At 42.1% G+C, this 288,358-nt stretch overlaps 4 protein-coding genes and 1 long non-coding RNA gene across 5 annotated transcripts; 2 read left to right on the top strand and 3 right to left on the bottom strand.

Annotated features, from left to right (window-relative positions):
- Positions 1 to 61,742: 61,742 nt before the first annotated feature.
- LOC309669460 lies at positions 61,743 to 64,056 on the bottom strand. The gene is made up of 3 exons (XR_014268911.1): positions 63,878 to 64,056; positions 63,362 to 63,473; positions 61,743 to 61,819 (listed from the first exon to the last, which is right to left on the bottom strand). It is a non-coding gene; the product is annotated as an uncharacterized lncRNA (long non-coding RNA).
- Positions 64,057 to 69,289: 5,233 nt separating this feature from the next.
- LOC309670546 (discoidin, CUB and LCCL domain-containing protein 1-like) lies at positions 69,290 to 231,749 on the top strand (the record flags this gene model as incomplete). Its single annotated transcript, XM_082481542.1, has 16 exons — positions 69,290 to 69,410; positions 71,718 to 72,009; positions 198,417 to 198,629; positions 211,634 to 211,771; positions 212,342 to 212,393; positions 213,136 to 213,208; positions 214,938 to 215,071; positions 219,748 to 219,788; positions 221,076 to 221,291; positions 222,002 to 222,132; positions 224,035 to 224,182; positions 224,272 to 224,388; positions 225,894 to 225,984; positions 227,023 to 227,072; positions 228,616 to 228,735; positions 231,232 to 231,749. Exons 1-16 carry the CDS (start codon positions 69,330 to 69,332, stop codon positions 231,747 to 231,749), a joined length of 2,415 nt encoding a protein of 804 aa, XP_082337668.1. The 5' UTR covers positions 69,290 to 69,329.
- Positions 88,646 to 164,865, bottom strand: ROS1 (ROS proto-oncogene 1, receptor tyrosine kinase; the record flags this gene model as incomplete). The annotated part of the gene is made up of 44 exons (XM_082480826.1): positions 88,646 to 88,797; positions 98,842 to 99,005; positions 104,268 to 104,402; positions 105,535 to 105,738; positions 106,344 to 106,441; positions 107,476 to 107,605; positions 110,280 to 110,344; positions 110,617 to 110,779; positions 111,183 to 111,318; positions 112,021 to 112,110; positions 112,600 to 112,787; positions 114,898 to 115,015; positions 115,422 to 115,596; positions 116,627 to 116,803; positions 119,428 to 119,660; positions 124,658 to 124,799; positions 125,468 to 125,685; positions 130,106 to 130,282; positions 131,221 to 131,507; positions 132,015 to 132,226; positions 132,962 to 133,164; positions 133,826 to 133,889; positions 134,771 to 135,033; positions 135,859 to 136,021; positions 136,663 to 136,820; positions 137,150 to 137,364; positions 138,950 to 139,050; positions 143,355 to 143,546; positions 144,506 to 144,687; positions 145,204 to 145,314; positions 146,180 to 146,392; positions 147,000 to 147,511; positions 148,050 to 148,147; positions 149,257 to 149,441; positions 150,451 to 150,573; positions 152,905 to 152,981; positions 153,658 to 153,859; positions 154,322 to 154,460; positions 155,879 to 156,027; positions 156,748 to 156,808; positions 159,797 to 159,823; positions 160,510 to 160,569; positions 162,971 to 163,024; positions 164,743 to 164,865. The coding sequence occupies 44 exons, from the start codon at positions 164,863 to 164,865 to the stop codon at positions 88,646 to 88,648; spliced, it is 6,939 nt and encodes a 2,312-aa protein (XP_082336952.1).
- Positions 231,750 to 242,489: 10,740 nt separating the features above from the next.
- Positions 242,490 to 270,436, bottom strand: GOPC (golgi associated PDZ and coiled-coil motif containing). Its single transcript, XM_082480273.1, has 9 exons — positions 270,134 to 270,436; positions 256,825 to 256,989; positions 254,258 to 254,281; positions 251,425 to 251,600; positions 250,986 to 251,151; positions 249,649 to 249,744; positions 247,321 to 247,485; positions 246,455 to 246,635; positions 242,490 to 245,928 (listed from the first exon to the last, which is right to left on the bottom strand). The coding sequence occupies exons 1-9, from the start codon at positions 270,425 to 270,427 to the stop codon at positions 245,810 to 245,812; spliced, it is 1,386 nt and encodes a 461-aa protein (XP_082336399.1). The 5' UTR covers positions 270,428 to 270,436; the 3' UTR covers positions 242,490 to 245,809.
- Positions 270,437 to 270,652: 216 nt separating this feature from the next.
- On the top strand, positions 270,653 to 288,113 carry LOC309669929 (nephrocan-like; the record flags this gene model as incomplete). The annotated part of the gene is made up of 5 exons (XM_082480725.1): positions 270,653 to 270,842; positions 275,775 to 275,816; positions 279,778 to 279,944; positions 283,598 to 284,499; positions 287,672 to 288,113. The coding sequence occupies 5 exons, from the start codon at positions 270,653 to 270,655 to the stop codon at positions 288,111 to 288,113; spliced, it is 1,743 nt and encodes a 580-aa protein (XP_082336851.1).
- Between the last annotated feature and the right edge of the window lie 245 nt (positions 288,114 to 288,358).

The raw sequence follows: 288,358 nt of genomic DNA, 5'->3' as shown, positions 1-288,358 counted from the left end.
GGTTTGAGCAAAATTCTTGGAAGGGTACTTCTCAAAAAACCCACATATCGTTATCTACCCTGCGCCTCCCCAGCGCCCCCCATAGAGAGAGGTAACAAGTGACTTTGCATTGGCCCTAGCAAAGACCAGCTGCTGTTCCTCTGTGTCCCAGCAGACCGGCCCTTCTCCCAGCCTAGCTTGCCCCAGGAAGTTTTTTCCCACCCTTGTGGCCTTATTCTCAGATGTTGTCTTTCACTCTGCTGCTCCCAGTAGCCCAGTGGTTCTGACACACTTACTGAGAGTCTCATGGGAGGCCACAGCCCTGGACTTGCCCAGAGCTAGTGACAGTCAGTGGTCATTGCCCGTCAGCTGCATGGCCTTCACCCTCCAGATCCCACTGGGGGCTTTCACCCTTGTGCCAGCTGTAGGCAGTGGATGCTGGGTGCTTACAGGCAAGATCAACTACGGTGCAGTTTAAACAATGGAAGAGATCCCAGGCTCACTGGCAGGTGTCCGCCTCCACTGTGAGGTAGAAGTTCAGGAGCCTGAACCCGGTAGCTTCATGCCTGGGAGCATAGCGGAGCCCATCCAGCACCCCTGTGGATGATGCCTGCTATGGACCTTGCAGAGGAATTGCTGAGGGCTGGTGGGAACCGTCTCCAGTGCCAGCTTTAGCTAGACCAGCACAGATAAGTTCAGCCCCATGAAATGAGGACAACCATTACAGATCAGGAATGTTGAATATGTTGAATACCCAATATCAAACCCTCCAGGTCTGGAGCCTCCATCCTTGGAGATATTCAAAACCTGACTGGGCACAGTCCTGGACAACCTGCTTTTGGTCACCTACAGCAAGGAGGGTGGATTGGATGATCTCCAGAGGGGCCTTACTACCTCAGCTGTTCTGTAATTTTGTGAAACACCGTTAGGTCACTGCAGAGTAGAGCTTGCAGCCCTGCTCCCTGGTCATACACAACACACCTTCTCCAGCAGCAAGAGCAGCATGTGGACAATCTGCACAGGCACCAGCATGTGACTTTGAAAGGCCTGGTGATACATCCAACCTACCACACAGGGTCTGTGCAAGGGATGGATGGTCCCATGGATGCAGGTCATTAGTGCAGTAAGCCTTGGAGTCCAGCACGCCCTGAAATCTCTGTGGAGCTCAGGAGAAGCCCCATGGCAGCACTTTAAGCTTCTGTTAGAACAACAGACACAGGGAAACTAAAACACCAGGGGAGAGGGGACAACAAGAAGCATCCTGGCATTTCCCTCAGTTCCCTGTGGTTGTGCTTCTGTCCCTAAACCCAAAACACTGAACCTTCTCCTCAGAAAAAGTCTTTGGAATCTTATTGTCTGCAGGGATTTTATAATTAACCCTGTTTTAACAATTAGGCTCACCCTCACTGGCACCAAGGGAGTTATAGTAAAAGATTCTTTTCATTGTACACAGCTAAACTCTTGCTGCCCTAGCAAATAATTTTTCTCTGAAGCCCGTGAAAAGCTCCCCAGGCTGAGGAAGACCAGCTCCTCCGCAAGCAGCCAACTCAGAATTACCCTGACTTAAACTTGTGAAGAGGTACTGCCCAAATTTACGAATCATTCTTTCGTGGATTTACAAACCCACTCTTTTCATAACAAAAAATACTGTTTAGCTGCTCTGAGATTGACAGCCTTGCTCAGATATTCAGCTCCATATGAGGAATACTCCAGAGAAAACTGCCGTCAAAGTCTGTAGCGTATTTCTTAGACCTGTTATAGACTCCATGTTGTTTGTTGTATCTAGTTACACTACACTACAAAAAAGCCTCTCCTTTTTGTTACATGCCACCTCATTTTACTTTCATAAAGAAATGTTTAGGCTTCTATCCTTTTGGATGTGGACTGAATAATATCACTTTTTGTTTATGAACATATATTTTGAATTTCAAAGATAGAACACAAGGACAGAGCCAATGAACAGGTCTATTATACTTAAGAAATTGAGTTGCTATTCATAAAGAGCTGAGTAGCCCCTGTTAGATGGTTTCCCATACAAAAAAAAAAAAACACTGAATACCTCCAAATGAGGCTGACTATATCAAAACACTAAAACATGAATAGGATTTCTTCTCAAAGGAAAGACTGAATCAAAGTATGACTATACTGATATATCTTCCAATACAGCTATTTACAATCTAAGAAGTACCTTTACCTTGGCTTAGAATCACTCTGATTTCTGCTACAATGTTTTTGTCATAAATACGCACCTTATTGTACAGAGGAAGGGCTTCTGTGAACAGCATAAAGGACTCATTTACACACTAATTCTCCTGAACAGCATATGATGTTTGCCATGAAATTAATACTTGCCATTTTTCAGATTTAGAACACCTTAACTTTGTGTCCATATTTTTAATGGTCTGCTAGTACTTTTAAAAAATATGTATATGAACAAAACTGACTGTAATAATCTTTGATAATAATTTTTCAAGAGTTATTCAGGAAAAAAGGACTTAATTCCCGGGTTCAATGACAAAAACAGTCTCTCAAGTGGCAATTCTTAACCAAAACAATAGAAAATAAAGTGGAGAAAATATTTCACTTTTTATAGAAGCCACGTGCAATCTTATAAAATTATGCATCGGGTAACAAAATGCAGCCGTAGTAGAAATTTTCAGAGATAGACATTTTTCAGGGATGCAAGCACACCTTCCAGACAGTACATACAATTGTCTGTTTTCCCAAGGAGAATTTTGTCATTTGTAAAGGATGTGCAAAATATTACCATCGATCTGTTAGAATTTAATATCTTTTCTGTTTAGTTCAGAGTCTAAGACAGCGTGCAGACTAGTGGAAAGAGTGGCTCAGCAGCTGTAGCAAACTTCTGCTGAGAATCAAAGAGGGTGAAGCACAGGCATCCCTAATTCGATTCTATACTACCCAAGAGTCTCCCTATGCCCAAAAAGCAGAAAGCAACATGTAGGGCTGACAGGAACATAGATGGTGGCTATTCTGCTGCATTTTGCAAAAATGAGGCCACAATAACCCATTCACTTACTAATAACTGATAGAGCACATATCAGTGAACAGGTTCCCTACTTCAGTTCTAAGTGTAAATGAATAATGGATACTTCATTGCAAAGTGAGTATAAGCCCAGAGGAAGGATAAAGAGTGTTTTTCGTCCCCAGCATAAAGTGAAAAAGGCAAAGCTCAGTCATTTGCCAATGCCACAAGGTTTTGTTTGAAAGTTTCTGTCTAAAATATTTAAGTTCAAGGAGATTTTTGGCTTAAAAGGTTTTGGTGGTGGTGTTTTAAAAGATCTAAAACTCTTAACCACAGTGGCCATGTGCTTCAACAGCAAAGCCACTTAGAAGCAGCAGCATCTCTGCTAATGGAAGCACTGTTCAAAGGAAGAACGCTACTCCTCGGTTTTCCTCCATAGCCAGCATTTGCTAGAAGGGAAGAGACATTGACCTCTGGCTTGTCGTGGGTAAATGTTAGATTACATATAGCAAGCGAAAGTCAAAAGTGCTTTCTATGTTGCTTTTTAGTTAATGGCATCTGCTTTGTTATGACAGAGGCTGTTTGTTGTTCCTGCTACTCTAAAATACGTATTTTGGTCACAAAACCAATTCTGCTGTTACCATTGGAGCATCCCACAATGAATATCTGTATCCACCTGTCTCACTTAATTTCTGAACATTAATGAGAGTTACCTTCATTCATGAAAATTGCATGGAATAAATTATTTGTGATTTGTGTTGTTATAGAGCGGCTGTGATCAGGTACAGAGGAGGGGGGGCGGTTATTGCCCATTGTTGATAAGTTATTAGAAATTGCCAGTGACCAGTAAACCCTTGCTACGCCCCACAGAGATTTTTGCTCAATGCCCCTGTAGATTGCGTTATCCATTACATTGAAGTGCAAACTTTTTCCTGTGTTTCCCCTCCTTGGATGCAAAGGCAGAGCAGGCCTGGAGAACTAGCTTTTGACTGTGGGGGACCTTATTTTAGGCCCTTTACGTGCCACAGATTTCTTGTCCATTCTCACAGAAGTTGCGTGAGGTCAGCCCTACAACAGGGTCCCAGCCCTTGGAGTCTGGGACTGGAGTTCATGTGCCCCATGAGATTCAGGGAGTCTGGTGCCTGAGAACAGAAACAAGCCACATTTAATGAGCAAATCTATCTCTGAATTTCTGCTGCCTTACTCAGCTTAAGTGCTTTCCCACAGCCCGGATTTTCATAGCCCTATATCTTCTCTCAGAAGGTGCATCTTTCTGGGTGGGAGCTGGCAATTTGCTCTCCTAAATTAACAGTGCAGAGCAATGAGCCAGGGGGTGGGAGGCCCTTGGGAAGGTTCAAACCCTCAGTGTCTAGCCTGCAGGCTCTGCAGGACTGCATCGGGCCTTCACCGTCCCTGAGGGGTTCAGCCAGCAACTCAAAGGGTCAGCAAGACCACGATTATGGAGACAGGAGCATGACTCCATAACCAGGTAAGTGCATTCACTAGAGATCAAAGTAGGAGAGGAGAGAGATCTTCTCTGACCTCTGATTCCTACCGACAACACTCCTGATGAAAAATGGATATGTACCTCAAGGCCAAGGGCCAGAGAACGGGACCCACTCTCCCTGTGGAGGGACTCCCTCACCAGGCTGCAGAGCAAGAGCTCATTTTCTCTCTGACTGACCCCATTAACCCAATAGTCCTTGCTGAACAGTGGCAGAGCCTGAGTGCAGGTACGGAGAGTACTTCTGACCCCTCGGTCTCACCGAGGTGAGGTTTAATGGCTTTCCCTTTCTTCTTTCTAGGTCCTTTTGTGGACCTGGACTTGAACGTTCTTGTGCCTCAGCTCTCCCTCTCACGTTGCAAAAATAAGCGTGTTGATGTTACAAGCTGCACCACGGGAATCACAAAAATAGCAGGTTAGTTACAACATAGCCCCTCAGCACAGAAAGCAGCTGTCAGTGCACTTCAGCTGGGTACGTAAGCATCATCGGGTCAAAATACTTTTAAAAGGTAGAATAGGTGGCTCCAACAAGAATTTTGCAAAATTATTGCAACACAGACCAAAATTTTCACAGAAAGGCAGATTTGCACTATGAACATCTTTAACAAATTCAACTTTCACAAAGTACAATGAATCAAAACTATCAGAATGTGTTGTTTTATACCTTCTAATTTTTCAGTTCATCATGATCTTGTCTGCGTTGATTATTTTTTTATTTGAAGAGTGATCCAAAACAAAATAAAAATTAGTTTGAATGAAATATTTAATTTTGGTTCTTTGCAAATTTCATTTCAAATCAACCCAAGATGAGTGTAAAGATGGCTTTTAGTTGTCTAAACCAAAGTCAAATAGCTTTAAACTCTGGGATTATGGGTGGATTGTTTGTTATGTGAGGTAGACAATTCCATCTAGTCTTGATGCGTTGTCCTAGTATTAGACTATGCTGAAACATCCAGTCAATTGCAGGCTTAAGATGCATATTGCATGAAGTAAACACTGCTTATTACATGCTACTCAGTGTGAAGTAGCATTTTCACGCGTAGATTTTACGGCCCCAGGTGCAGCCATCGCCACGACTGGTAGATTTGGGTTCTTCTCAGCATTCCCTAAGACGGCGTCAGCAAGCAGTTCCAAAGGCGGTTGCACTGGTAATTAGGCTGATGCCATGACTGCTTCACAGGTAACCTAGCAAATCTGCAATCCACCCACCCAAAAATGAAGGTGTATTCAAAGAGTTGAATAAAATAGTGGTAATCAGCATATCAGCCTCTTCTTACTAAACCTACAGATTATTTAATAAATTGTGAAGAAACTACTTGCCAATAGAAGTTCCCTGACAGGTAATGTAATATAGGTTAGGTAAAGAATAACCACTGCGTCCCTCTCTGCTTCTGTACTTCTGTGGCCATGGTGAAACCTGAGCTAGTGCCGTACTCACTCTCCTGTTCCTCAGCCAGTTCCAATGTCACATAAACCATGATGAACCATAAAAAGCCTTTGTCCCACATCACTGTTTGTAACTGTTTCAGAGCAGACGTGCTCTCATTAGCTATACCACACACATCTCAAAAGTTTTAAAAATGGTCTGTTTCAGTGGATCACAAAAACCCACTGGCACAGTACAGACCAGAAGCGGTGGGATGCAAATGTTTTCTATAAGGTTACATCTATCATGGTACTACACAGCTCCAGTGTCTCTAGGCTTCCGCTACATCAAAGATGCTGTTTAGTTCAGTCTGCTAAAATTCATTAGCAGGCTGATTATAAGTGAGCTGCAAATATTTATTTGAACAATTTAGAAAGATAAACCGATATGGACAGCCTAGGGCCACAGAACTACTCAGCTAAATTAGCCTTAAAGGATAACAGGAGGACCTGCAAGAGGTATGCTCCTGAACGTGTGTTGAATTCAACTAATTCTATTTGAAATATTTCAGAACTTTGGCATATAAATTAAACTAACGATGGCAGGCTGGCAGTAGCCAGGTCCTGATTATTTCCATGTTCAGCTGTGTGGTTGATTCATGGAAGTGTTAAATATAAGCTCTCCACCACTCAGGGAGAAGATGCATATACCCACTCATAGTGCATGTTGGTTAAATAGGCTTGAAAGGAAGTAATGATTTTTTTTTTTTCCTTTCTCTACCACCATCTCACCGTCTGACAAAGAACCTGGTATCCCAAGGTCTGCATCCGCACCCCCTTTCCCCTCTGGGAAGGGGTCTCCCTCTTCCCACCCACTTCCCAATGCAGGTATCCAAGTCTTTTTCTTACCACTGAGTAATCCTATAAACAGGGGGATTTGGGCATTAGCCTGTTTACTTCTTTCTTACTCAACACTGCGTTGGAAGGATTAGCGTGAATTTAAACTGCAAGTGCAAAGTGACAAAATGGGTCTCTGGCTTGCAGGTTGATAGCTCAGGCTCAGCACACACAATGCAGTCCCTTGGGTTTGTTTTTGTTTTCGTTTTCTTTTTTTTTCTTCCCTCATTTACAGAGAGCACAGGAATTTTAAGAATATGTAGAATGCCAAAATTGGCACCTTTAATCCTCCCCATACACGGGAAATGGTGTTTCTGCAGCTCCCCTTCCTTCTCTGCCTGGATTAGCCACAGACCAACAAAAGCGGTGGATTTTCATTAAGGTCTGGTGTCTAAACCAGGGCTGGGTGACATACAAGACAGGCCAGGTGAGCTTAATGTTTTGTCTATTGATGTCCTGCCATCGATACCACCGTATCTTCAAAGGCAGCGTGTCACTCAGCTGTCCCTCAGAGGGCTCAGTGCTCTGATAAAAGCTGCACGAGTAGTTTAAAGTTAAAATATGTTCATAGTGACAAAGACACTACACATTTCACAACAGCCTCACGTAACCTTCTCCTCCTGTAGTGGGGTGTGTGAGAACTTTGTACCCACATAGCCCTTTTCAAGGCAGTGCCCAATTCGAGCTGGACCCCTGGGAGCTTTGCTGTGTCTGGGCTCTAGTCACCTCTTGCTGCAGAAGTCCATTATCACAGTTATCAACCATTTTTTCCTTGTTGCATCTAGCTGGGAAGTGGACATAAGCAACACCAGCCACTACAGCAGCAAACACTACTTAGGGCCACCATGGCCAACAGAAGCCAGTCATGAATTTCCATTTCTTATTTACATTACAAGGAGCTGACTGGCTCTTGTGTTGTCATACAAATAACATGGGATATTTTGGTATTACCAAAATTTTTATTAGCAGGCACTCTTGTGCAATTGACCCCACCTCGCAGATATTCAGCAGCTTCTTCACAGAGGGGACAGGGCACAAGGGTTTCATTCAAGAAGGTGAATGTATGTGCCATTATTTCCAGGGGCTCAGAGTAGCTGCACTGCCTGAGAGTGATAATTATTAAAGCTGTTCTGGAGTCACAGAATCACAGAATTTTCAGAGTTGGAAGGGACCTCTAGAGATCATCTAGTCCAACTCCCCTGCTAAAGCAGGATTGCCCAGAGCACATTACTCAGGACTGCATCCAGGCGGGTCTTGAAAATCTCCAGGGAAGGGGACTCCACAACCTCCCTGGGCAGCCTGTGCCAGTGCTCTGAGTCAGAGAAATTAAACTAACTGGCTCGTAACTGAGAGATGTGCCAACCCATTGGCATGTCTGCAAGTTAGTGTCATAGAATCATAGGATCATAGAATGGTTTAGGTTGGAAAGGACCTTGAAGATCACCGAGTTCCAACCCCCCTGCTATAGGCAGGGACACCTCCCACTAGACCAGGTTGCCCAAGGCCACATCCAGCCTGGCCTTGAACACCTCCAGGGGTGGGGCCTCAACAACCTCTCTGGGCAACCTGTTCCAGTGCCTTACCACCCTCAAAGCGAAAAACACAAAACCATTTTTCCTGCCAGTGATATACTCTGGATGAGTTCAGGAGCAGAGAGCATCGTTGACAAATTGTTTTGAGGAACTCAGAGGGGACTGTGGAAGTACCAGAATAGCAGAGTGCTTGCTGTATGCCCTGTCCTGGGACATCTGTATGCAACCTCCTGGTGACACCAAAAAGAAAATGTCCCAGCTCGGTTATTATAAATCAACATCCCAGAAGTTCTGCCACATGAAGACATCACAGAACTGAAATTAGTGGGGCACTTAAGAAATGAATTTTACTCAATAGAGCATTTTAATATTTATTTTTTTAAATAAAGCAAATAGCCAATTTCAGTTGTCTATTCATTTTGCATGCAACAACCAGTTTTAGGACAATTACACCAAAGTTTAACTTAGCCAGCCACATCTCATTTGGTTATACGGTTCCTTTACATTGGTTATTATGACCAAAAAAAATTAGACTTTTAAGATCTTTAATAAAAACATATTTTTTCCAATGGAAAACCACAATAAAATGTAAAATTACTTGCCCAGTAAAATACTTTTTCATTACATTATGGAGGCAGGAAAATAAAAAGTATTTTAAATACAGGATTACATACACAGACAAGCTACATGCATACACATATTTGTGTGTGTATTTGCACAAGTTAAACACTTTAGAAACAGCAATTACTTCAAAAGCAAAACCAAAACAAAACAACCTGGCCCCCAAATTTGTACTTTCTCCATTTTCTAGCTAAAACTTGTAACTATGTCGCTATTAAAGAACAGTAATTAATAAGCACATTAATAAGTAATTAATAAGGTGCACCTTCTATAATCTGAATGAATAATCAGTTCTTCCTAAGTAAAATAAGTTTTTCTCCTTATTCAAAGACTTTATATGAAGATACTGAAACAGTATCTGATGTTAAGCTTTTGTCATTTTACTAGCTGTACTTGTGTGAAATATTACGATAAGCAGTAGAACTAAACTGCAGTTGTCCAGCTCTATCAACGTAGGACATTTTGTGATGTGCTATTCTTGCTTTCTAATTGTCATAATTGACCAGAAGCCAGAGTTTTACAGGTTTTTAGGCACTAGGCCACTGGAAATCGTGGAGTTTAGGAACCTACGTCAGTAAAATACGGCAATGAGAGAGAGGGCACAAAAACATACCTTTCGAAATCTGGAACTAATTGATTTCTAAGCTTTCTCCACACACAGTGTCTTCCAAATGCGGAGAATATCTGCACCGTCAGCACATCAGGGTCTATGCTCAGCAACCTGCCTGTGCAATGTGTCAGTCCCTTTGCAACCACATCTAAGAAGGTGCTGGGAAGAAGCAAGTCTTGCCTCTATCATGCCAGCCTCTGAACAAGCCTCACAAGCAGTCTTCTCTCTGGGCATATAGAGGGTTCCTAATGAACGTGGAGCAAGCCTGCCTTTGCATTTAGACACATAAGAATGTCCTTGCTCGAGTCATAGTCACTTAGGTCAGTTTATTTGGACAAATACAGGGTCGGTGCATACAGATAAGTAAGGCATTGAAAACGTTATTGAAAAGGCTGGAGGGCGAATGGACTTGTGGCTAAACCCCTGAGCTGTCGCACAGGATGTTTGGTTTCGCCTCTTACCATAGATGGAGCTGTTTGATGCTGGATGAGTGCCTTCATTTTGCTGTGTTTCCACCTATAAAGCAGAAGTAACATCCGCAGTCCTTAATCTCATCAACTTTAGGCATGATCTTTGCAGAGGCAGGAACAACCTCGTGCTGAGTATTTGAATACACGCTTGACATTTTCCAAATGGAAAGGGCAGATTTAATAGGCCAGGCTGGGAGGAGTGGGGGAGCAGGGAGGGGAGTCACCTCTGTGTGCGTGGAGTACAATAAATGATCCAAGACCCACCTCACACAGCAGGGGAACCATTTATCTTCACTTAACTGTCACTTTCACACCCACGTCTACCCTTAATCCCTAGGCTCTGCCATATATAAGCAGTAAAACGGTGATAATATGAACCAGCAAGATCTATACCTTGATTGGCAGAAGTTGATGATTGCAAACGCAAATCACAATACTCTGTCTTGTAGAGTACAAGATTGCAAGACAATCTTGGATTGCAACCATGATTCGGGATGTTACAGGCTCACTAATGTTGCTTTTCTTTTCTTTTCTTTTCTTTTCTTTTCTTTTCTTTTCTTTTCTTTTCTTTTCTTTTCTTTTCTTTTCTTTTCTTTTCTTTTCTTTTCTTTTCTTTTCTTTTCTTTTCTTTTCTTTTCTTTTCTTTTCTTTTCTTTTCTTTTCTTTTCTTTTCTTTTCTTTTCTTTTCTTTTCTTTTCTTTTTTTTTTCTTTTTTTTCTTTTTTTTTTTTAAAGGCAAGTTTTACAATGGCAGTTTGTGAAACACCTCTCCAACAAGCGCCCTCTTGCAGTTCGTCCTCTAGAGTGTGTGTTTGAGGCATATTTGTTTCAAGGGATTTTAAGCTGTAAAGATGTATGAACACTAGCCATCCGCTTAATCTCAGCTGTCAGAGACAGGTTACCAGGCAAGATGGATCTTGGTCTTTGACCCACTGGGGCCGACCATGCTTGCAGCTATATCGACAAGAACTGAGACATGAAACAACTTCTATGAGTCACACGGCACAGCGCATTCTAGTCAAAACAGAAAAAAAAAAAAAACAGGAGGAAAGAAAACATATCCAAGGGTTATGTTTGAGGGAGTGGGGAGCAAAGGGAAGAGCCACAGCACAGGAAAGGGGCAAGTGAAAAGCCATTGCTTCCTTCAGGATGCACAGCAACATTCGCCGTGGGGGCAGGAACCAAATTCTTCTTTTTATAATCAGCGTAATCCACCAGAAATAATATATAATTCCTTGTAACTGAACGGCTGTCTCACAGATGGATGGTGTAATGTGTCCCCTGCTTCCCTCGCTCCCCCCCTCCCTTTCTTTCCCTCACTGGAAGTTCCTGTAATTGTCACTTTGTAATGTATATTCCAGCACATGGACATGCAGAATGAACGATGCGTGCTCATTTCGCACTATAAATGATGTGTACTGCCTTGTGTCACAAACAGTAAATCCTTTATACCAAAAGCCTGCTCATTTTCACACCATTCACTTGTTCAGTAACAGTTGTCCAGATTTTTTAATTCAGCTCCTTACACTAATCCAGCAACTGCTGGTCTTAGACAGGTGCAGGGATCAAACAGGCTCAATAAACTAAAACATCTGGCCTGGAAATGATAATAGGCCCTTTTACTCTCCAAAGCAGAGGAGGAATGCAAAGTTTTCAAATGTTAAATCAAGCAATTAGTCCCTGTAATATTCATTTTTTTAAAAGGAATGAAACAATAGTGTTTTCTATTCAGAGTTTCATTCATTGCTTAGGTCCCTGCTCTCCTCTGTGGTGCAGGAGATGACAGGCCAAAGATACCACATTATCATCTATTAAAAAGAAAAACAAAACAAAACAAAACAAAACACCCCCTTCATTCCTTCATGATAGTAGAGCTCAGTCATGTCAAGAGGCCCAGCCATGCATTAAGCCAAAAACTAATTCAAGAGAAAAGTTTGGGACAGCTTATGCCCCAGAGAAGGGAAAATCCCTGTACAAGCCCAGTTTTGTGAAGCCAAGTCATCTCCAGCCACATGAAGGCTGGTGGCAGGACAGCGCTACCTGCAGACCATTACCCCTTTATCTAGGTGACACCAGGAGGCAGTTGTCCTCACAGTCCCTCCAGTGCAGAGACTGCTGTTGGAGCCAGACAAAATATTTCAAGCTCTGAAAGTGTTTTCAGAAGTATTGCTTGTCAAGGTTGTCCAGGTTTGGAGCAGCTCTCACCACGCTTATGCCTGGGCTTGGTTAGGCTGACCCCTGGGTTTGGAGGCTTATCGTGCTCTCCTCCAGGCATTGCTCCCAGCTGCTGTCCCTCACCTTGACTTGTCTGTGGCTGTCACAGTGCCCCTTAGACCCTCTGCAGAAAAGGACAGCTGTCAGAACCTTTTATGCTTATGACTAAGGGGATGTTGTCTTCTGATAGTCCAAGTATATGGCCAAGGAGGAGGGACAGGTATGTTCCTATGCCTGTGTCCTGGCTTGAGGTAAAACAGGACCCGTTTTCTGTTTTGTAATTTTACTTTGCACCTAAGCCTCTTCTAACTAACTGAGCTCTCTGAAATTAATGGCACATTGTCCAGACACCATTCGCTCTCAGAGAGATAAGACTTGATTGTTTATAATTTATGCCAAGGAATGGTATGCGGAGAGGCTCCTGCTTATACTTATTGCCATAACAGCCAAGGGCAGCTGACTTGGTTATTTGCCCCGTTGGAGGGTCAGAAGCAGAAAAGCGTAGAGGGGTCCCACCTGTGGGGACGAGCGGACAGGACAGGCGACCCCAAACTAACCTACAGGGTATTCCATCCCATCTGTCTCATGCTCAGTATAAAATCTGAGGGATCAAGGGGTCAGCCCTCTTTCTTCAACGTCCAGCATCCTAGGAGGACTCTTTCTGTTCATCTGCTTTTGATCCCAATTCACACATTCCTGAATCCAGTTCCTGTCCGTTGCTGGGTCCAGTTTGGGACTGTTCCAGTGCCAGACGGCGACGTGATCGTCATCCTGGGAACTTGATATGGTTTTGTATATATTGTATATATTTTGTTATTTCCTTTCTATTATTTTATTAATATTTCATTAAAGTAGTTTAGTTTTTTTCTAAACTCCTAAGTCTCTTTCTCTCTCTTCTTCCTCTCCCTGAAGGGAGATGCTGTCCCTTCTTTGAAGGGAGAGAGGTCAGAGAGCATCTGTCGTTTGTTTTAGCAGCCGGTCTGGCCCAAACCAAAACAGCCTCTATTAGGAAATGTTTCCATCTCTTGTTCAAAAAGTTCTCCATCTTCTTGATGAAAATGTTTTGGCTTGACTAAATAAAAAAAAAGTTTCAAGCAGGCCTCACCTTGACTACTGACAGTCATTAAATCTCATGAGAAGAGTGGTATTTTTATCCAGCATCTTTGCCAAGTTACAGTCTTGGTAACTCTGCACTGACCAAGTTTTCCTTTACACTTGGAGCTGAGCGTGGTATGCTTCTCTTGAGTAAACAGGAATGTTCATCTTGGGCCAGAGAAACCTGGAAACAAGTCCTGAGTCCCACTCCAACCTTTGCCTCAAGTTTCCTGTGAGGTCTGAATGCTAGACTTTCAGAAGTGCTGCGAGCCCAGTTACACTTTGCTTAGCACATCTGGGGCCAGACTTACAAAGGTACGTTCAGTTCTTCTTACTGACAATTCAGCCCTAGAAACCTCTTTTGACAGGCCGACTTCAACTCTGAATAGAATCATAAAATCATAGAAACAAAGAATGGTTTAGGTTGGAAAGGACCTTGAAGATCATCGAGTTCCAACCCCCTGCCATACCTCCCACTAGACCAGGTTGCCCAAGGCCACGTCCAGCCTGGCCTTGAACACCTCCAGGGGTGGGGCCTCAACAACTTCAGAACCAGCTACTGCATTCAGCAGCTGAGGGAGCTTGGATTTGAACCCTAAAGGGCAGGAGTGCCACAGGCGTGTCTCCATCCAATCAGTAGAAGAGGGCATGCAGACATCAACCGGCTTAACCCTGTACTCCTTCCTTTAGGAATCAAAGGATGTTGGATCAGAAGCTTGTGGACTTAGAGAAGATGCTGAAAAGAGGTTTCTTTGCACAAGGCAGATGGTATGTCCCTGTGCTACCTTTTTGTTATTTCTGGAAGCCAAGAAAATCCTTATAATCTTTGGAGGAATGATGCAATTAAGAGCAAAATTCTGTATTGTTGCATATGCAGTCAATCTCTCAAAACATGATAACTGTATTTTTTGGCAATTGGAGTTTTAAAAGTCTTTCAAGTTGTGTTCACATTTGTACTTGAAATAATTTGTTTCAGAAACACATATAGATGAAGTCAGTTATGTATAGCTTATATTTTCTGATTTTGTGGTGTTTCAGCTTTCCATGAAAGCCAAAAATTTTTGATTTGTGACAAATCAACCAAGTCATTTACTTTTACTGCTACAGGGAAATGAAATTCCTCAACGCATCCTTTGTTGGTCTCCAAGATCAATCTGCAAGTCATATGCCTACTTCAAATAGATTCAATGTTCAAAACCAGCGGCCTATGGCCAAACTTAAAATCTTTGTGAAGGAAGTTTATACGTCGGGGATGTTAGCACTGGAGATAATGGCAACGAAAAGTGCAGTAGAACTGTGTAGAAGAAGTCTGTGCAACAGCCAGGAAAAAAGTAATTTCTTTTCAGTCCTAGGTGAGAAAGTAGGTGCTCAGCTTCTCTGTCTGGTTACACGGAAGTTGCAGGATCAAGAAAATTTATCAAAACTGTAGCAAGGTGTGTTCAAGCATTCTGAAGGAAGAGAGAGGGATCAGTCTCTGGAAAAACAAATCACCATATTTTCCTCCCAGAAAACAGAGACCAGGTCTTGATTTATTAACACCCTGCTCCTAGAGGCACCTACCAGTACTCACCCATAATTCTGTAATTTGCAAGACAGCTTACTTGACTTCACTTGACTTGTTTGTGGGTGCAAAAACACCCCTCACCATAAATTGCAAGATCAAAGCCATGTTTAATACTGCCTACTAAGTTTAGGTGTAAAATGAAATCAAGCCAGAGGTACTTTCTGTTACTATAGAAAAAAAACGGCTATTTTTGTGTACATTTCATGAATTCATCATTCCTTTTGACACATTAGATACTGTGGTTTGTTTAGCCCTATCACCATGTCCTTACAAGTCTTCAGTTCAAATGCTGAATTCTAGTACACTAAATCCATCCTATATGTCTGTTATAAATAGGGTACTGCACATACAGCAAGTGCAGCCCCCACTACACACTCTTGCATGATCACTTTAAATAGCGCGCATATTCTCACGCTATATTTAGTGCTACATCCACGGTAACATATCATCACATCATTATATACAAAATGGCTTCATAAAAACAAACATCGGATCAGAGAAATTGGATTCTTCAGCCTGCATTGAAGTCTGCCAAGCCAAAAAACTCCTCCTGGAAGTTTTATTTTATTTAGTTTCATACCATTTACATTCATTTTTAAAGTCCTAGCTTGTGAAACTCCCAAGCAAATTCAAACAACAATTCTTTACCTTAGCCGATATGTCCCACCAGGCATTTTTAAGCTTACCAGTTTGTACCCAGATTTTCAAAACATTCCCGATTTCTTTGGGAACACATGCATAAATGAACAAATATTCAAAAGTATTTGGAAAATCAGGCCATAAGTTATGGGAAAACCATGGAAACATTTTCAAAGACCTGACTCCAGTGGCAGATATGGGTCACTTGGAGATATACTCTTGAGCTCCTGTTGAATATCTCTCTTTGGGCAGCTTCACCCATGGAACAAAGAAGCTCCTGATCTCTTCATACCTTTTTTTGTTTGTTTGTTTTAAATTTTTCTTTCCATTTGTTTCCACTTTTTCTATCAAAGTTTATACAATTTAGTTTGTGATAAAACAACTTTGCAAAAAAATTACATTGATGACGTGTCTCCAGATGGTCCTTCTATGTTTGAATCTAGCAACATGAATGAGCTGTTCAGATTATTTTTGCCAATGCATATCACCTTCTGCTTTGAACTCTGCACTACATGAATCAGCATACTGGCAACTTGCACACCTAGTAAAGATGGAGCAGTCAATAAAAATGGAGTAGTACCATTCTTCCACCCCAGAAATCTGGACCAGAATGATGCTCTGTTAAACATTGCATCAACTTAAAATAAATATAGAAAGAGATATGAGCATGAGAAGAGGTACAGTAACACAGCGTTGGCTGACAGGGCAGCCAGCGGTCTGAGCACACCTGCTATTTTTCATCTTTTTTTTTTTTTTTTCCCTATTGTAGGTATCACAGGCTAAAGGAGTCCTAAGAGGGTTTCTCAGGGGGGATAATAACATGGATATGTGGAAGCTTCCCTAATGTGGATAATTGTATCGGCAAGAACATCTTGAAACTGAGCATACGGTGGCAGTAGGGTGCAACTGTAGAAGAAAATTGATATTTTGAGAGCAATTAAGAAGTGTTGAGTCAAGATAAAATAGCCCAGGAAGGGCCCTGAGTTTGAAGTATTTAATGCAGCAGTAAAATGGGGAGTTGGTGGAGGCCACATAGGGAAGGGTTGTCTGGGGAATGTGACAGGATGAGAAAATGGTCTACACAGCAACACTGATTAGACGGGATGGTGTTTCGTCAAGACCGGGGATGATAATTTTGCAGTAACAAAAGTTGTATGGTGAACAGGAAAGGCTATATTTTGGATAAATTACACAGAAAAATGTCATCAGTTTAAGTATTCTTCTTTAGCACCTTAACCCAGCTGAAGTCCAGACTGTTTTTCTCCCCAGGTATTGACACTACAGTCCATGAAACCTCACAGTGACTTTCTTCAGAGAACCAACCCAGCTGAAAATGAAATCTTCCAAAACCATCAAGTTTGTCTTGAAGAAGCATGACTCACTGAACTGCCTGACATGCTTGCACCAAAGCACAAACAGTGTGAGAGGGAGGAAAAACATGGGACCAGAGTCAAGGCGGGCACGGCAGCCTCCAGGAGGTCTGGGGTAAGATGTCTCACATTCAGTCCTCTGCCAAAAGCTGGGAGAATTGTAACACTGAGAACTGTCCTGACCACAGGATGATAACCTGGGTACAGTGTTGGGAAAAGAAGGTTTAGAAAGTAAAAATGAAGAGTCATGTCTTAGCTAGATAAGTCCTGAAGTGGCGACTTAACATCCAGTAAGTGTTATAGGAGAGAGAAGACAAGATTTATACTTGGGCGGGAGGAGATGGGTTAGGAATTAAAAGGCAGATCTGTAAGTTATTGATGTTTTAAATCCTATTTAAGATAACTCATCTCCAAATGCTGCTGCTTGAGAGGTCACTGCCCTGAAAGCAACAGTTAGAACAGTTAGACTCCTACCTGGAGTCCTTTGTCTTTATAGCCACGATATTACCTTACCTCTTGTCCCATTACTAATGTTTTCTTAAAAGCCTATTGTGGAGGACCAGTTGAAAGCCCCAAATTTCCTGTTATTATTGCTGTAATTTCTTATCTTTGCAAGAAGATATTTTTTAAAATGTTTTCAGCTGCTCCAAAAACAACTTAAACTGGGCTTAAACTCACTCCTTCTTGTAGTTAATTCCACTCAGAGACTTCATTCAGTCATGTTTTTTCCTTAGCTACAAGGAGTTTTATTAGGTACCATTAGCTTTGTTGGCTCAAAAGAAGCCCTGCTCCGGCTGAGACAGTTTATAAAATACTCAAAAGATTTTTCATGGAGGCTGAGATGAGAGCTTTAAATTGGCCTCAGAAACAAGGGAGAAAGTAGCTCTGTGGGACACGCGCACATTGTGGTCCCGTGAAGACCAGCTGCTGTCTGCTGTGCAGATCATTGCTTTGAAAAAAATCTCAAGTAACTTTCAAAGTAACCCCTCAAACCTAAAAGCAGGTAAAGAAGAAATTAGATAATAAAGGCAGGAAGAAGCGTAGCAAGCAAACCTGAGGAATGCTGCCTCATGTAGTGCATGATTTAATCACGATAAATAATTTCCATAAACTATTTAAATTAAGATAAATGCAACTGCATGGGCCTCAAGATGTTCTTTTCACATCCTGACTGGAGACATTTTCACAATCCTAAATGAAAAGCAAGCAAAGAAAACAAGAGCTTTGTAAGTAAAATACTGGAATTCTTTTAACCTTTTGTCTTAGAGGGACACCCACCACCAGCAGCCGACAGAGACAGGCGCTGCTCTGCCAAACCGCTTCTCAGCTGATTATTCACAACATAGCCCACATGCTCAGAGCTGGGCACCGGACTTCTGCAGGGGACAGCAGAGCAACCCAAATAAAACCAGTATCAACACACTCTGAGGTAGAAATCTCCTTCACATCCATCTTCTGGCCTAGAGCTGGCAGGTACATCACTTGCTTCATCCCACGAGGTGAGTTCAGCTGAGAGGTTCCGGACCACAAAGCTGGTCTAGTGCACTGGGAGAAAACAACAGAGGGAAGGTCAATTGCTGGTCCCAATATCAGTCTATACATAGAACAAACCACACTGGCTAAGGTCTTATTTCAAAGCTGACTGCAGACACAGCTGTACTAGTCTAAGATGTTATTGCACCCTTGATAATCTGTTGCCACATCCACTGCTGAGCATGTTGTGTGAAAAAATCTCTCCTCTGTTTCAGACTGAAGTCAACATGTTTGGTTAGGACGTAATTAGCTCTCACTGGAGTGCTTCTTCACTGGCAGAAGCTTGGGATGCATGCAGTTTCCGTAAAATTTGGAGAGGGCTGTAATTTTTTTAAAAGTCATGTCTAATAGGAGAAGGGCTGTAAGCATGCTGAGATTTTCACAGCATTTTTTAGATATATCGGAGTGCATTATACAGACAATGATCTGCTATAACTATATCTGCTTCTTCCATAAGTGCATGTTGTCAGAAATCAGTATCCTGGTTCATTGACTACCCTTGATCTTGAAAGAGAGTCTCATTGGTAACCCATTTTCAGAACAGAGGAACAGATTTGTTTGTCAAGGTCTGTCCTTCAAATCCTCTTTCAGTTCATTTTTATAACAGGGGAAATGCACTATAACTAACACAGAGCATACTGTGGGATGAATTCTGAGATTGCTTCTTGTGCCCTCTGGAAAGTTTTCTTACATACATGATTGGAAATCAAAAGTAAAAGCTGAGTCTAGTGGAGCGGACTTCAGTAGGTGAAATTGTGTTAAGAAGCTGATCCTGTCACTTTAAGATCAGTAACCAGTTTGTCTGGACAAAATGTACTATGGGCATCAAAGACATAAACTTGTACTCAAATGTCACACTTCAAATACAGGACTTTCTGTCCACTTGCTCTCATGTGTTGCTAGGACAGTACTGTGACTTCTGTCTGCTTCGGGATCCCAGTGGACTGGATTACGAACCAGCTGTGCCTGGCAAGCCAGGACCCGGAGCAAGAAGGGTGGCCTCAGCATTACCCCGCAGCTCCGGAAAGCGTACAGAAGAGCATGTGCAGAGAAATGCTTCTGAAAGATTCATGTTCAGCTGTAGCAATTCATCACAGCCTCTCTCTTGGGGGGGTGTGTGGACCTTATTCCGGAATAGCAAAAAGCCTTTGCAGTCTGACAATATTGTCTCCTAGTGAACAGTGCTGGGAGGGAAAGGGCCAGTTTCAGTTGCCTAGATATAGGTGGTACATGAATCTCATGTCCTAGAGGTATCCAAGGCTTCTACATGGGACTAGCAGATTAAACACAGGATCAAGGCTGGGGACCTCCCAGTGCCTAAATGACTCTTGATGCTTATGTTCAGGCACCTGAGCATATAAGATTCCAACCCAGAACCTTATCATAAGTGACTACTGGTAAAAATATTTTCTCTGGTTGAAAATTCAAATTCAGGCAGCCTTTTCACTTGACTATTTTTTTTTTTTTTAACCTGAATACCGGCTGGATGGGGAGGGAGAACTGTCAGTGCCATGTAGAGAGATGGGCTGTAGTATCATCCTGGTACAGACATCAGAAAATCCAGCCATGGGAAGCAAAGCTTTATCAAACCAAACTTTGTCAGCTTAACTTTTCACTCCAAGACTGAAACTACGGAAGAAGGGTTTTGTTTCGCGCTTGCTGTCTCTACTCAATGGGCATCATTCTCAAGGTAATGAATAATTGGGCTTCTTCAATTTTCAGGCCTCCAAATCACCTGGATTCCTTCCTAGGGCTTTTCTTGTCATGGACACATGATCTTTTACTCCTTGACCATGATACAGGTCACAGAGTACAGAGGGATGCTTCATGCTCTAGGACTTTGGGACCAAAGGGATGCATTCAGACTGCCTGCTATGGCACTCAGGTTCAAAAGGACTATTTCGGCTGCCAACTGTCTAAGGCTGCCAGATGCTGGATGAAGAAAGTAGACATGATGCATAACTTACACATATGGACATATGCAGTTCAGACACAGCCTCTTTCTCTTTCCACTGAGAGCTGCTGTAAGGATCCAGCAGTGCTGGGCAGCAAGAGTTGTTTGCACGTATGGTTGTCTTTTCTTGACTGGAGGCACACCTCTGACCATTGCAACCTCTGCATCAGGATGTCTGTGGATAGTTATGGCAGTATTGGTAAAGTCACTCCACCTCTCTATGCCTCAGTTGCTCCATCTACGTAACTCCTACCCAGTCTACTTGGAGCTGCAGATGTGAGACATGGTTAATTAAAGACAAAAAGTATTATAGATCTTCAGACAGAGGGAGTCCAACAGGACTGTTATTATTACCACAGAGTCAACATCTCATATTCAGTGATGAAAGCCTCTCGGAGGAGTAATGCAAACCTATTGCTGGAATTAACACTCCCGCTCAAATTTTATAGTGCTCTTTATACAGGATTTTCATTTGTATTCACAGAAAAACATAAATAAGTGCTCAAGCTGGCCAATCTATTTCCTCTGTAACTGGCAGCATTCAAAGTCACTTTATTGTATGAAATAATGTCTTGGGTTTTCCTCCCTTTATCTTGCTTGTGCCTGACCTTCCATTAAAAGTTGCTTGGAAACTGCTTAGAGAATAGTCAGTGGTGCTTCTTATTGATATCTTCCTTTTGTGATTTCTTTGCTATTCTATCCTTTTTTATTCCTTTCCAGAAGCTTTTTAAGCTAGAAGAAGATGAAAAGAAACCAGAGAATCAAAGCCTAATATTTTTCTTTTTAAAAGGAACAGGAAAACCATCCTCCCTATATACATTGACATGCTAAAGAAGAAAGAAATGCTCTTCTAATAAATGCTCCAGCAGGTCTTTAATGTGTGCGTTATCATCAAGTGCTTTACACATTCCCTTTAGCACCTTGGTAATTAAAAACAGGGCATATAAAGTAAGTTGTGTCCCTAAATACACCTTGCTATTGCCATTGTGTAGAAATGGTGGAAAATGGGCACCACTATGACACGCATATTACCGGAGAGGCTTTGTAAGGGTGGTTTGAGCTGTCTACTAAAAGAAGGATGGAGAAGAAGTGGCTCAGAGGATTAGCCACTGGACAATAGTGATCATTATGGATAGTGGGAATTTAAGCAACAGGCTGAGGGAAGGGATTATTCCCTTCTCCTCTGCTCTTGTGTGGCCTCATCTGGAGTTGCCAGGGACCTCCAGGGGATGGGAGCTCACCAGGGACTGGGACCAGTGGGGGCTGTCCCACGGTGGCAGGGCAAGACGTGGTAGCCAGAGCTGTCCCACCACCCCAGCCAGGAGCAGGGCAGACTGGGGGCAGCTGAGGGCAGCCCCAGCCCTGGGCACTGGGCACCTCCCTGGGGACAGGGGAGGTGTCATCCCTGACTGTGGTGTCCCCACAGCGCTGTCTGGCAGTCTCTGGCCACAGTCTCCAGGAGGGTGCTGGTCCTGAGCCCCAGCAGCCCAAGTTCCAAGAGTGGGGATACTCTCAGGCCCCTGGCATCTGTGTCCAGTTTTGTACCTGTCTGCCAGTATAAAAGAGGTATGGTCAGTCTGCAGCGAGTCCAGCAAAGGACTAGCAGAATGGTTAGGGGTGTGGAGTATCCAATACAAAAGGAAAAATTGAGGCAGATGGGATTTTCTGGCCTTGACAAGACAAAGCAAGAAGCTGAATCTAACAGCAGTCTTCCACTGGTGTATCTGCAGGGGATTACAGAGATGATAGAGCCAGAGACAGAAATGAAAGGAAGAGAGGCAAAGGTCTCCCAAGCTGCAGCAATAGAAGTGCTGAAATATTTTATAACAAGCACTGAACCATACATCCAGAAAAGCTGGTGAACCTCCATCCTTGAAAATTTGGCTTGATAAGCCCTGAGCAACCTGCTCTAACTTTGAAGTTAGCCCTGTCTCGAGCAGGGGACTAGACTGGATAACCTTTAGCCAACCTAAATTTATTTTAAGAAGCTGTGATTCTACAGTTTCAAAGAAATGTTTTTACTGTCATAAATTAAATGCAGCCATGTTTGTAAGTAGATGGTCTCTGGTGGGAAGACTGTCCACACATATGTTCAGAGTGAAAAATGTGGAGAGTCATTTGAGAGGAAATGATTTTATTCCGTAGCAATGGATCTCATTGTGCTTTGCATGAGCTTTCAGGATTCAGCTTTTGGCCAACACTTTTGTACTGGGACACCAAAATGTCTCCATATGGACGTGAAGATCTAAACAGACTTTCTCCTACAACCTTTTTGTCTTTATTCACACTGAACTACCTCATCGCTCTAATGCAAGTTGTTGTTAGGACTCGTGACTGTCATGGGCAGCAGCATGGTACTGGAAAGAAGACACTTTATTAAAATCCATGGCAAAACTCTAATTTTTGGCTTAACAAGATATCTGTTCCTGTTCCCAAACTTCCCTGTATAAATAATATAGATTGACTACAAAGGAAAAGCACAATGAAAATATCTAAGCTTTATAAATAAAGAAGCACATATTCTTGAAGCTCTGTTACAGTTTTCTCTGTGAAAAGTAATGGTGATGTAACTATGCTGAGTATAATTTCAAGATATGTTCTTCAAAACCGTGGCATCTTAAAATGTTATCATGCCCATATTTCCTCAGTCATGGTTTTAATCCATAAATTAAGTTATTTGCAAGAAGAAAGTACAAAATGTGGCATATTTGTAGACAAGACTAATTTTTTCACATACTTGTACTTCTTGGAACTGCATAAGTTGCTTTCTTGAAGGTTTGTGACCAGTATACACTTTTCAATACGATATAGCATGTAGAAATAAGTAAATTTCCCCAGAAAGCAGTCCTTCTGTGAGGGACTTTGCAAATACCACTTTGATCCATGTAGAACTGAAGTCCTTAGCCAATTTTTTTTTTTGCTACTTTTTCCAAAATTTAACTCATTGAGTCCTTTATTAAGTGCTTCTGAGCACAGTTCTTTGCTGATCACAGTCTCATCAGCCTGCAAGCTAAAAGTCACATCAATTCACAGATGTCAGCATGCAGCTCTTATCTGTTTCAATCCAGAAATTCCAGGAAATTATCACGTGGAGTTCCCTGCGTGCCCTTCCAGAGCACTACCTTTCAGGCTAATCTTTAAGATAGTGGTTGGGGTCAGATCTACACATATTAAAGTGTTTATTTCCCAGGAGAGAAATACCCCAACCCCTTGACGCTGAGAAAATTATATTTTATTTTCTAAATTGCTCTAGTGTTGCTCTCTTCTATTTTCCGCAGGTTTCCCTATAGCTGGCTGGGTTACCTCATAATTATTTTAATAAATGGGCACACTGCTGGCAAAATTTCTTCTCAAAAACACGGTCCAACTCTGACTTGAGCCCAAAGACAGATTTCTACTTGCAAAGACTGAAGTGATATTGTTCTGAAAAAACAGGCGGTAGTGCTTTATTATTTTTATGTGTTTGCAGAATATCCTTTCTTCACCTTTATAATACCTTGAAGTATTATATTTTGGATATACATCCTCTGAAGGACAAATATATGAATCGTAGATCTACTCATCTGTACACAAATGGCAGGATATTTTGTAATCAACTTTTTTTTTAGTGAAAACAAAGTAAAGGCCCATTGGATCTGTTTGGTCTATTAATGGTGCTGGCTGTTATGAGTATTGCAGATTTTCAGATTTTTCTTAGTTTGGCAATGAAGTTTGGTTTATTTTTACTGCTGTGTATACTCATTTTAAGTAGTTTCGAAGTACATCCCACCCAGTTCATCACAGTGGTACACTCAGCTCACCACAGAGACCCGGAGATGCCCTGCCAGAGCCTCCCTCTCATTTAGGTGGTTCCTTGACTTGCTCGTACACGAGCACACATGCCCCGAGAAGAGCGGGGGGAGCGTTTGGCTTGGGTTGTCACTCAGCATTTTGTGGCTTCTTTGATGTCAGAGCATGAGAGAGCGAGGAGTGGTCAGTAGTGCTCTCAATCCACCCTCATTTAAGTACCCTCTGTTTGCCATACTCTGAAGCCAAATTAAGCTATTGCTCTTTGGGACACATACCCTCTAATGCACTGAATCTCTGGCTTGCGGATGCATTTACCTGTGGGAACTAGAGATGTGTTTCAGACCAGGTCCAGTTTAGATGCAGACTGGTTCATGCTGACTAAGCCCACAAAGGCCTCTTTGACCCAGGGGAACAAGCTCTGTCCTCCAGGCTTTTGTTTCTTGGCTTGTACAAGGTTCTTTGAACTCCAGATTCAGGTATCCCTCCTAATTAATGATCATTTCATACTGTCTTCAAAAGCCATTGGATTTTGATTAGCCAGCAAATAAAGATGGCTTCATTTTCTCCTCTGGGCACATATTTCCTCTGTCTCCTTAGCAGTTAATTGAGTAGGCGAATAATAGCCCGTGCACTCGTAACAGGCTGCGTAGGAAAGGCAATACCAGCCTGGTCACCAAGAGAACTTCACTGACATTAAGCACTTAGCAAATCTGATGCCCCAAAGGGAAAGAGAGGCTGCACCAGTGCACCCGGTTCCATGGAGCCCTGACGGCTCCTGAGCAGCCTTCCTTTGCCGTGGATACTTCAGCTCACTCCTCCACCGAGACCTCATTGTGGAAGCTGTTATAAGAGGGAAACAGACAACATATTCTTGTTTCTCCTCAGCCAAATGTGGAAATAGTCACCTCTGGAGATGTCTAGGTTAACTCCACTGAAACTGATGAGGCGGCTCTAGCACAACTTAGATAAAGACAGAAACTGAGAATCAGTGAGTTGCCCTTCTTTTTATTTGTTATTATCCCTAAGATATTGTGCATTTCAACAGCACTGCAGGGCAAAACAAGGGCAGGAGAAGCCCCCGAAATCTTTTTCTATTCTCAGCACAGTGGTTAGGCAACATGTGTGGAAACAGTGAATGAATATGCCAACCTTCTCACTGCACCCACCAGGTAAAATACAGCATGTGAAATCCAATAGGCATTAAATTTGTCCTGCAATGAAGACATGAAGAACAGGGAGGGCTGGATATCCCCTACATCATCTCATCTTGATACATGTTATTGGCCTTTATTAAAATATTACTAGGATAGAAAACTTACTGTTATGCTTTCCAATGAGGTGCTTAGTTCAGAGGAACAAGCTGAAGGAAGAAAAGCTTTCAGCAAGTGCCGCTTTTGAATTCTCTTGGTCTTGGAGTGTATTAAGGCATTGTACATATTAAGTGCAAACAGATCCACCTACATATAACCAAATTGACATCAAGAGGTGCTGAAGTTGCTTCCACAGCACTTAAAGCAGCCCTTCAGCTTTTATAGGGATGAAAGGTGTTTTTGTCACTAGCTTCAGGCAAGACCTGAATACCAAACTCTTTGAATATAGCAAAGCCTGTGCAGTGATTCAACAAGCAAAAATATTTTTAAACGCCTTCTGGAATCCTTTTTATTGTTCAATTCTGTTTGTTGGATTGTAATAGAGTTTTCATGGGAGGTCAATGACTGGGGGGTGCTTTGTTGCTGGTGACAGTTGCACATCTCTTCAAATATATTAAAATACCAGAAACAAAATGTTGAGACACGTGTCTTTGGGAAGCTTAATGATCTGGTGTTATTTCCACTTCCATTACTACCAGTCTGCTTTCTTGCTGAAGAATGTGAGCAAATGCCTGACACTTTTTTTTTATGGCCAGCAGGACTGTTGACAGGCTCCAGGAGAAGCCACGAATCTACCTCTTCTCACCACAGAATGATGCGCTATTATCTGATAACACTGATTCTAAGGAGGAAATTCTAGACAAAGTTACCAAAACCAATTATTTAAGTTTAAATACATGAATGCAAAAACATTTACAAAATGAAGTTTGCACACATGTATCCTGATGGACTAAGGTGCTAGGGTCTACTTTGTGACTGCTAGGGGGAGTCAGAACAGTGCTTGAAGAGATCTTGAGAGGTGATGTAGCCCCAGGGTAGAAAACAAAGGCAATGACTTACAAAGAAGACAACTGATCTTTTATGCATAGAACGCACACTTAGCTTTTCCCACACGCAAATATATAAATTGCCAGACTATATTTACAGACATTCTCTCACTTTCTGTGCTATGCAGACACGCTCACTTTTCCCACAGAACAACACATCGGTACAGGATCAGGGATAAAGCAATGGTGAGGCAGCATTTTGTAACAGGTGTAAAAACCCCACAAATGGGATTAAGAAGCTCAAGCTACAGAAGTTTTATTCTACTTCATGACAGCTGCAGAACCTCCTCCTCTCCTCCTAAGATGTGTTCATTCATCAATAGCCACCAGAAAACATGGCTAATTGAAACCCACCAGCACACCATGGGCACAACCATGAACTTTTACCGTTCCCACAGGCTCCCATCTGTACGTATATGGTCACAGAAACCCACTCTTATGTTTTTCTCTCTTCTGAGCTGGGACACCTACAACATAAACTATATCCCTGCTCTGGAACAGAGTAAAACAACTTAGTAACTGTGGTCTTTCAAGGTGTTGGCATTTAAAGTATGAAACTGGTCTGGTGTCATTGGTGTGCTTTCTACACCATTTTTCCTCAAAGATACCTGACTCTATAAGGAAATTAGAGGGTGACCCCTAAGATTTCTTTGGCAAATTTTGGTTCAGAATTTTTCTCATAATGGACACAGCCAATGTTTACCTCCTGTCTGGCTTAAATTGTTAAATGCTTTGTTGGCTAAATGAGGAAATGCTGAAAACTATTCACAGGTTTAAGTGAGGCCACAATGCTGCTCATATCCTACAAAGGCTTTTTTGTTCTCAAGCTACTGTAGTCACAGAACTTGTCCCACAGAAATCAAGTGAAGTAACCCTAAAACTGATGGGGAGAGGAATAGGTGAAAAGTAAAAATGATCCTGCATTATAGAAACTTTAGTCAAGATCTTTTTTTATATGGTTGTTATAGTCGAAAAGTAGTTTTATACACAATATGCGTCTTCTGCTCATCTTCATGAAATGAAACATTTTCGTAAGCGTAGCCAGGTTCAGGACCTTGGGTTATCAACCCTTCAGGAGAAAGGCAGGCTTCGTTTTGCTTTGTGTTCAGCACTAATTACATTACCAACAACAGAAATTCAAACATGACTGAACTCTGCACCCCATGAAGAACAGCTAGGAAAGGTTTGAGCAGACGAAGCAGGTTTTTGTGCAGTAAACTCGCCGCTTTTCCCACAGCTACCACTTTTCTGATGTATATTTAATTCAGCACCACAAATTGCACAGTACCGGATGGTCCTGTGTTTTCACATGGCATTGATTTTATTTACATTCCCATAATACTGGAGGGTCGAGAAGCCAAGACTGAGACAGGGGCCTCATGCCTGGTCACTGACAGACAAAGTCGGTGAGAAGAAGAAGCGCAGGGAGGGGAAGCAGAGGCTCCAGAAGATTAAATGACTTCTTCAAGGACAAGCAGGTCTCTGGAGGCACAGGTGCATCACAGAGCAAGAATAAAATTAGCAGTCACCTGACATCGTGTCATACTCTATATCCATGAAGAAATACCGCCTTTCCAAGACAAGCGTAGTCCTAGGGCATCAGGATTTTGATGGTTTTGAAAAAGTTAAAAGTCCTATTTTCCACTGATTTCAGAACACGTTGGCTCAGGCCAAAAGTTCTGTTTAAAGACAAAAAGCACAATTATTAACCCTTTGAGCCTTATGTTTTGTCTGAATTGCTTGATCTCACATGCAGAAATACCATAATCTCTGCTTTCTTCAACAGCTAGCATAAATTTTTCTCTGAAAAAAGTACTCCAGTGGATAGTTCTGTTTTTCCGTATTACTGCTGATCTGATGAAGACAGCTGTAGGTGCTCTTAGATCATTGTGACAAGGACCATCTTATTTTCCTCAAGGTAATCTCAGCCTGACCTTTAGCTGACATGCCCAACACATGAGTCCACCAAAGGCCAGGGAAGTTCTTGTTGCGCTGCTGTCAGTAGGGTGACCCCTTGCTTTGATTTAAAATATTTGCTACTGTTGCTCATGGATGGCAAACAGACAAATCACCTCGGCAATGGCATCATTGCCTCAAGATTTGGAAAGGTGTGAGGTGATATTTTTCCAAGGTTTATTAACAATATTGCTTTTGTGAATGCTTTCCATTAGGGGAAGAAAAAAAGAAAGCAAAACTGTGACATGGGAAGAAACACTGACCTTCTGTACTGAAGAGTTATCTTTACTTCTTCTTATTACTAATAGGCACAGAGCTCTTTCCCATTTGTTTTTCCCTGGTCTCATCATGCTGCAGCTGCCACTGAGTTCTCCTGCAGCCCCACCATTTCCCCTCCCTGCCTTGGGGCTGTGCTCCAGGGCCCAGTGGGTTGCTCCATCCCTGTCCCCTGCCCGCCCTGGGAGCCAAGAGCAGGTGTTGGGCCAGCAGATGTCTCTGAGACCTTGGAATGCCTCCTCCCAGGCCACAGCCATCCTGGCCAGGGGCCAGGAGCTGCTGTCACCACCAGGCCCAGAGGAGAGGAGGCACGCTTCCCGCTCGGCGTGCCGCCCAGCACTGCATCGGGTAGGATGAGCAGGAAGGACATGTCACAGAGACAGGAGGTGGCCCCCAACTCTGCCAATGGTGGAGCAGTCTTCCCCAGAGATGCTCCTCTCGCTTCATTTCTATTCTCAATCCCTTTGCTGACATGAGTCTCTTCAAGGACCCTGAACTACAACTGCTTCCTTTTTTTTGTTTGTTTGTTTTACCGCAGATAACAGTGATAGCAAAGTGTTATTTTCTTGGAAGACATAGCTGGACATGGGCTTTTGCATCACTGAAGGCTAGATAAGATAAATGGCCTAAAGTTCAACACAACATGCTAAGACCTAGCCTTTCAAATCTACATACAGCCAAGTTGTGTGCATATATGGTCCTCTAATTGTCATACCCTACTAGGGATCTCCTTCCTTGCCATCCCTAGAGTTAGTTCATAGAATTCCCTCACTGCCAAAGAAAATTCAGACCAGAGTGGTGACAAACGCCACCTAGCCTTTCCCTGAAACTGTAAGAAAGTAAAAAAGAGCTATTAGGAGAGGAGAGCTGGAACTGGACAGAACAAATTAAATGTTCAGCCTTTAGGGTGAGCTTCAACTTCTCATACTTTTCTGTTTTATTTTTCCCTACAAAACCATCAGTGTGCATCCTTTGTATCACCAGGTTCAAATTTCAAATCCTCATTGCAGGAACAAACTAATTTTCCCCTGTTTTCAGCAGGAAATCACTTGGGTGTATTTTCTTCCAGATTCAGGTATCTTCCTCTGTTGATACTACCACCTAAAGAAAGCTTTTTCAGGCTTTGTGTGTGTATGTCTGTATGTCCTGTATCATGGAAATTGAATATTATAAAACTACAGTTTTGTCTGGATTGTCCCATCTACCTATAAAATGTCACCAGTGATAGATATTTTTAAGGCAGAAGACCTCAAGCCATATATGCCCATACTCTTATCGCTGTTGTTGCTGCTGCCAGCTGGAAAAGGGGACTTTGAGTCCTCAATGTTGGCAGTTGCTAACAAGGCTGGGAGAGGAAAAGAACTTGAAGAATAGCTGAAAGGATCTCAAGGAACATGCATACCAAAAAACTTGCCAAAGTAAACAGTGCACTACCAGTAGCACTCCAACTCCAATAGGTGCTTATGCATTTATTTTGAAATACGGAATGGGAAGTAGTGAATGGGACTGGGAACTTATCACTAAAGTGTTCTGTTTGTATTGCAGAAACACTGGGCCATGACTGCTCCAAGCCACTACTCTTGTCATTCTAATTAACAGCTCCTTCACTGTGGGATGTTTTTATGCCAAGGCACTTTTTCTCTACTCTGGTGGCAGTGTGCTCAAGAACTGCAGAAAACAAAATTGGATTGGGAAATCCCTACAAGGTTTACCCTGAGTGAGCTGGAGGTCACAGATATTTTTTTTCTGAGGAGAAGATACCACCCTCTAGAAGGAAATATATCATCTATACCAGATCTAGTGTGAAAACCCCATACCATACAGTGTACTTGGGTAGATAAATCACATGCAGGAATTGGAGCAGCCGACGTTACAAAACAGAGCAAATTGCCTTTGGAGTTTCACTCATCCACCTCCAACTGGCAACTTTGCGACCTAATCTGTGGCCAAAAAAAAACCCCAAGAGATGTAACCTCATTATTTCCCAAAGCAAATAAATTTGGGTTGCAGCCTACCCACCAGTCCTAGCTCAGTCTTTCCCTCAGAAATCAATATTCATACTATTCAGAAGCACAGCTGTAAGGAAGTAATATTTATTTTCACATGACTCTAAAATCAGAAGAAAGCAAGGTGGTGCATGCTTACAGGCAGCTCTGATCAGCACCCCTCTGCAGCCTTCTCTTATTGATGAATGGGCAAGACCACCAACCGTACATCCTACCCAGTCATCAAAAGGAACATAAAAGATGCCCACTAGCTAGAAGAAAGAGAGAAAGCAGTCTCTATTAAAACACACCTCATGGATGACTTAAAAAAAATCAGGGTTCCACTTTGCTGCAGTCTAGCCATCCAGCTAAGGATCCCATGCCAACAGGGTAACAGATTTTGCTTGTGCCTTTGGAGGCAGCATACAGGTGTGTTGAAAAGGATACCTCATCAGCCTCTGCTCCATTCAGTGCTTGTGTTGCTTTTCCATGCTGGGATCTCATGTGCCGGGATCTCACAACATACCAGTCCATCGGGGATCAGATTAGCAATTCTGTCTGGCACCTGCAGTTATGGAGCTGAGAGAGGACCGTGGCGCTGTGAGACAGCAGATGCTGCTCCCCAGACCTTGGGCACTACCAGGCATGGATCCTGCAACAGAGGGGGACAACACACATCTGGGGAAGGAGCGGACAGATTAGGGGAGTGGGGTCTTGCAGCTTGTCTGATTTGTCTAACAGTTTCTCTGTGGGTGGATGCAACCTGCATGGCGGGGGTGGTGTGAGCAGGGTAGACTGGGCAGCTAGGTTTGGGGGGACGGAGAGCACCTAAGTGCTTTGGTGAATTCTAGCCCTAGGACTGCGGCAATCTATAGAGCACGTGTATGCTGGCTGAGTGTCTGCGGTGCACGGTGGAAGGAGGAATAACACATCACTGAATTAGTGCCGTGGTCAATTATATGCCAGAGCTGTAACTGATGAGCTGGGAGGTGGCAAAGGATAGTGACAACTGCGCACAGGATTGCCCATTCAGTGCGGAGAGCCCCGCTCCCCGCTCCCTGTCCCGTCCCTGCGGGTTCAGTTCCCCCCGCGCACACGAGGGCCGAGGTGCTGCCCAAACCCCACCGCCCGCCCTCGTTAGCCTCTTGGTTTCCCTACCTTCCCCTGTGGGAGCAGACCCCAACCTGGTGGCCAGCCCTGGCTCCCACCAGGCACAGCCACATGCCCGCTGGCAGTGGCGCGCGCAGAGTTTCCACCACGCCAGCCTGGGCGCTGCCCGGGGTCCGCGGCGTAGCCGGCCCCCTGCTGCTACGGCTCGCTGCCTGCTGCTCAGCTGTCCCATGCGGCAGCCCCGGGGGCTTGGGTTACAGGACAGTTTCTAACTTTGTGCCTGTCCCAAGGCACCAGGGCAGAGGCACATGATTTGTAATTTATGAGGACACCCATAGAGCTGTCACTTTCAAGGCAGGTGTTGAGAAACTGGCAAGCGGCCCGAGCAAAGAAAAAGACTGACCTCACTCTGAAATAATGGTGGCCAACATGGTCACAGGACAGAGAGCGTTGACATAAGCGAGCTTTAAAAATAACTAGGTCATCCCGCTAGACTAGCTCACTGTCTTATACAAAGAAGCCATGAGGTACCAATTTATAGTAAAAGTAGGAGTGTAAACAGCTATTCAAGGGATTGGTGAACGTGTAGGGTTTTGAGTCATCATTTTATTTAGCTTTTTTAATTCTCCTACCCAAACCAAATTTTTAAGTCACACCACTAGACATAGCATCTGAATAAGAGACAAGCTTTCAATGTCTGTGCACGGCGGTGTCACCAGATGCTGGGCAGCCGTCATTGTAGAGTGGTCACTACTGGGTGCTGCGGCTGCAGCCACCTCGCTTCGAATCCGAGTCATGGCAAAAACCTAAAATGGCTGTTGGACCAGATGATGGTTGTAGGTCTCTTCCAGCTGCACTATTCTAGTCTGAAAATGAAGCGAAGGCCACAAACATACAAACATTTTCTTGCAGAGGAAAGTTGCTGAATATGTGTTAATAGAGCCTGGCCTTAGGAAAAAAGGAGAGGAAATCCAGAGAGGAAATGATTATTTCTCTACCTAATCCAAACTTTGGAAAAAATCTTAAAGCAGACTGTTCTCCATTCGGATCTGAGGCAGTGCTGAGTGCTTTCAAACAAACGCTATTTTGCAAAACACACTTCACACCTCCTAAGATCAGGGCATTTTGCTGCAGTTTGTAAGATTTGGCTTAGCCAGAAACCTCAAATAGTTTCAATAATTATGAGAGTTCCTAGAGGCCAATAGTGACCTAGGTTTTGACATCCGCGTCCATAACACACCTTTTCCTGGATTTATGGCATCCGTTTAATTCCACACGAAGTCAAAGAGCACCTACTGCTGCTCCTGCCCTCTCCAGCTCGGTCTGCCATTGGAGAGAGAGCAAGGCTGATTTCCCTATAGAAATCACTTTAAAAATAACTCTTCCATACCACCTGCATAGTGCAAAGGGAAAGGACAAGAACAGGGACTAGATACTGGCTACTGCAGCTCTGTGAGAATACAGATACTGCGTGCCCAGGAACACGAGAATTAAATTCATGTACTGGTTCACACTATCAGTTTTGTCAACAGTGCATGTTCACACCAAATTCTACTCGGTTATTGCTTCCTAAAGGAAAACCACCTCTCAGCAAGAGCATACAGCACCCTTGCACTTAGCCGAACTGTTTTTCTCAGCCAGGAAAACAGAAACAAATAATACCAACATGGAAAACACTTGCTTTTGCTTTGACCAAGCGTGCCTTTGAGTCAGCTGTTAATGTTTTGTCACATGGTGACCGTTCCTCATCTGAGTAACTAGTGAACTACCATAAAAAGTCCAGTATGGCTGGCATTAAGTTGTTTGTCAAGCTTGTAAAGCAGTTGCCTAAATCAAGACATCAAGTTACCAGAGGTCAATAGATTGCTATTTCATGCTTGATTATTTCCATGCTCCCTCTAAAACGCACTTGCTAATTTTCAGTTTCTCAGCTAATCCTTAACGGTGTCAAAAATGTCTTGTTCCAGTAAGGCACCTATACTGCTGCTTCTCTCATTCAGTTTTAGTATTCTCAGCCCATCACCCCAGGAAAAAGCAGCACTGTGTCCCATGTCCCATGTTCAATTTACATCTAATTTTTCTGTCGCGACTTGCATCATGAGCATAACTCCTACCTTTGCAGTTGTGGAAGACTTCAGTATCTCAGTCCTGAAGATGTCAAAGTGAATAGCAAAAACAGTTAGAACAAACCAGGAGAATAAAAACTGCATTTTAACGCTTTTTTGGGGGGTCAAAAAAAACAGAAAAAAAAACAAAAAAGAAAAGTAAACACAGTTTCTGGGACTCGTTTTGTGAGACAGATTGAAAACAGGCTGTAAGCAGTTTGCAGCATTTCACAGCAAATTGTAATTGACAGGCCAATTAAAGAAGAAATACCCTCAACAAAGCAGATTCTGTGAGCCCAAACATCTTATCAAAGTGACAGGCCACCTAATTAGCTTCAAATGGAATTAGGAGGTTGCTCCCTGTTTCTTTTCCAGTAATATGGCCATCCTAATTATCCGTATCCTATTTCATTCCTTTTGACTGTAAACACCTTTCCAATACAATAGAACCCTTCTGAATCAGTGTACTACAGAGTAGGATTGAGGCAACCACAGTGCCGTGCGGTTGTTCCAAGTTGGTGCAACCCTCTTTGGTGTTTTCTCGGCTACAACATAACTGATAATTATATTGACCGGCCGAATGACTGTAATATCTGGATAGCTAACTAGGAAAAAATTGACCCTGGAAAAATGGCATTCCCAGGCGTGTCAAAGAGCTATTACAGGCTGACACAGGGCAACAGTAGAGTCTACAAGGCGGTGACTATGTAAACTCTGAGATACCCATAATTTGCCCATTTAGCCCCATCAGTAGACACTTTGCATAGTATCTGTTCCAGAAAGACTTTTTGGTTTTTTAAATGATCAAATGATCTTTTCCTGTTGTTTTAGTTGTTTGCTCTCTGTGTGTTACATTCAGCAAAAGGAAACTAAATTGGGCTTTGATAGTTCAGCTGAAACAACTCCCGATAAGTGTTTTTGACCCTGCAGCAAGAAACAGATTTAAAGAAGACATACAGAGAATATTAAAGATAAAATCTCATCTCTCTCCCCAAGTTACTGGCCCGTGTGGTGGGGATGACAGTTTAGGCACAGGAAGATCAAATCTTGTACATAATACCTACCAGTCCGAGGTTCCATTACAATCTCACCAAGCACAAATGACATCCACAGATAATATTCATCTGCCTGTTAATTATAATACCTCATCTGGTGTTACCCATCCAAATATTGGATAAAAGCAACATGAATGGTTATTAAATTGTAATATTTGGCTTATAGCTGGAGGTGTAGTTTTCCCCTGTATTTGCACCTAATAGACCCTATGTCCTTAAGTGAAGACTTTCTCTAGACTTGTGCTGCTAAATTACTTAGCAGAAGGTTAATCCAACTAGTTAGAATTTCGTAAATAGGGAAAATTTTACAAGATCATACTAGTGAAAATATACAAGGGGAGAGTCCGTTAACTAGCTCTCACAATACTGATCCATAGCCAGGAAAACCACCCACAGCTGTCTCTTGGGACAGTGGACACACAAAGGCTCTCCAGGCACAGCTCTGTAATTTACCCATTGAGTCATTAAGTAGAGCAGGACTGAACTTGGCGCTTCCAGTGTTCAGTGAGCCCTTTGTTATCTCATGTCCAGGGAGAGGGGTGGCAGGGGTGTGAAATTTGGTTTGAACTGCTTCCTTAAGCAGCCAAAAAGAAGTTCTGGGCAAATTCACTAAAAAAGCACACAAATAATAGCTCGTTTTTGCTAAAGCTGATCGCAGTTATGAGTCAACAGTAAACCACCCAGGCAAGTGAGAGCATCGCACGTTGGAGTTTTGTAGCAGACTAGCTAAACATAAATAATCTCCAAACAATAGCCAGAGTTGCTGGGAAGCTACTTAAAGCTTTACAGTTATCCTCATTATGTTACAGGTTAAGTAGGTTACATGTTTGAAGGTAACCTACAAGCACACATCTTGATTAGATATTTCCAGGCTGACATCACCCACACATTTCACTTCTCGATAATTAATTCTGTGCAGCACATGTATTGTTGCAGTCACATAAAAGCTTTCATTATGATCCTGACACCCTCGTTAAGATTGCACTAAATTTTGCATGAAAGGAGGGATTCCATCTCTTTGTATTTTCAGCAATAATACACATTCTTTACTTGAAGAGCAAGAGTTTTAATTTTGGAAGGATACAGTATTTTCAAGAAAAGATGCTCACGGAAGTAAGATCTTGTTTGATGGAAACACTAATATAATTGAAAGACTATGTAAGGCAGAAGGGCATCTGAATTATTTTACAACTGTATGCCATTTTCTAACTATATGCTGATATAATGTTTATATACTGTGGGTATGTTGATTAAAGTTTGTTGTACAAAAATTAAAATATACAGTAGTCCATGCTTATTCTTCTCTTCCATGTCTAATTGGCTGAGCTTGTTAGTGGAGAGACAAGAAAAGTACTACTTCTGATTTAAAGGAAATTTCCCTGCTTGTTCTTAAACATCTTTCCTTGCTATAAATGCAGTCAATGAAACAGTAACACCATTTTTTAACCCAGTGCAGGTTGCAAGTGTTCTCCTTGGCACCACAGCTATAAATGCCTCCAGCTTCCCCAGCACAGCCTGCAGTGACCTTGGTTTGCACCTAAGGCTTCCCAGTATACACCCAGTTCCCTGCTTGCTCTTGTAGTCACTGAAGCAACTCAGCCACTAGGGAACAGTCTTAAGGAAGTGCTTTTCATCATGAAAATTCCTTTGCTGGCCTACCATTTTTTTTCCCCCTACTCTTTATTTTTTCCCTGATCTTGCAATCAGAGATATTTCCAGCTCAGATATTATTAGGCAAAGGAAACAACATAAATATCAAAGGTGCTGTACACCAAACTAAGTCCAGAAGACTTTCTCACTACCATGCCAGCCGTCCTCCAGCCAGCTGGGTGGCCAAGAAAATAATAAATCTGATCCATGCAAAGTAGCTGGCCTGGAATGCCTCATTACCCAGAGACAAGCACAGGATCCAATTGACTAAATCCTCATGGCATCCCAGAAGACTGCACTTCTCCTTAGTCTTCACTCAACAACTTCTGCAGTTCTTCATTGCTGCATCAATGGACTGTCTTTTTTTCCCCACTCCTTCCCCTCTCCGTCCACCAGCCTGAAGTAAAAAGATTTTCTTTTTGCACACCAGGGAAATTTCTTTGTTCTCTCTACTTTCTGGGGCTACTTTGACCTTTTCAGTGTATTCCAGGTCCTCTGTGTCCAGAGCTGCAGGGTACTCAGTAACCTTAATTAGGTGGGCACTGTTGCAGTGGGTGTTTGTACTAATCTTGATGCAAAGTTCCTCTGGTACTAGCAAAGTAATAAAGCATATTTCCAATTATTCAAGGTGGCTGATTACACCGGACTCAAAATTTGAATTCTGGTCAGAAAGAACATAAAGAAATGTCTCTACTTAATTTATCCAATACATAAAGCGTTCAGATGTTCATAGTTCAGATGTTCATAGAAGTTCAGGTGTTCACAGTGTTCAGATGGTGCAGCGTTCAGTGTCCGATACATAAACAGTTCAGAATTAGACTCAGAAACCTGCAGTATATGCTCATCTGCAGATATTTTCCTTCGTTAAAATATCCTGTCTTTCATCAGCTACAATAATTTGTGCTGTCCTTCCACAGAAAGCTGTGCCCAAGATGCTGCTACTCTGTTAACACCTGCTATATCCCTAAGGATTGTGTAAGGGTAAACTGTTACTAATTCTAATGCAACAAACTTCTTTTATTAAAGCTCATTTCATTAAGGAACCATAAAAAAAAAAAGAAAGTTTTTTTTTGTTTTCTGTGGGAATCAAATCACAGCCAGAGACCCATTCACTGCACCGGGTAGAAAAAAGAAGCAACATGCTACCTCAGAAAGCCAACAGCCTAAATCACTCTGTTTGGAAAGATTTCCTGGACTTCAAGAACTACCTTTGGAAAGAAATCACAGCGGTACTGCTCTTATTTGTAAATATCTGAACTGATTTAAAGAAAAGAACCCAACGTCTCTGGGAAGTAAGGCCTGGGAGGACAAAGTGGAATGGATATCTCTCAGTGGAGATCTTGTAGGCTCACATTTCACAGCCCTGTCTGTCCCCATTAGTTCCAGTTGCTAGAGGGTTTGAATGGACTTCCCATTAAATGTTACATTTAGCTCCCTCCCCCACATACTTTCTACGCAACCTTGCTCCTCAGAGGACAACTTGGTCAGAAGCAAATATGACTTGCATATAAGACTGTGTTTTGCTATAGCCACATAAAAGAGTTTTTGCATGCTAAAATGAGAAGAGAAGTAGTACAGATCTCATAAACTAAGACCATGACCTAAAGATGCTTCAACAGAGCTTCATTTGGGGGATTAATATAAGAGCTTTTTGGAAAGGTGAACATGCTCTAGATGTCAGATAACATACATGGGAATTACTTATTATTTCTTTCAATTAAAGTATAAGTGGCTTCTTTATTTGGTGAAATACATTTTAAACATTCATGGCACAAAATTGCAAGTTCCCTGGCTCTCTGTACTATAATATTCACTACTAGAAGCATTTAACTAAGTGTTTAGGTTCCTACTCATTAAAAAAAGCCCTTCCTTAAATGCAGATGAATACAGGAACACTTAAGCATGTGGTTAGGTCCTTTTCTCAATTACAATTCAGCTTTTCAAATCTAAAAAAGCTGTTCTTTAAAGTTCACTTTGCGCAGAAGCAATTAGCTGCTATCATCACTTCTTGGGACCTACCGAGTAGAAAAAGGTGGGCTTCAGTTTGGTTAAGACAAGGCAGCGGGCCAAAGCTGCTGAGGCCAGCCAGGTTGGCACGGTCTGGCAGGGAGTGAAACCTTCTGGTCCCCGCGTTTCGCTGTGCGCCTCTCACCTGTAAATCCTGGGAGCGAGGGAGGCCAGCCGCGGGCACAGCAGGCAGTCGCTGCCTCTCCTGGCTGCAGCCCAGCGGGGAAAAGGAGCTGGTGGCCCCATAGGTGGCCACACACAACCATAGGTGGTTGTATCTGGCAAAAATCCCCAGCACTAATCCACACCCTTGATGGTAGAAAGAACCAGGACCAAAGTGTGCAGGTTTATACATCAGCCAGCACAGGACCCCGCTCTCCTCTGAACCGGGGAGGCATGGCATGAAGGGAAAGGTTTCTGGAGCAAGTCATACAAACAGGTCAGCATGGTAGGAACTGGTGACAGTGTCCAGGCTGTACCTTTTAGGCACACAGTGCGCAAAGAAAACCCGAGACACTTTTCTAGACAAAGTAAGGTTTTGCATAAAGAAAGAAACAGAACGCAGCACACCATACAGGCAGTCTGGGGGTATCAAACAATCCCCAACTCATTCTGAGATACAGCTGCAAGAATACTGGTCCTGTATTCCTGAGGGACACACAGGGAGCTACCAACTTGATAACTTGCCCCCACATCAGCTAGAAAACCTTCATCACAAATTCAAGCAAAAGTTCAGGACTACTAACTCTCACCCCTACCGAAGCTGAGAGAGCTGGGACTCTTTAGCCTGGAGAAGAGAAGGCTGAGGGGAGACCTTATTATGGCGTACAAGTATCTAAAGGGTGGGTTGAAGGAGGATGGAGCCAGGCTCTTTTCAATGGTTCCCAGTGACAGGACGAGGGGTAACAGGCACAAGTTGGAACACAGGAAGTTCTGTTCAAATACACGGAAAAACTTCTTTACGATTCAGGTGACAGAGCACTGGCACAGGATGCCCAGGGAGGTTGTGGAGTCCCCTTCTCTGGAGCTTTTCAAGACCCGCCTGGATGCAGTCCTGAGTCATGTGCTCTGGGCAATCCTGCTTTGGCAGGGGAGTTGGACTAGATGATCTCTAGAGGTCCCTTCCAACTCTGAAAATTCCGTGATTCCATGATTCCATGATTCCATGAAGTCTTGTCACTGAAACCACAAGTACAGCCAAAGTCTAATTCACAGTCAATTTTTCTTTAATGAACCAGATGGCAAAGGTATGGAAGGAAGAACAAGCAGCAAATTTTCCTTCCCCGCCATTATGAAAAACTGGCCACAGGAACAAAATATTTACGGCTGATTATGCGGGGACAGTCAAAAGATGGAAAACACCAGCTATTAGATAACCCTCCAGCTTCTCTCACCCAGCTGAAGCGCATGTTACCACATCGTCTCGTGCACATTCCCAGCCACCGCTAATTCATTACTTGCAGACCTGCCCCCTTTCCCTAAAAATGACAGATGCCGGTGCTCTAACCCGGGGCCGCCCAGATGCGTCCCCCCGCCGTCCCTGTCCCTGCCTGGCCGGCCCTGCGGGAGGCTGGCCGGCATGGTGAGTTAAGCCTAAGATTCTCAGGATTCCCCACAACATAACAGCAATGCTTCGGAGAGTTTCTGCAGCTTGTTATGGGGGATGCCACGCATGGTTACTGGAGGGTATATTTTCATTTAGTCTGAATGCTTGGCACCCTCGGACCGTAAACAGAAGCCTAGGTAGAAATAGATGGAATTATTTACTTACACTCCCAGTGATGAAAATGATTAGTCAATTAACTTTACTAATATACAGTATCTTGTGAGAAGACAAGATGTTAACAAGCAAAGCTAGCCTCCAGATCATGTCAAAAAGACTAAGCCCGCTGACATTTAGGCTGATTTATGGTGAACTATGACAAGTATGCAAATTATGAGAGTTCCCTTTTATGTTTACATTTGTGCATTTTTCTTTGGCTATTTCTGATGATAGGCAGATTAGTGCGGCTACTTCTAATTTGATCTCATTGACAGGAGAGCATTCAGCCTGGAGAGACGTCCTGCAGCCCCAACTTCCTGTACTACGGCAGACCGAGGGCACCGTGTTGGTAAATATTTTCAAGGGGAAAATGGCAGCTAAAATTAGCCACGATGACATTACAGGGATCACTGAAAAAAAAGTCCAGATGAAAAAAGTTTATAACATGAGACAGGTTCAATTAGTTATTCAGTTCATTTAAGTAGTCCAGCTGGACAATTATAGACAGCTACCAATTCCATTACATAACCATGAAGCAATGTCCTCATGAACTTCTATTCGTGCATCACTGTATCCGTCCAGGATCTCTAAATCTCTTTTCAGTTCACTTGTCAAATCCACCCCTCCCCTTGTACAGGATAGCTCCTGGGCTATAATCTAGCACATGTTACCCACACTACATAATATTATTTCTTGGTGTCTCAAGCCATGTGGGTGCTTCAAGCTTTCTCCAACAGAACGGCCAGCTCAGGTACCGAATGTGATATGATCATAGACGGCCTGGACCAGAGGTTTTCATTCATTTTGTGCAAATGTAACTTCGTCCTCTAACTGTGCACTTCCACCCTCCCGGGTGGTTTTACTCTCTCTCTGCTAACCTGCTGCTCTCATTCTAGCAAAGGAAGTGGAGCCCTACAGCTTACAGTCAAGCAACAGGCTTCCCCCAAACACATCCAGCTGAGTGAAACTGGTTAAAGAATGAATTTTACAAACAGTCCTTGGGTCAAGACTGCCCCAAACTCATGTGAACAGTCCTGCCACAGGAACTCTGTGAACTCTCCATGTCTTTGATTCCAGTGGACAGTTTTGGTAAAGAGTAAATCTATTATGCTCTCCAGAAAGCATACTTTTGAGATGTCCTATGAACATTCATTTTCCATCTTTGACAATAGCCAGTATGGACTCTTTAGGATATCAAGGGTCCTTTCAGCTAACCAAGATGGCTCACTCCAAGTGACAGCCAACACGCAGTCCAGAATATGAGAAGCAACATGCCTCTGCTTGTCCATATGACCATATAAACCCCAAACTGCCTGCATCTTCCTGGCCATTTCTGTGTGTCTGGACATCTCATTTTCACTAGCACTGGCAGATGTAGTCTAGCATCAGCAGCAAGAAGATGTTCCTGACAATGCGTAGCCCTGATTTTAGTGCATTTACTTGTAAGGACCTTTCACTGCACATGTGCCAGGTCAGTTTGAGCCAACATTCAGGCCATAAAAAATGTGCAATATCAAAGACCATCTAATACTAGAATTACGTTTAATATTTATGTAATCAATCGCTGTGTGTGGGCCCACCTCACAGTGGACAGAAATATGTTAAAGCAGCTCTTCAGCTTCAGCTGTATGGACTTATATTTTAAATTCATTGTGTCCCCCAATTCAAGCCCAAAATGGCCCTGACACAAGGTAAGTGGTGGTAACAAAACAGACCCACTTTTAGATCTTGTCAGGTTGTACTTAACTAAATGCTTCGCGTAACTACCAATTTTCTCATTTGTGGTGTTTGTCTCCAATGTGTTGTGTTGTAGGATATTTCAGAGCTTTCAATAATATCAGCTACTAATTCTCATTTTTTCATGTATGTTGGTAATCCTCTCTCCATCCTGAAAATTACAAAAAAAAAAAATTAAAAATTAGAAAAGTTTGCATGTATATTACTTTAACGTAGGTATGTGCAAAATAACTCTTGATTTCAAAAGTCATTGCATCAGCTGGAAAAATTAAATTTTCCGTTGCAAGGCTGTATGAATTAGCTGGAAGACCCTCTCTCTCCTAAAATGAAGCAATGCTCAGCCTCACAGCACTAACCACTGCTGCTACATTCCCAAAAAGCTAAAAGGCGGTTCAAAGGGCAGCCTACCCTAGCACAGGCAGAACAGTTAACTCCAGTTTAATTTTTTCCAGCAAATATAACACTCCAAGTTGACCTACAAAGCTGCGTGGTCACTGGCATTTGCAGCCACCAGCAAGGGCTCGTGGGGCAAGCAGACCCCGCACAGTCACAAGTGAGCTCCCCAGCACAGCTCCTCCATTCCTAGCCTGTCTCCATTCCCAGTGAGATGACACAGATTTCTCCTTTGGCCCTGGCCAAGGGTTGGACACGAAACCTGCCGGCAGCCCTGGGGTGTGCGACCCAGTGACACAGTTTCCACTAAGGGGGAATTTCCAGCCCTTGCAGCCCCACACTGCCGAGACGGAGCCGGGCTCTGGGATTTTTCCAGGCAGTAAGCCAGAGGAAGGAAGAATGGGATATCCCCATCCAGATTTGACTCACTGAAGGTGGATTTCAACCCAAGGATGAGGCCAGGAGTCCCCAAGGACACAGATGGCTGTCACACATCCTCTTCTCTGGTGGACGGACTGCCTCAAAGTACAGGCCACAGCTTGGTCAGTGGTCACAGGTCACCCCGGGACAGCAAAGCCCTTGCTGGTGGCCCCAGACCCTTCACCTTAGTCATTCATTCAAGGGCAGGGTGTTTGCCAATGTTCTTCCTGGCCAAGGGTTCTTCCCCTTTAACAGAAAGATAGTGCTAATGCTAATGCTAATGCTAATACTAATACTAATACTAATACTAATACTAATACTAAAACTAATACTGATACTGATAATGATACTGATACTGATACTAATGAGATAAAAGGAGGAAAATAAAAGCACTTCACACATCAGCAGCCAAGCAATGATTACAGTGTCATATTCAACAACTCTTGGCTAGAGCATGTCCTGAGTCACCCAGATCACTTGGATCTGATTCCAGCCTGAACCTCTCCCACATATCTGTAAAAAAGTTGGAAGGGGGTTCAAAGGACAGCCTACCTTAGCACAGGCAGAACAGTCAACTGCAGTTTAATTTTCTGCACTGGAAACTACCTACAAAGCTACCTAGTCACTGGCATCCCCGGACATCAGTTGTGAACAAAACTGCACATCTCAACACTCCCAAGGCTTGAAATCAGATCTAAACTTCGAGCAGGTCCACAAGCATAAGGATGATGCAAAAAATCTCACATCTGAGTGAATCCTGAGTGTTAGCCAAGTATGGTCACTATTTCTTCAGGGTACAGCAGTATTTCCACAGCAACTTCCAGATGAGGGGAAGAGGCAAGGTAACAGCATCAGTCTTTGTCTTCTCGTACAGCTGCCACACACTCCAGCCAGCGACATCCTCTCTGCTGATCACTACACGAGAGGTACAGCAATTCTGCTGGGCCCCTGCAGGCTGCTTAAAGGTCTGAGCGTCAGGGAGAAAACCTGGAAACTTCAGAATATGAAGCTGTTTTCTTCACCTTTTTTTTTTTTCTCTATGGATGGCTGTGCAAAAATTTGAAAAGCTTTGGAAAAATGAAAAGGAAAATTTTTCCATACAGAAAAGATACTTTCTCCTGGAAGGAACAGTGAGAGAACCTCTAGATTATTTTCTTAAAGGATACAGATGCTGAAAATCAAGCAATCAGTTTTCCTTCTATAAAAATTAAGCCTTTCACATGATGTTACTTCACTGGAAAACTTGTAGCTTTGTGTTATTAAAATTCCTCTATTCCTTAGGTCATTTGACTTAATCTTGTGCAGTGTTAGCAATACAAAAATTTCTCTACATGCATGTTCATGGAGTAAAGCTTAGTATTAGCTATTAACTCTATCGTCACTATTTGAACCCAAAGAACACATTTAGAAACAAAAGTTTTAGGATGAGGTAATGTAGCTAGACAAGCAGCTAAAAGACATTACTTTTCTTGCAAAGTTTGTATCATCTCTTGTATTCTTAAACCACACAGGTTTGAACACTACTATTTCCACTATGCCCACTAGAAACACACACCTGATTTTTTAACTAAACAGTAGTTCATATTCTTAAAGTAAAGAAAAATTCATTTTGGTTACAAGAAAACAGCCCACATTTCAAACTTCAACTACTAGAAAATAAACAACTACGAGAAAACCTGAGAAACCTTGGGAAGGAATGTTGCTTCCTGGGGCTTCAAAACTTCCAGAAATTTTGCACCTCTGGCTCTAACTAGGAGCCAGCAGAAATTACCTGAGGCATCAAAAAACACATTAAATAAACTGCTGAGCAAATAAGCTTTTTTGAGCACTTGGTTCAACCACATGATGGTTCAGTTGGTCACATAACGTTAGAACATACTTAATACAAGAGAGAGATATGCCCAACTTTATTAAGCAGAAGCTATCTCTGAATTTGAAATGGAAGAGGAATCAAAGATTATTCCTACTCTGGAAGCAAAACAGGCAGTGTCAGGATAATATAATTTACATATCTCCCTCCTTTTATTAACAAAAAGGAAGAAAACAAGAGTAAACTCACTGATTCTGAGTACTAGACTTCATCTGCTGTCATGAATGTCTACACGAGTCACTTGGAGGCATGTCCCTGTGCTCTTGCCAAACCTCTAGCACATCTCCAGTGTAACAGAAATAATGTGAAATAAAAATGTAAGCTCATTTATGCTACTGGGTCCTGAGAACAGTAGCATGGAATGGGAGTAAAGGCTGGGGAGTACCCATCATTGGGTACAGTCATATTAAACACCCAGTTCCCACCCACTCCATGGATAAGTCATCTGCAAGGAGGCATGCAGTCAAAATCTTCAAGAGTCAGTAAGGCATTTCTGTCTTAAAACAACTTTGGAGGAAGCCTCTTGGCAGAGACTGCAGGACTTAGTCTTTGGATACAGTAAGAGTTTCAGCAATAACAACAGTGAGATCTGTCACAGGATCCAGCCTGCGCAACCTCCCTCGGTAACCACCAACCAACACAAAATGAAATAGTCTCTGCTCCAAGCAGTCAGCTCGTTTCGTGCCCACTTGGCCATGCAGCAGTGTGTGTGTGTCTGTGTGCGCACGCATATTACTTTTAAGATATCAAAACACGGGCATGTGTCCTTCTGGGGGAAAAGAGGAAAGAATGAATGTGGGAGGAGTGTTAACTGCAGTGCATGAAGCAATACTGTAAGACACTCAGACAGTCCAATGATGAACGTGGTAACTGAATATTTGGGGAGTAGAACTGAATTTTAGCATAAAATCTCTGAAGTGGAATTTCTGTAATCAAACTCCGTAAAACATGTCCAGACTTGCCTGCTGCTAAGAGTAGCACCGATCTGAACATAAAGGAAACTGTATTAATTTCTGTGTATACTGTGGTTGAGATCATGTTGATGGTTGCTCATTTTAAAAGGTGAAATATGCCACGTGATCTTACTTGTTACAGATCCAGCTCAGCAAAACATCTCAACTTGAAACATGGGCTTTGGCCCTCGAGGAAGGGTTTGCTGAATGAAGGCCTGGCGTGATTCGTGCAAGAAACGAGCGAGTTTCAGGCACGTTGAGATACGTGCTCCCACAAAACTGTAGCTTTGCAGGGCAGCAACAGGCACCTCTCCTCTTACACCGGCAGCTGCTCCAGAAATACTCCCTTGTTTACTGTCGGCAGGGCGCGCGCAAGGCGAGCACGCCTCCGCTCCTGCGCCCCAATTCAAAGGCGCACGTAATGAGGCAGTGCGTGCCTGCTGAATCCTCCTGTCAGCAGATCTTCTCGGCTTTCACTCCTTCTTCGCTACTTTGCAAACTCTCAGCTATTTTTTTCCCAAGCTGTAACACGGGAGCTCTCGGAGATTATTGCCATTCTCCCCCCGCCTGTCATACACCTTGTTTCCAAGTATGGTCACTATGAGGGGACTGTCGCTTGGAGCCTTTGTGGAAAATTAATGGCAGACAGGAAAGGGCAAAAAAGACAGGACAGATGGCTCTGTCACCACCACCAGCCTGATGCCATGAGAGGGCTTCGGTGCCTTTGCAAATGCCACTCTGTCCTGCAGACTTACTCTGAAGTTGATCCGATCGCAGCCTTGGCAGCTGTCTTTCTTCTTTTTTATAAGATTTTAACTTGTCCTTTGACTTACCGGGCTCATTCACGTGGCGAATGCAAAAGGTCAGTTTTTAAATTAGTGACTGGGTGCTGATGGTCTGAAATACTGTTTAGCTATAAGCATATTGGCATCTTGCTAGAAGTAGTGTTGAAGAGTGTTGTTAATAGGGCTTGTTTACTTGCTGGTTAACATCCAAATCGAGTCAGCTGAGACCTGAAGGGGCAATGAGTAAACTTCTAATTTAGTAGGCGAACAGAGTGATGTCACCTTACTTTATTCTTTAAACAGCATTCTATCTAGTTTCACTTTCACAGTGAAGCACACACCCGTAGTATATTGGGTGCGCGTTGGAAGCACGAGGACATGCGTCTCCTTACGCGAGCAGTGCCAGGCAAACTGTGGCTGAGTCTATGCTCGTGCTCGTGTAAAGATATGATTAGGGTTTTATGTGTTTAAAACACGATGAACTTCAACAGGGTGAATAATAGTGACGTGACACTGGGCCATGCAGTCAGAGTCTGCAGAGAGAAAGCTAATACCCTGTCCTCTGGAGAAGCAGGGCTGTAATCTCTGGTTATGTAGTTTCAGCCTATATGCTTGTAATTATAGGCAAAGTTCTACATTGCGCACATCCCAAGACGGTTTGCTATTAGGAATGAAGAATTCATGCCAGGCATATTTGCTTGCAAATACTGGTATGTTTGTAATATTGCGTTAATTAGATGCAAGATTAGACGGTTTTCATTTCCACCACCTTTTATATCGTAAGAGAATATTTCCAGGGTTGGACAAGATTTAAAAACTGGAGAATTAGACTGACAACCTGAAGAGCTAATGCTCCAGTGTGACTCGGAGTGGAACTGTTTGTCTACATGTGAAAATCTGTCGCTGTCCCAAGTCTACAGACAGTATTCAACTGTGGCCACTTGATGTGAAGAAATATCTGAGATCTTGCACATTCCCGAGGACATTAATGGGAATTCTGAGACAGAAGTAAACAGACCATCAGTCATGGGGGATTCTTGCCATTCCTGTATCTCACTCTGGAGAAGTGATACAGGCTGTTTCCCTACTATCAGGTCTACCCACTGCTTGATGTTAGCTTTTTCCATGATGGTTTTGCATCAGACACCAACACTAGTGAGTATTGGAAACATAGCTACAGATTGCTTGCGGGAAGACAGCTGACACCGCACCTTGTGGAGTGGAAAGGCCTTTTCCTACTGCTGTGAAGTGGGGTATTTTCGCCATCATAGCACTGTATCACCAAGTCAGTGATGTCATTCCTTATGGAGAAGCCCGCTATTTCACATGCTCAAACAGGTTAATTTTGTATTCCTAATCAAACTCATCTTCAAGCACAATTCAATGAAAAGTTACAATGTTAAAGTTTTAAGACAAGATGAAGCTGCATGTCTGAATATAAAGTATTAAAAGAATTTACATGATATGCCTGGAAAATGGACCTGAAATAACTGAGCTTGCTATGTTGTAGTACTGAGGTTGCCAGCACCCAGCTTTGTGACATTAATCCACATATCAGAGGAGACCGCTTTGTGATAATCTGCAATGGGTGAGCTCTGGATTTATGAAAACAGAAGCTGAGCAATGGATGTAGCAGCAGGATTTCAGGAATTTCCAAGATGTGTTACTCTTCCTATCATAAAGCGGTCATTGGCAAGTTTTCTACATTTACCCGAATGGTTTTGTATTCTTCCTAATTCTTTGAGAAGAAGTTGTAGCTCAGTTACACCATTTCCAGCAGACCTCACTTCTGCTTCATGTTCATACAGATTAGAATGGGAGTGAATTTTATCTTTGGGATTTACAAAGTGTGATGGTACACAGTGACAATGTCTGTCACCAAGTTAAACAGGGAAAGGTTTAAATCATTGTATGCCAACATAGCTGCTTAACAAAATGGTGGCCTTACCTTGTCCGGGCTTCACTGATATGTCAGCGCTCAATGCCATGAACAATAAACACACAGCTCGGTTGCAAAGCCTACTGTAGACACCACTATTGAATTTGCTGCAACCAAAACAAGGTCCCAGAGCCGTTCACTTCCATGCCTGGAAACATCTGTTTGTGTATTCTGCACCCTGTCCTAACTTTGATCAGAGGCTGAAAACAAAAAAGATTGCTGGGAAGTGTGTAAAAACATAAGTGCACTCTAATATTTACACTTGGTAGTGGACATGCTGAGTAAGGCAGGTGCCATGCTGCAATCCCTCATGTAGGAACTTTGAATTAACTCATAGGTGCAATTTCATGTCTTATATTAATTACACAGGCAGCTTCCACATTCCTTAAACTCACTGAGGGTCATCATCTTTGCCTTTACCAGGATGAAACAGAAATATCCACCTTCCTCTCCTCATATATTTGCCTCATGATCTCCGTTCCTCTCCTTTCTTATTTGTCTCAAAAGTTTCCCTAACACATTACCCATATTCCCCTTTTTAACTCATCAAGTACTCTGTCCTTTTCCCAACTGGATGACTTGGCTTTCTCAGCCCTGGCCTAGATGTAACATTTCTACTTCTTGTCCTTGAGGAATATAAATAATGAAGTGGTGTCAATAGAAAACAAGCACGGGACTTTTGTTTTTGGAGATGAAAGATCTTGTTCATGTTTCCACCTGCTCAATATCACTTAGACATATCAAAATGCATCAGATAATTTCCTACTATTGCATTTCCTTGTCAACAAATGCTATAATCCCCACAGGAAAGTTATGTCATGATGAATGGGAGGGAAGAGTCCCCTGTAATCTCCCTGGGAGGACAGATACTGTGCCATTCCTTAGCTTATCTTTTGTATCCCAGAAGCACGGCCACCTTGGCCATGTTCAATTCTTGCTCTGTGTCCCCTCTTTATGTGGCAATAAGTATATGTCACCACCATGAGATCTCGCTAGGACGGTTGCAGACAGAGTTTAGGAATATCAGGTTCTTAGGCGATCCACAAAGCCTAACATGAGGTTACTTTTTCCAGGCTGCAAGCCTGAGTCAGGTGCTTGATGAAGGGTAACTAAATAACATCTGCCAGCTTAGAGTGTATGTTTGAAAAACAAAGGTGTTGTTAAAGTAAGCCTGGAGTTATGTGTGCAAACTTGGACTGCAGTTCCTCTCCTTGGCAGTAAGCCTTGGTGCTGTGAAGAGCCTACAGGAGGCCTAATGAAAGAGCAGGGTAAATAAAAAAAAATACTTGTGATTTTAATTATTTCATTTACCAGACAGATGAGGAAAGAATGTTTTTCCAGAAAGAGCCTCAAATTTGAAGATGAGGCTATATCCCAGGGTTGAATGGTGGTGGTAACACCTCGGTGGCAATGTGTGGAGGTTAAGCACCAGATCAAGACTTTGTGTCTTAGGAACAGACAAACCCACTGTGAATGGGGAGATGGAGCCCCTCTACTTTGCAGGTTCAGGTGGGAAGAAAGGATGTGCTCCCTGGACTGCAGGCTAGAAAGGAGAGTACTGCCTCAAGGTATAGCCAGAGTGAACCAAGAAGAGCTCCCGAAACAGCTGTGGGAAGACACACTGCCTCTCCCCATCAGCCATGTCTCCTGTATTCTCCTATTTCCTGCCCCACTCAACCTTCTGGAAGAGCCACCCAATTGCTGCCAGTGTTGTGGCAAGAGAAAAGGTGGACAGAGATTAACAAGTGGATAAAGTCTCTCCATCTTTACTACTCCAAAATTTACAAGCAATACTGATGAGCTACTGCTAGCTGCAGTGTATTCAGAAAGAGAAAAAGACCACACCGTCCCTTTTTTCTGCTAACAAAAGGTCTGTATTGATAAGCAGAGACCAAACTTTTGCCTTTCACTGAATGCAGTCCTGTGGATCACTTCTGATAAGTGATGTGGAGGCAAGGACAGGCACATCACAGTGTCAGTGGACCCGTTTCAGTGTCTACCTGACACGCAACTGCCTCGTACTCATCGTAGTCTGGGGAATGGAAAGACAAGGGTGACTCAAAATACTGCCTCCCAAACATCTCATCAGATACACCGTGTTGCGGCAATGGGCTGGAAATAAGAAGATCATGTGCAGTGACTCAGAAGTCATGTTGAGGGTAAGCAAGCAGTAGAGAGGAGGGGGGAAGAATGGGGATGCCACATGGGGCTGACAGGGAAAATGTTAGAAGTCAGGACCATATGAACATGACGTGCACATGGTCTTAGTAATACAGGATGCTTAGAATAGACAGGATGCCTAGGAGGACACAAGCAAGGTGTTGGATAACAAGTTGCTAAATTTCAAGTGAATGAAAGTGTGTTCTACACCGGGTCAGGTGAGTGCTAATTAATTATGCCTGTGTCAGCAAAATTGGTAAGCACTTACAGTCGGTCTTGAAAAGCAGTTACATGAGGTTGAACAAGATGCCTGTATGGCCTGGACATTTAGGGCAAGAGACATAGTTTGAATGATATGATTGTTACAATGTCCTTTTGAGGCACATTTAGGTCTTGTAAGCAACAAACAAGTAAAGCCACGGGGACTATTACTGAAATTGTAGAATAGGAAGCTAATGCGGGCATAATATTGACTTGGATGGCTTCTATAACAGAGGAAAATGAATCAAAAAGCAAAGCTTATGTAAAATGTAGTGTATGTAGGTATGTAGGCATGTGTGGGTAGTCTAAGGGAAAAGGGGTGAAGAAATAAAGTCTCCCCTAAGACAAAACGCAGCCAAGGACCTAATGACCTCCAGAGCCTCCCTGCTCACCAGAATTCGGAACGTGTTCTTCCTTCATTCATCCTTACCTGCTCTCTAGTATCAAAGACACATTGCTCTAATATTCCTTCAAAAAGCCTGCATTACCCTGGTAAGCTCATGGATAACCCACACCTCTCACCCAACAGGCTGGTACTTGTTTTCCAAAATAAATGTTTTGAAGGGGAAGGCTGCTGAGTCCATTTTCTTCATCAGTTTGGAAATACTTTCTAGCTATCTATCTCTGAAGTTGGTTTTGGAAGAGCTCAAGAACTAGAGCAGTGACATAAAATTTTTGGGTAGGCGTAGTGGAAAAAGAACCAGAAAGGTTCACAACAGTTCTGACCATGGAGGGGAAGGTCCTTTGGTCAACCTGAACTGGCCACCTCTTGGGAACAGTTCGTCACCAAGCGGGCAAGGTCAAGGGTGGATTAAGGAGATCCAGCCTGCATGAGATTTAGGCAGGAATTGAACTGTGATAATAATTCATAGCAGTCTGCAAGATGCCATATTAAACTTCTTGCGTTTCTTTCCTCCATTCCACCAGATCCTTTTGTTAGGAAGGATGCAGGGAAGGGTTGTTTTCAGGGAAGGGTGCTGTTAATGACATGTTTACAGGAAGACATGTAGAGAACAAGCACATTTTTGGAATATTGGCTCTGTGATAAGTCTAATACACTGTTTTATCAAACCAATGGAAATAATTCCTCCATATTTCCAAGGGCCATGGGAGTTCAGAGTGTCACTTAGCCACCATCAGCTTTTATTATTTGATCTGACTCTTAAAACATTGGCAGTTGCAATTAGTCAATACATGTAACCAGAAAAACAGGCATCAATAATGTCAGCCAAAAGAGATATGTGAGTAGCTTCTGTATATAGATGACATTTGTTACTACTGTGGAGACTGAGATGAATAGCTGTGTGTGTCCAGGCTCAGACCACAGGCTCTTCATGTCTGCATAAGAGCTCCTTAATGACAATTTGGCCGTCTACATTGATAAACGTTTTTAAACTTTTTCGGAAAGCCACAATCAGCATTCTGCTTGATTCCATGACAGTGGAGTCAGGCTGCTCTGTATACTCTTGCTATAGAAAGTGCGTTGTCAAAAGGAAGCGGTAAGCAACTCAGAGGCGGCAGGAAAGAGAAGCTGGGCCAACACTCCTCAGGTCAACAGGCAATAGCAAGCGGGGAAGGTGAGACCCAAGAGCAACAAGAATAGATTCAGAAAAAATTGAACAGAAAGCCCTTCTATTCAATTAAACCTTATGCATTCGAAAATATTTAGCAGCTCAACTCAAACAAGTAATGTAAATGCTTGGATATTTAAGGAGGAATCAATCTTCTGGTCTTCCCCAGATACTCGTGACCTCTCTGCGTCCTTGCTTTTCCATAGTCTTAAGCCAAACAAACGTTATCTCTCCTTCATCATGTTTATAGAAGAGCACATACGAACCAATTCTTGAATACTGCTGTTTCTCTTTGATTGAGCAGAATGACAGCAGTGACGACATTAAGTAGAAAGTGTGCTTCTGTGTAAAAAACAGAGCTAGGGAAGACTATTTTGAGAAAGCTGTTAAAGCAATGATTTAATGAACAATTCAAAATCTTAAGCTACTTTTCCAGGAGAGGAATCTGTAGCACCTCTTGTAATAGCTTATTGTTCCAAACAATCAGAAATCATTGAGTGATGCTTGGAAGGTCAACATTTAAATTTATGTTAATGAGCAAGCACATCACTTTTCTTGCAAAGGGAGTCAAACATTCAGAGAACAGAAGCCATAATGTGTGTTTTAATGGACTCGGAGAAGAGCACACTAAAAGATGCAGACCCTTCTTCTTTTAAATAAAGGTGTTGCTATTAACGATGGATTTTTACACACTTTTTGAAACTCTAGAGTCTGCTATTAAAACATTTCATGCAACTTGGCTGAAACATATCAAGCAAAAGATTTAAATCTCAGAGTTAACGTCTCACGAGTGAGGATGTATGTATAATCACCAACCAGGTTTAACTCCGGCGGCTCCTCTAACCCTGCTCCCCTTGGTGACAGCCCCCTTGCCAGTTGGACAGGTCAGCTCTGCCTTGCCCGGAATTTTCTTGATCTTCTCTCTTGAGTGGCAGCTGCTGGCACCCTGCGAGCACGGGGAATTCACTGGCATATTGTGGGTCAGGCACAGCGGCCGCCTGAGCACAGCAAAAAATTCAGGTAAGACCCTGCTGACTGAGGGCGAAGAGCACTGAAGATCTAATGTTGGGGTTTTTTTTAGTTATTTTCTGTCCAGTCAACAACCCCATATGCCATTTTCTGCCTGCACCGTACTGATTAACCTGGAGTCAGCTCCCAGCCAGCACCGGGGCAGCTGCACCTCACTGCGCCCTGAGCCCAAGGTAGGGCTGGGAACGCTCTACCAAGGTGTCTGACATGGATCTGCCCCGGCACCCTCCTATCCAAAGGGTAGCACACATTGTCACACCTGAGTTGGCGCCTGGAGTTTCTCTGCCGCTGCTGCATGGCTTATACCCACAAAGAGTAATCAGCCCACGAGTATCAGATGTATTTCCTTTGGCTTCAAAGCTTTCATTAGACTGGAAGCATTTAAAATACTAGACTGTTAATAGCAGCAGACATTTGCAAAAGCACAGCAGGCACATTTCTTACTGCTCTCTTGTTTAGTAAGTGTATTTCTTATTAACTTCAAGTATCTTGCTTTGTGCTTTAACTGAAGACCTCTTGGAGAATTCTGTTAGAGCAACATATCTCAGGCTGTCTCCTTAGCAGACTTTTCTACAATGAATATGTTACTCCAGCCTGCGTTACCTATCACATTTTTCTCAGGGTAAATCTTAAATCTTATTTTTAACATACAAACATTTTTAGCAGCTTAGAGGTTAGTTCCCCTAAAAATTAGTTATTCTTTTATGCAAGCAGCCGAGATCTCATGGGGCATTTCCCATCCCCTTCTCCTCAGTATCCCAGAGAGCCTTCTGTGCTGTGTGAGGGGGCCCTTGTCCTTGCAGGGGGATATTTCATACCAGCCCAGGCTGCTGTGCCCAGCATCTGTGTCCAGGAAGGCAGTTCCAGCCAGATGTGCTCCTCCTCACCAGCACAACTGGCAGAGACCATTATGCAGCTCTCGGATCATCTGAGAGTGATAAGACCTTACACATGCTTGTAGTCTTTTCTTTAGGGAGAATGCTTCAGCAGAGACGATCCTCTAAATACGGGGATTTGGGGGGGGTTATAGAATCTCAGTTCTGCTTCCCATTGAGTCTTTCTGGTGTTTCAGAGGAGGCCAGGGCTTTTCAGGAGCCTGGAAAAAGGCAGCAGTACTGAGGACTGCCTTGGGAAGCGTAGGGCATGTCATTTAATATACCCCCTTCACAGTCAATATTGTGCAAACATTAATTAGCAAAAAGGAAATTAAAAGAGGAGAGGAGAGGTGAGGAGAGGTGAGGCGAGGCGAGGCGAGGCGAGGCGAGGAGAGGAGAGGAGAGGAGAGGAGAGGAGAGGAGAGGAGAGGAGAGGAGAGGAGAGGAGAGGAGAGGAGAGGAGAGGAGAGGAGAGGAGAGGAGAGGAGTTTGTACTAAATTCACTTGTTAAAAGGTTTAAAAGACTGACTTGGGTGGGTGGTTGTGCAATACAGGGACTTATTACACAGCAGAAAGGATCAGTTTATGGGACATTGCCATCAGACTCCTCTGTTCAGTCATTAGTGAGCAACACAGATGCTAGTGGTGATGAGGAAGGGTGCGGTGCCTATGTGGAAATGCACGTTCACTTCTTAAGCTCCCTATAATTGAATAAAATGTTAACCACTACAGTAGCCTGCTCACCCAACCTGACATTCCCTGGCTGATTTCTTGGGTATATCTCAACACGCAGAAAAGACTTAGGAAGGAATTTCAAGTACAGGTAATGGTCTTTCATGAATGGATTCAAGGAGGGCATCGCAGGCTATGGGGCAGTACGATAAAGCCCGGAGAGCTGTATGGGGCATTGCCAGACCTTGGTGTCACCAGCCAAGCAGATGGAGGTAGGTCTGATAGGAGCAGAAACAAGTGTAATAGCTGTGATGCAGAGTGCTGCATCCAAGAAAGTCCCCTATACATACAGAAACGTTTTGACTGACTTGTTTTTGGCAGGTGGAAACTTCTGATTACCGAGCAACCCAAAATGTCTACTTGCTAACCAAGTAGTCTGCTGCTGCTTCAATTGTAAATAAACTTTCCCAATTAAAGTACAGCCCTGTGGAAACCAGAAGTCCTGGTTTGTCATTCTCAGGTCAGGAGAAGTCATTTGTCATACGACTAGATCATGACAGGGTGAGAAGCCAGGGCTATGGATTTCTACCATGAAAAAACTAATGGCATAATCTTATCTTTAGCAATCATTATAGGAAGTCTTTGGTCAGAAGGAAGCCAGAAAATCCCGCTAAGTCCTCTCCATGAAGTAGATCAGCAACTATCCGAATTATAGGAGCTCAAACTGATGACTTACACATGGCGCTGACATTAAATCTTGGTGCGTCTAGCTCTTTTTTGGTTTTTAAATATGTCTACCCTCTGTTGGAGAGTCAGCACGTGTTGTCACAGCTCGGCTGCCTAATTTTAACCACTAATGGGGCTCGTGTATCCCCAGGATCCAGATTCAGGCCAGAAATAGGAAGCTGAGTGATGGTCATGTGTTTGACAAGGAGCCGGGCAGCGGGCCAAAACACATTTGAGCTGGATGGAATTTCTTGCCCCTGTGAAAATGCAGCGCTAAATCTTCCTCCCCCACTCGCCTCTTTACACACAAGTGGATCCCTCTAGTACAGTGAACTGTCACCCGAAACTAACAAGGAGGATGTGTCTCCCGGCAATCCGAGCTTCGGTCAAAAGTTCACCACTTGCCAGCCCCCCTATGCCAACTTGGACCAAGATTTCTGGAATGGTTAGAAAAATATTTTAATGTAATTCACCTTGCTATGCTATTTCATTAATAACCTCTAAAAATGCAAAGAGTGCGGCCTTAAAATTCCTTGACATCCTCAGCATATGACTAATAATAATGAAACTTTCTCGCTGTCGGCAGAGCCACTCTGCGAACGCGCTGTTTTCCCTGGAGTTTCACGGAGCCTTTAGCAAACGCAGTACATTTGCCGTGTCCATTTTTTACAGCCCAGTAACCGCTGTTCGGCCGGGCTCGCCTGAGCTGGCTCTTTGTCCACCCCACCAAACTGCACTTTCCTTTCTCCCTGCGCTCTGCTGTCGTTCTCACAAGAATATTTCGTCCAGGGCATAATTTGGACGTGCGTGAAATACTCTTTTACACGTTACGTCTTTCTTATTTTCTCTCTATTTGTTTTGAACCCAGTCTCTTAATGTCTTCCAAAATATGTCGTCCATGCGAAGCACGGAGTTGTTACCAGCCCGGGACTGTGCGTGCTCCGTCCTGCACCGAGCGAAGAGGGCTCAGCCCTCGGATGGGGGCAGAGCGTGTCTGACATGCCATTATATAACATGAAACCAATGTATACAAGACCGCCTTTAAAAGTACATTTTACAGAGATCCCTATTTCTGTATCTTACTTCAAGCATTTCTTTCTGAAAAAGCCTTTTGGGAGTCAGTGGATGAGACTCTGCTCACTGGGGGTAAGCCCAGGGCTCCGGGACTGCTTTCCGCTCTGTGTCTGCATTCAGGCTGCTCCAGCCAGAAGTTTATAAACCACTGGGTGGTATCTAGGATTAAATTAATTCTAGATGAATTTTTTGCTCTTTGCTCTGGATTTTGCCCCAGTGGCGAAAGCGGAGCAAAGAGTCAAGGGTGTTTCGTTCTCAACACCTCCCAAACTAGTAATAAAACAGAAATCCTCTCAACCTCAGTTTTTTTAGAGCGTTCAACAAGGCCTGATTATGGCCCATACAGTGTGCTCCCCATCCGTCCTCAAAATGTCCATCTCCACTGCACATGCAAATCTAACGGGATCATATTCCACAGCACCCAGTTGACGAGCGAGTATTTGGAGCTGCCGTGCTAGATGATTGGAACAGATCCTTTACCCAACTGAAGCCTCCTTTGGACCTGGGAGGTTTGCAAAAATGTAGTTATTCTTTCGAGCTGATGATTTTCCCACCATGAGGAGCACTTGAGATCAAATCGAGATTGCTACCAAAACCCATGAGAGGTTACAATCCGAATATAATCTCTCCAGCAGGCTTAGCCAGAGGAACAGTCCCCCGAGGGCCACCCTGTGCCATGCCCACTGCCCTATTTTGAGTCAGGGAGTCTGTTCATGCCACACGCAACCAGAGGCAAACAGGCAGATCCAGAAAAGTGTAGAAAGGAGAAGCGGCTAAAAACTATTTTTATAGCCTGATGACCTTCCACTGCGTTAATTCTAAATTATCCCTTTCCTAACGAATCCCGTTTTTTCCTATCCCTGCCCTGTGCCTGCCTCAATTAACAGTTCATTTTTAGATTAAGGTTGTGCCATATGCACTGAGAACTTGTTTCCGAGAACTTCACTCACTAACAGATGTAATCTTCTAGCACAGGTGAGGTTGGCCAGTGAAAGAGTTTTCAGAAGTGAAATGGAGATGGAATATTTTTTCCAAAATATTTCCCTGTTGGCTCAATATTTTCCTATTTCTTCAAAAATTGGGCCCAGGAAAAAACTGTAACTTTCCAACCTGCTCTAGAGGCAAGCAAAAACTGGGGAAAAAGAAACAAAAAATTATCAAGACCGTTTAGTGACATTTTAAAGTCCAGAATATTCATGGATGGCTGTAAATATTCCCAGCCCCAGTTGCCCTGGATTTTGAAATAACACAGACAACTAACAGAAGGTTTGGGAGTGCACTTTTTTTGTGGCGTGGACATTTGATTTGATTTGATTTGATTTGATTTGATTTGTGGAAAACAGACGGAGACTAGCTTTCCTTCAAAGTATGGGCAGTTGTTACTCTTCCACTGAACACTGCCACATGAACACGAACTGTGCTTTGGGGGTTTTTCCCATAGGTTTGGCCAATGTCTCCAATCACCATTTATAAACCCCTGGTATGAGGTGCTGGAGCAGCTGCAGTCTCGGGGGGAGGAAGTGTTCCCTTACAGGGGCTCTCTGGGAACAACCATTTTCTGTCCTTCTCTGGAGAGCAGGAAGGACCTGCTTCTGGCATCCTCTGGTTTCAGAGAAGCATCATCTACTGGCCTGGCCACATGCTTTATGTTGAGGCAGTTCTTCAATCAAATGTACTAGCTTTTACCATTTTTTTAAGAAAAGCACCCTTTTCCAATTTTTTAGTGAACAATTTGTTGGTTGCAGACAGTTTTCATCTCCAGACTTACACTGTGGGTGCCAGAGAATGAAAAAGAATATGTGTGTGTTTATGTATCTATATATAATGTATATACACACGTGTGTGTGTATGTATATTTGTATACACATACATGCATACACTTTTTAACCACTTTTACTGCTTTCTTTATGATAAACTGTCCATTTGTGACGGCGTGCCAGAATATGTTGATCTGGGAGTACATCCCAAGTGGCTGGTATACCAGTGGTGTTGCGTTCTGAGCAGTCACAAACCCCATTTGCCCAGAAAAGCCAAATGTCCCTGTATTGTATGCAAGTTGATCAGTGGAAAGCGGGCAATACATATAAATTAATCAAGAAAACAGCTTTTGGAAGGAGCTGTGTATATAACAAGCATTTCTGCAGGCTTGTTCTTACTGCACTTTCTGTTGGCCCACAGTGCCAATAGCGTGCTTCTGAAAACTTCTGTTCTGAAAACCAAACCCATTCCTCCACCCCTTTTCTTCTCCTTTCCCTGCCTACAGCAAACCATTTTCTTGTTTTCCCGACTGCTGCTCGCAGTGGGTCAGCAAGTCTGTGAAGCTGGAAACCTCAGTGCAGGTGGGAGCAGGCTGTCAGAAGCATTTTTCACACATCAACAAGACCTGCCCTGAGTAGGTTTACATAGCGTGGTGTTAAAGAAGGTTGTAACAGCCAGCTGGCCATCCACGCCGGGAATGCTGCTTGTACTGGCAGGGCTGAGATGAGGGTGCAAGTTTCTAGGAAAACGTCCCAATCCAAAGCAGGGTTGCAGAAGTGAGGGGCACCTGCTGAAGGCACACGTGAAAAGAGATCTCGCCACAAAAACTGAAGGGACCACGCTGGGGTCTCCAGGGGCTGAGCCTTCAGCTGACTGCAGCAAAAAGGGTGGAAAGGATGACTCTGGCAGAAGAGGGGGGCATAAGGTGGAAGTTCTGTCCCCATGACAGAGGGACCAGTACTAGAAACCAACAGCATGAGGGAAAGATCTGTCAAAACTGTCAGCTGCAACAGAACTCAATGGTGATCAGCTGTAGCACTTGTTGTGTAGCTGAATGCTAATTAACCTGTGCTGGGGTTTTTAAAGATATTCATGTTCTCAACACAGGGAATTTTCCAGTTCTCTTTGAAAATATATTAAAAAAAAAAAAAAGGTAGAAAAAGATGAACTCAGTATAGCCGTGGGAAATCAGCAGCTTTGGTTGAGGCCAAGTCTTTCCACAAAAGACAACAGCAAACTGGAAATGTTATGGATCCCTAAAAGAGTTTGGAGGTGAATCTTGGCCATGAATCTGCCGCATATTAGCCTTTGGGCTGCCCAACCCTGGTAAGCCAAAGTGCTCTTTCCAGTCCTTGGTTTAGAATTTTCCCCATCATATCTTTTAGATCTGAAGGCTTGACTTCTAGATAATAGGTGATCAGCCTTCCCTTTCCATGAAATCCCTTTCAAATTGTCTCTACTTAGCAGATAATTGTGAGAAATTTGTGTAATAGGCTAGTAGGTAGGTAGGTAGATTAAATGATAGACAGACAGACAGCTAGATAAACTTGGTAGGAACAGTCTAGCAGACATGTAAACTACAATTTCCAAAGCATTCGGGGCTCTTCAGTGTGAAAGACACTGTATATATTTTGTGCGTGTTTTCATATATATATTAATTTTTTATTTTTATTTTTTTCTGAAAAGCAAAAGGATTGACTTTTTTTGTTGATAAAGAAACTTGTAACCGACTTACATTTTAGGATAAACGGTGAGTACAGAGGAACGCAGTTGAAGAAAAAAATGTGCTGGCTTAAAAATAATTGCCTTTTCACTAAGTGAATGAGGTTGGTAGAGTATTTTTTTTTCTGCTTAGCGTTTCTTGTATGTGTGGAATCAACACTTTAGCATGTGCTCTCGTGGTTCTGACTGAAGCACGTATAACTACTTGGATGAAAACATGCAGCCTCAGGATGCCCTGAATACCCTTTGGAAAGTTCATTTTACCCTTGTGCCAGCTTTCTCTCATCTACGTAAAAGCTGCGAGGCAGCATCACTGATTTAGGAGATTAACACTGATACAATTCATGGAGCGGGAGTCATCTTGCTTTTCTCAAATAACAGAAGCCTACAGAAGGGTGCCACGGGGCAGTCGCTTTTAGGATGCTGCTGGGGCTGAAGGGAGGATGTGCATTTCCCAGTGAGGTGCGGGGGGGATCCATGGGCTGGGCAAACTGGAGAAAACTGAACTGATAAACACTACTACCCTATTTCTGCAGCTACTACCCTATTTCTACAGGGCGACTGACTTTTGACACTGTGCCAGGGTAGTGCCCAACAGTAATGTGAAAAAGAACTGGCAGCCAACCTCTGAAGATCTAGTCAAGAGCAGAATACACATCCCAAACTGGCTGCAAGCAGAAAAGAAGCAGCGTACCCATAATTCTGCACATGCAGACTACAAGGCAAGAGAAAGCATAGGGCCAATGAGGTTATACGACATCTTCTCCAAAACTGACTTCAAAGGGTGTAACAGCACTTGGGGGTCAGGGGAGCGTGGCACCTGGGTGTGTTTTGCTGAATAAAGAAGGTTCTCCTCCCCCGCGAGAAGATGCTCACCTGGAAAAGAGCGCAACACCCATTCATCTGCGTGTGGTTTCCCCCGGAGCATGGCCGCAAGCTGTGCTCCATACGGGAAGGGGCAGGAGCGGGGTGTCCCGTGCTGCGGGAATGCGAGGACTGTGGAGTTTGCCTGGTGCTGGAAGGCGAGAGACTGAAGTATGGCTTGGCACGCGCCGGCTGGACAGACACGGCATACTGAAAGACATGCTCTGTCCTCGGGTGTGCAGGAGGCTGGGACGCAGCACGGGGCGTGTGGGAGAGGAAGGAGCCGTAAGGGATTCCCGAGGCTCCCACTCTTCCGCTGGAGCGTGGAGTTGATGGCAAGCTTTCCCCAACAGCTTTTTCTTGCCTGTTTCTGACTTCCCTGGAAAGCACCCTCAGCCCTTGCTGCGGCTGCCTCGCAAGCAGCTACCAGTCTGCCCCGGGATGGTGCACCAGGGCTCCTGGAGGCAGCAGCATCCCTGCACAGCAAAACCAGTAAAGCCAGGTCCCAGTCTATTCCCAGGTCGGGAGTAGAGGAGCAGACTAGATCAAGAGTCACACAGACTGGTAAAATTTTCCCTGTGACCAGCAATAGGCAGTATAACAAAAATGAATGCCTTAATGGTGCACAAGCCAGTTTATTTAATGCAGCAGTTGTATTGTTTCAACAGTCAGGGACACAGAAATAGCTTTGAGCTGTCTTCCCATTCCACTCTGAGTCTGGCCAGCTCTTCAGCTTTCATACTGTCCTCCACAATAAACCATCCTCCCATGTGGTCAGTGAACTGTCTGTGAGTTAAAAATCGGTTTCTGAAAACTGTTAATCAAAAAGTTATGCCAAATTCTGAGCCTAAACGAGATCCTGCCTATTCATTTCTTGTGACGCAGCAACTCCAAGTATTTGTCACCCCATGTGCTTGTCCCTTACCAGCTAATGCAGAAAGTCAGCAGAAACTTAAAGGTAATTTTTAAAGTTTTCCTTAATTGTGATATCTTGCTGAACTGAAAATTGCATTCTCTTATCTTGATATATAAACTGGACCTGCATTTCAAAAACTTGATTTATTAGGACAGCATTTCCATCAATTTAACTCAGTAGACCAGAAGTTCTTTTGTGTATGCAAGCCTTCTTTAAAGAAGGCGGCATAATCATGGGAGAAACGTGAAGTGGCTTACTTTCTCTAAATTAATGGCTCTTGCCTCCTCTGTCAGCTCACTGACTGATTTATGTGTACATGTAAAAGACTTTGCAGTTCAGGAAAGTGCCTACCTCAGCATGAGAAAAGATCCTTCTTTAAAATGTACAGCCATCTTGCGTGAAGATCCCAGCACATGATCCCTGGTCTGCACTTTATGATTTCCCTTTGAGGGTGGGTTTGTTGCATGGGATTTCATAATTTCATCCCTATTCTAGTACTTTTGTGTACAAGCAGGGGCAATGGGGCACAGATTACATGCGTCCTCAATAGAGTCTGGAGCATTGTTATTTATTACAAACAATTTGCATACTATTTTCTTATCCTCCCATATTAAATGGGATAAATCTACACAGATGCTAATATGAAATTAAGGCAGAGTTTCCAGCTGGACCACAATATAACTGTGTATATACTGGTGGACTGGGCTACAATAAATAGGTGTTATTAATAGGTATTATGATGAAAATCAAATGACATTTTCTTTTGCCCCCTTCTGCCTCACACAGCGCATACCTGCACTGGCAGCACCCTCTTACTCTCTTCCCCTTACCTTCTTACAGCATTCCTTTCTCACTCTTTTCCTCTCTCTTTCTTGTTTGTTTTTCCAACTTCATTTCTAAAGACGGGGTTGGCTTTTGCAACCATCAGGACTAAGTTCTCTGTTAAGGGTGGCCATAAAAAATTTAAATGTGGCCTCTGTTCAGTTTCAGAAAGCCAGGATATTTTCCAGCCCCTGAAATCACACCTATTTACACTCAACCCAGGAGCTACGTTATTTGGGGCAACTCCAGGCAATGAGAACACAATTCCCTGTACCATGGCTCCACCTCCAGTATTTTGCTATGAATTTTCTTTTTACTTTATTTTGCGCTTATTTTGTTTAAAATATACTCTGTTAACATTTTCTAGTGGCGTTTTCTCGAGGCTTAGCCGAATACACGTTGAATAAAACAGAAGTGAACCAGTGAGCCTCGCCAGTATGATATAATATTGCCCATTCTGAGCAATAGACGTTTCCACTTAAGACAGACTTAATCATGGAAGTAAATTACAATCTTTCTTCTCCTCATCCCAGCTTCATATTGTTGGTATTATATGAAAGTCTGTACAGACAAAAAAGCATATACCTTACCTGTTTGTGCTCTGTTGAAAACCTGATGGTCTTGTTTCCTTGCATCGAGCCGCTTACTCCCTCAAGCTGCAGTCTTTCTCTGCCACCTATCTCCCTCTGCCTGAAATATTATCTACAAAAGTGGAAAGAAAGACACTTCTAAAATTAAAAAAAAATTGCAGGAATTAAGGCCTTCACATAAAAACACTTTATTTTTCAAAACAAAGTACGCAAATGTATGACTGCCATCAATCACTGAGACTGGATATTGCAGAGGACCTACATATCAGAATTACATCAAGAGTTTATTGCCTATATTAATAAGGCTGGTGCTTAAGAAACTTCAACAGAGCTCCGACACAGCCTGTTTCTACTTTCACATCATAGCAATAAAAGAAAGTAAAATCGAACAGAAAAAAAAAACCCTAATTTGTGGTTGGGGGTGATTGTTAGGGAATGCTTCATCTGAAATTGCTTCTCTGTCCTGAGCACAGAGGAAATATGTATTATATGTCTTATATACAGATACAAAAATACCCATAGAGCGTCTTGGTGAATGAATCTCGGAGCAAGCCAGATTCACCTTCCCGTGGTTCGGTGCCGAGGGGGGAAAAAAGGGTCGCAGTGATTCAGCTCAGAGGCCAGCGTGCCACAATACCTGCATCACGAAAGCTGCTAGCTCTACCTCTGCGGGCAAAACTCAGCCTATTCGTGAAAAAAACTTCCATGAGCTTTCATTTGGCAAAACCAAGCCCTAAATCCAATGCGTTCAGTGTGTTCTCACACACGTTAATGTATTCCCTCATGACAGCTCTAGATTTCCCTTCCAGCCCTGCATAATGATCTCTTCATCTGCCGCAATCAGTAGAGGAGAGACAGGTGATGCCTCCGGCCCGTGAGGGTTGGGTAGGACGGGTGAGTGACACACACCAGATGCTGCGCCCAGAGCCGGGCTGCGGCTCCCCTGTAAATACATCATGGAGTAAAAATCACCCCGTACTTTCCAGCTGCTGCAGAGCGTGTCACTGGAGTAGACGTGTTGTCACATATACAAACGCGCAGCAAATAGTATCTGTATGTGTGATTAATTAGCAGCTAACAGTTAATTCTTCGAGCCACAGGGAAAAAAAGGAAAAGGAAAAAAAAAAAAAAGCACACCCTTACAGGAAGATTAGAATTAACTACACAAAGTCTCTAAGGTTGAAAATTAAAAAAAAAAATAAACCTAGGTTCCTCGGGACAGCAGAGGAGACAAGGAAGTCAGTGATATGTGTTCTCATGCAATTTTACCGTACTGATTTTTATCTTTGATTTCAGTTAATTCAGTGCCCGTGAAAACCGCCGAGCTCTTGAGCCTAAAGTCTTCTGCATCAATACAGACCCAGACGCTGCACCTCAAAACCATCCCTGGGAACACCATGGTAACAGTTGCCAAGCCCCAAAAAAACAAAAACCTTTTAGGGAGACGGAGCACAAAGGCTGACTAGCTAAGAAGGAAGGACAGCAGTATCAATCTTGATTCATTTCAGCCAAATTTTACCCATGTAAACCCACAAGGAGTGCATTCAACTGAAAGTTAAGTATGTGTTGAATTCTACAGACAGAGCGATGCATTACAGAATAAAACAGAGAGCAGAAATGGGAAGCCTAGTGAAACCGAAGTTATCATCTCATAGAGGAGGCATTGCATGGTATGAATGATGCGTACAGCAAATGGACAAAAATTGCAAAATACTGGAGTCAACAGAAAATCTTTAGTATTTAGGAGTACAAATACCACCATATAGAAGTATCGTATATGAATCACTGTATAGAAGTATTCATATTAGCTAGCTTGTGAACTGAGACGTTCATCGGTAACTTGAAAGGGATATAAAAACACACCAATAAATTTTGTAGGTAACATAGTGACAAGAAGACTCGTGAGTAAGGTGGGAAGTGGGACGTTTGGAAAGATCTGAGTCTATTGCTAAGTCTTTTGGCACTTTCAAGATGAAAAAGCACACGAATGGAACTGTTTGCAGCGTTGCACATCTAGGACCAAGGAAGGCAGGTGATGGAAAGGGTCCTGGAAAGGAAGACTTTACAAGGGGTCGTGGGCAGATGTCACAGGCTCGCAGGGGATCACCAAAGCTTTCAGCCTGGTTACTTGCAATCACAGTCAGCTATGTAAGGGCTCAGAAGAAACGCCTGAAATGTCCCTGTACCATCAGCGCCACACCACCATCAGTGCCACACCACCAAGCAGTCCATGGTTTTTACAAACTCATGGTAGTGATCCTGAAAATACTGTGGTGATCACAGTGGGAAAGCCCATCAGCTTGATATGTCTTTAGAATTGTGCTGTGGCAAAAAACCAAAACAAAACAACAGCCATAAGCATCAGTTCCTAAACAGATATTTTACTTCGTGTTTACCTTCAGCAAGAAAGATGTTAGAATAATAACAAGGTTTTGTGTGAGTATTTTTAAAACAATGTAGAAAAATTGCACAGAGTGCAAAGAAAAAAGGTATAAAAATTATCCGAGGACTGGAGAAAATGCAGTAGGAAATTAAGGAGCTGCATCTATTTTGGTAGAACAAAAAAATATTATGTGGAATAAAGTAAGTTTCATAAGAGAAAATATTACATACGAAAGGAGTGTTTAGCTAAGTGAAGTAAGGCATTACATGAACCAACAGCTGGAAGCTGAACCCAGCCCAACTCAAGCTGGAAGGGAGAAACACTGCACGCAGCTAAGCACAGTGGCAAACGGCTGCGGCAAGGGCTGGATTCTCCATCCACCTCGTGGTATCTTCCCGTCAGGAAAGTGTGCCTTTCTGGAAACAGCAAGTCTCCCTGTCCTTCTAAAAACAAGTATATTATCAACAGCATGAAGTATATGTGTGGTCAGATCGAAAAAACAGAAAGGTGCCTTCTGGCTAATAATTACTTAATCTTTTTACTGAACCTTACGTTTGCTGCTCAAACTGTTGCAGAGCGGGTGCTGGCAGGCTGGCACTGGCCGTAGCATTTCCAGGGAAGGTGAGCGACAAACGTGGTCAGTGCCATCACGTTTCCATGACTTTTTTGTCCCAGTCTTTCTGAATGCTGATGTTTTGTTTGATGATCTGTTTACCCGTCCAGTGAGCAGTTCACAGTAACACCCAATTCTTCTTTTGTGAAACATTCCAACTTAGTCAGAAGATAACTTTGACTTGCTTTATAGGAAAGTTTTCTGAGGCAAGCTGTAACGTTCTGCATCTCACTGTTTATCAGAACCCATAATTCTTTATTCCTAACAACAAGGTTTTCTTTTTGCATTGCTGCTGTGAAACATTACCAGTGTATGACCGTAGGAGTAGGCCTATGCCAGTGTTTTAATGGTACATAGCCAATTCTTAATCCATGTCCTTCCTAAAAGTGTGCTTTCCTTCATTGCTGTCATAATTTTCTCCCTGAGATATCTCAGCTGTTTTTTTCCAAGCCTTTGTAGTTCCTTGTGTGACTCAACCCACCTAAAATTCTTTAGTTAGGACCAAGAAAAACTATTTATATATAATTGTAAATACGCAGTGAGATCATTAGTGAATATAGTTTGTGACCCTTGGTTCCCAGCATAATTTCCTATACCGGGACTGATTCCACAGAGTGCACTGAGAAGGCATAACAATTTTGCATGAATGTTTGTATTGCTCTGCACTAAGGCACTAAAGTTTGCTCATGTCTTACATTGGACAGTTTTATGGTCAAATAACTGTTTATAAAAGACACTGATTTCATACCAAGCCACATCAGACCCGATTCCCCTAACATATACTTGAGTGTGAGCTAAAACCCCTAAATTCAGCCCTCAAGGAGAGATTCTCCAGGGGAGACAACGTAGACCATTTGCCGCATCGCAGCACCCACTTGCACGTGTTGCTGTTACGCTTGGGTTTTTCTATACAAGAAGCAAATGCTCAGCCTTGGCAACCCTCAGGTCCTCCCTTTGCCACTGCACAAAGTCGTCGGTGAAGAGCTCGCGCAAACAGCAGGACGGTATGCGGTGTCTTTGGGGTACATGCTCAGATCAGACTCACCTTCTGAGAAATGCACTTTTTTTTGTACATCGCCCAGCATACTGTTACCTTTGAAACAGGAACGGATCTCTGCGTGGTGGGAAAGCTCCCTACCTCTCGGGAGCAGGGACACACAGGAGAAGAGAGATCCCATCGTTCCAAGTGAGGTCCCTCAGTCTCTCGCTGCGAGGAGCGGAGGGGCGTTCCTTAGCTGGCTGCCTTATTTTGGATGCCAGCCACAGAGTGACTCCTTCCCTGTACTGTGGCTATTCACTTGCTGCTCAGGAGAAATAAAATGATAGCGTATGAGACACATTTCTGTTTTGAAGGCCTAATACCAACAGTTCTTCCCCCCCCCATTCACTTCTTGACCACTAACAAAATGTGCTCTCATGGGGGAAGAAGAAGTGCTGGGGCTGAACCCCACAGCCACAGCATTCCAGGCTGCATTGCAGTATGAAAAACAAATTTACCCAACAAGAAGAAGGAGAAAAAAAGATGTTTTAAATATGAATTTTAAATCTTGCACCTGGTGCAGAAAAAATTGAAACTTATGCTCATTAGGCACTGAAATATGATTTTGGCAAAGGACAGGCACTCAAAACAACCCCTAGCATTTGAAATACAAAAATTACACTTTTGGGGAAACAAAATAGAGACAACTGTTAATTTTTAATTGTGAAGACTTTCTGCTAAAATTCAATTAAATATTTCCAGGTCTTCAAAATTCAAAATGTTCATTCCTTTCAGATTTTTTTCCCCGTAGTTTTGTAAACAGTCAGTATTTGAAAACCAAGTAATATTCTTTCTCTCATATTTTCTGTATTTTTTGACTTTATTATACATGCCTAAAACATAACTTAAAACGGGTCTCTTTTCACAGTAGTTGGTGACCCATAGCGGGAAGCTGAATGCTTCAAAGGGTTGATATTGAAATGAAAACTTACATCTCTGTGTTAGAAACTAATCTCCCTCCTATGTATCGCCGTCAAAACTAGCAGTTAAGATACATTCACCTATTTACGCCCCTGTGTGTCGTACTCAGCAGAAAGCGAGGGAGTAAATCCAGTTTATCGTCAGGATAAGTTGTTCGTTTCACGTGCCTTTAGCCTCGGCGTTGTTTTACTTTCTATTAAATGCAGAAGCATCGCCATTTGTAATTATTCAGTTTTTCTGGGGAGATCCCTCCTCGGGAGCAACTGCTTTTTCTTCCTTTGCTTCATCAGTTCCTATAAATCTGGCAGCGGCATTTTCAGGCGGATGTCGGACCCGGTATGATTTGGGGGGGGGGGGGGGGGGGAGGGGTTACCCAGACCCCTGCCTTTCCGAGAGCCCCACTTCGCCCCCGTCGGCAGCGGGGGGCGGCGGCGGCGGGGGTCCCGACCGGAGGGAGGCGGAGAGAGGCGGCACCGGCGGCGGGGCGGCACCCGGCCACGGTAAGCGCATGAAATAAATGAAATTAAATGAAACGCAGCGGCAGAGGTGCTGCCCCGCCAGGCAGACACCCCGCACCCCGCCGTCGCTTGGGGTCCCCCCGCACCCCGCAGCCGCCGGCGGGTCCCTGCGCGGCCGGGACGGGCGCCGGTGCCGGAGCTCCTCCCGCTGCTCCCAGGCAGCGCCGGCTGCAGAAGGGGGGTCTCCTCGGCTCCCCCCACTGGGCCTGGGGCCGGGGTTATAACCCACCCCCCGGGAACACACGGAGCCCCTCCGGCCCCGGCGCATTTGCGGGAGGGAGCCGCGTTATAGGGAGGGAGGGAGGAAGGGAAGGAGGGCGGGGGGGGGGGGGGGGGGGTGTCATCTCAGCCCAGCGCGGTCTCATCCCCCCTTACTCCTCCCACCAACGAGTGGTGCCTCTTAACCCCCGGGAACCTCCCTCCCGCGAAGCACTGCTCCGCTTTGCAGAACAGGAGTTGATGAGAAAAAAAATAATTGGCGGCCGCGGGCAGCCATGAGCTGTCTGGATGTTATGTACCAAGTCTACGGCCCCCCCCAGACCTACTTCGCCGCAGCCTACAGCCCCTACCACCAGGTACGTGCGGGGGGCAGCGGCGAAGAGGCAAGGGGGTGGGAGGGGTGTCGTCTGGAGGATGGCCGTCTGGGGCCTTACCAAAAGGAAAAAGGGAAAAGGAGAAGGGGAGGGGAAAGGGTGGGGGGAGAAGATCTGGTGGGAGCCTGCGATGGTGAGCGCAGCAGGACCGCATCCCACCTTGGCGCGGGGCTCGGCAGGGTACGTACCCCGGCGGCGACCGACGGGCTGCGGGCTGCCTTGGGAGCGAGAGCGCGATTTTAACCCTGCCATGGCTTTTTAGGGATTTTTAATTTTTTTTTATTTTATTTTTTTCCCCCCTTTTGCCGGGACGGGCTCCATCCGAGCGCGGCGGGCAGGGGCGGCGATGCCCGCCGTTTGCAGGGGTCCCGCCGGGAGCGGCGAGGAAGGGCTGCCCCGGGTATCGCTCCTCGCTGCCCACCGGCATCCCGGCCGCCGCCGCGGCACCCGTTGCGGGAAGATATTTTACCAGCCGCCTTGGAGGGGTGCTCCGGGGCTACCCTCTGGAAGTGGGGGAGGCGAGAGTGCCGGGAGGCTGCGGGGTTTCCCTGCTGTGGCGGTGGGGGAAGAAGCCCCGGTCACGAGTGGGGCGAGGCTGCGGTGCGGCGGGGCTGCGGGGATGCTCCCCGCTCCCGTGGACCGCTCGGCGGCGGGACCACGGCACGTCCCCCGTCCCCATCGGGCTGCCGGCGGCGGTGGCCGCCTGCGACACCCGCGGGTGTTTCGTGGCCGGGAGCCACGTCCCGCCGCCGTCTGGGCTCGGTCGCGGCTATCGATTCATCCCCGGATTTCGATAAAGGGATGCCGCCGGCCGCGGGGATGTTTGGCAGCCCCGTCGTGCGCGGGGGACCGCCCGCTTTGGGACGCGCACTGTCCCGCGTGGGTCAGGGCTCGTTTCCCCGGGCTGCACCTGCTGCACACCGCTTTCTCTTTCGCCCTCTGCGTTTCCCTTTTTTTCCCTTCCCCCTTATTCCTTCCAGAAACGAATTTCTTCCTCCCCCAGCAAAACGAAAACGGGGATGGATAGAGACAGCAGCACTCCCCGCCCGGGGCGGGCGGCAGCCCCCGCCGTGCAGGGCCGGTGCCGGGACGGGCGGCCCCGCTCCGCGCAGCCCCCGCGGCTCCACGCAGCCCCCGGCGTGGTGGCCCGTGTGCCACCTCCAGCGCCGGTCAGCGAGGCCGGAATACCTGTTACAAATAGCAAATGATGTCTTCCCCTACCTTGTCTTCTCCCCCACCCGTCACCCTCCGCACACGGCTTTGTGACATTATTTAGGGGGATGATCATTACCTCAATGGCCGAGCCGGGAGCCAAGTGGAAAGGCGGTCGTCACGAAGGAGTGACATTATTAAATATCTCGCGTGTCTTCGCCCAAGGCTCTGACCCGTCCCCTCGGTGCTTCCCCCGCCGCCCGCCCCACGGCTCTGCCCGCAGCGTCCAAGCCCGGGCTCCGCGTCCCAGCGCGTATTTCTAAGAACCTCCCAGCAGCTGCGGACACGCTAACGCGGGTAAAGAGAAGATGGGAAACATCCAGAGAACTTAACGCCCGCTGCTTTCCCACCCAGCGGAATCCAGTAAAAACAGAATCATCTTGTAGGAAATACCTCGAGCTTCTTGCTGGCCAAGGAAATGCTTTTTTTTTTGCCCTGAAATGTGTTTGAGGCTGCCAGTCTTCTCCCACCCCCCCACCCCAACCCTTTCTCCTCCTTGCCGCTGTGGGTTACAGGACACTTTGGGGCAGATTTTGCGAGCCGGGGACCGAGCGCCTCTCGCCTTCCCCTTCCCGCCCCCCCCCCCCCCGCTCCGCTGCCGGCGCTGCGCAGGGGGTGCCCGGCCGCGGCCCCCCCGCATTTCACCCCTTTGGCGGCCGCCGTCCGTCCCCCCCCTCGCCCCAGGAGCCGTCCTGCAAAGTTTCTTCGTGTGCGGGACTTCGTGCTGGTGACCCGCGCGTGTAACCGGCCGCCCGGAGGCCGCCTTGCTCCATCCCGGTGGGCATCGCTGGGTGTGGGGGCCCCCAGCCCGGTTTGCAGCCCCTCCGCTGCCACCCCAGGGTGCGGCAGACACGCAGACACGGGGCGGGGGTTGCTGCTGGAGGGGGGGGGGGGGGGGGGTGAGTACGGCGGGCAGCCGAGGACGGGACTTTTGCATCTTCTCGCCAAGATCGCGGGAGGGGGCTCGGCGCTGCATCCCGGCTGGCACAGGGAGGGCTGCACTGTGTGACCGCCTCGATTTTCTTCCCTTCCTTCCTTGCTTTCTTCCTTCCTTCCTTCCCTCCCCCTTTCCTCCAGAAACTCGCCTTTTACTCCAAAATGCAAGAAGCCCCGGAGAGCGGCAGCAGCGCCAGCGCCAGCAGCTCCTTCTCCAGCCACCCCGCGGCCAGCATCAAGGAGGAGGACTGCAGCCCCGAGAAGGAGCGACCCCCCGAGGCTGAGTACATCAACTCCCGCTGCGTCCTCTTCACCTACTTCCAGGGGGACATCAGCGCCGTGGTGGACGAGCACTTCAGCCGGGCTCTCAGCCAGCCCAGCAGCTTCTCGCTCGGCAGCGCGAAGGCGGCGCGCAACGCCGGCTCCTGGCGGGGTGAGCGCGGAGCGGGGCGCGGTGGGATGCGGTGGGGCGCGCAGGACGGCGGGGTCATCGTCTCCCCACCCCGGGGTCACTCTCCTCCCCTCCGCCGGCCGCGGATGCCCGGGAGCCGGCTGCCCCTGGCCGGGAGCCGCGGGTGGCTTCATCATTTTAGGGGAAAGAAAGAATAGAAAAAGTCCCTTCAGTTGACACCGGGCTGTGGTGGCCTCTGGGGAAGTGGCCTGGGAGGTGGCCCGGAGGACTGAACGGCCTTAACAGCGCAGATTTACCTGGCATGGGCTGCAACCAAACAAGCCGCAGGGGGACCCCATCGCTGTGGCTGTGGCAAGCGCCTCCCCTGCTGACCCCGCCGGGGCAGCTTAAAGTTCAGCGCGGTGGTAATTGAAGATGGGAACAAAGCAAAAAGCAAATGTGGGAACCATCTTGCCACCCTCTCACCACTAAAAAACAGATTGTGTGTGTCCCACTATCTCGCCCTACATGTCACCACCCTGGTTGCTGCTGGAGCAGAGACAAGGACCCTACTGAGGGCTTTCAGACCTGCCCATGGTGGTGGCCCTGTGCAGCCAAGGCTGAGGCCACAGCCGATCCGCAGCTTGCCACAGCCATGCCTGATTCACCCTGGACAGGCCCATGGGGAATAACTTTCCCCACCCTCCACCCAACAGAGAGTTAGGGCACGCACTTCTTTTGGGGCAGTTTTGGGGACCCTCCCTCATGGGGCCACCCGCTCAGCCAAGACCCAGTTTCCCAGACCCTCCATGAATTGCTGTTGCTAGTTTCTAAGAATGAAATAGTAGTTTAAATATTTCATGGATTAAAGATATTCAGCGCGGAATTGATGGCAGGAGAGGAGAGTCCTTTGCTGGTCATGAACTGCTTCTCCTGAGTAATGCTAGGGCGCAGGGCTCCCTGGCAAACATGTATCAGGATCATGTTTTTATTTGTCTCAGGAACAGTGTGCATTCCCAATTAATAATGCATAACATCTATCTGTGCTATTAATAATCACTAGTCCATCTTGCACGTTGCTTACTGGGCAAAGAAAAAGTAGGGTCCTTTTACTCTGCCCTCCCGGTCTCCAAAGATCTGCAGAGTGCTTCCCAAATACGTTAACGATATACCCAAGAAACAGGCATAAGTCCTGGGGAATTGCCTCCAGATATTTAGAAAATTCAAGCTGACCCTTAGTCACATCTCGCACTGTTCCTGCCTACTTCAAAACTACGGCTGCTTTGCTGTCAGGGTCAGGCATCCTCCGAGGCATTGGGTGTAAATGCTTAGACAGGGAGATTATTACAAAAACAAACAAGAAAAATACAACCCTGGAAATCACATAATAGCTCTCACTCAGTTTCCGCTACTGAGAGAAAGAGGCGTTTCCCTCACCTTAGATAACAGCCTTTGCCCCAAATACATACTAAGAGAAACCTAGAGCAAATAGTTCCAGTTTCATGGATAAATTCTGGCTTAGGTGTGATGGATGTTTTAGCTGGAGGGGAATTTGTACTCATTGGGAGCAATTTCTTGTGTCTGGCAATTTTGGGGGGGGGGATAAAGGGAATGCGAGGGCTGGTTTGGGGGGATCTGGGAAGGGGCAGAGCCCTCGGGAGAGGCGTTCAGGGCTCCCTGGGTGTGCTCATCGCTGCCTTTCCCTCCCGCTCCCTTCACTCAGATGGCTCCTTCCCGATGAGCCAGCGCAGCTTCCCGCCGTCCTTCTGGAACAGCACGTACCAGCCCTCCTCGGTTCCCGCCACCCTGAGCAGCCCTCTGGCAGCTGCCGCCCACAGCGAGCTGCCCTTCGCCGCCGCCGCCGCTGCCGCCGACCCCTACGCGCCCGCCTCTCTGCACGGCCACCTGCACCAGGGTGGCCCCGAGCCCTGGCACCATGCCCACCACCACCACCACCACCACCACCACCACCCCTACATCGGGACACAGAGCACCCCTTACCCCCGCCCCGCCGCCATGCACGAGGTCTACGGCCCCCACTTTGACCCCCGCTACGGCTCGCTCCTGGTGCCCACTGCCTCCGTCCGCCCCCACCGCCTCACCCCCGCCTCCGTGCCCACGGCGGTCAGCCCCCCTTGCGAACTGGGCAAGAGCGAGGCGGGCGCCGCCCCAGCTTGGACGACGCCGGGACCCTTCCCCAACGCGGCAGGTGACATGGCACAGAGCCTCGGCCTCAACGTGGACGCAGGTAAAGAGCTGCCCTCGGCCACCTCCGAATCTCCCGGCCCAGCTGTACCCCTGCCCCCTGCCTGCCGCACACCACCCATAGCAGTAGGGAAGGACCCCCCCACGGTGGGACGGCTGGGGTGCTGCTGTGGGGGAATCAACTGGGGGGTGGAAGCCCCATAGCAGACACCCGAGTTCTGCCCTGGGTGCTCTTCTTGGGGCTCTCGGGCCAGGCAAGCGAGGAAGGGGAGAGGAAGGGTGGGACAGAGCAGCACATCACACCCCTCACACCCCCCCAAAACCCTTTGAATTTCTAGCACCCGCAAACATGCCCTGAGGGTACCGGTTGCTTTGAAGTACTCTTGTCCTGGCCTTGGCCCTGCTCTTGCCTTGAGCAGCGAGAGCTGGGAGCAGCACGGTGCCACCCCAAAGGTCACCCACCGCCTGGGTCCCTCCATGGGCCGCCCCGAGGGCAGGAGTGTGGGCAGCCACAGCAGAGCAGGTAATTTCTAGACCCCGCGCACGTTCATGAACTACCCCCTCCCCTTATTTATTTTTTCCTCCCAGTTTTGGGGAGGAAAGCACAATTGCGTTGGCTGAGCAAAAAGGGCAACGGTTTTCCCCTGGTAGTGGTAGCCTGTGCCTGGTGGGGTGCCTGGGAGTAGGGCCGCGTGGCCACAGAGGTGACAAAAAGGTGACAGGGGCATAGCCGGCAAGCGGCACTCCCCGAGGCAGTGGTTGCGGAGGCAAGGAAAGCCCGCTCTGGCGGCAGTTCTCTGTGCTGAAGTTGGGTTATCGCAGCCACAAATGGCTCCTTACGGTGGCCCCACTTGAGGCAGGAGGGACTGTCTTCAGTCTAGCTCGGACCCTTCTCCTCGCTTCTCGGCCTCCTGCCAGCTCTGGGGAGCCCGTGCTTCAGACTGATTCTCTGATCTCAGCTGACAGAAATGCAGTTTGTCTTTCTCTGTCCTTAAACGCCTGTACCTATTTTTCTTCTTCCTTTTTTTTCTTCTCTCCGTTCTCAGGTTTGCAGCCTCAGGATAAAAGCAAGGATCTATACTGGTTTTAGAGCTGTCCTTCACTCTTCTTCCCCTGGCTCTCCCCTGTAGATCTCTGCCTGTTAGCCATGGTGGCATTCAGAGCTGAAATCGGGTCGGTTTGTAACAGCTTCTGATCTTGGTTTGCAGCTCGCCGTTACTCCTTCTGTGGCGGATCCCTTCTGAGCTGATGTGCTGACTCAAAGACTCTCAGATCCCCCCTTGCCCTTTTCCAAGCCCACCGTGGCCCTGCAGCTCGGGGAAAGACAACGGGACTTAAAAGGACCTGGCATTGCAAGGACGGTACTTTAGACTTATTTCGGAGGGGAAAATCCTTCTGTTGCAAGAGGAGAGAGCCAAAGACGTTGAACTTCTATTTAAGCAGAGCCCACACCCAGGACTGCAGTCAGACTACTCTAAAAGAGTCAAATGACGTCATGGATGGTGATGCAAAACCACTGGCCTTCGTACAGGGGGCAGAGGAAATCACTGGGGTGGTTTTTTTTAGTGGTGTGAATATTTTTTTATGACAGTGAAAATTATTTCTCGAATGCAAACGTGGGAAAGCTACACAGCGGTTTTGAACTGGATTTTTACTTTGCATTATAGAAAGTAAAAGGAGAAGAAACTGGAACTCACGTACGTTTTCAGACTGTCAAGGAACTGCTCTGATTTTTCAGCTTTGTGGTTGTGAGTGGCAAGTGTCTGGCTGGGGCCACCTGCCCAGGGCTTACAGAGATGCAGCTGTTCCACGCACAACTGCTCAAACCCCAGAAACACAAAAACCAAGGTGGCACTTCTCAGAGTCTGGCACAACATTTGCGTTGGATATATAACGGTTGTTTGGTTGTGTTTTCTGTGGGCTTTTTTACAAGAAACATTTTTTCTGGTGAAAGTAAAACCCTCTTAAAGCAGGGGGAGAAAGGAAACCCGTGAAGAACAGCTCGCCCTCAACCCGACAGCCTTTAAGGGGAACACCAGAAGGAAAGGCACGTGATGGACAATAGGTCTGAGTTGCCTCTAACATTTCTCTTTGTCTACTTGTTGCTGTCATTTTGTCACTTTAGTAGTCGTTTTGTTTTGTTTTTTTGAAAGGGGGAATAAGATATCTATTCAACAGTAGGAAAGCTGCATTAAAGGTGTCTCCTTCTTTCACCCGGTGTGCTTTTATGAAGAATTAAAGCTAAATAAGAGAAATGAGGCAAATTGGAAACATCAGGATGAAACAGGAAAAATACCTGTCGTGTGGATGAAGTGAGTTATTTTATTATTTTGCATTAAAGATAAATAGAATCCTAGCAGTTGAAAATATTTTCTTACTGAGTAAAAAATACGGTGATACATACAAAAGTGAAGAAAATGCAAGATTGTGGCAGTGCTACATTTTAGCGTATGGTGTATCTGTGAGATGGGTTAAGGTAAGGGTGCTGCTCTGTAATAACAGATGTTTCTTCATAAAGCTGATAGAAGAGGGGACTGCAGCATTCGGCATTGCTATTGCACTGATAAATTAAAATGCTGTTGTAGGGTGATGAATAATTAATGAAACAGTGCAGAAATGGCAATTTCCCCCTATACTTAAAAGCTGACTTTTTTACAGGCAAAACAGCTCATCCCCAACACTACTGTGTTTTGCTTTGTTCTGTTCAGTTGCGGGTCTTTTTTTAATGTGACGTCTTTGAAAGCTGACAAAGTTCAACGCATGTAAGAGGAGACTCCTAACATTACCCCTCTGACATGAGGAGAAGCAGTAGAAAATGGAATTTTGTGCTGTGATGAGAGTTTTTACCTTCCAACACCCTCACATAATCTGGCATAATGTTTATCACGTGTCAGAAATGGAGTCATGAACAAACCAAACTCGCTTCTCCTAGGTTTCAGCTCAGCAATAACTCCATTTCTGGGAAAGAATAGGGATCCTAATAGTAAGAGTACGATACAGCAGTGTGAGTAAATACCGTGAGAAGGTGGCAAGGAGCAATGTGCGCAGAGCATCCCCGGCCAGAGCTCGGCAAACGGCTGGAGGTGACGTGCCGTGATCCCTTCAGCCAGACGTACCCCTGAGCGTTTCGCCCTCAGACTCCCATTAGCCAGAGCCCAGACAAGCTGGAAAGGGCAAGGGAAGGACTCCACAATTTATATTACCAGTTAAACCAAAAATGTTCTGAGGCATCTATCAAGGAAGAAGGCAGCAGCACTTTGCAGGAGAAAAGTAATTAAAAATAGCATTTAACTTTATTGCTGCAGAGGCTTGCAGATAACAGGATCATTCCGTGCGCATTTATCTGTGGGATGTCTTAGCCTGTTTTTAAAGAGGTTTTTTTTAAAAAAAAGATTAATCTGGCTCTAGCATTTGTTGGTTTTCACCACAATTGTTTCTTTTTTCTTTCTATCTTCCCTCTTTCGTCTGCAATTCATAATTAGGAGGGCTGGGCAATATGTTTGGAAATATTAATGTAAGCAAAAAAGTCATTTACGTCATTGGCGTTTACAATTCATTTTGACTGTGAACATTTTCAAGCATGAGAATTTATCCAATGAGCACGTGAATATTGGTATCGACATTTGTTCTCCAGTTACTCTTTTTTATCGTTGCATTCTGAAAGCATCCAAACACCAAAGCCGAGGTTGTGGCTCAAGGTGTTAGATGTCACGCAAACAACTTTTTTTTTAAATACTCCTACTACAGATGGATTGCAACCTGAAGGAGCGCCTGCCCTGTTTTTGGCTAACCCCTGCAGAGTTTTGCTCACTCGGTGTGATTCTGACTGCGGGGGGACTGCTCGCAGCACCTACCTCAAAGGCTTGGGAATGAGTCTTTGCAGGACTGGAGCCACAGCTCCTAACGTGGCAACAGCGCAAACAACCTCGGTGCCATTTCACAAGTCTATTTTATTCCTCTTTGCATCATAGTTTATTACTTGCTTAACCATGAATGCTTGCGGGGAATCTGGAAATACAAAAGAAACCCTTCTTATATGTTATGTATGTCTTTTCTGTCGTCACATTCTTAATGTCACACACCGAAAGAGCAGGGCTGCGAGTCCCCGGTCCCGCAGCCCGAAGAGCGGATCCTCCCGGTGCCCCTTCCCGAGCGTCGTGCGGAGGTTACCACCGGCTCGTGCTCTCTAGCTGCCCACCTGACAGACAGACGAGCCCGGCTGGGACAGACGAACAAATGCAGCTCCCGACCCGTTCAGGCAGACCCCAGGGCAGGAGGCAGAGGGACGGGATCTGCTGGAAAGAGCGGAGGTTCTGGGCAGAGCGAGAGTATCCGCTGCTGCCGAGTGAGAGCAGTTTGTAAGAGTCTGCAGAGAGAGCTGTGGGCATATTCACTGCAGACATTTATTTCCCGTTCTGAAAATAACTGAAACTTAGCAAAGCGCTAAGGAATATCATTTTAATGAACTTCGAGGTTAACAGTGATCTGTCAAGGAAAGAATGGAAGCGGGGACGGTACATAGTATTTGTCGTTGCAGTCTCCACTTTATTTTAGCCAGTGTTTTGCTTCAGTACAGCTGGAGCTGCAAGAACACAGCACAGACCTCTTTAGACACATACGTATGTGCCCCTGCACTTACAGGCTAATGTTGGTGAGCTTTAGGGTGACGTTCCTTACTTCCCGCCTCTTTTTCCAGTGGGTTTTCCATAGGACCCCCCAGCGGAGGAGGAGGAGGGGAAGAGAGAGAAGGTGAAAGAGAGTCTGAGTAATCCCCTGTGCCTCCCCGGACCATGTGCCGCCTGTCTCTGGGGAAATGTATCTGCCCTGTCTCCTCCTTGGGTCAGGAGGGACTGCCGTCCCTTCTCGCCTTCCCTTTGAAGTCCTATTTAGGTGCATGACAAGCTGTAGTGAGGGCTTAAAGGTTGGTCCCTTCCTAGAAGAGAGGAAAATGCTGCTGGTGGCTTTGGATGCACCGGGGTTCTCTGACCGGCAGTTCTTGTACATCTTTTTCTGGGCAAGGGCTGTAATTAACGTGCCCTTTTGATTACAGAAGGGCGAGGCAGCTCCTCTGGGGGATTGTGGTGTCCTGGCCGGCTTCCCTGGCCTGCCACCCACAGGAGCAGTTGCAGCAGGGGAAGGAGAGAGACTTGCGGGGTGATTATTTGGTGGAGTGAGGTATTGATTTTGTAGGCTAGGCAATTTTCCATAGGGAAATGGGAATAGGAGATAGTTAAAAGAAAAAGAAAAAAGGGGAAAAAAAGGAAAAAGGAAAAAGAAGAAAAAGGGAAAAGGAAAAGAAAAAAGAAGAGAGAGAGAAAGAAAGAAAGAAAGAAAGAAAGAAAGAAGAAAGAAGAATGAAGTAAGAAGAAAGAAGAAAAAGGAAAAGGAAAAGGAAAAGGAAAAGGAAAAGGAAAAGGAAAAGGAAAAGGAAAAGGAAAAGGAAAAGAAAAGCTAACAGAAAAAAAGGGAAAGAAAAAAAGAACAAGGAAAAGGAAAAGAGAAAAAGACAAGAAAGAAAAAGAAAATACTTTACTTCAGTCAACCCTCAAGCTTTGGGGCTACAGCCTTGGGAACCAAATTGTTAATTTAGTTCCCGGCACAGTCAGACTCTTCTGTAAACCAACCGCACTGTCAAGCAGCTGAGGCTGGCAGGCTCCCCCGGTTCATGTGCGTCTCCTGTCGTACAGGAGGCGTTAGTTACCTTTGCAGCGCACCTTCTACTGCCTCCGCAGCCAGGCACAATCCGTGAACCATGTGCACCAAGTCTGTGAGCGCAAATTGTTATGGAGAGGCACCGGGGTGCCGTCTTCCTCTCCTCCTGCCTCCTGCCCCTCTCTCTGCGGGAGAAGGGGAAGGCGCTGGAGGAGCCCGTGCAGGGTGCAGGAGTGCAGGGTGTAGGCTGTAGGGTGCATGGTGTAGCACCCCTGTGGGCCCCACTCTCCCCATGCACGGGGCACTTCCTTTTGTGGCCGTGCTCACGCACTGCAGCTCACAACAAAACCCCAGGGCCTGACCGGGGACTGGAGCGTTTCTTTAGGGATGTGTCAGGTGCTTATTTACATTCATGGTAAAGGCAGGATAAATACAAACATGAGGGCTGTCCACGAGGGAGATGTAATACCACAGTGGATGTTCCTGAGGGGTGCCCCATCTCCTCCACTGCATGGCACATTCCCTCCCGCCCCACTTGGCTCAGGTACGGCTGCAAGGCACCCTCCTCATTCAGGCACACTCCCTCTCCTCTCCTCTCCTCTCCTCTCCTCTCCTCTCCTCTCCTCTCCTCTCCTCTCCTCTCCTCTCCTCTCCTCTCCTCTCCTCTCCTCTCCTCTCCCTCCTCTCCTCTCCTCTCCCTCTCCTCTCCTCTCCTCCTCTCTCTCCTCTCCTCTCCTCTCCTCTCCTCTCCTCTCCTCTCCCTCTCCTCTCTCCTCTCCTCTCCTCTCCTCTCCTCTCCATCTCATCCCCGTCTCTGTTCTCCTGCCTCACCCGGTCTCTTCCACCCTGCACTTGCGACCCTGCCACACTGCAGCAATGAGGAGCAAATGAGCAGCCTTAGGAGAGGCACGGACTTCCCCATCAATGCTGTTGTACGTAGTTGAAGCGTCAGTATTTGTGTCATAAACAGAACTGGGCAAACATAGACCTTATCTGGAAGAGCCAGCACGTTGTCCTCAATCCTGCACCATACCCCTGTGGTAGGAACCAAGCCCTGATCCCCGATCCAGTGGAACAACTCTTTTTTTTTTTCCACAAGGGTAGCCTTAAAGAGCTGCGACAGCCCCAGTTGCACACAGACACAAATGATTATTCTCTCTTGACAGACCTGCACAGCTCCCTCCTTGTATTTAACTGCAGTCCCAGTGAGCTGGATCAGGAAAGAGACACTTGATAGCTGCCGTTTCCGTGGTTGAAATATTTGTGAAGTTAGCGCATAATCTGAAAGCAGAAGCTAATAAATTATAGGGTGCTAATTGGGGCCGGAGTGGAGCCGTCAATCATATTATCCTAAACACACAGAGACCCTCATAACCTAAAAAGGCAAGAGAGCCTCCAGGAACAGCTCCCAGTTGTCACTAGCCATGACCTCCACTTCAGTGAGAGCACAGCGAGTCAAGGCAGAGAGTTTATTCTGCTAAGGAAAATGCAAATCCTGTATTTAAGAGGACACTTGTATTTGGTTTTGTTTACCCTCTTTGGGAGTGTATTTCCCAGAGCACTTCATTGTTTTGCTTTGCCACTTAACTTGCCACTCTTGCATTATTTTTTTAAAAAGTGTAAATCAGATAAAAATTCACAATTCTTATATTTGCATAGCCCATAGAGTAACAGTCATAAGTTTTTAGTCACTGTCCCACCCCTGTGCATGTAGGCCTGCCTTCTAAAAGCCATTTTATTGCTCACAGTTCCTTTTTTGCTTCTCATGCACCATGCACCAGAAACATACGTACTTCTTTGAGGCTGCAGGACTCCATGATCTAAGCCAAAACACAACTGTGCAAACCCAGTAACTTGCAGCTCTAGTCACTTTGCCACCATCTTTTCTCATATTGCTTCCATCAAGATCAAGTATTTTACTCATCACATAACATAAAATTGAATCAAAGAATGCTGAAGAGGTTTTTAGTAACACTTTGCACCCAGAAATTCATTTCTATATGGAGACAGGTAGGCATTTCAGAAAGCGTTCCCTGGAGAAAAGATCTGAAAAAAAAATAGGAGCCATCCAAAAGTGAGGAGTGGGAAAGGTTGATTTTGGTGGCAGTACTACTAGCGTATGTGGGCCTGACAACTGAGCTACAGTAAGGTCAAATCCTTTTCCTGGTGACACCTCACCCAGCCCTTAGTCACCGCCTAATCTTACTGCTGCAAGACACCGGCAAGTTAAGTATAGACACGCTTTTAAATGTATTTCTAAATGTGTCATTTTTCCCTCATTTTTGGTGCCTGTATTAATTATTTAATGCCAACCTTGAATGCTGGGAAGAAGTAGGACCAACAGTCCCTTCTCAGTTTGCTTCTGTGAAGAGAAGTGGCGGCGTCTAACTTGGTGATGCTGTCACTAAAGCCAAGAGCCATCTCTGAGTGGAGTAGGCAAGAGGATGTGTTTGACAACTGACAGTGGTGTACCGCGGTCACTAATTTTGTTTTAGCAGATTCAGGTACAGGACAACTCTTTGTGCCTTAAGCAACTGACTCAAAAATGATGGAGTGATACCTCTGTTAAGATAACGAAGACTATGTCAGCAGACAAACTGAGGAAAGCACAAAGCTGGCAAGGTCCTACTTGAAGAACACAAGGTTGCACTGTGTGAGTAGGTTTCCATCCTTGAGGACGTGGTGATATCAAACTGAAGAAATGTGAAGATTTGAGAGAAGGTATTCTCATAAAAGGTTAACTCCGTGACTCCCAGACTTCTGCCTCTCCTGTTTCTCTGTACGAGAAAGGTGAATATATTTGTGACTGGAAATTACTGAGAACTTACATCCAGTCAGCCCTCCTGGAAAGGTGTGAAAATTGGATAAGTGAAGAGAAATACACCGGGAGATTAATCAGAGTCGTGAGATTTTGGTGCTACGTAATGATGTTGAAACTCCACTGGCTTTCTTACAGGACACATGAAGAGGTAACTGTAGCTGCTTACTGTACTGCATAGGACAGCAAAGGCATTTCAGTGGCCTCATCTCTGACAATCACTAAGTGACTTGTACTGTCAGGGAAGATAGGAAAGAAAAAAAAAAAGCAGGAAAAAGAAGATCCAGCTACGTCAACATCATTGCAAAAGGGATCGGTATCCGGAGAGCAATTATTTTACAACTCCGTTCTTACCGTAAAAGATAGAAGGCGGTGATGAACGTCCTCCAAATGGAAGACGTCATATGAAGAAGAAGTTAACACATTATAAAAAAGGTTATTTTATACGGCAGTATCAGTCATGTCACTGGCAATAATGACAATATTTTGGCATCATCACTTGGCTTTGATGCACTGGGTTTCTGGTTATTTATTAGAGTTAAAACATAATGTCAGTTAGAGGTGCCAACTGTCATTATAAATAGAGCCATGATCGTTTGAAAAATCCACCCGGTATGCAAGCTCCTGCAACTTACTCCAGTGTGTGTGTAAGAAAAACTTTCAAGAATCAATTAAAAGAAATGAAGGGGAACTAGAACTTTTTAACCACCAACAAACATGTCAGGGCTATTTTACAGACATTCTTTTCTATGACGACTATTTTCAGACCTGTTATAGCTGAATTAAGATCAGCTTTGTGTAGAAAGAGGTAGGTTTGACTCAAGAAGAAAGCGTGCCTTTACAGTTATTATTAAAATGCACGAAACCTGATATCACAGAGAATCAGTTTCACCTGGTTGTGTGCAGCAGAGCCACACCTGAGGACTCAAACCATCATAGACATCATGCCACTGATGTCAAAGGAAAAAAAAAAAAAGAAAAAATTGGAGACATTAGTCAATTTGCATAGATGGGAAAACTTTCTCTGCTGAAGACAGCTGTGGGAATCAAGGGTGCAGTGGCCCCGCTTTGTGCCCTGCCATACAAGTACTGAAGGAATCAAATTTTGAGGAACCTTGTGATCTGGAGGATGTTACCCTGTTACGCAGGGTACCAGGAAAGCTGCGGAACAGCAACTGTAGTTTCAGCCCTGGGCCCTGGCTCGAGCTTCTCAGGTAAGCAAGGCTGTGGTGAACTGAGCTCTTGCCTTTCTTGTCCCCACCACTTACTAGTTTTTGCAGGTAACGAAGACTAATAGAAAACACTCGTGTTAGCAGTGTAGCTGCACATCCTTTTGCCTTTACGGTGGCCGTTTTTAAGTTCCCCAGATCTTGGGATGATGCCATTGAATGACTTGACAGTAAAGTCTCTCAGGGAAGATGAGACCTGAATGTCAAATATAAAAAACGGCAAAGAAATCATCTTAACACCCCACATTTTTCAGTCCTACGTGACACAAGCAAACACGTCTTTTGCCTTTCATGTCTCAAAAAATCCTCTTTTCAAGCTGTATAAGTTTTCTTTTCAGAGCTCTTGACAGCCGCATTCCCATAGCTCATGTCAAACTGCTGAGCACTCCCTCTACGGCATGGGGATAAGCAAGTGATCCCACTGACGCTTGGCATATCTCTCAGCAGCAGCTACACACAAACTTTCCACAACTTTATCTTTCACCCAGTAAGGACTCGATATTTTTTGTCGTAAAGCTTTGTTTTTTCCTTTGTAGGATCTTGATCATGATCCTGCATGGAAAGTGTGAGGTACGCAGGTTTTGGATAGATCTGGTCACCAGCACGTACCAGCTGAAAAGCCCTTGCAAGCAACCCTGAAAACCAGAAATGCACTGATGGGCGGGTGTTACCACCTTCGGACCAAGGGGACCGAAGATAGCAGACCTAGAATTGATGGCACTGAAAATGCTGCCTTAGTCAATAAGTAACATCTGCCCTGGCCCTTCACATTTACAAAATAATTTACAAACTTTAATTAATCACCACAGCATTTGTGTTATGTTGTAGTGCATACTATTCATAGGTAGCAGTAAATATTTTTCAACCATTCATATGTATGTCAAGTCTGCAGCTGAGAGATTAAATAAGCCAACTAAAGCCACATAGTATGTCCATGTCTGTCCAAGCACGGCTCAGCGTTCAGTCATTGCCATTTGAGAGCCCAGCGCTAGTGGGTTGCGTGTGGTATCCCATCCTGAAGCATGCTCCCCATCGTTGCTCAGTGATCTCGCCAAGTGTCTGTGCTGGCATCAAGGAACAAGGAAGAGCCTGAGATAGCAACCGGCTGCGACCCAGAGACTCACCTTGGGCATCCCCTGATCAGCACCTGGGGGCACACATCTTTTCCTGGGCAGGTTAGAGATTGCACTGGGTTGGAGTCTGTTTTCTCCATAGCAGCTCGTCTTGTGCTATGTCTTAGATTTGCCACCAAAACAATACTCATAACACATTAATGTTTTAGTTATTGCTGAAAAGTGCTTGCACAGCATCAAAGACTTCTCGTCTTCCCACTCTGCCCCACCAGTGAATAGACTGGGGGTGCACAAGAGGTTGGGAGCGGACACAACCCGCAGATGACTTGAACTAACCAAAGACATATTCCACACCATATTATGTAACGCTCAGCAATGAAATGAAGAGGAGGGGGCTTAGGGAGATTAGCCATCTTTTGCTCAGGAACTGGCTGGGCATAGGTCTACCTATCTCAGGCCAAATCTTGAGAAGCTAAAGACTTGGAGGCAGTTTCTCCACTGCTGTTCATCAGCGTAGCTTAACATATTTAACCTGATTTACAGCAGGTGAAAATTGGATCTGTCTGCTTTATACCAGCCTGAGAATGATGCTTTGTTAAGAAGCTTTCAGAATTGCTGATATGAACTCCTATGATTCAGACTTCAGATGTTATTTTCTGATTCCTCCAGCTTTTGCAGAGGGAATCTTCCCGGGACAGGTTTCTCCTCTTATTTAAGTGGCCTCCTCTGGCTTACAAGGGAATCCAGAAATAATTCCTTTTACTACATAGATATCACACCACAATCTCAGTCTCACTGTACATTTTAAACAAAGAAGGTAAAAATGCATGATATTGCCTCTATGCTTGAGGATGAGTCTCTCAGCAGTATGTCACACAAGTGTGGTCACAACTGCTTCAGCTTTACCCTTATCTCACATTTAACCTTTCTGATATGCCAGGATTCTTTTCTCCGCTAAATACATCTTTCTTTTAAATTACATTATCACCCTTAAACCCATTTACACTTATTTAAAAACCTATCGTCTTGAAAGACAAGACACTTGAAGTCAAAGCTTTCTTGACTCTTTCCCTTGATCTGCCACAGGAGGAGGGGTCAACTGTCAGAGACAAGCACAGGCCAGGTAGTGCCATTTCCCTGCCCAAGAGAGAATGTGCTAAAAAGATCTTTCATTCTCAACACCTCTTATATGTGTGTCTCCCCTACTGTAGCTATGAAAACTGTGATCGAGGGCTGGCTGCTTGAAGGCAAGAGGTGTCCTCCTAATGGTGAGTAAGAGTTGATGAGTAAAATGTGAATCATCATGAAGAGTTTGAATGAAGAGAGGAAGCATCACTTCAATGAGATAGAGAAGGTAAAATGATGATGTGTAGAGAGAAGGGTGATACAGAAATGTGAGGGATTAAGAAACTCTTTGCAAGTAGCATCATGGGTGGATGCAGGTGAGGTGTGTTTGTACACACCCAATTCAGCTTTGCCATAACTCAGCAGAATAGTTGCATTTTCATACTTACTCCTCTAAGGCAGGGAAATGAGGGAGGCCACATGGAGTGATGGGCAGGGCCATGCTCAGAGCTGACAAATTGTACCACTGAGCACGCCGCAGATCACCACACACACAGGGAATGTTAGGTATTATGTCTTCCACTGAATTCAGCAAGTTATAGATCGGGATCCTTAGATTTGGATTGAGAGGTTTGTGTTTTATCCAGTCCAATCCATTTTTCATACTATAAGATGCAAAAGGCATAGATAACTAGTCAATATCCTGAGCTTTCATTTATTGGTAATACATTAAACTTGACATTTTCTTTGCAGTCATGCTGTGACAAATCCTTCGTTAAAACTAGTCTCGTCTCGCAACACTTAACAAAGTGTGGACAAAGCAAGACTTATCTTCCCCTCTGTTCTTTCTGTGCTGCTTTGTGTATTTGTGACTACTTCAAGACCTCAAGAGCATTACTTCTGAATGCTGTGTGTCATTGACACTCACCTTGCACACTAACTCATTTTATCCACGTTGGATAGGCTCTTGCATGATGCTTTTTCAACTCAGACCTACACGGAACTGAATCGACTTGGGTTATCACATCACAGACGTGGTCACAAGGCCTGTGAAAGCTGTTGCCTAGACAAAATTTTGGCAGGATTGAAAGCTTCTCCTGCTAAAAAAACAAAAATATCATATGAAGTCTTGTTGGTTTTCAAAACCTTTGTCTATGGCTTGCTGACTGAGCAGTCCTCCTGAGTTAAGTAGAATTACGCCTGCACATGAAGTCATCCAGGTGTGGTGACTGCAGAACTGGGATGTTCCTGGATTCTGGCTAGCACATGCTACTGTTTGGTAAAAGTTACTCATGTTCAAGTTATTGAAATGGAAGGAATGGCTGTACAACCAAACAGCACTTGAGGTAGAGGAAAGAAACATTATACAGTATTTATTTATTTATCCGTCACTGGTGGTCTGGTGAGCATAGCTTAGGAGAAAAAAACAGAAGCACTGCAGTTGTTAGTAAATATGGCTTGTACACTAATTTGTAGATGAAGAAAGAAATATTTATATAATTATAGATTGATTGAAGGGGCTTTGTCAGGGACTTTGAAGAATCCTAATTCAAAAGCTCTCAATTTCTATTTCATTTGAGTAAAACAGTCAAACCCCAAATTTTTTGTTCATCTGTGTTGGATCTCCATATAAGAAACTTTTGAAGCTTGATTTCAGTGGAGTTGCATCTTAAAAATGTATGCATTCTGATATCAGATAATGCCTTTACTACTCTTCAGTGTCCCCCATTATCAAATATTTGCATAAAATTAGAGCATGTTTCTAGCTTCCTGACAGATGTCAATGTACAGCTCTGCATAATTGGCAAACTACTATTCATGATGAAATGTTCCAAAAAGCTTATTGCTGTTTTTTATTCAGTAATTATTTGTATAGTGGTTTATTATAAACTTTGACTTGATCTCCAAACACATCAAGAATAATTTCCCTTCATGAAGTCTGATAAGAAATAAGTGAGGATGATCAACATTAAAAAGGGAAAGGAAAAGAGATGTAAGAAAACAAGCTTTCCTAGATTCACAGATCAATCACTGTGCAACTTAACATTCAAAATAATCACAAGAACTTGTTTAAATTAAATAGCAAAATAGGCCATCCTCAGCAGTGGACAACCTAGTCACCCTTCTTCAATTGCTTTCTGATTTGGAGTTCATAAAAATGCATCAAGAATTTATGTTAGTTTTTCAATTTGTAAAATCTTGTTTGTGCACAATGAAGCTACATTTAAACTGCTTTTTTCTTTTCATGGGTGAGTTGGCCCATTCTTTAAGACAGTATACCAGTACTCCCTTTTTGGAAGGACTGCCTGTGTCTGAGGCATATATGATTGTGTAAATTTAATCAACACCACAGTAAAATCACTTGCTGTTTGATTGTTTTATTCCCTTAGACTCTCTCCTGTGAAACACCCAAAGCATAACATGTAGAAAATCAAAAGATACATAATTGCTGTCTTATTCCGCTACACATCGTTGAGTACCTTATGATATTTTCTGGGAGTTTTAGTGTTTTAGAGAGTTGTGGTTTTTTAAGACATCTCTGTAAATATGGCAAAGTGCAGAATATTTTCTTTGGCCTATATCTTCTTTGGTCGAGCTTTTTCTCTTCTTTCACTCTTTCATTCAAACAGATGGCATCAGACTTGACTAAGTTCAGCAGAATTGATGCTTTCTCGATCTTGGTTGTCTTCTTTGACTAATACCAAATAATTTAAGCCCTCTTGATTCCTTGTTTCCATTAGCATGGTTGAAAGAATACTGTCTGAGTCTGCACATGGAACATCACTATCTGCATTTAAAAAGAAAAAAAGAAAAAAACAACAGCCCAGTGATATATAGGTGGTATTAGAAAGCAAACAAGGTCAGACAGTGGTTGGAGAAAGTTGGTCTAGTGACTGCATAAAGAGTGGCTGGTGATTCAAATTTATGTTCTGCTATTGCCTGCCTGGATTATAGCTTTAAGCAAATCACTTAGGGAAGGTTGATCATCACCATTCATACCTCCACAGGCAACAATACAGTTATGAATACATGACTTGCTTCTTTCGGTAGTAAAGATAGCCTGGATAAAGCCAAAGTGATTTTAATCTGTACCTTTGTGTAACCCTGCTGATAATACTGCTAGAGAGTCCTCTGAGGTGGGCAGTTTTCTACCTACTAAACCATTATAGACTGTCTCTCTATTCTGTCTTTCTTTAAGCTTGAACTTGGCAGTCCAGTGTGTTTTTCCCGTTTCTAAAAACTTTATATTTTTTTCCCTAATTTGATGCTGTTGTTATATACAGAGTTGCCTGAAATCTATTGCAGGGTGCATGTCTTTTAAAAATGTAAAAATTATTAACTAAGGGCTCAAGTTATAATTGTTGCTATTTTTTGTGTTTATTTTTGTAACATATACCTTCTTTTATTACACTCCCTCCTTATTTTACTTCACAGCTGGAAAATTAAACACGTGATATTTGGGGTTATCTGTTCAAAAGAATCACAAGCATTGTGCTGTTGCACCAGGCAAGATACAATTTATTATGTCACCATAATCACACACACCCCCAAGCTATAAAGGCAAAAGTCTGTCCCACATGCTAAAGTCCATTAGGAAAGATTACCAGGAAAAGTCTGAAGGAGAATTTTGATTTTAGAAAGCCGTTAGCGAGATGAGGATTGGGACATCGAGCAAACTGTGGTCACATACCACAGTGACTGACAGCTATGAAAAATCATTTGATACTCACTTTGTCAGTTCAGGACTATTATGGCAATATTTAGTAATTCAATCCCGACTAAGCCTTTATCAACCAGTACAGCTCTTCTTTGTATTTGTGTTTTGTTTAATAAAGCTTTTAATGGGAGCCCTCAGGGGCAAGTTGCTTTGGAAAAGGCACAGCGGCAAGTGCTGAGGGCATGTTTGCAGCAAACTCTTAAGAGAGAAACCTTAAAATAAGGACCCAAGTAAAACTGGGTATTTACAGACGAGACATATGCCGGCTGACCTGCCTAAGTATAGAACACTAGAGGAGCATTCAGATTTGTTTCCTGTATAAGTATCTGGAACTGATGAGGTGATGTTTACACAAATGTGAGTATGAGGTCACTGAGATATTTTTACCAGATATATAGATACATTACTAATTCTTTCCCCAACAGGTCTGGAGAACTACAGAATATATAAAATATTATAATCCTTTTTCAGCCTATGCACTGCTGCGTTTCTCATTACAGAGAAAAAGAGCTAAAACAATCAAACCTTGCCTTGGTTTTACTTTTAGAGCTTTGGGGACAGAATAAGCAAGAAAGACTATTTTTTGCAGAATATTCTTACCCTACCCAAAGACAGAGGAAGAATATATTGTTGATGTCCTTTTTGCAATGACGTGATGTGTATAAGCTACATTGCCGCCTTCACAATGAGATTTTTGACAAGTGCCCTTTCCTTCACTGTTGTGCCATCCCCTCTTAGCGCAGTGTTCGGCCCCCATGACAGCTTAGCACCATTCTGCTGTAGAAGCCAAGACGTCAAGTTATGTAGTACAATGTTTGCCTCTCATGTAAGTCATCAAAGCAAGCAAATACTTTTTGCTTGCTTAGTTATATGATGGATGGAGACAGAAGATACTGAAAATGAGGAATTGAGTTAAAAAATCATTATATGTTGTGAAATTCCCCCAGAAATGTGAGGGCTAGAAGCACCACCGACACCCTGGGGAGCCGTAAGCCAATGCAGAGAATTCTGAATAATCTTTGGAAGCCCCTTCCCAAAAACGTTAAGAATTTGAAAGAAGAGAGAGAGAGGCTGGAGTGGAGAAGCAGGTCAGAATATTTATGAGATATCATTCTTTTCTTTTCAGTTTTAACATTGCTAAAATTAGTTGATTGATGTATAGTCATGCTGGGTTATACGTGAGTAAATGCAGGATAAACCATGTGATGTGATCCCCTCAGATTTCACAAGCAAAGCTGGCTGAGCCAACAAAACGTCCCGAGAGGAGGCGTCCAAGGAACACCTTCATGGAATCTGAAGTCGTGCTGGGGAGTCAACTCCAAACGCTTAAATCCTGAGGGGTTGTCTACACTGTGGTTTGCTGCATAGTGTAGGGTTACCCGCGTTTGCTTTAAACAACCTACCTTGGGGCATGAGGCAAGCTAGCTCTGGCAGTCCAGAGCTTTGTGCAGGCTAGAAGAACTCTGCTGAGAAGCAGGTTCCCACTGAGCTCTGTGCTCTCTCAGGTATATTGCTTCCAATAACTAAAATGGTATGTTCAAAGCTCAGCCCTGTACTTGCATAGATTCCCGTCTCAGGTCCTAAATGCATGCAGCTTTGACCTTGCTGCAAGCTTTTCCTAGTAGTGGTGTGCTTAAAGCATAACATCTGAGCCAAACTGTGGGTAAATTAATTACAATGCATCCCTCCAGGGGTAGGCAGAACCTTACTCTAGAGAGCCACACATTAATCGACACAAGAAACTATGATCGCCTGACTCATACTAATGAGGGATGGAGTTTGCTTGCTTAGCCTCCTCTGAGGAGACTGGTCCTAACCTGATAAAATCCGTGCTTCCCCCTTCCCAATCTCAGCATCTCAGTCGGCTGCTTCCTGCCGGAGGGCAGTTGCGGTGCCGAGCTGGGTCACATATCCTGCCTCGCAACCGCAGAGAGTCTTTCCTTGCCTGCTCGGTAGGCTGTGTGGGCTAACAACATGTTTTGAAGTCCTGCCTGGAAGGGTGCAAATTTTTGTGATGTCTTGATAAGCAGATGGGTTTTTTGGTGTTTAAGTTCAGAAGGTAACAGCATATAAGAAGAAAAAAAAAATGACAGTAGAAAAGCTGATGGGTAGACACTGAACAAATGGATCTAGAGATGCTGATCTTCTATTACAGCTACTTCAGGGCCAGATCCTCAGCTAGAGCAAATGAACAAAGCTCCATAGAAACGTGTGGGATGCTGCTGATTTACACCAGCTAAGTAGCCAGCCTGAGATGTTATTAATTCTGGATAACATAATCCTATTTGATGCTTAGCACCTTCAGTATGGTAAGGTATTTAGAAGTGCAGCCACATTTACTTTTTCCAACTAATATCCTCCTGCTTTTCTCATACATACCCTGCCCTTTGTCTGGGCCACACAATGTACGTGGTAGTAAACAAGAGGCTGGTAGTAAACTTACCGGCATGGCTGAAAGATATACCCCACAGTGAACACAGTCAAAAGAAGCACTTGATGACATATCTTTGTTAAGGGTGACAAAGGTGGCTATTGAACCCTGACTCCTCCACCTCAGCTATGGTGGTTAGCTCAAGGAGATAATTCCTGTGTAGGGAATATTTTCCTGATACCTGGTGGCCACCTGGAGCTGGAGGTGCTGTGTTTCAGTTTCTGCATGTTGCCAGTAAGAATATAAATAGAACAAATATATATCCGTTTTAATAGTCCACTCTGTATTATATATCAGTGGAGATACATCTGTGTTTCCTGTCTAATGAAGCATATGATCTTGCATGGTTTGAGGGTGACTCACCACGCTTTGCTATTCTGTCAAACACTAAAGGTGCTAAAAGTGAGGATTTTGCTCATCCTGCATTTCCACTGCACTAAACTGCTTGAAGCATTGACTGCCTGTCTTTCTTTTTATTTTAATAGAGAGATTGTGGACTGAAACCTCTGTGTGCAAGAAGCTATCTTGGGAAATACAGATAGAAACCTGTTTATTATCTTGTTCGTTATAATGTATAATATAAGAGAACCAAAAAGGCCAGTTCCACCTTTGCAGCACTACATTAAGGCTATATAAATAGGAAAGCACCTCCCCTTCTCCAGGTCACAAAGTAAGGTTCATTTTACCCAGTTTTAATGATCCAGATCTTACATGTCCAGCTTAAGCTCCTTGCCTGGGCTGCCCTTTACAGGCAATGGAGAGAGAGAAAGGAGGAATGAGTCGCTTTGTGGAGATGCTTATTTCACATCCTTACCTCTACACCGTAACATCTCATGAACGTGTCTACAGCTCTATGGTGACTGCCAAACAACTGAGACAGCCAGAGTAAAGGCAGTGCCTAAATTTTAGTTGCTTATATCTATACAACCATACTACACAAATGTCAGCTCTTATATCATCATATCATCTGACTTTTTTTCCTCAGTCGAAGGCAAAGCATTAGCATGACTTGCCTTGCAGTATCATATGGCTCGTGCACTCTCTGGAATCAAACAGCATTTGTCTAGGGGACAAATAAGAAATGATCACACCAAGTCCCCCTTTTCCTGCAGTGTTGTAACCACTCACTGTTTTGGAAGGAGCCTTTTCTCTGACCTCGGCTGGCTTTGGGTCAGCCACTCACTAAGCTAAGTGGGGAAGAGGATTACTGAATTTCAGAAAAATACAAAAGAGACCAGATACAAGGTTTTAAAAATGTCTCTTATCAACACATCTGCTTTAGAGAAGCTTCCGTTTGTCCAAGTGATTACTTTAACTTCAGAGAGGTGTGCAGAAGAGTTTTTTAAAACACAGCTTGTTTTAGGAAAATAAACTGATGACTCTTAGACAGGGAACAGCAAACGAGTACTACTCAAGCAGCAGAGAGGGCAGAGATATAATTAATGGCAAAATTGCTGATTTCAGATTTTAATATCAAATACCCTCAATGTAATATTTTGCACAGAGATTTTAAAAGAAAAAGAGTTACATTTTTAACAAGTACCTTAATTGCCGAAAAAAGAAAATACACTGAGTGACTGGCTTCGGAAAGAAAAGCAAAAAAGGAAACATTACAAAATTCTAACTATTTTATCTTCCCACATTTTTCAAGCAACACCTCCAGCTTAGGGATCTAAAAATTATGATTTTGAGGACAAATGTGTTTCCTTTTAGTCTTTAGTCTCTGGATTTCCTCAGGCTCCTTCCGACTGCCCTGCATCTCCTCTCACCGGAGGAGCCACTTCTAGCAGTAAGAGTGTAGTGCTGTGACACAGTTTCTGAGTAATTTGACATTTTTTCCTTACAGGTCCAAAAGGGATTGTGGGGAGCAGTACTGATAAGAATAGTCCTCCTGGGTCGTAAAGGCAAGGAGCTGCTCCAGCTGCTTAATGCCCAGTTGTCTGATGTCGGCAAAGACGTTTGCCAAAACAAACAGGTGTTTCCATCCCTAAAGGGGCACGCTTGGGACCTGAAAAAATATAGTGCTGTCCTGTATGTACAAATGTAAAAAGCTATGTCTGAAAATAGATGGACTGGTTATTTATACAGCAATGCAGGGCCATCCTGTTAGCATGCTGATTCATGACATTTCATCTGAACTTCTTGAAAATGGGGAAAGAACAGCCTATCTTTCAGCAATGAATGGGGACTTTGGTGATGGGGCCTCTGCTCAATTAATTCCCATTGGATTCAAAGACCAGTGGTGTCTCGGTCCTCTAGCTGGAAAGTGCTTCCTCACTCACAAAAATGTTGTCAGTGCTACTTAATGCCCATGATCCATGTCCTGTAAGAGCAAGAAGGAAAAACTCTAAACTGGTAGACCTGTTCCTGGTCCTGAGATTGCTTCCCTTCTTCTGAAGCAGTGGTGCCAGGAGCTGCTGGTATTGCTCAGGCATATTTATTGCCACTTGATGCCTCCTTTAGAAGGGCAACGGTTGCAATAACAAAACCGGTGTCCCTTTTGCCATCCCCACGCTCTCCTGTTAGTGTGCTGTCCAGACCACTAACATACTATCTGTATTAGTTCACCCGCGCTTGCAATCTGCATGTCATACGGCACCAGCATTAATGTTGATGAGAAAATCTCACGTTTTCCAGCTCTCCCACCTACGAAATAACACCGACAGCGCATATGGACCTGCTAAAGGTGTGGCTACCTACAAGTAGGTAAGGCTCAACAGAAACTGGAAGATGTACGATTCCATGTAAGGCTAAGTATCATAGTTATTTTGAGGCCTGTCGTTTCACTTTGCTTGACATTTAGCTCTTTCTTTTGGAACCAAGTCTCCTGGTCAGAGCAAGCATTTCTTGGCGGGAGGTTCATGACAGGAGTTTCATTACACACAAAGGCCAATGACCGCGTAACATTTTTGGAAAATGCTGTCCAGGACAATCCATCATGGAACAGTCTTTTGGATTATTTGTTTTGGCTCTCATCTATCTACTACTACTACAAACACAAGAAGTACTTAATTTAGTCCCAACTAAAAATTAATGCAAATTTATTAAGATATTTTAAATATCTTAACTTATTATACAGCATTTTACAAATCACAGACTGAGACATATTCCATGCCCCAAACAGTTCATGACAGGGTCATGAAGGAGTGAGCGTTTTAGGCTGGAAGTGTGACTAGAACCCTATTGCCAGTTCTTGCTTAAATCGATCGTGCTTCTGGAGACCACATTTCAGTGAACTCCGCTGCACAAGATTTACATCTCAGGCAGAAGAACAGTTGAATTAGTTTAAGGCTGGAGAGCTACAGAAAACTGACATGCGTGTATCCCCGATCAGATAATCTAGCAAAATTAAGACATCACCAGAACTCTAGGCCTTCAGTCAAGAACACAGCATAACGTTTTCACAGGCTTATAAAGACTGTACTTGGGGAAAGAGGGAGACAATCTATGGATAAACTATTATTATAGGTGGAAATAAATATGTGCATTATAGAGACAAGTAAAGAGCTTATTAAGCGTTTAATCTTTTAAAGTACATTTAAATGAAAGGATGGTACATAGATTAATAAAACTCAAGCTATACTGTTTCCTGATGGGCATTCCCTGTGTAAAAATCATGAAATGAGTCTGAGGAGAAGTTAAGGAGGAGTTCAGAACTGAAGCATGAAAACTCCCTTCCGACCTAAACCATTCTATGATTCTATGAAAACATTGAATGGAAGCATGAAAACAGTTGCTTTGGCTTTCCATCCCAATGAAGGTCCAGCAGTGAGTCTGTGGCAACAACAGCTGGGTAGAGCTTATGGAAGGGGAAGAACAGGGGGAATCCACAAAAGGAAATAGGGCAGCTGGTGGGGAAAAGGGTAAGGCTTAGGGAGAGAGCGTGCTGAGCAAAACAGGCTGGCTCTGAGAGCTATTGCCAAAGTTCTGCCTGCATTGAATTGCCCTGTTTACCACAGTGGGCCAGATTTTACGAACTAGGTTATTATAAAGAGGCTTAGTGGAGTCTGATTTAAAAAATGACCACCGCCAACAGATCCCCTGAATGTATGTACCCCTTATGGAGTACCACTATTATTAAGACTACCTTAAAAGTCCATCACACAACCATGTTTTCTGTAGTAAACTGTTTTTTTTTTTAAATTTTAACCATTCAAACTGAAAAGTTTCATGGTAGTCTCAATTCATATTTTCCTTTTTGATAACTTGGGCATTTCTAAGAATGCTACTTTTGTCCCTGGCAAACAAATAAAACAACATTTTTTTCTCTGTGACCTCTGCTGTGTGGCAAAAATTTTGGCAAAAGAATGTTTTTTATGTTAAGAATATATATTTGTCATCCCAGTGAAAGTGCTGATTTGCCTAGATTGATCAAGTTGACAGCAGAGGAAAGATCACGCGTAGCTGGCACATGCAAAGAGAAGACTTGCACTGAAAATAAAATCCTTGCATGTTACATCTCTGCCAGGCCCGCTCCACCAAAAGGATGACAACCCTATATTCCAGCTTGTTTCCCCAACTCCAAGCAGCAGAGGGGCAGGTTTGTATTTAAAAGTTTCAGCCCTGCTAAAGATTTTAACAGATATTGATGTAATGCCACAGGAACTTCTTAATTCCCTTAGTTTTCATGTCTCTGTTGCCCGTGGAGTTAAGGAACACGCAGCAAAGATGTCTAACCTAGGAAACCACACTAGGTCAGGCGTAGATGCAAGCAGCCAAGTCAGCACAGCCCCATGTCCAGTGGATGTTGTTTCTGTAGCCATCTGCAAATTAAGCATCTAGTCTGAGATGCTGTGCCCAAGTTGAATATGGCAAGTCACCTATTCCAGCTATCGTCAGTGGAGAGAAAGGCAAAAGGTGACCCCTTTCGTGCGATGGTACATACCTACAACATGTGAATTGTCACTCTCTAGAGTTGTCTGTTTCTCCTCCTGACTACAGAGATATCTAGAAAAGTACCTCAGATGAGACTCCGAGCTTCTAGACAGCTGTATTTAGGCGAGATAAAGTCCATCCAAAATGTAAGGCCTATTAGCTTGGGCAAAGTGCCTAATTAATTGGCTGTACTCCTTTCCTGAGCTAATGCCAGGCTTAGATTTGCGCCAGATTAAGTAACTCTTTCCTCAACTCCACTATTTAGAGCGAAGATGCCCTTAAAGAAACTAGGAAGTTACACTACATACAAATGCATAAAGCTCTTCATTACAGCAAAAGGGTGCAAAATCAGCTGTTTAAAAAGCAGGAAATGATAAGTTATCAGTGCTGGCTTACTTTGGTCCCATCATGTCAATGATAAAGTCTTTAGTCTTGTAGTGACATATAACCATATCATGCACAGACTGGCTTTGACAGAGAAAGAAATCACGCTGGGGATAAACTGACATTTGTAATGCTGCACCAAATGATAAAGAATAACAAAATATCAAATCGACTGTCACTAATTGAGCATTGGACAGTGCAACTAAATTGAATATGGGTAGAATCCTGTAGGAAAATGACTACATAGTTGTGTAATTGAGTACTGCATTATTCCTGGAATGGATCAGGAAGTTTTTAGGAAATCACAAAACATTGATCCATCAAAACTGTTTATGAAGCAGGGTGAGTTCTCAGTTCAACCACATTTTGTGAAGAAATGAAAAGAAAAAAAAAACCTTTAGGAATTTTAGAAACAACTAGGTTTTGCTTTTTTTTAGAGTGGAAAACAATTCTTTTCACAGGAAATATTTTTCACTAGAAAACCATAGAATGCAAAGTGGTTAAATTAAAAAAAAAAAAAAAGTGAAATTAAAGTGAGATATTTCAATCGATAAAGACTTTCTTTTTGCAGATTTTCAGATCACATTTTTTACTAAGACTTCGCTTTTTCTCTAGGTTTATCCAGTCAGGAATTACTGCAAGACATGAAAAGATTCTTGTTCTGCTCCAGTCAGGTTGTTCAGGTTGTTCATTTCCATGTTTAGATTATTTGAATCACAGACTACTTTAAATTTGGCATCACCTATTGATTTAATTCCTGTCTTCCCAGCTTTAACAACGTTCTTATATAATTGGGCTTTGTTGTGCCCCATGTGTTACGTATATCTTCCCGATCACCTAGTTTTATTCATTCACAGTGTTCAGAGCACTGACACGCTATGACTCGTGACTGGAGCTATCACAGTTTGGGCTAGAATAAAGTCTGCCTTACTTAGGTACCTAATTTATGCCTCACTTTCAGGCAACTACTGAATCAGTGCTCCTGAAGAAAGTCAGTCCCTAACTGTCATGTTTAGCTAATGGAGAGGGAATAGATGCCTTTGAAATTGGAACAGATTTCCCCCTGGAAGCCTTCAAAAGCTCTCCTGACTGTGCAAGGAACATTTACTTTAGCATAACAGGGTCACGAAGTGTCAAAAACTTAGATGGAAGCTGGATGTCTTGGTGAGGCAGGCTCAGTTGCAACCTCATAGGTGCCTTTTTGCTTGGTAATCTTATATGTGCTTTACCTAATGCATCGTACCTAATGGCACCTAATGAATCTTTACAAGTTTATTATGAGAGAGGTAAGACTTTGCTGTTCCCATTTTATAGGCAGAGAATTTGAGGCGGTGACAAATGCAATGTAAAGAACTGCTGAATCCCGCTTTGTTACACTTCATGGGACAGAAGCCATGGGACAGCAGGTACTGGCCCAGACTCACTTTCAAAAGCTTGGTTGATGACTCCAGTTGCTGCTTCTTTGTCTTCAAGGTAGTGGTTGAAGCACAGTGGAGAGTGTCTTATCTCCTGTAGTTTGTCCTGAATATAAGAGAAAGTAGGTCTGTTGTGAGGTTCTTGGGCCCAGCATCTTGTCATTAAATCACATCTGGAAAAAAAAGGTGTCAAAATTAAAGATAACAGAATCATTAATCTCAAATCTTATCATTAAATCATCTGAGAGGCAAGTCTGGCCTAGAATTTCAGCTTCCAAAAACGTTTTATGTGGTACAAAGATTATGATTAGTGGCTGAGGGAAGGAAAAGCATGTTAAAGATCAGCTGTCAGGAATACTCACTATGAATGCTTTTTATTTTTCAAAGGTGGATATTTTTGAGATTGGGAACAGCTATAACATTAGCAAAAAAAAGAAAAAAAAAGGACATATTTGCCATTAATATCTGCTCTCACCAAAGGAGTCACCAATATTTTCTAAGAAAGCAGACAAGGAAGTAATTCTCTGACAGGAAAAAAAAATTATGTCTAAACCCAGAAACGAACCTGAAGATATCAGTTTATTTAATCCTCCTTCAACTCACACCACCTCAACTTTAGGGGAAGTTCAAGGCAAACTCCCCGGCACAGAGAGGGTTAATTTAGACTTCTGCCTCCAGACAAAAACAAATAGGAGTAAGTTTTCCCATCAAAGGCAAAAATGGTCCGAGTTTCCTCTGAGCGCAGGGATCCTAGCCCACCTTGCACGACACTATCTGCGCCATTCAGTAGAAAACTGCCCCCCCTGTTTGTCTAAAGGATAGGGCTGATGACACTGCTTACTCGAGGTGAGTCCAGGCTACACAAAACCAAATCCTACAAAAGCCAGGGGGAGCCAGGCTGAAAACCAAAACAGAGCCAGCACCTTGATATGCTAAGTGTTGGGAATGGAGGGGTGTCTTATGGTCTCAACAACCTGAGAGCAGCGTTTGGGCAGCCAGTGAAAGGCCAGTCAGGAAGCTGCTACTGGAATGTGGAGTATTCACCTCGAAGCCCTAAGTTCAAATCCTTCCCTGACAAACAGCCTCCCAGACCTGCTGCTATGTGATACCAGGCGTTACTGAGTTATGTGAAATGAATTGCCTTGCTCAGATCCTCACTTATTCACCTTAAAAAGGAGACTGCTGTCCTTCACCAGAATTGGGTGCTGACAAAACCCTTGGTGACACATGGAAGAAATCTCCTGACTTCTGATTTTTCAATGATATTATCATTAAAATACTGGCATTGACTGAGAAACCTGAGTAGAAAAATTGTTTCAGAACCACTTTTCATTGATGTGTATCGTGTGGTTGTGGAGCCAGACAGAACGATTCTGTTTTTTCAAAAGGACCCAGTGAAATCTTGAAAATCCATTTTAAGAATCTAAAAAATATTAGTGACTTCCTAACACTCTAAATCGCTTCATCTGCTTACTTTCAGGTGTACTGGTTGTTGATGACACCAAACATAGAGATGGAAAAGTACAGGATAGGACTTAAAATGAGGTGAAATAACTTTGGTTGTCCTTTTGCTGCCAGCAAAGTGTCTGTCACATTGAATTCAAAAGCCATGCTTGGATGCTGGAAGCCAAACAATCTGCTTTCTGGTTGTGCTGGTTGGTAGGATATCCAAGAAAAAAAACATGAGTTCAGGTGCTGTGCTCCATCAGGTTAGCACTTGGGCTTTCATGACCAGTCTTGTGCAAGGTGTAGCAATGAAGTAAAAGAGCTGAGTACATGGCTCCTCTAATGGAAAGGAAGAAACAGCCAGCCGTGGGCCAACAGAGGGAGGAAGAAACAGGAAATTATACATAAGTCATAGAGTCATAGAACGGTTTGGGTTGGAAAGGATCTTCAAAGATCATCTCATCCAACACCCCCTGCCATGAGCAGGGACATCTTCAACTAGATCATGTTGCTCAAGGCCACATCCAACCTGACTTCAAACACTCCCAATGATGGTGCATCCACAACTTCTCTGGGCAACCTGTTCCAGTGTCCCACCATCTTCGTGGTAAAAAATTTCTTCCTTATTACAGTCTAAACCTACCTTCTTTTCATTTATGAAACAAGAACAGATGTGGATTCTGAGTATTTTTGTATTCCTAAGACCAATCACTGTCTTTTTAAATAACTAATTTTTTATTGAACAATCTGCTTTATAAAGCTGTTCAGTACTGTTATTGAGTGGGGATATTCATTGCTGCCACAACGTTCACAATTGGAATTTTCTCATTTTAATTATATTCCATATTCTTATTTCCTAAATCAAATTACTTGCTGGTTGGCTTAAAATATTGACACCAGACAGAACTGATATTATTCACAAAGTGTTTAATTCAGATAGGCTTCAGGTTTCTAATGACAAAAACTTTCATGCTGTCTCGGAATATATCCACAAATTTTGCATGGACAGCTATTTGTGGCATGATATTTAGCTTACAAGGCATGTTGTGACATCCAAAGTTTTAAGTCACATGGCATAAACTTTCACTAGCAGAGAAATGCATCAGCACGAGACCAGTCAAGAGGGTGAAACCCAGGTTAATATGCCAAGATGTACATGAAAGACAGCTTGAGCACACTGCTATATTTTCTTGGGAGCCAAACACGGCTCGCAAATATTTCATCGCTTCAGTATGAGGAAGACATTCAGAGGATTCCCCTACTTCATGATGAAAGCCTTTCAGGAAGAAATGAAAAATAACAGATCCAAACACAATATCAGCTCGACGTTTATGTTTGGTTTAAGAACTAGCCTGTACACCTGGATGTACACCTACACACCTACATTTCACAACTGTGTTTTATCTGGGTGGGACAACTGGTAACCATGTCCAATAGACCTGCATACATGGCACAAATAAGAATTTGAGAGCCCAGAAAACCAAAGAACTAATATTCATTACCTAATATTGGAGGCTGAAAGTGAACAACTCCTGAAATTTGCTTTAGTGCACAGAAGCTACAGGACATCAGCAATTTTGTCTCACACGAGATGGAAACTACAATTGATGTGGGCACTTTCTTAGAAAAGGAGAAAATTTGTTGGGATGAAGAAGAGCCTCTGCTTTCACCTGCTGCATTCTGCGCAAGCCCTTCTTATCCCTCGGGGGGGTGGGGAGGGGGGTAGAGGAGGGTGGATTCCCATAAACAAATAGCAAAAGCTGTTTTCTTCATCAAACTCGGTTGTGTAACTTTGCATGGCAGTGAACACTTGGTGAAACCGCAGCTTCAAGTCAGCAGGTGGCACCGTGCTTGTACAAACTCTCCTGACTGCAATCCACAGACTTTCAGGATCTACCTTAAATTAGCTCAGTTCAGTTCAAAGCTTGGCATGCTCTTGCGTGCAAGAACTCACACCCAGGTGGCTGTGCCAGATGTGGATCTCTAACTGCAAAGGTAGTGCCATTCATACATTTAATTCATATTTCAATAATTGTGGCTCATTTATAGATCCCCAAGCCCCTTTTCCAGTTCATTACCAAGCTTTACCTATCCACACTTCTTTGGCGGAAAGCAGATGATTACTCCCTGGAGTAACATCTTGTGGAGGCGATGGGGAGAATTCCTCCCTCCTGACGAAAAAAAAAACAATCCCACTTCCTTAGTGTTTTTACACCCCAAGGTTTCTGTGTCAGCCCTACTTGCCCTTGCAGTGTAAGTCTACCACAGATTCCTAAACACTTCTCAGCTGAAGTAATTTGGCCTTTGAACTGTCTTCCTTTCAGTGATGGTTTGTTTTGTCAAATGACAATGAGCAAGCCAAAGTGCCGAGGAGACAATTACTGACTGCTGATGTCCTGATGCAGGTTCAAAACCACAAGGAGAGAAACAGGAATGTCAAGAATCCCAGCATGCCATTAATGACCTAGCAAAGTAGCAAAAAGCTATTTACGCTACTGACAGGAGCTGCATGCAGGTGCTGAGTGTTCACCAAATGAGATAAAAGATGGTACCAGAGTCTAAGAGCTCATTCAACCCCTTTTCAAAAAATATGTTGCTGCTATTAGGCCCTGATCCTACAAGTTACAACAGGCAGACCAGCGTTTAAGCCCTATCTGCTATGCTAAATTTAAGATCTGGGACCTTAAAAATCACTTCAAGCAAAGTTTTCTTTATTCTTCTGAAGATCTGGTCACTCATTTTAAAGGCAACTTATGAGCCTTTATGTGAGCTTGAACACCAAACTAGTACATAGATATACCTTACCTTCTATGCTTTTTTATTCACAGGACACTTGTCAGAAATTTGTTTGAAGAAACCCTTTTTCAGCAGAAAATATTGAAACTGAAATTGCTTTGAGCTCTCATTTGTTCTGTGACCTCCAGTTTTCACTCTGTTCTTAAAACAAAATCTCTTCAGTTCTTCAGTTCCTCCGAGTGCTAAAGCTTACTTCTTTTTTAATTGCTAATATGGTGTTTCAGCTGTACCTACATAACGATAAATAATCACCCTCTCTGGAACTCCGAGCATGGTAATTGATGTGAGAGCTGTCACAGAGACCTGGGCTTGCAAATCGCATAATTATTCTCAAGCCGTTTCCTCAGTCCCAGGAATAAGAGTTGTGCACTTTAGGTAGCCTCTCCTTCCATTTGTAGGACCAGCTGTCAAATGCATTGCTGTGACTGCTTATGCAGAGTGGGTGATACAAGAATTGACACATGAAATAAGACAATACTGAGTTGTCGCTGGGCTCAGGTTTAGCATCCTCCCTTAAATACCTCTGGCTAGTATGGATTTGATCCACTATATGTATTCATTTTATTCTTTTAATTGCAAGAATTTTGCAATCAAACCTGAATTTTGTGCTCAGGAGACAAATGGAAATTGGAATGTTTGTTTATCCTGCTTAGCTGAAAACCAGCCAGAAGTGCAGACTTCCCTTTTGCTGTACTGCTTCAGCTTTTCTTATTGGCTTTTGTAAGATTTATATCTGCAAAGAGAGCATGGTTTATTTTCCACATATGTTTTAATATTAGCCTCATTCCTGCAGCTACCACTGAGAAAGCCAGCTGTATCTGCTATGGTAGGCACATGGGGTACAGGGACCAGTAAATTCTCTCTTAAAGCCACCGTAACTTTTAACCAATACCTGTTAACACATTACTACCAGATTCATACCCAAGACTGACTAATATTGTCTCTGAAATCGTGTTTAAAAGAGCAATATCTACCATTCAACTTCAACGCTTACGTTCTTACTCACAGGCTTCACTACTGGATGAATTAATAGCGGGTTGGCAGCTACAAATGCTAGATGTTTTATCTGAAAAAAATGGAGGATATTGAACTCTGCACGGGCATAAGTATCATTCAAAATTATGGCCACCTGGCAATAAGCCTCTTGCTTCTTATAAATATTATCAACAACATTTAAAACAAAATTAACTTACAGGTCATCTGGACAATTGTTTGGTGATTCCAGCCTTCCTCCTGATCGTACATGGTGTAAAACTTCTGTATTGGAGAAACCTGGATATGGTTGTTGACCCAAAGTTAATGTTTCCCACACTAAGACTCCAAAAGCCCTAAGAAATATAAAAAAAAAAATTAATTACCATAGTCGTCATGAATAATCTCCCTATCAACAGTCAAAGTGTCTCTAACCTAAGAATAACACTCAGTTGAAAAATTAGGAGGAAGAACTTTTAATTTTTTTGTGAAATGATGCACATATCCTTAAGACAGACTCTGGAATACCTAAACTAAATGTGTAGAACTGACATACTTTCCCAGACTCACAGAGATGCAGCTTAGAAGACATCGAGTGTCCACAGCTTCCCTGGGCAACACTATCTGCTTGAGCATGTCTTCACTTAAACAAGTGTTTAGAAATCTCTAGAGGCCTCTTTGGAAATGGAGAGAGACAAGTTCTCCTAAGCACCACTCACAAAGCAATCAGCACCTCATTTGGATTGGCACAGAGCACTACATAACTTGCTTCAATAAATGTAAGATTGGCAGTAAAATGGATGGGCTTCAGGGGCTGAGGATTTGGACAAGACTGGTGGGCCATAGCCCACCCTGAGTACCTATGGCTACGGAAACCTAAACTTGTGAATCTCAAGTTTAGTGGGTATGGCTTGGTTGTTTTTCTTTTCCCATGCCTCCTGACAGTGAGTCTCTGCTTCTTCAACATAAACTCAAACCCATTCAAACACATGCTTTAAGTAAACCTCCACAGCAAAGTACTATGACCTTCCCCTGATGATGCTGAGAAATCTGGGGTTCAAAATACAGAAGTCATCAGAAGAGGGTGAAACAGTAAGGAGAAAGTATTTGGCTGTAGGAAGGAAATGCCAATTAATCCAATGAAAAACAAAATCAAACAGCATGCAGACAGTCAATTCACTGCCCTATCAAGCAAAAACCACATTGTGGACCTTGTACAAAATTGTTTGATTGAGTGACACTAGTCCTTTCCAGCCAGAACCCAAAGCTACAGCTCAAAGCATTAAGAAATATATTGATGCGGGTACTGCCGTGGTGCCAAAGTTTTCATTAGCTCATTAAAATATCGCTTAGGAGGAAATCTGCCTTAGCCTAAAAATTATTAGAGATGGCAACATGGAACCTTATCATTCCTTCTGTAAACCAATATTTTCTTGCTGTGGGATTTAGTACAATTATTCCCACAGCTGTGTGGCTGCTGTAACTCACCAGACATCAGAGCGATTTGTAAAGACACCATCAATGAGGCTCTCAGGAGCCATCCATCTGACAGGGAGTAGGCCTTCTCCTTTTTTCCTGTAATAATCATTTTTATAGATATCTCTGGCAAGTCCGAAATCACCAATCTTTACAACCCGGGAGGAGCTCTCATATTCCTTCTCAGACACAAGGCAGTTGCGAGCAGCCAGATCCCTGATTTGTAAGGCAGAAACAAGAGGATGGAGTTAGCATTGCAGAATAACTCAGATCAGAAGGGACCTCTGGAGGTCATCTGGTTCAACCCCCTCTTCAGAACAACGCCAACCTCAAGGTCGGATCAACTGGTTTAGGGCCTCATCCAGTTAAGTTTTGTATATCTTCAAGACTGGAGATGACACAGCCCCTCTGGACAACTTGTTCCAGTGATTGATCCTTCACATTGTGAACAATATTATCTAATTTCCCCTGCTGTAACTTGTGCCTGTAACTTGTGTCTGGCTCTGTGTCCTCTATAGCTACCCATTAGGCCGATGAAGACAATAAATGGATCTTTCCACTTGCCCTTTTCTTTGTTGCACAGGATACGTTTCTTGCCTAGGATGCAGTGAGTCCTGGAATCAGAACTTAGATTAGCCCACCATTTTGTGAGAGAACTGTAGGTGATTTTTAGCAGAAAAGCATAACATTAAAATTTACTCCAGTGCTCTCGCCTTCCCTGTTGCATTGTGACATCTTTCCAGGCGTTTTTTTCCCAGGTGAGGTAATTAGTCCCAGTCTTGTGGGTAAACCTTGGAAGACTAAGGAAATAAGTTCTGTACCTGTGTATAAAATGCATTTTCTCTAAATAGACACAGCCTTTGCAAATATCCAAACATATATCCAAGAGGTCAGTCACTGTCAGTAAGGGACTCTGGAGCTACAAGAAACAAAGACAGAAGTTAGCCCTGTCTTCCAGCTTTACAAACTCAGAATGACAACCTCCTTATGCAAAGACGGTATTGTTTCCTCATTTGACATGTACAGGATTTTTCCAAAACATGCAAAGCACAGGTGCAAAATCTCTGTATATCAATAGAGCGAATGCCAATTACCGGCAGGGTAAACTGCCAAATCACTGCACTGCGAGGCAGGTGAACATATCCTGGTTTTTGATTTGGGGCTAAGAATATCCTAGGACCTTCAGAATTGCTTCTTCGCTATAGTGGAAGAAATGGGACCCTGAAAATTTTCTCCTACTGTCAGATCAGGTTTGCTTGCTGTTGTATTAATCAGTTTACTCAGTTAATTAATCAGTTTAATGTATTACATTATTCTGGTAGAATACATGTATATACATTTCAGTAGAATTCAATACTGACTGTGGATTTGATCTAATCATGTAAATGAACTAGACAATTGCTATAATGCTACAAAATTTCAGTGTTGAGTCCCTTTGACCTACAATTCTACCACCCATATTAATCTGCATGCTAACTGTGGAAAAATTCACTTAATTAAAGAAGTTTATTCTTTATTTTTTCTCCTCTTTCCTTCTAAAGAGTATGTGCACAGTATCTTCTTATATGCCTGGACTATGCCTATCGCATTAAGGATACTGCTGCTATTCAAAGACACAAAAAAAACCCTATGAAGCCTAATATACCAGATACATGACCATCATTATTTATGCTCTCTTTTCAAATGACTGTTCATGGTACTCATAGAGCAGATATCTCACGACTGAAAATGCAATTTTGGTCAGTGGTCTAATGACATCCAATCTTCCCCACCGCAACCCTGAATGCAAGGTCAGCGCTCAACATTGAGGTCCCAGGTGTTAGGGAGAAGACAGGTCAGATCTTGCAGGTACAGAAACCTCTAGACATCAGCATAACCTTTGAGGAAGGGAAAAACTGAGAAACTGTGGGCAGCTACAGGTTAAAAATGTGAGTGTCATGGTCTTTACCCTACCTTTTGCTTTCTGGCTCCTCGTAAATAGCTAAGCAGATCCCCTCCTTCCATCAGCTCCAGGATAAGGTACTGAGGTTCATTTAACAGGCACACACCAAGTAACTTCAGAATGTGAGGATGATCAAATTTACTAAAGAGAAGGAAACGACTGTAAGATTACACATGAGAAAACCAGCTGGTTGATAGCTAATAAAGTCCCTATAGCTGCAAGCAATGAATGAGCAGTTTGGCCTTTACAATCCTGCCTCTACCAACAACGTGATTTGGTAACTCACTGTGCCTGGATTTGCTCAGTGTAGGGAACTTTCAGGGACATCTTTTCAAAATACAGGCTTACACGGTACTTCGATGGACACTCTAATGCATGCATGCCTATTAAAAGCACACTTCATCATATTTCTAGGAAGCAAAGAAAGGTAGCCAAATGGCAATCTCATCTATGAACAAAATGAATTGCCACCTGTACATTAAAGGTAATTATATTATTTTAATACTTTTTTACTACTGTATTCACAGTAGAACTGCTAATTCAGAGAAATGCACAAAGGCAAAAGCACAAGGTGCAACATATTATTTTCACAATCCAGAGGAGAACTGTCTCTCACAATACAGTTTCGAGAGAAACAAGATACATATCAGGAATACCTGCCGACATGGTAGTAATGGCCTGTGTGTGTCCAAAAAGATAGGGATTACCACAGAGCAATCAGCACTCTCAGGTCTAGCACTTTTCAAAGAATGAAGAATATTTATTGCCCCTGTCAGTGCCTGTGTTTTTACAGCCACATTTCTTGTGTTATAAAAATGGTTTTCCCTTCTCACTGCTGTGTGAAAGGATTTCCAGCAGCAGTCAGAGAAACTTGACTCTATTGAGGATACTGGTCGTGTCCAAAGTGCTGTCAAATGCACCAGTATAAACAAACAAACAACTCAGAGGGACATTTTCCTTCTAACCTCTTTTGATTCACATAATCTTAGGTGTGGGCAAAAACTCTTTAGCAAAAAGTGTGATTTTGAGTTTTTGACAGTTCCCCCCCGAGCCCCAGCGCATACCTCTCACTCAGACAAACTTTGGCACTCTCAAGAACAAAAAGAGAGGAAGGAGCACCTGGCACTTTCCTTACAGCTCAAGCAGCCCTTTCTCCGCTGAGCTGTCTTTCCTTACTTCCCGAGCAATAGGATACACCCAAGAATTTGCTATATATATTTGTATACAAATGACTCATCAATAACCAATGTCAAATGACTGTTTGAAGTACAGGTAACTCTGTTTTCCCATTGCTGCATAGCAACAATAGAAGAAACAAATAGCCCTTGCTTAACTGGGACACTGCAATCCAAATTTTAATAAAAATCCAAAAAAGACAAGCAAAATAAAAGTTTTGTTTAAATATCTAACATCAGGGTTTGTAAACAATCAGGTCCACCTATGTTCTCTTTCTGTCCTTGGTTTCATTTATTTCAAGCTTACAGACGAACATCAAGAAAAATCATTAAGCCCTTTGTGAGGGAACTAAATCACTCTTTTTTTACATTAAAAACGGAAAGAGTCAAAGCGTATAAAACATACCAATTATTTTATTATTGTTTAATGACTACTGGGAAGGTATACTATTTAATTTTTTCTATTATCTTCATTATCTTTCTCATTGTATTGATGTGCATATGGGCCCACACTAGTGTTTACATTGAAATGTAATAATTTCTAATTATATATTTTTCCAGGATTTGTGGTTTGGGATTATTAGCTGTAAAAAGGAAGCAGAATTGAGGAAGGTTCAGAGACTTTAACTACGGGTACATATAATTTCCATACTACACAGAAAAGAGGCCTTAATTGGGTTTATAACTGCCACACAGACTGAAGATATATTGGATTGTAGAAAGTTTACACACAGCACTTATACTTTGTTATGAATTTACAATTTAATGACATGGTTCCATTTCGGTTTTCACAAGCCTCTTACCTCATTCAATGTACAGTGTGTGGAAAAAAGGCAAAGAAATGCAAGATACTTTTTAAAAAATACATAAACACAAAAAAGAATGCTGTGAAAACCAATTTCCAATTTGGTAACACTATGTTTTCTGTACAGTATATAAAATCCTTCATTTTTCAAAAGGTGCTTCTAGTTCTGCACTCATGAAATAGAAGTCGGAGAAGTGCAGAAGTGTGTCTGAAAACAAAACCATACTCTCAGTCTTATGTTACCAGCTGAAAACTTCAGCTCAGCTTCTACTTGCCTCTGTGGAGACTCTGGAAAAGCAGATTTCTAGCTGACACACAGACTTTTCAATGTGAAATTCTCGCACTGGTGACAGATGCATTATTTTTTTAAGTCTACCTCAATAGAAGAGGTATGTGGCAGCCTCTAGTGGTAAGTATGCATATTTGAACAAAAACAATTTCGGCAGTAAATTGAAACTTCAAGGCCTCAGCTTGTTTTAATAAGTTTATTTTGATAAAATGGCATTAGCCAAATGTTGCCCAATTGTCTTTAACAACTAATTTAGTTTGAGAGGAGCAAAGATACTGAAAACCGTGAGTCCAAACCCCAATAAATCCATGATATGAGCATACTGAACTTGCAATCTGTATATTAAGTTTTGCTAGTCAGTTTTACAGCTTTATTTTCATTAAGATCCATCAGTAGTGATTTAATCTTTTAGCAGAAACAGGAAAGCACACCAAAAATGACACAGTAATTTTTTTAGAGGAAAGTGTTGCTTGCACTCCTCTTGAAGGCCACCACCCTCAAGTGACAATGGCTTTAAAGGGTGCTCAGTGGCAAAGCTGTCCCTACCTCATTAAGTGTGCCTCCTTCAAGAATTCACTCTTCTCGTGGTCTGTCGCGCCCTTCTTCAAAGTCTATTGGACAGAAGCAAAAGTGTAATAATACTTAGGTCATCACCACCATTATCACATAGTGCTTAAGTAAAGCAATCAGACATAAACATGGCCTTAAATATGTAGTATTTTCCAGCAATGATTACAAGGAGATAGGCTAGCTCTAAGTGACTTGCAAGAAATTTTGCAAGGAAATACCCAAATCTGTCAACACCTACAACACATACAACCTCTGTGCCAAATCTCTCTGCCCATCCCATTCTGTTGCCAGAGAAATACACAGCTGTGATTACCTTGACTGCTACTTTGGATTCTCCACTTCCGTCTGCCAGAATATCTACTGCAGTCCCTTCATACACCTCTCCAAATGCTCCACTCCCTAACAATTTGTGTAAGTTCAGTTTGTCCCGAGGAAAAGCTGGCAATGATTCAATCTCTGCTTGAGAAGGAAGAGTGCTACAAAACAGCAATACCAGTCACTTGTTACTACTTAAAAATGTTTGAAGTGTTATTAAAATTCTACCTCAAATGAACCTGGTACTATTTGCCTCATCAGGTACATTTAAGGGGAGCTCAGGCGAAGCCTGGATGATTTGGAAGCTCTTGGAAAACACCAGGTCTTCTTCTTTTCCCATGCAATTGCGTTTCTTGCCAATGTGAGCGTGCAGGGTGGGCTAGGGGCAATCCAGCGGGGAGCCAACATAGCAGGGTGTACTTCAGAGCAGACCTGCCCTGCAGGGCAGATGCAGCCCGTAATTCCACCTCGAGGTGTCAGGGATGAGTGCACTGATGAAAATCAGTCCAGGGAAACCCTCTTAGATGTTTTTGTCTTGAAAATACATTTGCTCCAAGGACCTACCTTACAGCATAACAGGCATTGGCTAATCCCACTGCCTCAGCTGCCCACCTGAGTTGAGCTAATTCTTTATCTTCCTTGATAAACACTATCTGTCCAGGCAAGGCCTGTTTTCTGGATTTCCATCTTTGGTGCCATACTGGAACAGAAAAGCGGACTGTCAGACATTTCACTCTGAGAATATGCCAGCCTGCAAGCAGGTTAAAAGGCTACTGTTTGTTATTCTGTTCAACATCACTCCCCAGCACCTCAAGTAAGCAAGACGTTTCCATCTTTTTCCCACAAGACACAGACAAGTGCTCCTTGAGCTGAGAAATAGTCAAGCATCCACTTCTGTAAGTGGCAAGACCCAAGCCCGAAAGGCTGATGCTATATCACAGGGAGAGGATGAGGAGTGAGAGGGTAGGACCATCACATGTGGACATCTACATCTCAGGGTAATCTCTATATCCTTTCTTCAGGAAGAAAGCTTCAGAGGAAAAAAACTGGACCCTTTGGTGAATATATGCAGTACTCAACTTGAGAATTATAAGGTACAAGTTTTTATAAGGACACACAGAAATATCAGAGTTCCTTCAGCATTCCTATGTTCTCCCTGCAGGGAATCAACAGTGAGAAATGCCTGAGAATGGACTGAACTGGTATTCTGTCCTCGATCCTGAAAACATAACTAGCCATCTCTAGGGCCTCAAAGGATGAGAACACACAAATTCCTCCCGGCTCCCACCCTGGGGTTTGTTCAACATTTCCCTCAACCTGGAGGCCCATCATCTCCCGCCATCTGAACTGCCTTTTACTGAGGCCAAGTGAACCAAGGATATGCAAAAACTCAGCCACATACCAAAACCAAATACCACGGCCACAGTCAAAGCCAGCACAACTCCGATCACAGCAGCAATGGCAATGATGGTGTCTGGGGAGACCATAGTATCTGTTAAATGGGAGGGGAAAACTGGTTAATGACTGTCCATACAAACCATACCAATCCTATGGAGCTGAGCAAAACTGAGAGAACTCCTGAGCTGCCTGCTGTGTAAATGTCTTCCTCTGCACAAAGCTCTCTTGTAGGTTTTATGTAGATGTCTACATTTGGTCAGACTAATCCTCCTCCCCCAGGTCCGAGAGATGATCTACTGTGTATATGGAAAGAGAAAATGTCCAACTGTTTGACCACTCAAGGTGGGATTTTCAAAAACAACCACAGAGTGTAGATCGAATATTCTCACTGAAGGCAAGAAGTAATTCTCACATCCTTACCCAGCACGGGAGCTCGCCCTTACTTCAAGCATCATACCATAATGCAGACTGCAAGGCCACGGAGACAAATTGGTGTAAAAGAGCAGAAGTAAATTTTCAGAAATCGGTATAATTATTCTGAATAAAAAACTTGATTAACAATGTAAGAAAGTACAGGACATACCTTTGCCCAAAATGATATCCTTGCTCGTGTCACTGTATTCACCAAGTCCCAGCACATTTGCAGCTGCTGCTCTGAACTGGAAAGTTCCTTCTAAGTTCTTGGCTTTCCATGTGCAAATACTGGCACAGGAGCCGTTGTAAACCACCTTCCACAAGGACTTCACTTTGCTGGTGGTGTCAGACTGCTTCCTGCAATGGGCACAGCAAAATAAACACAGGTATGTCATTAATGCAGCGAGGGCTGTTTACTGCTTCCCCCCCTGTTCTTTGCTTCAGTTCTATGGCCATCACAATATCTCTCTGCCTGCAAGAAAGCTCTGTCTGATCGTGGGTTTTGGCTACGGAGCAGAAAATTGTACCATGCCATTTCAGCAATGCTAGGAATCACACATCTTTAGCTTGGCACTGGAAACGAAATGCTAGAATGTTTTAGACATAAAAAGCTCCAGCACTCTCTCACCTGTTTCAGTGTACACCTCACAGCCAAGATTTCAAAACCTTCTTATTTAGCTTTCAGGAAAAAAAAAAAAAAAAAATTTGTGTCCTGTTAGAGGTTTTTGCTTTCCTGGGCCCAGAGTAATTCAGTGGCTCTTGTGCATCGGGTTTCACAAGCTAAACAGGAAGCAAGTCATTGGCAGTGAAGACACAATTCTTTAGCTAGCCAGGTCCCCATAGTATCTGCTGACTGCTGGGTATATTTCTTCCTTTCCCCATTGGACTGAGATTGATTGCTCACAATAAATTCAGAGCTGATTATTCACCAACCAAAAGAAGACCATGCATTTAAACGAGAAAGGCCATATCTGAAATATCATTTCATGTCACCCAGGACTGTAATATTTCATGTGAAATGACCTTCATGAACATGCCAATCATTCTCCCAATGTGCTTTAATGCAGAAAAAAGGTCAAACACTTCTAAACCAGGAAGACATGGGAAAATTATATGTTCATGTCCTTGGTGTTTACACGTCACTACCAGAGCCGTATGAAAAACAGGGGTTATTTCAAAGCACTATGCAAATATTTTCTAGCATACTATGCAACTAACCTAACATTCTTCTACCTGGACCACGAGGCTTAAAGTCAAATTCAGTCAAAAACATCAGCATGTGCACATTCAAACAGCAGGAGAAAAGCTTATTTCATTAAAATTTAAAAAAAAAAAAAGCACCTCAGTGATAATTATGATTCCAGAGATGAATAAGAAGCTGGAGCCTGGAAATTATGATTCCAGAGATGAATAAGAAGCTGGAGCCTGGAGAACACAGTGGCTAAAGCACAACCCCGACACAGACCTAGGCACTATCCTTTCTTTACCCACCCACAGCAAGTCAGGTACAAACTGGCTGTTAGCGTATCAAAATTATTGTGGTCTCATAGCATGCAGGTCAGTGCTGCTGTACGCTCACAGAACTGTATGGAGGAAGCTTACAGCACAAGGAAAATATGTCTGAGTGAAAACTTATATAGGTAAAGCATGCCTGGCTCGCCAGCGCTGTCAGTCTTTAGCTTTCATAAGCAGAGAGTTAACTAAGGAAAAAGAAATAATAGCAAAGTAACAAAATTGCTTGCCTCCATCGCTCCCGATTTCAAACAATGTCATAGGAATATCTCAGAAGATGGACCCTGTTTTAATGAATGCATTAATTAAGCCTTGCACTGACTGCCTTAAACAGACCCCTCCAGAGTCATGGTCAAGAAATGAGAAGTCTCAGTGTCACCTGCCCACAGCAATATACTCTGACCTGTCCCTTCAGCCCTTCCAATGCTGGTGCAGGAATAAGTGTGAATTGACATTCTATAGACGCCTAATGAGCATGACATGTATAGTCCAGGCAATCTGTATTTAATGACAGAGCGCTTTAAAAAATATCTTGTCATCCCATGTTGGTGGGAATATATTATGAATTTTTTTTTCTGGCAACTTTATAACACCTTTGCATAAGTCCTCTGAACGCTAAGATATTTCTACATATATTTTAGCCAAAAATACATACTAAATCCTTGAAATTTGTGATTTGAAAATCTTCTTCTACTTCACTAACATATATCCAAATATATCCCTGTGTTTCAGGGTTGGTCTGGAAATGTTTTTAGCATATATTTTCTTCTAAGTTTTCCAGGATTTTCTGGAAATGATGGATACTTAGTTTACTCAAGAAAGACATCCCATGAGAAAGGGCATTTGCATCACTGATATTCCACTCTTCCCAACAGAGCCAAACTGAAAGCCCTTGCACACCCAGATTTATTCTGGGCTGCTCCCTATGGGAAGAGTGCTGGTACACTTATCTTACCTGCTTTCTAAGATGTGGTAGGTCAGATTGCTTCCATTGTCATCAGCCTTTTCCCATTGTACGGAGTTTTTAGAGTCTTCTGCTCTTTTTGGAACTCCTGGCTTACTGGGAACACCAGCTTAGGCCAAACGGGGGAAGAAACAGAAGTCTTAAAATGTGTTTATAGAGAGACAAAGGGCTAACAGACACAGAGAAAAAATTAAATGTATTTAGGCACACAAAAGGATGGAGGATCTACATCAATAGTCTCCATGGAGAATGAATCTTTGGCCTTCTCTTTGTGACGGACAAATTTCAACATTTTCATTCACATGCAGCCTTTCACCATCAGTTGTGAGTTCACATGCATAGAGGCATTTTATTGCAGTTTCCCTCACTCTTTTTGGAATTGAACCCCATTTCTTTCCCCCTGTTAAACACACGTGACTATTGGGCCTCAGTATAAGTTTTACAAAATATTGTGTTTGAATATTCATATCCTGAAAATAGTCTTAAAATCTTGTTGTCCTACATTAAGTGCTTACCTGTAGTTTTAAAGCTTGTTGAAGAGGAAATGCTTTTCACTCCTGTAACATAAACTACCGTTACTCGTACAAAGTAGTTGGTTGAAGGAAGAGTTCCTGTGAGATTGCATGTGTAAACAAGATCTGCTGTGCACGTAGTGCTTGCAGGAGAAAACCAGTCACTCTTTGTTTCCCACTAGAAAAATAAAATATCATCATGGTCAAGTCTTGCTCTTCTGAAAGTGTGTCACAGTTCTATTCCTGGGTGGATTAACTACTTTGCCACCTTTTAATATCATAGGGGAGAGATTACGCATGTGCTGTTTCAATCACAGGACTTTGTCCTCTTAGAGACCAAGGACAGAAAACCTACTTTTTTCTTTGTTTTCAGGAGACCTGCGGGTCTTGGCAGCCACAAAGGACAACAGATTAAGTGACCCCTTTTCAAAGCCAAAAGGAGCCTTCCCCTTGCTTATCCTTGTGCAGCTTATATTTCTGGATCACTGTGACGTGCCCATGAGTTCAGCTTGCCATGATGCAATTGAAAGGAGGCAGTTCAGTGGAATTGTGCTATGACATTTGTTCTAGGGCAGATGGGAAATGTCTGATGTAGGCCTCATGAACCCGATTATCTATATTAAGGAATCTACGTGATCCAGTTTAACACATGACATTTTCTGTGTCCAGTGGTCCAGACATTAAAATCTGAACCTTCCATCCATGCTGCTGTCACTGCAGTGCTTACGTGTACAGTCTGCAGTACAGGACTCCATTTTCTCTCTGGCATTTTCTCCTAACCTCTGTCGCAGGAAAATAAAATTCATATACAAGGTTGTAGCTGATATTTCATACTGAAAACCCTTCTCTACTCTTTCTTGTGCAGAGCAGACACAGGATTTGTAGCTACCAGCCAGGTTGGGGGAGAGCAGTGAGGAAAGAGGGAGGGGACTCTACTGAAACGGGAGACCTGGGAGGAATTCTGGTGGGGTCATCCAGGATGTCCTTTGGCACTAGGGGGTATTAAATGCTGCAGCTGCACTCCCCCTTGTTCCTGGCAAACACTGCCTCCCTCCTGCCCCTTCTGAGCCACTAAGACTGACATCACCCTGCCCAAATTAACCACTGAGACTCTTCATACACATCCTGCCACCCTGTCCTGCTCACCAAGACAGAGTGGGTTAAATTTGTTCCGATCTGGAAAAAAAAAAACTAAGGGGTATTTTTACCTTAAGCAGCTCAAACCAGAAGCTGGTTTCATTGACGTGCAGAGGAGCTCTCCATTCTAGCTGGAAACTGGTATTTCTGGGAACTATGTTAACAGGTGCAGGTGGAGTCTCAAAAGTTTTTGCAATAACATGGACACTTTCAGAAAACCAGTTCTCCTCAGGATGAAAAGCAAGAACCTAGTAAGGAAATGGATGAACAGTACTGTACCAGACCATTTGGAAAGGTGGCTTCAGCAACTCCAAGCGTTTGGAAGACTAGCTATTTTCAAACAAGGTAATATTCAGGCAATATAGACACGGGTGTAGAAACATTTTGAGCCGCACAGCTGCAGTGTTACACATCTTCAGGCTGGAAGTTCATGGCCTAGAGAACCCTTCCTCAGAGACTCTTCTTAGTTTCTCATTTCACCTTTCTACCAAGACTCATCTCTTTCTAGACCTTTCTGAAATGTCATAAGCTCTTACACAGGCACGCAGATGTCACATCACATGCTGGACAGTGTTTTAGAATCAGAAAAAAACAAGGTGAGGAGTTGCTTTAGCACACTGCCTTCCACTAAGCCTCAATCAAATATGACTTACATTTGGATATGCATACTTGCAAGCATACATATAGATGTATGTGTATAAATGTATTCCCCATTGTACCATCCAAATCATTAACAAAAGCACAAAATCCAGTAAAGGCCAGAACAGATCCCCTCCAGCCATCAGCTGAATGTTCTCCCAGCCCATGCATGAACTGTGAAAACCACTCTGTGTATATTTGCGATGCAGCCAGTGTGCATTCTGCAGAAAACATGCTTACTTGGTTGCTTTTGAAAATATCACCCTGGTGATAGCTGTGCTGTCTAGATACATCATTTATTGTTTTCCTTTTAACCCTTCATCTGTAAAGGGAGAAGCAGTATGTTTTGTTCTTACGAATCCATACTGGACATTTCTATTGCTGTGTTATCCTCTAGATGCTTGTGTACCAACTGCTTGCCATTTTGTGTTAATACAATCCTATTAATACTAGGACTATATTAAGACATATCTAAGTAAAACTGTACATGTCCGTAAATTAATGTCAGGTACTGAAGTTACACAAAGTGGTGTATAATTTCAATTTCCTTTGTGAAGCTATGTGTGACCTTTTTTTTCTTTTGTTACTTCTATGGGACTTCCTCTCTTCCAAAAGTTACAGAAGGTAATTGTGAACATTCACAGACTGTTTTTAACCATCTCCCTATGTAGTTTAGGGCCATCAGGTGCCGCTGACTTAAATACACGTAACCTACATAGATATTCTTTAACCTGATCTTTCCTTCTCCTGATCTGTTGTGCTACCATTGGTTTCATGTAGTTGTGTTAAATATCTAGTCACAGGTCTCCCGTTCCTAAAAACTAAACAAAAAAAAAACCCACTAGATACTGCAACCTGTTCTTCCTTTTGTCTTCCTCTTCAGCATACTAACAGAACCTTCCCAACTGCCTTTGTAGTCCTTGCTACTTTGAACTCCTTTGGTTCCTCCACTCTCTTGCTTTTATCTCCATGTTAAATTATTCTTTTCTGCTCATTCTCACGGCAATGACACGTGCTCAGGCACGTAATACTGCAATTATTTCAGTGTGGTGCTCCCTGCCCTGGCTGTCCAAAAGACCTTGCTGCCTGAGTCTGACAGTGGTGGCGGCAGGGGGGCTGATGTATGTGCCCCTCAATTCTCACCATTCATAGCCCAGCATAACTACACAAGCCACCAAATTTTTTGCGCAGTGCTGATGTGGGAGTCCACGTGAATTGCAGCAGCTGAGGGATGGATGTCCCATTCTGCTGCTTATGCTGGCTAGCCTGGGGCTGGCCTATTATTATATGTCTTGTCTTCCTTTATCTATGACTTGCCTGGACAGTGGAAGAAACTATTTCTATTGCACTGACAGCATGGGTTTCAATGAAACCCAAAATCAGAGGGTTTGCAACCACCCTTTAATATTCTTGTCTACAGAAACTGTCTTCAAAGGCCACCAAATAGTCAACCCCCTACTTGCATTTTTAAGTCATTGTTATTATTCTCAAGGGTCAGCATTGATACATTGTTCTTGTTGTGAACTTTGCATGCATATTTTATAATATACTTTTATTTTAAAAGTGACTGCTGCAAGACAGAATTAGTCAAGTATTAATTCAGTCGTCACCTGTATCTCTATGGTCATATCAGATACTTTTTGATTTATTTGACTAAGAAAAAAGTATTTTTGTTAAATGAAAAGTTATTTATTAAAGGAAAAGCAGCAATTGGCAAAATGGCTGTGTCTGATCTTGGTATAACATATAGAGGTTTCCCCTTTATGAAAGTTTCACATATATTGCTTTCCTGAGAAAATCCTTTCTCTTTTGGTCATGATCCTTTTGCACTCACATAGCCCTGTTTATTGCACTACACCTAGTCCTTCAGTAGCAGGTCACTGTTCCAGGTGTCCTCCTTGGAGAACAGAGGTTACCTGTCACTTGACCCTCTCTTAGCATGTTGCACAAAGTATCACAGCAGTAACAACAGGATTGCAGCAGAAACGCCTATTTACTCATGAGATCTGTGATGTACTCCCCAAACAGAAAAGATCTCCGTTCTAAGGATTTAATCTGAACAATTTATATAGGAATAAGCTGTGATGTTTAATTTTTCCTAAGACCAAAGGACTGAGAGAAGTCTGCCAAGTTTTGAACTCATACTTTCAGAACACACATACAGCTTTAAAGAAGAGCAGTCTAAAGATTTGCAAGTGAGTGAACAAATAGGTAAAGCTGCCTGTAATTATACCTTGAATGAATTGTTTGTTCCAGATTGGAGCCCACTGACAGACCAGGCAAGCGTCCCATCTGGAAATTCACTTTTTCGCAAGGGTATAGCTGGGATAGGAGGTAATAAATTGACAGAGATTTGATAGCGGATTAATTCTAGAGGTCCATTTGGCTTCAAAGGTTCGCTCCAAGATATGTTGATGGTGGTGTCGGACAAAACCACTGTCTTAATGGAATCAGCTGCCCCTGGTACTGAAATAGAAAGAAAAAATAATCTCCTTTTAGGTACAGATCTCACTAGAGGGTTTTTTTGGTTGTTTGCTTGTTTGTTTGTTTTTTAGAGAAGTCAAGGAATATCACTGAGGAAAAAAATGTTATAAGCATATGAATATGATCTATTTACAGGACTGAAAGTCTACACATGTAAAAATTATATTCTTGTGTAGTCAGACAGCTGCAGACAAGTTCAAAATAGTTTGAGGGACCTTTTTAGTATCTCCTTGGCTTTCCTACCATGCAAGCAGACAAAAAAAAACAACTCAGATGCTCTCCTCTACATTTAGTAATATCACTGATTTCCTGCTCCCTCTTAGTTTCTTAATGAGGGTCTTAAATGTGAGTTTAGTATGATGCTTACGTGGATATGCACTAGAAACAGTACCAATTGGAAAGCTTTTTCTTGAACAGAAAAGTCTGAAGGATGAAACCCAAAATTCAGCATTGTTTGCCATCAGTTACTATTTTGCTCAGAAATACATCATTTTGCTGAGCTGTATAAGCAAGAAATTGTGTTGCTGGTCTGATGTCCATGCCAGCTAGTTACTCACTAATTATTTTGGAAAAATCAACCCTTCTTTTGAAACTTTGAGATCACAGACTTTGAAATGCTATATGACACGCCCCAACTCTACATTAAAAATTCTTTTTTTCCTATTGAACTTTCCAGATACGTAAAAAGTTAACAAGTCATTATACTACCTTTGTTCCCAACGTATCAGAATGATGAATACATATGCTATAATTTATGCCCTAGTAGCAAGGCTGCAGATTATTTAAGTGAAACGTTGAAAAGCTAGGCTAGTAAAGAAGACAAATTTCTCTTTTCACGAGCTAAAATTTATGTGGAGTAAGAGTGACACTCTGTGGCAAGAGCAATGCATTAGTTTTTCCAAGTTGTCTTCCTTTTTTTCATTCCCTCTATCTTGCTATTTGTTGGAAAGTTCAGATTAATCCAAGCTTCTTTCATTTTGTTACAGAATTGAGAGAAAGACAGAGGGAATTCACACGGCTTCAGAGGTGTGAAATAGTGTACACACTTCAAGAGGCTCTAGCAGCATCTGATTACAATTTAATCTAGCAGTTACATTCATCAAATTGAGAACATAAGTGCCAGGACACATATACATTCCGTTTACAGCTGGTTGGAAATTTTTCAACAAATTGTGAAATGCTCTGAATGCTGATACCAATACATGTTAAAAATGCTCAGGGTTTGGGAGCTGGTGCAGTGGTTTGGGGTTTTTTTTGATTGGCTGTTGGGATTTTTTTGCCTAGGACTTTATTTTGATCCTGATGTTTTGCTTTGCCCCAACTAGAGAAACGCATTCTGAGTTTCATGTTTCATTTTAATTTGAGACTGAAAATTCCATTTCAGCAGAGCAACCAAGTCTCCCATTTCATATGCTACCTTTATGTTTCACCAGTGAAAGGGTGTACATTGCTGCAGGATGGCTCAGTTTACTACATAAAGAAGCAACGGTGTGAATTCTTGCCACATCCTAATAGTACTCAGTCTTATTCAATCAGCGTGTCATACAAATGTTACAATACAGATGTGGGTTCCAGTGCAAAGAATTGAAATCTACTGATCATAGACCAGGTTTTCTTATTTTTTGCCATAGACTCCTTAGGAATATGGTCATAATATTCAGGGTTCCACATGGGATGAGAGCCTGTTTGCTTGATGCCACAGATGCTAAGAGATCTGACTGTTAAGAGAAAAGAAATAACATGGTTGGAAGAGAATTTCCAAAGTATAGCATCTCTGGATCCAAAAGAAGTGGCAGTTTGCCTGTACCTCTTGTTACACTTTTATTTGATGAAGATGAAAAGAGGTTCATCTTAAACAGAGGTTTTCTTAAGGGGAAAAATGTGACTGCTACCCGGACAAGAAACAAGGAATGATCTGTGCATAAGAGGAGCCACTGGCAGCTCACAGGTAATGCTTTTCTGTGGATGGCAAAAACAGAAGTGACTTGTTCTATGGATGAGCCTTTAAAGAAATCACAGAATGCATCCCCAAGAGAAGAACAAAGGGAATCAGGACCCCTGGCATGTACCTGTTGCCATCTATTCTGGATAAAATATTTCCTTGGGGACAGTTGATCAGTAAGGGAAAGAGACATTAAGACGAGTAAGAAAAACACGGTGGTGGCTGTGCCTATTTCAATTCCAGTTGCTTCAGCACCTTCTGAAGTAGCCAAAAGCCAAGCAGAGGTAACAAGAGAAAAGGGGAAACCTCAGGACTCCTACTGTGGCACCCTAGCTGCATCACACAGTAATATTCGCATAGCTGCGCAGTCTGCACAGCTGTATGCCAGCTACAGCCAGCCCTGCTGTAGCTGGGTTAAGTGAGCTAATGCCCAATGACCAGGTGCTACCGTGCCTCTCAATTTCACTCCCTCACCCTCCTCAGAAAAGAGCTGCTCCAATTCTGCAGGACAAGAGCCAGGTGGGAAAACTAGTGGTGAAGGTGGGGGCTACGCCATTCCCACATCACTGTGAGTTCAACAGCAAGCATCCCTAGGTACCACCTCCACAGTCTTTCCTTCAAAACACAAACAGACTGCCATGTAGGCTGGGCTATAATTCTGCCTTGCTGACTTTAGTATTATTAGAGGTGCCTGATGGCTCTGAAAGTGATGAGTTTATATGGATCAAGCTGACCCTGGCTTGTGACACCAGGCAAAATACGTGGAGCACAGCTGCAGAGCAAATCTGGCACAACAGAAAAGCAGGCGAGTGCTATGCATACTACAGGGAATATCAAGCTGTTATTATAGTTTTCCATGCTTTCCCCAAGTGAGTCCAGCAGCATCACCCCAACAATGAGAAAATTATCAGAAGAGCAGCACACAGGCAACTCCTCATGAAGGCAGACAAGTGTGCACACACGCACACAAACACATGCAAAACAAGAAAAAGTGCTGAGCAAGGTTCTTCTATGGGATTGAGTTGCAAGGCAAGACAACACATGCAAAGCCATAGCATGCATCTTTGAATGATCCTTTTCTTTCTGGGAGATGACAAGAGCTTCAGGAAAACTGGGATGGTAGCTACCCAGCAGCTGCAAATAGGCAGAGTGAAGCAGGGAGCGAGCAGAAGCATCTTCCTGCCCTAATTAAGGTATTTCCAACGACAGGAGGCATCTAGCTTCAACTAGTAGCATTCTCAAAGAATAAGGACATCTTGAACTCAGGCTGCCTATGAATCTCAGTTGCCCTTGTGACATTGGAGGAAAGCTTCTGGGCCATGTTGGCTTCAAGGACAGATGGGAGACATTCTGGAGCTCACAGTGCCAGCAACTGGGTCTGCATTGAAGTGCAGCAGAGAGTTGAGTTTCCTCACTGTGACATGCCCCAAGTTTCATTAAGTATGGGTAGATGAGCAGTCAGTAGTTTTGGACTCAAAGAGAGGTCTGAACCCACAATAAAACCAGCATTGCTGGTTTCTTTTTAGTTAGGGAACTAAGGCAGCACCAGATCGATGTTACCCAGCGGAAACTCCAGAACAGGGTGGAGATGGTAACTATGAAGGTAAAGGGAGGATGAATGCGAGAGGAGAAGGCATAGTAAGAAACACACCAGTGATCAGGCAAAACAGTAGCTTGCTGTGGTCAGCTGGATAATCAGTGTGTGCTGAGTGGAGTTATAGATCCCTCATAATGTAACACAGGCTACACATCAACAGCAGAACTGGTACAGAAGTCCTCCACTTCCTGTTCTGGAAAATGTGTCCTAAATAAAATAGGTGTGTTTAACATGACTGAGTTCTCTAAGAGAGCACTGAACAGACAGACAGAACTTTGAAATATAACAACATAAAGGGAAATTTGCAAAATCTCACACCCAAAGCAGGAAGTGGAGGAGATGTTGACCTAGACAGGTTTCTTGAGCTTCATCATGTAATATAGTACACATATGTATTATGTGAGGTGAAAACTGGCTTATAAGCTAGACATGCTACAGGGCCAGCTCTCAAATGATAAAGAACCAGATAAAGAACAACTACATAGAGTTTAAATGCTTTTGATTACACTTTCTTTTCTATTTTCTTTTGTTTCTCATTCTTTTATTCAAAAGTAACTTTGCAGTCAGGAGAAAATCTTTAAAATAAAATACACCTTTCACTTGCACTGCATCTTGGCTCTTACGGACAGCACTGCGTGCAGGTTTTCTCCATGTGTAACCTTGGCTTGTCGTTTTGTGAATGCTTCCTGCTTTTCCAGAAAGTGAGCTGTGCTCCTGGTATCTTTTTCTAGGCTGCAGCTACCTGCTCTCTTAGGTGCTGCTACAAGCTCTTGTCCCTGTCCCCTTCCATTGCATCAGCAGGTCACACCTCATCACAGAGCACAGAGGTAGCTCCACTTAAACACATTTGGCTGCCTTGCCATCATATCTTGGCCTCTTGCCTTCACTCACACCTCTCTCACCCATTCACTCCCACTGAAGTTTCTTCGCTTCCTTCTGCCATAATTAGATAAGTTTACTAATGTGTTTATTTTTAGATAATCCCTAACCAGTCCACTCTCTGCCCTAAATGACACAGTGAACATCCAAGTTCAAAGTACTACTCTTAGCTTTCTTCTTCTAGTGTGAAAGGGACTGAGAAGGGCACATCAAAATTCTTGAAAGCAACTGAATAAATACATAACACGCATATTTAAACGTACATAATCACACATATGTTCAAACAGAACTAATTAAAAACGTGGTCCGGGGCAGAAACTACAACTGTTTTGCCATTTTCAACCATATTTATCTTTCCTCAGGAAGCCAATGAGCAAAAGCATGTCATGAATCTTACAGATTCAATCAAGTCTGGATGCCAAAACCTTGTGAAGACCTACACAGATTACACTTTAGGCAGAAAATATCTCTGCTTTCTGATTTGCAACCCAAATTTACACACTGTTTCCTTTAACTGAGAAGAGAATTCTGCTCAAAATCAGAATAAAATGTGAAACAAACCTCCATATAGAGTTTTGCCAATTGTCTCTTTTCCCATAGGCAGCACTTCCCGGTCTGAATAGTAGTTTCTCACTGCAACTTGTAGGACATAACTTGAAAATGGCTGTAGGTTGTCTATGATGGCTATAGGACCCTGAAATTCCTGTAATTTGAAAGCAGATAACAAACATGTATTCTTAGAAAAGAGAGTCATGTGTCACAGCAATCATCTGCCAATGAAATTAGTGTTAAAAAATAATAGAGTAGTGCTTTTGTATTCTAATACACTTTAGGGTTTAAAAAATAATGTTAACATAATAGTTTGGGTAATAGGTCACTACAGAAAACACATACCAAAAAAACAAGCTGAGGCATAATTAGCATGGCACAACAGCACATTGTTCAGTGGCTGTTACTTAAATAGGAGATGGCAAAGTAAAATAAAAAGGTTACAGAAGAAAAAATTACTGATGCACGTACAACTACCGCAAAACACATAAAGGCAAGCCATATGGCTGCTGGACAGTCTCAAGAGTTATTTAAACAGATTAGTATCAACCACAACTGCTCTTTTTACAAGTAGAAACCGAAGACCCGTTTCAACAGGATTTTAGCAAAGGCATGTTAATAAGTAGAGGAGTACAAAGGAAAGCTTAGCAATCTAGCACTTAACAAATACCAAAGAGGAAGGGGAATTACTGTGGGGGATGAAGAAGTGGAAAAACTCCCTGATAGAAAGATACCCAATGGTTTATAAAATGACTAGAAGTGATATCACATCCCCTGTTTATATATGATATCACGGGCACTTTTGTTCCAAAATAGCCATACCAATGGTTTTTGCTGTAGACCCCACAAATGGTAGCTTGAGTTCCCGCGGTTGTTAGCCATTTGTCTGAGAAATACCAGATATGTCGGTGTAGGCTGTGATATGCCGGGGCATAGCTGCTGCGGTGTGACAGATGGCAAGCTTAATGCAAAACTGGTGTTTGTCGTGTCAAGGATAGTAGGTTTCTCGGTGTCTAGCAATACAATCAGGCATCTTTTATCTAGGAAAGATGTTAAATAAAAAAATTAATTGCTGCTGGACCAATTCAAATTTGCATGGGATTCTACCACCATTCCCATGAGAAAGCATAACCACAAAGTATTCTCTCTGCTTTCACAAACAGAAACAGAAAAAATCTCACCTGAATGTACTTTATTTGATTACTTTCATGGACACAAAAATCGCAGTCATCAAAGTAAAGTCTCATTTATCTTTGATAAAATACAGAATTACTAATGGTATAGATTTACTAAAGAATTTAGGTTCTTCTTTAAGTACCAAAATACCTTGGAAATCCAGATCGTGGCTGCTGTGTTATTAAGGGCAGTACACACTGATGAGTCCAAACTTGCTTGTCACAGGAAAAGTAGATATGCAGAATACAGAGTACCTTTCTCTAGCAATTAAATGTTATCTCTCTTTTCTTCCAAACAGCTTTTCATGTGTAAAGTTCATAGTAACAGCAGGGAAAGGGAAGACAAATTTTGGAAGGATAAAAGGGGTCTACAGGGAAAAAACAATAGAAAACTACTCTCTGACAGTAAACAAAAAGTAACACAAGAAAATCCCTTATCATTTGATGTACTTTTACAAACAAATTAAAAATATATTAAATGGACTTGCTGCCAAGAAGGAAAAGATTAAGATCCATGCATGGGGAAGACGGTACAAGGACAAGTGTTTGCCCCTAGGCCAGAACAACTGACCTCATTGTCAAGATCTTTTCTCCCTAAATGAGCAACCCTGCCATTCCTAACAAAATCAAGTTCATGCATATTAGGAAAGGAGAATAAAAAAGTCTGTTCAACAGAAATAAATGTAAGATTAATCTTTGCCAATTTTATAGTTACTTAGAGTGGTAAAACTCCCATGGGAGAAGTCCCAGAGGCCATAAAGAATTGAGTCATTTTCAGAGTTAAAGTTTCTGTCAGGCTGTTCCATAGAAACATGTTTACCCTGACAAGAAAATCCATCACTAGATATTCAGTCCCTTTCCTCCTAACCCTGAAGAGAAATCATTCTCTCGCAGAATCTGTGACAGGACAATAATTTTCACTGAATACTTCTGATGTGTTAAATGATCAACTGACATCACATCTCTGGATGGCAATTAAACAGGTTAGAATGAAAGGTAACTCTAGCAGTACTCCTTGCTCACATCACTAAGGCAATAAAAAGCATGTCAGTCAACCCAGCTGGTCTTTGCAAACGCCACTTTTTCACATATACACCGTTTGCTTTCACTACTGAGAAGGAGAATAATTTTTTTTTAATTATTTTATTATTTTCATTTACTTTTGTCTTAAACTTGTGTGAATCATAGAATGGGTTTGGTGAGAAGGTATGTTAAAGATCACCTAGTTCCAACCCCCCTGGCATGGGTAGGGACATCTTCCACTAGACCAGGTTACTCAAAGCCCCATCCAACCTGACCTTGAACACTTCCAGGGATGGGGCATCCGCAACTTCCCTGGGCAACCTATTCCAGTGTCTCACCACCCTCAGAGTAAAGATTTTCTTCCTAATACCTAATCTAAATCTACCTTCTTTCAGTTTAAAAACATTACCCCTCATCCTATCACTACACTCCCCGAAAAAGAGTCCCTCTCCATCTTTCCTGTAGGCCCCCTCTAAGTCCACTCTAAGGTCTTCCCAGAGCCTTCTCTTCTCCAGGCTGAACAACCCCAACTCTCAGCCTGTCTTCATAGGAGAGGTACTGATCATCTTTGTGGCCCTCCTCTGGACTCTATTCAACAGGTGCATGTCCTTCTTATGTTGAGGGGCCCAGAGCTGAACACAGTACTCCAGGTGGGGTCTCACAAGAGCAGAATAGAGGGGCAGAATCACCTCCCTTGACCTGCTGGCCATGCTTCTTTTGATGCAGGCCAGGATACAGTTGGCCTTCTGGGCTGTGAGTGCACATTGCTGGCTCGTGTTGAGCTGCTTCTTCTATACTAACCAGTATAGGTTAGGGATGGACCTCCCGGGAATTAGTTCTGAGGAGAAGGATCTGGGTGTCCTGGTAGATAGTAAATTATCCATGACCCAGCAATGTGCCCTTGTTGCCAAAAAGGCCAATGGAATCCTGGGCTGCATAGGGAAGAGTGTGGCCAGTAGGTCAAGGGAGGTTATCCTCTCCCTCTACTCTGCACCGGTGAGGCCACAACTGGAATACTGTGTCCAGTTCTGGGCTCCCCAGTTCAAGAGGGACAGGGAACTGCTGGAGCGAGTCCAGCGAAAGGCAACTAAGATGATTAAGGGATTGGAGCATCTCCCTTATGAGCAAAGGCTGAGAGAGCTGGGACTCTTTAGCCTGGAGAAGAGAAGGCTGAGGGGAGACCTTATTATGGCGTACAAGTATCTAAAGGGTGGGTTGAAGGAGGATGGAGCCAGGCTCTTTTCCCAGTGACAGATTCCCAGTGCCAGGATGAGGGGCAATGGGCACAAGTTGGAACATAGGAAGTTCCATTCAAATACACGGAAAAACTTCTTTACGGTGAGGGTGACAGAGCACTGGCACAGGCTGCCCAGGGAGGTTGTGGAGTCCCCTTCTCTGGAGATTTTCAAGACCCGCCTGGATGCAGTCCTGAGTAATGTGCTCTGGGCAATCCTGCTTTGGCAGGGGAGTTGGACTAGATGATCTCTAGAGGTCCCTTCCAACTCTGAAAATTCCGTGATTCCATGATTCCCCAATTCTCATCAACCAACACCCCCAAGTCCTTCTCCTCAGGGCTGTCTTCAATCCATTCTCCACCCAGCCTGTATTTGTGCATGGAATTGCCCTGACCCAGATGTCGGACCTTGCACGTGGCCTTGTTGAATTTCATGAGGTTCACATGTGCCCACCTCTCAAGCCTGTCCAGGTCCCTCTGGATGACATCCCTTCCCTCCAGCATGTTGAATACGCTACACAGCTTGGTGTTGTCAGAAAACTTGCTGAGGGTGCACTCAATCCCACTGTCCCTGTCACCAGCAAAGATGTTAGACAGTGCCAGTCCCAGTACCAACCCCTGGGGAACACCACTTGTCACTGGTCTCTACTTGGGTATCGAGCCGTTGGCCACAACTCCTTGAGTGCAGCCACCCAGCCGATTCCTTATCCACCGAGTGGTCCATCTGTGAAATCCATGTCTCTCCAATTTTGAGACAAGAATGTCATGCAGGACAGTATCAAATGTTTTGAACAAGTCCAAGTAGATGGTGTCAATTGCTCTTCCCTTATTCACCAACACTGTGACCCTGTCATAGAAGGCCACCAAATTTGTAAGGCATGACTTGCCTGTGCATTGCCCCTCTTGAAAATGCCAAGTCTGTGTATTCCTTCAAATATATTTGCATCAGTCAATGTAACCAGGAAGAGCTCTGTGGGGATGTCTGGGTAGAAATAATCCCTTTGGACTGAAATTCTGTTCTTTCTTTTCTGCACCAGCTAAGCCTGGGGTTCTTGCAGGAAACCCTGTCCGTGGGGATAGGGATTGGTACATTCTGTACTAGGACCAAACCAGGCTCCTGCACCAATGCCAAGCCCACACAGACCTCACGGGAACAAACTTGCCCAAAGTGCTGGTAAGAAAAGCTTGGGCACTGGTCAGAACAGCTGCAGGCAAGAGTAACTCTACTGGCTGCCCAAAACAGTGTGAAATTATTTTATTCCAAAGAAGTCCAAGCTGTTAAAATATTCTCTTGTGTATTTGCCAGATTTTTCTGCAAAATTGAAGTTAAAGAATTATTTTTAATATATTCATCATGCTAGTTTTAAGCTGTTCATCATCAGGCTGTTTTAAGCCTCTGCATTTACAAAGATAATCCCTATAGCCATGTATGTACCATGAATCCTAAGTTTCTATTTAAATTAATTTTTATTTCTTCCATTATTATTCTATAATGGTTTGTTTGAATACTAGAGTCTGGCTGTAGTATCACATAAGTTGTAATTTCTTTATAAATCATTTTGATATACAGAGTTCTTATCTTTTCATGTTTGGAAGTGCAGATTTTTTTTTCAGCTTTGCATACTAGTGAACAAGACCAGAAATCTGTATCATAACAGGGATCATTATAAAACTCTTGCTACAAAATTTTGTGGACACGTTTGATCTTTTTCTGTGCTTTAATGTGCATCACCTTTTCTAAATCTCCAGGTTTGACACAACTTTGAAAATAGGTATGGTTTGGCGTTAACATCCTGAGCCTCTGAAACACGGGCAATATTCATCATTGTAACCTTCCATGTGATCCAACACAAGGTCAGTCCTTATATTCATCTTTTGTAAAATGCACAAAGTGATTTTTTTCCCTCGAGAAGGTACCTGAATCCATAAAGCATACTTTATATAAATACACATAGCATGATCTGCAACTCAAATACACACTCTGAAATAAATTTGTTACATTTGCAAAACAACCCAAAATGCCTTTACCTGGATACAATTGCGCTGCTGAGCTGTAGGCTAAGATTTTCAGCTCATGATTTTCTCTCTTCAGAAGAGAGTGACTTGTGCTTTCTTTATTTGCTAGCCAAATTTCAGTGTATTCCTTCGTTTCAATGCTCCAGTATATGAATTTCTTATCTACAGTCAAGCTGCCAATTTTCTCACCTGTGGGAAAACATTGTATAGTTAAGCTTCAGAATAAACCCGGAGCAGACAATTTTGCAAGAGCAGATAGATGCTTGTATTCACAGTGAGTCAATAGGGGTGAGTATCTGGGTCATAGCATATCTTCAAAGACCTCTCCTGGAAAATAAATTTCTGATATTTTTCAATAGCTCTCATGAGGCTGAGAGACTTTGTTATTTCAGTTTACAAGTGTAGATTTCAAGGCTTTTTATTACTCGTAATTATGAGAACTGCAATTCAATTAACGAACACCAGAAATAAAACACAAGAGCAAGAGTTCTGTATAGAAACTTTCATCAATTTCCAAGATGAAAACCACAGTGATCTGCCATCTCTCAGGAACAATTAAGACAGCTCCTCTGGTAACAGAACAGCTTTACCAGCACTCCTCCAGGATCGAGCTGAAAACTGAGCAATGAAGATTAAGTTCAGAACAAGAAGTGCAACATAGATAAGTTGTCATACAGGACTCTACCTGCGTGAAGTACCCTCCCCATATACTGAAGTCTGCAATGTCACTTTCAGGCGTAAATTAAGATGGTATTGTATCTTTTCATTGAGATAAACTGTAATAGGCATATCTAATATGAAATCCCAGCAAAAAAATGTGTTACTACTATAAGTGAAATCTATTGACAAATAGCATTTGAGGCGGTAGTGTCTCCATTTGATTTACATCATACATACTTGCATCAGTAAATAGCCTCACATTGCTCTTTGTCCTAGTTTGTATCAACAGGGTACACAACTGGAAACACAAAACACAAACATTTTGTCCATCTTGCCTATAGTTGAACCATTTTTATAAAGACAGTGCTTCATTAGAGCTGTTTTGCTGAAAAGAACATTGTTTGATGTAAGACATGATAGATAGCAAAAATCACAAACTACCTAGAAACATAACAGAGCACTCAGACCTTGAGAACTTGGTATTTTGGTAATTCTCCAGCAGTGGCAACCATCCACATCTGAGGCCCATATTTCATCTCTTCCTCTGATAAAGAGCAGCTGGGGATTCTTGGAGTCAGACACATCTATACTCATAGGTCTTCCTAGCTCTGCTTCTGCCATGTTACAGGTGCAGTAGTTCCTCATCTGTTCTTCTGCTGATATGTATCCCAAAATGTGGTGCACGGTGTTATTCACAATATCATAATAAAACATGCGGCTGCCATAATCAAGCTCTTCCATCCAGTACAAGCGGCTATTAAATAAAATGCATTGCTTACAGTAGAAAAACTTCAATCTGAGCAATCTGCCCTAAATGCAGTCCTGTAAGTGACTACAGTCACAAACCTTCCGAACATTTAAAACAAGGTAACAGCAGCATACTTGCAGAGTGATTCCAGGTGTTTAAAGTATATTTTTGAATGGATGATCGCAATTCCTGACTATTCTGAATAAAACGGTTACTGTAAAAAATTGTTGTCTGGTGCTGACTTTCACTTGCATCACTTAAATAGAAGAACTTATCAGTATTTAAGTATTATTTGAAATCTTTACACAGACACAGACGTCTTTTTTAAATGAGATATGTCCGAGCTCAACTAGCAGCATAAAAGTAGAACTACATCCAGAAATTTCTGAGATTTGCACAATGCAAAAAACTCATATACTATAAAAAGTCCTTTTTGGTCCTTAATAGTTGATGATTTCATGAAAATCATATTTAAAATATGCTTTAAAAAGTTATTAGTAATATATGCCTTACCTTAAGAAAGGATATGAAAACAGAGATGATACAGTGGAATTACTATTACCCAACTGTATGTTCAAGGCTTTTAGAGATTTTATCTTTAGCTCAAGATCAATAACAAGTATTTGAGTTCCATTCCATGGTGTCTTCAGGGCAACAAAGAGATGCCTTGCAATCCAGTCAACTGTGATGGCTGTGGCATTGTGAAGATATGCATCTTTGAAAAACTTAAGAAAAAATAAAAAACATTACTAAAGCTGCTTGAGAGCAGAATTTTCCCACTTGATGCTAGGATATTATGAAATTCGATTTGGTTCCAAAATAATTTCTACTTGGCAAGTAGAAGTCAAAATATAAAGAGATGCCATGGAACACAGATTCCAATATTTTTATGTAAATGAAAACTATTGTTTCACAAATATCTATTGTTGCTTCCATGTTGCTTCCATATTCTTAAAACTGGAATGAAATCAAATTAAATTAAATTACATTTGATACAAAAAATAAATTTCTTGAATTTAATAGTGTGAATTTTAAAATAAATGTCTGTTCAAATATCAACAAAGCAGATGTCAGTAAAATCATATATGTTTAATAGGAAAACTTTACCAGTGGTATACTCTGTCCTATTCTAATGATGTCATAGTGATGACAAAAAAATTGAAGTCAAAATGTTATTATATTTTACATAGTTTTACTGTACTGCTAGAAAGGAAAATTATCCAGCTAATCTCTTTCATATTACATCTCATATGAACTGGCAGTCATTAAGAAAATTGTGTCTTTCCAGTTCTGTTTTCTCCACCACGTTTTGCCATTAAATGTGCTTTGTTCATCATGCTGCTTTTTCTGTTTCAAATATGCAATTTTGACTTCTTCAAAAACATAATTATCCCCAAAATAATTACAATAACGGCCACATATTTTCTTAGATTCTCTCAAGCAAGGGAATTAACAAATACCTGAAACTTTGAAGTAGCCTGTATACTCAGATGAAAAAGAGAATCTTCTATGATATAGTACACATTGTCATCATTAGCAGTATAGCAGATGTCTTTTATATTTGTCTTTTCTGTTAGTTCCCATATGGTATGATTATTGTCTGTGTCAGTAAGAAACAGCTTGTTGGCAGAAACGGTTAGAAGAGTCGGGACAGGGAAAAGATCTGGAAGGAAAAGGGCACAGCAGAATTTACAAAAAGCATTCTAGACAATGGCAGTCATTCATAAGGAAAGCAAGTACAAGGTAAAAGTAAAGGATGGCCCTGCACAAATTATATTTGCTCCTATGTCACAGCAAATAGATAAAATAACGACTTGCCTTCTTGTCATCACATGCAAACTCCTAAGACTTTTTTCAATGGCATTGTGGATGCTTATCTAACAAATTTAAGCTTAGTAAAAAGAGATTTCCTCACTTAATTACCATTAACAGCCCAATTAGAAATAGCCTATGATCCCTAGCAGATCTCAAACTCTCCTGGTTACTTTTCACAGCTCAGTTAGAAATATTCTCTGATTTCTAGCAGTATGCAGATTACAGACCAAAACCTGCTGCTCCATCCTACTCTGGGGTTGTCTAGAAAAGTTAATTAGCATAGTTTTGAGGAAAGGCTTGAAATTCCTGAAGTTTACTCTAATGATAAGAAAAGTGTTAATCATTTCATGTCAGAAGCTGTAACTATTTTCTCTGTGGTGTTTACTGTAGTGTGGAACAAATGTCGCACAAAGTGTTGGAGGCCATTTATCAGATTACCAAATTCCTGTACTGTCGATTTCACCGGCTACTACACACAAACCATGAGATGGCATCTAAGTCATCCATACCTGATAAATTCCTCTCTGCTATATCAGACAAAGGTCCTGGACCCACAGAGGTGAAGGCTTGCACCTGTTAAATAGCAGATTGTTACATATATTAAGTAGCAACATAAACCATTGCATTTGAGAGCCTGTAAAGCCATAATGAATGACAAAAACACAACCAGATTTCCCGGCTACTCAGCTAGGAACATATGCGCGTGCTCTGTTTGACCTAAGGCTGTGCTGGACAGTTTAAAGACTACATTCAGGGTTGCACCATGGCTATGAAGAGAATTTTAAGCAGTGGCCTAGAGAATGACAATTCATGCTGCATCTATCAATTAGAGCTCAAACGACACCAGACAGTCTTGTCTCCTTCCCCAGGCTGGTGCAGTTCCTACAGTTGGTTGATATTGCATCCAGCATGGTCTTCTCCCCCATCAGTACCTGGCCGGTTACATGCTCTCATGTGCCTAACTTGTCTTTCAAGCACACTTTCTGTGTGTTCTAAACTTTTTATCACAAGAAAAACATGACCTCTTGACAAGTTTTTATATGGAAGTCTCTTTTAATGGAAGCCATGTCAGTCCTTGCATTTCTCCAGCGGTGGAACTTCTCTTGATGTGTGGCTCTGTTTTAGAAGCCTGCCATCCTCCACCTGCTCAGCCGAATCTGTGTTTAATTTGCAGCTTTCAGCAGTGGCTTTGGGAGACCTCTCGAAAAGTTTCTTTTGGGCCTCACCAAACCTGTATAATATTGCAGCATTGTTTCACACTTTATTTAGTGAACAACACAATATGTAGAAAGGTTAAGCCAGGTATCCAAAGGTGAGTCAGCGAATCAGCAGTTCCACAAGCAGAAACCACAAGTTCTTGCCCCAAGCCCAATACCATCTCCTAAGCAAACACGTCAGACTGCACTGATAACATCTACCACCTAGCATGAGATAAGCTCAGTAATTTTTCATACCTGAAACCTTACTGTGAGGCTAGGAAGCACATCCCTGAGAGAAAAGACCATCAGGGTGGGTGTAACGTTGCTCACTTTCCACTCTGTGAAAGTGTCAGCGGTGCCATTCTGACTCAATAGTTGATAGTAAACCCAGAACTGCGTTAATACTCCATTGTCCCTCTCAGGCCTGTCCCACCTGAACTCCACACGGACTTTCTCATCACTTTTATGTAGGTTATTTCGTAACACATATATCCTAGGGTTTGTAGGGGCTGAAGGAACTGTATAAAAAAAAAGGATAAAAAACACAGAGCTAAGTACTCTTATTTAAACAAACTGTTTCATAATTAACTCTTTTATTTTTGAGCCTGAGCTTTACAACCGCGATGCTGACAGAGGCAGATAGAAATTGGTGAGGGGTAAATGAGAGAAGAATATCTAAAACTTCATCGTATTTCCTTTCTCCTTTTCATTGTTCTGTAGGTATCTGATTTTAACTTGCCTAGCGAAAAAAAGAGCCGTATGAACAGAGACAAATACACTCCTGCACTTAGACTGCGGCATACCTATTTAGCCAAGTCCTATAGCCAACAATGGATCTGCAAGAATATTCACGGTATAGAGCATACTCTGTCCCCCCTCCTACCCCTTTCAAAATCTACTGCAGCTCATAAGCTTTCTCAGCACTCCAGTCACTCAGCACTATATTTTAGCTGACTTAACTTTGACCTGCATGAGTGTAAAAATAAACACTGAAGTAAAAAGTATGTAAACTTCATTAAAAACTTAATAAGTGGTTAATATATTACACGCAGCCTTTGATGGTCGTTGTAATGGATCCCAATTTCTGTTTCTTGCTCATAGTCATAGGCACGTGGTGGATATATTGTCGTGCACTTTCTGTTCCAAATTCTATAGCTGCAGCTGTGTGCATTTATGTGTGCAGTAGGTAACTGCCAAAGATACTCAAGAACATGTTCTTGCAACTCTGCCTACAGCTGACTAGCCCTGAAAGCTGCTCATTTCTCCCCAGGGTGTCATTTGCTGACACTGACCTGGTCCCAGTACCCATTACAAGGGAGGAATGGGATTTAAGATTCTGGTACCTCCTTCAGGGGCTCGAAGGAATACAGATGTTGTTGGTGCCTTGCCCCAGTATGTGTATGGAGTGACGGTAAAATCAAAGAGTGCAAATGGTTCCAGCCAATCAACTCGGTAGGATGGCACTGTCAAGTTATGGGGATGGAGGCACCATTCACTCTCCAAAGACTGTGAATGAAATACAACAGAATAAAATGAAATACAACAGAATAAAATAAAATACAACAGAATAAAATAAAATAAAACAAATCAAAACAAAAACTTTTTTTTGCCTCTCAGAAAGGCCTTCAGCTTTCCAAAATTCCCCTCACTGAGCTGGTGAACTAACTCAAGACAGAGCTTCTCTTCCTGTGAGTGATTGTTGTTTCACCAACTACTGTGGCACTGTTACAGTGCGCAGCAATCTGCTAGCAATCTGCCCTTTGAATTTAAAGTACAGCATGCCAAACGTGCTAAAATTAAGTGTGGATGAAGGCTAGATTTCACATTCAGGCAAAGGCTGTCCCTCTGGAAGCTCAAAGGACGCTCCTGTCTCTGAGTTACTGTGAAAGGCTTTCTCACATTTTGAGGCCTGGGAGCTCCTCACGCACATTTCACACTTCAGCAGCTAGCCCAGAGCTACTGCTAAGGCCCTGTGCCTCCCGTGCTTGCATTAGTGGTGGAGAAACAGGACAGCTTGCGTTATATTTACAGTTTAGTTTGGTTGCTTGACCGATTTGTAAAAGCTGGAGAAGAAACAAACTACATTTCTGTTCAAAAATCAGCAAGTAGATGCAGTAATACATGTAGATAATAAGGAACATCCTCACTTGTAGCGCTTTTGATCCCACGCAGTAAAAGACAGTTCCCCATTCCACATTTGTGGATGGACTCCAAGTGATGTGAAAACTTGATGAATTTCCTTTAATCCTGAAGGAAGACTCTGGCACTGAATCTGGGATCACTTTTGGTGTAAAAGAAAAATTTCCTGTCCATAAAGAGAGGAAGAAATAATAATAATTTAAAGATTATGAGCAATAGGTAGACTTTTTCAAACCTGACTTAAAACACTAACATACTACGGAAAATCCTCATGCTGTCATTAGATAGAAACGAATAACAACAACATGTATACTTTTTAGCCATACCCACCAGCTTTTAAAATTGCATACAATCTAGGTATAGTCTGATATATTTATTAAGAAGTTGCTGTTGTTCTTATCTTTTGTCAAACAACTGAAGAATTTCAAGAATAAAGAATTACAGGCTGACAGTGAATACCTTTATTGAGGGGTTTAGATAAAGAAAATAATGTACCTGGGAAAGGTTTAAGTGATGTGTGAACAAGGGTAAAGACTGCAAACTCTGCTGGTTGTGAGAAGGGAATGCTAAGGCTCTGATTGACTTCCTGAGTTGTAATGAACTGAAGACTGTTAATCCAGAACAGACGACCGCTGTAGTACCCCAGTGCACCCTGAGATATATCTGAAGTACTCCATGCTGGAAATTCTGTGATGATGGCATTACCACAACTGTGAAAACATGTATGAAATTAGCAAGCTGAAAACACATGTGTAGAGAGAACAAGATTTATGCTTGACACATTGATATGTTTCTCATCATTCAAATTCTTAATACTCATGTAGGAAGCAGGAAAACAATTTTATACATTTTCTTTAAGTTCTCTACAGCAGAACACTGAAGGACATTGAAGGACCACCTGCAAAATAAAGCCTTCATTCCCTTGATTTCATTAGAAAACAATAGTAAAATGGCTTAATATTCTGGTACACGGATGTAGAAAATTAAGTATTTTGAAAAATCGGCCCACCTTCTCTCAGCAATTCCACTGAAACAGTGGACTCTACTTCACAGCATGAGATTCATTCTACTTCATTAGAGCAGGTCTCCAGATGAATTTGACCCTGTTAGTTTCCTCGATAACCTTCCATTATTTATTAAATTCTATTAACGTTTTTATTAATGTTAACATTCTATTAACATCACTGATGATTTAATCTGTCTTGTTTCTTGTTACTTCTATGTCAAAAGTTACAGGCCTTTTTCAGTCCCAATTTATCTTCTGGGTAAGAGATTAAATATGTTGTAAGAGGCATCATTTTGCCATGTCAGAAATGTCTTTCAGCTTAGACACATGCTATCCAAAACAAATTTGGAAAAGCTTTGACACGGCATCAGGTCCATTAGGATGGATTACCTCTAATCTCTCTATTCTGGTATGCCAGGGACAATGATTTATGGCTGCCAATTGGCTCACAATGGAGATGCATGTTCTAGCTAAAACTAATCAACATATTTTGATCCTTTAAATGTTTACCATTAATCACAGCAAGTCTAAAATCAGTCAGAAAAATCAGCTGATACCACACAAAGCCAGCCTGCAACATTATGAGCTCATGTAAATACAGTTACTGTTCAGTTATGTTTAAGAGCCTTAATTTGATGCTTGCAAAAAAAAAAAAAAAAAAAAAAAAACGCACTCCCCGTATGAAAAGGAGCAAAAATGCAATTTCATGAGCTACCATTCATCATGCACTTGGCACTTACAGAACAAATTACCATTTTTCTCAAGGTCTTCGTATATAGTCAAGCTGACCCATAAACATGAGTTTATTTTGGGTTTTTTCAAACTTTGCCTTTCAGGAATAATGAAGCCATTTCATGTTCAGGATGATCAAGAGGAAAGCCTGCTGAGTGCTGATTGCTCAGGTGAGAAAGTGGTGTCAGTTCAAGTTCTAAGCTCCATGCAAGATGAACAAGCTACAGCTCTAGGCACTTGAAAACTGTCAGCTGTTGTAAATGCCAAGACAAAATAGACAATAAACGGTGATTATTTCCTGAAGCTAAGCCTAAAAATTGATGAGCATGACCTCAGTTCAGTTGAGCATCCATCCTGTGTTTCTCTCACTGTCAAACGATGTTAACAACCATCTCAACATGTAGTCTGCCATCAGCTAGGTGTGACCATTAGCTCTTCCTTTGTTTATTGTTAAATTAGTAATTAGTGTGCCCGGCATTGGACAAAATTTGTTTTTAAAGAGTATCACAGTGACCAGAAAATACTGACTTTCTTACCTCTGCTACGCATTTACTTACCCGTCTTTGCAAAGAGAAACTCTGTATAGGTTCAGGCATAGGTTATCTTGCACAAGCCAGTAAAGAAACCCATAGGTGAGATCCAAAGTTAAACCAACCACCTAAGAAAAAAAAGTCCAAATGGCAATTTGAACATGGCTTCACTTCTGAGGTAGAAGCCCTTAGTAGTTCTTTGGCAGAAATATTATTGGCAAAAATAAATTACTACTATGAGCCTTTATTCTAACACAAAAAGAGGTATCACCAGAAAATAAACAGGTTGTTGGTGGACACCTATTTATAGCAGCTGATGATTTTCTAGATAACATTTTAGGAGCATCTGTCACAGTGTTCATCCCTGGAGAATCTGAGTACTTCAGATATGATGGCAATACTGTATCAAGTGATTAGTGGAACTACTTATCAAAATTTCCAGAACACCTTTGGCATTTTAATATTCTTTGTCAGAGACAGGCGGTGGATATCCAGTCTGAAAGTCAGAATCACCTTTTGAAAGAAGTATTTCGGATCTTTTGTCCTTGTTTTCTAGCTTTGATTTTATGCATATGATATTTAATGTTTCACCTTTTTTATGGAAAATGCATGTAAAAAATTTATTGATATATTTGGTTAAACAGGAAATTCAAATATTTACATTTTGGTAAAAAATTAATAAATAAGGAGTCCGGGGGGAAATTAAACAATCTTCCTGTTCATTACTTCAGTATTTCATCTTAAAACTAGTTGCCAGAGTTTTTGTTTACTTTTAATAGGATCTAATATTCAAATAGAGCTTTCTTGCTTTTGCAGTAAACAACAGATTCAATACCATATGCAAAACTAATAGAAATCAGACATCTAATAATCTGTTCTGTGAGCAACAAAGAATTTGCTTCCACAAATTAGTCTGCTAAATGTTATCAAGTTCAGTCTATGTCATGTCATTAGCACAGCTTACAAGTTGGTAGGAGCCTCTGAACATGTTTTCCAGCAGCTCTCAAACTTATCCAAACACTAGTTGTAGCTATTCTTTTACAAGCTTAAATTTCCATTACGGATGTAAGTGGAGCAGCCTTTTTTTTTTTCTTAACTCTTCATTAATAAACTGCAGAAGATGATGACAGGAAAGCAAATGCCATATCACTTAGTTGTCTGTTGGTCCTTATGTAATCGCATTCTTGACATATTTCTGTTGACATTGTATGTCAGAAAATCAAGGTTTGAATGATTGCTCCTGTAGGTTTTTCTGTTAAAAATATCTTACAGTATGTATGTGCCTGAGTGCATATTTAATCAAGCATGTTATATTTTATCCCATTTATCTATTCTCCCTCCCATGCTCAACACCAAATTACACCTTCCTGAATCTACCGTGCTTTTTAGACGTTTGGATCTTCTTTCCTTGCTCTTCTTTCTCCTGATCCCTGCATCCTCAATAATAAAAGGAGAAGGAATATTTGTACTATTCATATTCAGGAGTTAGGCAGAAGTTTCCCACCTCCCTCTCGTTATGCTTCAAAAATAGACAAACTTTTTTCCATTTCAAGAGAGGTATTAGTCTCTGGACACGCTATGTAATTGTGATCGTGAATGTAACTCCACATCACGAGACGCAACATAAATTTAGCTACTTGAAATACCCCTTGACTAGAAATACTAAGAGGCCACACCTAGAGGGTCCCGGCCCTCCTGCGTACAATGCACTTTGCTGCTCCCCTGTAAATTACTTTTGTCCCAGGCATATTGTACAGTGTAAACAACTAAGTGCTTTGGAAATTCTGTGCCAGATCCTAATCTGGAATAAATCAGAGTAGCTCTGCCAAAATCATTCAAGCTATGCCAATGCTCACCGGCTAAGCTAAACAACTGATTGGAAAAGAAAATAATTGTCATAAAAGGACCTAGCTCCTGCCAAAGAAATTAGACTTTCAAAGCTCTGCCTTCATATTTGTTTAGGAAACCTGTTGTCTCCATAGTAGTCTTTTCTATTCCTATCACACAGATTTCAAGCTAAAAGGAGATACAGCTATATACTGCTGAAGATCCTATACTGACCAGCTGAACAGCAATTCTTTATCAGAAAAACGGCTAGTAAATATCAGTAAGAACTGGTTATGTCGAGAACATGCTCTAACTGTTGGATAACAGTAATTAACTATTACATCTGTGTTTTAATATTGAGGCAAGAGGCACTCTTTTCAGGATAAAGGACTCCATTGTGCAAGGAAGATACATATTATTACTTGTGCAAACATATATTTGCATCTTTATGTAGGACAGTAACGACCAGCTCAATAATTCCACCGTTAAAGAATGTTGTACTGCCTTTTCTTTCCTGATGGGTTTATTTTGGGTTTTATTTTAATAAACAAACACCTGTCAGCTATAACTGGTCACTTCTCAATCTAGACGTTCTTACTTGGCTTTTTTCCTGTATGCTTCACGGCAGGAGGATGAGTTCAGGAAGTCAGTGCATAGATTAGGGACAGCATAGAAGCAGGAGAGGAGATGTTTGTTTGTAGGAGGTGTGAATAAGTGGATGGTTGAAGGCTGGTATCACTGACATAGAGGAAGGTGCAGAAAAAAAGTGACAGGAGCAGACAAGCAGTCTTATTGCTGCCAAGGTTCTTGAAAACAGGAACGAGAAATTTAAGGTTACCATGAGACAATTCAGAGAAACAGGTAGTGAATCAAAAGATAAGGGCAAGGAAGGTGACGTTCACTGCTTAGAATTGTCAATCCTTTGCAACAGATCACCCAGAAGATATGTGATAAGTGTGCCATTGAGTTTGGACAGCACATATCTTCCCATGAAGACGCTCCACACCAGCCAGCTTCCATGGAGAGGTGTGGGAAATACAGTCACCCTCTGCAGCACAGACATTTCTCAGTACATGTGACAAAAGTTTTTCAATTCTTCTCTATTTAGGTTTATAAATATAGCAGGTGCCACACCAGAACCAGCTTTCCCTCTGCTCGCCAAACCCTCAGGAATGTAACAGGGACCTGAGAGATCAGCTGGCCTTTGCGAATGTTAATTGCCTTCCAGAGACTAAAAGGCAGGCCTGCCTAGCTATTTTTTTATGATCAGAGAAACAATCAGCCTCTTTTCCTTCGGGAAAGGCAATAAAAATGGTCTGGAGAATGGTACAAAGCTAACCAAGATCTCTGAAGTTTAGAAAGGTTATTTAATAGAGAATCTGTCTCCAGGTAAAATGGGAGCACAAACTGTAAGACAGATGGAATTTTTAAAAAGGCGTCTTTAGCAAGCGCTGTGTTTCAAAGAAAGCCATTGCAGCAATGATATATCTTAGTTAACCTCAGTCAACCTCTGCCTCACTCCAGCACTTGGTACAGAGGGTAAAACCCCACACAGGCTGTGGTTTGAAGCAGGGGGCATTCAGCTTTTCTTTGAGAGAAACACCATAGAGCAAAACGACTGCAATAGATGGGACGGTCCCTCAGCCTGACCTGCTCGGGACACAGCCTGGGAAAGTTTCAAGGGTTCATCAAACCTTGTGTGCTTCACTGGGTCTGTAGTCCCAATCCCACTGACTTCCAGAGTCCTCCCATCCCCATTATGGCAGGAAGGGGTTTTCTTGCCAGGGAATTGGGTCATTCATCATTTTTCTCCCAGTTACATGAGGAAGAGAAAGGAGGGAAGGGGAAGGGGAAGGGGAAGGGGAAGGGGAAGGGGAAGGGGAAGGGGAAGGGGAAGGGGAAGGGGAAGGGGAAGGGGAAGGGGAAGGGGAAGGGGAAGGGGAAGGGGAAGGGGAAGGGGAAGGGGAAGGGGAAGGGGAAGGGGAAGGGGAAGGGGAAGGGAAGGGAAGGGAAGGGAAGGGAAGGGAAGGGAAGGGAAGGGAAGGGAAGGGAAGGGAAGGGAAGGGAAGGGAAGGGAAGGGAAGGGAAGGGAAGGGAAGGGAAGGGAAGGGAAGGGAAGGGAAAGGGGAAGGGACGAAGAAAGCACAAGTATGGCACCAGTCACGGGTCCCCCTCTCTCATCAGCACAGGCAACGGCTGTCTCTGAAACAGCACCTCTGTAGCCTGAAGCGCCACTCTGGTGTCCCTGGCAAATGTCTAGCCCCAAAACTGGTGCAGTCAGGACCTGTGAGGTGGAGAACACCACAGAGGAGGCAGGATGTTATGGAGCTCTGTCTCCATGTGTTGACGGAAAGGTCAGGACTGACCACTAGACTTAAGCCATTTGGAAAAGCAAGTACCTTTTACAAATGGGAAGGAGCAGCATTACAACTATAAGGGCATCTTTAATGCCACATTTTGTTGCAAGGATCTGACTTTAGAATTACGGGCCAGAGTTTCAGTCCAGTTATTACATGATTTAATTCTTACCCTGTTCTCGAAATAATAGTATTGCAAGAAAGGCAATAAAATTAAAAAACAAACAAACAAAAAACAAACCAGTCACCTGTTTACCAGAAAATTGTAGCTGCTGTTGTAACATAAGATACTCCTCTCCATTCAGTCTTGCGCTCTCCACTGAATACGTTGTGACCCAGTACAAATAGCCATTTACTGAATCCACTACTAGATCCTTCACTGGGAACGTAACATGAGCCACAACATCCATATGGCCTCCCAGCAGTGATTTTCTGTAGATCTAGGGGCAAAAGAATTGCTTTTAGCATGACACCTAAATCATCAGCCATGATCAATTGAGTAGATATATAAGTGACTTTTCCACAGCCATTTATCAAAAGCTTATGCAAGCCTTAGGCTTTCAAAGCCTAAGCCTTTCGCATTCAAAGCATAAGGATGAAGAATAGGGCAAAATTATTAATTAATATTTGTCAGAAAGTAACAAAAGAAAAAGCTGAAATATCTCTTCCCCTTGGCTTTCCCGCTTTTGGCAGCCTTCTGTCTGACAGAGTTTCTCACCCACTTCATATTCACTATTCACAAGTGTAAATGAGGGTGCAAGGCAGTGTGAAATCTGGCCTCCTAGCTCCAGTTTTTAAAACAGCTTCTGACTTTGCACTTACAAGAAATGAAAGGCATAATTTTACAGCACTGCATAAATTAGCACTGCAATTTTGAAGTCAGATACCTTTTAAATAATTCACATGTCAATGTTCCTGATATGAGAGTGTACAAAGTGCAATTGTAATTATTTTTTTTTCTGCAATGATCTGCAAAATATCACAGTACAGAGGCCAATCTCGAAAATCTCTGTGTAAACAAATCATGTCAAATTTGATTAAAACAAAGGCCATCTACTTCTTAGCTGAGATCAACTTGGCAGCTTCCATTTTCACAATCTTCACTTATTTTTATAATGTTGAATCCAACAAAACATGTTTGATTTGCCTGTTTTGCACCTGGAGTTCAGTATCCTGCATTAGTCAATATTAGTGAACATTTTGCCTCAAACTTTTGTGTAACTCTGGAAAATGACACAAGGGAAGAAAGGCCTCCTTGTTCTACACTCTAATAGCAAAGGACCAAATGCATCTCAGGTTGCAAAAAGTAAGGATTATCTTCCCAAATACTGTTTTACGGTCTTTCTTATTGACTTCGGGTTTTTTTTTTTTTCCTTTTAAGAAGTGCGACTATACCTACCGTATTTGCTTTGCCAGCCCAGTACAAGCATTGACCCAACCAATCAAAGGCCAACATCCTTGCATTTCTGATGTCAGATACATAAGTATTCTCAGTGGCACCCTCTCTTTTGTTCAATGAGCAGGTCTGAACTTCCCCCACGGAATTAATCCAATAAAGAGTGCCATTATACCAGTCAAGGTCTTGAAGAAAAAAGAGAAGGTATTAAGAATTTCACAAATATGTAAATAAAATCCCAAATGTTTTTAAATAATAAAAAGTGGCCAGACATTTAAATTTTTAAAAAATCAATACAAATGAGTAGTTAGGCTCAGTTAACATGAAGATAGAGACTTCCTTATAGCAATACAATGTACATAAATAGTACTTATATAGTACATATATATTCCTGAGGATTATAAATGTATGACACATAATGGGACACTGGAGGCACAACTATTTCGTAGAGAGAGTTGATTTTAGCTCTGCTGTAACTGCGGTGATGTCAGTAGGGTTTCACTAAGGATTAGTTTGATCCATAACGTAGAAGAAAGAGGATGGCTTAGCTCAGTGAAGCTGCCTCACTGCACAGCACTGCATTCAAGTATAGACTGTTGCAGTGGAAGCTCTTGTCTTCCAGTTCTGTTGATAAAATTTATGGAGACCTAATAAATGCCAACAAGTCTGTAGCAGCAGCATGCAGTTTGTTTAGTATTTACCTGAAATATTTCTTATATGATGAAGGAGGAGTTCTCCTGGCCCATAGCTATCCAACCACTGCTTCCAGAGCCCTTCAGCCCCCACTGCCAACATGTATGGCTCTTCTCCAGCTGATAAAGAAAGAGAACTGCTGTTGCACACACCAACAAGCAATTAATGTATATTTCTATTTTAATAGCAGGGGTTCCTGTTTCTGGAAAGTTACAGAAGCACAGTTAAAACTGCCCCTGCACTAAGGAATAATGGACAAAGAATAAAGGCATGAAAACATCACAATTTGAGAAACTCAGAGATTCAGGGCAGGTTTAGATCCAGAACAATAAGACAATCTGAAACCCTATTAGATTCCTAAAAATCACTGTGGGTTTGGACCTGACCTTACCAAAGTCACGCAAAAGCCACCCCCAATCTCAGGTGCCAGTCCAGTGCCTGAAGTTGAAAGCTCTTTTCCCCTTGGCCATAGGTTATTATAAGCGAACTAGGTTTCAAAAAACATTCCAAAGATCTACAGATCTCAGGCATCGTGCGCACATCCATTTCCCATTATCTATGCTAAAACGAAGGATTTTCAGCTTTTAGTGAGCCTGCACTTTCCCACAAACTGTCATTAACCCCCGAGGTACTGCTCAAACCACTTTGTCATAGAGAGTGCTTAACAGAGCACAGGAAAGGGCTAAAACCTCTCATACCTCTTCATTTGATAATATATGAAAGAATGTGTTTAATAGCGTATTTGCAATAGAAAAATGTATATAAGTAGTAATAATAAATACATAATACCATTATTGTAGTTTGAGAATCTTACTACTTGAACTAAAAGCAAATTTACTTATCCTGTATTCTTTAATGTTTCTAAGACAATCCATTCCGTGGCACTCATTTTGCAGTCTTTGCCCAAAGCCTGGGCCCCACCAGCTGGAAAGCTGTATGTATAACTCCTTCTTCATTTCTCCTGGGTGACAAAGCAATTCTCACCTTCTTCTAAAGTTGTGCCTCTGAATGACTCCGACCATGGCCCTTCACCAGCAGGAGACACAGCTCTGACTGACACTTCATATGCTGTGAAGCTGGCCAGCTCCTTCACTGTAAACCTAGTGTCACTGATGTTTGAGACAAGCCGTTCCTCCTCAGATGGATGCTGAGATGACACTTTCACATCATAGGTCCAGTTCTGCCAAGCAGATAGACCTGTGACATGCGAACAATCATGTTATTACAGAGTAGATGGCTATAACAGAAGATGTGCATCCTTTGAGAAGACTGTATGTTGGAGACTCATTTAAAAAATGCCAGTATCGGGAATTAGGAAAGAGATAAATTAAAAAATTACACTTTCCAGCAAGAGTAGCAGCTCAATCCCCCATGAAGAATGAAGTTGGAAGAACCAAAATTTTCCCCAGCCAGGTAATTTTCTAGTGTTCAAAGACATGTCCACAGACAATAGGCACTGTAGCACAGTCACTGATCAAAAGCCAGTATGACTCTGTCATGCATTTTCTGTGTGATATCAGCAACCAACATTACTGCTACTTCATACCGTACTTAAGATGGAGCCTTCCTTAAAATCCCTTGCAGATGACAAATGAGTTAGCAGTATAAACTTGTATTAATTTAGCCAGACAATTTAGCTATTTTACTGGCAAATCTTGGGTTAAATTTTTCAAGCTGAGGTAAAGCCACATGTTCCAACTGGATCAGCTATTGAAGTCACCAAAGCCCAGCATCAGGAAAAGGGAACCAGGAAGTTACCCCTCTAGAAAGAAAAGGACTTTAAAGAAGAAACAACTGAACTTACTAGTTCCAATAGTGTGTTCAGGTGGTCTCCAGCTGATCACAGCTTGGTCCAATCCAAATAGTGCCGTGACAAGCAGAGGCGGAGTTGGTAAAGGGAAAGGCTGAGTTGATGCCCCATAGAAAAGCAAGTTATCAAAGCCAAAGTATTCCGGATACGCCAAATTGCAATCCACAACATACTCATTGAAGCTAGAACTCCCCACTGGAGAGACCTCCTCATGGAAAACTGCCCTGCCATCTGTGACTGTAAACATGTTATTCTCATAAACAAAGCTCTCCACGTCATTAAGTGGCACGTGTGATCGCAGCGTGTGAAATTCTGAACCGTCAAGAAAACCTGACACAAAGGCCTGTTCTGTTTTGTTGAAGAAAATAAGTCTCTTGGATTGGAAGTTGATCGTGAAGTCTCTCAGAGCACTGGATTTCACTACCAATGAAGCTGTGGAGGCAGTGCCAGGAAAGAGTGGAAGGTTTGCTCTGTATATGCCATCCTCCAGGAGACAGAAAATATATCTGGTCATGGAGCAAAATAGACCCAAATAACTACAGTGCAAGAACTCTGTAGATTAGTCACAAATATTTTAACAGCTCAGAGATGCACCTGTCTTTACGCAGACAATAGGAACATGCTTTGAGCACTATTAATATATGTCCTAGGAGAATTAAGCACATCACTTTTTACCTTCTGGGGATTTGGCTGGCAGATTATTGGAGAATATTCTTCCATAATACCTCACGTATTAAGCACGGACATTTAAAATGCATAGAGCTTCCTATTCATAAAAGCACTGAATGTTCTGAAAACCAAATTTCTGCACTGGAAATACTTTCTCCTCTGCTAACACCCTAGGGAAGAAAATGCAGAAAACAACACTGCATGGTGTCACTCTTGTTCCAATTGTTTTGTAGTTTGTTATTCATTGCCAATTGCACTTTTGTTTTGGTAAGGCGGGAGTTTGAAACAAAAGCCTAGATGACTAATGAAGTGAAGAAAATTAGAGAAGAGCTTTATAGCACCTTTGACACCAAGGGCTCAAAGGAGGGCACTTACCCATTATAGGGATCAGCTATAACCTTCCTAGGGGATGTCATATAAAGAGGAGTGATGTCTTCAGCTGCCGTGCAGTTCTCTAAATGGCAGACATGTATCTGGGGACGGAGAAGGAATAACTGGTGATGCATTCATAGGGCATTTGCTAATGAGCAAACAGGCTGACCCAAGATTCCTTCAGGGGAACTAGACAACGAAACATCTCTCTCACAATCTTAGGTTCTTCCGGGCTCCTGAGTTGTCAGTCACCCAAGTATAACACTTGTACACAAGGACGAGTGCATTCATGACAGCTTACCCTGAAAGAGCTGTCTGTCAGTCATCCTCCTCTTAACTTCCTACCTCTAAGCTGGAGGGAAAAGCCCAATTTGGGGGCTATAGGCAAACTGTACTTTGAAAATGAACTAGCAGGGAAGGGAAAAGAGGGAAGGAAGTGCTTTTCTGATCCTGGGAGCAATTCGTTGGGTCTTCTTTAACCCGCAATGAATTCAGAAACCCCTGCCATCAGTCTGTTCATCTGCAGCTCACTTGTATCTTTTTCTCACTACTGCTTTCCCTGCTCCCTGTCCCCTGAGCAGTAAGTGAAAAATCAGACATGGCAATAAGATTGGGAAAAAAAAAAAAATCCCCTACTAACCATTTAGGGCAGTTTTCTAGTCCTTTGTGTATTAGAGGACTACAAAGGTACATGCAAAGTCTGACCATTAACATAACTGATGTTTTATGAGTAGGGAATCAAGTGCAGGGTTGCCATCTACATTTTTACTTCAAGTTAAAACAGTTTTCTTCTGAGTGTCATGAAACTCTTTCCCTTTTGAACATCTTTTACCAATTATGAAGGGCATTATAATCACTAATTGATTATCTGACCACCTTCCTGAGGCAGAGTAGGAACTGAACAGGTGAGATGGGGAACCAAAGAACAGAAACAATGTCGCTTATACTGGGTACAAGGTGTCCTAAGGAGAAAAATAAGACAAGGAGCCAGAGTTCCATACAGCCTGTTTGCTTTAAATATGACCCGACATTCAAGACTTTCTTTTTTTAAAATCTCTGAAATATTTGAATATTATTAAAGTAAAAAATCTATTTTTATAATTATATTTCTTATGTGCATATCTATCTATAAATCAGATTTTCTCATTTAAAATAAATCACAGTAATGGTTCAAATTAAATAAGTAATTAATTAAGCCCTCGAGCACTACCTTTTCATTCATGACAAAGTATATCCTCTGGTAAAGCCAGTCTACTGAGACGGACGTAATATTCCCCCAGCCAGCGTAAAAGAGCGTTAGGTCAGATACATCAGACATATTTGCAGCTCCTTTCACCCAGATGGAGTTTCCCTCAGAAAAATAGACAATTTGCTGATAAACATTCACAGAAATTCCTAAAAATAGAAAGATATGTGCACACAGATAATACATGAAATAATTTTCAGTTCTACTGTTACTTTTTCTACTTGCCTTAAAAGTATTTTTCAATCTGCAACCCAAGAAAATTTAACTGGTTTTCTCCTCCACTTTTCATCTTCTTTCAGATAATAAGGAAACTTTCTCGTTTGCTATGTAAATGACATTATTACAGACAATTGCCCTTCAGAAAGGTAATCAGACAGAAAGAGGATGTGTAACATGCAAACCAGCTGACACTGATTGCCCCTCTCCAGGGCAAACAAATGCAATTTGCACGTCCTCACAAAGCACCATTCACTCTAGAATTCAAGCTAGACATTATCTGTGCCACCCCTCTACTATCAAAGGGTATTTAGTCAGGGGGAACATTCGTTCTCTGGCATCTTTGTGGCTCTGTGAACTTCGGTAGATAAACTCAGATTTCCACACTGTCTCCAAGGACTCAATACAGCACCAGTGTAGATAATAAATATTGCAGTTGAGAGTAATTTGAGATAACACGGTTGTCTGGTGACTTAGGCTACTAAATGCCTCATTATAGAGCTCTGTGCCCCAGACTAGCTAACACACTAGGATACTCTTCAGCCAGTACCTTTCGACACTTTGTATTATTTAATTCTTAAGTTCAAAACACTTCTTTTCCTCATATTCATGTCAGGAAAGTACATTCCTTACTCACAGGGAAACATGTGCTTTGGCTCCAAGATACCTCAATTTAGACACCTACTACGTAAAAGTTCAGCTCTGAAGTAGCTGCCTAGATTCAGTGAAGAAAAGGTTGCACTGGGGAGAACAATTTGTCTCTTCCCAATGCCTGTCATTTCAAATAGGTCAAATCATGTCCTGAAAGTTCCTATTTCTCCCCGTTGACTATAAGGGGAGGCTAGATACTGTCTCAGGCTAGCTGAGGTGCATTCTATCCTTGGTAATGCAGAGGTCTATGTCGTAGTTGAAAGAAAAGGTGAGAGCCCGATCTGATTTTACCTGTAATGTTGTGGTGTATAACATCATTTTGCAGGCACTGGGCCGCTTCGAGGAAATGTTCCATGTATCTCTTCCTTAAAGACTGGTTTCTGGATAGGAAGAGCCATGTTGCTTTTTCCTTAACTAACAAAAAGAGAAAATCAGAATTAAGATAAACTGCAGCACAGAGAAGAATGTTGCGAACTCGGATACATCATTAATAGACATGCATATACGCATGCACACATATATACATGTACATATTTCCACTAGCAACGACTGACTAAAACTTAAACTCTTTGAGTGTTGGAAGTGGATGGAGTTATTCATTATAGCGCCTTCTGGCTGCTCACCCGGGGTGAGAATGCACCACATGAATTTCACACCATTGCTTCCTGTAACAGTAGTGAGTCCCTAATAAGGGAAAGTAAATCAGAGCAAATGAGGCCCTACAGACTCCCAAGGAAACAAAGGCACGAAGACATCCATGTCACTCCAAGATCCAATGGAAGGGGGATGTTTAACCCTCCTGGGCCTCTTTTAAAAGCCCAGTCAAACTAGAATATTATCCCGCCGAGCTAGGCAAGAGCAAAGCAAATACGTTTATTTCATGTATTTATCGTGCTGACCAATGATTTTTTCAAGGAACGAGTAGTTTTCACAGATAAAGATGGTAATGGGATAATATTATCTTCTTCAGAGTTGGTAAGTTTAAAATATGGGTGTTTTTTTTTTTTAATGAAGTCACAGATTTTAAAGTCAAGAAGGAGATCTTTGGTCACATAAGCTGACTTTGTGCTTATACGGGCCCAAGTAACTCACATCAAAACCTCTGCAGCAAATCCACGCCTTCTGTCTGGGCTGTGCATAGCTCCAGCAAAGATAGCTAGTCTTGCTTCTGAATCTCAGATCCCTGAAAATCTAGCCGCTAAACTGATTCACCAGTTAGTTACCTTCATTTTAAGAAGTGGTGCATTATTTTAAGTCTGAATTAGGCTAATTTCAGTTTCCAAACAATCCTTCCCTTGTTTTTTTTCCCCCTCTAGTTTAAACAGATGTCTGCTCTCAGATATCATTTTCTCATATGAGTATCACAAGACTGTGACCGAATGCTGTCTTAATTGATTCCTGGATAATCTGCATAGATTGAGCTGCATGCATTTCTCACAGTGCACACACCGTGAGCCGTTTCAGTAATGATCTCTTCAGAGCAGATTACGAGAGGCCAATATCACTTCCTTATCCCTTTTCCAGTGACATTTCCTGCAGCCTAGCCCAGAGATCAGATTTCTTTCCCTGACTCTCACAGCCCAGTACCTGATGTAGTAACATCATTTCTGAACGTGATACTTGAGGAAGGGTTATTCCTGTTTACGTTAGCACAGAGAGAAAGCGTGTACCAGTGCAATTCACGGGAATCAATTGAAGTTTTGAGTAGTGACTAGTCAGGGGAAGTGGGATGGTTCCACATCACCACAAGGTGTTTTTTCGGGGAGCAGGGTTGGTTGGTTGTTTTCTACCTTAAATTAATTGGTTGGTAATTAGCTTGATTTAATGAACACAGTCAGATGTACCAGTCTGGACATTTCATAAATGGCACAAGTGTTACGGCTCAGGGTCAGACAACCCTAGAGCAAATCTCTGTGGAGTCTCCAGATAAGAACATATCAGTATGTCTGAGCTATTACAAAAAAAAAAAAAAAAAGTCATATTTTAAAAAACTCTAGAGAAGCTAAAAGCTTCATTTCTCCAACCAGTAGCAGAAGACTGATAATTCAGAGGCAGACTTAAAGTGTTTGCTAGAGTTGAAGAGTTTCCAGGTGTTTGACAACTGGATTTCTTCAGGAGGAGGGAAGCATCTTTTGGTTTCTTTTTTAAAGATACCTTTTTGGTAACATTGATTTCATTCTCGCTTGTGGTCTATCTCAACATTTACCTTTCTCTGGCAATTCTTTGAGTGATACTGATAGTGATCATTACGTTCATTATTAATTAGTTAATATAGTAAAATAAATACAGCTATGAAAGAGCAACAAAAATTGATATGATTTCGCATATTTGGCATGAGACAACTGATGATGTTTTAACAAAGGAGTTTCATATTAAGTATCTAATATTATTATAAGAAATACATTTATTTGTCAGCTGTTAAAATCTCATCTAGAAAATGAAAGTACGTCCTCTCAGTCACTGCCTCAGACCACTGAGATGGTTTTCATCCGTAATACAACTCAGGCCAAATTTGTTTGGGCCTACCAGCATCTCAGGTTATTACCATGCTGTGTAGACCAATAATGTCTACAGCTGAAGACCAGGACTCTCTTTGATATGCTATTGACTCCTCAGTGTACAGCTCCTTGTCATGCAGTGGTTACAGTCTAAATATTATTCTCTTCTGCCAGGTACACGGCAGCCCAGCAAATGTGACTTTGTCCCCAGGAACAGACAGCGATAAGGACTCTGCTAGTCTTGTACCTTTGGATTCTGGGGTTGTGATGTTGGCTTCAGCAGGGGGTCCAGCACCAACCTCATTAACTGCCACAATACTGAACCTATAGTAAACCAAAGAGATGGGATTTGGTTTGCAAGTTTCTTTTGAAAAACTGCTGGAGAAACATTTTATCAAGCAGAGCAGCTGCTACAGAAGTGCTTGACTTTCAGAAAATGCCCATTTAAGTATAATGCTCTGGGAAATTCATAATAAAAATAAAACCAACCAGAATCGGAATTCCCCAAAGGTGGGACAACAACAGAATCTTCGAAATTAAAATTCAAAATGGAGCTTCAGACTCAGAAGAGCGACTCAATTTCATTTCAAATAAAGATCTGTATTTACCAGTGCAAGGAGAACCCAGGCCTTTGTGTTTAATAAAAATGAAGGAATTTTTCCAGCTGCTTAAAGGACTAGAGAAGACTGCTCTGCCATTCCTTGAATATACTGAAAAGATGCCATAGAAGCTTAAAAAATAAAAAAAACAGCAACTAAGGAAATGCAACCTGCTGGCCCTATGTCAAATTCCTTTTCCTTCCTCCCCATCTGACTTCCACATAAGCAGCCAACCCATCTGTAATAACTCCATTATCCCAAGGAAGTTACCCTTGCTTTTTGGCAGGAACGTAAGTAAACAGCATAATTGTGCAGAAATGGTACTTAGGCATACCCTGTACTATCTGGACAAGAAGTGCTACAGCATACTTGGCCATATTGGTTATCTTTTCTTTTTGTACCTGTAAGTGTTGTTTGGGAGGGTGGAGTAGAACTGAAAGCTGTGCCCTCTTGAGGCTCTCAGCAGTTCGTGATTCTCACTGGTCAGGAGCAAGTTATACCCAACAATCAATCCATTGGGAAAAAGTGGTGGAGACCAGCTAACTTCAACAGTGTTTGGACTTGAACTCTGAATGTCTTCAATGACAGGAGCTGTCGCAGGAGCTGCAAGAGACAGAAATAATGACTTTGGGATGGCGTTTAAGACATTAATTGCTTTTTTTTTTACGTATGTTTTTAGGTTTCATACCTGTTAATATATTTATACTAGTAAATATGATCAGGCACAGCATAAAATTTCAGCAATGGTTAACTTTTTTTAAGGTCCAGGAAAATTTCACTCAAAAAGTTGATGTGCGTAATTGTGCACAAAAGTATCCAACGTGCCCACACAATTTTGACTATGTGCTTTTCTGTGCATGTTTTCAAAACCAAAAGGAAGAAGCAGCCCTAAATCTTCTAGTTTAAACAAAAACTGCCTATAACATTTCAGTTTGCTCTTCTGCAGCTACCCAGCAGATCATTCTGAAGATTAAGCATCGATGTTTTCTGTGAAACAAACAACAAGGAAAACTAAATGTTTCTGAAATGGTCCTGACAGTTGCAATTAATAGTGTGATTCATTACCTCCAAAAGCGTGTGTCCGGTAACTGGGACTTGATGGAGAATGGAGCTGCAGCTGAGATGTAATGATCCAAACTACTCGAAACATGTACTCTGTGAAGGCTTGAAGTTCTTTGACTGTATATGAAGTTTCGGATACTACCTAGATCAATGCACAGACACAATCTTTTTTTTTTAATTCCTCCATCCGCAGTTACTGTGTAGGGCGTTGTCAGAGCAAAAGAGGTCTCATACAACAACATACATGTTTCAGGATACTAAAGTGCAGGATCCTAAGCTTAAATAAGAGGGAATTCTGAGAGTTTTTTTCACTACAGACTTTGGTTTTACAGCCTTTCAGAACTTTTTCTCTTCTCTTTGTTTCAGAACATGCTACCAAATCGAAACAACGAGTGGATGGACTGAAGGATAGATGCAATATAATATCACATTTGAAGAATAAGGTAAACACCCTAAAATAATAACGTATTATGGGCAATGCCTTTCAAACTGTTGGTACACATACTACAGGTTTAAGATTCAAAGGCTCCTAGTTCCTTAAAATATTTATGGTCTGAAGTCATTGTTCTCCATTATTTCACCAATGATTAATTCAGAAGAACTTCCTGCTTAGCAAATTATCTTTACCTTTGATTTGTGGCACCAACTTGCCATGCTCTGTAAATTAGAGATGATGGCAAGATAACAAGTGTACATTTGACGCAAAAGAACATAATACGAGAATAACCATACTGAACAAAGGTCTATCTAGCCAAGTATTGCGCCTTTGACAAGAACCAAAAAAAATATCTCTATTGAAAGCTATATAAAGCTATATAAAAAAAGTGAAAGCTATATAAAAAAAGTGATATTTCTCCCAAATACCCTCAGTCTTGGCATTTTTTAAGCTCAACATGAAACAATGGCAATGTTTGCATTTAGTAGAACACAATTTTTTCTTCCAGTAATTTGTCCAGTCACTTTTCAAACCCCATTTAGTAATTTTAGTAATTTTAATATTTAGTAGTTTAAATTTAGTAATTTAACATCCACAGGTGCCATGAAGCAGCTGAACATTTTAACTACACATTCAGCAAGGGAATACCTTCATTTGCTAGTTTTGAATCCGCTACCTGCTAGTTTCCATCAAGGTCCCTAGTTCCTATGCTGGAGGAAATGGAGAATGACTGCCCACTTCTCAACTTCTCCATGCTGCTCATGATTTTGTAAACCTCTTTCGAGTGCCTAACATATTGTCCAATGTTTTTCTAAAATAAAGTAAAAAGCAGAGATGACAAACACAACCAGTGCCCTGCAAGTACACTAAGAATCCTAAAATGTTTTACCAATTTTAACCAACTGCTAGAAAAAGATAAAGGAACCACTTAATTTACCAGTAAAGTACAACCACTTCTGTTTCAAAATCTAGTTGTTACTTTCATTCCTCACATGGGTTTTGTTATAATTGCACTGTATTAATAAATACTTCTTTTTTTTTTTTTTTCTGTGAAACAGGACTGGATTATCAATAAAACCAGGAACTTATTTCCTTGCAAAGTAAAAGGAAGTGTCCTTCTTTACCTCTGTATACCTCCAGTCTCCAGGGAGCCATCTGAACTTCCACTGGATAATATATTTCACCCCAGAGATGTTAGCTGGCTTCCACCCTAGTGTGACATTATGGCTTCCTATGGTAGATGCAAATGGTGCTCTAGGCTTGTTCAGGTAGTCTGATGGGAAAATCCAACATAACAGTAAGAAAAAAACCTTTCATGGCAATTTCTGAGCCTTAAGGGTAAAACCCTATTACCCCACACACCTGAAAGCTGTGAAGCCAATAAAAACACAGAAAAAAAATACTATTGACAATGTTGCTGAATAAATCACATGATTAAAGACAGTTTGATAGGTAAGCCTGAGCTGGGCTAAGCTCAATGTGAGCAAATGAGACTACAACTCTGAGCTTGGGTAAATGGACTTTTAGTTACAGGCACTTAGTAAAATTTTTCTAAATAGAAAATTTTGCTAAATAGAAACCTAGAGAAGGTATGGGAGACTTCTAAAGAGATTTTCAAGAAGCTTATTTCAATAGCACTGTATTGGCCCAATTGTTCTCATGTAAGTTGCAAGAGCTTTTTGCAATGATTTCAAGGTAGCAGGCAGGTCAAGGATGGGTGCTTGACAAATTATCATCTTAAACAGTTGAGATTGGATTAAAAAAGTCTCATGTTCATGAAAGGGAAGGAAAATAGTTTTACTATAAGATAGAGTTAACTTCACTGTATTTTTAAAAGAAAAAAGAGGAGAGGTAAATTTCTGATAAATAAAAACACTCAAGACATTCTTTTTTTTTTTTTTTTCAAAGAAATCCAGATAGTAGAACAAGACTGTAATATCAAAACTGATTTTATCAGACTGTGAATCAGACACAGGGCTGTATTCAGACTTACTCTGTGCTTCAACTCCATATGCGTCCTCTGTGCGGCTACAGCCAAACTTACAGGAAACTCTCTGTGTAGGGTACAGAACTCACTGGTTAGTTGTTTGTAAAGGCAAACTTCCTCCTAGAATTATGGAGACACATTTTAAATACCTACAAATCCTGTGGACATTTTGAATACATACAAACCCTGTGGAAATCATTGCATTCATTCTAAAAAAAAGCAGTTCCACAAACTCACTCCAAAGAGCTTCCCAAGAGCCTTTCCATCATTTCACTTGGCACTGAAACAGGGTTTTCCTCCTTATACACTGTCCCTTTGTGGAAATTACAAATATGTCGCAATGTTAAAGTCAGAAATAGACTTCAGTAACAACCATGGAGTTAGGAAGTAATGGTTTTTAACTCGTTAAAAATGTCGGGTTTTATCCTTTCCCACTTCATGAGTTTCTTATGAATGAGGCACATTCTTACTTTCTTACTTCCAATGAATTCCAGGCACATTCATACTTCCAGTGAATTTTCAAAATAGTTGAAATTAGTAATTTGTAAGAGCAACCATGCCTAATTCAGTTAGGAGTTACTCCTTCTGGTACAGTCATGTCTACCAGCTGCAAACATGACAAATACCCCAGGGCAGAGAGTTCTCCACACCCACATCCTAAGAGCAGAAAACTCCCTAGAGTTTTCAGTTGAGGTAGGGAATACAGATATGGTGCTACCCTGCTTCATCGTTAGAGAACTTAAGAAGAGGTAGTAACATTTTCCAGGTGGATCTCAGTAGCTTAAAAATTACATGTAAGACAGTCTCCTGGAAAGCTAAAACTTTTGAGAAGTGATGGTTTGAGATTTTCTAGACAGGTATTTTATTTAGGCTCATTTTATTCAGCAAGTTCATTCAACCTATAAAATCTTGAAGTTTGCTTCATACAGCAGCCACCTTTCAAGTGATAATTAACCTTTAAATCATTCAGAAGCAATTCATTATGTTAAATGAGCAAATTTTTTTAATTGCTCTTGCTGATTCTAGGTTATACACTTTCGGAACTCTACGGAAACTGAAGAAGGCATGTCATTTCAGACAACACAGTTGCAGCTGAGATGGATTTAAAAACTTGCTTAGCAGTATATTCCTATATGCACTATCTCACATCTAGGCATTCAGTGTCAAGTGCAAGAACTTAAAAAGTTTTTTTCCAATGTTTTCATATTCAGAGAAATAAAATACTTCCAAATGAATTATCATGACTGTTAGCAGGCAATGATCTGGGTATTAGCAGACATCAGTTATCAACTGTACACTGGAGCTTTCATTTACAACCAAGATTTGTTTGGTTTGTAGGGTATAGCGTCCCCAGATTACATGCTGATTCATAGTGCCTTCTGCTTCATTTAACACAGACATTTCTGACCATTTGTTTTTTGTCATGTCTGTCTTCCTTCTTCTGATCTTTGTCCGAACCATAAATCCAATTTTTGCTTCTTGTAAGAGGATTATTAAAGCTCCTAGCCTTAGAAATTTTGAGGGAAATTTGCCATCTGCTCTGCCTGAAAACAAGAAATCCTCATGTATTCTCCATCTATCAGAACTGCCCCTGTGCGAGCCAGATTCTGCTGCCATTTCTTATGAATATTCCCATCAAATTCAGTGGCACTCCCCTGTTCCCAGGTGAGAGGTAATATCCAAAAGGAGTAATATTGTCAGATTTCAGTCCCGACGTGTAGTCACAGGACGGAGCTGAGCCAATGCCAAAGGAAAAGTTGCACTCTTATTCCCCCTCCTTTCCCCTGCAGACTGCAATGATCTGATCCTTTGCAGGCAGTGACCTGGTGCTTGTCTGACCATGTGGGAAGTCAAGTCAGCCAGCTGATCCAGCGGAAAAATAATCCTACAGAAGCCATTGCAGAGTTAGTGAATTTAGCTGGCATATTGTGTGGCCAGACAAGCAGAAAAAAAAAAATAAGAAAAAAGAAAAAAGAAAAAAGAAAAAAGAAAAAAGAAAAAAGAAAAAAGAAAAAAGAAAAAAGAAAAAAGAAAAAAGAAAAAAGAAAAAGGAAAAAAAAGAAAAAGAAAAAACACAAAAACCTAACAATAACAAAAAAAAAATCCACACTAGTTCTGTGTTTCTACAAAAGCAAGTTGGTTATTTCTCGGACTGTTTCTACACTCCAAAACCATCACTTAGCATATTTGTAAATCTTTGTCATGGTCGTAATTTCAGACTAAAAAGCATTAAAAAAAATCAATCCTTTCAATACAAGTTCCAGCTTGCCAATGAGTTTGTGTCCTACTCGGGATTCTCTCCAACTCCTCCATTGACTGCTTGAAGTGTGTTGCCCCCATATGGGTACAACCTTCATACTGAGATCTCAACAGTCCCAAATACAGTCCTGCAGTCGTTTCACCCCCATCCTGTCCTACACTCTATGTTTGTGCTAAAAGGGCCCCAGAAAGGCACCATCTCTTTAGCAGCACTTTGTTGCCTCATACTTATCGCTGTAAATGCCAGTCCATCTGCAGCACAGACCAGGCACTCCCCATTTGAGATCTCTCTAAAGAACAACATGTTGCCCTTTACTGAATTGCATTTTACGTCATTCAGACTCTCTACCCAGTCAAGAGTGTGTCTTGCCTTCTAGCTCCCACACCTTGTTTCCTCTTCTTGCCAAGCCGGTGTCATACAAGCCTTAATAAGCATTCTGTCTGGTTCATCTTTGATGGGATTAATGGAAAACTGGATAGAACAAGATGCCTGTGAAAGCTTAGAACATCCTTTAAATAGGTCTGTACTACGTTCCATACCGGTGAAGTTAGTCTGCTTTCTCTAAAGCAATATTCTTTGCTACACGGCAGTTTTTAATGCAAACATGTCCTTAGCCACTATGCTGGAAAGAAAGGATTTGGGTACGTAACTCATTCTTCAGCCTTAGGGAGCACAAAACAGTTAGACCTGGATTTATAAGTTTGTGTATCTACATTGTATTTCTTAGCACTATATGGACATAGTAATCACCAAAATCATGATTTTTTTTTATTGATCTGATAGCATTTAACTTACCTCACATGTTCTGGTGTATGTCTTGTTCTGCCAAGAAGCAAATTAATAAAATGTGAGATTAGCATAAATATAATCACAGAGTATTTCAAACAGATATCAATTAATTAGAAGTTTCTTACAGTGAAAGTACACTACAAAACCTTATCACTGGCAAATAATGAAAGAAGGAAAGACCACACTTGAAAAACCAGAAAGTCAACATTAAAATGATGCCAAGGATGAATGAGCTTCAGGTGTTCAAGAGATCCAGAAAAAAAGAGCAGTTTAAAAACTGTCATGGAAGTTGTTCCAGACCAATGCTAATTCTTATCCAACTGGTTTAGTAAAAGTAAAAAATCAATCTCGTAAAGACCATGTCTTTCACTTAAATCTGCATACAACTCTGAGACAGGCCCCAGTAGAGTAAAATCTTGAAAAGCACTAGTTCTTTCTCACTGCCTGAAAAGCTGGGTGAGTGGTTGAACTTAATGAACTATAAAATGTCCCCACATTTTGACAAACACAATGAAAACGTTTGATATTACTGGTAACTCCCATAGCAAGAATTATTATCTTCCTAAAAGAGAATTTATAAATGTACTGAGAGAAAATATGGGCATTACATCTTTTCATAGAAATACTGCTCTGGTTAGGTTTTCAACGTCTGCCATTAGATAAGGTACTTGATGGACTGGAGATAAGTGCTATAGAGCCAAGACTAAGGCAATACTCACACATTTCAGTGGGCAAGTGATTTGCACCGTTGCATTCCAAAACTGACATCCTTGTGTGCACTGCAAAGACATAAAATTACTTTAAGAAGGACTTTGAAAACACATTTTTAAAGAGAAGGGATACTCCAGAGCTAAGGGTGAGAACAATAATGCAGTTTCTAGATGCAGTAAAACACTTCGTATGAGCAAGTCATTTAGCTCCTTTGTGCCCTGGTTCCTTAGTGATAAAATAGGTATGTACAGCACTTAATCTCTGTAACAAAAATATTAAATATACCAAAGATTATAGGTACTCAGATACAACAATAAGAGAGTTATGTTGTATAGTGCCCTTCTCAGTGTAAAATCAAATACAGAGCAGAAGAAAAAATAAATCATTCTTAGAGACTAGTTTGTGCAAAACAGTAGATGCTTGTCATGGTTTAGGTCAAATCGGCTACTGGGAACCTGGGGGACCCCAGATGGGACCGACAGATGCTCCCCTCTACTCCTCTTCAAAGAGAGAGGCAGAGGAGGAAAAAGAGACTTATGAGTTTAGAAGGAACTAAACTCCTTTAATGAAATAGTAATAATAACATAAAAAGAAATAATGAAAAATATATACAAAACCATATCAAGCTCCCAAGATGACAATCACATCACCAGCTGGCACTGGGGCAGTCCCAGGCTGGACTCGGTGACTGACAGTAACTGGATTCCGGATCTGGATTCAGGATCGGGATCACAGGTAGACGAACAGAGTCCTCCTCAGATGTCAGCCATTGAAGGAAGAGCGCTGACCCTTTGATCCCTCAGCTTTTATACTGAGCATGAGGCAGATGGGATGGAATACCCCGTTGGTCAGTTTTGGGTCGCCTGGCCTGTCCGCTCCTCCCTGCAGGTGGGACCCCACTATGCTTTTCCGCTTCCGACCCTCCAAAATAACAGAGTTGGTTGGCCTTGGCTGTTATAGCAGTAAGTATAAGCAGGAGCCTCTCTGCATCCCATGCCTGGGCATCGGCTATAAACAATTGGTCTTATCACTCTGGGAGAGGGAACACTGTCTGCACAATATGCAGTTTCAGTAGTTAGAGAGGCCCAGCTAAGAAGCGAAGTTACTGAACAAAATTGGTTCTGTTTTACCTCAAACCAGGACAATGTTCAATTGCTTGTTCAGGTCTGGTAAAGACTTTGACACCCCCCCATGTACTGAGAACACTAAAAGGACTGCAGGACACCTGAGCGGGCTGTGACTGTCACCTGGGGGGAGTGCTCAGCTTTACATAGGCTTTGGGAAAGGGATGCACAGCTCCAGGAGCAGAAGGAGCTCTCGCTAAGACAGTCCACGCTCAGTCTTGCTCTGGGAACAAGTCAACCAGCCAGCCTTGATGTGTGGGGCCAGTGCTTTTCTCTCCCGGATTTATTTTGCCACTTGTTCTCTGTGGAGAAGCAACAGATACGCACTATGCAGCACAGCCAAGCACAGTGGAAAGCCATTCAACACAATCGCCCTGCTCTCCAACAGGAAAGGCACCAGCTTTAAAACCATAAGTTTTCAAAGGTGTAATAAAAATTATGTGTTTGGACTTGATGTTGGACCTCTCTTGTTTATTCTGTCACATTCTTCTTTTTTAAGGGAAGCTGAGAGGGAACAACTTTGGAAGCAGGAGACTGATATCGAGCATTGCAAAGCCTCATGAAAAAAATGGTGAGACTTGATAACACTGAGCAAAGATACACAGGAACCTAAATAGGCGAGTCAACCTTGCTACGTATTGTCATGACAACACAGCCTTTTATGGTCCCAGTATCATAAATGACCCAGCCTATCGCCAGATACCAGGCGCTGAGAGGCTGCTTCCCACTAGTCTCTGCAGAAAATATTGATGTCCGAATTCTCCACTGCTCTTCAAAGAATATGTATAACCACCAGCTCGAACTGCTTTTGAAATCTGAACTAGGAGAACGTCAGCTAAATTCCTCACAAGAATGCTGCTATGGAAAGCTTATGTTAAGCTAAAAAGCCCCCCACGGGAGACACAAACATTTGAAGTCCTATAGAACTCCAAATTGACAATTGTCATTTTAAGTTTTCTCCTGTCAAATCACTGAGAAAACAAAATGCACTACTAAACTGTACAAAGGTAGCTGAATAAAACGGTCTTAATGATTCACACTTCGGAGAGAACGCTACTTTTGACTCATTTTCTCCTCAAAAATGAACGATTATGAACTTTGTAGCTTACAAATGTGAACATGACTCACAGCAGAGATCCACACCCTTTACGCATTTTCTTTAAACAAAAAAAGGTAGCTGTGTCTTTAATAATTTGAGCCAAACCGAAACACACAACCTAACGACTTATGCCAGACAGGCAACTGTGCACATTTACGTGAAGTCTTTGACAATATGATCATTGTACCCATTTTATTCAAATAGCAGTAACATAATCAGTAATTAACAAAGTAAACCATTACTCACCGCTCCAGTGATGTCACTAACATTGCAAACATTAGTAATTCCAAATTCTCCTTCCTATAAAAGAAATACATACATTTTTACAAAGAGTGAAAATGTTTCCCCAAAATTCTTTGGTTAAAATATATTAAAGCATTGGTTTCTTGTAAAACAAATTTTCTTGGACCGAAGTTTCCTCATTTGAATAAATTTGTTGTTGACACACCAGTAGCTTCTCACTTGAGACCAATTTCAGAGTACCATCAAGCGCAGACATTGGCAGAATCAGCAGGTGTTAATTAAATTATCTCAGGTACGAATCTGGCTCTTATCTGCCGATTCTGGTTCACTAAGTCAATCACAAATGTTTCATAAATATGTTGGGCATAAATGACAAAGCCAAGTGGCTTTGACCTCCTGGGAGCAGACAGACTTTCCTTTAAGCTAAATGCCTTTTGTCTGGCCCTCTTTGAAGGGGTTTTACGCAGCCATATGGTGACGGCCCTTCGTCTCCTGCCAAAAGTGGTCTTGAGCTATGGTGCCTATTTTTTCACATCATTCCAAGCGTGCAAAACCAGTCACCACCTGTGGAATGCAAGTGAAGTCTTAAGTTTTGTCCTGCAAACAGGTAAGAGCACCCTTAGTAAAACAACTCTCAGGAAGAAATTTGCAGCACTTGGGGCACACTGTGACAATAGTAAGAATCAAAGGTGTCACAAAGCAAATGTGAACACAATAGGTAGACTAGAGGCAAAAAATAAGATTTACAGCTCTCAGACTCCAAGATTATATTTTTCTCAGCTGAATCCCTTACACAATATGTTCACTGAACACGAATGCGATTTTCCTGTCTTTCAAAGCTAAGAGGAAGAGCAACTTATTTCTTATTCTGAATTAATTTAAGCTTAAATCAAAGGATCCCCATTAAAGTTATCATTCCATGATAGGCTTCTATCGGGGAAGGCAATTAACTCTTTCACTGGTGCAGTTTTAAAGGAACTGTCAGACAAATGTATGAAATAAAATGGAGCAGGTGATAGTCCTCTGCAGTAGGTTTCCACAGTTAGCCCCAAATCACAGAATGTCCTTTTTACAGAGCAAAGGTACATGGTCTTCTAAACAACATCAATATTTTAGGCAAATAGAAACAAGCAAGTGACTCCTGAAAGCCTCATGCAAAATTGGTGTTTGGACTTGAGACATTTTGCTTATCTTTGTTGTGCATCAGTAGAAAGAAAAATAATAAATGCCACTCAACTACTCAAAGGAACACTAAGAAAGCATAAGATTAAGGATCCAACCACTTACTTTAACACTTAAAGAGATATCCACAATTTAAAGCATAGGTGACTTTAAAAAGAAGCTGAAACTAGTTCAGGATAATTATGCAAGCCACGGATTCCCAGCCAATTTCTGGTGAATTTACAGTTTTCCTAGGTTTATATAAGAAAAGTCATTAGACAGAAACTGGAAAGTAAAATGAATAAACTGAAAGAATAAAGGTTTGTCTCCTCCACCCTCCAGGGTCTTCAACATTTATAGTAATTTCAGGAGCTGTTGCAACATAAGTATGTAAAGAAAGTGTAAGAAAAAAAAAACATGCAAACTGGTTAATGGGGTTTCTTCCTTACCAGTTTCCACAAATTCAAATGTTAAACATTAGTTCTCAAACTCAGCTTTTACTCAGATACATTCTTTAAAATAATTTTGAAGAAGCTGATATTTAATAGAAAATTCTTACAGTGCTAACAACCATCTATGTTTCAAAAGATTAAGTACAGTTTTTCAAAACTTACCAGGTTATTTGTACATAAGTTTTGACAATTTTTTGAGAAAGTACAGTACACTGCAGAAATCCATACACAGTAAAAAGCAGCAAGTCTGTTTAGCGGGAGATCCCACAGGCAAGTGTTCCTCATAACTTAAACAATTTCATCCGGCAGCCCGATTCTTTCCTTGACTTGGCCATACAAACTCGTTTTAGTCTAGATGAGGGAGACGCGACTGTGAGATTTGTGCATTTCAATTTATTAAATATTTTTTAAATCCTTGTTTACACTCCGTTCCTTCAACAGCTTTTCAGCTTCCTGGAGCACTTGTCTTGAAATTGCACAACATCTATTTCATAGTTTCTTATTAAACCACTAAACAAAAGAGTTGACCAATGAAAGTCAGCGTATCTCCTTACATAAATATCATTAACGCAAAGAGGAAACGAAGTGCAATGCTTTTAATCAGATGCTCAAAGCAACACAGAAACAGGAAAAGAGTGAGAGAAAGCTATTCTAATCTTCATTTCTATTATGATTAAGCTATTTCTAAATATTTTCAAGTGGATACAACTAAGAAAGTGTGTTTGTGATGATGAATAACCTTGTTAGAACACTACAGTTCATATCAGTCAGTACAGAAATGTTAATTAATTCTCTATTTTAATGACCATTTCCACACCAAAATACCACTCAAAGCAGACCCCTATCTGCCTCCTTCTGATACAACTTCTACACAAACTAACCAGAGCCAATCTGCTAGGGGTTACCTACATGAGTGGGCACAACTGTACTAGTAAGTTTGTGCCCATAACATGGAAGAAAATTGAAGCTGATGGATAAATTGTGTATCCGATTTAAAAAGACGTGAAGAGTCCTACATAAAGTTGGAGACTCTCATTAAAGAGGTCAGTGGGAATTCAAGCTTAAGATACATCCAGCTCCCAGTCTGTGGCACATCTCACATCATAACATTTTAATGATTGTTTTAAGCTGACACATCCTATCATTGCTGCTTAAAGAGGGGATCCATTTTCCTACCACACCTAAATGCTCCTTCACATTCCCAAGTCCCACTCAGTTGCCAAGCAAACATTCCTGCAGTCATGTGATAAACCAGGCTGAGAGTCTGGTTAACACTAACCCAGCAACAAGAGAAGTGAATTGGTTAACATTAACCTGATGCTGTTTTCTCGGATTCAGGCTGCAGCACAGCCCCATGTGCTGCCCTGCCTGTGCATGGTAGGTGAAAGGAGCTAAAAGTACCGAGACAGAAGCACAGGATAAGCTGAGCTGGAGAAAGCCGGTGGGTATCGCCAAGCACGTGGCTCGAAGGTGGTCAGAGGAAGGAAAGGCTTTGTGGATCAGGCCCCTTCCCTTTTTTTCTTCCACTTGTCCTGGGAAGCATTTGGGGATTTGTTTGTTCATTATCTCAGCCTCCTCACCACTACTCAAGAGAACTAGATGAGAGGAAGACTCGTCTAAGGTGAGCTCAGCTTTCAGTTAAGGGCTTTCAGCTACACAGGTGAAGGAGAGTTACTGCCCCATTTTCTTGTCACTTCTCCACTCCAGAAGGATGCTGCACCCCCTGCAGCAAAGCTGCTCAAGAGGGAACTCCTTAGCTCCAGCCAAAATAAGCCAGTTTAGTCTGACTGCTTAAATAGTAACTCTTTGCTAATCCAGATCATCTTGGCTGAAGAAGCCTCATCAGAGCTCACATGAGCAGCAAAACTGAAGAGGAATCTGATGACAGGCAGCTGTAGGTTACAATTTCTTCCTGAGGCAGAGCACTTTGTGCTTTGGGTAGAACTTTAGGAGATTTATGACCATCAGTGTTTTGTCTCTAGGTCTATACCAGTAAATTAAATGTACCCATGCCCATAGCCTAGCAGGTGGCAGAGGAAAACTCACATCCACACTTTAAAAATCACTCATACTCCAGGAGAAGATGGCCACCACTGAAACACCTATGGGGAATGGCTTCTGGCTTTTACTAACTCCCAAACTGTTCCTGGATATTATTTGGGTTAGTGTTGATGTGGAACAAAAGCAGCCAGGGACAATTCGAACAGTTTAACAGTTGATCTGTGTGGTCACTCAGGATTACGAATGCTGCCTGGCATGGTTTTAAATCACTAGCTTAGATGTGGCCCAGGCAAACAAATGTGTCTAAGTCCAATCTTAAAAAAAAATATGCATTTAACTATTCAACACTTTGGGGTTTTGTTTTGTTTTTTTTTTTTTTTTTTAGGAAGCAATGTACTGTTAGGATGTGGCTTGGATCTTGTTTGGGGGTGTATAGGGAGGATCAGTGGAAGGGGAGAAAGAGGGATCAAGTTAAGATCCTGGTGAGGAATGTAATCAAGATGCATCTGAAAGCCTGAAGAAGTCAGCAACCACATAAAAACGCTGATATTTGGCTCTCGGGGCAAGAAAATTTGGCTACTATCAAAATATACACAACTAACCCTTGCTTTATAACTGGAAAGATTTGCAATTTACTGATACTGACAGTTCTTGTAAGTGAGAATTTGCACATTCATATATGTGTAGTACATGCATACCTTGCACAAACGGGCTCTAACCATTACTGCAATATAGATAGTTAATAAAATAATAACAGTAAAGACATTATTCAAAAGAACACCCCGTTTGACACAGAAATTTTTCTTAGACTTCCAACACTGTTTTCCACAAGGTGTCACTGTAACATCCCATAAACCAGGACCTTCAAAGAAAAAAAGCACTGAACTGTCTCCTTTCTTTATGTTTCTTCTAACACACTGTCCAAACAAATACTAGCAGTCACCTGAGCCTTTGGATTTTTCACCTAAATTTCAGGAATTCTGCAGGAAGAAAGTATTTATGGGCTTTAGAAACTGAACTTTAAAAGCAGGGTTTGTAAAATCTGTATATGAGGGGGTATGTGTTATTTTTAAGGGCATCTCTTCCATAAAACTCTATGCTGGCACAGAACTAGAGATCCAAACTCTGTGAGACATCATTTATAAACCTTGTCCTTTATATTATAAATCTAATTTCCTTCATCCCGAAGTCCAGCACAAGGAGAGGATCTGCAAGGGAGAAGACTGTGAATGAGGCGAAAAATAACAGTGTAGTGAGTAACAGACAAAAGCGGACTGTATTACAATTCCCTACCGGAACAGCAGTATATATAAGAGCACCTTGCAAACTGTGGATTCATCTTTCAAACTCCTGTGGGAGCAATAGAAATATATACAGATGAACAATCAGCCCTTGTAGTAATGAATATGGGCTATTATATCTTGAGGAGAAAAATGCACATTATTTCTGCCTACAAAACAGGTAACTAACATCTTCTTTATACCTGGAATGTTCATGATCATTAAAGACAAATCTTTCCTGTATGCGAGCATGCACATGACTGTGCATATGTACACATGAATGGTATCATATAAGCAGAGTAGTAGAGTTTTAGGGCTTCTGTGCACTTACAGCAGAAGACTGAAATCATTGGCTCAAGGTGGGTTAGCAGCCTCCCCTACCACACATCCCAGAGCACAGAGCTGTTACCATTAGAGCCAGAGGGAGCAGTTGGAAAGCATCTCCTGGGCTGCCAAAGGTTACAGCCCGACACATTAATATAAACTGATGCCAATTTCAGGTTATTTTCATACTCCAGAGAGAAAGCTGTCAAATTTCAGGGCAGCTCCTGGCTGACCCAGCCCAGGAGCCATGCCATCATCCCTGCCCCAATGGCAGCAACCTCCATCAAAAACGTAGGCCAAGCAGCTCAAGGTAATATCCACTCCAGCAATTTAATTTTAATCTGCTCCCACGTGCGAGTCAGGCACCTAAAATTTCATCAAATGAAATACCTGACCCTGTGCCACCATTGAAACATGTCTGTAAGTATTTTCATAAAACCACAGCACACAACAGCATTTGGAAGGACCACAAAAAAAAACAGAAAAGGCTGAGGAGGCAAGGGGGGGGGACACCCAGAGGCTCCAAATGTCTAGGTCTAATCTGGACTGCTTGTGTCCAGTTACGTAGCACTAAAAATTCCTTGAACTTAGACGACATTCTTGAGTCCTGTCTTGGTGGGGGTGAAAGTTGGGAGAGGTGAGAAAGGAGAGTCTGTCAATCTCGCAGCCAGCCTACAGGGCAGAGTAATGAAAAGGAAAATCTCAGCTTTTACTTATCAGTTTCTAACCCCTTTGTCTTGTGGGGGTAGCCTTGAAAAGATATGCTGATGTGAAGCACTCACTAGTGGTGACGGCTTTTCACTCTTTTCCAAACAGCACAGATTATTCTCATTTTCCCTCCAGCAATGGTCCCTCATTAGCTTTTGAATTTCTTAGTAAAGTAAGTGAACAAGGACCCTAAGGGGAAAAAGCTTCACTCGCCTGCCCCTGTCTCCCTCCCTTTTTATTTGTTAGTGCAACTGTTAAGGCAGATGTTCGTCTGGCAACAGCAGCCAGTCAGTCAGGGAGTGCTTTGCACAGAGGGAAGAACGTACAAGAGAAACCCCCTGGAGACTGGCTCAAGATTTATATCTATCTCTGCAGATTAGAGAAGTGGGGTTGGGGAGGGGGGAGAAGCCGACTGTTAAACTGGATCAAATTGGAAAGACAGTCATGCATGAGATACTTAGCTAAACCAGTCAGGAGACAGGGATTTGTTCCTATTGATCTGCAGTAGTGATGACTGGAGAAATGTCTCATTAAACGATGTACAATGATGGATTTCAGACTAGGTAAATTTGAGCTTTGGAGATTAACAATAGAAAGAGATGTGAAAGCTAGGCCAGGATAGAAAATATAAGGAATGCTAAAGGGTAACAAGGATCTATAAATATGCTGCTAAGAAATTCTAATCTAAAAAAAAAAAAAAAAAAAAAAAAAAGATTACTATATCAGGTCTTACTAAACTACGATTGTGTAATCATCCTATTTGACACCAGGGGAGAAAGAGAGCCAGCACAAAGTGTCAATAAAAACCTTGCTGTTAAGCAGATAAAGCTTGCACTGCTTTTTGTATTGCTTTAAAGAGGATAGGTTGGCAAGGTATTTGCAAAGCTCTTCAGTGATTTGTTCAACTGCATTATCTATTAGGTATCTTCTGATTGTTACTAATCAAATGCACAGTCTGAAATTTGAAGAAAACTAGATTTCAACATACACAAGTAGCAGACAGGGCAACAGTGTAAGCGTAAAATGGCCTGATGCAGCATGTCTGAAAAAGACTGCATGGAAAAGATGTGCAATGGTTTTTAGAGAGGAACAGAAGGAAAGAAGATTGCATACTGCAGAGGGAGTGACTTATAGCTCTGAGCATGTAGATCAGTGTATAAGAAACTATAAAGCCAAGATTAGGAGAAAAAGGCAAAAGGAGCAAAAGCAGTAGTGTAGATTACATGATCTTTGTAGAGATCTTCAGAACAGCTCAGCCTGCATAAACATCTCCCATAAAAGGCTTTACCTCTAATACCTCCTGGTTTCCATGGCATTCCAAAATACCTGAACACTTAATCTCCCAGTAGTTGCATAAAAAGAAATTGCTCATCCAGCAATCCAGAAAAGAGCCCATCTGCATGGAGTTTGTGACAGGCAGTGAAGAAACAGCTCCCACCATGTGGGGCAGGAGTTAGCAGGGGCTGGATTTGACCATTTCAATCACCTGCTTGTGAAAGTGTGTTCCCGGAGTGCTTTTTGGATGCACTGCTCACTAAACTTTTGGTAAATATCTAGAGTTTCAGTCTCTCTCCCCCAAGAGTTCCTGTCCTCCTCTCCTCGGCTGAGCAGTGTGCCTGGGTACAGACACTGCCACTGGTCCATCGGAACAAGTAGTTCCCTTTCGCTACACAAGCAAGAGCAAAGCCACACACAGTAGAAAAAAAAAATATATAATTTTAAACAAGTTCTCTAAAATGTTTTTGAGCCTCCAGCAGGCAAAGTCTTGTTGCAAACAGCTGGAGAAAAATATCCCCTGGGAAGATCATGGTTAGCTGGGACTACCGACATAAGAAATCCTGGGGATAGTAGCCCAGCATGTCATTTCCACCTGCATTAACAGGTGAAAAGGTAAATGCTGTAGGAAAGCCAACATTTTGTCTCAACTCGCTAGCATGTACCAACACCACAGGCAGCCCAGTTGACTCAAGATTTTTTCCTTCAAGGGTTTCAAACGCCTTTGGAGTATTAACAGCCACCATGACTTAAGACATAGCCTTTCCTCAAGAGGCACTTGTTGCCCCACTGGGCAGAGTGGAAGGCCTGACCATGCCTCCACAGCCCGCATGGGGCAGCCAGTGCTGGAACCCATGACGCTGCCCCCACTCCCTGGCTCTGAGGACGCCTGAGGTTTGGTCACATTGCCTAAACACAGGTCACTGGTGACACTCACACTGTTTTAGGGTATCCCAGAGGTTCACCCAGGGCTGGCAGCATCTGGGCACCACAGTCGTGCCCCCCCCCCCAGGGCAGGGCCCAGCAGGCAGGTCCCATCCCACCCTCAGCCAGGAGCTGGGCAACCAGGGACACCAGGACAGCCCTGGTCCCCAGCATTGAGCACCTCCCTGGGGATGGGGACAGACCGAGGCCAGGCTGCGTCACAGGTCCATGGCTCGGTGCGGGCTGCAGGCAGGGGAGCTGGAGGCGGGTCCTGCTGCAGCATCACTGGGGCAGGGACTGATGGTCTCAGGGGTTTGACATGGGGTCCTGGGCTGTGGCCAGGAGGTGAGCCCCTTGGGGCCAGACAGGGTCAGCCAGGGCCCCCTCAGAGCCTGGGGAAGGCAGGTGTCACCCCAGAGCAATTGGAGACCCCTGCCCTTCTGGACCAGCAGCTGGGAGGCAGGGGGGCCACCCCAGCATCTCAAAAGGCAGGAGCTGCCTCTGTTTTGGGCACTGAACCATGCCTGACATCTCCATTGACCACAATAGCAGTCACCTACATTTAGATGTATTGATTTTAAATTAATTACAATGCTTTAAAACAGCCTAAGTGTTATCTGTCCCCAGCTGTGGGCATGCTGCCCCTCATGCTGGCACTGACGTCTGTCTGAGCTTTTCCTTTTCCTTGGCTGAGGAAGTTTCCTGACAGCTGAGGGAAGTTTTCTTCACCGAGAAGTCAGGCGGAAGCCTGAGCAGGGAGAGGGGTGGGCACACAGAGCTACACCTGAACACTAATGGTGAAGGTGTACACCCAGGCTGAGAGGATTTATTGCTCCATGAAAGAGAGCAGCCCTGACATTTTAACCCCCCTTTCCCTCCCACCGTGTTCCCAGACCTCAGCTTTCCCCTGCCCTGCCCCAGCAGTGTGGTCATTCCCCTTGCACCAGCTCTGGTGCTTTTTTGATCCTCTATTGAGCTAATTCAGGTCCCCAACACAGCAGAAAGCCAGTCACCTTGTTGTCAAGATAATGTTCTGCTGGCTCAGCAAGTTGAATTGGCTCAACACAACATCAGGTGAGCACCAGGAAGAGGGGAAGTAAGGCCAAGAAAGGGACCCTTTGACCCGGCTGGTTTGAACCTTCATTCTAACAGCTGCTATTGTTAACTAAATTTAGGTCTGAGGATACATCATTGTCCCTTAATAGAGAGAAGCCTGGGGAGAGGGGCCTGCTGCTCATGGTGTGTTTGAATGTGATCTTGCACAATAGAGCAGTGACCTCTCTCTGCATTATGATAACACAAATAATAAGAGTTGGCCTTTAATTGTGAGCACATCTGGACTCCCAACAGATTTGTAAAACAATGACATGCTTGAGCTGTAATGACAAATACTACCTCAAGGTAAAGCACGATAAGAGAGGAGAAGCATTAAACAAGGGGTGTCATACTGGTTCATATGTTTATGCTCCCAAGATTAAAGATATAAATCGCCTTATGAAAAGTATACTATTTTTTCAGTGTTATATGCACAAACACAAGCACATGCACACACACACACCCTCTTCTAATGCTGAAAGGAGTCAATGGAGCTCAAAGAAGAAAGCAATGCACTAGAAAGGGAAAATCTCTAGATCAAAACAGTTGTAACAATTACTTATTTAAAAACAACTGATACTGTAATAACTATTTCTAAGAAGATGTTTCTGTATTTTTTTCTTTTCCAGCAATGTTTGGGATATGGACTAAATTGCACACCAGAGAAAGTCTATTCTGTGAAACAGGCTAATGTGCCCTTTTGCAGTAATCCACAGCAGAGACTGCAGAAGAGAGGGTATCCTTCAACCTCTGCAGACATTTGTGTTCACAGTCCAATGTACTGGTGGATAGCCATCCTAACAGCAATTTAAGTGAAGGTTGAACAGCTGAGGGGCAGGCACATGCTCTCTTCTGCTGCTCTGCAAGCTGCAGAGGTTGAGCAGAGACATATGGGTACAGCAATATCTTGAAACACTACAGCAAGATCCATCAGAACCTGCAAAGTACAGGCCCCAAGGAGCCCTTGTCGCTGTCAGCACAGGCTCCCCCAGTAACTTCAAGGTGCTCTAGATTAGGCCCAAGAACTAAGCTGAAGGCAGAGACTCTGCCCAAGCAGGACTGCTCTAGTATTAGAGCTTCCTTTGGCAGAGTTTCTAGGTTCAGGAGGAGTGCCCAGGTACATACACTTTAATGTTTGTATGCTGATCAAAATAGTTTCCTGCTTTTTTGCACGTGGCTTTCAGATAAAGACAATACATATGAGAAATTGTCTATATGCATATTTCTATAAGACCAGTAAAACAAAATAGCTGTAAATATTTCTCTTGTGTAGCAACAAGTTAGCCTTCACTTGGTAGAATGGCTGTCTGCAAATGTTATCACTATTTTCTGACTGTGGTATCTCTGTCATGCTGGGTTTGTGTCTTTTGCTTCAACGTCTGCTATTTTGTTACATTAATGTAATTCCACAGATCAAAACAACAACAAAAAAATCTGCAGGACACTAACATAGAACAAGGAACATCAAGAAAAAAATATTGGGTTTAAGATGTGAGGAAATAAGTGAAGGTTCATGGTCCTCCATAGCCAGCCTCTGCAGCCAGAGGAAACCTATACGGGATGACCTACGTGTGCTCCAACAGTGGTTCGTAGCTGAGAGGAGACTGAAGAACAGCCAGGCTCCCTGCTCCTGCGTCCTTAGAAGTGGTTGAACTGGCAAACTGAGAAGTCATTAATCACCACCTCACAAGTGATAGGAGTGGATAGTGCGACACAGGATATTTGACCATCATTTTACAATGGCTTTGCCTCTCTAGATCCCTAATAATGAGGGCATACTGGTGGGACTGTGGGAGGGGAACCAGACTATGCCATACGGCATAACTAAGAATACAGTATCTTTAATGAAAAGAAGTAGACAGAAGAATGCCAAGAGTTCTTACTTTGGGAAGGAATATTTGAGAAATTATATTGTCCACATAAACCTAACTTTAAGTGGTAAAAATTCTCAATTATTGATCATTTATTATGTTATGAGGAATGAATGTTTAAAACTGATTTGAGTGTTCACTCACCTGCTACATATACTTTGTTATCCAGTTATCTTTGACAAGGAACCTAACGTAGGATCTAATTTTTTTTTTAGTTCATAGAATAATGCATTGAATACTGTAATTAAAATGTGAGCCCATGGTATTTTGATTATTTAAAAAAGGCACAAAGTTCTTTGCAAAGACAGATGACATTTGATCAGTTTTTTACATTTAGTAAATAGCCTGGCCTTAAAAGCAATTGAGAGTGAACCTTCAAACTATATATACAGTTGTAATCCACAGCTGTGACAGTTATGAATCACAAGAATTTGACCTTGTAATTCATTGGTGTAGTGCCCCAGTGCTATGTGGAAAAGTTGCACAAGAAGCTTTTTCTCCACACATAATGATTATTGCAGATTTATGACCCATGCTTCCACTGTGTATAACTGGCTTATTTCTGTGAAGCTCCCAAGGAGTGCAGACTTCCACAGGGCCCGAAGTGAGCAGCAGGGGGGAAGGAAGCACAGTCCCACGTATCACTAATTACTAAATTAATAAGCATGATTCCCATCCCCCGTCTCCTCAAAGAAACCAACTGAAGGGAAAGAAGGCCATCTCTGGACTTACTTTTCAACCCCTGAGGCTTTCTGCCTGAGCTCACCCTGCAAGAAATCTGCAACTTGGCATGAACACTTGAAATTAGGAAGAAAAGCTGGATCTGGTGTAAACTGGATGATTTCTGTGAAATCAGGCAGTCACTCAGCTCACACTTGTGTTTGTTTCTCTCTAAGCTTTTACTTGTATAGCCAGGGGTATAGGGATCAATAAAACAGTAGTAAACCACCCTCTCTAGTATACACAAGAGTAAATGCCATACTCACTGTATTGGAAATGGGTAAACTTGGCTTACTTGCATTCACCTTCCGTTACTCCATGCTTTTTTTGGAAGAATATAACTAGACTGATTACTGTTTTTATTGAAAAAGCATGTGGTTCAAACATAATGGGTTATTCCTGGAAGTGACCATGGGATTGCTTCACGTTTTGCACAAGTAATTTCTTAGCTCCTACTTGGATGCAGTCTCATAAACATGAGTAAATGATTAAGACTACTTGTTTCTCATGGAAAAAAAAATGCAGACTGTGCAAATTCAGCTGTGAACTCCCCCTCAAAAAAGAAAAAACATGCTATAGTTAAAAATTATATATTACCTATATATTAAGGGGAAAAAGTTGTTATCTTTTAAATGTATGAGGACTAATAACTTAAAGAAACAGGAAAAACCTTTAAAACACCTATAAAAAGCAACGAGAGCTTTGTCACTGACAAATTGATCAAGGATGCTGCCAACTAGTCAGTTATAAAATAGTAGGCTCTGTTTTGACAAAGAGCGTCATGAATCTTTAGATCACAATATTTTTCAAGACAACCCTAAAACAATATGTTTAAATGAAAAGGAACATTCTGCCCCATGTTTCTTGACACAATTTAAGACGGCAGCATGGCATGTCTGGTTGATTATCTTCAAAATCTGGATGATTAGCAACTTTATTTCATTTTGCTTGAAAGTAAGACAAATTATGACCTAAGAATACCAAGCAGCTGTAAGAAACTACGAAATACGTGGCAGTGGGACAAATGATTAGTCTTCAGCTTGATCTCATAATTACATCATAATAGGTGACATGATTGGATAGGTTACAGTAATTAAAGTGATGAAAAGTGCACATTCATCCTCTCTATGGCTCTCATTAGGGTTACACCCAACCGCTGCTGTTGTAGTGAATGAGGCTGCATATCCTCCTTAGCATCCAATTATCCCACAGGCATCCCCTGCCAGCGCTGGGAAGGGCCCTGCTACCACTCCCGCCCAGACAAGACCCATCCTTCCCTGCTGCTGAAAAGAAAAGACAAAAGTCTTGAAGCTTACTGCCGTTTGAGTTTTCCTCCCAGAGATTATTACCCGAATTTATTGCCCGCAATTTCTTCTTGCATGTTCTTAAGGTCTAAGAATATTTACGGTCTCTCACCCCCTGGGGATTTTTGTTACCGGTGTAATTGTGTAATGCCACTGTTACGGTTCCAATTCGTCCGTGCGGGCATGGGCAGTGACCTGTACCAGTGCGAGTTAATTTTTTTTTTTATCTGAAGGTTTTTTTCTGACTGATTTTTTGCCTCATGTTACCCTTAATGTAAGGAAGCACTCATTCATTAAATCCTCTTAGTTACTTGCTCAGAACTACTTGAAAAATGGAAATGTTATTTTACTAACTTCTTCATTCCTGTGCGTTTTCACACCTGCAGAGGGATGCTTACAGAAGCAAAGATGGAGGTTGCTAATGTGAGCCTCACCAGAACCAGGGCTGGCTCTGACAAGGAGATCCCATTCCCGCAGTCTGCTCCAAATAGAGAAGACCTTTTTTGCAGCAGTAGTTATGTGAATATCCAGAAGCCCAGAGGAGTCCTGGAGGTCAGTCCGTCTCCAACTGGTTTAATGGTACGCAGACCTTAATAGAGGGTGGTGTTATACAGGCTGAAACGTCTTTGCTGCTCTGTGGGCACGGCCTTAGCCTTCCAACGATACAAACACAGCACGGTATACTGTGTCCATTAAACACTCTACATATACAGGAGTAATTCAAGTGTCTCAGGGAACTTGCTAGACTTTCTAAGCCATGCCACAGCCTTGCAGCAGCGCTGACTCTGCAGCAGCCAAACCATTTTTAAGAAGGAGGGCTCCTCATATATCATATACAAATGTTGAAGCTAGACACATCTCAGGCTTTTACTTTGTATGTTTCATTTTCTGATTTTTTGTACAACCACCACATACACTTTGGGCAGAACACTGAATACACAAAGGTCAGCAACCAGAGCATTTTGTTCTCAGCTTTATCCTGTAAATCCATTATAGTATTTGCGTTGTATCGATGAAAATGCAAAAGCTGGCCCATGTATGAAGACCATTAAAAGACCTCTCAATCTGCAAGCCATCCTTCTGCTAAATGGTGAGATTAACATACCCCTGGATGTCTAGAATTGTTCTCGCACTTTGTGATTTGTGACCTCGGGTCTTCTCCACTTCATTGTGCCTTAGATTCCTCCCCCTTCTTCTACACAGTCAGCAAAGAAAGTGCTTACAACTTCTGAAGAACAGGAACTTTCCCGTTAGCTGCACAAAAGCAAGGCTGCTCCAATAAGATGAAATGTAAACCTCTTTGTATAAATTGGGGGTTTGGCTTCTTTTTTTCTTTTTTCCCTAGAACAAATGCACTAAACGAGATGCTTTTGAAAGAAAGTATGCATACAGTGTCAAGTTTGCAAGATAAGCTTAGGCAAATTCTTCAGCGTGTTTTTCCTCCCTCCTCTGCCCTTTCCCCCAGACAACCTACCAGCTTAACATCACGCCAGGCAGGCAAGGGTTCATTAGATGCTTTAGGTCTGCTTAGAAGCAGCTCTTTCAGCATGTGTTATATACAAATATCTAACAGTATATAACAAGTATAGGTATGAAGGTAAATTCATGAAGCTATAGAATGTATAGGTCTACAAATGAAAGCTGGGTATGTCCCTGCCATACTGACCAACCACCTTCTAAACTGTTTTGAGCCAATTTTGTCCTGAAGTCCTGTCTTGCTGTTCATCCTGAGGCCAGATGTTTGTGGAGTAAAAACATAATTTCTCTTTTGCAGGTGGCTGCACAGTAAAGGTATCCATATAATGAATACTAGATGAGATGCATTATCTAGTAGTAACTCAGTTAATACCATTTGCATTAAACACATGAAATACTTCTAACCGGTATGCTTGGAACACTTCGCTGTACAGGAAGGGCACGTGCTCATGTTAACAAGTAGCTTGTCTACTTCCTCGGGTGAATCCTGTCTCTTCCAAATCAAGTCAGTGCCAGTGACCAAAATCAGCTGCATTAGGCTGTCAGAAGTGGTCTGCCGGGGAGTTTTCTTGTTGTGAAGCTCTCATGGTGTGACATCCCCACAAGTTATTAGTCAGACTCCATGTATGCCTTCTTTCTGAACTAATCCTTTGCCTTGACTCAAAGCCCTTGCCTTCAAAACTGTATTTATTTAAAAGCTGGTTTTAATTCTTCTCCTTAGAAAGGGAAATTTGGAAAAGTACACATGAACCAATGTAGCAATGTGACAGGGGTTACACAAGTCCTTGAATAACAGCTTTGAGAGCTACAGACTACTTCAGTCATCTTAATGATTATTTAATCTTGGAAGCTGACAGTACGTTCCTTGCCTACAGCGTATTGAAAACTGACAGGGAGAGGGCATGATACAGTAATGTGAATTTAATAGCAAAATAAATAATAGAGAAACTACTGCACCGATTGCGTTATTCATTATCCTACTGAAGTCAATAGGAAACCCATGCTTCCAACACCTTCTAGAAGAGGTGAAGCTTCCACCTGAACATTATAGACATTTGCAATGGGAAACACGTGGCCTTGGACGAGCAACCAGCTCCTGCTGAGCCAAGGGTGGTGAGAAGGTTGAAAAGGCAATCTTCCTGTACAGTAAACTCCTTCACCAATGGCGAAAGGAAAACAAATACCACTCCCAGATATTTTACAGCCCCGGTCGCAAGGTCATGATTTACTGTTTTACTACAAATCGTTGGAATAAAAGGAACTGTTAAAAGAATTACTAGCAATCTGTCCCAGAGGGCATTGCCAATCTTCAACACCCAGGAGAAGGAGGAAACTTCCTCTGCCAACCCACCTTCCTCCTCCTTATGAGCCTCCTAAGGGTGTGTGGCAAGCAAAAACCAGTTTGGCCTTCTGTGGCTGCTGGCTTGCCTGTACCAGCTACCAGCCACCAAAGCTCTGCTGGGAGCTCAGCACTAGCAACATTATCTGCAAGCACCATGGCAGAGACTTTTGCATATTAAATTGCACAAGACCACCAGACTCAGTATATTGCAGCACTGCCCCTGCAAAGCTCCTTGGGATTGACTTGCAGGACTTTTCTGCCATTATTTATCATGAGCCTTAACAAATATAACTGAAACCTGGCCCTATTATTAAAGAATACATTCTAGACCTCAGCCAATGGAATGCAAATCAACATAATTCCCAGTACCAACCCATCTATGACTGATTGGTTTCCATTGCCCACCGAAACCAATACGAAACTATGTATGCTATTACGTTGTTACATTGTTTTTCAATACCTGCAACTCTTTCACAAGCGATATGTGTTTTGCAAAATATATATTGTCCTATACATTTCTCTCCCTTGTGTTTTCATTTATGCTGGATCTCATTTGTAGGTTTGAACCAGTATTTGGTATCAGAGAAGCTATTTTCTATGTCTACAATATTTTTACCAATTATGTGTTCTCAAATCCAGTCCTGAGGCTGTTGAACAATTTGACTTTCTCGCCCCTTCCCCTCCATAATCACCCTCATTTGTATGGATTAATTCCTGATAATCTGTGAGACAAATACAGTAACAGGCTACTTCTATTCACATGGACATACTTCTCTTTAAAAGCCTCTCAGCCTTCAGATTATTGAAGCGAGTGACCCACCACAACCCCCTTCAGCCAGCAGGATGGTGGCATTCGTTGACAAGGTCCAGCGAGGGTTAGTATGACTGCTAAACTGCTGCAGCAACGAATGCTCACTCTGCCGTACACCTTGTCTAACATTTTAGTCTGGATTTCAAACTTGCCTTTCCCAATGAAGGGGTAAGTCTCAACTATTAAAAACCCATGTTAAATACATAAACTAAGAATGTAATGTACCGGGTACGTGGTAAAAAATATGCCTGATCACATATGGTGTCTGAAAAGTTAAAAAAAACCAGACAGTAACACTTACAAAACAAGAGCTCAATTAGAATAAACGTTTACTAAACTTGACTTTTTCTAAAATACTATACATTCTAACAATTATCAGTTGCCTCTAGGACATGCAAGTTAATTACGTACTTTGGTTTAGCGCAGCAGCGCAGTATTTCTGACCTGCCAACAGTGTGAATCTACCGCCCCTCATAGCAACCCGTCCCCGAAAAGGCGGTATGGAGTCAGCCAGGCTACTTTGAATTCTCTGGCATACTTTTACAGGGCCAACCACTGGGGCCTGTTTAATGTGTCAGTCTCCTGCGGCTGCTGGCACTGCAGCCGTTTCCTTGCCCAACACCTGTGCCACAGGTCTTCTCCACAGCTGAGCAGCTGATGCCATCCCACCCAGAGAACAAGCTGCCCACAGCATCCTTTATAAAAATCCTTAATTAACCTGTGTAGAACTTTAATGACCAAAAGCCTCCACACGTTAAACATGCACTTGCACCCCTGTGTAGAGATGCTACCCCAGGAGCAGCTTACAGGTTACGGGAGGGGGAAGCCCCAGCACGACCCCAGCTGAGCTGTGGAGACCGGACACTCCCGTTTGTGCTATCCGATCCCACCCGTGTCCGTCCCCACGCAGGCACCCCGCGGCCTCACCCCCACCCCACCGTGCCCCTTCTCGCTGTGGCAGCGGGAGCGCTGCCTGGGAATAATCCTGTTTGCTTAAAAATACGTATGTATGTACGTGTATGTGTGTGTATATATGCATATACACGGCCTGCCAACTTCGGGTGCTCGCAGGCGATGCTCAGGGCCGCGCGGGTTTGGGGTCCCCTCCCATACCGCAGCCCAGTGAGGAGCCCCCCAACCGTGGGGAGACCCCCGGCCCCTGTGCAGCACCCCCGAAGCAGCGGAGGGTGGGAGCAGCAGCACCCGGGGAGCGGAGGAGAGGGAAGGGGAGGGGAGGGGAGCGGGGGGGATGGCGGGGCCGACCCGGCCCCTCAAGCCGCGGCAGGAGGAGGAGGAGGAGGAGGAGGAGATACCCCGCGCTGCAGCCCAATGGGAACGGCGGCGCTTCCCTTTCTCCCGTTTCCTTTCTCCACCCCCAGCCCCGGGCTGGGGAGGCGGGAGGCGGCAGCGCTGCAGCCCGGCCGCCGGTGGGGCGCGGGGCCGGAGGCAGCCCCGCACGGCCCCTTCTCCGCCTCCGCAGAAACACCTGCGGGCGGGAAGAGGATGCCGGCGGGCGGCCGCCCCTCTCCGCGGCAGCGCGGGCTGGCCTCGGAGCCGCCCCGGCGAGGAGGAGGAGGAGGAAGAAGAGAGGAGGAGAAAGGAGCAGGAGGGAAGTGGGGAAGTTGTGCCTTGCCCGCCCCGCCGAGAGTCGCAGCCATGGGCCCCGCCGGGGGGGCGCGGGCCGCCCCCTCGTTGCTGCTCTCGCTGCTGCTCGGAGCCTCGGCCCCGCTCTGGCTGCGGGCGGAGAAGCTGGGTGAGTGCGGGGGACGGGCGGGGAGGGGGTCCGGCATGCACAGCACCCCCCGGGGGGTGGGGGGGATGTGTCCGTCCCGCGCTGGGGGGGAGAGCGGTGGGGTGCTGAGGGGGGGGGCGTCCTCGTCTCATTGCTCCGCGGGAGCGCAGCCTGAGCTGCTCCCGGGGCTGTATATAGTTGACCTGGTTAATCCTCGCCGGGTTTATCCCTGTGTCTGAGTAGCTGCGAGATTAAAGTGGTAACCGGCCTTACGGTAAATGTATACTACGGCTTTCTTAATCTTTCGTTAATTAGGACTTTTTTTTTTTTTTTTTTTTTAAGTCAAATAAGTGGAGAAAAAGTCCCCGGCAAGTTGCAGGCAGGAGGCAGGGAGCGGCTCCCGCTGCCACCTGGGCGCCTCATCAGCCCCGGCGGGAGCCCCGGGCGCGGCGGCCGCCGCTCGGCCACCGGCAGCACCTCCTCTGCTCCGGCCGGGACCGGGGCTGGCAGCCCCTGTCCCGTAGCTGGCTACAGGCAGTTCTGCTCGCCTGCTGCCTCGCTGAGGACGAGAAATGCCCTTACTCGTGCCGGGACAAAGTTTCGTAGGCATCTCAATGGGGATCTTGTAAGTTCTTTTGTGATAAAGAGCTTTAGCGGTTTGTTAAAATGGGGGCCCGGGTACTGTTCTCTTTACTCTTGTGTTTTTATGTGGCTCACGGTTAAGCTTCCTGGTGTAAATTACAAGCGCAGCTGACTTCTACTGAGGAGTTGCGACCTTATGGCTGTGGCATTGCGTGGCTGGCTTGATGCAGCCGTCGTAGAAGAGTTTGCTGACAGCTACTGGTAAAATAGTTAACACTGGAAATGAAGCATCCTAATGAACCTGACAATACATTCAGATAAATTAATAGTCCCCATATTTGCAGCCAAGTTGGAACATTAATTCCAGAACTCAGTGCTGTGCATTAGTATTGCACCCAAGCAGTGGTACAAAGTACTTTGTCTGATTTATACCTGTTTCTCCTGTAACTTCTTATTACCGGAGATTCCCGATACAGATCTCCACAGAAGGCAAAATTTGGTATGAGTTGTGTCGCTTTTCCACTTGTTGGCTTCATGCAGTAGCATTTTTCCCTTGAAGCTTTGCTGTTCTGTCCTCAATATGTTTTCCCATTTTGGGACTCCAACTGGATATGCTCCAAGAAACATGTATACAGGAAAAAAAAAAAAAATCCCCATCCCCTCTTTTCATCAGTGTTTTGGTTTTGTTTGTTTCCTCTTTCACCAATACTTGTCTCGCATGTGTTGACATCAAGGAGAAGGTGATTTGGAGAGTCAGTTAGAAATAGTTAAGTTTGCTGGGATTTCTGGAGGCTTTAGTGCATACAGGACACTATGCAGTGCCTACTACGCAGTGCCATACAAATCCTATGCCTTGTCTGTGTTCCCCAATTAATTGGTAAAGGCACTTATGTTTGTATTTATGTTCAAAATGTCTCTACCATCAACCATCATGCAACCATCATGGAAACACAAATGAATATTTTACCTGGTTCTCTTTGGACCAAATTCAAATTTACACAATAGTGTGTCTAGGAAGCCGACCCCTTTTGATTTTGACCCCTTTCCTTCCTTTCTCCTCAGGGGGTGGTTATTCTGTTTGTTTGTTTATTGATATTACCCTATAAATTAGGGGCTAAGTGTCTTAAAGTCACACCAGTGGAGAAAGGAGATAAGGGTAAGTGGATACAAACTTCCTGTTACACAAGCTTCTTGACTTGATTTCAAAGTTGAATGGAGCATGAGAAGTGCCAGAGTGAATCAGGCTTGAGTTTCAGCTAATTCTGTATCTTGTCACCACTGGTGTCTCCCACCAGCTGGTTTGAAGTAAGAGGCACTGTTTTAAATATATTGATTTAAAAATACTCATTTAAAAAAAAAAAAAAGTAGTACATTTTTCTGGCTTCTCTTGAGCTGCCTGTGCAGCCTGCTTTTTTTCCATGACCAGTTCACCCTTGTCTTCAGTTTTTCCTAAGGGATGTTACAGAACAAGGATGAAGCTGCTGTTATAGCCTCTGTTCTCTTACTTAAGTTTTAAATTAAGGAAAAGCCTCTTTTTTCACTGTGGCTTGGTTACTTCACAGCACGGCTCGTATCTGAGCGTGACTGAGCAGAGCCCAGGCATCAGCTCTTTTTCTGCTCTTGTAAATGTATTAAATGTGTTTGTTGTCTGAGGACACCTATGAAACTTGAAATTTTGTTGTTCATAGAATGAAGATAGGAAAGGCAGAGCGTTTAGGGAACTGCTTTTAATTAAAACATATTTATAAGCTTAGTAGGTCTCACCTGGGGACAAATATCACATCTGTGACTGTGCATGAGTAATAAATAGCCTTGGGATTTCTAATAAAAGGTGGTTCTTTTCCCTTTTTATTTTGCTGTGCGCTGATCTTAACCTCTTGTATTGTTTTCTGTTGTCAGTTCTTTGCTGACAACTACAAAATATACCTTGTTCCCTGCCTGCCAACCTCACGCAGCTGTGCCTGACCTGATATCTCTTCTCAAAATCTCCTTCCAGTGGTTTAAACCCAAGGCAGAAAGGGAGGCAAACCTGAACACGTTATCTTTGCCTTTCACCATCTTCTGGTTTTACTTCTGGTGTCATTGAGCAAGACCTTGAACCATGTAATTGTGGGCAGCAGGTATCTAAATCAGAGTTGAATCTGAGTCTTTCAAAGTTTTGAGTCGTCTTCTGTTACATTTCTGGCCAGTAGGACTTAAAACTGACCCGAGTGTTGGTTGGTTGTAGGACAGCATAATAAGAAGAGGGATTTTACTCTATTAAGAATAAGATTTAAGTCATTGCTCTTGCTGTAACTCATTTATTTTCACTTGATATAAAGCACAGCAGCGAAACTAGTTCATGTAGGATTTGCAGATCAGCATCCGGACGTGAACTTTGCTTGCAGTACGTCTGGCTCTGTTGACAGTTGCACCCAGTGCCCAGTTGGAAGAATTGATGGGCAGTAGACTTTTAAACATTTTGAGGCAAGGCTGTTATTTAATGTGACAACAGCACATGCAGTAATTATGAGAGATTATGCCTGTTCTCAGGGGCTTGTACAAAACCCATACTGAAGAATATTGGTGTGATCGTGCTAATCCACTTTGCATGCCCATTTCCAGCAGTTTGAAATGCAGATAGCGATGAATCTTTATTGTACCCACCCCTCTCCAGTTTCTGAATATAAGTGATTGGTAAATTTTCAGTTTGTTTGCATTTTGTCCTTATGTCTGCTTCCTTCCTTGGCTCCCTCTATCTCGCCTTGTGAATGCTGACTAGAATTGCTAAAGAGGGAGGCAACAGTTTTCCGGTTGCAGTTCATAAGCAGTGCGTGTACCCACCGCATGAAAACTGCAATGTTTTCAGTCACACAGACTTTGCTATAAATAGCTCTAAGCCCTTTATATGTACTTCTCTTTAGGTTATCGGGGGACAGATTTCAAACAAAATCAGAGACGAGGGAGGCCACTGGGAGTCTACTGGCAGAGAAGAGAGAAAAAGATGCCTTGGGAAAGTTGTTACCTGCCCATGCACATAACGTGCTTGGCTGTTGAATCATATTTCATGCAAATTACTTGATGATTTGCATATGCAAAAATACATTAATTTATATTTATCAAAACTGTGTCACCTTTGGTCCAATTGAGCTACATGTGTGGCACAGTGAAAATTAGTTTGAAAAACGCTGAGGATGCTTATGCTACTGTATAGAGATGCCCGAGGTACTTTCTTGAAGCCTTTTTAGGTACCAGAAGCAGTACAGTTTTGAAAGCCTATTGGAGCTAACTCACCACACCAAGAAGTGTGGTCCTGAGTGGTGGTGGGCACTGAAGTCCTCAGCATAGACATTGCTGTAGTTTGAGGATGGCTCTATCGTATCGGATACTCTCCTGTGGCATGTACTCATCAACACATGGGTTTGTGCCATCTGCTAAGAATAAAACAAGCCAGACAAAATCAAAATAAAATCTTTCTGACTGGATTCAGTGGAATGGTGCTGGAGCCCAACTATCTGCAATAAAAAAAATGTTAATAGCAATGCATAAGAATGAGCACACAACTTCCCCAAAAGGTTCAATTAGCTTTACAGCTGGGAGTAGGAAACTTCCAACTGGGACAATCTACTAGTGATGTTTAAATAAAACAGGATAGTGGTTTGACTAGTTTTAAGAGTATACAGGTATCTTGATTTTTGCTTTCAGAATAAATTATGAACTGTCTAATTAAACTGATTTTTGTCTGTGAAAATTGTGTGAGTGCTAAGGACACATTTTTGAGGTTGGCTGGATGCTTGCACATAGAAATGCTGCCAGTGGTTATGGTTAGGATTGTTGATCCTGCATAATTAGGCCTGGGAGCTGAGAGTGTTATGAGGAGGAAACACTTTGGTCTTTCATTCCCTCTCTCCTGTCTCTTCTCTCAACAGAGCCAGGACCTGCCTCTTGGGAGTTTCCTTCCAAGACGTGAAGGCTTAGTTTGGTGGTGGTGGGACTTTCTCATCCTCCCTGAGCAGGATTTCCAGTCCCAGTACATCCTTACTCATTATTTCCATTTCCCTGTTGGGACAGGGTTGCTGTCTGGTGGCAGCAGCTGCCTGTGCAGCAGCTCCATGCTGCTCCTCTGCTCCAGCAGAGAGAAGGACGAGTGTGCCCAGGTCATGTTCTCTTTGACCATCTTTGGACCTGTTGGAGCAGGTCTGGAGGAGGACCACTAAAATGATCAGAAGGATGGAGTATCTCCCCTACAAGGACAGGCTGAGAGAATTGGGGTTGTTCAGCCTGGAGAAGGCTCCAGGGAGACGTTATTGCAGCCTTTCAGTACTTAAAGGGGGCCTACAGAAAAGATGGGGACAAACTTTTTAGCAGGGCCTCTTGCAACAGGACAAGGGGTAATGGTTTTAAACTAAAAGAGGGTAGTTCTAGACTAGATATAAGGAAGAAATTCTTTACTCTGAGGGTGGTGAAACACTGGAATGGGTTGCCCAGAGAGGTTGTAGATGCCCCATCCCTGGAAACATTCAAGGTCAGGTTGGACGGGACTGAGCAACCTGATCTAGTTGAAGATGTCCCTTCGTATTGCAGGGCGGTTGGACTAGATGACCTTTAAAGGTCTCTCCCAACCCAAACTATTCTATGATCTCCAAAGAGCTTCATTAAAGGTGTTTTCAAGCTCCATGAAGAGGGGTGGGAGAATAAATAGGGAAAGCTGAGCAGGGCAAGGCTAGAAACCCAGACCCAAGGCCTCCTACGAGACCAGGATCTTCATTTTGATGTTTAGTATCACACATTTAGGCTCAAGCTGCTACTGTAATTACAATAATGTTCATCAGACATTTAGTAAGGCTCTAAAATGTTTCTTCCCTCAGCTGCTGCAGAAACCTTGTTTCCATCACAGCTTTAATCTGCGATGTTCAAGTTTCTGGCACTTCTACCACAAATTGTTCAACGATATTGGATTTCAGTCTAATGCTTTGACATTAAAGTTGAAGTCATGTTGATGTCATCTTCCAGATGTTCATGTCTACTGAATAAAAATTGTGTTTATTTGTTTTATTTCAAATTACAAAAACACATGGGGAATTCTGAATGCGGTCCCTCATGCTATATACAAAGGCCTGTGTGTCCTGTCGGAAATCAAACAAAACTTTTCTTCATGGTGTAGTAGGAGAGACCTCAAAACACTGGAAACATAGGTGGATTTCTTCACTCATCCAAACAGAATGGCTTTGTTACGTGTCTGAGCCTTGTTGTTGCAGCTGTGGTAACTGCACAGGAGGGAGATGTGTGGCTTCTGCCCCAAACTACTTTTGTTTTCCTCTGGTGCCACACCGGTTCTATGTTGGTGGGTTGCTTTGACTTAATAGTCAAAGTCAATATGCTTCATTTGTAAAAAAAAAAAAAAAAAAAAAAAAAAAAAAAAAAAAATCCATTTTGTCCTCCAGGTATGAAAAAATATTTTTTAACCTGTAGAATAAATTCAAGGATCCTGTGGGTCCCCCTCGACTGGGAGACTTTGGCAGCAAGGTCCATGGCTAACACTGGAGCTGTTGCCCTCCCTGTTGTCTCAGCTGCTCCTGAAGCCAGGGCTTTGTATTATTCCATGTTTCTTGTGTCAGCATGGTACAGGGGAATTGAAGTTGAAATGCCTGGGAGCCACAGAGCTGGAGGCTTTAAAACAGAATTTCAATAGATAAGCTGTAATATGAAGTTTTGTGCCACATGCGGTGAGCACTCGGGTGGTCGTAAGTGTTAACATTTTCAAACCCAAGGAGTCAGCATTTGCTGATCTATTGTATTTTGTCACAGACAGAAGAGGCATAGTTAAACTTGTGGTCCTTAAAACAGATATCAGAGAACACACCAATTTTTAACAAATGCTAATGCTTGTGTTTTGAAAATGAGTTTCCTATACTTTTTTAGATGAAATTCAGTCCCTGTGTTCTTTAGGTGGGAAGCAAAATACTATTGTATCAAAATAAATTGACCAGTTACGCTGAGGTATTCACCTTTGAGATGAGTAGAAAAACTGTTCAGACCTTTCTGCGGTACCACGTTTCAAAACTTGAGAACATGGTTGTTTGATACTACTGCTAATCAAAAAATCCAGTCAAATAAAATGAAATTATGGCATTTCAGTATAAGTGGTGTACAGAGGGTGGCATGAAACATTCTCTTTGCTATTTTTCACATCCATTTGCAAACACCTTTTATGCAGTCTCATTAATGTGTCACAGAAGACACAGAAATGATGCTGTGGATCATATACAGTACCACAACAGTATCGTACTTAAGTAATGGTGTTGCTGTTTTCCTTTCTATTTTTTTAATTTCAAATATCTTTCACAGCAACTGTATGTAACAACAATGAACCATAGAGATCACAAAATTTCCTGGTTTCCAGAGCCTCCGAGTATACTGTTCTGGTTAATACCTTGACAAGGAATACCAGGCAGGCTAGTCACAGAATACCGAAAAAAGGCATTTCTTGCTCTCCATAGTCCAGGTCAGGAGCCTGATGTAGCTCTTTGACTGTATCTTCATCTTAGTTTAGTTAGGTTTTGCTTCCATTTCTGCTGGAGTTGTAAGTAACCACTTGTTAGATTGCAATAACCGTGGAGGAAATAGCTAGTTTCCTAGAAGTTAGGTTGACCAAGTCAAAAGGCAAAACAGAAAATTGCGTCTTCCTAATAAATGTCAATTATTGTTTCTGTCACAAACCAATTAGTTTTCTCTTGAGATATTTGTTCATTTGTACCTTGGGGATAATGGGGGGTTTGCATAATTTGCTTTGAGGAAAGTGGTGTGCTTACTGTTGTCCTTTCTTACTAACAAGTCAAATATTCCATCTAGGCATACAGGCAAAAAAAGGTAAATGTGTGATTTTTTTCAAGGAAGCCAGGACCGGTTTGATTTCAAGAAAAGAGATTTCAAGAAAAGAGACCACCCTTAATCATTGATAACTGTCAATCTTGCCTGACTTGTATCACACTAACAAGGGAACGACATATTAAAAAAAGGGGGATGGTGGTTTCATTCTATCATGTTCAGCCATTTCCTCTTACCCAAATTAAAGTTGTTTTGAAATCTTGCCTTCCCACCTGCTACTGTAACTGGAACAGCTCTGCTTCAGCCTCTCCTCACCCTGATGTCTCTGAATTTCCTGTCCCTGTGGGTTTGTCAGTCCTTAGCACTGCTGTGAATATTCCTGTGCAACCCAATATTCGAGTCTGGCCCTGAGCTTGCAGCATATGTTTCCCACACAGTCCAAATTCGGTGCTATATACTGTAAGTTAATCTCCAGTAAAGCATAGCAAAGGGAAAAACCTGGGAAAAAAACAGATGGAGAAAGTAGAGCAAACAATTTGCATATATATGCTATGTCTCTCAGTTAAGATTAGCATTTTCTACTTTGCCTGAAAAGCCCTTAATAGAAATCCAGCTGCATGTTTGCCCTGGATCAGCAGAACCAGAAGATATGCCCTAATGGCATGATGTCCCCCCCAGCCCAGGGAAAGCCCAGTATGGGATGGGAGGGGGCTCATTCTCCCTCTGTGGCCCCGCGTCCCTGCCACATTGCTGGGATGCTGTAGGCAGAGGCACAGGGAAGAAACCCCCACCTGTGGGATATTTGCTCCCCATGGCCTTTACAGCACTGAAGCTTCAGCAGGGTCCTGAGTTACTCTATGTGGGTGGCAGGTGGAGAAACACAACCACCTTCCCATTTATTTACAGTCCTTCAAGGTTCCTCCTGAGCGTGCAGTTTCAAGTCCTTGGGCAGCGAACTCCTCAGTGCCTTCTCAGCACCTCTGCACTTGAGGTGCGTAATGTGGATGTGTATCTTAAAGTAGGCAGGTATTTGTTGGAAAACAAAAACTCAGCTTTCCTTTTGCAAAAAGGGGACCCTGTGCTTAAGATTACTCTGAAATGTCCTTAAATGTGTAGCTCTGTTCTCATTTCTGTTTCCAAAAACAAGCGAGTAAAATGTTGAGGTGGTCGATCACAGCAATATGCCACATCCATAAAAGAAAAGCGTTGACAAATACTGAATGCAGCTATGCAGGGAATAAATAAATAAATTAAAAATTACAAATCTCTTTTGTTGCAGCATTGAAAAGGCATAGAAGTTTTCTCACACCCACAAGCTCGAGAGTGCTGTATTTAGAGTGCTTGAAAAGCAGATTCCAGTGCTGAAACTCGTTTCTTTGGAGGACTACATTTGGGTATACTGCTGAAGTCCTGGAAGCAGTGACTAAAACATACTTATTTTTGACATGTACTCTGGTACTGTCTGTCTTTCACAGATGGAACCAGATAGTGATCCTGAAAAGCAAAGGCAAACCTAGTTTGCTACTATTTGCGTATTTAATAGAAGCAAACCAAGAAAACTATGTGGTGCTATTTACATTTTTGTGTAAAACTTGTCCCTTGTATTGCAGGATCTTTACAGAACGCAGCAACTTCTTAACCCTGTGTCTTTATAAATAATTCATAGGAAAGGGACTACCAGAATGTAGATGCCATTCTCTCCTTTCTACAGGTGATTTCTACAGTAATCTGAATTGTCTTGTCACTGAGGTCTCGTGTGAATGTAGCCAGGTAGTGTTAGGCTTCATCCTGACACAAGTCCCTAAGATGTGTATGCAGATGAGATGGTTGCCCTCCAGAAAGTTATTTGATTAAGCAGCAAAATTAATGAAGTCTTTATGGATACAGTGAAACTGGAAGAGAACCAGTGTGTGAGTTTCTGGTTCACATCTGTGTTAGTTTAAGTAAGACTTGCTCTACTACTTGTTAAGGTTGCAAACCTGAATGCTAAGCGTAAAGTTCCCCCTTTAGGGGAACATGGCTTCATGTTGATGGAAGAAGTTGCTCATAAGGAGATTTCTGCTTTCTTTTGACATTTTAGCAGCTAAATAAACAAAATCTCAGGTCGCGCTAGGTTTTTGTCTTTGCAAACTTTGGCAAAGATGAGATGTTTCTGGGCTAGTAAAGGCTGCCCAGGTTGGTTGTGGCAATCCGGTGGTCGCTGCCATCTAGATCAGCACAGCTGTAAAGATTTTCCTGCCTACTGAGATATGGCTGGGCTTCCTATTACTAAAAAAACTGTTTAACTTTGAAAAATGGGAGTATGGTTGTAATCTACTTTGCTAGATAAGGCACTTAGAATGGTTGTCAGGGATTTTTTTTTCTATACTTGATGATGGCCATCCAACTGGTTACCAAAATAAGTTCTTAGATGTTTGAGGCAGGGCATCTCCTGAGGCTGGCAACAGGGAGGAAAACCAGCCCCCAGCTGCAGCCCAAATGGCAGAGGGGTGATTGCAGCTGGGCATGTGGTGGGAATTTGTGATTTATGGAACCACTGTGGAACCAGTTGGAGATCATTTGCTGCTTTCTCATTCCTGCTTTAAGAGAGACATTACAGTAAATAATGTGTGTGAAGAGGAGGGAAAAACATGCTGTGGTTTGTTTGACCTCCTTCTCGTTTTGCATCCCTTTGAAGTTGGTAAGTAAATAATTTGGGCAATGAAATCGGCACTCCACAATGTTCCTTTGTTTCTTCTGCTGTTCTACCTTCCCTGCCTGCTCTCGGCCCTCCTCCCAGCCACTGCTTGGTTAATTTGGGCAGCAAAATGCCTGTCCTGAGGAACTGCTGCAGCAAAGGGGATAAAATGTTTCCTGGGAACCTAATGGAGTCAAAGAAATTAAAATGCAAATCAAAGAAATAGTTTACACACTATTTATTTTTACTTTTGCAGTAGGGCGTACTGCAAAGTGGGGGACCTTGAAAATACATTAATACTAATTTAAAGACCATGGAAGATTGCAGTCACTGTTTTTTTCAGATGATCATACATTTGCCTTAATTTTCAGTGGTTTCTTTCATTATTTGAGAATAGTTTTTGTGGTCTCCACAAAGTACGGTGAAGAATGTAAAGCTGGACTTCTGAAAAATTGCTCTGGATTTATGTACTTCTTATATGCAGGGCTCAGCCAGCTGCTCAGCTGGTGTAAACGGCATCTGTCCTGAAATCGGTGGTTTGTGAAATCCCCAAACGTGTGGTCATTGCCAGGAAAAGCAAAGAGGTCTGACATCTTCATCGTTCTCTGGAGAAGTGACCAGGTTAGGTCCCAGTCGCATAGTGGTCTCTCTCTTCCATTATAATGGCTCAGCGAAGAGCTGATGCTCTTGGCCCAGGCTTGTCAGCAGAGAGGTTAGAGATGAATCCTTAACTCTAGGTTTTGCTCCATCACCTCAGAAAGCAGTGAAGGTACAAACCCGTTCATGGTTGTAATGTGCATGATTCTGCTAGTGATAGAAACATAGAATCAGTGAGGTTGGAAGGGACCTTTAAGATCATCAAGTCCAACCATTAACCTACCCTGATAAAAACACCACCACTTCTAAACCATGTCCCTAAGCACCTCATCTACCCTTTTCTTAAACACCTCCAGGGATGGTGAATCCACCACCTCTCTGGGCAGCTTATTCCAATGTTTAATAACCCTTTCAGTGAAAAAATGCTTCCTAATATCCAATCTAAACCTGCCCTGACATAACTTGAACCCGTTTCCTCTTGTCCTATCACTTGTCACCAGGGAGAAGAGGTCAGCTCCCATCTCTCTAAAACCTCCTTTCAGGTAGTTGTAGAGGGTGATAAGGTCTCCCCTCAGCCTCCTCTTCTCCAGGCTAAACAACCCCAGATCCCTCAGTCGTTCCTCATAAGGTTTGTCCTCCAGACCCTTCACCAGCTTTGTAGCCCTTTTCTGGACACGCTCCAACACCTCAATGTCCTTCTTGTAGTGAGGGGCCCAAAACTGAACACAGTACTCGAGGTGAGGCCTCACCAGTGCCGAGTACAGGGGGATGATTACTTCCCTAGTCCGGCTCACCACACTATTCCTGATGCAGGCCAGGATGGTGTTGGCCTTCTTGGCTGCCTGGGCACACTGCTGGCTCATGCTCAGCCGGCTGTCCACCAACACCCCCAGGTCCTTTTCTGCCGGGCAGCTTTCGAGCCACTCCACCCCCAGTCTGTAGCACTGCATGGGGTTGTTGTGACCCAATGAAGGTCCATGTAGCTGTATGAAAACCTAAAGTGTTGTCACACCACACCAATGGATTTGGATGGCATCTGGCAAAAAACTTGTTTTTTCCCTGGCCTTTTTTCCTACCCCACATGAGCAGGGAGGGCACAGGTTTGACTGGAAAGAGTTGATTGCTTTTTTAGATACTCATCTGTTCTTATGCATAACTCAAATCTTTCAAACATGGGTGCAGAACTCCTTCTTGACTCAGTTATTATTGTATCTTTCAATAAGCTGCAGTTATTACTTCAGGGAAAGCAACTTGGAAGACGAGACAAATCTCATTTTTCCTTGTGGGGCTTCTCATCAGAGCTCACAAAGCCCTACCCTTGACTTAGTGGCGTTTTCTTTGCCTCGGCTGTGTCTGTTTGGAGCTGTGGCTCTTCAGAAAACACTGATTTTTGGCTGAATCCAAAATTTAGGTATACAAACTCAGTTTTCTGCTCTTTCCTTTCAAGGGGAGGAGGAGCGGGAAAGAAAAAGGACAGGCCACAGCCCCGGGCCAGCTCTCAGCCCCGACCTCTGGCTGGGGCAGGGGGTGCACGCCTTGTCCCCAGCACCATCGTGAAGGTGGGCCTCCAAAAGGATGTCAAACTGGGAGACATGAGGCAGAGAGGGAAATAAGGTTACTATTGGGGTCTTTGTCCTGGTGGGAAGAGATCGGCAGCCAAGGGGCAGCAGGTAGCGGGAATCTGTAGCCAGAGAGGCTGAGAGAGAAGTGCTGGTGCCCAACGGGGCTCATGCAGGGGGGTAGGAGAGGGCAGGGAGCTGCTGGCTGTGCGCGTGAGCACGCCTGGGTATAACACGTATTTAGCACTGGAGCGAGTCCAAGTCCGTTATTAATTGCTTAGTGAGGGTGAATCAGAAGGATGAAAAAGGCAGCTGTTTGCTGCCAGGATATTGTAGCGATGCTTTTGAAAGCGCGCTTTGATATCGTGCTATGTAACTGTCTTGTAGTTGGCGGTATAAACATGTTTAGTGAAAGGTGCAGCACAAGGAAACTTTTTATAGCAGTTATTTGAAAACTGTAGTCTCTTCCCTAACTCAGAGGGGGATGTGCTGAGTGCTTGGATGAAGGCGCTGCGCACATCCAGTCGTGCATGTCAGCAAGGGGTGGAAAAGCCCTGGGAGCGCAGGGGTAAGGGGCCACGGCTCGGCTTGTGCACTGGGCTTGGGAAGAGACAGGAGGAGAGAGTCAGCCCAGCCAGGTGATTTTGAGTGGCAGGAGGGTACCTCAAGGAACCAGCATTGTTTTCAGAGATCTCTAACTCTGCTGCTTCTGGGACCACCACCGTTTTGCTAAAGCCACTTTATCTGCCAGGGGCTGTGTCCAAGGCACCTCACAGTGTGGGGCCGGAACTTGTTCATGGGCATCGATTTTATCACCTATGTCCTTCCTGGGCAGGTTAGATCCTGGAGGAGGCCCTCCTGCCCATGAGCCAGCAGCTGTGGTCAGACCCAGCCCAGACGCAGCTCCTTCACCTTGTCTCGCACGCATCCATCACGCATGTGTCTGAGGATGGGAAGTGGTACTACCTGCCAGCCACCTCAAACCTCCTCTTGCCCTCTCCACAGGGACATGCACTGGTGTCTTCTGGCAGGGTCGCAGGTTTGGTTTTACATGCACACACTGTTGTCGGCAAGCACCATGTGAGAGAGGGCAAGGTGCAACTAAGTGGTGTGCCTGCTCCTGTGGCAGAAGGTGCCGGTCGTGTTTCTCACTTCTTGGGGAGTTATTTCCATCGTCTGCCATAGGAGACTATTTTTATCTGTGGTAAACAGCCTTAATTCCAGTGCTGTGTGATATTTGGTACAACCTGCGCGTAGGCCAACAGGTGGGCACCTGCAATTCAGAGACCACGATCTTGATCTTGATTCAAATGCCTGTGGGAACTCGGTTTACAAAGCATGTTTGATGTGCTTTTGGTAACGCATGGTGCTGAGGAGAGATTTTATTAAATCCAAGCCTGTTTAGACTTTCTGGCTGCTGAACACCTTGTGCTCAAATATTTTGCTTTGCTCCTGTCCATCGAGAAGTGATGAAACCTGGATGTCTGAGGCAAGGCTGCCAGCTGTTTGCCAAATGGGGTGGTACAAAGCAGTTCTCAGAAGTAACACTAAGAGAAGGTTTAGTCTTAGCAAGAAATCCAGTGTCGAACTGGCTGGTTGGATATATGTATTTCCAGCCAGAAGAGCTGTGTCTGTATGACATAATACATTCGGTATTTAAACCATAGTTTTCATTAGGACAAGCAGTTGTGTTTTAAACTCAATGTATTTGAGGCTTGGCCAATACATTTCTACTGAAAATCAAAATTTCATGTGGAAAATAATGATAAGAACAAAACTAATGGTAGTATTGTTCATGTTTTTATTTGAAAATGTGATCAGGGATACATTTTGAATTCCTCCATTTCTGAGCCCATGGTATATAGTGGGGTTATATTTATAAGTTTTTTACTACATTTAGTCATTAAATGCCTCTTTGAACGAATTACCAGATCCTGAGTTTTATTCTACCTTTCTTCTATACCTTCAGACTCCTTCCCTAGGATTCAATTTCCAGCAAATTTCAGTGTAAGATTTTTCTTTGCTCTGGTAATCTTCCTGAGAAAAAAATTTAGAGCTGCAGTCAGGCTTCTCTGTAAGAAGCAATGGTTACTAGGACTAGGTCTGACTTTTTGGACATTGCTTCGGTTCTTGTGGCAAACAAGCTTTTGTCATGACCTTTTCCTTTGAGGTGGGCAGGCAGAAGAGAGGCAGCAAGGGATGGAAGTTACAGGTACAGGACGATGCTGTGCTTGCCTCTCAATCAGTTAGAGTGTTTGAATGACTACGCTCCACCACTGAAAAGGTGGAAAATAGCATTTATGCTTTCTTAGCTCAAAAGATGTTCTGGTGCTAATACCTTTCAACGGTGACTCAAAGGCAGATTTTAAAAAAATGAGTTTCCCTGGGAACAATACCTCATATAACCTCGTCAGAGGAGGATGGCAGGCTGAGGTCTCCGGTGCACAGTTTTGCCTCTACACTTTCTGAAGAAATATAAGGCTTTGTGATCTGGAGAGCTGTCAGGGTCTTGCCACGATAGCAATGTCCTTTCAGCTTTTTGAGGAGAGTTTTGTACCACAAAGGATCCTTGGGGTTGTACTGAGGTGACACAGGCCAGAACACAGCCCAGTGAGATGAAGACAACTGTGTGAACGCTAGACCTTTCATTTTAAGGAATTCACCTCTGACATTTTGTTGTGGTTGTGTAACTTTTCCCTTTGTTTTCCCTTTTCTTTCCCAGCAAGGATAAGTTGCAAACTAAGCTGCATATCGTAGTTACTTTCTTTTCATGAGCCCAGCTAAAGTAAATTCTTACACTTAGAAACACGTGGTTTAAAATAAAGGCCACAGGCAGTTCTTTTTTACTACACAGCAGTCAGCCACACAAGCAGCAAGGTTGTTCTGTGTCCTGCTAGAAATGATCTGGTTGTACCAAGCCTGGACCTCTCTGGACCCCCCTCTGGGGGGTACAGCTCATGTACTGTATTGCTCCGTGTATTTTTATTCCTGCTGCAGAAAGTTTCCGTTAAAAAGATGTTTTGCTCAAGAGGCCAGTTTGCCTTTCTTCTTGAGTATATTCCTATGCATTCTGAAATCAATAGAGCTTGGATAACAAACTTGAACAACGGGTGTTTTTTAAAGCATGTGAACAAGGAGATCTGAAAAAACATATTAAATATGTTTTATGGTGATACGATTTTGGATCTATGTCTCCTATTCACCTCTATTCCAAGCATGAACCTGCAACAAAATTAAATAGCAGGCAAGAATGCTAGTAATGATGATAAAGCTTCAAAATAAACGCTGTTGCTTGTGAAAAAGCGGTTGAGTGAGTTGGTTGTAATGGCAATGTAACTACATAGTAGTGAGTCAAAATTTGATAGCTTGGAGCTTATCTTTGCACAGCATGCCATTTTCCCTGCAACCCCTCGTATGGCACATTTCTTTATCAGCACTTCATTTCTAGTTGTTCACCTTTAAATAATCTCAGCAAATCTTAAGTTTGTTCCTCCTTGTGATTTCAGAAGGAAATTCAGAAAATAATTAAAATGAACAGACCAAAACAGTTTAACCAAAATATCCCCAAAAGTAAAATTCTGGATGGTTAAAGTGAACATTGTGATTTCCCAGCTCTGTAGAATTCTTTATTTTATTAACACTTCTAGAACTAGTTTCAATTTTGCAGTGATAAAGGGTAGCAGTGTACAAGACTCTTCTGTAAAGAGTGCCTGTGCCCTAACTGACCCGAAGCTGAGGACTGCCTATTGTACGCATGTACATATGGCACTAGTTCCACTGTTGCAATAGTTTCGATTATTTGGAAGATTCAGCAAAATGAAATAGCTTAAGCTTTATAATATTTACATTTTAATTTCCTGGCACTCTTTTAAATAGTTCACTAAAAAATTGCTTCCTTTGGTAGTCAGGGTCTCTTATCTGATACCTGCTTCCTTCCCCTCCGTGGATGCTTCCTGTTTTCCATCTTGGTCCCCACATCCCCCCATGTATTTCCATGCGCCTTTTCCTGTTGTCATGTGTTCTGCTGCAGCTGTTCCTCAGGTGCCTCCACCAAGGAAAGGCTCCTAAGCCAAGCTCGCTCCTACACAACGCTACGAATAAACACTTTGCGGGTGCCTACCCTCACCCCTTGAGCATTTACATTCTCCAGCCGTGCTAATGTGAGGTAGCCTGCACACGGTGCGCATCCCACTTTTGAAGCCCCTCTTCTGTCTTTGCCTTGTGCCCTGTGCTTTCTGTATTGTGCAAGTGGAACAAGAAAACCAACAGGAAAGTGAGATGAGTCAGGTCCACGATAGTACATAGTTAAATCGTGTCTGTGCTTTCATGTATGATTCAGCCACCCTCTCCCTGATGGCTCTTTCTAGGGAAATAGAATGTGGAATGATAATTGGGAGAAAACCATTTAAGGAAGGATCCTACCTATTACACATGGAATTGCATCTGTAATGTTTCGGTAGAGTTTGGCTGTAAAACAGAAAACCAGAGAGACTCTGTTTGTACAGGACTGTCAAATACATCTGAATTCATGAGTGTTTCCAGCCCTCCTTTCTACTGCTTTACAAGAGAAACACAACTGCATTTATTTTAATAACCGCTTTTCAAACAACAGCATAACTGAGGTAGAGTATTACAAAATACTTTTTTAAAAGGTGAAAGTGCGCGTGAGACGTGGTTTTGTGGTCAGCATTTTCTTACACATTTTTCATTGAGGAATACATTTCTCTTTATTGTTTCTTCTCCTCCTGCAGGGGATGGATGTGGGCACACAGTGATGTACCAAGACAGCGGGACCCTGGCGTCCAAGAACTATCCTGGGACATACCCAAATTACACTCTTTGCGAAAAGAAAATCCAAGTGCCTCCGGGAAAACGCCTGATCTTGAAAATTGGAGACCTGGATATTGAGTCACAGAAATGCGAATCCAGCTACCTTACCATCCAGAGTTCTTCAACGTTGCACGGTATGTAAAAGATAAGGCAATGGTCAATGCCTGAATTGGTAAAAGCACAAGTAAAACCCAGCTTGGCAAAATGCAAGAATCATAGAATGGTTTAGGTTGGAAAGGACCTTGAAGATCATCGAGTTCCAACCCCCCTGCCATAGGCAGGGACACCACCTCCCGCTAGACCAGGTTGCCCAAGGCCACATCCAGCCTGGCCTTAGAAATGTCAGCCTTTGTCCTTTCCTCCTCCTTTTCATATTCGAGTGTGTTGTGGTGTGTTGTTCTGCCGAGGCTGGGGGTGCTGCCATGCTGCGGAGGGGCCGCCGGGGCCAGGGGGCACTTGTGCCCGGCTCTGGCATGTCCACCCCGGGGCTCTGCCCTCAGCCCCGTGGAGCTGTACTGTCCCGGCTTTAGCACAGCGAGTACGTGGATCTGTATCAGCCCTGTACCCTTCTCAGGTAGGGGAAGAGCTGGCTCGCTAACCAGACAGAAATTGGAGTCAGCGATCCCACATGTCTCTATTTCCTAGGCAGTCGAGGCCTGGGAGAGGAGATAACCTTTATTAGTGCTAGCTATTAGTCACAGATAACCTTTGCTAATGTGCAGGTGTCAATACTTGCAGATATTAAATGCGTGCAGCCAGTCTGCACTCCTGCAAGAGATTCGCACAGGATGATAAGTGAGTAAATATGCTATAGCAGTGCACTTAAAACAATCATAACGACAACAGGATCCTCCGCAGGGAGAACCTCAGGCCTTCCTCAAATCTGTTTTCCTACCCGGTTGTCGCTGAAACTTTTGATCTGCTCTTTCTAGAAGAGTCAAACTGATTTTCAAGTCATTGCGCCCTTTTTCAGAAGTCCGATTTAAATTCAGGGCTGCAAGGAGTTCCACAATGCAGGAATAAACTTGGGAATTGACTGTTCATAAAATTTTGCCTGCTGAGAGCGGGCTGTAGCCCTTAGTCAGCTGAGGCTGAACGTGCTGTGCTGGACATCGCAGGCAGAATGGATTCAATGGAAAAAGATGACGAAGCTACACAGAGCCTCTGCAGGTTTTCCAGGTCACCCAGCTCATCGCTTGGCTCAGTCAAGAGCGTGGTTCTCCTAAGATGAGGACTCATGAGGTATCTTAGTAGTAAGGGGGAATGATTGACTTTCATTCATGAGCATGATAGGCCTATCACTCATCTGGTAAGATAAGATCAGGCGAGGTATTAAAGCCTTGCTCGCAAACGAAGGTAAAGGTAATTATTGTTCTCATGAGGGAGGTATTACATTTTGAAACAGCCTTTGCCAAGAGTGGGTAGTGACATGCTGATATCTCAGCCTTGCGTAGGGCTTGATTTGAGGCAAAGGGAACGTTTCGGTTTGTGTGCGCTGGGATTTTTTTAGGCTGTTTACCTCATTTCGGAACTGTAAGCAATGAGTTGTGTTCACCTGAAACAGTCTGTCTGTACTTGGCAGTAAAAGATAGGTGTTTCGTATTGCGTGATCATATCTTTGAATAATTTTTATTGATGTTATCTTGACATTTCTAATCAAAGGCTTTTCTAGGAAACAAGGATAAATCAATATATTGTTTTCTGAAGTGAAAAATGAAGCTTGGATGTTGGTTCAGATTCTGGTTCCTGACACATCAGCCTGAAGATGTCTTCACATAGTTCAGTGCTGCACTTATTCAGCCTGTAAACACAGAATACCTGTGTGTTATGCAATCAAATCCATATAATGAGTTTCTTTAAAGTATTCCCACACCCATTTTCAGACCTGATTGGTAATGTCTGATGCATGTGGATTATAATTTGCATTCTCAGTAACGAACTGCACAATTAGCAGATTTTGCTCATATCTGATTAAACAAGTTTTATAGCTCAGGCTTACATACCATCTGTAATGGTTTTTGTGGTCTGCAGCTTGCTGTAGACTTTCCCACTAGCATACCTACAGAGGTATGCTCTACATTCAGGTAAACCCCTGGAGAACAGCAGCTTGGAAATAGTGCTATATGCATAAATTCATCATATTGCTTCTGTTTTAAAAGACACAGGAATTCATAGATGAGATTAGAGCTTCTCTAAGTCAGTTGTTTCACTGGTTTTGCTATAACTCTGGGTTTTAATACGCATTTACATAAGCAAAAGCTCTGTGAGCAAGCACGGCTAAGCCCGTTCAGTCTGTTAAGTGTCCTTTTAGGTAGCCATTTCTGAGCCCAGATCTCCTCTTCGCAACCCTCCCCTCTTTATGAACATCTCCAGGCAGGCCAACATCTTCCCTTTGGCCAAGAAGATACTGACCTTTGCCATCAAAATTCTTTCATAGGATGATGGAGAGCTGAAAAGATTTTGCAGCCATTGAAAATATCTGAGCAATTAAAAAGTAATCTTTGCATTTTTCCTGCATTTCACCAGGGTTTAAAAAGGAAAACCTAAAAAGCTACGTATGAAAGCTGGCAGTGTGAATATTACTCATGTTTCAAATTAGCTGAGCAGCCTTTGCTCTTTACTTAAGAGGTTTGCAATTATAAGACAATAAGTCCAAAGGGAAATCAGTTTTAAATACCATGCTGATCTCTTCAACTCTACAGAAAACAACGGAGTGAACGTCAGTATGCGTACAAATGTCTATTTAGGAGTGTATCTGAAGCTTAGAAAATCGGTCAGAGGCAAAACACTAGATTATGTGCGTAAACATAAAATTAGTGTAAACAAGTCTTTAGATGACAAAGTATTATTTTCCTTTCAAAATTCTCCCATGTGTTGTCTTACATTTAACTGTGATTCATTTATCATTATAACCTTCTGCTGGGATTCATGCAATACAGCAAGGAATAACTCAATTCTTGTTTGGGGTATTTATGTTCCATGCAGTAAGGGAAAGCTATTATACACAGATGAATGGGTTAATTGATTTACGTTAGCCATAACATTCATTACTTCACTTTTCTAAGTGGGTGACTACAGATTAGACCACTTGTATGCAAGTTTTATTTAAGTTCAGGGCATTCCTCAAATTATGTAGACTGATAGAAGAGTGCTATGAGTCTAATTCATTCCTAGAAAAGCGTCGTTGCATATGCCGATCCACTGAAGCCTCCCTGCTCAACTGGGTCACAAATGTGACACTACAGTTCTTCTCACCTTTGATACCTCTCAGTTTTGATGGACCTGTGAAGACAGACATTGCATTTAGATTTCTCCAATATTACAATCAAAATATGGTTATTAAATAACCTTAATGAAGCTCTGAAACTGGAGACATAAAGTGGCTGAACACTGTATCTCTGGGTTATTACTCTGCAGACTATTTTCTTCGGTGTTCCTGTAGCAAGCCTGTAGCAAGCCTTTTCTTTCAAACTGTTAGCTTTGTATCCAGACTTAGATGTGAAAATATTAATCATCAGTCAGCAAAGATCATCTAACAGCAGTTTTGGTGAAACTGAGTCACCTTTGTCTGACAGACCTTAGAATGACTAGAACTTAACAGTCAGAATGACAGTGTTGAGTGTATATGGATAAGAATTAAGGGGAAGGCCAACAAGGCAGACATCGTGATGGGAGTTTGTTATAGACACCCCAATCAGGATGTAGAAACTGATGAAATATTCTATAAGCAGCTGGCAGAGGTCTCGCGATCACTTGCCCTTGTTCTCATGGGTGACTTCAACTTCCCGGATGTCTGCTGGAAATATTACACAGCAGAGAGGGAACAGTCATGGAGGTTCTTGGAGTGTGTAGAAGACAACTTCCTAACACAGCTGGTGAAGGAACGAACTAGGGGAAGTGCCCTACTGGACCTACTGTTTGTTAACAGAGAAAGTCTTGTGGGGGATGTAAAGGTTGGAGGTTGTCTTGGGCACAGTGATCACGAAATAGAATTTTCAATTCTTGGTGAAGCAAGGCGGCGAGCCAGCAGAACTGCCACCTTGGACTTCTGAAGGGCAGACTGTAGCCTGTTTAGGAGCATGGTTGAGAGTGTCCCTTGGGAGGCAGTTTTGAAGGGCAAAGGTGCCCAGGAAGGCTGGGCATACTTCAAGCAGGTGCTTTTAAAAGCATAGGAGAAGGCCATCCCCATGTCTCGAAAAACAAGCTGATGGGGAAGACGACCAGCCTGGCTAAATAGAGAGCTTTGGCTGGACCTCAGGAAAAAAAGGAAAGTTTACATTCTCTGGAAAAGGGGGTTGGCAACTTATGAGGGTTACCAAGATATAACAAAGCTATGTAGGGGGAAAATTAGAAGGGCCAAAGCTCAATCAGAACTCAGCTTGGCCACTGCAGTTAAAGAGAGTAAGAAGAGATTCTTTCAGTGTATCAATAGAAAAAGGAAGACTAGGGAAAATGTAGACCCACTGATGAATGAGACGGGTGCCCTAGTGGTGGAAGGCACAGAGAAGGCAGAGTTACTGAATGCCTTCTTGTCTTCGGTCTTCACTGCTAAAGCTGTCCCTCATGAATCCCAAACCCTGGAGGCAAGGGGGAAGGTCTGGAGAGAGGAAGATTTTCCCTCAGTTGAGGAGGACCGGGTCAGAGACCACTTGGCCAAGCTGGACGTCCATAAGTCCATGGGCCCTGACAGGCTGCACCCGCGAGTGCTGAGAGAGCTGGCAGATGTTATTGCTAGACCACCCTCCATCGTCTTTGAAAGGTTATGGGGAACAGGAGAGGTGCCTGAGGACTGGAGGAAGACTGACATCACTCCAGTCTTCAGAAAAGGCAAGAAGGAGGACCCGGGGAACTGTAAGCTGGTTAGTCTCACCTCTGTCCCTGGGAAGGTAATGGAGCGACTCATTCGGGATGTCATCTCCAAACACGTTGAGGAACAGGAAGTTATTGGAAGTGGTCAGCACGGATTTACCAAGGGCAAATCATGCTTGACCAATCTGATAGCTTTCTATGATGTTATAACTGGTTGGCTGGATGAGGGGAGAGTCGTGGATGTCATCTACCTTGACTTTAGCAAAGCTTTTGACACTGTCTCCCATAACATCCTCATTAGGAAGCTGAGGAAGTGTGGGCTACATGAGGTGATAGCGAGGTGAATTGAGAGCTGGCTGTGTGACAGAACTCAGAGAGTTGTGATCAGCGGCACAGAGTCTAGTTGGAGGCCTGTAACCAGTGGTGTCCCCCAGGGGTCAATACTTGGTCCAATTTTGTTTAATATATTCATTAATGACCTGGATGAGGGGACAGAGTGTATCCTCAGCAAGTTTGCTGATGATACCAAACTGGGTGGGGTGGCTGACACACCAGAGTGCCGTGCTGCCATCCAGCATGACCTGGACAGGCTGGAGAGCTGGGCAGACAAGAACCTAATGAGGTTCAACAAAAGCAAGTGCAAGGTCCTGCACCTGGGGAGGAAGAATGTTAAGTACCAGTATAGGTTAGGGATGGACCAGCTGGGAAGTAGTTCTGAGGAGAAGGATCTGGGGGTCGTGGTAGACAGTAAATTATCCATGGCCCAGCAATGTGCCCTTGTTGCCAAAAAGGCCAATGGAATCCTGGGCTGCATAGGGAAGAGAGTGGCCAGTAGGTCGAAGGAGGTCATTCTCCCCCTCTACTCTGCACTGGTGAGGCCACAACTGGAATACTGTGTCCAGTTTTGGGCTCCCCAGTTCAAGAGGGACAGGGAACTGCTGGAGCGAGTCCAGCCAAGGGCAACTAAGATGATGGAGGGATTGGAGCATCTGCCTTATGAGGAAAGGCTGAGAGAGCTGGGACTCTTTAGCCTGGAGAAGAGAAGGCTGAGGGGAGACCTTATTATGGCGTACAAGTATCTAAAGGGTGGGTTGAAGGAGGATGGAGCCAGGCTCTTTTCAATGGTTCCAAGTGACAGGATGAGGGGCAATGGGCACAAGTTGGAACACAGGAAGTTCCGTTCAAATACACGGAAAAACTTCTTTACGGCGAGGGTGACAGAGCACTGGAACAGGCTGCCCAGGGAGGTTGTAGAGTCCTCTTTGGAGCTTTTCAAGACCCGCCTGGATGCAGTCCTGAGTAATGTGCTCTGGGCAATCCTGCTTTGGCAGCGCAGTTGGACTAGATGATCTCTAGAGGTCCCTTCCAACTCTGAAAATTCCATGATATTATCATGGTTTTGCATGTGTTGTCTCCAGGAAAAATAAATGGATGATCATGTTCTGTTTCAAAGGCATGGGTTTGCACTGGATGAAAATATAGGTTTTTTTTTGGTCCCACAAAAGGAATCTAGAATAAAAGTTAATATGAAGCGTGATCTCACAGTGTAGACAAGGTGCAACCTTTACTGAAATGCTTTTCTTCTCAAGTTAATTGCATTATCTGAGCATATTAAAAATACTGAGCTCTGAATAAGAGCTTCTGATTTTTTAATTAGTTAAAGGGATATGTGAAAACAAGATTAACCATGTGGGCCCTGTGGTTCTCAAGAACAAGGCTTGCACTACTTATGAAGGTGTAACATAAATGTTTCAAAAGGTCGACAGGAACTGCTTTTAGTCAGCTTCTTTTCATGTCTTTATCAGATTTCTGTACCTCTTTTGACCTTTTTTTCTTGCTTTTTTTCCCCCTCTTCCCCCAGTTAATGGTTTAGTATTTTTTCCCTTAATTTTGTGAGGTGATCATCAGACTTGACTGGAGAGATAAAGAAGAGATAAGTGCCTACTTACTTCTCCATTCACTTGCAGTCAGTAGGAGGTTGATGTGTTCCTCTGGGGTGGATGTCAGATCTGCTGAGTGACTAGTAATAATTTGGAGAGTTAGTGCAGTTAACTTGTTCGTGCATAATTTACAGTCAGTAACTAACGTGAAATAGAGAAATTACTGAAAATGCTTTCTTCTCCCTGCACCGAGTCACTAAGGGTTGTTAGACAAATTGAGCATTTACTGGTGTGTGAGTGGCTGATGGCTGCTGAGCGAGTGTGTGCACATGTGTGTGTGCGCACATGTGTGTGTGTGCAGGTGTGCAGGAGAACCGAGTGCCGTTGGATGCCTCCTGCTTGTCATTATGACTTGAGTGGATTCATTGAACCAGTCATTCCTTATTATGTATGGTAATAAATGTCTTGCTTGAATAAAGGGTGTGTCCACGTTTCTTTTCGCCCCTCAAAGGAAACTTGTTATTACAGTATTGTTTCAGGTATTTCAGGAAATCCAGGGAAATGCCCAGACAGGTTCTTGCTGAAGATCAAGTCGAGCAGTTTCTTAACAGTCAAAACTCTTCTAACAGTTGGGTTTCGCCTGAGTGGCTGCAGTATCCTGAGGTTTCAGTTTTGGAAAGATTTAGGCAACAAAGTATGTCTGCGTTTGTTTTATCAAATGAACTCTCTTTTCCCCTTAGCTGCATAAAGTGTATTGTGTATTTTGCTGCGGTTTTTGTTAAACAGTTATGGTTCTTTACTAACGATTCCTAACTGTTGCTGTGCTTCTGCCTTTGGGTTTGGATAAAACCACAGCCATATTAGAAGTGGGGTATCTCACCTGGGGTCAAGTAGGCAGACCTACAGCCTGTGCAGGTGGCCCAGACCCTCCCTTTTTAAACTGTAATTACTTCTCCAGCCTGACTCTACTTGGATGCCTTTTTCTTTCCTTTATCACAGTCTTTGGCAACCCTTTGGAAATGCTAACTGAAAGTTATATTTGTTTTTCCTAAACTGAGAGATGCTTACCCTCAGCCTGAGGTCAGACTGTGTTGCACAGAGTTAAGTGTTGAATAACCGTACTGTCTCATCCTGACTACTCTGTCAACTCCTCTCCTCTCCTCTCCTCTCCTCTCCTCTCCTCTCCTCTCCTCTCCTCTCCTCTCCTCTCCTCTCCTCTCCTCTCCTCTCCTCTCCTCTCCTCTCCTCTCCTCTCCTCTCCTCTCCTCTCCTCTCCTCTCCTCTCCTCTCCTCGAATGTGGGATGCAGATGAATTTCAAGAATGCAGATGTTTTCATACAAGAGATCCTTGCTGGTTTTGTGAGCTGTTTGTGAAAGACTTGTGCTCTGGCTGAGTTTTTAGCTCTGAAGTGAGGCAAGCATAATCCATGTTCATCACATCCCCTGCCCTTCCCCAGCTACTGAGGTACTTCCAAATTGCTTTATTGGAGAAAAGGCTACTGAATATAAAGATCACAATTTAAAACATTGTTTTCCTCAAACAAATGCATTAGGAAATTATAATCCTGGAGAGGCAGATCCATGGGATCGTTGCTACTCGTTGCTCGCCAGCCACAGCTTACTCTCGAAGTAAAGACAGAAAAAAGGGGGAAGATTCCCTGTTGAACAGAGGACATAATGAATTGATATCTAAACCAAGTTTCTTTAAGACCTCTGTGAATGTCAAACTGCAGTTTTCAAATGAAGTTGAGGAATTTGAAAGCAGAACAAGCATAGTGAACCGGACATGCTAAAGAGGGAAATAATTGCTTTTAAAGGAAGCAAAAGCCTTGCAGAAGAGGCAGAAAGTATTAAGACCTACAGAAACAACCAGCATGTAGGCATTGCCAGCTGGTGTGAGGGAAGAGAGTCCTCTAGGCACAGTGCTTCTTAAGGGAAGTAGAAAAAAGAAAAGAACATAATTCAACAAAGCAACCTCAGGAAATATGCCAGAGCCTGGTTGGAAGTAGAAGTAAACTAGACCTCATAAAACCAGACAATGCTGTAAAGATCATCAGATTTGCAAAACAACGCTATTATGAAAAGGACAAAAGCAGTAGACTATTGCTAACATTTAAAAAATAAACAACACGTAAAACAGTCTCTTAAGTCTCCAGAGGAGCCAGCCAAAGGATATCCACGAGACAATTTACCATGTATCTTGCAGGATGTTAATACCACTTGGAGACAGTGATTCCAAAATAAAAGTATTTCATTTAAGCCACCTAAACCATACCGACAGATCAGAAGTTCTGGACAAAAGGCATTAAATGTTAGCTTAATTCTAGAGAATATTAAATTTGGTACATTTGAAACCCCTAGGTCCCTAGTAGCTCTCCTGAAGAATTTGAAAAATATATATATATATTAAAGAATGTGGAGTGAACAGATGGAACCACAGTTGGGTCAACTCATTAATGAGACATGGAAAGAAGAAAAGGCCCTGGCATCTAGATGTAGTAATACTGAAATATGGAGAACACCTACTCAGTTTCATGACATGTAACACATCTGTTTATTAAATCAAACTCTTTTCTTTGTTCTTAGTAAACAAATCAAATAATCCTGCCTACTCACCCCAGCAGAGCTCCAGCCCAGTCACTTTAACAGGAAACAGGGAGAGAGATCATCATTCATGACTGGTTTTTCATGCCGAATATGCAAAACAACCCACCTCACAACTAACATTAGAAGATGAAAAACTGATAACGTGATCTGGCAGTTCTCAAAAGGGATCTGAAAAAACTTTTGGCTTAGTCCCAGGTTCAGGAATTAAATATTTATCCAGAGTCAAGTCCAAATGCTGCAGTAAAAGTTAACAGGGCCCTATAAACAAGTTTCTCATTTTCATACCAGACACAAACCAAGACGTTCTCCATCATCCCTCCTCTCCACTGTTGTTGTGCAGTATTCATATAGGCAGTCTGGGGAAATCGATAAATCCTAGGTGGAATGGACAGAGAAGATGAGCAGCGCGTGTGAGTTTTAAAAGTAGACGATAAAGTAGTATTTTTGTCACCTCAGTTGCAAGTGGAAAATACCGACTAGTAAATATAGTTTTCAGATTAAGTCTAATGTCTACAGATGCTGATTAGTTCTGTTAGTTAGTGATCTTCTAATGTCTATAATATCTCACAATATATGTATTCAAGGTAATAGGCAAGTCAATGGAGAGCAAATCTACTCGGCGGTACTGTGTATATAGAAAGTGCATCTGATTCAGGCAGAGCCTGGGAGACTGTCTTTCCTCTGGCTTTACGGCATTAAAAGAAATGGAGGACTGCCGTATGAAAGTGCATAGGAAAGAGTACATGTGGTTAAAAAGACAGACATTCTTTTTCTAAACAAAATTAGAAATCAGATGAAAGCATGAAATTCTCTCATCGGTCAAAACTGAACCCAAAGAATTGTCTTGACCCTGAATCGGTTTTATTTTCTAAGCATTGCTAGTTGTCCCCCTGGGGAATTTCTTGAAAGACCATCAATGTAAAATAAACTGATTAGGGGGAAAATAAGAATTTGAGGTTAAAAAAGGCCACTCTGCAAAAACTTGGCAAAATGGAGAGAGGTGCTGCTAAACCTAAAATAATATTATTGGGTAAATCAAATCAGAAAGGTGCTTACGCTGATCATTTTAAACACAATAAGCACTGAAAAGATTGGAATAACACCTTTCCCTAAAAACAGACTGCACATGTCTCTAGTTCTTTCAGGGAGTAAAGAATGTCTAAGCCAAACTGGTATCTGATCAGTTTCTTTAAGAACAGCAATAGGTAGTGAGGTAACGCTTATAATTTTTTCTAAACCCTGCCTCTCAGTGCTCATTTCTGTATTTGATAGCACAGAAATAAACTTTGCTAAATCTCAGGCAAGCCTGAAGACCTGGCAGTGTAGTGCCAATATGGTATTACCTGAATTCTTGAGAAGAAATGTGTTGAAATAATTTGCAAGGCTTCCTCAGTTTGCAACAAAAGAACAAGAGAACGTTTTGTAGTATTAATAAATGCCTTTTTTTTTTTTTTTCTTCCAAATCTGTGCAGAAAACCGATAAAGTTTTGGACAATATTCCTTCCTTCAGTGTATACTCTTTCTTGCTTCTATATCCTTTAACAAATTAATCTTAGACCCCCTTAGTTTTGAGCTACCCATGTGAGTCTCTCAGTATGCCAGAACTGCTCTGAGCAGAATATAACCATAGCCTGGTAACCCTTCTTGGATTTGTTACTTAACAGTAGAAACTTGTCTTTAGGCATTGCAGGTTGATTTCTTAAGCTGTTTGTTTCTGAATTTTTGGCTTTCATTTGGATTATACAACTCTATGTATGTGCCTACGCTATTTTATTTTATTTTATTTTATTTTATTTTGTTTCATTTCATTTAATTTCTTTTAATTTCATTTCATTTGTTTTGCTTGTGACATGTGTCATTTATTTGTATAATTATCTGGAACGTATGTAGACTTGCTGCTGGAGGAGACACATAGCCCTGATCCAGCCAGTGTGTGGTTGACTGAATCAGCCATCTAAATTATACCTACAGAGCAGATAGGTCACTGCCAATTGCTGTGAGGGAGAAAGCCAAAAAGCGCTTGTGAGAAAATATGTAGAGACAGTCCTTGAGAGAAGAAAAGGACTAAAGCTTTCTCAGGTGTTTTATTTTCAAGAAATGCAATGCCTCCCTGTCTTCTTCCCTTTTCTCTTTCTTGAAAAAAAAAAATATCTAAGTTAGCACTTTACTTCTCCCACTGCAACCTGACACAAAAGACCTTCTCAAATAAATCACTCGTGCAGTTGTCTGGTATGACACAGTGTCAGATGCTGTCTTTTTGATAAGTTCATTTCCTAAGCAATTTGTTTAACCCTTTTCATAGGCATTGTTTTCTCTGACTAAGTCGTGAGTCATTTTCAACACATGAGTACTCCAGGGAAATGTCACACTCGTTGCTTGTTTCTCTGCCAGCCTGACTTCGCCATATGATTTTCATAAGCCAAAAGACAGAGTTCCTCCTTTGGTTTGTCCCATTCTGCTGACAACTGGCTGTCGTTGGTTCCAATTGGACTACTCTATAGGCTGATCTTGTAATTGTTATAAGGCAAAGGAATTATTTGGGAAAGACCCCCCCCCAAGAGTACCAAGCAAAATGAAGAAGCTCCTAGGAGCCCATTAGGAAGGGTACCACTCATCAAATTTGTGTCGTGCTGTGACTATAATTTTTTGTATCTCAGAAGTCAGTTCCAGGTTGCCCTTAAGTAGCCACCACCCATAAAACAAAGTTGACTGGGAAAAATCAAAGTGATCATTTTTCATCCCAAGGACTTGCTTTAGGAAACAAAAGCTGTCATTCACCTCAACAGAACAGATGGGCTGAGGGCTTGTAAAGGGTCTTGTTTGTTTTTTCTCTTGGGGAGAAAAACCTGTTTGCCATTTTAAAAAAACACCTCTTCTTAGCAGTTTATATTGTAAGCATCCTCATAAATTCAAAAAGATGTACCCAAACTGCTTTGGATTTTCTGTGTCATCTCTGCCTGAAGGCAGCCAGGGACAAGTGTTTGCACCCAGGTGTGGTGACAGAAGACAAGAGGGAAGACTGTGGCAACCTCAAAAGAAAGGTCCCCTCGGGAACTGACTTCTGAAGAAGCAAATGTAATTATTAAGAGTCCCAGGCACGCCTGCTGTCACAAGAAAGGAGTGTCCCAAAGACTGTTCCAAGATACTGCAGTTGGTAGCTATAAAACCCTTATCTAATTCAACGCAAGCGCAAGGCTCTTGTCTCCCTGTCCCACCCCCTTCATCTTCCCCTTTCTCTCCCTCTCTTTTTTTGTTTAAAACTCTAGAGGCTGGAACTGTATACTTCAATGGTCTGAAGATGTAAGGGAAATAAATTAAGAAATTTTCTGAGTAAAGTGGCGCTGCCTTGTAGCACAATTTGGCTTGTGGCACACAAGTCCTTGAAAACCAGGTACCCTGTTTGTGATCTTAATCTCTCCTGAGTGGCTGCTGTGCTACAGCAGCATGAGCTGTACGTCTCTGGAGAGTTTATCTAGGGGACCCTGTGTAGATCCCTTGGATTGCCTTTGAATGTTCTGTTCTTTTCTCTAATGAGTTACTGCGAGTTGTAAGCATGCTGTACTTCAAAGGCCGAAGGGCATTAATCATTCTCTTAAGGCTTATGTGATGAGAGATGTGGATGCTGGAATTGCTACCATGGAGAGACAATTGGATCCTGGCCACTCCGTGTCAGGGTAACTTTGGAGCTCATACCCATAAAGGACTGAAGCCAAAACCCTTTTGTCAACATTTGGATTGGTACCGAAGAATGAGCGTGTTATGAAACTCTTTGCTAATCACAAGAATATTCCAGCCTAATTATGTCATCTAAACTTTTGAAATCTTCTTTGTTCTGTCTGTAGGGCCATACTGTGGTAATGTGATGCCTGTCCCCAAAGAAATCATTCTGGATAGCAATGAAGCGACTATTCACTTTGAGAGTGGATCCCACGTGTCAGGACGAGGCTTTCTGTTGTCCTATGCCAGTAGTGATCATCCAGGTAAAGTGAAATCCAAAAGTACTAAAGGATTTAGTGGCATAGTCCCCCCCCTATTTTCATTATCTTCTCTACACACATAGACTTCAGCCCAAATGTTTGGTCCTAAATATTTCCAGATTAGCATGAACCATGATATTGTTAATAGCATGCGTGCAAGGAGCAGTTGTAACATTAAGCAGATATAATAGCTGCTGAAATCTTACCTGGACAATTTGCAGTACAGGCCCAGGGAAAGAGAAAATTAGTACCTTCTCCTTGAAGGTCCACTGTATACCAGGCTCTGGCGTCTACCACACAGTGACAGGATGAAGGGATAGGAGAGATTAAGATTTGATTCCTACATTTAATATTCTGGGGGTCTGTGCAACTTTGTTGAAGGTGTAAAACGCAAGAAGAGTAGAAGAGGGAGATGAAAAGAATGAGGGAAAACCATAGCTGTTGCTTTCTACCTAATAAAATTGTTTAAGTATTATACAGAGAGATCTTTAAGTGTAATTTCATGCGTAGCCAAATATTTGTCTGTATTTCTACCTCCTGCAATGGGGATTGACATTTGTAAACTTTTCACAGATCTAATCACATGTTTGGAACGAGCGAACCACTACACAAAGGCTGAATACAGGTAACGAGGGTTTGCAGCTCTCTGCGCTGTGGCTTGCTTTGCTGTAGCTGTCATCTGTGCCAATTGTTAGAAAATGTCATGTAAGGCAGGTACGGTCTTCGTTTTTTGGAGAAGTGATTTTTTTTGAGCTGCAATGCCATAATAGTCCAAGGCCCAGTTGTGGGAAGCAGTAGTGCGGAATGGAAGTCAGTGGCCCCGGAAAGATGAGGGAATAGAGTTAAGAGCAAGTCTCACTTGGGCATACATATACATGGTATATGTAAAAAGGGTTTCCACTTTGAAATTCAAAGGAGCCTCAAATTCCAGCGTGTCTCCTGAGAGCAGATCACGCCCTAGCTGATACAAGATTATCTGAGGACAAGCTATAATTTCTTGCTTGCTTGAACCTTGTGATAGGATTTGAAATGGTAATAAATTGTGCTCTTCTGGCTGCTGTCTGGATGTGCGTGTAGGCTTCTTATCTGGGCTGTGCTGAAAACTCGTGTGGTAGCATTTCTAGAAGAAGATAATTAAACAGAAATGCCCTTGCAAAACTGCTTTTCTGGTTCTTTGTGTGCTGCTGCGTTCAGTTCACTCATGAACTCAAGGGCCCATTTGTTTACCTCCTGGACTCGCTGACAGACCGTCAGCCACAACTTGTTGCTAAAATACTGATTTGAGAGCATTTCTTTTGTACGAGTTTGTTTCTGGGTATCATCACTACCGTTTGTATTTTAAACAAGCCCCTCTTCTCTCACTACAGCAGGTACTGTCCCGCTGGCTGCAGAGACATAGCTGGTGACATTTCTGGGAATATCGGAGAAGGATACAGAGATGTAAGTGCACAGGATAATGAGAGGAAATTTATAAAAACGGTAGAGAGAAGCATAGCACAACCTGGTTCAACTTTTGCTGCTTGACTTTTGTCAGTAACTCTTCCCAGCTGTGTTAGATATACCTTTTATTATCAGTATACGAGTACGTTATCAGTATACAAGCACACGGAGACACTTTTCAAACAGACCAATTGATTGTGTGAGAACAAAGTCCACTGATTGTCAAATACACATACTGACTTGTGGTTTCTGGCTTTCTGGAAAAACCCTGCATAGTGTTCGTCCCTCTTGAGGCGGTGCTCATTGATGTACTAAATATTCCTACGACTTCAGGTTTTACTTGTTTGGAGTCTGTGTGCATTTCTTTTCTAAAGGTATCTCTTTCAGGAAAGAAAATACATTTCAGTAACATGCGTATTTTCTTTAAGATTATGTCTGCAATCTGCTCTGAGCTGAATTAAATAATTATACACTGCTTAATCACATCCCAATGATAACTATCAACCTCTCGGGTTGTTTCGAGCGCTCGTTCTTTAAAGCAAACAAGTTGCCCGAGTGGCTGCATTTATCCCCAGTTCATATCACACAGTGCTCTGCCTTCTCTGTGCCCCTCACCATGGACTCTCCTCCTGTCACGCCTGTGGAATCGTTACGTCTCTCACGGTGGAGTAAGTTTAATCATACCACTGAAGTAAAATCCCACCCTATCACAAATATAGTAGTTGCTGAGTTTCCAAAAAGTCAGTGGTCACGTTAAACCTGTTCAGCCAGTTATTTGAGCACGCTGCTCCAGCCTGGAGAGTGGCAGAGCTGAAGAAACAAAGAAATGCCATTTTACATTCTCATTAGCTGGAGTTATTCCTGCCCTTCGTTGGGGTGATTAGGAAAGAAAAGCAGCGCATTGGCATGACCTCATGCAGATCTTATCTGCACTGAGGAATTTTTGAAAGACATTTTCCCTCCACCCGTTCAGAGGGATTCAGCTTTTCTGATGGGAAGGACCTGGGGGGCTCCCCTGGAGCTCTGCTGCCTTTGCGTCCCCAGCGCTCCCTGGAGGGGACGGCCGGGCACCCCAGCTTGTCAAGCTGAGCCGGCGTGAACAAGCCCGATCTCTGCCTGCAGCCCCTGGGAATGTCTCCTTTGCGCCTTTCCACTAGCCCTTCTCTGCTCTGCCCTAGCCCAGTGGTACGTTATTGCCACCTAGTTGGCACACAGGCTCTCCTCCCCGTATTTTTTCGGCGTTATCCCACCTGAGACACTGGGAAATGGGCTATACTTGAGAACCCAGCATCAGCTAGTCAACACATAGCCAAATCTCCTAATGTACGCCATGACTCAAACTCTAGGGCGCACTAATAGATTGGTCTGCCTTCAGGCAAGTCCATCAGGTAATTACTGTTTTCTCTTTGCAAAGAAGAGTTGCCTTGCCTGTGACTTTGTTTTCCTGAGGAGTGACACAATACTTATTAGGTTAAAATCTTACAGCACCTTCTCAGAAGCAGCTTATTTGGTTTTTCATTTGGGGAAAAAAAAAAAAAGAAAAGGTGACTTTTGGAAATGTACTTTTTTCGAAGATTACTGTTCTTTCTCCCTCCCCTGCCTCTTATTCATCTTGAGCAGGATTTTATGAGCCGTAACACCTGTATACTAGTGGTTTGGAAGTGAAAGCATTAGCAGTTTATCAGATTGATCCTCTGAGCTTTGGCTTCTGATGGCTTCTGCCTTCCAGACCTCCCTGCTGTGCAAGTCGGCGATACATGCGGGCGTGATCGCGGACGAGCTGGGCGGTCAGATCAGCGTCACCCAGCAGAAGGGCATCAGCCGCTACGAAGGCGGCGTCGCCAACGGCGTCCCCTCGCACGAGTGAGTACCGCGGGCTGGCAGGGCTGGCTCCGGGAGCAACCCCCGGGGCACAGTGCACTGCCCAGATCGGCAGAAGCAGGTGGGGATGACTATTTGGGGGAGGAAAAAATGTTAGGTGTAGGTCTAGGGGCTTTTGGGCTTTGTTTCTACGGCTTTATTAAAATGGCGTTGGCATCGGATATAGAAAAATGTTCCAAGTTTTCAGTGGCTCTATACCATGCAAGACAGTATTTTCTTTTTTTTTCTTCTTCTATTCCTTCCAAAACATATTTGCAAATTACTTTGTTAGCAGATACATGAAAGTACGATGTTCTGCAACAAACACCTTTAATTGATGTGCTAATAAATCATGCTAAATTCATGTTAAAGTTTAAAAAAAGCAAGGAAGAATGAATAAATAAAAAGTGCTGTTGAGCCATAGGGGATTTAATGAACAAGTTCTTAAACATTGTGCTTTTGACATGTTCAGAGTTTTTCTCTTTTAGAATATTTATAGCAAGGGTGTTATATTTACCACTTATCTTCTGATTTTTAATTGTACTGTTGTTGAAGTAGAAATAAATCCTCTAATCTTTATCCAGCACAGTAAGCCCTTCCAGCAACTGCCTCTGTCATTCCTGTTGGTTTATATTTTTTAATTTTCAAACGTTATCTGGATTTTACATGAGGCTTTTTTTTTTTTGTAGGAAGGGAAGTCTCCTCGGTCCCATAGCTTACGAGAGCTAAGGGAATATGTATTTTTAATACGTTTTTCCTGTTTTCTCCATGATTTCTCCTTCCACACCCTCCTGACAACTCTACAGTCATGGTTTCATTCATGAAAAAAAAAAAAAGCAGCATTATTTGGTCTCTTGCTATGCTTAAACTTCAGCACAGATTCAAATGCTTTATATATAATGGCACTTGAGTATACAAAGCTGGGTAGAATGTAGACCACTAGCTGAAGGCCTGTAAAGCCTGAATATTTTCTTTTTTTTCTTGAAAGTTAATTGCCAAAGAAAATTAATATAAACCTGTCTCAAGCGAAGCAGGACTGAGAGCTCAGCTCAGGCACCAAGCCCCTTCATAAAACAAATAATACAAATTCTTTCCATCACACATGCCAGCTTAGTGAAACCCTAAAATTAACTATTTTGTGCCTTATCTAGAGATGTTACAGAACCGTTTACATACATTTGTATGTTTGTGATCCTTGAGAATCCCAGAAGGAGTAATTTGGACAGTAGCACATAAAATGTTATAATGAAAGGCAGCTGGGATTCCCGTTTGTATATTTTTCACAGCACAGGAGCTAGTGGGCAACGAATGAAGCATATAAGACAGCGAAGGTACACGTGCTGGGGGAAAACACTGTTTGTGTAATTAACCCATCACCTTAACTGCCAAGCATCCTTTAAATGTTGCAATTCACAAAATATCCGATACGTTTCACTTGAGTAATAGAAGTACCCACAGAGATGCAAACTTGTCTCTGTTTCATCAAGTGGGAAAGCTCCCATTGACTTGAAGGAGAGCCGAAAGGTGCGCTCCCAGGCTGAAGCCAGCGTCCAGGGCTCCGGTTTAGCCCATTTAATGTGAGGTCCCTGACAGAGCACCCCAAAGGGCTCTCCTGCTTACCGGGGCAGAGAGAGGCACTCCTCGAGCATGATGCACACCTCAAAGGGACTGAATTGCCCCGAGGAGGCAACCGTCGCTTTCTACAGATTATACAGGGAGCCACAGTTAAACGGGCTCATACGGGGTCGGATGCCTGCAAACTAGATGGCACAGATTTTGAGAAATATGCACAGCGCTTCCCGGGATGCTACTGCTGCTCCTGGCAGCTGGGACAATTCTGGGAGCAGATGAACTGCTGATGCGAGCCTGTTATCCCAGGAGTGGGAAATTGGCGGATGTGGGGAAACCCTTTTATTTCGAAATATGAAAAAGTGTTCCTAGAAACAGTGGGCCTATTTACTAAGAAAATGAACCATTGCGTTTCGTGCTTTAAAAAGGCTTTCGTAAGAGGTATTTCTAAAGCCGTGTGGCTTCCCTGTCCTTGGGATACCTACACACTACAAGAAATTCCTGCGGAGCAGCCGGCACGGTGCTTAGAAAGCAGTGCTTCAAGAGCTTTTTAGATGCCCTTAACTAAAAGCTTACTCAAGTTTTTAAAATCTCATTTATAGTGGATTGCAGTATTAAAGATTTAAATTGTTTAGTGACTTGAGCCGAAATGGACCTCATCAAAAGCTGCTGCTGGAGTGCATCGAGCTGTTAAATACCTGCGTTGCAATGTGACGGTGGGGTTACGGCTCGCTCGCTCACCAGCCCGCAAGAGCTGACCTTGGCCTCCCCGACTCCATTTTTTGGTGCACTTGTTATGCTCCAGCATCTGCGAGGTTTTCGGTTCTCATGATCCACGTGTGGACCTGCACCCGCAAATGCTGTAATGAAGATCGAGTGGCTGGATTTACTGGGCAATCCTGATACCCCAATACAAATATATGGGGGTTCAACTTTGCCACGTGAGCTGGCCTGTGACTGTACATTCGTCTTTGAAAATGCAAGAGACCGCGTGCTTGTGAATTGTGAAAGATGAGATTCGGGGTTAACCTGCACTGCTTGTAAAAAGCTCCCTTGAGACTGACTCTGGAGAAGGGGAAAAAAAAAAGGTAATAAGTATGTGATTTCTTACAGGAAGCAGCATCCTTTTTTGCAGAACTACCCGCACAGGTCCCCCATGCAGTCCTGCCGCCGGTACTGTTAGCGAGGCAGGATCCTGAAGGTTGTTGGGAAATGAGGAGCGTGGGGCAACACCACCCCTTAAAGGACAAAGTGAAATTTGTGTGACAAATTCCACCTGTCACATTAGGAAACTGATGAATTACCACTTACTGAATTAGTTTGTCCTCTTCAGTGACTTGCAGAATGATAGCAGAAATATTTCAGCTTGATTTCATAGCTTCATAGACCTGAGAAATTCTAACCTCCTCCCTTTATTGCTAAAATTGCTACCCTCTCTTTGAAAGGGATCTGGGTGACTTTTTTATTACAAAGCATTATCTCATAAATAAATATTCAAGGAGCGCTGTGATTTCTGTTTTGGGTAGGTTTTACTGATCACTCTGGGTTTTTATTTTCTTCTTTTCTCTTGCAATGAATTGCTTTGTAATCGTCAAGAAAGCAAAAATTGTTTTGGCTGTAATGTGGAACGGGTTTGAAGCAAGCAGAGCACATCTGATCGCCCCTGAGGATTGCCTGGGGGGAAGATGTGGGAGGGAAGGCTTGAGTTTCTCCTTCTAGCTACTCTACCGCCTACGTGCCCAAATAAATCAGCTCCCTCCCAGTGCTCTCCAGCATCTCTGAAGGGCTTCATTTGCCTGTAGTCATTAGTTTTCCCTCAGTGACAAAAAAAGGCAGTGTTTTTATTGACCTTGACATGGGACCGCTTTCCTATTCCCTGTTTTCTGTGCTCTCAAAACATATAGCGGTGTGCACCGCTGTGAGCCCACAGACGGTACCTCGGGGGAAATTTTCCTGCCCAACAACAAAGGGCAGCCTGAAAGGGAGCTGTCTTGATGCTTAAGTGCAGAAGTTGTTTTACTGCTCAGTCACGCTGGCCAAGGCTTTTCAAAAGGGGCAAGTGATGCGTGCAGCTAATTGGAGCGACGTTGAAGGGGTCAGATTTCCAAGCAATCCAAACTAATTTCACATTAAAGCCCGGGCTTTTATTTTTGTTATGCAGCCAGTCAGAGTCATCGCTTCTGGAATGAAACCTCAGGGGCATCTTGTTGGGAGTCAGAAAGTGGCTCCATAGGAGGCCAAGGAAAGCACAGCTTTCCCTTACAGTGGTGATTTTATCTTGTCCTGCATTGTGCAGGGTTGTGTGGAGCGGCCCAAGAAATGGCTTTTCCCCTGAAGCAAAACAGTCTGTGTCAGAAGGGGGAAGAAGAGGGGAGCCATAGATGTGGTCCTGTTAATGGAGCAAAAAGAACCGTTCCTGATAGGCGCTGTTGGTCAGGGTTATAATAGAAGTGGTTCTTCAACCAGATTGAAACAAGGGGTATTTTTCATTCAGGCTGGCTGCGATACACCTGTAGCCCAAGTAGGAACCGTCAGCTGACGTGCTTTAGTCACCATCAGGCGTAACTCTTTCACGGTGCTTAAGGCTGAATTTTCTTCAAACTAGATGCGGACTTAGACTAACAGAAAGTCATCGATTTCAGTGGAGTTGCTCTAATTCAAGCTACTCTAGGTGAGAGGAGACCTGGGCCCGGTGCTGGAGCAGTGCACCACCAGTAGCTCCAGGCCCTGTTAGCTTTCCCATTTCTGGCTCTTTTGAATGCTCTCGTGTTTATGGCCTGAGGAGCAGAAGGGAAAAATTTTCCCACAGCGGCAGAGGGCCAGTGCAGAGGAGAAAAGCAGAAGTACGCAGCAAAAGTAACAGGCTGATGGGATGGGGAGTCACTTTCAAGCATAACAAATGCTCAAAACCATTAAAAAAACCCAATCTGAATTCAGTCACGGTGAGAGACGCGCAAGAGTGCTCTTACTGGGGTCGGTAACCTGCCAGCAAAGCAGGCGGCTGTCTGGCCAGAGATGTTTTGCTAGATAAACAGTGATTCTGAAACTGTACCTCAGTGTTCCCGTGACCTCCTCCTGAAAGGCTCAATTACCTTTTTCATTTCTTACAGTGGTTCGCTGTCAGATAAGCGGTTTACATTTACTTCAAACGGTAAGACTAATGCCTTTATTTTTAGCGATTCGAATTTTACCGTTTTATTTAAGTATTTGCTGTAAAAGTTTTGATGAGTAATCAGGATAATGTCAGGCTGTGTCTAGGAAGGATATTTTAGGACAGCAATTTTTTAAAACTGGCAAGTTGAATAAAAAATTTGAAGGGATGTGAAGTGAGCTAGAAAAAAAAACACAGAATAGGAATAGGTCATATGGACATAGAGGAGAAACAGAAATAGTATTCTGCTGTTACATTTCTGGTGCCAGCACATGAAAAATGGCAATCAGATAATCCCATTTTAATGTACTTTAGGCGGCAGAAAATGAAAGCAGTTTTTCTTCAGACATTTATAAATTCCATCTTCATTATACAAGAAGAGAATGAAAACAGAGAGAGGAATGAAAATATATTTACATTGCGCTGATACAGAACGAGGTTTTGTTTATGACTTTCCAAGATGCAAAAGCGTCTTTAATCTGTCAAGCTGTTCATTTGCATAAAGCATAGCAAAGAGGGGGGAAAAGTTCGCACTCGTTCATTTGAATTATATTTCAGTCATCTGAGATAAAATCATTTACTATTCCACTGAAAACCGAAGAGCATGTATAGGCCTTTGAAACTGCCAGGGAATTATTTTTAACTTCATTGAAACATTATTCCATGAGCCTGTTTTCTCTGAAGAACCTTCATGTGTAGAAATTTTGCGGGTTCTTTGGTGGAGTTTGTAATACTTACCTCCAGCTATTATCTTCATGATATCACCTCCTGGCAGCAGTATCAAGGAGCTTCTCTAATGAGTAACTTTCCTAGCCCTAATTGCAGGTGAGAATCATGAAATATTTACAGTTAAGTGCTCCTTTCAGTACAGTGCCTTCATCTGAGAAATGTTTTGTACAGCTAAATTAGTTAATGCCATTCTCGAAATAAATAATACGTTTCAGAAAGAAAATTTAAACATGTAAGAAGTCTTCACAGGAATGAGACAAAACTGCAGAGATTAAAAAACAAAGTGATTAAAAAACTGCAGAGATTAAAAAACAAAGTCAGAAGGTGTCATGAGTTAAGCAGGGAAAGGAGAGGGACCACAGCACGCTGGTACTGGATCATCCACTACAAATTGACTGGCAAACATCACAGCTAATGGATGGCATCAGGCTAGCACTAGATTAAGCAACATCCGACTTTGCGGTTGTGGGTGGTCTTCATATGTTGCTAGCCTAATATAAAAATATGCTGTGAAAACGCAAAATAACTCCTTCTGCCTGTCTGTGTGGGGACTCCTAGGCTGCAACAAATCTCTCAGTCTGGAAGAGGGATTCCTCTCCAAGAGCCAGGTTACTGCATCTTCCTACTGGGAGGAGACCAACGAATTTGGGCAACTGTTCCAGTGGTCTCCCGACAAGGCTTGGCTTCAAGTCCCAGGATTGGCTTGGGCCTCTAACCACAGCAGCAATCGTGAATGGCTGGAGATAGACCTGGGAGAGAAGAAGAGAATAACAGGTAGGTCACTGTCTGGTTATTAGAAGCTGGGGGTTCAGAAACTGAATGCAGCCAAAAAGCTAATAATGCACTAATGCATTAAATGTAATGAAATGTTCTGTATTGAGGAATATTATTTTCCTATTTAAAAAAATCATGGCTATTTACAAGACTAGTCTTCCGATGGGGATATAGGATTGAACTCAACTGTCATGTATGCCTGATCTGTAAACATGCTGTTGGGCTCAGAACAAAATACTTATACAGTGACCAGTAGAGTCTGGATGGATGATAAATGATTGCTTAGGATCTATTAATGACACAGTTCTGGAATCAGTAAGAAACAGTAAAGTCATAGCCTTTGAACCAATGGCCCAAGTGAAAGGAATTCCTGTTTCCTACTCCTGGTTTAGTTGTAAAAATGTAAATTACAATTGCTGTTAAAGATGTAAAGACTGATGATATAAACTGTAATATCAAAAAGCAATTACCATTTTTGGAGCCACTAATTTGAGTTCTGTTAAAAATTCCATTGCTCTAAATTCACAATTTAAAACCAATTCCCATTCTTTACCCAACTTTAAACTCAATTCCAAAATAGTTTGAAAAAGAAATAAAGACTTTAAAAACAAATCTCTCCAAATGTTTTTGGCTTCTGTGTTTGCATTTGAAAATGTTCGTTTAAAACAGACACCTAACAAATGAAAATGTATTTTGCATTTTGTTAAAAGGGATTAAGACCACTGGTTCTGGATCCCTGATGCTGAACTTCAACTTCTACGTAAAGACATTTACAATGAACTATAAAAATAACAACTCAAAATGGAGAACTTACAAAGGGATTCTGAGCAATGAAGAAAAGGTAAGGGAAAGTGGGAGGGGGAAGAAAACACAGACTAATAATGCGTGCACTGCCTTGACGTTGAAGGGCAGGCTTTCACTGTCAAGCAAGATCAGGAGTTTCAGACTTGTCTAGACTTGGGTTGTCTTCACCAGTGTAATTTACAGCCACGGACTAGATAGTGAGCTTGTCGAAACAAAGAAGTTATCCAGGGCTCGCTGAAGTTTTGAGACACACACACAGGGAGGCATGTGTATGTCTGTATCCTTTTTTCCTCTTTTTTTTTTTTTTTAAAAAAAAAAACCAAACTCACAACACGGTGTAATTAAAGCTGTACAACAGGCTGTTTGGGCAAGTCTTTAGCTCAGCTCAGAGCTTGCCTGTTCTAGGAACGCTGTACCAGTGCAGAAGCAAGAAGCGGGTCGGTATGGCACCCGCAAAGCTGAGATTCAGCTGCAGATGCACCGGGACGGTCACCCCACCCCCACCACAAGTGGAACAACCAATTTGGGTAAAAGCACAGGTCTGCTGGTGGAGCTGTGCCTGCGGACCGAGCTCCTGCTTGGCTGTGTTACGGTCACCAGGGACCGCACCGCTGCCTGCCCCCCTCGCTGGCAGGACTCTTCTGACACAAATCTGTGGGCACAGCCTACATCTGTTAGGAACTGATGTAACTGAACATAAAATAAATGCTCTTATACCAAAATACTTGTCCACACAACAGCTTTCACAGACTCTTAAGTGACTTTCGCAACGAACAGATAAAAGCAGCGCAACTAGTTCCTGCAGACAAAGGATGTGCTGCACAGGTTCGTCTAATAACATTTTCCCCTGAAAACATCATGTTTCCTTTCAAACAAACAAACAAACAAACAAAACACCAAAAGCCCCCACCTCCCCTCCCTGTCCCCCCAGATTTCAAAGTCAGACCTTCACTCGGCATTTTGGAGGGCGCTCAGCTTGCCTCGGGATAAGGCTCTACCCAGCCCTCAGTCCTGACGGCAGTTTTAAAAAACTTGGGAGAGCTGTAGAGAGATTTCCTGCTGGCTCTGATTTTCTTAGCTTGTATGGCAAGGAATTTCACTGCGCAACGTTAACTGGTTTTGTATTTTTAAATGTGGAACTGAAGTGGTGTTGGCCCAAAAAGTGACAAATCAACCTAGCGGTGGCTGAACTGTGAAAGCTAGCTATTTAAAATCTGCAGGTTCGCAGTTTTCCACAATGACTTGTTATATACGAATAATCTTATGAAAGTATTATATATATTTTAGTTTCAGCTCAGGTGCATGACTAAACCTGTCCCATCAGAACCCCATGTGGCCTGACATTTTGTTTGAGATATGCTGAGCTCACGTTCCTACCTCATCAGGCTTTTAAGTTTTCCTACATCATTCGGAAGCATCTCCAAGAACTAATTTTGCAAGGACTACTGTTCTGCACGTGGGCTGAGCTGATTCTGGGAAATACTGTTTAAGAGCAGGGAAGAAGAGACACAACTGCATCGCTCTTCAAGCTCGACACAGAAAACTGACCATTTTACTAAAACAGCTAGAAATATTTCACTTCGGTTTTTTTTTTTTCTTTTTACATTTTTATCCCCTGTTGCCCGAGTAAGGATGCTGCGGTGCTACTAAATAAAAATTGATGGCATTATACCAGCATACATTAACTAGAAATTACACAGAATTGAAAGAGAGTGATAATCATTCTTCTCTGAGCTAACAAAAAAATGCGATCATCTGTCAGAACTAAAAAGATTATTTCTTTCCAGAACTCTCAATTCCGAAAATCTTGTGCCTCCATCCCAGATTATCAATATATTAGTCTTAGGATAATGAAAGTCCTTACAGTTGTATGTCAGGAGCACTTTGAAGAAAGGGACTTTTAAAACAGAGCAAACAATGTGCTTATGTTTCGCTGCAGGTATTCCAAGGCAACTCCAACTCTGGTGACATTGTACGCAATAACTTCATCCCTCCCATAGTGGCCCGTTATGTGCGAATTATCCCTCAAACCTGGAACCAAAGAATAGCCTTGAAGCTCGAGCTGATGGGTTGTCGAATAATGCAAGGTATGGGGTAAGCAGTGCTCCCCAGGCATGGTGCCTCCAAAGCCCCCTGTGCTACCCCAGTGCCACTGATGCCCCCTTCTCTTTTGCAGCTAATAGTTCATTCACGCATTCAATGTGGCAGAAACCAAGTCAGAGCACAGAAACCTCCCTCGGAAAAGAAGACAGGACTGTTACGGAGCCCATCCCGTCGGAAGAAACTAACTTGGGTAACACTACCTCGCACTGCATTTTCCCCAAGATGCATCACGTCTTCAGCCCAGCCTAAGTGAACTTTAAACTTTCTCACAAATCAAAACTTTTTATTTTCCCTTCAGAATTTATTAAAGGTTAACGACAGAGAGGAGAGGGAGGAGCATAAGTTCTTTTTGTCTTAAGGCACAGAAAGAGATTGAAAGGCTTCATTTTCTTTGATGTGTGAAACATTAGGCTTTGGTTTCCCTGTCGTATCGGTTTATTTGCCATGCTTGGTAGGTGGCTCAAGGGACTATACCGAGCACTCATCGGCATTTTTTGGAGGAGCTTTGCCTCACCCTCTTCCTATATTTCATGATTTTTGTAACACATGAGACAGCGGTCTCACAAAAATGTTACTTTCTCTCTACTCAACCATGACTCCTCCCAGAGCAGGTCCCCGGGTCGAAGCAACATACGATAGTGCGTGGTTAGGTAATAGAACACTTTTTCATAATGCCTATGTTCAAGGGGGAAGGGGGCAGTCAGAAAAACTTAATTCTCATACTTCCCCCTGAATATGCAATCTTCATCCTTTAATGTTGTGGTGCTAATTTCTTAGATCTTAAAAAGCAAGCAAACAAAATTTTTTGCTTATACTGACCGTTTGGTGGACTGGGCAGGAATTACCGGACCCACCACGCCAAACACTGCTACCTGTTAGGTAGCTGAATGTCTCTGTAAAAAAAAAATGGTTTTAAGATGCAATCACTGTAAGAAAAAAGCTCTTCTGAAAGTGCACTGCTCTTGCCAAGAGCAAGCTTAGTTCATCTGTGCAGCGGTATGGGTAAATTGTATCCGTGTTCACTAAAAATGAAATCTACTGAGATTTCATCTGCTAAATTGTAAATACCCTGTGGACACGTGTACTACGTTATTCTCACAGCCTGGTAAGTGTCTGTAGGAATAGTGAGTGGCGCACTCCTGACACAGGAGCCACCCCACTGCTAATTTTCAAATCCCTGCTCTAAACCATGTTGTGTTAGAATTTAACAGGGGCTAAACAGGTTTTTCCGTAGCTCCAACTTCTGTAAATCTTTGAACTATTTTGACTGAAATGTTTCAACCAGTTCAGCATGAGCCAGATACTCAGCATGTAAAATTGCAGTTTCGTTTCACAGTTTTATAAGCAATTGAAAGCAGACTTGTTATAAGTGGCTTTTTAAAAGTTACCTAGTGTGTAATAAGAAAGAACTGCTCTTTGTAAGGATGCATATAGATATTAAGCCAAGTGTCAGCCTTTAGAAAGTATATTTAACTCTCTCATCTCAACACTGTTCCAACACTGTTCCATGGCTGAGGACATGTCTTGCAGTTTTGCAGTTTTACAGTTTTACATTTTCAAGCTCTCTTGCAAGGAGTGTTCCTGCAAGATCATCTGCTTTTTGCTGTATTCTCTGTAGTAAAAATTACTAGTGTCAGAGTAATTTACCTTTTAAACTTTAATCCTTTTTTTTTTTTTTTTTTTTCCCTCATTCAGGCTTAAAGCTTACAGCCATAATTGTCCCTGTCCTCATCGTGCTGTGTCTGTTCCTGTTCTCCGGAATTTGTATCTGTGCAGCCCTGCGCAAGTAAGATCCTGGCTTTTGTCATAGGAGGCATTTGTGGCTACCTAGCTAGCACGTCCAGCTACGTGCCCTCTTTCCAGACCCTCTTCACCAGGGAGCTGGAAATTGATCCTGTTCGGCAATCTTCCTTTTAAGTAGAACTCATACCGTGTCTCTGTAAATTGTATTTCTTATTGTATGTCTCCCCTAGTCGGACAAAAATGAAGGTAAAGTGGGTCAGAACTGCACACCCCAATTCACCATGCAATGTAACCAGCTGTTCTCTTCAGCCTACGTATACCCACAAGTACTAAGGTGTAAAGCAGCTGAAGACAGAATAGTTTCCACACCAAAGCCAAGTAAAAACTCAGTGAAGAGAGGACTTGAGCTATCTATCTGGACCATTTTCTTTTATTTCCCTCCCGTTGTGTTTCTGCTTCCCAGTCCCTGAAGTCAGAGCACGTAACCTAGCGGCCTGAAAGCAGAGCCCAGCTGTAAGGAGCTGTACACATACACTGGGAAGCAGCTAAAACTAAAGCCGCTTCATTTCACAAGTCAGAGGAGAGGAAGAAGCACTGCTAACTGTGGTTCCTGCTAGATGTCCATCCATATGAACCTGCACTTGCATGTGGAGCTGGGAAAAGCTTCTATCAGCAGATGGGGATTTGGAAGTATAAGCGATGCTCTGGTGGTGTTGCTTCATCACTAGCGGTACCCGGCTCTGCCCTGGATTCCCACTAAATCTATAAACTAGCCAAAGAATTCACAAGAGCAGGCCCACAAAACATAACCTGGAGTGATGCGCACGGACACGGACGCATCAAATCGATGAGTGCCAGACACAAAAAATTTGAATACCGGCACTCACAACTTGCATATAGATGGGGAAAACCAAAATGTTGGGTTGCATGCCTTATGTTCTAGTAAACACCGGCCTCCAGAAACTCCAAGGGAAGAGTTGTCCTCAGCTGCTAAACACAAAAGCTCTCTCTGCTGGAGTTAAGACATGAAGCAGAAATGCTGTGAGTGCAAATGTTTATAAATGCTTTCCTCTCCTCGCAGGCGAGAAGCCAAAGGACTTTCTTACGGATTATCCAGTGCTCAGAAATCAGGTTAGTGGAGAATCACGCGCTTTGTCCTGTCCTGTCCATTGGGCCAAGGGGAAGGGGTTTATGCAACTAAGCATGAAATGCTGGTGAAATAGCATCCACGTTTCCTCGTTCAAATTCACTACTTCATGCGAGGGAAATGGCAAACGATAGTCCCACTTGTGTCATCCTAGCACAGTGCCTTGAGAAACAATATAATTTGGTTTCTCTGACAGAAAGGCAATTAGCAAAAGATCTATTATACAAAGCGTATAAATTAGCATGTAAGAGTGCTCCCAGGTGCCCTCCATTTCCTTCCCTGCTCCAAAATACCTATTTCGCAGAAAATTGCTGCTTTCCTTTTTTTTTTTTTTTCCCCCTACAGCAGAGGGGATTGCCTTTCTCCAAGAGAGCAAGGGCTAATAATTTTTTATGGCTTTAATATTTCCATCTCGCTGCCCTCCCCGGTTGGGACTGTACTTATAAAGCCTAACAATACTGAATTGTACTTCATGTGTAAAATCTGAATAGGGGATTGGCTTGAGGACTCTGCTTCAGAGATGCCTGCAAAACCCCAGTGAAGTGATGATCTCTGTCTTGCTTGATAATGCTGCCAAGCGGGGTCCCCCATCAGCTTGGAATTTGGGGTTTAGCTGTTTTTCCTGGCCTGCCATCTCAGTAGAAGAATATCCTTCTGAATCTCGGCTTTCCCTTAAAAAAGGCACCGCTAAGCAATCCACGTCTCTTGACAAGTGCCTCACAGTAGCTCAGCTCCAAAACTTCATCCCTCAGCAGGTGCTGACGTCAGTGAAAGGAACGTCGTTACCCACTGCAGCTCGCCCTCATTAGAAAATTAATTTGTACTTAACATCATATTTGCTAATATGATTTTTCAAGGTCACATCATAATCCTTTCTCACTTGCTAATGAGGACAAATCCCAAGAAATTGGAGATAGCCTCTTACCCAGTCAGTTCATCTGTAGCGTCTGCGCGCTTCATAAACCGAGCTCCTAAGCCCCAGTGAACCAGGCTGGGGACTCAGAAAGCTGGGACTCCAACCTACCTCTCCACAGACCTCCCGTCGCAGGCTCCAGGCAAGTGCCTGCCACAGTGGATTTTCTCTTTTCTGTCTCACGAGGATGTTGCGAGAACGAATTAATTGGTGTGTGCTCAGATATCAAGGAAGCCATATTAGTCTACTGAAAAAAAGAAATTGTTAAGCATTATTTTTTGCCAGATAAACAATGGCAAAACATAGAACTGATTTAAAGCTGGTATTTTCCTGATTGTTAAGGCATCAGTGCAGGCACTGAGTTTAAGTCCTTCTTGTCAAGAAAACCCTCTACAAAGTTTCATTTTCACAAATCCCAACTGATGATACGCTTTTTCACCCTCCAAATTTAGGGGGCTTTTTTTTTTATAAACAGCCTGTTTTAGTCTTGCTTTTTAACTACTTTAATATATTGACAGCACGGAGAACACCAAAAATTAAACTTTCTGATAAGCCTTCCGTTTATAAGCGTTTAACTTGCCGATAAGCCTTCTATTTATATTTCTTTATCGTAGGTTGTTGGAAACAAATCAAGCAGCCCTTCACCAGACATCAGTCGACTGAATTTACCATCAGCTATAACAATGAGAAGGAGACACCGCAAAAACTAGATCTGGTCACCAGTGACATGGCAGGTAACAATTGCTCCCCCTGCCATGCCTTCACGTTGCTCTGCATGCAGGACAGGTAACAGGGAGAGGGATGGGCCAGCAACGTTACAAGACATATAGTGAAGCAGCTACGTGTATCAGTGGAAAAAGCCCCGCTATTTTGCAATTTTTTTTCTCTCCGAGTTTTTGGGAAAGATTTCCTGGCTCTGAAATAGTTACAGCTGAAGGTAATCATGGGAGGCAGTCAGGCATGAGTGCAGTGCAAGAATGTGCCTCGCATAGGATAGTTTGGCTTTGCTGACTAATTTTTGTGTTTCTATTTAAACACAAATGTCTCTGGAAATGGAACAAAGTATAACACCCCTCGTTGCTGAGCAAATAGAAAAATCGCTTAGTTGGTTTGCAGTGGGATTTCACGCCCAGCTGGAAGTCGTGCCGAGATCTCTGTGCAGCTTTCCTGGTGCCTGAACTATTTTGGAGATGAGGTCCCCTGAAGTGGAGGCAGGTAGATGAGAGAGAAGGAAAAAACCAAACCACAGTGCCTCTCTCCTGTGGCACCTTGGTCCCAGGTCACTGTTTGGATAGAGCAAACCCCCGCATCAGTACTATTTGCATCCCAAAGGGATGGTTTTTTAATTCATCCTCTTAGCACATCTTATCCCTGCCTAGTTTAGTCTGTCTGGAAAGGCTAGTGAGACCAGCCATATCATGGGATCAGTGATCAGCAATCTTCCAGAAAGATTAATTTGCTGTTTCCAGGCTCCAGACCATAGAAATTCCTTAGAATTTCTCCAATGTGTTTGGCAGAGAAATACATTTAAAACACAAATGGATGGTTACTGTAATTCCATATGGTGCTACCCTCGATATCTTTCAAAGACGGTTTCAACCCTTTACAGAAACTTTCAATATAAATATGCAAAGACCTATAAAACAGTTTTATTTCATGAAGGAAAGGGAGTGAATAAAGGTTGCTCACAAATCATGGTTATCTGGCTCCCTCGGCTGTGTCCAGGGAGTCTGCTCTCTCCACCCTCCCTTCCTGCCATGTGTGGGAAGCCTGACCTCTCAGTCTGGCCAGGCAGCCCCTCAGCCTTAGCGTGTTACCTACAGTCTCCTCAAAAAAAAAAAAAAAAAAAAAAAAAAGAAGAAGAAAATTGAAATAAAAATGTGAACGCAGCCCAGAAATGCGCCATTTAATAATTTAATTGCAGAGGGCACACAAATTGCATACAGGTTAACATGCCACACGAAATTCCACCCCCCCTTTTTGAATCCCAGGCTGCCAGTTCTCAAAGGCAGCTGGGAGCGAGTCCAGACGCCGCATCCTGAGGGAGGGGGGAGATTGCTGGGGACGGCAGCAGCGATGCCGGGGAGAGCTGCACCGCTTACTTAGTGAAATATCATAACACCTTCACCCTACATGCTGAAGTTTGGGAAGCAGCCAGGAACTGCCAAAAAGATTCACAGGACATATGGGATCGAATTCAACGCTCATGTCAGATGAGCCGCGATGCCAGAACAGAAACTGAGCTAACTTCTTCACGCCTGCGTCAAAACACGATACTTTAGCAGTGTCATTTACTAGAGCTGTTCAGGCCACCGTATGTATCCATAAGAGATAGTCACAAGCACCAAAGCGAGAAAGTTACAACGCTGAATTTTCTCATAATAGTTTTACTGGTTTTTTTTTTTTTTTTTTGAAAACCCTGTTAGTCCAGATCTCCTCCTTACCCGGCAGCCTCCTTGACTAGAGGTGCAAACACGCGCTGCTTGAGGCTCCGTTTTCTCCATCTCCCTCCTTGCTCCTGCTCTTGCTGTTTGCCCACCCCCAGTTCTATCCCTGCTGCCCCCCTTGACCGGGGGGTGACCGCTGGGTTCCTCCGGCAGTGCCGGTCCCGCTTCTCCTCCCACGGCTTGTCCCCCCTCGCGCGCCTGCAGCAGTGCTGAGCTGGCTTACTGCATTTCACACTTCCCTTGACTCTCTTGGCTGCCGTTCCGCCTAACTTCATCCTTCTTGTCAGTCAGCTACTGTGAGATGCCTTTTAAATAAAGCCAGCACTTGGTCGGGCTCGTTAAGAATCCGCTGGGCATTTTAATTGTTTCAAAAGTGGAACACTTGCTTTGGAGAACTTGTTTGTGGATCTCCATGCAACGGCCTTTGTCCAGTTTGTTGCGAATATTTTGTTGACTTCTCTTTTTCTGGAACTTTTGAATATACTCCAGAAATGACATTAATTTATTTGGGTGGGTAGGTGGGGAAAGGGAGGGAGGGAGTAAGGAAAGGAGTGGCAGATTGGAGCTCCTCCATGGAAGAGCTTCTGCCATGTTCTGCAGAGCTTACTTGATGAAGGAGGTTACAGAACCGGTGATGGGGCAAGGTTTCCTCACATCCCTGAAAACCACGTTTGATACAATAAGCGAGTCATTTTTCAACATAAAATACTTATCAATGCCTAAGTCTTGGATACATAAAATAATCCATCTGTGCCTTATTGAGCAGTTCATGCTTCCTTTTAGATTATCAGCAGCCTCTCATGATCGGGACTGGGACGGTAACACGGAAAGGATCTACTTTTAGACCCATGGACACTGAAGGTGGGGGAAGAAGGGGGAGTTCAGAGTTTGAAAATCACTATCACTGTCCGCACAGAGCTAACCGGCACGAGTACGCTCTGCCCCTGACCAGCCAAGAGCCCGAATATGCCACCCCCATCATAGAGCGGCACATAGCAAGAGAAAATAATTTCCCCCCTGAAAATGGCTACAACGTACCTGTCGTCTCATCTCAGAAACACTCCCTTTCTGCCGGCAGCTTCTCTAGTTCGTGTAAGACCGAGATCAGGAACGGAGACTATCAGACACCCCAGAGTGTCATAAACTACGACAAACCCAAAGTTAACGGCGTTCTGGCCTCCGTGAGCTACAGCACGGACTACCAGAAACCCCAGCCCAATGCCCTCGGGAGCGAGGGCTACTCAACGCCCAGAGACTGCCTAAAACCAATAAGCCAGACAGCAATGACAGCTCTCTTGTGATCTGCCGAGCCGGAGAGACGCCGTGCGCGGGAACGTCGCTGCACAGCTTTGTGAAGCGAAAACAGAGTTTGGAGGGGCTCTGCTGCGGGAGGCAGAAGGCAAACAAGCCCTGTGTACATAATATTGCAGTCTTGCTGGGTTCTGACATCTGAAGAAAGCATATGCTGTTTATCACTGTTTATAGCAAGAGAGATGTTATCAGTGAAGACTGTACATCTTATTTTCTGTAACTGATCTCAGTGCTCCATTCGCAATGTGTGCAATTTGTACATAGCTTTTATTTAAGGAGAATTTCTTAAGTTTCCTTTTCACCTGGGGGATTGAAGGGATTGCAGAAATACCTATTTAAGAAAAACAGGCCTCCTTCTCCGTCTTTATTTGACCTGCTGTTGTACTGGCAGCTGTAAATGGTGTATCTTACGGTTGTGGTGATTCATCTCCTTCCCTGGGATAACTGAAGATAGGGCATCACTGTAGTTCTTATTGGGAGGGTAGAAGAAGTAAAACTACTTGAAGCATAACATGCACAAGAGAAGGCAGCTGAGCATTTAAATACTGTGCTCAAACCCACCTTCCCGGCTGCTTTTTTAGCAGCAATGCTTACGTGCTTGAATTTGATCTAGCGTATGAGCTGAGCCTAACTTGCTATTCATGTTAAAAACGGGTAGAAAGGCTTAAACCAGTTTTGGGTTCAAGTCACGGTGAGCAGTCCGCAACAGAAAAAAAAAAAAAAAAAAAAAACAAACAAAAAACCAAAAACCAAAACCAAACAAACCCAACAACTGTCAATCTGTGGTTTTTTTCATGAAGCGCGTATGGAACCAAAATGTGAATTTGCAGCTGAGAATTAAATCCCTTTCAAGCCCTAGCTGATGCTTTTGCTGCTAAAATATAAGGAAATTTGTTCCTTGGCACAAAGCAGCCAACTTCCCGAACTCTTCGTGGCTCCACTAGGTATTTTTCTGTCTTACAAATTTAGTGTAACAGTTCTATTTGAAATATTTCCACTAAGTAAAACACAGCGCGTGTACGGCTTACTGTTGCAGTTAAATTTGCAAGAAGGCAGATCAGCACAGTTGTTTTCAAATAGTTTTTCTTTCGCAGTTCATGTTACCCTTAATTCTGGTTTTGGACAAACTTGAAAAAGCGAGGGGATGGGTGCAATGTATCGCACAGTGGCTGGCTCCTCTTTCAGCAGAGGCATCGTTGAAGCAAAACAGCTTCTGGTAGGGACTGGGATCGTCCGCTGCCCTTCTGCCTGCAGTGCTGGGAGCATCACTTTGAATCTGAAAGCTTGTCCTAAAACGTCAAGCAGCGATATACTTCTGGGAGGGAAGAATGGTGCTATATTTAAAGCACAAGGTTGGGAAACGAGACCAGTAAAACCTGAGCTCTGGGAAAGTCGTGATCTGAAAGCCCTCCCTTTACTTGCGTGTAAACTGGGGATAATTCCCAAAGGATGCAACAAAGATTTGTGGTCCGTTCGCAAAGCGCTTTCAGATCCTTGGGTGGGAAGTGCTGTCAGCGTACAGACTAGTAGCAGTGATACCGCTCAAAGTATTGCTAACTCCAGCCATATCCGACCTTAAGGCAAGCTCTTAGCAGCTTCTTCACATTTGCTTGTTTTGTGGCCTCAAGTGGTGCCATTCCCTCACACTGCCGCTCCGTGCATGCGATTCCTGCGCAGATTCCCGAGTCAAGGTAACCTCCTAGCCTTCCTGTGTTTGCTGTCAATACAGTTTCTGTGAAATGTCTAAAACACCTCAGGTCCTGAAGTGAAACAGCAGCAGCCTGTTTGTTAGACCGAGCTGGGTGGTGTTGTTTACCTTCTGTTGTTTACATGTCTGTGTAAATAAAGAACACTGGTATTTGTAAATCAGTCACACAGGCCTGCTACTTAACTCGGTGACTCGATCATCGCCGCACGCCCACTCTTCGTCACATATCCCACAGGGTGAGAAAGAAGCGTTCCTTACGCCCTGTGAAAAGTACCAGTTGCGCTGCTGCAATTCCCGGTCCCAGTGTGACGGGCTAAAAAAAGATTCTCTCGGTGCCCCATTTAGCCCGGCTTTGCTGTCCGTAAGCTCTAGAGGAGAAGCGCCCACGAACAAACGTCTGCGCCCAACTCCGCTGCTGGATGCGTATAATTGAGGAAAGGATGAGGATGCCCTTCCTGATGAGCCTGAAACCAATACTCCACCCACGCAGCTAATTAGCCTGACTTGTCGCTTTACAAAGGAGCGGTGATCAGTAATCAGGGCTACTCCCCACCTAACGAGGCCCCTAGCTAACGCAGCGGTGCAACGGTACCAGGCAGCAGATGACACTGCTTGTATTACGATGAACTTTTTGCATGCCTCTGCCACATGCTTTGTACATCTGCAGCATGCTACAAGTGTCAAAGTGTTCTTGGTCGCACATGTCCTTTTCTGCTGCCATTCAAACCCATTTCAACACAGCTGTTTTAGTCTAATAAAAAGTTGGGTCTCAATTTGAACCTTGCCTTCATCCCCAGCCCCTTCAAAAAAACCCCTGCAAAACTGCAAAAAGAGAGCTTAAAATAAATCCCCAAACATCTTCATCCTCCGTGTCACAGTGGCTCGGTGGTGACAGGGACAGGGGCAGCGCGGCAGCTCTGGTGGTCACTCACAGCTCCCGGTCACTGCTGTGGTGCTTTACGGTTCACGTCTCAGTGACTGTGGAGGGCAGTTACCATAAAAAACTTATCTTCTCCACCTCAGCCTGGGAAATAGGAAGTTTTTAGCGACCTTAGCAGCAGATATGGAACGGAACTTCCTACCGGTGTAGTCTCTCTTTCCTGAATGGCGGAGATACTAAATCCTGGCATAGGAAGGAAAAGGGACTGCCTGAATGTTCCCAGTGGTAGTGGCTCATCCTCATGCTCCACCTCTGAATGGTTTCTCACACACTGGTGCATCATACTCCAGTTTGTCTACATTAGCCTGTTCTCACCATCAAAACCAGTTGCAGGTATAACACAGGCAGCCTCATCACACGTCACACATTTAGAAACCTTTCTTCCACAGTGAAGGTGTATGCCCCATTTTGAGACATTTACACACTTGGAAGGGCTGCGTTAGCTCTGGGTCTCTCTCCAATGTCTCTAGAGATTGTGTGAGCAGAGCCTGACCCTCTGGTCGAGGGAGGCTTTCAATAGCATTTCCGTAGCAAACTTCTTTCCTGAGCAGGCACTCCCAGTAGGCTGGAACAGTAAAACCAAGCCAGAGTTCACAAGAAGGTTAAATATTAACTGATCATAGCAGTAAGGGTCTATCTGTCCCAGCTGCAGTTGGCAGCAAGCCTCCGACTTTGCCAGGAAGTCAGGCATTGTAACTCCACAGGTCTCCAACCAAGGAAACTGAAGAAAGCTCTCGAGGTAAGAAAATGTAAAAGGTGATGTACGCTATCTACAACTGAAACCCCAAAATGACAGCTTAGTACGTGTTTCCAGCTAGTGCCTTATATTTAAAACCAAAACAAACAAAAAAACCTACAGAAAACAACAACAAAAGTTCCTGAAACACCACAGCAAAAATACAAATGTTCTTGGTTCTCACCTCCTTAGACTGGGAAATATATTGCAAATTCTTATTTCTTCTGTCAAGTACCCTTCCAATACTTAACACAAAAGCTTTTTTTTTTTCCCCTATCAAGTGTAATTCTAAATAGTATTTCCCTATTTCTTTTAGTTTCTAGAGTTTTAACATTAGATATGAAACTCTACCTTAGTACCCACCAGAATCTTTACATCCAACAGGCAATAGATTAAAATTAGTCCTTGACTTGCAGACTGGAACTAGGATTTCCCCATCTCCACAGATGTCCTACTCACTCATTCATAGCACCATCTGCTCTTTTCCTGTCTTTCTCTGGATCAAGCACTTGGCCTCACCTCCCTCTCCAGACAGCTTCCAGAAGGTGGTTTCCACTGGCTTGCACTGTGCACAGCTCAGTAGCCCACTGGCTACAACAGTCTCTGCAAAGATGGGGGAAACAGGTAAAGAACCGAGGCCAACCTGCATCCCCTGCATCTGGTGAGTATTGTAACCACTGAGCTAACATGGCAGCGGTCACAGCAGTGCCTCTGGTACCTGTGTGTTTTAAAATGAGAGATCCCTGCTTCGTTGTTTTGAAAAAAAAAAACCAAAAAACCAACCCATGAGGTTGGATTGCAGCCACTAGAAGCAGGTTGTGAATCCCATGGCTTGTCTGCATTACTGGCGTGGCTAAACCCTGGGAAGGCTGAATTTTTAATGCAGACTTTCTTCAGTCTTCAGGATGGGAATGTCAGGCTGCAGGTCCTGTTACAGGAGCAGACACCTAACTGTGCTTAACTGTTTGGTGGATCACTATTGTTAAAACACATACGATTTTTTTTTCCACGGTGCTGGAGACTCCTATCCCATGCAGACACATGGCAAGGATTGCTGCACTATCATTGCCAGACTCTGCTGAGCTGCTCCAGGATTCATCTCCAGTGCACTGGAGGAAAATGGTCTTACGGCCATGCAGAAGATGGCAGAAGGTATCGGAAGCCTTTCAGTGGTTGGGTGGTCTAACTTGCAGCTGCAACACGGTGCAAACCAGGTGACCAGTCTCAGCAACTGGTAGAGCCCTGTGCCTCCAACCCACACTGTTGGGAAGCGCTAAGGGAAACCCCCAGGTCAGCTCTGTTGTGACATCCCCAGTAAGTCCCAATTTTGCATCCGTATAATACAGGTGGCAATCTTGCATCCGTATAATACAGGTGGCAATCGTCTGACATGAGGACTTACTCGCTATTTCTGAGGGTTCTAAAAACCACAGCAAGGAAGAACTACTGCCATAACAAATTACACTGTTTACACTAAGTTCCACTAACATCCTTTGACTTCAAAACAGTAGTGTTGCATTTCAGCAACACCTTCAAAAATGTGCATATAAATTCACCAGTGAGGTAGTTAATAAAAACTAAATGAAGTTCAATTATTTGTCTGTCCCCTGGCTTTTGCCAAAGGGAAAGCAAGCCAGGGATTTTTCTCCAGGCAGTTCTAATTCCATTCAGGGGGGGCAAGTAACAAAAAGCAAGAAAATTAGCAAGAGTTTTGTGACATCTAAAAAAGGAGTCAGTGGTCTCATAGAAGTCCTGCGGGGCTGGGCACCCACAGAAAAGTAACTTCGTAGAAATTAATCAGTGTTCTGTTCACCCCCTCTCCAAAACCAGGTTAGGTTTGCTCTGTGAGCGGGTGTCTAAAGGGCTTCCCTAGCCTCTAATCAGTTCGGACCCTGGGAATGACAAAGTCGTGTTGTTGCGTTCTTTTTTTCCTTATTATTTTCCATAATAAAAATTCTGTACTGCCCTTTTCTTTTCAATGTCAGCGATGATGTAAGCTTGTGCCGATCTCCAACCTCTGCTGCGATAGTACAGCATGGGGTAAATGAAAGCAGAATTTATTGTTTCATTTGAAACTCATCAGTGTTGTTGATACCTATACTGAAAATTACACTCCCATAGCTGTGTGGGGTTAACAAGACTAACAATGCTGTGAGGAAGCAGCAGCACCACCACCTATGAATTATTGAAGACGGAATAAGTTCCAAGGAAGATGCTTATTTAAAGGGAAGGTGCCATTTCGGCACAATCACTTTCTAACTTAAAATAGAAACCTCTCCTGAGGGTTTCTTTTTTTGAATGCCCCCCGGTACAGCCCTGCCATCCATAAAGGACACGCAAGGAGGAGTCAGATAAAGTATTTCTAAACTAGATAAAGACAAGAGGGAAGACATCCTTAGTTGGGGAGAACTCATGTTATCCATGATAAGGAGGACGCCTAGCATCTGACTTTCTGCGCTATCTCATTGTATGGTCTGGACATGAGAATTTGAAGGCCTTTTCATTGAAACCTCATCATATTTGTTTAGGCTTGGCCTCACATTATGCGTCTGCAAGTCCTGAAAAACATTTGCCACCTACGGTGTGCAGAGGTTATTCAGTAACCCCTCGTCCCAGGCTGAGTTAATTCATTATTTATTCAGCCACTTGCAACACAGGTACTGAGCTGCCATGCGACATCCAAGATGTCATTTATTTTTATACAGTCACAGGTATTAAAAAGAGAAATCCAGGAAGGAGACAACTTCATTAAGTTAAAGCACAACATCATTTTTCAGCTGAGCAAAAAATATAAGCCAACATATATGACATAGTACTGTTACTACTAAGGCTTTTGTGTCCTGATTAACCACCTTGAACTGACCTCAGGAATCCTTAATTTTGGCTAGACACAAAATTTTGAACAGACTTTACTGGAAAAGCTCCGTTAATGACCTGCTTTATCTGCTCACCCAAAGAGGAACAGTATCCCTGAATATCCAGCATTTTTAAGAGTCTGAGCTAGTAAGTGAGAAAATTTATAAGATAAGATAACAAATTCAAATTCAAAACCTGTGACGTTCTCTTAGCCAGATCAGATGACAACAGACAATAACAGATTTTAAAAATACATGTATGTTGCCTCCTAGAAGGTAGCCAAAAAAGTAATGTCAAAATTCTAGGCTTAAAAGAAACACCAGGAACAATTTAATACAAACAATAAAGAAACATACAGCGATGGTTGAAGCCTGACCCACGACAGGGAGCTTATCAGAAGTCCTCTGCCATAGGAAGTGGCAGATAGCAGAGAAGATGGTGATGCTTGCCATAAAAGAAGGGGAGAAAAGACCGTAGGAAGACAGTAATTTACATTAGCCGCTACCCAGCCTCCGGTCTGAACAATTTAATGCCTTCAGCATGTACTAAGATCTTCAGCCTTTACAAACTTATTTTACACATCTTAATTTCTGTGGCCCAAGCAACCATTTCACAGATGGGCAAACTGAGCCACACAGATATGCTGCCACTTGTCCAGAGCTGTAGCAACAAATCAAGCCCACCCAAAAATGTAAAGGCCTTTGAAAATGCCAATCGCAAACCTGCGAAAAGTCCTCTGTCATGCAGGGAGAGAAGACAGAGGTGATACAGACTACGACACTTGAGCAGACCTCGCTGGAAGAGGCAGCTTTTCTTCACATCTATGGCTAAGCTTTTTATCCTTAAGTGACACCATCTGTTCTGACAGACAGTTTTATAACATTTGAATAAGGTGACCTGGACAAAGCGTGCCTGTTATATGGAAATGCCAGAGTCGTACATGGAAAGGTTGTGGACAGCTCGTGCAACTTCTCTTCCACAGATACCCAAGCACTTCCAGCATCTCAATATAAAAGGCAGCCCAAGTCCTTTTTGACATGCCACAACAGAAAGCGAGCCAAACTTTTTGCTAACAATGCCACAATAACTTTTCTACTATCTTACAAATGCCTGGCAGATGGCATTCATAAAGATACCCCTTTAGGGTACGCATTTCATTTATACGGGTACATTTTTGACAGATGAAGTCACACCCCATCCTCCCCTCGTTTATAGTACAATCACTTCACTGTGTAAGGACCAGCATCAGGGACATCAATATTTTATGCCGCAGAACATTTGACTGACAAGTTCCCTGGTCACCTGGTTAACGACAGCAAACAAAGTTTAGAGACCACACTACCATTTGGTGGTCATTGGAAACCAACAGCAGTGGAGAAAAGATGATGGTGTGTCAATGTGAACGGACCTTCCTCTTTCCTGACCGAGAAGCTTCTGTCTGAAACTGGACTAGAGCAAAACATAAGCACCATCTCCCTTTCCACTTCTCATGGCCACCGTCTGACATGACCATGAGCAGACTTTGTGACAAGCCTGGCTGCATATCATGATTGAAGGGCACTGGCGAAGTGCAGGCAGGAGAGTTGACAAACCTGCCCAATATCTCATTTCGTGTTTTATCAGCGCATTTGGACCCTTCCTTTAAAAAGACTTAATCTATCCACAGACAGATGAAGAAATTCAGTGCTTGGGTGTGAGCTCGTAAGAGAGTACAACACTCATTTTTAAAGTAATTGTTGAGGATATTTAAGCATTCTTTAACAAGTCATGAATCCATTAAATTATAGTTGTCCTTGTGTGTTCATGTGTGCTTGTACATATGCTACACAGACAATTTTTAGCGTAAGATATGTCACCTGCAAAGTACTTGCTACAGGATGTGAATTAGACTGGATGTTTGTTATCTTGAGTACATCTTACTAGAAATAGTTCTAATGAATAAAGTTTTTTCTATTTTTTAAATTAAAAAAAGCAAAACCAACCACCAAACAACCCACAAACCAATTGGTTCTATTTCTCCACGTCGGGTTAATGCTGAAGATTTGAAGGAGGCTGCTGCCCCCTTTTGGCACTGAATACAAATACAAATACCTAGCACTAAAAACTTTAGGATTCTGATCACAAATTGCAATTACTAAGTATTAGACAAGTTTTGATTTTGAAAATAGCATAAAACTGAGATAATTCAAAATACACTTGCCTATTTAGCCAGATCACTCAAGACAACCACGTCAACTTACTATAATACATAGCGGCATTGCTAATATAGAAGCACCTATGTCCTTCATTTTAACATAAAATCGGTTTCAAAATTAGTAATACATGACCTGGATTTAGAATAACCACTTTAGGACCACATGAGATCTGAAGAATTTCTGCTAGCTCCCTGAACTGTCGTATGACACTCCACATATGTTGCAAATTAGCAAAACATATGAACTGGACACAAAGGAAGATCAAATCAATAGGAAATTGGGCAGTGACGCTCATTTGACAGCTATACAAAAGTCGTCATTTATCATACGTAAAAAGTCCATTCCTCATGTTTCAAGCTCAAAGCTACCAATGCACAGCAGCTGAGGTGCATATCCATGGAAGGGTTTAAGTCCCATTTAAGTGCCTATTGGGAATCCCTTCCCACAGAACCCTAAATAATCACGTAAATTACAAATGAAACCAAGAGGAATTGGTGCCTTTGTGGCTGTAACCCAAAGGCTCTGATCCTATAAGAGGATCAGCATGGGCAACCCACAGCAGCCTTCTTCACCCACCCTTGGCTGAGGAAGAGTCAACAGAAGCAAACTTACCACAGGTTGTTCCAACAGGGAGTGAACTGGGACTTCTCATTGCTCATCAGAAGGAAAATGTTCAGGGCAAGGACGTTTTCACTGGTGTAAGCCCAGTGGACCAGTTACATAACTACTCTGTTTCAGCAGCGTGACTGTTAATGTTTTCATTCCCCTAAACAAATTGATAATAAACATAAACACTTGGACAACAGCAAATAAAGTATCATTAGATAAAAGTATTTTCATGCTGTTCCATTTTATTCCATTTTACAGAAGTAATAGCTGTGCAAATTTTGACAGCTAATAGGAAAATTAAGATTTAATCAACAGGATTGTGGAGATTTACTGTATTTATTAACAATTTGAAGACTTGCAATACAACAGAAAATTTACGAGATGTCTCCCAAGCACCCCTGACTTCCAATGCTATGGGCAATCAAAACACGTCTGTGAACACCTGTACTTTCACTTTGCTTATTTTTACATTTTCCCAACCTCCTGTTGGAGATCCAGCCATTGAAAACCAGGCAGCAGGGAGCTGATAGCCCCGCAGCTGGTGGGGAGTATGCTGAGGAGGTGGCTCAGGCTGCAGTTCAGGAGCAGTGCTTTTACCTTTCAAAGAGGAAATGGGAAGAAATAGGGAGTGGCAGAAACCTTAAAGAGGGAAACGTGATCATTATCTCCAGTAGAAAGTTACAAAAACAGGACAAATTTAATTCATTCATGGCTGTCTCTAAGCCTCTGCTTGTTTTGTGACAGCACAGCTAAGTGTAAATTTTCTCTCCTTTCCTTCTTCCTTCCATCTGCTAAAGTCACCCATATCTAAACCCTTCTAAAAAATTTCGAGAGCTAAAAAAGAAATACTTGCAGCTCTAGCCCTCACCAGTTGTACACTATATATCTTTTCATCCAGCGTGACTCAGCCTTGTCTGTTGAGACAGTTCCAACCCTGAGAGTCTTCCACTCTCTACTTACACACTCTCAAGAAAGCCTTAATTACTACCATAATTACACTACTACCACAGTTACCATACCATTACCTTTCATTTGAGCTCTCTGTTCATCCAGATGAACTTGATGCTTTAGGGCAATACAACCACTCAAGTATAGGTGAGAGGTGACTTTTTTAAAAATAGATTTTAAAACACAAACCAGACAATCTGAACAAAAAGACTTTAATCAGGACTAAAAATTGTAGCTTAAAGATAAGTGTAACTTCAGTGAAAAAATCAGAATATACTTATTATTCCTAATGCATAGAAAACAAACAAACAAAAAAAGACAGAAAAAAGGCAGTTTCTGCAGTTTCACCCAAATGACTTAATCCTTTTACAGGTTTGGGTCTTTATAGCTCTTCTTAACCAAAGGCTTCAGAATATTTATGGTATTATTATACAGCCAGACACTGCAAATATTTCCTTTTTCTCTGTTATTGAAAAGCATTCAGCAGAAAATGCATCTCAAATAATGACATTTGAGACACATCCTATAACTCTGTCTTTTTAAAAATGTAATTTGCCATTAACCATTGCTGGCCAAGGCTGGATTAGTATCAAACTTCATGATGTGTAGTTTCAGTTTTCCTCATATCAGCTTTTTGGCTGGGTGTGGACTACATGCTTAACAGAAAAAGATCACACACAGGGTTAGGTGGCTGTATGTTATATATAAAACCAGAAGAAAATTAAATACCAGTCTGAATTAGCTGCAGAAATCACTGCAATGCAGAAGAGTATATTTATTTACAGGCTAATAAAAATATAATATATTCAGCTTAACTAGATGTATACATTTGTTGCAAAATGTTCTATGTGCTACAGAAATGAGATTAATCCATGATGTAATAATGTTTGGACAGATACAATAAATACCTGAATTTTGTTTAATACAACTGTGGATTAACATATATTGACACGGATACAAACCCTCGTCACTGCCAAGAATACACTTCTACAAAGGAAATACTACATACATACAGCCTTTGATCAGAGTTAAATTTATTGCCGTAAAGCACTTTCCTTAACTTACATGCTCTTAATTAACATTGGTCCCAGACGCCAACAAACACTGTCCACCTTTAGCGTAAAATACAATTGTCTCACTGAAGATTTTTTTTTAATAGGCAAGGAATTATCTACTAAAAAAAAAAAAAAAAAAAAAATCGCAAAATTCTCTTTAGAATATTATTTTATTTTTTAAAGTAAAAATATATATACACACAGAAGTAAACTGTTTTAGACTTTGAAAAATAAAAATGAAGTCTGAATACTGATTTTCCTTGGAAATTCTTCCAAGTCTAATTCATTCAACCTCTGGGAATCAGCAGGACTCAGTCTTCCAGTTACTGACAAAGTGGTGAATACACATTTGTCTACTGAATCTGGAAATCCCAACTTGCAAAACTTTTCTCAGTTTAAATATTAATCTCTAAGCATCTCAGTATGAATACAGTAAACCAGTATGTTAAATCATACTGGGCAGGAAGTATGGAGTACATGGAGACAGGCTGTAGTGTCTGAGCAAAATCCTCCCATTCAGTCATTCCTAAATGAAGATTATAAAAACTGTGGGGAAGGAAATCTGGTGATAATTCACTGCTACCTGATTTGTCTACTGCCAGTCATTTTCCTCAGCAATTGCTCCTTCTGTTGATCTCATATATAGGTTAAACATAGACAAGGTAAGAGCAGAGAAAGGGTCCAGCAACTTCCAGAAGATGAAGAAAAGAGCATAGCAACATGAGAAACTGGTGGACAAGGAATGTTAGGAAAATAACTCTAGAAACATTATCCCACTTCTGGCTAAAACCGATTAAAAGTATTAAGTGGAAAATAAGGTGTGCCAAGAAGTAAGGAAGAACAAATAAATTAAAAATTTCACCTTTCCCTCAAAGGGAAACGGTACAGGCAAATTAAATGCCTTTTTTGAAAGTTACTAGACTAGTCGGACGAGCCTCATTTCTTACAACTGCAGCAAGATTTCATACAGTGATGAGTTCCAAAACCGAGAAGATCACTACTTGGCTTTCAACTGTCCTTTCTGACAGAGAGGACATTGAGTGTTCCAGGCCACAGTTTCAGAGTGCAGCCCACTCGAGTAATTGTGGGAAAAACACAAATCTGGATGCAAAGTTATGGCAGTGGATCTATCTGCTAACAAACAGCTAATGTGTCCTCAAGTTTCCGAAGCTTCAGAAAAAGAAACGTGCCTGGGGATCTGTTTCTTCTTCACACGGCTTTATTTTTAAATACTAGTTTCCGTTTGGTGAAAACTGTACAGCTTTGACTATTTTAAAAACCTTCAACAGTATGCTGTATGACAAAGACTATTATAAAAAAATGAACCAAATAAAGTTATTCCACTGAGTAAGTAGAACTCAGGCGCGCACGCACACACATACACAAAACGATCATGTAAATAGCGAAGTTAAGGGATTTATAAATAGCAAAATCTTTGAATAAAGTATATACATTTTTAGGCTTTTTCTATAAACATATATATATAGTGCTCCTAGGAGAGACAAGTAACTGTGTTCTACATCACAATTTAGAACATAAGATTAGTTGATGTTACTCTAAAGGCCTTTGAGGTTTTTTTTCTGATGCATGTGCATCCTACATAGTGACGCTTGCAAAGATGTCTTTTCACATTAGTTCTTCTCTCAATGTACAAAATCTTATCTTTTCACATTACAGTTCAGCAGCCTGCAGAGCAGTGAACAGGAAAGCCAGCACTGCACGCTGAAATAATAAATGCGATTACAATGTAGAGCTTGCATGTGGAGAGCGCTGCACTTCACCAGGAGATCTACAAATGGAATATGAGAAACTGGCCAAGAAACCATCCTCAGCATTCCCATTTGCAGCCATGCCGTGGGCCTTTAGATGTACACCAATTAAAAGCTATTTTAAGATACACTGCTCTTACAAAAGGAGTAACATTTTGTTTCAACAGTAAGACAATTATAGGTTAATACGACTGCCATAACCTAACACAGATAGGGCCAGACACCGTATGATTCTGAGCACCTCCTATAAAGTACTGTGCACTCACCTTTCACTTCTTTAAAGATTACTTTAATGTGAAATGAACATGTTCAGTACACATCAAAAGCACTCAGTATTTCATAAGGTCAAGCTAATGATGACCAACTCTAACCACTCTGTATTAGCAGTAACCATATCCATTCAAGAATGAATGCTAAATTAATGATGCTCAGAAAAAAAAATACCAAAGGGCCCACATAATTGCAAGTATTTTTTAAACTAATTTTGCTTTTAAAACCCCATAATATTCTGTTTAAATACTTTTGGAGCAAGTCTCAAATGGAACAACTGGCAGTGAATTCATTAAAACAATAATGCCAAAAATCCCACTCATAAAATGATCATGGTCTGAAGGATCGCGATTAACAAGTACTTCGTGGTCCTATTTGGGTTTTGATGGTCTTTGCTCAAATAGAAGCTCTGATTTTTGCTATTCTGAGAGGAAAAAATAAAAATAAAAAGCATTATTTTAAAAGTTACCTTTCAAAAATCCTAAGTACAAAACTCATGGATGCAATGGTACAATTCCTCCTCCCCCATACTTCCAGAGTTAAAGCTTGTTTCACACCAAACTGAACATCAGTTGTCCCTTTAAAACATCAAAGGGTCAAAATGAAGCTGGCCACATCTTACTCTACTTCCTTGGGGGCATCAATGAGATTAAAAGTTGAATGTATCGAGGTTATCCTTTTTAGAAATCCCATGCTTTGGTGCTTATTACTAAAAGAAAATTCATTTCACATGCCATGTGTTAGGTAACTACTGTGTGTCACGCAAAAGACAGTTTTCCACATTTAGAATTGCTCACAATGAAGCCCTGAGGTAACCGCCTTTTCTCCAGGCAACAGTAATACAGTCCCCTTTGACATTTAATCATCCTTTTACAACCTACACTAGTATATGCAACTTGGAGCAGTCAGTATTGATTATCAATTGTTCCCAAAGACGGGATCTGTCCAGTTGATTTTTTTGTTTTTAAGATAAAGACTCAGCAGAACGGGCTAATTTGGGCGCAGTATCTTCTAATGGAGCTTCAACTGAATTCCCCAGGTCTCCATTTTCATGTCCATCAATACTTGGTTTCTTATCAAACACTGCAAGTTAAAAACAAATTTTATTTAAGGAAGGGAAGCAATCTTGGGAAGGACACATCAGTGAGCCTTATTTCAGAAACTGGAGAGTTTGCTGAAATGACTACCAAAATAAGAGCTAATAGGCTTTTAGCAGAACATACTATGACAGGAGAACAGGAATTGTTTCTATACCTCACTGATCTAGAAAATGTATTTGAAGAAGCCAACAACCTAAAGCATTAAGGCAAATTAACTCCTCCTAGACTGGAGTCAGGAAAAGATAAGAACAAATTTGAATTTCAACCTTTGGGAAAAGGAGATCACAAAAAAAAAAAACCGCAAGTTAATTCAGTTAATTCATTTGTATCTAAGTAAACCAGGCCAATAAGTGAGGGACCAAGCAAAAGCTGACAGCTCGTCAGTAGGTTAAATGAATTAAAAGTAGATTGATTTTACAATGAATGTAAGAACAGTGTTTTCCAGAAATTGGTTTGCATATTGAGACTTCAGAATTAAACTGTATGTAACACATTTATAGAAGGTTTACCTTGTGAGGGTTTGACATCCACATTTGCATCTTTCCTATTAGAACTTGAATTTGCACCTTCTTCCAATTCCTCAAGATATAAACGATAACGGTGTCCACTCTCATCCTCATATTCTACATTTTCATCATCTGAATCAACTTCTGGAGCAACATACACTACTTCAAATTCAATCTCACCTCTCTGAAATACAATGAAAATCACAAATTTACTTACTACTGCATAGCTATGTAATAGGATTATCCAGATGAGCTAGGATACTAAAACAAATACATTTTACTGTCGTAAACACATTTACAGTTGTGTTGAGTATTTCAGGTATGTATCTGAATGAAGTTTTTATGGACTAAAGAAGTAGAGCTCTATAGCTAAGATTTACCAAAGTTACCTGAACTTCTCAGTTATGTGCCAATACATTTCAAACAGTGACTTGTAATGAACAAGTTTTCTGATAAATTATGTTCACCTGTTAACTGTCTGAAAATGGGAAGCAAGGCAGGAAGAAGATTCTAGACCACAAAGCATATGAGAAACACTGTTTGGCTGGAGATCTCCAGTCATAAAAGAATGAAACATACGTCACTAAATAATTATTGCTCTGGGGCAATGCAACAAGCTGATTTCCAACAGCCGTACTGAAGAATCAGCTGCCAATATACGGGTTTAAATGAACCAGTACTGACCCAGCATTTTTCTCCTTAAATTGCAAAACATAAGAGGATTAAGTGTAAGTTGATACAGCTTCAGGAATCACTGTAGCTTAGCATAACACTGAGCTTAACAGAAAAAAATTACAATTCAAGGCAATTCAACAGGCAGAACACAGGAGGCACCTAAACGTGCCTATGGGTAACGGGTTCCAACTGACCTGTTGGGAAAGAATAGTTACAGCTTCTTTATGTTTTGCATCTCTTAGATTAACTCCATTTACTGCCAGAATAGCATCACCAACATGCAGTCCTCCACATCGATCAGCAGGTTGTCCAGGATGGATTTCAGAGATCAGTATTGGAACACCATGCTCCTTCCCACCCTATAAAAAAAAGTAGACTTTAATTAATTGAGACGTTCATTAGCATAACATGAACATTCTGGTACCTGCTCTTAAAGTGCTTATTTCAACTTTTATTATAGAAAATTAGAAAGCATGCTTCAGACAAAAAGAATGCTTAAGAAGAACGTGTGAGATGCTTCCCCCAATTCTTCTCCCCACAAAAGAATGGACAAATTTTAAATACAGACTCAAAAGAGACAATTCTAAATAATAATAGAAGTATAAAATCATATAGAAGCTGATGAGACAACATCAAAACCTCATAAAAAAGCATATGAGGCACCATATTGACTTGCAAGAAACAATATTCATATTTAGAATAACAGTATAATAGTCAGAATTCTCAAAAAAAAAAATGTTGTAAAAAGTTAATGCAGCTTTTGTTAAGTGTGAGATGCCAATACTGATACTTTTAAAAAGTTACAATCACAACATTTAAGCTTTTGAAGTTAGTTCACAGATTGTTTCTGCTCTTCTACAGACTTACCACACCTGAAATTCACCACTGGCTAATCTACTGAAGTGTCTGTACCCTCAACATAAGCTGAAATAATAAGTTTTACATAAAGTAGCAGTTATCTATTTTCTAATCAGTCAAAAAGTCTTCAGGTTCTATGACCACAGCTACGGATTCACATATGCTTTTTTTCCTATGCTCTAAAAATACAGGGCAAGAAGGATGACCCAGGAAACTACAGGCTGGTCAGCCTCACCTCCATCCCTGGAAAGATGATGGAACAGATTGTTCTGGGCATCATCTCCAAGCATCTGGAGGAAAAGAAGGTTATCAGAAGCAGTCAACATGGATTCACCAAGGGGAAGTCACGTCTGACTAATCTGATAGCCTTCTATGATGGCGTGACTGGATGGGTGGATGAGGGGAGGGTAGTGGATGTTGTCTACCCTGACTTCAGCAAGGATTTCGACGCTGTCTCCCACATCATCCTCACAGGCAAGCTTAGGAAGCATGGGTTAGATGAATGGACAGTGAGGTGGATTGAACAGTGCATGGCAGACAGAGTTCAGAGGGTTGTGGTTAGTGGTGCAGAGTCTAGTTGGAGGTCAGTAAGAAGTGGTGCTCCCCAGTGGGCAGTACTGGGTCCAGTCCTGTTCAATACATTCATCAATGACCTGGATGAAGGGACAGAGCGTACCATCAGCAAATTTGCTGATGACACAAAACTGGAAGGGGTGGCTGACATGACAGAAGGCTGTGCCGCCATACAGCACAACCTGGACAGACTGGAGAGTTGGGCAGAGAGGAACCTAATGAAATTCAACAAGGACAAGTGTAGGGTACTGCATCTGGGAAGGAATAACCCCATGCATCAGTACAGGTTGGGGGCTGACCTCCTGGAGAGCAGCCCTGCGGAAAGGGACCTGGCAGTCCTGGTGGACAACAGGATGACCATGAGCCAGCAATGTGCCCTGGTGGCCAAGAAGGCCAATGGCATCCTGAGCTGCATCAAGAAGAGTGTGGCCAGCAGGTCAAGGGAGGTTATCCTCTCCCTCTACTCTACCCTGGTGAGGCCGCATCTGGAGTACTGTGTCCAGTTCTGGGCTCCGCAGTTCAAGAAGGCAGGGAACTGCTGGAGAGGGTCCAGCAAAGGTCTGCTAAGATGATTAGGGGATTTGAACATCTTTCTTACGAGGAAAAGCTTAGGCACTTGGGTCTTCTTAGTCTAGAGAAAAGACGACTGAGGGGGGGATCTATCAATACTTATAAATACTTGAAGGGAGGGTGTCAGGTGGATGGGAACAGTCTTTTTTCAGTGGTGCCCAGTGACAGGACAAGAGGTAACAGGCACAAACTTGAACAAAGGAACTTCCATCTTAACATGAGGAGGAACTTATTTACTTTGAGGGTGGCAGAGCACTGGAACAGGCTGCCCAGAGAGGTCACAGAGTGTCCCACAGTGGAGACATTCAAAACCTGCCTGGACGCCATCCTGTGCAACCTGCTGTAGGTGACCCTGCTCTGGCAGAGGGGTTGGACTAGATGATCTCCAGTGGTCCCTTCCAACCCTGACCATTCTGTGATTCTGTGTGTGCATGATTCACCGATCCACATATTTTACAGAAGTACAAATACAAATTTAAATTGCTTCTTCTGTGTTACGGAAAATAAATGCAAGTATTTACTGTGATTGAAATTCCTAGTCCTTCATGGTCTTCTTTAACGAGCAAAACTTTTCTAATCGGACCAACACCTTGACTCTTCTTTAAGGCATCAGGATCCTAATTTGATAAAAAGCAAACATAGCATAAATATAAATGTGAGAACCAAAGAGCAATGTATTTCTGCATTTTACATTTTTTCAATTGTATATAGGCAGTATACCAGCAACAGAGTTTTAGACTAGCTGCAGGCAGGACAAACTTACAGTGCCCCTTTACAGACAGGATATGAAATCAGAAAGGATTCCTCACTACTTACTCCTGATGAGAATAATTCTTTCAATTATTTCAGTGCTGAGTGATCCACAACACAGAACTTAACTTCAAAAGAAAGCAATCAGCCACATATTAAAAATATAAAGGGATCACATAAAGGAATGGTGATCACTGCTGAAAAGTTGTATGATGTAAACTGTAATTTAAAACTAGAAGAAGATGTAATATAGTCCCAAGGAAGAGGTCGCTTGCTCAAGTTTATTTTCATTATGGTAAAACCAAACCATAACAAAAGCCATTCAACTCAAAACTAAAAGAGAGACTAAATAAATTAAGGTATTTATTTTGCTTGTGTTAAGCCACTGTTGTCATTACGCATACCCTTAAAATCACACATACACATATTTGTCCACCAACTTTTTATATGCAATTAGCAACACAAGCAGCAAGATCCATCTGACCAAGTAAGGTATTTAGAACAGAGCAAAGTAAAGCACTTTCCTGAAAATCTTTGGTTTTATGCAGTGAACAGTGGTGTGATTAACAGGTCATGTGCCAAGTTGGGCAAGTTCTACCAAGGCTACCCACAGTGAAATGCCTTATAAAGATTTTATTTTAAAAAGTACCTTTGGGGGGGGGGGGGGGGGGCGGAAGCAATTATTGTACAGACTGTCAATTTATTGAGCCTTTAAAAATTTTTTTAAAAATTAATTTCTGTTCAGTTTTATCCTAAAAATGTTATTCTTGTTTTTTGTAAACAAGTTAGCTCCACATTTTGAAACCTAGGTAAAAAAAATATGCTGTTAAATTCATATTTATACACACACAGAGCAGAGTCTCAGTTTTCCAAAGGACTGAGTGTTCCTGGGTAAGTCAAAGGAATTGTATCATCTTTCATGGCTTATGGGAATATGCTATTTAGCATGGAACTGTCCCCCAGCATACGAAAGAATTATATATTTGGAAGTGACAACTGAAATAACACAATATTGACGTGAAAATAATCACAAAAATTAAGAAATAACTTGTATCTATTTTCCACAAATGCTGAAATTGTGGATGAATGGCTCATCTTTTCAACTTACATGTCCTGGTGGTGCTTGCATTGGTCGTTTTAGATCATTCCGACCTCGACAAGCTCTAATAACAGTTTTGTGACGGTGAAGGTGTATTTCTGCTTCAAGCTGATTCCAGAGCTTGTCATGAGCAGGTCCCTTCATATCTCGGCCCAGTAACTGAATCTGCTGGACCCTACATAATGACAAAGAGAGTAAAACAACACAATATTACAACTGAAAAATCAATGAAGTGTATGAGTTGTACAACGTAGCTGGCTACAGCACACAGTCATGCAGCAACCAGTGCAACTGCAGTAACTGTAGGGATTTTTTGTTTCTTCCTTTTGTTCTGCTAATGTGACTCTTCCTACTTAGTCTTAACTTTAGACCCACCTCTGGGGATGCACAGGAAGAAAAAAACAACAAAACCATCTCATGCTAAGGGACACAGATTGACTTTACATACCTTCCAGCTAGTTCCTTATCTAAATACTTGGCTGCCAATCTTGCTCCATAAACCTCAGCCTGAAGCACAGCTATGTGTCGACGAAGAGCTTCATTTTCCTTCCTCAGCAACTTCACCTCAGCCTCCAGCTGAGCTTCTTTCACTTTTTCTTTCTTGTTAGCTTCAAGTTCTCTCTCCTTAAAAAAAAAAAAAAAAAAGTTGAAACCTTTTATCAAAGTTAATAATGAAAGAGAGCTTATTGTTTCTGTAGACACAATGTGTAGTAACTTTCTTGTGTACAGGACATGCATGCAGGAAAACAAATGGAAGAAGGGGCTCTGGCTCTGCAGCTAGTGGTTTGCATATGCCTCTCTGGGGAGAGGAGGCCTTGCAGTCACCTTTGTGCCCCTGACATGCTTTTTATTCAGCTTACAACTCCTTAGCACAAAATGCATATACTGGTTCAAAGGCCAAGGACTGTAACTAGCAACAGTGCTCCTCCCTGTCACGCATAGGTGGCAAAATTTAAGCGGCCTGAATATTGTCCTTACTTTTTCCTGTGTTCAAACAGAAGAGAACAATGAGAGAGAAGATTATTTTAAAAATGAAAATCACTAAATATTTCAATTTTACAATATTCTTTAACTATTTTAATACAACTTTTAATATGACCAGATGTCAAGAAAACATTCTTTAAGTCTGTATATGCCTAAATTTACAATTATTTTCATGCAAACAACTAAGAAATGTCCAGCCAAGGATATACTCAAATCAGACTCTGAAGACCACAAAAATAAAGCCAGAGATTCTACACATGAAGACACCTACCCAGACAAAACTTAAGAGAAGTTAGTGCAGAACAGCTTGGTTAAAAAAAAAACAAAAACAACCAACCAAACCACACAAAAACACTTTAAGAAATGCACCTTCTTTTTTTTTTTTATTTGAAAATTTTGACTAATCTACATCTGAAGAATAGGAGTTTCTAAAATCGTACCAATTCTCTCTAATATTATGATGGACTTGGGCTATTTTAATTCACAAGTACTGTCAGTAGCCAAAGGGCAATTCCAAGAATTCAAGAGTGCTGACACACGGCGTTGCCTCTGCCACACACTGTATCTGTAAGGAGCGTCACAGCTCAGACATAACACTCATTTTACAGTAACTGTAGAGTCCATATACAGATACAGTGTTCCTCTAACACTTATGTTAGCTATGTACATATTGCCAATACTGCTCAAATAGTATAGGCCCGCTGTTTGCATATGTACTCACTTTTAGAACACCTTTTATTTGGCAAGTACAGAAAGACGAAGACTAGAATTTGACAGACATATGAAGGCACATTATTCACATCCAAACCTCCATTTTCTTCCTTACTGGATATATTTATGCTTTATTTACTGAAAAGTCATAAACTAAAAATTCATAATATTTGCCAATAATTTGTTAGAATGTACCAGTTCTGTTTTCTATTCAGAAAAAAAGCTTTAGGGATGTACAAGTTCCTTGATGCATCTGAAATACACCTTGGGAGAATTCCAGCCTCCTCCAGGAAAGCGAATTGCTAAAGTGATCCAAGATTGCTTACCCTAGCAAATTCCATGTAGCACACTTTACCGTATTTATAGAAGTAGCCAGCTTAAAGCCTGTCATCAAGACTGACATTTTCCATTTATTTTCTCTGAATTTGATTAATCATTTAAATTAAATATAAACAGAAAGTCAAATGTTATGTTTCTAAGTGGAATCACTTTTAGTCATGCATTTTAAATGTTATAGCTAAAATATGGGGAACAATGTAATCCCACAGAATTGTTTTTTTTCCTATTTTCTCCATTACTATGACTCTTACTCTGTGACTGAGGTGGAAAAATCACACCCCGAAGCCATTCTTAATGCTACTCCAGACTGTCTCCAATAGACCACCATGAAGAAAAATCAAAGGTTCACAATACAGAATATCTGAAAATGTACTGAAAGAACATGTCCTTTTTTGACCGACTGCCATGAAATGTGATGTCTCCAAAAATCTTAAAAAAAAAAAAAGAGGAAGTTACAGAATCGCTTCATGCTTTCTAGTGTTCATAGTATTGCGTAAGTTCTGCAAAACAGAAAAACCTGTATTTTCTGTTGGTAATATAAAACAAAACACCAAACCAAAACCATAACTGCAATGTTGAAGATCAAAGCTTACAGTTACCAGCTATCCTGTGGCTTTTCAAAGAGCAAATACTGAGCAACGATAATGAGGTATATAACATAATAAAAGAGGAAAAGCTGTTTAAAAACTTTTCAAGTTTATCGCTGTGAAAGACCGAAAGATAAAAGTTCACTTTGCATCACCTTTTCTTCTTATCTATGTATTATTGAGTTTATATGTTACACAAGCCAGTAAATCATATTAAATCATGTCCATAGAAAGAACTGAGAAAAGTGAAAACTAAGAAAAAAATGACAGGATTTAAAAAAAAAAAAATACAGTATGTAAAATCCTGCATATTACACTGGTAGATGTGTACAGTATTTATGCTTTAGCATTTGTATAACACCTTAAATATTTTTGAGATACTGCCAGAACAATCTTTCAGAATGTCAAGCTGTCAGGTATCACCCCAAGTTAGCTCTAACAGTAATACATGAAACACACACAGACTTAGGAAAGAGGGCACCAAAACTAGAAAAGGAAAACTAAAAAGCAAAGAAAATTCTTTACACAGCATCTTGCCTACAGACAGGAAGAAGGAAAAGACAGATCTGTTTTTTGCCAGTTTCTGAGGCCAACATATAGAAGTTGTGGCACAAAACAAAAGCACTGGTTAAACATAAAAAAGGCAATCAGCATACTTACCATTTCATCCACAGAAAGGACAGACTTAAGACAGAAGAAAAGAGTTCCATAATTAGAGAAACAGACAATAGGAACTTCAAGAAAATGCAACAACATAAATTATTTATTCCAAAAGAAATTTACCAGAAGACTGTGTCTTTCATTAGAAGTCATAAAGAACCAACACACTGCTATAATTGTACTTAGCAGCAATTTTGGTATTTTGCAGTGAAAGTTATTAAAAATCTTATTAAAAATGCTACCCTTTTTGTAGTATTGAAAACAATACTTTCTCCTCAAATACCACGAATCTCAATAAAGAATAGCAAGATAATGTGAAACGCATGAAAGCAGTTTGAAAGTAGCATAGAAAATACATTCCATAATATGACACCTGTTAAACATAATACATTTTTTCCTTTCAGAAATAATAGCAGAATAAGTATTACAAGAGGGACATAAAGGATAGGGAGAAGTAGCAAAAAAGATATACCAACTGCAAAATTCAGGAAAAAAAATAAATCCACTTGGCAACTTCATACTCTTACAAAGACACAGTTATTGTGCCTGGACTAAGCAGATACACCACCCCTAAAAATGGACTCAGACTAAACTACTTGATGTTATCAATTGCTTAGCAATCTGAAACACTTAGAAGTGTTCACCACTATGTACAATTTTACAGTTTGCAGGGTATACATTTATGCTGAGTCTGCATTAAAAAGAAGAGTGGCTATCATTAACAAAGAAAGCAGGAAGTTAACTAGTACAGAACTTTATTTCCCCATCGCGTATTCTGTTGACACAGTCCCTCTTTGCCCTCAGAGGATTTCTGACTGCCAGAAAGTCAGCACAACAGTTTTTATTTACCTAAAACTCAGAATTCCTATTTTATTGTCATTTAAGCAGCTTCAGTTTTGCCTGTTCAAGGCTGCCCACACCTTCATAGTTCTGTATCTACAACAGTTTAAAAGTAAGTTTCTCTCCATTAGAACTATGAAATCCCTAAAGGCAAATTAAAGCAAGCTCAAAAGATTAGCCCTGACATTTACAAAAAAGGAGGAACTAACTGGAATTAAGGAGAGAATATCAGTCTCTGATGTTAATAAATTCAATTTCAACACAGATAAAATCTGAAACAATGCAAGTAAAATGTATTTACTGTGACCTGTGGGAAAAAGACTGCTGTCAATAGCATGGAGATTTAATATATCTTTAGAAATTTTTTGTAACAAGGTAAGGAGAAACGAAAAGTTTAGAAGTATTACTCTCTAGTAATAGCCTCACTAATAAAATTCAGGGACCAAAACCACTCACAGTGATGTGTTGGCTTAAAAAAATTGCTGCACGTAAACCTGCAGCCTAACACTTACCAAATGTTGGTGATATTTAACTAATGCTTATTTACAGGGCCATAAAAATTATTAACAGCTATGAAGAAGCTTCATCGTGCTTCAGCTATAATTCAATCCAGAATAAATTATATGCAGACAATCCAGAAAATGTTACTCCTATGTTGAATATGCAAGTATGTAGACCTAGGAACACAGCTCTAATTCAATTACAGCTTTTGGACCCGAAACTGGAAGAGTTTGGTCTACTCCTGTTATCCAGTGATTAGCGTAGATAGCCATTAAGCCTTACAGCCTATTACTGGTTTATTATACATTAAATAACATGGCAAAATAACAGAGGAGACTAATATAATGTTCCCCATATGTTGTGACTAGGTATTTGCAAGCAATCTGTGAAACAACTTTAAAAACGGACAGACAGCTAGACTTTGATTTACGCCAACAGTTAGAAACCACAATCTATACATTACTTTATTGTTTAACTGACAAAGTCTCAGTCTTAGAGCCTGAATCTGTGCTACGGCTAGCAACAAGGTAGACTATATTCTGGTTATCAGTCAATGCCAACTGTTAATTGCACAGATTAATTAGTGTTAACTTTTGGTGGGCTTTGTAAAGGTCTAAGTTTCTAAAAAACCTACCGTACAAAATTATCAGTGGTTTATTGAGTTCTTTTACAACAGTCTGCTGCACATAGCAATGGATAGCAACATAGATGCATCTGCAGCATTCTTAAAGAGAAAAGAATGACAATAGAGAGAGGACTGTGATGCCAACTTCCCTCTCTCTGTATGGCAAAACAAACCCATTCTTACTCTTACAAAAGTATAACTACAATAAAAACAATAGACTTACCTCACTTTAGGGTTTTTTAAGATATGTGAAAATTTGGTTGTATTCGTATATTGGAACCTATTATCTTTTGCAACTTCTGTCTCCAGAAAAGCTTTAAAAACCACCAAAATATTTTCTTACTCTAATTTAGGAAACCATTTAAAAACAGTTTACGTAAAAACAACGTCTTGAATTCTTATTCATTATTCTGACATTATTTATGCTATTTTTAATGGTTGCTAACAACCAACTGTAAACGTTATTTACAAAAAAAAGTTAACTCTCTCTAATATTTTTACGTGAAAATTTTTAACCACCTTATTCACGCCGTCGAAGAAAGAACTTCAGCAAGAGAGGGAAAAGCATAATGTAATCCTCCCTTCAAGCCACCATACTCACCAGTTTTGCCTTAATAGCCCCAGAATCAACACTCTGACCAGTTTTGGCATGTAGCTGAAGTTGAACAGCATGGAGTTGCAAAAGCTGATCATGCACTTCCTTTTCCAATACCGCTTTCTCTGCCTGCGTTTCTGTCAGTTCAGACTTCAGATCAACTAACTGTGCCTGTGAAGATATAATCCATCATAGTAATTAGAGCAATGATTAAATGGGGTCATCAGAACTACGATACATAATACATAATTTGCCAGTACATATATGCTATATACAGTCTAATATTGATAAAGCATACATGCTGTCACAAGTTCCCCTGTAGCCCAACCTAAGCACTGGATCATTTGCAGGCTTTTCTACTCCCCCCAGCTGCCACCAAATTGATTCATCCACAGACTCAGTGTCAAACCACCACACTGCCGAAAGTAACGGGAGCTGGGGTTTTCCTCATGCAGACAATGGCATGTGATGCTGACGACCACCCCAAAACAGGGCAATGGCATTAAATCTACATAGGACTTACAACCAGAGCAATGTAAACACAATTTTAAACTTAAAAATTATTAAATCTTATTAAAAAATATGATCAAAGTAAAATGACAATTATTAATGCAATGCTGAAATCAAATAACCCAATTTACAATTGGTCTGTTATCAACAGATTAACTGAAATAGTAAATGAACGGGCAAACCAGAAGCCATGAATTAACATGCCCCTAAAATGCAATTGTAGAAAAAGAGGAATAGTTATGAACTCTTTAAAAAGTAGTTTTAAAACATTTTAAATACAGTTCACCAGTAGTGTGCATATCTGGAATAAAAGAACAAGTTCTAACATGTTCACCGGGTTACTTGCTATCCTTAAGTTCAAGTAGCATTTTATAAGATAAACATTTGTATATATAAACATTTATATAAGCTTGAAAGCTACTATTTACCAAAAAAACCCACAGAAGATGATCTCAGAGGAGGGGAATTTTGATCATGCTTAATATTTTAGGTAAATTTCCAGATGATATTTTTGCCTCCAAAAATTTGGAACTAAAAAGCAAAACAGAAAAGCCACTGATTCTTCAAAAAAACCCCTCTCATATTAATGTAGTCTATTTCAGATAATTTAACATCATACTAATGCTCAAATTTCCACCAAATATCAAATTGCAAGCCAACAAACAAACACCCCATTCAACTACATAATCACTGCTTTCTACCTTCCAACTGCCAGAACGACAAAAAACTTGAGCAATTTGCAAACCCTATTAGAACTCTAAAGCAGAAATTGTCTTCTACAGTAAGATGATATTTAAAATACCATAAAGCCATATAATTTTAGAGAAATGGGTTACTTACAAAACTGCATGGGTCTCCTCAATGACCAGCTACTGCTAAAGTCTCTCTGCTATGGATTCTCTACCCTCAAGCAAAAGCAGACACACACCTGAACTAAAGCAGCAAAGCCCCTGAATATCACCAGCATAAGAGGTGATAATATAGTACAGAGCAGATAAGTGAGACCTTAATAATGAAGGCACAGTTTGACCCAGTCACAATTTCACATAATGTGTAACAATACTACTTCTACTTTAATATTATTTGTTGTTATATAATGTATAATGATATTACTTATGCTTTTAAAAAAGACTACTAATGTCTTCCTTCTTTCAAACAGATACTAACAGCAAACATACCAATGTTTACTACTTTTTTTACATAGACACACACACAAACACTATAAATGCCTAGAGAAGCAGAAAGTGACAGAACAGATAAATTACACTAGTTTAATATTGTTCAGCCTCACCTACTAGAGAATGGCATATAAGTAATAGAATAGAGTTCTGGAAAAAAAAACTTAAAGTTCTTTCCCTGTGTAAATTACAAAGCAGCGAGAATGATGGCTACCAGTTTTGCGACATGACTGATGCTCCAAAAGGATCACAAAGAGACTGTCCAACTCATAATAAAAAGAAATAGTACTCTGCATATGATCTAGAATTTACATTCATATCCTGCTGTTTTAATAACGACGGCAAAATGAGAAATGGTATGAGCCCACATCATCGAAGTAATCTATTTAATCACAAAAAGCCATAAATCTATCCCCAGGAACAGATGCAGATACAAGAGTCACACCAAAAAGCAAATACAATATTGAAATCCTGTGATTTCAATCCTGTGAATCCAGGGTTTGAAATCCTGTGATCTACTTCTATGAAGGCTGACAAATCTTTACATCATTTCACAGCTTTCTCAGCTTGGTCAGCTCACTTAATTCTCCTTTATTTTACTCTTACTAGCACTGTGTTTTTTATCCACATTCTCTCACATTGTTATAAAGGAATATTATGGAAAGACCACTAGAAATTCAACAGCTCTACATTCAATTTTGGAAGCTACTCAGTAAAAACCAGACAGGGGGCAGAGACAGCAGAGGAAACGATGAGCACAAACGAGAACTATCCAAAGGCCATGCTTTCTGAGAGCACCATTCACTGCATTAGGCAGGGGTTCTAGGGAAAAAGATGGTGCCAGATCATATAATTATAATGTTTCAATTTGCATAAACACAACAAGGATAAGTTAATGTTGCACAAACAACTGTACCAATCCTTTAATTGCTAGCTTTTGTGATGTTCTTTCCAAGAAGACTGTCAAACGAGAGATGTCATGTATTTTGAAGGTCACCTGCGATTGTTCTAGAATTTGTGGAGAAGCCAGTTGGGGCAGAAGTAAAACACCCACCCACAGCAGACCATTGAGCTTCATGGTTAGGAAAGATTAAGAAGAGCCACCAAACAACAAATAGAGAACAGAAACTTTCATTGGGGAACAATAAGGGGCAGAGGTCGAAGAAAAGGTAGTATGTTTACTTTCATAACACCCTTTAACAGTAGCTTGCCGATTCAGCCAAAAGAGGAACTCTTCTGTATTTAGGGCAGTCTACAACTGTGCAGATTAGCAATTATCACACATTAGCAAGTATCACACTGCAAGGTAACACCGCAGTTTCTTTCTGCAAACTCATTTGTGAGTCTATGCCCCAGGCAACACCCCACTGGAAGCAGGACTGGACTGTGGCTCATAGAAGTACAATTTAATCGTGAAAACCTACAGCTGCCCTATAGCACAGATGGGGAGAGAAGCAGAGAATCACGCAGACAAGATACAAAAGACAGAATTTGCACAGCTCTCTATTCCTTTTATGCTGACACCTGTTGGCAAGGTCAATGCCTTTTGAGATATGCTTATTTGTCTCTGACTCACTGAAGTCTTGGATACTTTTCTCAGATCAAGATCCGTAACTGGAATTTGGTGCCAAAGGGAAGTGCCCAGCCCAGGCCTTATAATGGAAGCCAAAGCTTACTGAAATAAACCAGAAAATAGCCAAGTTTCTTCTTTACTAAAGGAAGATAGATCATTTGTTTCAATGCTCCACTTTTCCCCACCTCTTGACTGGGGACACACCAACCTTTAATATTAATCTGATCTGTCTGGGGTGGTGGAGAAAAGGTAATCTCAGAAGTCTGGTTTTTTTCTTTTCTTCCACAAAGTACCAGTAAACACACGCTATTTCAGAAAGAGCTACTGTTTCAGATTATCACTCCATTGGTCTACAATCAAGCTACTTCTAACTCTAAATAAAACTTTATAATTTGAGTACATTGCAGACCTTGGTCAAATTAATCAAATAGTAAAACTCAATATTTATCTTCGGAACAATCTAACACACAGATGATACCAGAAGAATAGTTTTGAAAGGCTAACTAAATATTCACTCAATCTTGGGGGATATTTTGCCATTTACTAGGTATTTTCTGTTTCACAGAGATCCTATACCTGTGAAAATTAAAACAAAATTTCAATTAAAATAACTCAAGAATTCATAATTTATTCTTTCCATAAGCTATAAAAGAAAATAAATAATGGCATTAAGCAACAGAAAAAAATACTTATTCTGCAGAGCATTCAATAAATATTATTGCAAAAATTAAAAAACAAAATTAAAAAAATCTCTAGACAAAACAGTCCAGACATAATGTCTTTCTATTTTTAATCAACAGCTCTTATTTCCTGTTCAAGCAGTGACAAGTTATCAAAAAGTTGTGTTTGATACAAAATACATATTCAGTGTAAGATTATTTAAGCTGTCAACATGATAAATTTCATCTTAAATGCTGGGATTGATTGCACTGACAGGCACGGAGTTCTGGAAGTCTTAACCAGTGTTTTTCATTAGGAAGGAGAAGGCTTTCAGGCATAGAAACAAAATAAACATCATTGAGGTCTCTTCTGATTATTTTGTATCATACCTCATAATTTTTTTCATATGTTGGTCTGAACTCTCATAAAAAACTACTTATTCATCCACCTGTGCATTTTGCATAGAAAAGTGATTGTTAGAATAACTACACAAAAATAATTTATTTCTATAAGATCTCAGAGCCATGCTCAAAGATCCTATGCTACGCTTGTACATAATGAAGAATAAAAATGTGGACCTTTCCCTGAACAACTTACAAAGTAAATACATGAAGGAAATGACAAATAAATGTAACATGACAGAAATACAAATACAGAGGTATTTGTGTACAGAACCACACAACAGGAAGCAGACAGATGGCATGCTAAAACCATACGTTACCATTTCTGATAACCACCACCACTTGAATGAGGCATTAGAAGATGGCAATATCGCAACCTCTGAGGTCTAAGGCATCAGAGGGAGCACACACAGACTGAGACAACTTCAGAAAACGGGATGAGGGTGACTAACATACCGTGTTGACAGGAAACAATCTACCTCTCACTACTGAAAGGGAAACTAGTTGCAGCAGGCTGGGGGCCAACAGAGAGATGGCATCATCAGATAAAATAATGACAGTGTTTTTAGCTTTGGGAAAAGCTTTTTCATTTTCTGAGCTATCATTCCAATAATTTCTGCAGTACAGACAAGTGTCTTATTTGAGCTAACAGATATAAACAAATTTCTAAGACTTATCCACTGCCCAGACATGAAGACTCAATATAGAGCTGAGCTGAACTGGAAAGCTACATCATAGGCCTGAACACTCCTAGGACGAGGCAGAGGCATTATTCACCACACCAAATAAAAATGAGAGGAAAACCTGAATTCCCTCAACGTCAAAGTCTAATGAATGCTTTTTGAGGCTTGTAATGATGCACTTTTCGGTATACCAATTTCTAGCTCAAAAAAAGACTAAGCATAAAGGACATATTAGAAAACCCACAGATTTTTCAGCAAATGAAAGCTAGATACAAAAATATCCATTGTATTACCAGCCTCCAGTGACTAAAAGTCATAAACCAAGTACTCATCAAATGACTTCTAAAGTAGCAAATATCCTTTAAAGACTCTTTTTTTCTTTTTCCTTTCATTTCAGGCCTTTAGGGTACACCTAATTCATTCTCATACCAAGCCTTCTAAACTCATACAGGTCTGAAAACTGCCTTTTTAAAATGAAAGATGATTTTTTTCCACCATATCATCTCTAGACACCAGCAGCTAGGACTTCGAGAAACTTCGAACACAACCATACTAGCAATAAAAATCCCCAGAAAAACTGGTAACATTTCATCATTTCTATTTAAGTTTCCTAAACAAGGCAGTCTGGTGCCATTGGTTTATCTGTATGTGTACATTTCCCCCTATTTCACCTTTCCTCCCTGCTGATGTGAATTGAATCCATTTTTGAGATTCAAACAAATCTATTAGAGGGGTAAAGGTGTGTATGATTACAGTTCCTACAACAGAGAAGTTTTGCGCAAAACAGCTGCTCAGTAGGAAAGAGCGATGGATTATTGCCCTCACGGAGGGAAAAGTGGGAAGAGTCAGACCTTAGCTAGTTTGTTTAATCCACCCAGAGACAAGAGCAAACAGCGCCGTGGCCAGGCACCATGCGTGCGTTCTGAGGCAATGACTGTGCTGCTGCTGCCTCTTGTCCAGCCAACTAACCAAAACCATAGGCAGATGAACAGGCAAAGGATGCTGTGCTGTGGAAACTCACAGACCACAGGAGAGAACTGGGGGTGCCTGAATTGGAAGGTCTCAGTGACACAGGAAAGTGCTCAACATTTGCATTAGGACAAATCATTCCCCACTAATCAGTAGGAAGTGGGACTTCATGAGCTCCATTGATTCTGTTACCAATAAAACACCTCTGGTATATATATTTTTAAATAGCTAATTTTATAGAAGAGGTCCCACAGATCAAATGAAAATTCATAGACAAATAAAGCATACAAGGTGTTTCTACTTTGTCAGCAGCGTGTCCTCATATAATTTGCGCTAGACTCCAGAAAGTTTAACGACGTGTTTAAACATTCACTCCTGGCTGGGACTATTAACCTTCTGATTTAATGGCTGAAGGATCAGCGATCATGAAACACAACAGAGCATACTACAATGCTGCGTTTACTCTGTGGCTTCTGCTCCAGCACATGCACAAAAAAGCAATATAAATATCAAGATATGACACTAGCATATTTGCTTTACATTATGTTTTGTGGGCATTTTTTTTTAGACAGAAATCTTGCTTAAAGGCAAAAGTAGGCTAAAATAAAACCTGATTATGCTTTATAAACAATGAAATCATTATTCCTAAGTGTTCCCATAACATTACAAAACTGCAGGACAGAAAACAATTTTTCAGGATGTGACAGCTGTAGCTCCTACAGCCTGAGGCCTAAACATCCCCACAGACACCAGATACGCAAGTGGTGCTGCGTCAACAGCACAAGAGCCTGTCCTGCACAGTTCTGAACCACGCACCCCACATGCTAATAAGTTTTCATGGGGACCCCAACTTCAGCACCAGCCCCTAGATGCGAAGCAGCCAAAACTCTTAAGTACTATGTTTCTCTAATTGCTGGAAGAAAGGACTGCCTCCATTATCTCACCAGTGTCACTTCACCACTTCAACTACAGCTCTCCAAAAGATGAGAACACTCTACCCTTCCTCGGGCCTGACTATTTGATTCTTCCTGCCTATTAAGCAGCATTTGCTGCAATTCCTCACACGGCCCTATTAAGTTTAATGGACTGGTTTGAATGAGAAACCATGAAACAGATCAGAGCCCTGTTAATCTCACTGTGCTCCTTGCAAAACTCAGCAATGTGACAACACTGTACAAAAACTGAGTTTCTGAATAAATGATACATTTGGGAACCATAATTTTTGTTGATTAAAAAAACGAATTTCGACACAACCGAAGAATACTCACCACTTGTTAATGATAAAAATGACTAGCCTGTTTCAAGAAATTATTTTAAAAGATTGTGCTTACAAAATTTTAATTTAAATTAAAAACCTTTATTTCATTATTACTGTGACTTCAAAAAGGACATGCGTGACTTAAGTTTTAGTTAAAGCTTCAAATTTAACAAAATGGTCTTTATCACGTGGCTAATAAGAACACAAAAGACAATTTATGACTACTGACTCCCTAAACAAACACTACAGTAGTCATGGTAAAAATGCAGTGTATGAAACTGAACACACAAATGAATCAAATTAATTCAGTCCACATTTCATATGTCCCATACACAATACAAAGTACCTAAGACATCTACAACTTAATTGCTCCATTTCTCAGACTCCATTCTAGTCCTGTTAAAACATTCAGAAGACTGGTCAGCAAATTAAAAGGATGTGAAAGAATATTCATATTTTTTTATCTTCTCTGCTGAAAACCATTCTGGATATGAAATTATTTGCACACTTTTCCTCCCAACAATTAAAAGACAACATAATAATAATACATGTAAAGCATCTTAAAAATTTGGTTTCCATTTACACAAATGGATACATCAGCCAACATTTATATGCCAGTCACTGATCTTTTTCATCACTATTATCAAAAATCCTGTTACTGCAGCAACCTATTATTGTTTTCACTTTGCTTTAGTACTGTTTCTTGCCACTGTTTTGCTTTGTATTTGACTGTAGCGTTCTGTTTTCACCTACTTAAGAAGCACAAATTAAAAGGGGCTTATAAGAAAGATAGGGACAAACTTTTTAGCAGGGCCTCTTGTGACAGGACAAGGGCTAATGGCTTTAAATTGAAAGAAGATAGATTTGGACTAGATATAAGGAAGACTTTTTTTACAATGAGTGTGGTGAAACACTGGAACAGGTTGCACAGAGAGGCGGTAGATGCCCCAACCTGGAAACATTCAATATCAGGTTGGATGGGGCTCTGAGCAACCCGATCCAAGTTGAAAATGTCCCTGCTCATTGCAGGAGCATTGGACTAGATGACCTTTAAAGGTCCCTTCCAACCCAAACTATTTTATGATTCTATGAAATTTTTTTTTTTTTTTTTTTAAAATCACTGTTTGTGCACTTTGCTGCCAGTGCCAAATTTCTGTCTGCCTCACAAAGACCTTTTTTTTCATGTTGCTCATGCTTCTGGTTGTTTATTAAGAAGACACAAATCCATTTTTAGAAGTCATATTGGTAGTTTTATTATTGCCATTATTTTGAAAGTCATACTAGCTATGCAACATAATTCAGTAAATAAAACTAAGAAATATAAACTAAAACTCTGGTTCCCTATCACATAGTCTCTGGCAACTCCCAACAAATGAGACAGAGAAAACGAAAACACTTTACTGCATACTGACTTAAACTAAAGTAAGCTAGTTAAACTTGTATAGAATTCCAGAGCTTCTGATATAGGAAAATATGAAAGTATAGGTGACCCCTTTAAAAAGTGTCTAACTATTGTGAGAGAAGTTATATCTATCAAACTAATGACAACTTAGTATATAAGCCAACTGAAAAATTTATGCAAATCTGTACTTCCACTTCCCGAATATCTGAAAACTGCTCACATTTTAGGATATAAAATTAGCTGGATCAAATCTCATTCAATTGATTTTCCAAAAGACCACACTCCACCTAGTACCAACAGATTTCTATCCCAAAAGAGAAAAAGTATTCAGAGTTAAAAGTGTAATTAATAAAATAACATCTCAGTAAATACTAGAAAATTTTTATGACATTTGAAAATACTAAACAAGTTACTTTTCTTATTAAGTTATTGCAAGTATGGTCCCAGCTTTATAGACACATTTGTCAGGGGGCAAAGAAATATCTTGGCCTTCAACAGGTGCATTTCTCACTACCAAGCAAAGGGGAAAGGGGGAAAAAAATCCAAATAGACCCTCATAAAAAGGTGTATGGTCCTACCTTGGTTTAAAAGGCACTGCTAAACAACAAAGGCAGACTACAGTTCTGCAGTGTGCTCTGTAAGATGGACTCGCACACTGCACGCAAGTCACCATGCACAAAAAGCTACCCAAGTTTAGGTTTTGGGGGTTTCAGATTTTATTTCTTTTTATAGGGATCTTCAGATTACCTACATAATACTACACATGCTTTGGCTGATACAGTAACAAGTAACCTACATAAGAATTCAGCTTATAGGAACATGTTCCTATAAACCTGCTAACTGATTCCAAGTTCATCAAAGACATAAAACTACATAGGAGATTAACTTCTTAGACATATACTTAAATGTTTTCCTTAACTTTAGCATGTACATTGGCTTAACACAACTGCCAAGGCACAGGGTGTGCACTACCAGACATTCCTTTCTAGCTTGTTCATTTAAAATTACAGAATCAGATTGGCAGTCAAAGCGCCAAAGTTAGTGAAGCTCAGTTTTCACTGGCACATTAACCTAGTTCTGTTACTGCTACAAAATCGCACTATACAGAACTTTTTTTTTTTTAAATGGACATTTAGAAAATGTCACAGTCAGCATCATGTAATTTTTTCACCTCAAGTGATAGTCAAAACCAAAAAACGAATCCTATGAACTTCCTCTCAAATTAAAAATCTACTGAAATCTCATGCACTGACTGCCAGCCTGCACCGGCTGATTTATCATGCTTTCCAAGAGAGAGAGCATCCCCAAAAATCTCCTTTAAAATGGCTGTCATCTTCTTTTGTTCTAACACCCTGAGGCCCTTACTGTCCTCCATCAAGACACACTTATTCATTTGTTCATACTGAAGTGAAGCTGCTCTCAGAAAAGACAGTGGCTTCTATCACCTAACAGGTTTTTTTCCTCTTTGATAAGCTACTTAATTCAATTCTGTCCTACTGTGACCAGCAGGAAAAATACGAAAACAAATCCTCATCCCCTTTTGCTTAATTAGTTTAATTTAGGACCGCAAATGTTATTAGCACAGTAGTATGCTTATAACCTTTCACCACCCTAAAGCACGAGCAAATTTATCTGCATACATCCACTGTGCATCTGCATAGTTTCAGGTTCCTTCTAAAAATAACTTGCCCACAAACTGGCAACATGTTTTCCCTCTTGGGAAACTATCGTCTTCCTGGAATACCTCTTTCACTATTCAGAAATATCTCTTGTACAATATGCTACCTAGTCTCATCTTTCTAGCAGTAAGTATACATCAACGATGCCAAAACTTTTTTTTTTTTGCACCAAAGTCCTAAAGCGGGAGCTTCCATCCACCCAACCTACTAAGCTGTGCCTCTTAAAAGTAATTGTATCAATCAGAGAACGCATATTAAGCTGATACAGTTGATAAATCAAAGCCTGAACTGCATTTCTTTATTCTTGTCTGTAATATTATAATAAGACCCAATAATTTGTGTCAAGGAAATGGAACACACAAACAACAGAATGATATTCATCATTTTTTATTATTAATTTGATTTTCCTTTAAGAAAAAATATCACTCACTCAGTAAGACAACAGCAGGTAAATGCAGCTGCAAGAGTAAAGTCTTAGGTCTTACGAGTCACTGACACATTCAGTCAAAGAATTATTTTAATTCTAATATAGGCCTATTTCTGGAGATGGATTTAACTTAATGGCTTGAATAAGTGTTTGTACCTACGTAAACTATGATTAATGACACTTTCATGAATGCGATGAAAGCTTTGTATTAAAATGTACAAGCACTATAAAGTTGCAATTGTGAACTATTAGTGCAATTTTAAGTTATATGAAATATAGTAACTCACATTATTAAAAAAAAAAAAGTAAATGCACTGATCACATCCTAAACTCTAGCATTAATGCTAGTGACTTCTTTCAAAATATCTAACTGTATCCTTTATTTTGGACACTGAGGCTTTTGTCTTTTTACATGCACAGGTGTCTAGTCAAGACACTCATTCTCAACAGAGCAGCTCCATCTTTCATAGTTTAAATGGCAGTTTTCATGTCAAGTTTATGACTTTAATAATCATGACATCCTAAAATTAACAACCTTCACGATAATACTATAACCTTCTGAAGGTCTATTTGAAAGATAAAAACTCCTTTATGGGTATAAGGCCTAATACTAGTATCAGTAATAAAAATATTTCACAAAATAAAAGGCTTTTTATTCACTTCTAAAGCACTCATTATGGCTTCTCAGCATCATTTTTATCAAACAATTACTTCATGCACTTAGACATGCACAGTAGTTGTGCTGTTACACCTAGTAACCACACTCCTTTGCTTTGCAACTCATACAAGACTGAGGCACAGATCTTCAGCTATTTAGGTGCCCCTGATGTTTTTAATTAGATACCAAAATACCTTTCAGGATCTGAGTTTTATCATTTCCTTTCAAAATATTTAAGCTTGAAACAACTTTTCAAAGAAATATTTACCAAGCATCAACTCATTCTCTTAAAATAACCTGAAAACTCATCTGTTTTACAAGTCTGTACACAACACCCACCAACCCTGTGCAATATGCAATAAATACTGATTGTCTACTATAAATGCATAAATCTTATTTTACTATGCCTGTACAATTAAGCCTGCTGTGTAGGTTGATACTACATATACATACCCAATACTAAAATGTGTATGACAGCATAGCAATATAAACACAAAGAATACCATAAACATCACTCCAGTTAAGTACTTTGGTGAAATACAGACTACAATGCAAAAAGCTCCTAGTTTATTGAGGTCTTTGTTCTACACTGAACTATCCTGCTCCTGCTGTGTTAAACTCTGGATAATTTTTGCATAACAATGTCTTCATACCAGGAAGAAACCCGACTAAAACCAAAGCCAATTTACTTACTTTACTTCCTACTGCAAGGCAGAGCTTGAGAAGAGCAGGTTGCTTTTTGAAGACTCTTAAATTCCTTTATTATAATAAAAAGTATAACAGAAAGGACTAAAAGAACTGAATTCCATGGTTTATTTCTCTATTAAAAAGATTTCTCTCTTACAAAGCAGAGATCTTCATGATTCCAAAGAAGTACTTCCCCTTACTCCCATATATTTAAAAATTAGTAGAACAAGCAATACAACAGTAAAAAGCATAGCCTACAAGAGATACTGAAGAAATTGGAGGGTTTTCACCCAGGGAAAAGATAACTGAGGGAAGACACATCAAGAGCCTTCTAATATGTACCAGAAAAACAAAAGCGCAGTTAACATCTACACCTGTTAAGGACAAGACAAATGACATCACCTACTAAACCAAAGACGACTCAGGTTGGACTGTAGTTATAAAACGACCATCAGGTCCCCCACAATCTCCTTCCAGAGTGTTCCAGTTCTTGCAGAAGTCACAGGACCTGCAACCCTACCTCTTGAGCAGCATCAGCACCGGCCAGCTTGGCTCCAGCTGATGCTTCTTTCTTCCCAACCCGACTGAACTTCTGGATTAGGCATGAAGAAAACTTTCTAACAGCAAGGACAGTTATTATTCTCCTCACAGAATGCGCGATCTCCACTATTAATTTTCTGACACTAAGTTTGGCAGAGAGCTATTTGATCTTCCTCACAACACGAAGGGACAAGAGTACCTGTCAAAGTCCATCCCCAATCCATTTTTGTTTAATTTACTTGCAAGCAGGAATAACGCCATCATGTTGACTACTGACTATAAGCCTAAGGCATCTTGGTCAGATGTCTTTGTCCCATTTTTAAAAGGCTTTCCAAATTCACTGGGGACTTAATGCAAACAGGAGACCAGTCAGAGGCATCTGTTGCTCAAGACTGCTGCTTTCAACATCAAAGAGAACTTTTTTTTGGCACGCACCGCTTCATGCCTACGCTATAATAACCAAAACCAGAGGACAGGCACGGCCAGGCCCGAATCCCGGGGGGCCGGACACAGTCTCCCGGAACGCGGGGCCAGGTGAAGCCCTCCCCGGCTGCCCCCAGCACGGCGCCCAGCCGCCGCAGGGCCCGGGAGGGGCTCCGGTTGCCACCGCGGCCGGGGCACTGTCTCACCGCCCCCACCCCCGACCAGAGGCCCCCGGGGGCCTCCTCCGCCCCCCCTCCACCCCCTCACCTCCAGCTTGTGGTTGATCTGGGACACGGTCTGCGCCTTGTGGCAGAGCTGGGCGAAGCAGGAGCTGAGGCTGGTCATCTTCTGCCGCCCCTCGTAGGTGATGTCGGCCTGGTCGGGGTCGATCTCGCCCAGCAGCAGGTCCACGTCCACGAAGGCCTTGTCGAACTCCTTCTCCAGCACCTCCAGCCAGCGGAACATGGATACCCCGCCGCCTGCCGCCGAGGCCGAGCCCCCCGCGCCTCCGCCGCAGGCCGAGGCGCCCGGCCCGCAGGAACCGCCGCCCGCCGCCGACATGCCGCCGCCGCCGCCCCCTCCCCTGGCACGCCCCGACCCCCCCACCCGGGCCGGGCAGGGCCCACTCCCTCCGCCTCAGCCCACGCCCCGCCTCAGCCGCCCCCCGCGGCCCGCTCCCCCTCCAGCCCCGCAGGACAAGGCGGCAACGGCGAGCTCGGCTCGGCTCGACCAGGGCAGCCACGCAGGGAAAGGAGAGGACTGCCGGCCCCCCACCCCCCGGCGCGCATGCGCGGCGGCGCTGACAGGCGGCTCGGGAGGCGGTGCGCCGTCGCCCGGCCGCGCGCGGCTCGTGCTGCCTGCCACAACTCCAAGTGGCGGCAGGCAGCAGCAGCCGAGCCCCGAATCACCGATCGCGGTCGCCCCCGCTCTCCTGGCCTGCGCCGCCAGGGGGCGCTGCGGCCCGGCGGGCTGGGCCGTGAGGGGGGCGGAGGGGCCGGGCCGGGCCCGCCCCGGGTTGGGGGGGGGGGGGGGGGGAAGCTCGGAGAAACGTTGTTTTTACGTTGCATTTAGCATTTCTCAACTTTAATCTTCGTGTTGAGGCGCGTCGGCTGCCCCTGAGGAAGCCGGCTGCTCCTTCCTGTGGGGTCCCCAGCCGGGAACGAGGCTGAGGCGGTGGCGGGACGCGGGCCCGGAGGGGTCACTTGGAGCTGAGGGGCACACCCCTCGTAGGCCCCCAAACCCGGTGCCGTTTGTATCTCTCAGAAAAGTTACACCTTTTTTTTTTTGAGTATCGATAGGTGGAACACCAACGAAATTACCAAAGTTACTACATTGCCCTCCTTCTGTGGGAGAGGAAAGGAGAAGTCTTGGCTACTGCATCCACAAAGGCCACGAGTAGGTGCAAACCACGCAGCGGGGTCTGCATTTACACATTCATCGCTCGCGCTCAGCAAAGATGCAAACTTGGAAGTGTAGTCTACAAAGGAGTGCCCCAGGCTCCTTTGCATCTCTAGAAGCACTGATGAATGCAGTTATACCCACACAAAAAGTATGTGCACTTTTTTTAGCTTATTCTGGTTCTGAAAATGAAATAAATTTCAGGGAAAAAGCTATCTTTACACAGGGGCTTTCTCCAAGACTGATGGCCTTGGTTAACAGCTCATCTCCTTTGAAATACTGTAATTGATTCTGATGTTGATTTCAGTAGGAGTTTTATTAGCAGGACTGGTAAGAGATTTCATGCAGCTTGGCTTTATTGCATTAAGGTAGTAATGCCACCTCAAAAGAGAAAAAGGATCATTTTAACCCAAATCAGCACCCTAAACTTTCCTGCAGCGTGGCCCCACAAACTACTCTGCCAGCACAACAGAGGGGAAGCACAGGGGCCTTCCAGTCAGCAGAAGAGTGGATGCTGAGGAAACAGAGGCCTGCATGCCCTGCCCTGGGCTGTAGGGCACCTTGGGGTGAGTTTCTTTCCTTGCTCCGCTTTGCATAAATAATTGATTGGGACACAGAGAGACAGAAAGGTACCACTTTACAGCTCAGTGATTAGACTGCTCACCTGGAATGTGAAGAGTTATGTCAAAGCAGGAAAAGAACTATATTTCCATCAGTCTGTGCTTTCAGAAGAGCTGGGTAAAAGCAAACTTCACCACTAACAGTAGATATCACATTTCCTCTGGGAACTGCTATCGTAGGCTTGACAAGAAGCTCACAGATTGTCATTACAAAACTGCTCGTTTGCCCTTCTCAAATTGTGTGCACTGTAATTGAAGGTAGGTAGTAACAAACTGGGCATCTAATGGGGGTGCTCTTACTGTTAAGCCCATCCATGACGGAAACAAAAGCTACAAACACCTTTATATATACCCACAGAAAGAAATCTGCTGGCTCAATAAATCGGGGTATTCAGAATAGTAGCTGAGCAAAGGGTTTAAATGTCTAAAGTCACCCAAGTGCTTCTGAGCCAGCCCAGCTTAAGAGAGCATTTGCTTGACCTTCATTCTAACATTCATTCTCCACAGCCATATCGTTGTTTTATACACAATGGCATCTGACAGGGAATCAAAGTATTTGCTGTATCAAAAGCTAAACTATTATGATTGTTTAAATTAGTTCAGCCACATAATAAAATTACTTGCTTCAGGACTGTCAGTTTTATTTGTTAGCTTTGGCTTTGATTCTGGTAGATGCCACACTGGAGAAGTACCTATAGAATTATGTTACATTCATTGCCTTTTTTTAATGGGACAGTAATCTAGCACTTAGCCAAGCATTAGAATTTTCTGCTAATATATCTCAATCATGCATTTAAACAGTATCTGCTTATCCTGAGAATGAAGTTTCCCGTAGTTACCAAGTTAACGTATCCATAGCAAATACTGCCTTTAAAAACTTACACAATGTAATTAACATATGACTGCCTCTTTTAAAAGAATCACATATTCTCAGCTTTTTAGTGTCCCTTCCCTTTAGCTTAGGGGTTGGTCCAGTTCTATCTTAAATTTTATCTACAGTGATATCAGAGTTTTGTGGTCATTAACTTTAACTCTTTCATCCCTTATCAGTGCTACCTTTATTTTGCATGTCCTTATATTTCACAAGTCAAACAAGGTTTTGACTCTGCTTATTCCATTCAAAGATTAGCTTTTCAAATACAATTATTTTAGAAGCCTACTTGCAGCATAATATCAGTATAATACTTGATGGACTATGGGTAAATGACAAGGAATGCTATATATTATTAAGAATATCTGGTTGTGGCACCAAATCTTAATAAATGTAGTTATCATTAGGTACTATTTATATTCCTCACCAGAAATGCTGTGTAAAAAGGGGGCTGAAATGAAAAGCAGATATCATTGATATAAGGGCAAACACATGAATAATTTAATTATCTCAAAACTATACTTGTAGGACCCCTGGAAAACTCTGATCAGCTCCAGTTACCCTTGAAATGCCTGCCAACAGCCCCCAGACAACCTCAACTCTGTTCTGTAAGCAAGCTGTGCAGTGATTATGGAATTGAACGCAAGAAAGGTTAGTAGTTTTGGCCTTCAATTAGATTAAATCGATTTAAAGTAAGGTGGAGTATACTCTCCCCTGCTAACATCAACAAAGTAATTGAAGAACGTTTAAAGAACAGCAGTAGTTTGAATCAACTGGTCTAGCAGTAAGAATCCTTTCAACACCCAAGGGTAATTTCTAACAATCAAACAGTTGCAACAAGTTAGACATCAAAAAGAATTTAAATTTTTTGAATACTTTTAATGTCAAAAGGACTTTAAAGTTTCCTGATCTGCTCATTTGACCTTATCAATGATGTGGCAGATCTGGTGAAACTAATCACCAGCTAATTTCTTCATATATAATTTATGCACATAATTTAAATTATTCTAGGCAAGCTAGAGTCTAGAGAATGTGATGTGTCTGTTTTACACTGCTATTAAGTACATTTGAGTACAAACAGTACTTCATAAATTTAAACCTACGTATTTTAACTGATTATTGGAGTACCTTCTAAATTATCTGAACATTTACTTTGTACTTAAATAGTAAATGACCTTAAGCATGAGAAGGACACATTTTCATACAAAACAAAGCAAGGTAATACCCAAATCAAAAGGAAAAAAAAAATTAAAATACTTTGATTGATATCACTGCTGCTGTGTATTTTGTGTCCATACCAAGACTGGGAAAGTGTTGTGAGAGATATTCTGCAAACCTTTGGTTAGACCTAGCCTCTGCACAAAGAATTTACAATATAAACACATGTGTTTGCACATGAGGTCAGTTCACCCGGAAACTTCTGTAATTGCAGCTGCCCAGCTGTGCGTACCAGGCTGCAGCACATGCACATGTCAAGGCCGCCATCTGTGTGGTTAGCACTGAAACATCTTGAGGGTTTTGATTGCATGGGTGGTTGTACAGTCACAAGCAGGGACACCAAACGGGAAACAAGGAGAAAACAGAATATATTGCAGTGTCAAAGTATGGGAGAAAATTGAGATGATAAAGCAAGATTTTCATGTTCTATAAAAGAAGTTAGACTAGATGATTAGAATGTGCCTTTCTAAAGCATGTTAGAAAGCAGGGAATTATCCATCTGCACTGATACTTAAAGGGGCATACATTTTCACTTGGCATTACAGAAAATTTCTCCTAACAAACCCCAGACCTTTTAGTTTTTTACATTTTAGATGATTCCTGCCTTGCAGGCCTAGAGAGCTCATAGTTGGCTGCCTTTTACATTCCATGCAGTGAGTCCATGAGTGCAACAATTCACTCACTACTATTTTGAGGGAACATTCACTCCTTATTGGTCTCTTTTTACACAAGATAACTTCCACAAGTCACTTCTTCCAACCAGCTTTTGTTTTTTCTATTGCTTATTGTGGTCTTATTCCCATGCTTATTTCTATGTATACGCTTACGCTTAACTTTTCTCATTCTGAATTTTTGTTTTATTTTTTAAAATTAATAAAACATGCCAAAAATGTTCAGCTTTTACAGCATGGAAGAATGAAACCCTCTTTTTGTGCACACAGCAGGTATAATTTAGAAAACTGCTGTTTCAGAGTTCTCACCTTGTTGAAACTGTGCCTCGCAGTTTGAACAATAGACAACTTTTTTACAGTTTAAGCTCCATGCTGGTTCCATTGGATGCACAGTCACTAGCAGGCTGCTCTTAAAGGCTAAAGACATCTACAGGAAACTGAAGGGCCAGAACTAACTCACTTCATATAGGACTCTGAAAAGCCCTTACAGGTCATGGTTGTTAACTACTCACCTGAATCGCTTTTGTGTGTGCAAGACCCTAGAAACAGAATTGTCATGGTTCCAGTAACAATTGGATGATCCACCCCTGCCATTTTACCTTTAGGTGGTACTGCTCAAGGCACGGTCTCACATAGGTTAATTACAGATCTTACATAAATGTTCATATAAGTAAAACCTGTGTGTTTAAATTCTAGGTTGAGAATGGATTCAGCCACCATATTTGCCCTCTTTATTTCCCCCTCTTCATTTCCCCCTCTTCATTCCTTTTGGGACTAAGTTGGAATATCATTACTAGAAAACTGTCATTATACCATACTATAATCTGTGGTTTCATGGGCACTATTCTTTGTGGCTCAGTTACTAATGAAGAACAGTTCTCCATCAAGTGGATGCCATTAGCAACAATACTTTGAAGGCCAATTACAGTGGCATTAGTGGCATATGTGTACAAAATGACTCAAACGAACCTCCTCCACGTGGGTGCTGCTTATTTGTTGTTTGTGGGGTACCTGCCCCAGATGCATCTGATATTGGTTGGCATCTCTCAGTGCTGTCATAAAACTGGCAATGACTAAAACTCCCCAATATGTGAATTTTTATTTGACAAAGTTTCATTCCTTTTCTACAGGTTTCACTGTGCTAGTTCCTCTGGAATGCAAATATGCCACAGGTAGGTGAAATGTGAGAAATTCCTTAGGGGTTATCACTTTAATCTCATCTATGTAGCCAGCATGGAGGAAGAAAAGGAAAGCTATCTTATTGTGTGGAGGAAAAATCTGCTTTAAGTCATCCAGCAGCTGTTTCCAGTGTTTGAAGATGACCTTGCCTGGAGTTAGAAAGCGCATTCTCCACGTACTATGAAAGTGGATAAAAAATATTTCCACAAAATTCTTGGCTTATGAAGAAGATTGAGATATCATTTTCAGGCAGGCTTCTGATTGTTTTTGTGAAACTCTACTTGCAGTTTTATTTTGTAGGACTAAACCACAAAATCACTTCTGATAAATTTATAATCTTTGTATTAATTAGGTATCATTAATTTGCCTAGAATGCATCTAGGTTAACATTCTTAATTCAGTGTAACCCACTGAGGCTCTTTGTTTAAGAAACATTTCTGTAAAGCAGTTCAGATTATTTCAACAGATGATCAAGGGAAGAATAATGTTTTTAAAACAATGTTATGATTGTTTCCCTTAGGAGCCCAATCCACTCCAAAGAGAAGTGCTTGATTGGAGGTAACCTTTGCAACAGACAAATGCCATTTGTCGTCCCTATGAAACACTGGTCCAAATCCAAGTTAAAAACCTCCAGCAAAAAATCATTATGAATTCAAACGTACTCAGTGGCAGGCACTTGATAACATATGGCAGCTAAATATGCCAAGGATTATTTAGAGCATACGCCATCGCTTAGCAGCTCCTAGTTGCCAAACTGCTTGTGCTTGTGACATCTCTCGGAGACCAAGCTCCTACCCATGCCCTCTGCAGGCCCTAAGCTGGTCTTTTCCTGCAGTTTCTCCTTTCCGCAGACAAGGGACACCCTGACTGTCTTTTATAAGACTGCATCTTCCCTTGTGCAGTCTGTGCCATCAGGTACATTACAAGGGATCCAGCTTCAGGTTTAATTGGCTGTCTTAACTCAGACATTTCTAAATGCTCCATAACTAGAGTTTTTCAGATTCATTCTTCTAATTTTAATGTCCTCTTACTTTTATGACATTTTCTAAATGTAATCTTAGGTTAAAAAATTATGTCTTGACATACACGTGTGCTTTTGTCAAACCTCTGACTTTGGTGAAGAAAGAAAAGGCCCAAACACCGGTACTGTAGATGCTGAAATCTTGTGTGAAGCAAGGCTTGTACAAAAAGATAATATTTTTATTGGACTAACTGATATATTTGGAAAAAGAATTCCAAACTTTACAGTCCTTTATGAGCCCTTCTTCAGATCTGAAATAAAAGCAGCGATCCTGAAAGATCTTCTAACTTCCATCAACTCAAGCTTATGTTTTATCCAAATTTGTCCAATACATTTTACTACTTTGTCATGATACCCTATAACCAATGTCCATATTAAATGCCAACAACACAAAAGAGTCCAACATGGACTTTGGGTTTAGCAAGTTTTGATCTGAAGTGTTTACTTTTGGTTATGGGTACTTTCATTCATTCTTTCTCACAGAGGAGAATATTATGCCATTAGTAGTGCACAGGAATCCCCATTGCAAGGTGTGGAGAGTTTGCATAAAAACTGCTGGCAGGAAATGGTCACCAGTGATTGACTTTCTTAACATCGCCCTGCAAAGCTGTGCAGCTCATGGGCCAGCAGTGCTGCTTCCACAATGAGATTCTGGAATGTTTACTCACCTTTCTTTTTTTTTTAATAGCTTCACATTTTTTTTTTTTTTTTTTTTTTTTTCATAGCTCACATCTTCCTGCTAGGCTTACACTCATACAGTCCTGTGACTCTTCATCAGTTCTATTGCCATCAGGTCTCCTAGAATCAATAAAAAACCAACAGGTCGTAGTTTTGTGCAAAAGCAAAGGCATCGGCTCTGGTGAGCGTGTGTCAGAATCTGCACAGAACAGATTTAATAGATCATCTTTCACAGCTATCACTTTAAAATACCTAGCTGCTGAAAGCAGACATATATCAGAAATTAACGGATATATAATATTATTTTTGATTAAATCATTGTTCTTAATATCACGTAAATGAACTATTAAACCAATAAAGTTTCCTTTCATGAGTTTGAAAAGACTGAGGATATAGGTATTACTCAAAAATGCAGAGCCAAGAATATTGCACCTTACTGTGGCATTACCTTGTAACTACAGCTGTGAATTCTAACATCAGCTGAGTGACTTAAAATTTACAAAATAGGGAAGGATGAAAGATACCGTTCTTACTTAAGGGGATTCTCAGACTGACTCTAGAGCTCTAAACCACAAACTGTAGGGTTTGATCTGCATTTCTTTTGACCCTTATCGAGCAAAAAGCATTTGCTTTTTGATGACATTTTTGAGGAACACAAATTCCTACATAAGATCCTGAGCGTTATTGTCTTAGTGACCTCAGCATTTAAACTCAAGTCAGCGGAAAGATGGTATCAAAGACTGTTCCAGAGTGGGCTGGAACATACCACAAGTAGCTTTCAGTATGCAGAAAGGTTTTACACTTTTGTCTGGGTACTTTGACTCTTTTAGGAAAAAAAAAAAAAGGCAAAACAACAAACCAGGTACCAAACCCTAGATCAAGATACGTTAAAATACTGGCAGAAGTCAGGCAGGATTTTTCGGCATAGCTTGTTAAACATGCCAATTTGACAGGCTGCTTTAGGAAGAGGTTTCTGCTCTTGGTGTTCGGTTTAGCAGATGCTGGGTTGCAGCCCTGTGCTCACAGTCTAGGGGATTAAGGAGACAGAAGGATCTCCAGGAGGGAATATAACAATTATCCAACATAAACCCAGCTGCATCCAACAGGCATTGAGGACTGTCCCCAGTTCAGTTACCCATTTGTCAAATCAACTTGACATCATCTTCTGCTGGGAAAAATAACTGGCCTAGTTCTACATTCAAGGAATAGGATTAGCTACTACTGAAGATATGGCAGAGAGGATGGGAGGAAGCAGGTAACAGTGCAAAGCAGATCAGTATGATCAGATACAAAGCTTTCTGAAGTACACTGCTTTGTACGTTGTAAATTGCTGAGTACAAAGGAAAAAAACAGTGTGTAGAAAGTTCCTAAAATAATCACAAGCCAAACCGTAAGCCTTTCAAAACTTTACATCTCTAGCTGGCACAGCTAGTAGATATGTGAGAGAAGCACTAATAAGTAGAGAGAAAATTCTTAGGGGAACCTTAGTGTTCTCCATCTGTCATAGGGTAAATAGGTCTTATTGATCCTCTACCACTTGATTTATACTAAATGCTTTCAAGCATTTCATATTTGTTATTTTCGAATACAAGAATAATTAAACCTTGATTTATGGGAATTACATAAACACAGGTAACTTAAGATTTTTGTCCAATCTTTAAAAAATGTGTACCAGCCAGCAGCACTCAGCTGTACCACAGGTATTCAGAAAGTGAACAGAATGTTTTAGCTTTAAATAATAGCTGCCTGAGTTTGGGGGTGGGGGGGAGGTCTGAATAAAGCAAGAGGAAGAATGAAAAAGCTTCAGTGTTGACTGTAGTTGTGTTTTTACTGTTCCTAATACTGGGTCACAGAAGATACAAAGGTTTTACAGCCCCACTATAAAACAGCTCTTTATCTTTTCTCCACTAATTCTGTGGTGTCACATTTAACAAAACTAGGAAACTGGAGATAATATGGATGTTTGCAGATTAGATGTCAGGTAATAAATAACACTAATTTCACAGAGCTACAAATGTAAAGGCACCTTATCACTGTTTAAGTTTCTCACCCTTTGTAATGCCTGCCAACTTTTTAACCCAGGCAAATTAAGGTATTGTTTTTGCTGTTTTTTCACTGGGATAAAATACACAGTCATAATATCCTTTTATCAGATTTCATGGTATAAAAGGACTTTGGTGCTTAATTCAAGCTGTATATTGCTGAGACAATTTCAGAGCTCCTGTTTTGGAAGATGTATTTATCTTACCTTTTAGTCGTCGTCTTTTCTTTTCACAGTGGTCTAAGTACAACTTGCCCAAGAAGATGCAGCTGTGACCCTGCCCAGTCAGTGCAATGCTACAGAGCTACAGAGATCCCCAGAGAGATTCCTTTTACCACCAGAAGACTCTACATCAGTCACAGCAAAATTAAACAACTCCAGGTAGGAAAAAATCCAATAAAAATACTTTCTGTTGTGCACTGTAACCAAAAAAAGCTGAGCTTCCCAGATGATGGTGGCTTTCAAGCAAAGGGAGAATTTTATTCCATGTTCTAAAAACTGATGAAATGCTGCCAGATCTATGTTTATTTTTACTTATTTTTTAAGGGTACGTAAATATATTCCTATATTGTTTGCATTATCCTGCAGTCTCTGAGCACCAGTTCATGCTGCTGCAATGATATTTATATGCAACTCAAAAAATAGTAATTTACAACTAGGCGCCAATTGTTGACTTGGTTTTTATATGGTCAAATAACCATTGAATTCCAGAGTCTTTTTTTTTTTTATCTTGTTAAAAGCTTTTTCTACTTTTGATACAATATAATACTTTTTCACAGTAAATGGAAAGGTTTTATGTAGCTAGAATAGTTTCCCTAATGAGTGAAATATTGAAGTTCTTTTTCCCCTTCTGGAATTGCAAGTGTCAGGTACAACTGCTATTAGAAATGGCAGAGGGAGTCTAAGGCAGAGCATGAGATGTTTCTAAAAGCAATGCTAGGCCTATCTAATAACCCATATAAACAATAGCAGCTCCTAACTGAAGCTGCCAGCTACTTGTGTTATTAAATAAGTTTATTCTGGGTTTCTTGAGGCATCACTGGATCACATTATTAAAGGCATGATCAGTTTATGCTCATTTTGCACTGCACTCTGGAACAGTGCTTCTGTTTCCTACCCTGAAATATATTTATTTAATAAATTCAACTTCTATAGATAGACACAGGGGAAATACAATCACCTGTATTATACATGCTTGCTGTGTATCAATTTACTACAAATAATAAGAAATGTTCGATCCAAAACAGAATAACCTTAACTGCTCTGAAATGCATCTTTGATTTTGCTCTCAGGATTGAATGAAATAGGCTAAGAAGGCAGCTTAGAGCAGCCTCTGGGATACCTGCTGCCCCCTGAGAAATAGTTATTTTACAATCTAACTCTGAGAAAGAGTTTACTTCTCTTTTAGCCGCTACTAATATCTCTGCTTTTCTTGGTTTAGCTCCCATACCTACAAGAGTCAAAGTTCATTGGTGTGATATAGCTATACTGATGTGCTCTAGTTACAAAAAAGATCTGTCAAATAAATTCTTTATTAGGAAATACATTTTATGTGCAAAAAAATGTCATTAAAAATGACAAAATGATTAAAATGTTTCTATTAAAATAACACTATCTTAGATCCATTTTCAGGAGATCTACTTTTTTAAATGTAAAACCATATTAGTATCACTTTACAGACAGTCCAGTCAGAGGGTAAAACATCACTTTGTAGCAAAAAGAGAGCTGATAAGCTTTCAAATATGTCTTGATTCATATTAGAAAGACTGGGTGGTTTGTAACAGCATGGATAAATGTTTAAGTCTCAAAACAGCATGGTCACAAAGCCTGGCAAAGCATACCAAATAGGTGGAAAACATAAATTATAATAATCCACATTAAGAAGCCTAACGTCATTACAGAATGAATGTCTGTATGTTGACCTTCACGTAGCTCTCTGTCACTTAATAAGATGAAAATTAAGCCTCTTAGAGACACAGCAATCAACTGAGGAAAAGCAGGAAATACTGCTTTTGAACTTAGATGAGAAAACGTGTTGAACTTATGAAGGTTCACATTTGTTTCAGTTTCCTAAAGACTGTTTCATCACTTACATATGACTATGGTTTTCTGCTCTTGAGCAATGCAGTTCATTCCTATAGGACTTCTTGTGAAAAAGCTTTGCAAGAATAGCCTCCTAATCATCATCAAAATTGGACATGCAACTCTGTAATTGCTATATAGCAATACATATATATTACAAAACTACAATTATAGAAAAATATATAAACTGGACAACTTTGTTATTTACTGTTGAGAATATACATTTTTTATGGAAGTTCCTTCATTGAACTTAAATGTAATTGATGGAGAAATCTGCATCATAGAGGTTCCATATCTATACTTTCTCACTAACTGCATCATATCTTGCAATGCTTGGAAATGACTTTAGAAGACAGAATAAATGTAATCAGAAAGTAGTGACAACCAAGGATACCAAAGCAAAATGAAATCTAACTCCTCTTTCACAACTGTGTGGGCTCTAATTTTTACAGAAGTTAAAATGCAGAATTTGTAGCTAAGGCAAAGAGATACAACCCAAAACCATGCAAAAGTTGGATAAATGAAGCTGGAAGGAATCTTTTAACGGTCACCTTTATAAGCTGATTTCACATAGATGAGTATGATAGGCAAATGTATTAAATCAGGATCATAGAACAAAATTACTGCCCAGTACCTGCACTGCAAAAGGACTTGTACTGCCTTCAATGTAGATTCCTGACTGGGATGAGGGGTTATGCTGTAGAACATGCTCTATAGCTTCTCTCAATGACAGTAAAACGTGCTGGTAGCTACTAAGCCCTGGGGGAAATAGCATGAAGACTATAGTGTTAGTTTAACCTCTCTTACTGATGTGGTACTCCTGAGACCTGTAGTGAGATGTTTATTGGACATGGGAAGGGAAAATGAATGAGGACACTCCTTCCCACCTTTCCCATGCAGAACATGTGCGCATCTTGCTCTGAGCTTTTTGTGATTCCCAGATAAATGAGTTCTTAAAAATCAAGCACCTATGTCAATGGGCAGCATCCCTTATAATTTCAGGAAACTGCTGTTTAAGCAACTGGTGTGCTCAGATAACTCCCGTGTTCACCCTCATGACATGCTTCCTCATATCTCAGCTTGGAGGAAGCTGCCAGATTCACTTAAGTTTGCTTCTTAACTTGAGACACAAGATGGCAAGCTTTGTAAACAAGCAGGTTCCAACAGAGCAGAAAAATAATGAAACAATTAGCATGCCTCTGTATATTATAGTCACAGTCAACATCTAAGTTCCATTTACCACTGCAAAGCATCTATTTATTGCCAACTAACAAAAACTAAGTTCCTGTAAAAGCAATCTGTTCCACAGAGGTGATTTTCAGACATCAGCTGATGTGACACTTTTGGTTTGGTCATCTTAATATGTGAGGTTTTTACTTTAAAGAAAAGGAGGGAGAGTGGGGGGAGAAAAGAAATACAAGTGTCAGATATTAGTTTTCTGCCAAAACTTTATAATAGGGAGAGGTGATGATATCCATGTGTACTTCCTCTGGGGAAAACACGCTGCAGTGACAATACTGCTGATATATGGAAATGGCTGTATGATGAACTCAAAACTGCTCCAGCAAGCTCCGTTGAGCACAGTGAACATCAACAACCATCTACTCTCTGCAAAGATTTCTGCCACTGGTGATTTTAGTTCTCCATTTTATATAGGCTATGCACCAGGCAGAAATAAAAGGAATAGCCCTTCTTTAAACATGTGTTTTTTCTCAAAACACAGAGACAATATGGACTTTAACAACAAAATTCTAGAAATGTAAGTAAACACTGGCAAACTGCAGGTACCTATAGAAACACATTTATCGTTACCATTTCTCTTAGTTTCCATTCTAAATACATAGTTTCTCAATATATATTAGCAATTGTCAGAGCATCCAGAAGCAGTAACTGGTGAGGACATCCATAAAGAGACGGTGTACTGTCACATGAATTATTCTGTTCTCTTTAAGATTACTGACTTCAGGAGAATGTCAGCCCTTGAAGAGTTGGTCCTGTCATGCAGTGGCACAGAATCAGTAGAAAACAACACTTTCAAAGCTCTGAGCACCTTGAAGTCCCTGGAACTATACAAAAATCAGCTAAAGCAAATACCCACTTTCCTCCCATCTGGCCTTGAAATCTTAAAACTCGCTGATAACTCCATCAACACTCTGCAAATGTCTGATTTTGAAGGTTTGATGAAACTAAGGGTGCTCGATATTCGGAACAACTTGATTGCAACTCTGCCTCCGAGTGTATTTTCTTCCCTCTGCAATTTACAAAGTCTGATTCTGGATGGCAACAACATGGAATCTGTGTCTGCACCACTTAAGCTTCCTAGGCTGAAATATCTGAGCATAGCTGATAATAAACTGAACTCGTTCCCAACCAACTTCTTCACATATTTCCAAAATCTACAGTTTCTCAGCTTAAGTGGCAACTTTCTGACAAAAGTGCCTCTTGACCTACCTAAATCCCTGCTGTCACTAAAATTAGAGAAAAACCAACTTAAAACAATAAGACTTCGAGACGTGAAACACCTAGAAAACCTGTCTGAGTTCTTCCTGTCAGAAAATCAGCTATCATCAATAGATGGGGCCCAGCTTCTTCCTAACTTAACAACGCTGGAACTCTCCAAGAACCAGCTCCACGCTATGCCACCCAGGCTGCCCAGCAGACTGCAGAAACTCGACTGCAGCAATAACCTGATTCAAAGGGTGACGGCACAGGACTTCCAAGGACTACAAGACCTCAAGCACTTGTTTCTTGACAACAACGCTGTTAGCATGTTTGAGGCAGGAGCTCTTCAGCAGTGTGCGCATCTTTCGAATCTGGCACTGGAACAGAATCTCCTCATTTCTATTCCGCTAAGGCAAGTGAATCTGAGGACAGCTGGTTACCAGGTGTCATCTCTCCTTCCTTACATTATGAGAATGAGGGCCAAACTGGAAAAAAAATTGTATTCAGACCCAGTCATGGTAGAAGTCTATCCATACCATAAACCCATCGCCGTAACTGGCACTAATTACCACTCTTGTTAGCAGTCTCAGCATAGAAGTAGAGCTGTTCTCATTGCATCAGTGGCCCCCAGTGAATCTACTCATTTCACATCTCTCCCTGCCAGTGAGACTACTTTGCTTAATTAGCACACAAACAAAAGGAACCTGCTCAGAGAATATAACAGAATGATTACAGAGAAGTTATACTGCAGCCTGGACTTATTTCCCCCCATAACACAAAATTAATAGAGCATTCAATAAAAAGGAAAGACAACAATTTTAAAGCTGATGTTTCTACCAACCCACACTGAGTTTATTAGTGTTAAACTATTAAGATTTCAGGAGCTGAGTACGGTCAAAAAGAATGTGATTTTTTTCAGTGGATATTAGCATTCCCAACATCATTAAATTCACACATTACAAAGTAATGCGTGTAAGCTCTCCCGCTTCAGGCTATAAGCAAAATTCTAGTCAAAGGAGCACAGAAGAAACATCCCTTGGGCACACTGTGTTCGTTAATGCCCTGCTTACAGGTTCTCTCGCATTCATCTGAGTGTTGGTCCTGGCCATTATCAGAAATGGTATGTTAAGCCAAATGGAGGCTGGTCTGATATAAAGTGGCAATTTTATTATTTCAAAAAGCTGTGCAATAAGATGGCATAAAAATAGAGAAGTAATTCGATTAACATCAATGTCTTTAACACAACTGCACTATTAAATTTTATTTTTACGGCTTGTGGACAGGTTAACTAGCCCAAATAAATAATGCAGTAAAATTTCAATTCATTTAGCATCAAGTCCTTTAGCACTTGAATCTATTTGGCATCAGCTTTATAATCGGAAAGTGATTTAGTGGTGTATAAATATTTGATTTCAGTTTAGCTTGACAGGAATGTTTAATGCTTTCTAGTTTCTTTAGTATCATCTAATCCATCTTATTTTACAACCTTCGTAGTCAAGAGAATTAACAGGAAGGAGTTCTCTGTTAGCCTTTAAACAGTACAGCTTTTAAGGAGATATTGGGGACTTTTATTTTCAACTCAACAGTGAATACGGATTTCACGGGGAGGCTGTAAAGATAAAAGAGGGGGAAAAATGACAAGATGTAAAATTTATGTACTTAGTTTAATTGTCTCATGATCACCAGGTACACATGAATATACAGAAATAAAAGTATTACTTCTGACAGTTATCTGAGAACTCAGTCACCAGCGTCAAAGGTTAAAAAATATAGTTAATGTGCCATAGTTAATGGGTTTTAGCAGTTTTCGGCAGGAATGATGAGAAAGAAAGCTGCTTTTGTTTTTTTCTGAGAAGAAGATAATCCACAAGTCCAAGCATTTTCAAGACATGTAGAGAAGAGCTTATCCTCCATAAAATCTTGCAGGGGGCAGTGAGAATGCAGGGAAGAGTCTGATGATACTCACTGGAGGGGCAGCAGCATAGTATGGCTGCCACAGTCAGCTCCCGAGTGAGTGAGGCTTCTCTGCCAGCAGTGAGATCACTCATCATGTACTCCAGTGCCATTATTTTTGCAAGATCAACATAGCCTGAAGTCAAATAATACTACCATAAAACCTAAGTCTAACATTAGTACAATAAGAGTCTTCACAGGTTTAAGGACTTGCTAGTCAGGCTTTAGACTGTAATCAGTCTGGATAAACATCTCAGGTGATAACCTCCTGCCTTTGACACCAACGGCACTAGGGTTTTACCCCAGAATACCCTTCTGACATTACAGTGTCATATTGGGCAACTATAATCATCGCCTGTGGTTAGGTTTCAAAACAGATTTATTGCAGTCACAATCACTTGGTTAAGATCAGATTTTGTGGAGTGACTCACCACATCAACACGTAAAATTCTCATCTCCCCCAGGAAATACAGCACAATACAGAACTGCCCTACTGAGGGTAAAATGTCTCTGCAGAGGGGTCTGGACAGACTGGACCAATGGGCTGAGGCCAGTGGTATGAGGTTCAACAAGGCCACATGCCAGGACCTGCACTTGGGTCACAACAACCTCATGCAGTGCTACAGGATCGGGGCAGAGTGGCTCAAAAGCTGTCCGGCAGAAAAGGACCTGGGGGTGTTGGTGGACAGCCAGCTGAATATGAGCCGGCAGTGTGCCCAGGTGGCCAAGAAGGCCAACACCATCCTAGCCTGTATCAGGAATAATGTGGCCAGCAGAACTAGGGAAGTGATCATCCCCCTGTACTCGGCACTGGTGAGGTCCCACCTCGAGTACTGTGTTCAGTTTTGGGCCCCTCACTACAAGAAGGACATTGAGGTGTTGGAGCGTGTCCAGAGAAGGGCTACAAAGCTGGTGAAGGGTCTGGAGGACAAATCTTATGAGGAATGACTGAGGGAACTGGGGTTGTTTAGCCTGGAGAAGAGGAGGCTGAGGGGAGATCTTATCACCCTCTACAAGTACCTGAAAGGAGGTTGTAGACAGGTGGGGGCTGACCTCTTCTCCCTGGTGACAAGTGATACGATGAGGGGAAGTGGGTTTAAATTATGTCAGGGGAGGTTTAGATTGAATATTAGGAAACATTTTTTCACTGGAAGGATTATTAAACATTGGAATAGGCTGCCCAGGGAGGTGGTGGATTCACCATGCCTGGAGGTGTTTAAAAAAAGGGTAGATATGGTACTTGGGGACATGGTTTAGAAGTTATTTTTGTCAGCGGAGGTACAAAATGCATTTTTAAGCTTGACACTCAATTGAACATATAACTTTATACTGCAGTACAGTAAGACTGCTGTTTAGTTCAGTTGCACAAACACAGTACAGGTCAGAACTGCAATCATTTGGGCAAACAGTTCAAGTGTGCATAGACAGTATTCCTATAACTTCAAAACAAAAAAAGACATGAACATTTCAGGACTGCATCTGTTTTGCAGAGGATTGCATTTTTAATTTGTGATAGTTTTATTTTAACAGGTCAGATGTGCCTGGGCAAATACCCATCACCTAATACCACTTGCACAAAGAAAATCAATATGATGAACATAACACCTTTGTGTTGTTTTACTTTTATTCAGACTTCCAGACACCCTTGCCAGATTGGATCTGAAGGGAAATGACATAGAGGACATTGGAGAACAAGAGCTGAAGGACTTGAAACAGCTTCAGGTTTTAAATTTACGGAATAACAAGATATCTGCCTTGGATCGCAAAGTCTTAGAGTATTTACCTCGTCTTCGTCATCTGTATTTAGATGGAAACCCTTGGAACTGCACCTGTGACCTTCTCAGAACCAGAAGAGCGCTGGTGGCCAAAGGAACGGATGTCAGGGGAGGACAATGCGCAGCGCCGGCAGAAAGCCGAGGAGAAAGTTGGATGTCTTCCAAAAAGATTCTACAGCAGTGTGAAGATAATGTGTCTTCCATGGAAAGAGGCAAAGAGGACAGAACGAAACCCAATGAAGCCTCCAGTGTTGGAGTAAACACAGATGATGATTACTATGATTACGAACTAGATTAACCCCGTGGTTAATCTATGGTGAACCTTAAAGTTGTCTAGAGCTGCCCACTACCACCAGCGTCTCTACTGACAACCAGTCTGCTGGTCTGCCATTAACTTTTCCTCTTTAATTTTTACTATAAGAGGTAATAGCTGGCGACAGAAGGGCTATAGTAAGGATGCCATTGTAAACTGAAAATCATAAAAAAATAAATTGTTTTTCTATGCCATTAGTATTACGTAGTTTGAGAGAAGTAAGAATACAA

This window comes from Vanellus vanellus (assembly GCF_965231255.1).
Source record: "Vanellus vanellus genome assembly, chromosome: 3".
Classification (NCBI taxonomy): Eukaryota; Metazoa; Chordata; class Aves; order Charadriiformes; family Charadriidae; genus Vanellus; species Vanellus vanellus.
Note: the sequence above shows the minus strand (reverse complement) of the source record. Positions and strands in the feature narration are given on the sequence as shown.

Excerpts from the sequence above, each read along its gene's own strand:
- GOPC (XM_082480273.1), bottom strand. The coding sequence starts at position 270,427 with ATGTCGGCGGCGGGCGGCGGTTCCTGCGGGCCGGGCGCCTCGGCCTGC. Across the intron at positions 246,636-247,320 it reads TAACTATTCTTTCCCAACAG|AGAGGTGAGATTGAATTTGA; the intron begins GTCAGTTGGAAC and ends ATTGTATTTCAG. Across the intron at positions 245,929-246,454 it reads GGATGTCAAACCCTCACAAG|TGTTTGATAAGAAACCAAGT; the intron begins GTAAACCTTCTA and ends TTTAACTTGCAG.